The sequence below is a fragment of the Centruroides vittatus genome, unplaced genomic scaffold (genome assembly GCF_030686945.1).
Source record: "Centruroides vittatus isolate TY-2023 unplaced genomic scaffold, ASM3068694v2 scaffold_1152, whole genome shotgun sequence".
Lineage (NCBI taxonomy): Eukaryota > Metazoa > Arthropoda > Arachnida > Scorpiones > Buthidae > Centruroides > Centruroides vittatus.
The window spans coordinates 3,008,939-3,253,652 of record NW_027122670.1 but is presented as its reverse complement, the minus strand read 5'-3'; the positions used below and the strand labels follow the sequence as shown (position 1 = coordinate 3,253,652).

At 28.6% G+C, this 244,714-nt stretch overlaps 1 protein-coding gene across 3 annotated transcripts; it reads left to right on the top strand.

Annotated features, from left to right (window-relative positions):
* Positions 1-10,064: 10,064 nt before the first annotated feature.
* On the top strand, positions 10,065-195,461 carry LOC136986550 (dipeptidyl peptidase 4-like). 3 transcript variants are annotated; one of them, XM_067284110.1, is made up of 21 exons: positions 10,065-10,267; positions 46,509-46,623; positions 72,508-72,606; positions 120,506-120,600; positions 120,736-120,810; positions 120,921-120,973; positions 121,118-121,199; positions 122,304-122,424; positions 145,399-145,568; positions 157,580-157,683; positions 158,415-158,538; positions 170,260-170,412; positions 170,491-170,570; positions 170,650-170,876; positions 175,774-175,872; positions 178,923-178,998; positions 186,673-186,867; positions 187,167-187,324; positions 190,222-190,359; positions 190,537-190,610; positions 193,053-195,461. In XM_067284110.1, exons 1-21 carry the CDS (start codon positions 10,103-10,105, stop codon positions 193,197-193,199), a joined length of 2,550 nt encoding a protein of 849 aa, XP_067140211.1. In that variant the 5' UTR covers positions 10,065-10,102; the 3' UTR covers positions 193,200-195,461. The 3 variants fall into 3 exon arrangements, with proteins under 3 accessions (XP_067140211.1, XP_067140210.1, XP_067140212.1); XM_067284109.1 differs by having other exon boundaries at positions 10,066-10,267; positions 157,580-157,698; XM_067284111.1 differs by lacking the exon at positions 10,065-10,267 and adding an exon at positions 38,136-38,403 and having other exon boundaries at positions 157,580-157,698.
* The last annotated feature ends 49,253 nt before the right edge of the window (positions 195,462-244,714 follow it).

Below are 244,714 nucleotides of genomic sequence, written 5' to 3'. Positions count from 1 at the left end.
TCTACGTTACAGTAAGCTGTCTTTCAACAATAGCTCAGAAGATAAGGAATTCATTAACATTTTAATTACTTGCTCGTAAAACTTCTTCGACATATTAATATTCAAAGTTTCTTAGATTAATACCGATGGCCATAATCGTTATATAAATAACCACTCTAATGAATCGCCATGCAACAAAAGCCAAGTGGCAAAACGTTGCCAGTTTTGTCTCCTCTCTTAGCCACACTCTATACTTGTCAAAATAGTTGTAATTAAACATAATTAACGAAGCATTTAATTAAATTGAAATAAATTACTACAAATATTAAGTGAAAAATCCGGTAGAAAAACAACTATTCTGCCTTTGAAAATTGATTAATTATCCGGCAAAATCGTTAATTAAATTAAAAATTTCTACTACTACAACACGTCATCGATTAATTATTATACCTTTCCTTTTATTATTATTATTATTTGTACGCGCTATTTGAGCTATTTAAAATTTATATAAATATAAATTGAATTTTGTTTTGTAATTAATTTTGATCAATTTCGAATTTTGTCCAAAATAAATAAAAAACAGCGATGCAACAGTTAAGAAACGAGTTGATATTTCCAACACCAGATGGCGATAATGTCCGAAATGGCTAGTTTTCATAATTTATCGCGCGGAGGTTTGGTTTAATAGAGCAGAAACTTGTTACGTATATTAAAATATGCGAGACGAAGTATAAACAAAAGGTAAAAAAAATTATTTCGGAAACTCTTTTATATACGTTCTTCTATTATAAACTAATGAAGTATAAGAAGGAAGGGGGAAAAGTGCCCAAGTAGATTTACAGTCGAAGTGGTGGCCATTTAAGTTAGAGGAAAGTCAATTGTGTCAAAAATTATGAGTGGAGCGTGATTGGTCAATAGAGAAGCAAATGTGGAAGAGGCGAAGAGCGTTGAAGAGATTAATTGAGAAGAAAATTTAGCTTGTTAGTCTATCTACTGAAGCGTTTCTACTATTCCCGATGGAATGGAACTAGGAAGGGTTTCATGAAGCATAATGGTCCCTTACGGTTGACATTCCTGGAGATTGACTATTTCGGTGTTATACCATGGATACTGAATCGACCATGTCAAATTTACATCGCATGCCTCGCGATAGCAATATAAGATGACATATAGGCTTATAGATTCGAATCTATCAAACACGCATACCAAGATAAGAGATTCTTAAGATAAGATCTATAACAATATCCCGTATAAGCGGTTATTCACTTATAAGTTTTATTATATCTCTGGGCGACGTATAGAAAACGGAAATTCAATAGACAATAGTCGTATAGAAGATGGATATTTTAAATAATCCGTCTGTCATCGCCAATTGTACTAACAGTTCTTTCTTTTTATATACACGAGATGATTTTTATCTCACATGATATATCGTTGATTTTTTGTGGCTTAGTGTCTGGCCATTTGCCACTGCTACTTCCAGGCGACAAAACACGGAATGATAGACCTTATAACCTTACTCTTGTATAGTTCAAAACCTTTTCGGATGCTTAACAGAACAAATTTTTATTACGGAAATAAAACAGGAGATTACTTTAGAAATCTCCTAAGATTTTCTCCGATATCAATAGTTTGTACTTCCGATATTAATCTGTATTAAAGTCCAGGGTAATTACTGACTTGTGTAGTAATTCGTAAGGAGGAAAAGAGAGGAGAAGAAGGAGAAAAATCTAAAACTTCCAATAATGTCGCTGGACTTCATTGTCATCTGCTTCAATTGTTAGGTTTCCGAAAAATCGTTAGATACTCATTTAAAGAATGTTGTTTTTCGGAAGATGGCTAGCTTTGTTATTGGAAAAATCCAATGATTTCTGTTTTCGTTTTTTGATTAGAAAGTCTTTGAGATTTAATTAACGGATCGCACAATCGTTCAATGACTGAATTAATTGTGGATTCTGTAGACAGATTCTAACAAGACACACTTTTTTCCTTTTTATATTTTTTACTTTCTCTCTCCATCGATCGCTACTTTCGCCGCGATACGACAATTATTACGACAATTGACTAGAATTATATATCGGTTTTTCAATATTTATTTAGTTAATTTTTATCCTTATTTTTTCTTCTTATATATAATTCCGTCTCTCGTTTTTATGCTTAGCCAATGGTTCAGAATGGAGTATACGTCATTTTATATATATATATATATATCTTTCCCGATAGCGTAAAAGGAAAGTTTGACTTCCTCTAGAGGATAGAAGTTTTGGCGAACAAATCGACCCGACTGCTTAATTCACTCGGAACACGACTAAAATCATGTTTCTCAGTTCGGTGGCAATAAGAATAAACTTTCGACACGATAACCTTAGAAAATGACACGATACACTTGTCAACAACCGCCACGACACGACTTAGACAGGTCGATCTCGACGTCTCTCCCTTAGCGACATTAATCAACACCACCTGTCTATAAATAGCAGAAAGTTAAGAATAGCAAGACAAAGAGAAAATATAAAAAAATAAAATAAAAATTCTAAGAAATCCAACCTTACGAATAGCATATCGAAGAACAATTTTTCAAACGGTCATTTCACTCCATGCGAAATATATTTGCCCAATTTCCGTCTGTGTCAGGGCACGAGTGGAAAAGATGAAGTGTCTTAACGTCACTTCCTCTGATTGGCATTCACTTCCGGTGAGTTGCCACGTCTTTGCCGTACATTGTTCTCAAGGGTGATAGGAAAAAAAGAAGGAAGAAAAAAAAAAACACTTGGGTTTACGTTCCATCGAAGATATCGAGAATCGATCATTGAGAAAATGGAAATTAAAGATGGGAAGACATTTTTTTTTTTTTAACTTGTGGGTTTTCTGGCGCCTGATATAAATCGAATGTCTAAAAGCAATAAAAAAAAGGATAATAATTTATATCTGTTAGTATTCAAAATAAGGAATTTGTTAGGTTATTTTCTCTTCGTATTTATCATTTCTTTATACAACTTCAATAATATTTATCGGCATTTTTTTACAAGTGTTTAATGTCGCGTGGTAAAAATATCGCAGAAAAATAAATATTATTAAAATTATATAAAATAAAAAAAAGAAAATAACGTTTACAAACTTTTTTAAATGTCCTCAAGGCAATTTAAAGCAGAAAAAAATAAAATAAATAAATTTTAGAGTGTTTTAAAGACAATAAAAAGAAGAAAGAGCGCTCTATATACATACGTATATAGAGCGAACAATCTTCATTTTTTTAAGTCGTACTGTATCGAAATTTAATAGAAAGATAAATTATTTTTCGGCAAAAGTAAATTTGAATCTATTTTGGGTCATATTTGAAACTTTCATCAATCTTCGTCATAGAAGTGATATAGCATGATAGCCTAATAGTGGCAAGATAATCTTACTGCATATAATAGCTTCTATATCCGTAATACAGTATATGGTATCCTTCACACAGCAGACCTACCTAATGAAATATTGAATAAATAAATAAGTGGATTACCCCCATCTCCCAAAGGAACAATTTTGTCGTCAACTTATTTCTTAAATGGCAGCCATCTTGCTTCCAAAATCAATATCTCTCTATGTAATGTATGTCTGCAATGAGACTCTTCTCTATAATTATTTTTTTTCTTCCGTAATATATATAAAAAAATAATGTAAAATTTCATTAAGATAAAAAAATACATTCGGATGATTATACTTAATATTAATTCAATAATTATTGTATCGATTTTTTAATTTAAAAATGAAATGATTTAAATTCCATCTCCCTTTTCTTTTTTTTAATATTCTAAACATTTCGAATGAGAAAAATCTATTAAAATCAGACACATTTTATTTCGTCTGGTTCGAATTTTTAATTTATAATTATTTAAAATTCATATTTTTTATATAAATATATGAATAATTAATAACCTTTTAAAGGATTTTTAACGTTAAAATATTCATTTTTATAATTTTAATATTTTATGTCCCTTTTAAAGATTAAATTTCTCTTTTTATGAATTTAATATTATCTTTACTTGAAATTTAAAGAAAGAAAGAAAAAAAAAATGGAGTCATTAACTTATAGTGTTTACTGATGCAGCATATTTTTCTAGAGGCAAAATAGTGTCTGGATGATGGAAAAAGAAAAAGAAAAAGATAATAATATATCAAGAAGACGGCGCTCAAAATAAATTATAGATAGGCATAATTGTTATGAGATAGACCACAGTGTTTGGCATGTACGGTGTTAATTCTATATAATATAATTTTGTTATTAAAATCAAGTTGATTGAATGAAAATAATAAAGAGAAAATCGTGAATTATATAGCACCTCGTTTGATGTTAATACTCCCTGAAGGCGACGAGGTTGAAATTGTTGGATCTTTCACCTTTTCCAAGCTTGTTGTTAAATTTGTTAGTCTGAAGAACGGTTAGAACTAAAGTGCTGTAGGATCTCATTAAGTTCCTAACGTTTCTCATTAAGCTAATTACGAGACATTTCTTGAGCCAACCCCGTGCGATGGGATTTCTACTACCGAACTAACTTATGTTATCCTTTATGAAAATGGTGAAAAGAAGTTTAATTTCTTACTCTTCTTATAAATGAATTCTTTAAACAAATTACATATTTTTTAAATATTTATATATAAAAATGTTATCTTCTTTCATTTAATTAACCTTACTCTTCTGTCTCTCTCCAACTGTTTTTAAACTGATGACATTTTTGTCACGAGCAGTGGGAATATTCGCTCGAAAGATAAAGTTTTTTTTTTATTTTTGTTTATATTCTAACTTCAACAGCGTTTAAAATGAACAATAGTTTATGAACTTGTTTATTTTATAGATAATTTCTCTGGGGATATTGCATTATAAAGTTATTTTCTCGCTTTCTATCGCGAATTATCTCTCATCCTTTCAGTAGAGTATGATACTAAATAACTTATTTTAAGATTTTAAACTCAATATTATCAGTTTTTCTATATAAAAAAGCGATATAATGTGCTATAAGATTTCTGTTCTCAACGTAACAATCACTCGTGATTGACTTGTGTATAACATGTGTTACTGTTTATCGTGACAAGGCTACAACAATGGCCATATCTGACCTGTCACTGATGAAAAGGAGGATTAAGATGATAAAATTTGGCATGCAATTAATTAGGTGAAGGACGACCTATCAAATTATTTGATGTCTATTTATCTGCTAACAAACAACAGCATTCTGTACGAGGTGAGTTGTCTTTGTTACTTCCTTCCGCCAAAGGAAACAAATTATGATTATTCAAATGAATTGTCGAGACATCAATAACTCGTAGGGATTCAATTTTATGGTTTCCCACAGCAAACTTGTTAATTAATTAATTTTAATGCACCAGTTTTGTATTCTTTACAAATCTGATATGTGCCCTGAATCAAATAGAAATTCTGCATTAATGCCGAAGTTTGTTAAGTTCTAGATGCTTCTAGATCGATAAAATTCCCATTCTAAGGATGTATTTTATCAAATATAATGGTAAAATTGTTCAGGTTTTAAGTAACAAGTACTCATAGAATTTATTTGACTTACAAAAGTTCGAGAATCCTTCTGAATTTTTCAAGATCGAATATTCAAATATTATAGAAAAATCGAAAAGATAATGTTGAAAATATATAAAAATACAAAAAGAGATTTTTTTGGAGTAATTTTATATCAAAATTTTTATAGGATTAAATTTTTTATCTTGTAAAAAATATAAATTTAATTGATTTAAATTAATTATTCAAAATTTTCTGATTAAGGATTAAAATTAAAAATAAAATTCAATAAAAAATTCAAAATTGCAGTTCAGAAAGATACAAAATGGTGGGTCTAAAGGTCCAAAAAAAGATGTAAAATTTATATTTTTAATTTTAACAAAAATTTTAGATTCTCAACAAATTTATAAATATTAATTTAAGCATAAAAATAAACAAAAGAACGAGGTAGTTGATGTAAAATCATATTTTACCATCAACTAAATCCTTATCCTCACCTTCAAATTATTATTATTTTATTTTTTATTTTATATATTTATTTATTTAATTGAATTTTTTTTTGAATTCTAAATTATGTTAGACATCACACGAACCATTAACGAGTTATTTCCTGCGAAACTTAAATTAATATAAAAATAGCTCATTATGTTTGGCATTGGATATCAATTTTCGAAATTTGAATATCAAAAGTGCAAATTTAATTAAATAGTCATTAATTTTGGCTAAAAGATAGCTTATATTTAATTATTAAACGATAAATGTTGGGTATTTCTCGAGAAACATTATCCATTTGCAACTGAATTCTCTTGATTAGATGTTCTCTTTTTTTTTCTTCTCCTTTTCCTTCTTCTTCTTCTTCTTCCTCCTCCTCGAATCCTACATTTCGACTTTCCATTTGAAACTGCTAATTATCTAGCAGTTTAAGCTAAAGTAATATTCTTGATTACTGTGCTGAAATTTTCTTTACTTGGCAAATTCTCTATTCATCAAGCTTTCTACAGATATCGATTTACTTGCTTTGGGAATATTTAGTAAAGACATCGGAGACAGAAAGAATTACTAGAGCAAAGCTGAGATTCCGAAAGATTGTCATCGTTTACAGGATTTAAAATCATCAGGTTTCACGTTAGTAACGAGTTTATTAAAACTTTTATAGTACTATAAAACGGATGCTATTATATTAATAATGTATATTGTTAATCATCTAACGGGTTAGTTTCGATTTTTCGGCCTGCTTCTTGCTCTATGGTTATATCTACGATTCATAGCTAATTTATTAAGTCGTGCGACTACAATAACTGAGAAATAACGAGTGCTGCAGTCTTATAATGCTAATTGCTAATTGGGAAAATGAGATGTTCGCTATTTGGCGAACGTTTCTGTTTAATTTAGGAGAAACTCAGTGTTCATAAATACGATCAATAACGTCAAATAGCCGAGTTTAGTCCAAACTTACTCGTGTTTATTATTAATATACACAGATATTAAGTTATGTCATTAACGTGTTTTCTCAAAGATACCATCCGCATCTTTAAATGTTGTTTCCCCCCCCACTTCTTTGTTTTATGTGCAAAAAAATAAGCGGCTACTTTATCTGAATGAAGAAGACGTGCGTTTAGCCTATTATTAAATTTTACTTACAATCCACTTATCCGTTTTTAAGTTAAGGAGCCAAAACCCAAGCGTGTAGAGTAGAACTGACGAGTCGGAAATGCGTTAACGGCAGGAGAGAAGTAAAGAAAAGTAAAAGAAAAAGAAAAAACGTATATTAACCTACTTTCTGTAGTATATTCCTTATATATATGTGTGTGTGTTTCCCCCCTTTCTTTATCCTGTTGTTGTTGTTGTCATCAGTTGTTTAGCGAATGTTTTCTCGATGGTAAACGGTTTTCATAAAGAATCCCATTTGATTCGTCAGATATAAGAAAAATCATTTCTTCGTCGCTGCTTCTCTTACTTGATGAATTCGAATGAAAAGATTTCTGTCATTGCTACTACTTTATCTTGCTGCAAAATTTTGCTTGAAAAAACACGTAGAAGTTAGATAACGAATTTATCTTCCAACCAGAAAAAAAAGGGGGACTCATCCTAGTTTAAATTTCCAAAAATAAAGAATAAAAAAGAAGGAAAAACTTCACCTTACTTCGCTCCGATAATCAATTAAAATTTATAAATGATTTTAAGAAATTTTCGTAATTTTAATTATGCTAATTAATTAGCATTTTTTCCCCTTTTAAATAATATCGTATTTAAGCGGCTGTCTGTTCGTTTATGCAAAGCATCCAGTTTCATTTTTCATAAGCTAATTTCTTCTTATTATTATTATTATTGTTATTTTATTATCATGTTGAAAGATTATGGATAATGTCAGAAAATAATTAAAGTTTTATGTAGTAACAATGTCTTTTTTTTTTTTTTTCGTTATAATATTGTTAATAAAACTATTAAAAGATCTCGTAAGTTTTAATAATATAAAAATTAATGGGTTTTATATCATAATTTATTTAATCATTTTTTTCTTCCCTTAATTAAAGCTTTAATAACTCTTGATTGAAACTTTGTTTAATTATAATTATGTGAGATTTTTTTCGAGATATTTTTGATTTATTCTCCATTACAGAATCTATTTATTTTTCGTAAAATATGTAAACACAATTATGATCTAAATGTGCTAAACGTTAATTAGATTCTACATAATGTCATCATTTTCATAGGAGAGACTCTTTAATATTCCAGTAAAAATCATCAGAATAGTATTTTTTTTTAAATGTATTTAATTAAAATTGATGCTTAATTAATTAATTAAATTTAAATTATCATCGTTAGCAGCATAGTTTCTAAAGGCTAATCATCACTACAATGATTATCATCCTCGTAAACTGAAATTATATAGGATGAGGATGAAGATTAAAAATATAACTTGATTAAATCAGAATCCATGCTTAATTAATTAATAATTAAATTTACATCATTATCATCCTCATCATCATTAAAGAATGGTTTTTTCATCTTCATAAACTGAATTTTAAGGATAATGACGTAGATTAAGTTTAATTTTAATTCAAAATCATCTTTAATATAATTCTTAATTGTAATATAAGTATAAATAAATTGTAATTAAACTTAATCATAATTAAATTCTGTTTACTTCAATCTTAAGATTTATGCAGATTTATAGATTAAAAACCTAACAAAATCTCTATTTTATATATTTTAAAATTTGGCCAGCAACGTAATTTATTTTTTTAAAAAAAGTAATAAATGTAATTAAGATTTTATAATAAATAAATTTAATCTTAATTAAATTCTCTACAATATCATTATCCTCATCAAGTTCATTTCTGCAGAATTAGATATAAGAAAATGATTAATAAATTAAAAAAATATTAATATAATTAACATTTTCAAAAGTATAGTAGGGCTTAAATCAAATTACGATCTACTAATTATATTTATCTTAATTAAATTGTTTAGAATTTCATTGTCTCTTTTTAATTCGACTCTTTCGGATCATAATAGGAAGTTCGTGTAAATCGAATCATTATTATTTAAATGCAATAATTATAATTAAATCTTTGATTATAATTAAAGTTTACAAACATTTCTTTACATTTTTATATACAAAAAATAGAAAGAAAAAAACTTTCATTCATTGAAAACTCGCTAAAAATTAAAGGTTTTAATAAATAATTCTTTAATATTTAAAGAGTTTTTACCCCATTTTACGGGGGTTTTAATGGATTTTTCTCATAGTTTACCTTAAAAATAAATATTAAAAAAAATACCTTTCACGTTAATTGTAATTTATTTATTTATTTTATTTTAATGAATTTTTTAATGAGGATTTTAACGTTTTATTTACGAATTTATCTATTTTAGAAGTAAAATAAGATAAAAACAAACTGAAATTTTACCTTAAAAACACAGGCAAGTATTCATTTATTATTATTATTATTATTAAATAAAGCTGTTAAAATACTCAAAAAATCATCATAATATTACTTATCACTCCTTAAAAAAATCAGAAAAATTAAATGCTTTAAGTTAATTATAATTTTCTTATTGTAGATTGAGATGATTATCATTAAACGAGGATCAATAAAAGGGATGTTTTATCATCCACATTTAAAAATAATTCAATACTGGAACGATAATCATCTTCAAGTATCTCGAAAGAATATTTTCTCTAGTAATAAACCTTGCTAGATGATAAATTAAGTTTATGAATAATTATTAAATGCATCTTATAATAAGTGTAGAAGCGCTCATATGTTATAAAGGCGTTTAGCAAAAATGAGTAACGACCGAAATTTTCACGTGAAGAACACCGAACAGATATAAATGAAAAGAGTACAAAATTACGTATAAAAATAATTGAATTTATTTGTTTTGGTCACGCTCGACGTTAAGAAAAATAATAATAATAATAATAATCAAATAAAACAAAATTTATATTTGTCGTATATTTTTTGCGCTTGACCTAGTGGGGAACCGGAAAAGAAATGTTTATCTCGACGTCATCTGATGTGATACAAATACCGGAAACGGGGGACAAAAAAAAAACCAAAACAACGACCATGTGACGTGTAGCGACGAGTAGTAGTGAGGTCGTCGATGACGTCAGGCGCAGCTCAACTTGTTTTAGTAACTTACCACGAAAAGTCAGTTAGTTTCGTAGTCATGCATGGAAGGAAATATGTCCTGTGTTTCTCTATGGGAGCCAATAAATACGAAAAAGTATCGGTTAACGAAGAAGAAAATTCACTCCAATACGAAAAAGTAAGTAGGAATTTTAATGTATTTTTCTTTTTTTAAAGAGTGAAGTTTATTACCAACCCCCAGTCACGTGTTCGGCCTTGAACCGGTTTAAATGGCGGCCTTGTTTAGTAGTGAATTCTACAACTTTTTCAGCTGTTTTTATTAAATTTAATAGGGGAAAAGCACCTTAAGAGTGTATATATACTATATATATATTTTTTAATGGATTAAGTATAGAAAGCACGTTGCATATAAGTGTAAGATTTAGATCGAATTTGAAAGTGAATCTCGATTAATAATAAAGTTTTGATAGTTTTTAATATGAATAGTGTAAAGTAGCGATGTCCTTTCAGGTGCCATATGTCGGCTCATTTATTCCAATTTTGTGGTAAAACGAATAGAAGGGGTATAACTTTTATAATGAATTGGCATCGTCTATTAAGATGTCAAAATTAATGTCTGTTGCCATTAATCTTGACTAACTTAGTGTGATTAAGTGATTATAATGATTAAACTAAGGTACAGATTCATAATTAATGTTTATGTTAGATTTTATTTCGGGTAGAGGATGAATGACAGAAATTGCAAAATCGGACTTGATTTATTTAATTGAAAAATCTTTCCAAAAAAAAAATCTTCTTAATGCTTGTTAAATAGAAAAGTTTGTCTAAGTAATCTATCAAAACTCGAACAATAAAAAAAAATATATAATATATATATGCTCTTTGCTATATCGTGGTATCAATTTTTTTTAAATTTCGGAGTCGAGGGTGGTTTTCCAACCGGTCGATCGCGACACCCGAGTTACGCTTATTTTCCTATACGGTACAGGAAGGTTGAAAGACGCACGCGTAACTCAAAAAATATAATATAAAAAAAAGAAATTGGGGTAAAATAATGTGTATTTTTAGATAATAATAGCGATATTACAGCATATAATACTAGTTGTATACATAGAAAAATTGGTTTCGGTAACTATTCTTTAATATACTTACAAAAAGAAGGAAGCGTAACAACGTTAGGATCCATTAAGAGTGGAAGAGTTGAAAAGGTCACGTGATAGCCTTTTGTAAATACAGCTTTTTCCTTTTTACACAGGAAATACCTTTCGAAGAAACTCGATTGTTTATATTGAGAATATTTCATACTTTTTATCATATCTTTCTTAAAAAATTATATACAAAAATACTTAATATTTTATAAAGATATATTTAAAGTTTAATCAGTCTTCGTCCCTTTGAAACTACTTTTTTTTTAATATATAAATTTTAAATTATATTTGTAAACATTCAGATTTATTGACACAAGCCTATAGAAATACAAAATCGATATAAAGGTATACATACATTTTAGACATTTAAATAAGGAATAAAAAAATATGTAAATATAAGAAAGTAATTGAATTTTTATAAATCTCCATCCATCAATTGACTTCTATATAATTGTAAATCATTACAATGCCCGTGACATTTTATTTATAGTGAAATACGAGTTCACTAAATATTTCAGAAACTAAGATAAATGGTACTTCAAGACCAATATAACATCAAAATTAATTGAACAATTTCTACAATCTCGAGAGTTTAAGTTAATAATAGTAAAAAAAGAGGAGAAAAAAATCCAACTTCTTCTATTAATTTATACTTATGTATCATCATAAAAGTCACATTTTTAATCATCTTTTGGTGTGATGATGCAGTTTGTGGAAAGCAAATTATGCATGGTCAATTGTGTTTAATTAATTTTAATACTTTAAGCACGAAAATATGCTTAATGGTTATATAAATCTTTCGATAAGTTTATGCCGAAATTTTAAGGTGTTTTAATAAATTTCGTCGGATTAAAACCATCATTTTTATCATCGAATTTCGCGTGGTTTACTTCGTCTTTTTCTTAATTAATTATATATTTTTTCAAATTTTTACGGGTAGTATAATATTTTTTCTATTTTCCTGTAAAATTTCACAAAGTTTAAACGTATTTTATCAATTTATTTCTCACGTAAGAATGAAAAACGAGCTATTTAGACACCGTTCGTGAAATTTTCAAGCAGGGTTTTTTCTCCTTTCGAAACTATACAGTATATATATAGTAAGATAGGAAAGTTGCTTCATGTATTACGATATCTACTTATGTCTTTTATGCGTTATATATAACAAAATTTCATGAAGTTTCCGAGTTAATGGGTGTTTTGAGACTTAGATTTCCGGATTTCGAAATGAATCGTGACGAAGTAAACAAGGCTAAAATAGCATTAAAACAGGTATCTCGTAGGAGAAAGAAATATAAATATATTTTTTTGTTTTTTTTAAGAAAAGAAAACAGCATTTTCGCGATTTTCTAAATTCGTTGTTTGATAATGATGCGAAATAACCATTATAGCATTCTATCGAAGAAAATGGTATTTGCAATAAAACGGTTTAACTCGATGAACTTAAAATTCTCATCAGTAGAAACAAATTGAGAAGCATTTATTTCTAGAAGGATAATGGTTCCCATTCTCTTCGATGTGTGTAATTTTCTCTTCACTTCAATATATTGAGTCACATAATTAAATTCCATCTGTCATTTTTAAAAATTTAAATAATAGACCAAAGATCGCTTGTATACTTGGATAGGAATGTCTGCTATTAAAACTGACCATTTTTTCTTCTTTTTTAAAAATTTATATAACAGCAATCCCGAATAATATACTTTTACGACTTTTATTCGAGTAAAATCACTTTTTTAAACGTTAAATTAATTAATAAGTAGGAATAAACGAGCGTAAAACACATCAAGAACTCGAATGCCTTTATTCTTTTAATGTAGAAATGTAGAAAAATCAAATTATTTAAGTGTTAATTTCGTTTTTATTTATGATTTTTTAATGTTATAATTAATTAAATTCTGTTGTATAAAAAGTAATTCGGAATCTTCCTTTTACAATTACCGACTGTTGATTAAACTTAGGTGTTTATCATTGTAACGCGATTCTCTGTTAACTAGCTAAGTTTAATCACCCAGAACTTAAATTAGCAATTAGCTGATAATTTATCTAAAATAAATAATCGGTAAAGGGACAGATGGGTAAATATATGACTATCCGAGAAGTGATCAAAGTAGCCATTGCTTAGATATATTTTGCCTTAGGGAGATGTTACAGAATGATCTTAGGAAGTCAGTGTAACCCAAAGTATATATCAACACGACTAGATCGTTTGTAATGTGAAGGAAATATCTTTACAGCTATGGAATCTGGCAAGCTTTCCCTCTCTTTGGGTCCTGAGAAGTAAAGTTTCTACAACAAGAAAAAAGAAAAAAATCCTCAGCCGCATCCATCATTTGTATTGACATCGACGTTAAAGAAGGCGAAGAAATAACTGTCTATTTGAGAGTATTTTAAAAGTTTCCTAGAGCTTCTTAACACATTTTTCTACTAAAAAAAATAATAATACGTTTTTTACTCATAATTTTAAATTTTAATTCGATAAAAATTTGTCGAGTATTTTAACAATTTTCTTGAAAAATTACCCTCCATTTTTTCCTCCTTTTTTCCCCTTTTATTTATGTGAAAGTTAAATAAGTTATATAGTAAATTCCCCTTGTATTTATGACATCATGCCAAATTGATTTGCAATTTGTAACTGTAGAAAAATGGATATTTTAAAGAAAAAAAAAACATGTATGATATATTCTTGTAATGATTTCTAGAATTAAAATATAAATTGCCTAGAAAATATTTATTCTTGTCATTTTCTTTTCTAGAATTTTAATGAACAAACAAGTTGTAAATTTCGAACATTTTCTAGATTATTTTTTTCTTTTCTATCATCGAAACTGTTCAATTTCTTTAATACATAATAATAGATAATTAAATTTTTTTAGTGTTTTTCTTGTTTGTAGAAATAGAATTAAGTGCAGGAAAGAGGGGAGGAATACATCCATATTTCACTTTAAATTATATATATATATGTATATATATATATATTTATTTATTTTTTTATAAGTTTATCAAAGAGAATTTAATAAGTTTTTTTTAAGTAAAGAAAAATAATAAGAGTGATTGTAATCTCGAGTATTCTTTAAATCTACGACATTTCTATTTAATTAAACGACTAGACATCAGAATGGACCAAAGCATTCGATTCATTTAATTTAAGTGAAATTAGTTGTATAAGACGCGGTATGTATGTTATCGTTCTGTTTACGATTTTACAGCTGCACACAGTATTGTTTGACAGCAACAAGACGAACGACAGAGAAAAACTTCCTTTTTAATTGGATCAATTTAGTCAATTTTGAGATTTTAATCACATTTTCAGACGTCGACTGTTTGTTCACAAGAATAATTTTACTACCAATAAACCAAGAACATGAGACGACAAACCAAGACAGCATTAAACTCATAAGAATTTTTTTTTTTAAACTCCGTACAATTCTATACTCTACTTTTTTTTAATCTAGAAAACCGTCACCTATCCCATCCCTTGTAAGTATATGTAGTATTTAGTGTAAAATAAATAACTATTACAGAGTTTCAGAAATTTATGTTCTCCATAAATTCCAAGAACAGTGACGTGTTTATCCGGAAACCTTCCTCCATTACTTTTTTCCCTTTACAGAAAAGGAGCGAGAAACTTTTCTTAGATTGAATGATTTTATTCTTAGGAAAAAGTAGACCTTAGCTGTCCGTATTTGAATGAAGTTTCTCCCATTGTGTGCATTTTCTAATCCAAGTGCAGGTCCTGATGTTTTATTCAATTCTATCATACCACAGTAGCGGATAGAATTATCATTTGTCACAGGTTTTAGCCACCTAAAACATTTTTTTTAGAAAAAAAATACATATAAATATATATTTCCTATATAGATATATTACATTTCTAACAAATAACGTTTTTTAGTCGTGTCCATTTTATTTTTTTTACATGTAAAGAAGTAAGAGTTTATATGTTTTATTAAGGGCAAAGCATCCATTTTTTTCAATTGATGTATGAAATTAAATTTTTCTTTCGAGAATAAAATAGACCTTGTAGAAGAAAATCTCATCTATACTTGTACGATGTTTGTCTTTGAGTATTCACTCTTGGGTCACATGTTGCTAGGGACGACGACCGATCGAATCCCTAAGATCTAACCAATATCAAGACCGCCGTCTTTAAGGCGCCCAGGTGCAACGGTTCGCTTGTCAGACTATTTTATCTCATGTAAAACCCCACCTGATTACGACAATACCATTCTGTTATTAATTTTCGTGATGTCATTGCCATATCTTTTTAACTTGTCATATTTTATGTATCGTGTTCTCTCTAATTTTCTTTCGATTTTTTTTCTTCGTAATTCTAATACAAATTCACTTTTCTAACGAAAATGATCTTCTTCGCTGTTTCTTTTAATATTAAAATAAAAAGAAGAAGAAATGTGCACAAATCGTTGAGAACTTCAAAGGTGTTAATCAGGAATTTGACGTAAAAAAAGAAGAAAAAATTGCAATTTTATCGGAATTCTAGTGAAAGTTATCTTCTCAAATTAACCATGAAGAGTTAGATTATATATAAGACTATTGCATAGAGAGGATGATGTTTTCCTTTGCTGTCTGTGTTAATGCAAAGAGTAAAAGAGATAATAAGTATGTTGAAAAAGTTGGGAATTAAAAGAACCGATCGGAAGTGAGGTGACGGTGACAAGATGGTATTTGATTCAATATCTATCAGAAGCCGCGAAAGCGTCCGCCTGGAAGTTAATGGGTTTCTGGACGAAAGTAGATCGATACTATCCATGCACGTGTGTGTCAACCTCTGATTGATCCAGTCACCAGATAATCCTTACTCCTACAGGAACAACACATCCATACTAAGTCTTGTCACAGTTTGATGTCCATTCTCATATTTCCTAAGTCGAAAATGAAGTAATTTGAGTTTAGTTTGTTTTGACTCGTTTGCTGTTTGCAATATCGATTTATTTGTCTTTCAATTAAATTGATTTTAAAATAGGAAATTTAAGTCTCTAGAGGTTTTATTCCTTCAGGCGTTTCCTAAAATTATAATGTTTTATTTTCTTTATTGATTGTACTCCGTTCTTAAAGGATAATTTGTAATTCCACTTTCTGTTGTCTTCCTTATAGAAAAAACAACTGTGGGATTTTAGATGTAAGTTAATAATTATTTTAAAGATAAGTATAAAATGTCGTGTGCATCCAGAAATCTCTTTCGATTTATATATTTTTTTCCCTCTTCTTGTTTTTGAAAATAATAAAATGCATTTAACTCCGTCGTTCACGAATGCTGCACTGTGATAGATACACGCTGTACATCGTCGCAGATTAGAAGGATAATAATTATGATAACTTTCAAAACTTGCCCATTTAGATGATTAAAAGGGGAAATAGGACACGAAGTAAAAGCTTTTACTAGCAGCAAAAATAAAAATAAGAAAAAATTAAGAATGTAGACGATAGAAAATGGCTCAGAAAGAGTTTAAAGATTACAGAACAACCGAAAGTATACTTTGGATTTGCTTCTGCAGCTGCTTTAAATGAGGTATCATTCGTACTGTCGTTCGGCTTTTCTTTGAGAAAAAGCCATTGAAAGGTTGAGAAGAAAGAAGCAGATTTTCACAAGGTTAAAATATATGGGTGCAATCAGAAGTAGTCTACTAGTCTCCTTCCTTTATAAAATGGAGTATCATTCTTCGCATCCGGATAAATCCGTGATAAAATGGATAAGAAAAAAAAAGAATTCAGTAACGTTATTTTACAGGTCTGGAAAGCAAATTAAATACGAAAACTCAATGTATTTTTATTTTTTTTTTTACGTTGAGTATGCTTTAACCGATTTTAAACAAAGCTAATTTTTGGCGGTTAATTTAGAAAATTTTCTAAACTACATAACTATTAAACTAATGGTAGAATTCATCAGTATTGCAATTAATTTTGTTGATTTTAAATATATAATAGGTATATGTGCATTCCATGCAGGTACAATTGAAACATTTACTGCTTTGTAAAGTGTCCACAGTGAATGATGTTTCCTTTTAACTAAACAGCGAATACCGTTCTCTAAAGAATTGTTACAATGCCCTAACCAACAAATTGTGTAATCTATTGTAGGATTCTCCTATTCAGTTACTTAAGGTTCAAACGCAGCTTGTGTTAAATTTAGATAAAAGTCTAATTGACTTTCTCCTTCAATACAAGAATTACAGGTACAACACAACGTGTTAAGAGTAATTTGCTTAACCTATCTTGTAACTTGTAAAATTCTTATTAAAATACATTAAATACGAGAACAGGAATGGCCTGGAAACTGAAAATAATGAGATGAAGTTTGAAGTTTTTGAAAAAGACAAGAAGGGGAAAAGTTTTTAAATATATAAACTAAAGTAACCGAAACGATTTTTATATTTTTAGAAGGACAATCGATAAATCTTTAAATATTAAATTTCAGAAAATAAATAATCCATCCTCCAACCTGAAAAATATTGCACAGATAGAATGGGATTTTACAATAGACGAAAATGTTTTTTTCTTTCTTTTATATACCAAGGAGGAAAAAGAAAACAAGTATTTAAGAAAATGAAACTGTAGAATATTTACTAACACTAAAATAAGAGAAAATAAAAATTGGAAAGGTTGTAACATTCATAAATTTTCCTCTGAGTACAATTTAGGTAATTTTATAGGATTAAAAAAAAATCTAAACATCTTCCATTATTTTCTTGGATAGACGCAGGGGAAATCCATAAGCGAGCGAATGTCAGCACCAAAGAGATCAATACATCTTAAAGTAACAGGAGATGATTTTTGGAAGAGCTGTTGCAACGAATATCATCATGGTAATGGGCTCTGTGCTTCATATGTCAAGGGTGTTTGATGTCAATGATGTATGGTGGGTCACTCCGGCACTTTTTTCCCGATATTCACCCTTTATTATTAGTATTGTTGTTATTATTATTAAATTAAAATTCTAGTTACTTTATCGAGCTTTAAGATACAAAAAAGAAAAAGACACTCTCGAGTTTTTCGAACTTTGCCTCATAATTCGAACATTAGGAGTCATCTTTTAGAACTTAAAATAGCGGAGAAAGATTTTTAGAAGAATTTTTAAAAATAAATTTTATTCATGAATAACGCATCAAATTTTCATCTAATTATCTTGTAAGTTTTTGTAATTTTTAACGAGTTTATATCCAGTTTAAAGAATTTAATGAGTCTCGGTTTTGATGTTTATAGACTACGCCAAGAATATGTAAAAATGTTTTTTCTTTAATAGAATTTTTCACGCTACAGCTTTTAAATATTCAAAATTTTATTCAACAAGGTAAATCCTGCCATTCAAATTCATCCGGATTGTCAGGAAATAATCTTATTTTCTTCCAGATTGTATCTGTACTTCATCTTCGTTGAAAACTTATATATATATTGAAGATTTAAAAGAGATCAACTCCTCCTTTGACTGAATTATTATTGATCTAAGCCTTCTACTCGGTTCACCTTTAACTTTAATTAAAACTAAGAAAGTTTGACGTGGAAAATTTCGTATTAATATTTTCGGACGGATGTTAAACGAGTAACACGATATTCTACTTCCGATTAATAAAGTTGTGAAAGGGTTAAGTGAAGCGCCTGATCGGGTTTGAATCTTGTGAATTTATTTTTGATCTCTTCCATCATCTATCGAGCTATGCTAGCGGAAAACTTGAAAAATCACTGTGAAATTGGCTAGCCAGGTTTGTTTTCTGGAACAACGTCTATTTTCACGTTTTCTGACCATCTTACGATCGATATTTCGTTTTATTTACTGTCTATCTCAGCAAAACTGGTCCGAATTTCATCACCTGTAAGGTTCAACGACGTGAAGTTCGATTTGATGTTGAATAAAGAAAAAAAAATGTATATGTGTATTAAAAAATGTGCAGACTTCTACTAACAGAACTAAAAATGCAAATGCAACATTTAGTTGTTTTCATGGATTTCTTTTTCTTCTTTTGTATTCTTTTCTGTTGCGGGATGTATTTTTCTTTTTATTCTTTTTCCTTTACACATTTTCTCTTCTTTTTCGCCCCCTCCTAGTCATTGGATCGATCTAAGATCTAAACTTGCTTTTACTTACTTCGTCCAAACTAGGTTACAAGAAAGACATCTGTCATTCTCTTCGGACTTACTGGCCCCATCGAATTGTTGTCCTCTCGCTACGTTTTTAAATCTCGAAAGCTATCTAATCAGTCGATAACTATTTATAGTTTCTACAAATTACATATTCAATACGGATTGATCCACACTTTCGATCAGTAGAAAAATCGGTGTCGTTGCCTTTCTATACTTTTCACACCGTTAGGAGGGGAATAAAAAAAAAAAAAAAAAACAAATTATCGATCGAATCGAAGCACGGATCGTTTTCGAAACACTTCACATATTTACTCGATCTGAGAAATTTGCATAAATTCGAAATGTGTCAGCTTCTGCTTCTCGTTGATAATCGGGACAGTTGCCGAGTTTCGAGACGTGCTGAGATTTTAAATCCATTTTAATAGTGTTTTTCGCTTTATATCTTTATTAGCCATTCCAAACTGATTGAAAACGACTAAAATTTACATGTAAGTGGTTTGGATTATGTTGGATTAGCGAAATTGAAATATTATTACTTCACAGTTTTCTGTTGCTTTTCATTAACAAGCCATGGCCTGAAATATGGCGTTAACAAACTACGGTGTGAATTTTGATCATTAATGGTATCAGTCCTGATGGACGAGAGATGATATCTATCTAGAGCAGGGATGACAAACCTTTTTGAGTACGCATACAGTAATAAGTATAATGGAGATGATACACCTAAGAAGGAAAGGCCCCAGCCTTGGTGTGCATTAACGAGACGGTAGTATCTTCCTACGCTTACGTTTTGCTTATTATGGGCGAACCTGATTCGTAATGGAGGCTGTCACAATGAAGACCTAACTATACTTGCGTGTTTTTATTACGAACGGCCCGATTTGTAATGAGGTTAACCAGTGTGGATGAGAGATGAGGGCCTTGGTACAACGTGGGCTGCTTCACCGCGTATTTAACTATGCGAACGACAATACTAAGTATATAAATCAACCATGTTTATTAAGCAGGAAACGAATAAAAAATATTGGAAGAGAAAGAAAGATCGAAGTCATTAAAATATTCACAACAGAGAAAGGATTAATTCTTTTGATCTTAGTAAGTCTATTATTTCAAAAAAAGTATAGTGTACTCTCCTGTATTCTCCGGAGAGATTTAATAACGAAATATACAATAATTGTTGAAATATTTTCTTACTTGATATTCTCTTGTGGTTGAAGATTAAGTTGAATTCATTAAAACTAACAATTACTGTATTGTTTTAGTAAAATTTGCTATTTATTTGTTACATAAATAATTTAGATTTTTAATGGAGTACAGTTGCTTGTAAGATGATTGTTATCGCACTAAATCTGCAATGTTTGAATAAACAAAACATACGTATTTACAGTTAACATTACATTTAATGTCCGAAATTACTTTCAACTTTACTCTGTTTAAATGCTAATTAATGTTAATTTTCGGATCCATGAATAGATTTTTGCATTTTTAAAATATAATAAAATGCCTCTATTTTTTAAAATTTTTAGTTTTGTAATATATTTATTATTAGTTTTTTAAATAAAAAATGACTAATTTTAAAACTTTTATGATAGGCGTTTTCAGTGCAATGTGCCATTTTGGGAACTCAAGCGTAATCAATGTGTCAATTTCTCTTTCTCGTCGTCGATTGGGATGTTCCACATTTTTCGAGACGTATAATGGCCTTTAAATCTTAAATTGGAACGTTTTTATAGTCGATATTAACGATCTTTATAGTTGTATAGTTTATTAATAATGCATGCTTATTTGCAGGGAGAGAGGGGGGAAAAAAGGGAGGAAGAATTTAATTCGTATGCAAAGAAATTTTACATCATTTAAATTTTAAGAAAGATTGCAAAACTGCTGACTGAGAAACCTTAACAAAAGAAGAGAAGAATGAAGAATAAAAATTGGACTGAAGAGAATATTACAATTAGAATATTCATAAGTATACAGGGAACGAAATATTCATATTTAATTCTTCCGGATGAAAGTTTTAAAATGATATAAAAGTTTTTTGGAATTTTTATTTTATTATTTACTCGTCGAATTCGATTGATTGACGGGTAGCGAATGATGCTCGATGCGTGTGAGTTTGTGTACGTGGAAAAGCTGGTTTAGTGCTGAAAGTGAGAAGTGCCTTAGTGACATTTTCAATGAAAATACTTTGTAGTCGAGACAGGTGTTGACGTGCAACTTACTATTTCGGTTTTCGCACATTTTCATAGTTGCCATGGTAATATTTTACAGAGTGCTCGACTATTTTCACATAATTTCACTTCTAAATGCGTGACATTGTTAATCTATAACCTTTAGAATCAAAGTATAATTCGTTTATAACACATTCACCTCAGACTCGAATGGATTCGTCTCTTCTTACAGCATCAAAAAAGTAGGTTATTGTAGTGTAATACTGGTGAGTTATTCATAGTTGTGTTTATCCAAGGTTTATCCGCATAAATGTTATTCATGAATAATAATTCGTATCTAATATACGTTATCTAATCTAAAATTGTACGTTTATATGGAAGTGGATTTGATGAATAACCTACTCTACAAGGCTGCATTATGAGGAAGCGTTAACAGGCAATTACTCATTAATGTACTAGTAGCATACTAGTAAACAGAACGGAATTAAAATGGAATAAATCAGCTAGATTAGTGGATATAGTTGGCAAGATTTGTATTATATTTATTTTATTCGAGTGTTAGTGTCGATTTATCATAAACATCCACTTTAGACTCTAGTATTATATAAATATTATGGTTGCGTTTGGCATGTATATCATATACAAACGTAAGGAAATTACATGCTATAGACAGATTATTGTCACGAAAATATATTGAACGTATATCTTATATATAAATAATACATGCAAGAAAATTGTATCTTGTGGTCTAATACTAATACAAAGGAATTTACTATATAAATTTCTATATTATAACTCTTCAATTTCACATTTGGATAAAGTAAACGGCGTTAAACTAATTTAATTTCAGATTTTTAATGTGCAAAGCTTTAATTTTATGCACAAACTGATGCTCTCTTACGATGACACCTGCATGCGGTACTCTCTGCGTATATATTAATATATATATTGTTATTATTATATCGTAATTACGATAATTAGTTGCAGTACAACATTATAATCATAACGTATTACAATACCGTTACATTTATAGCATAATTAAGTAGAAAAGCATACATAAATATAAAAGTTACGTAGGTTATATTATATATTAATACTAAAAACCAATTTAGTTTCATATACTTAGAAACTTTGCTATAATTGAGCATACAAGTTTACATTTATTGCAATTTCCAATACATATAACAGGTAAAATATTTCCCTTTTTGTAACATTTATGCAAACTGGACGGAGAATTTTTATGTATATTGTGTTTAAAAAAAATGGAGAAAAATTTCTGTGTATATTAGAAACGGTTGGAAGAATATGGAAACTATTGAGAAATTTGCATGGTGTAGATAGAGAAGAAAATGACATTGTATAGAAAAGAATATAGTCAATAGTAACAATTTGACTTTGTCGATTACTCTTCACCTTACTCCGTTTCTAGTTGTATAATTCCAGTTAGAAACTGAGAAAGTGAAATAATCTGCTGTCCGAGTAAATTTCCAAGTTAGTAAGATATATGATATTAGATTGTAGACGTTGGGGATAGATCTATGTTACGGAATACGCATGCCTGCTTTTATCACAATTCTTGTCAGATTTACGACACAGGATGCATTGGCCGTAATAACCTAGTAAATATATTTTCGATATGGATTGGAATATTCCAGATCGAATTGCAACACTTCTAAATGAAACTATGAAATATATTCTAAACTTTGCCTATTGTTTTTGATCTTTATTAATAGTGATAAAGTATTTGCAATCCTTCTAGAATTGTATCATTGAATGGCAATATTCTTCATGCTGGATATCTGTCTTCGGAATGACCTGTCCACTATGCAGACTTTCTATCATAGGCTACAGTATGACATTGCTCCTCTCTCTCTCTCTCTTTTTTTTATTCCTTGGTCAAAATCGTTTCTTTTGAAAAGTATCCTCATTTTGTGCGATATTCTTTTCTAGGTTTTATTTCCGAGTAAAGTACTTCGCGAAATGACGTGGGTTTTTGTGCTCTTTTGTCAGTTGTAGGTCTTATGTCATTCTCACTTTACTCTACTCTCGATATAATTTTTAAATAAATCGATTTAATTTATATACTTTTTACATAAAAAAATAAATTAAATCTCCTTTCTATCGTCTTATTTTTATTGCCTTTTACGACAGCATTAGCTCATTAACTTATAAAAATATAGGGCCACATTTTATATTCTAAAAACACATCGTATTGCCGGTATTATAAGTACAGTTATAAACTTATTCTTCTTATTATTTATGAGATTCTGCCTTTGTAATTTAAAAAAAAATATATACCTCAGTTGTGATTTATGATATTTATTAGACCCATATCCGGCGAAGTAAATAACACAATATGTCTAGATATGAATGAAACCGCTGTATATTCTACAATATATAATATAAAATATTAAATTCTCGATTTACGACCGTTTAATCTTCTTTATAAAACGTGTTGAATGAGAGTATCTTCGAACCAAACAATATGCAGAAGCTTTATTAATGCTAAAAATTCTTTTGAAAATTTGGTCCGACGATCGTTTTTTAACAATACTTTTCTTACCGATAAACAAGTCTCAGGAAATATTTTTTATACTCGATATTTGCCGTTTCTTATATACTACTGAATGCATTTGATCGAATGCAGTTGCCGACTTATTTTCTGTTATAAACAAACAATATATTGTATACGTCTGCACCTAGAATACGATTTCGCTCCACTGGCTACTAATGGTGAAATTCTAGTCATGTTTCCTACGAGCTGCTACAATTCCAAGTTAACTTAGTTTATCAATCGATTTATTTTGGGTAAATTACAGCTTTGTATAGATTTTCATCGTTTCTAAGCATCTTCAGACATTGCAATATTCAGTTTTGGATGTAGATCTGTTCGAAATTCCAATATTGAGAAAATGGAGGAATTCTTTTCTTCTTTTTCTTTTTAAATAAGACTCTAACTTTCTCCTTCTGCCGGTGAGTTATAAATTTTACTTTTATCTGCGGTTGTTGTTGATAATATTCCATATATGTAATCAATTTTTGAAATAATTTTCATGCATATTAATTATTTTTAAGTATATTTTGGTAAATTTTTATACAAAGTTTTATGTACTTTTTTATTTTCTTTTAGCTAAAGAAGTTGTTTTAGTAATAATAAGACGACGTTGTTTTTGACTTGGGTTCATTTTTATACACATTTTAAAATAAAAATTTTATATTTTACCACGCATTTTTATGATATACCTTGGTATATATCTCATTTAAAAATTTTTACACTTCCAAGATCATTCGAAAAGACTTTCTTTTTCGAACATGGAAAGAGAAGAGAGAAAGCAAAAGAGAGAAAGAGGGGAAGGAAAAAAAAAGAGAGAGAGAGAGAGAAAATTTTCAGCCAAACTTCTCATCTGGATCTACGTATCTATTTTGCAATTTTGAAAAAAAGGGGATAGAATCATAATTTCTTTCATCCAAGTTCTCGTCTTGCAGATTCGTTCGGCTTTGATACAGGAGAAGGCAAATCCGATCGTCGACCGCAACATTCCATCTTCAATAAAATACCTTAGTCACTAGTTTCTATGCTATCGGGTTAACAAAAATACGCCTTTGCCTCGTTCAGGAAGCGACGAAGAGTCGCATTTCCTCCAAACCCAGTCACTGCTGATTGTTTATTAGATAAGACCTCTCTGGTCAGATGACAACATAAATGTAGGCAAAGCATTTTGCACGCGAAAATAACGACCATCAAAAAAATAGAAATAGATTATTCCTTAGACTCTTCGGCAATACTCTTTCATTACTTATTGAGTTTAAAGCATGGAAGAAAGAATTGGATTTCTTTAATATTTTTATGATAAATAAGGAGAGTGGAAAAGAGAAAATAGATCCTTTATCCTAGTTAACGACAAAAGATGATCTTCTGCAATCCCAATCTTGGCCTAAATACTCATAAATGAGTTTGAAGTTGTAATTAGGGATAATGGGCCAGTAGTTAAAGGCCCGATAACAAAGGAAGATTTGAGCCTTGTTTCTGACTTTCATTTAGCCGGGGATTTACTAGGAAGTTGTACTTAATAAAGTAAAGCTTTCTATACTAAATTGTGAAAAGAATCAAGGAAATGTGATCGAGTGAGTTACGAGAAAGAAAATTGTTTTGTGGCCTATGATTTTTTGAAAATTTTAAATGCAATTGTTCAGATGAAAGAAACTTAATTGCCTTTGTAAACAGCCATTCTTATTCTTCTTCAACTCTTTGAGTATATAGAGTATGAGCCATTAATCTTGAAGTTTTAATGCTATCTTGGCAAATGGCCAATGTATGTACGAGAATTATAGTACGGAAACCGAATCCCGTTCGACTTTATTTAAATTTTAATAAAAACATTTAGAAATAGGAAATTCTAACGGATGATTGTAAGAGTAAGTTTAACCACTAATTGAGTAAATATGTATTTTGGAAACCATCAGAAAGCATCAGTTGGCCATAAAGAAAACAGAAAATGGAAGAGAACTTGTTTATCTAACATCTATAAAACTCTATCTAATTAAGACTCTCTAATAATGATTCTAATAAGATCAGATTTACATTTGCATTTATAGAAAATAATGTGCCCTAGGTATATTCTAATTAGTCGCGTATAGCGAAGCTAATAAGAAAAAAGTTTGTTAGAGTTCAGTATTAAATTTATACACGTTCGTTAATTGGATGTAAGTACAGATATTTATCGCAGTTCTTTGTACTTTGCTGGAATGCTGCAGGTAAGAATGAGACACCAACTGTATAATTAGTAGTAAGCATATCTCTACACCTCAAGGGAAATGGGATGTTTAATTCATTGCTCTGCTTTAATTTAAGTTGGACAAGTTACGAAGAAACTTCTCTATCTAGAGACTAAATGTGTCAACTATCTAACCATCTCGAAAAATGGATTTTTGTCTCGATATCGAGAGGTTAAACGTTTTTGATTAGCATAATTCCTAGCAGATTAAGTGAGCGATATGATGAAGAAAGTAAAAACGCTGTTATGTTTTCAAAATATCTTGAAACAATAAAAGGCAGGAGTCTTGTTTTATGAAGAAAACCATAAAATTTGTTGAATAAAACAAGTGATATTATGAGAGAAACCGGTTCGACTATAGGAAAAGATAGGGAAGAACGCATTTTTCTTTCATTAATTCGCCCTCGGAGGGTGATTACAGATATTATACGAATGAGGAAACTCTCCTAAAACATCTCTTATCAATAAGTAAAGCAGAAAAGGAGGGAATACTATTGTGACGTATAGAAAGAGCGTTGCTAGTGTCATATTCTAGTACTCATGTAAGGCGCCACATTGCGAAATCTGCACGACAAAGGAAACCGTTACGATGTTATTTACTACTTTTGTAGAGTCAGATCCATTCCCATGACAATTCTTCTAAATGGAATTTGTCTTTCGTCCCAATTGTTTCTCAACTGCAAGCTCTGCCTGTCGTGTAAACGATCCTTAGTCGACTCCAGAGACTGTTATTCTACCACTGCTTACAGTTGCGAAATCATTCCATCTATTTTGCGATTTAAAAACGTCCAAAGTTCAGATTCAAGGTGTAGAAAGAAGTGTCGATAGCCAGGCCAGGAAATAATAGCTGCCTAACACCGTGACCAGAACTTCAATTTTGCTTATGAAAAGGACTAGTTCTTTTCAAATGCTGACTTGATGTACGACGATGCAGCTAAGATGTGTATTTGTAAACACGTCACGTTCGTCGAGTGTAATGTGTGTAAGTGTCACGAACCTGTACGTGAATTCGTAAAACGGAAAAGCGCTATCTCGTACAGATAGAAGACTTTTAAAAACAATCGAAAAAGATTTCTCTCCATCTTTTGTCCGTTATACAAGACACCCGTTGTTTTTTTCGGTTCGGATCGTATATCATTTCTGATACGAAGCCGAATGTCTTGTACCGACCACAGCTTTTACAGTTCTCACAGTTAAAGCTTTCATTATTGATTCGAGTGTATACACTCGCCTGATTTCACTAGCGGTTAGAGCGCCGAAGATACGCCAACTGAATATAAGGAAACCAGTGTAAACCTATCGGGATTTACCGGTTTAAATTCCAATTTTGAGGACGATATAGGATTTGGTACGATAGCCATCTTGTTTGAGATGTTATCTAGCTGACCTACCTTCCGCTTAATACTCCGCTTGGGTCATAAAACAGCTTTACCAGGTAGATGGTAAATTACTGCAGATCTCCTTACTAAATCCGTAAATCTGGCAAATGAAGAATAGGTCATTGCTTGGTAATTAAAATTATCGATACTTTTGTCCACACGTCGATATCGTTACGGCTGCGACGACGAGAGTTTCATTTTTGTGGATGTCTGTTGCGCCTTTCACACAGATGTGCAAACAATAACACCTTCTGGCGTTCGATTTTTTATAGTCGTATCTTCGATATCTGTGCAAAACACGTGAGGGAATTTTTATCTATCGAACTCGAAACTATCAATAATACATATATATTTATAAACAGCTGCAATACGGAAGATAGTGGTGATTTATTTTTCTTCTACTTAGCGAAATTCCAACAAAACACAAGGATAATTCGAAATAAGCTTCGAGTCTTACCAGATTATCATAAAAAAGCGCAGCAGGAAAATTGAAAACACAAGAAATCTTTTCTTTCTTCTCCTAATTATCGGTTTGTTTCAGATGACGTAAGAGGAGATTTAGAGAAAGATTGTTTAGGAGTCTGAAACCAATCCGACTTCTCTCGTCTGTCATCTCGAATGGAACGGAAAGAGAAGAATCAGATTTCGAAACATTCTTGGAAATTGAAGTCTCCGCTTTCTTTGCCCAAATAAAATAATACCTGTTGTAGCATTATACAAGCAAGAAAACCTGGTGATATATGCGAAAATGTACGTCTCATTACTCTCTGATAGTTAACTGAAGAAATAAATTCGTGTAATGACATCAGCCAGAAACACACCGTGCGTGAATAACAGCAAAGCAAGGATATATTAGCAGTGACAAATTGTTTTATTCATTCACTATTTTCTTTCTAAACTCGCTCTCACCGCGATATTAACGCCTGGAAATGTTTAAAACTTGCACATCACAGATAATAATACGATTTGTTTACGTCTTTCCCATCTGTTGGGTAGTTTATATATATGTTTTTTTTTCCTTCTCTCTAATCCATAAGTCACGTTACTCTCGTGATGTATGGTTGCAATTTAAAAATAGTTATCCTTTAATACTTAAAAAAACATATTTGGAAGCGTCTTCTAAACAAAATTACGCGAGAATCCATTAAAGATGGCTTTATCGTAAACATACCTGAGAGATGGCGGTTGGCGCATGTGACAGAACCATCTGTTAGTGACTGTGACAATGTCTCGACTGTGGGGGTCCACATTAACACGTTGGTACAGAATCGGGACGGTACACTGTGGTCGAACAAGTTCTGGGCGGGCCGGATCTTAGTAAAGACCTATCGACCGAGGTCAGTTGAAGTGTAGTTCTTCAATAGAACTGCAACTGTCGGATGGAATGTTCCAGCGAGTTAAGTAATCGACTCTGCGTGGCAAATGATATGTGTCAAGCTAAGTTAGTTCTTATACGCGTTGTATTCATCATTCGTTTAGACGTACGGATCCTGGTAATTTATAACTAGGATTTGAGTCCGGATTGATTGGACCGATCCGCTACTTTGAACAAAGTAGTCACGTATAATTAATTACGTAGAAGTAACGGTACTCAGCTATAAATAACGCTAACGATGTCTCTATCCCCATAGGATATAAGAGAAGTAGTTGAAATCGCGTTAGGGGTGCCACAGACATGCCATCAACGGTGTACGTGATAGATTCACGTTTGGGTGCATTATCCGTACGTGAGTAATATTGATGGAGCGTAGTGTTGGTGCATGTTGTATCGCAACACATGTGCAAACATATTTCGGGTCCACGCTCTTCCATTTTGTGTCTCTCCAACGGAATCGTAATAATGGCTGCCAATAAGTAGTTGCTATAAGATAATCAAGATCATTTTTCTTCTCCTTCTCCCGCTTTCTCACTTAATGTAGGTCTGTAATGAGTTCGGGCTTTGGCTGTGATAAGTATAATGACTTCTTCAAATGGTTAATTTGATAGAAAGTGTTTTCTTTCAGGTATATTACCAATAGATAAAAATCTAAGTCGTTAAGTTTCGCATGCAGGTAACTTCATTCTTGACTAGATTCTTATTCAAATTTCCTTTTTTTTTGTCTTGGTTCCTTACCAATTTCGTTTTATATCTAAGTAGCATAATGTATTATTATTTAATAAGCTGTTTACTAGGAAATAAGTAGTTAAAATGGATTACTTTTCATAAATAGTGGTTAAGACATTATAATTAGCATTAGTTACGTCTAATGAGTAAAATAATTAATGAGATTAACATATTTCGAATCTGGAATATGATAATCTTATATAATCAAATGACTTACCTGGCTTACATTGCAGCAATTCAGCGTTAAACTTCGAAACTGATTGTAATTTATATATCATTTCAGTTACCAAAATCCATAACCCATTTCATTATTCGAAAAATAATTTTTTTATTTAGCAAAAAAAGAATGAAAAACTTAGATTTCAATTTACCGAATGTGTACATAAAACATTCAATAAATTAATCTATCAAAGTAAACAGATGCAAATAACTCAAAAAAAGGAGATTCAATAGACACACAACATCAATATTATTTTGTAGAAGATTAAAAAAGATCCCATGCATTTAAGACTAAGAAAGGAAAAAAAAAAACATTTGCATTATTTATCTAATTTTCTATTTCGAAATTATTAGTAAGAAAATAATTAAAGATAAGTGGAAAAAACATCAATTATTAATTAAAGGAAGCCTTTTCTCTTATTAAAAAGTCTTATATTAATTTTTAAAGTTTATCACCGCATTGAAACATATGTAAACCTGTTATAAAAATAGAAAATTTATATTAAACAACCATATAATGGACATTTCTTGTAGAGCATCTGATGTTAGACGTAATCATGTAATTATCGAAAATGTCGGAGGATGGAGAGAAAAAAGAGAGGAGAGAGAGAGAGAGAGAAAAAAATTATCGCCTTTGGTGGTCATAATGCGTGGAAAGAAATATATTAGTTAAGATGAAAAATATTCTATAAATGAATATTTCTTAAGGGGATTTGAAACGGATCATCTTCATCGATCTGCTTTTAATAATTTTTGAATATAAGAAGAGAAAAGTAGTCCTATATTATTGTGACTCTTCGTAACTGTCATTTTCGTCGCATCATTATAAGAATTACCTTCTTCTCTTAATATTAAAAGGCGATCGTCTCCGGAAGTATTTAATGGATCCGTCGAAAATTATATTTTAATGATGTTCTGGCAATACTGAGACAAGAAATTATCATTGATTGCGTCTTCTGTGATAAATGACAATGGAGAGTGCCAGTTCATTGATCTTATCATGTCGAATTTCTGTAAGAGATCATCCTACAGGGAATTTACTTTTGAGGTTTGTTTTCTGTTTTCTGTCTCGGGGTAATGTCATTTTAATTATTTTTAGTGTACCAGCAAGAAAAATCCTAACCAGTAAGTAATACTCCGATAGATATAAGTAATCCCAAGACAAATAAACTCTTAGTGGAGTCATTGTATTTATCAACCCTTCATAAATTAGTTTCTAAAAAATTGATCGTAATTATTTTCTAAAACGACGTTATCTACGAAACTGTTATTTATAACTGCTCTCTTTTTTTTTCCTCCCTTCATTACAAACGTAGAAAGTAATATTTTACCAGTTTCATTCATTCGTCTATGACATACTTTGAAATTTATCTCAATGCCAAGTCATTAAAACTTTACAAATCCTCAGAAAACGATATACACCATACACTCGATAAACCGGCCATTCTTTACCCAGATTAGCGATTATGCCAGATTACTGATCGCGTAAAGGTGAAGTTATTACAATGAGTTTAATTCTGCGTTCAATTTAACCTTGCAAGTCTACCGTATACAATTAAAAAAATCATAATGGTAGACGTGCCGGATTATCAAGTATATATATTTGTAAAGTAGACTGTGTCGAAGTACAAACAGAAAGCGATCACAACAAATTTTAAACTGATGGAAGGTAAGAAAGAAAGCGAGCCACAGATCGATGTTGTAAAATATTCTAACACAAAGCGAAATAAATTTATCTAATTTTAGATAAGAGTACGATAAAGACGTCGAAATTTTTATGGAATTCAGAAAGAAAGATCAAAGTAGCAGTTGTTATTCATCTTTTAAGACAAGAGCTAAAACTGTGTTCGTATTATGACTGTTTTATTGCTTGAAGGACCACTTCTCAACATCTTTCTTTGAATTGGTTTTACTCTATCAAAATGCGAATTATATATATATCACTCTGTTCTTCCCCCCCTTTGTATTCTAATTTTAAAACACGGTTTAGTTTATATTTATTACATTTAAAAATTTTATTCGAGAAGAGATTTCTTTTATTATTATTATTTTTAAAATCTGCGCTACAAATTCATTTTCATTTTAAGTAATATTCTTGATTGATTACGAAAGATGTTTGGAGTGACTTTTTTCTTTTAAGAAAATTTCAATTATAAAGTTGTACCTTTTTTCCTTTTGTTTCTCTCATTATATTAACATTACTTATTTTCATCCTTAATTTTTTTTTCTTTTTCTTTTTCTTTATATTTCTTTTTCGAAGCTAATCTAACTTAAAATGTAATTTAAAAATCTGACGTCCGATTTGTTTTATTATGGAAAGAACATTAAACATCAGCAATCATTATTATTTAGTAAGGTAATCTCTGGTAGAAATTTACTATCTAACATGGATAATCTTGTTTTTAAAGCATATTGTGTGTAATAAATTATGAAGGTAAAACTGTTTTTGTTAAAAGATTTTAATTTCCTTTCTTTCTTCTTTCAATTTGATTCCTTTATGATCATGAAAACTTAAATTTTCAATCTTTTGTGCCATCGAGATCATCTATAATTAAGCGCACACCTTTTACTTTTTGCATTACTTTTTGCAGTGCAAAATAAATTTGCAATGTCCATAATTACTTTGAGTACTTCTTCTATTTTTAATTTTTCACATCAGACTTTAATACTTGAATCATTCGCTTTTCGTAACATTATATCCTTCTATTTTATCTCCTCTCTTCCATCTATATACGCCCAAACGAGCTACTAAACTATCCCAATGGTGCAATTCTACTAAATCCTTGTTTAAAAAAATATTTCAAAAATACTTTCTCTAGCTTTCTAATAGTTGAAATCTAACATGGAATAAATATTATTATGTATTCATCCATTTCATTTATGGGTAATTCCACAAACTTCAATGACTGCACGCTTGTCCTAACAGCAAATCCTTATTGTAATCCCGAGTAAAGCAAATATCTAGTCGAGATGGGATTAAAAATCGCGATTTTCAAAGGATCGCCTTAATGGTGCCTTAAATCACCAATTTCTCAGCACCCCAACAGTACTTTTATAGCTATCTGGCTGTAAGCCGCCTATTATCTATTGGAATCTGTTTCGGTGGCCCAATACTACCGTTTGAGATAATCCAGTATTATCTTCCTTATTTTAGTATTTTCCTGGTGTGTACCTTAAGTCACGTACTATGAGATTATGGTCGCACTTGTTTTAATGATCCTGCCTATGCTAATATTTGACACTATAAAATCGGACAACTTAATCAGAAATCACAGAGAGATCATTTTCACTTTAAATTTATGTATTGAATGATTAATTTAAAAATTCTAAAAGAATTTAAAGATAAAAAGCATGAGATATTTATAAACAATACAATTATTGTTCAAGTACAGCTCTCTTTCTTCACTTTCTATTCTATACAGCATCTCTGAATAAATTCGAATTTTGATTTTATTTAACATATTTTTCTATGTTACTTGCTTTACATATATTTAAATGGCAGATTTTATTGTTTTCTTCATTAATTTCACTAACATTTTCTTACCTGTTACTTTTAAACAATTGTAATTTGTTATCCGTTACAGAGATTATAACAATTTTCTACGACTAAGTTATTTGTTATCATCAACATCACTTTCATTATTTTCACTTCATTGCAGGATAATATTTTCTCTGAAATTCCTTTTATATGTTTTGCCCGTTTGTGTCTGTTTTTTCTCGTGTATCACAAAGAAAAGTTCTTAATCTCAACCCATTCACTTTCTGATACTTTCTGCTCTTTTTCTATCTCTTGGTTTTTAGTTTTAAACTATGGTTTCCTAGGATTTTCTCGCCACGTGACCTCCGTCCATTTCTTCTTTTCACGCTAGCAATAACATCGAATGTATCTTCTTAACATACAGGGTGATTCAGACAACTTCTATCGAATCACCCTTATATCTCCAAGAGTGTTGAAGATAAAATCAAACGGTAGAAAGTGTATTACTAGAATGCATCCGAAGAATTCAAAGAATAAAAAAAAATATATATATATAAAAAAGGTTACATTCCTCTAAAGGGAGAAGGAAAGAAGTTTAAAGGAAAACATGTTTCATTCAAAATCGTCCTGCTTATGCAATTATTGATAATATTGTTTTTGAAAGTCTTCAAATAATTTATATCTTTACTCCTCATGTTTTAGAATTAAAGAGTGATTATAATACCTTTCTTCCAAGCTAGATCTTTGTTCTTTCTGTTATGTAAATTCCAGATTATTTAAATTATCTTGTTAATCTCTTCCTTCCTTAGAAACTTTCTAATTATCTCAGGCAATCCGTATCATCCTAGATAATATTTAATTCTGACAAGGTATAAAAAACACTTATCCGGATAATCCCGAACTTCTTAATTTTGATAGTTATAAGTGATTTTTGGTATCATTAAAGTTTAAAAAATGTAAAGATTACATCGATAAAAAGATTTTTATACGTTCGGAGTATGAGAAAGAATCTGTTTTATAAGTTTTCATTTAATTAAAAAAGGATCAAATTTCGTCCAATCCGATTCTCTATCTGCTCTTCTCCATCTCAATTAAAATATCTCATTTCTCTAATGACTCCTACCTGATGTAAAAGTTAACATTGTTTGCTATTTTTAGAGTCGATAATCCGTCTTGTAACGACTGATTTGAATCTAATCGTGAGTCAATTTAACTCAGTTTAAATAACTCATTCAATAAATTTCCAAAAATCAATCTTTTGCCTAATTAGTATCTATTTTTAATATAATTATAAATTAATTAGTTATATAATACTTTAATTAATTTTCATAAAATTTATCTCTTGCCATAAGAGAAATAATACAACTCATCCAGGTGTTCTCAACAGTGAGTGATACCATTCTTATCTTTCAATATGTTTTCTAGTGACACTATATTTGTTTTCTGAACATGGTTTTATTTGCTTCTTTTATGGATTTCATCATTTTTTTCTTGGCATAAAAATTTAATTCGGGTCGACCGAATGTTTCGCAGAATCGAACGGAACTTCCCAACTTAATCGACCTTTATTGTTGAATACATAAATGCTACTTTTCCAGCCATGGAAGTCAATCTTTAGCTTAATTTATACGTTTAATTTGCGAAAGAACTCGATTAACTACTATCTTATGCAGGAGAGTCCCCGTAATGCCAGGGATCTCGTAAAATTTCACAAAAATTGATTTCTTGCAAGATGGAGGTCTATCGAGCCTCTACGTATACTTCGCCTCCATTCTAAACATTCTCACGCATTTACAACGCTTCCATCCAACCTGTTCCTTCCTATTTAACATTGTTTATGCTGTCAGAATCGGTATCGACGACTTTATAACAGATGACGACATCTGGACTTAAAGAGGAACCCTTTGCTTACAATGGTAACCCGGGTGGTCCACTCGACCACCAACCGAGCGATTAACATAACAAGATATAGTACAAATTAGATACTTTAGTTTTTAAAATTAAAAATAAGAATTCTGTGCTATTTTTAAAAGAACCTTCCGTATAGTCACCGGATGTCATCAGAAGTGGGCAGGAGCAAAGAAATTAGACACGCTACAATTGAATCTCATTTGCAATGCTTATTCGTTTATTCGGGATATTTCCGATCGATTTTAAAGAAAAGCTTTAAAGAGAAAAACTTTCTCGACACATATGAATAAAATGTTTGACAGTGGTTGTTGACAGACAGCGTCTTGTTCGCGGTTTTCGTAATGGAAGCTAGTCGTTTCCCTGTAAACTGGCTTCCCTGCGGGATTCTCCTTTCCGATTGGTCGGAAAATGTGGATCCGCCAGAGACTTCTGGTAATTTTAGGAGTGCTGAAGTGATACTGATCCGAGTTATAGCTGCTTTTTCGTCTCCTCCACTTTTTTTTTTGTTTTTTATTACTATACTGAATGACTCGAGTTCCGTATTAGGTCTGTATATTAGGAGAGAACTTCTTGCCAGGGTGTTGATATGCCATTTTACTCCAAAACTTTTACACGTTACAAATTCTCTTCCGTCTTTAATATTCTCCTAAAAGTTTTAAATTTAAAATTTCTTATTCAAAACAAAATAAATCTTTTCAATTTTCCTTTTAATTTCAATTTTATTCGTCTGAAAAATTCGAAATTTTTGGCTTTTTCATAATATATTCGCGTAATTTCTGTTAAATTTATTAAAATAATTACAATTTGTATTGTTCATTTATTAAATTAGTCGAATATAAGTGTTTACACTCGCTTATGTCCCTTTAGATGCGAAGAAAATTAATAAAATAGAATTAAATAAATTGTTTACCTGATAAAAATCGAATAAAAATCTTTTAAAAAAATATATTTCGGTAAGGATTGTTGTTGAAAAACTGAAAGATTCTAGCAAGTTTCTCCACGTATAGGTTATGTAAATCCCTAAATACTTTCCCATTCGAGAAACGGCACAATTGTAATCAAATTAAAGGAAGAGGAAGAGACAGAGATATTTTTGCTAGTGTGTTACATTCGGCTCGCCATCGATCCCGGGAATAATTGCAAAATGGCATATAAGGCCATTATATCCGGGTGGGATGAAGTGGAAAACCTTAGTAAACTGTTCGATTGATTGGGAATGGGCGCGATTTAAAGCTATGGCTCTTTTCATCCGTCCAAAACCCAACAGAATTATTATGGGCAAACAAAGATTGGCCACCCCCTCCACCCCCGCTTGGCTCTCACCAACAAATTGAGCGTCTTACTAAAGCCGAGAGCTGGCGACGCCTTTCTGGCGCCCCCTTATTGACGTGCTACGATCTGAGGCAGAGATTTAGAGATCTGACTGACAGCCGGCATTTCTACCAGGGCGATAGCCAACCATTCTAATTGAATAGACCCAGTCAATGGTGTTTCTCATCAGGTGACGTCTACCATTTTTTCTTTTATCGCGCAAATTGCCAGTTGGCTTAAACCCTTCTCCTATTTACTTACTTTATCACCCAGGATCCGCTGATGTTTAGCGTAATCACTTTCTCTCCTTTAAAGAGATGAATATGCAAACAGCTTTTGTAACAAATTCCGTGCACAAATGTCCCCCCGAGGCACCCTGTTTGAAAAATTGATTGTTTGCGCCGATGTTTAATGCGCTGAGAGTTTTATCTCGTTATCTATTCGATATGTTAGGTGAATCGTTCAACAGTTTCTCTTTCTCCATTTCTATATTCTTCCTACGGTAATCTCTATCCTATTTTTATTCCGAGACGTTCCACGTCTTCATTAATGTTAAATTATCGAAGAAGCAATAACCTCGATTACATCCGTATAATCTTGCCGATTGATATAGGCAATATAGAGGAAACACCTCATAAACTATTCACAGATTGCCATAGAAAGAAAGAGCGTTTAGATGAGGAAACACACAAAAAAATGCACAGTTAATAGTCACATTCCAATGACCATTTCCTAGAATGTCTTTGGCATTTCCATCCAGTAGTCGTACCATATTGTCAGAGGTTATGATGCCTTCTCTCTTTATCTCTACTCTCGCTTGTTTTCGGACAATAAACGATTTTCCGACATCTTATTGACTGCACTGGATGCACCAAGCATAGATAAAGCTGGCAAATATAAGATGGAGAAACCATTAAGCTTGCGACCTTCGTGATGTATAAGTATTTACGTCACGAACACGTAACCGAGTAGTTGGTCCGGAAAATATTGATAACATCAATCAAAAGCCTCCCCCGTTCAAAATTATACACAATAATAGAATAAAGGTAAACAACGGATCGGAAACTGAGCGCGGATATGCGATTGGAGAGGAAGAGGAAGAAGAGGAAGAACAATGTTTTATAAGCATTATCGAATTAACTTTTGGCGTCTGGTAAACATCTAATCAACAATAAACAGATTAACGATAGAAGTTATCCTACGTGTTGCATGGGATGTAAATTTTTCGGTGTAATAAAGGAATTTTTAAAAAAGAGGCCCCTTACCTAGGAAGGAAGTTAGGTTTAATAATTTAAGCCTTTAATACGCTAACTTTGAAAACATCTGCGAAATTTCTTCAATCGATGTGTGAATAGTATAAACCAGTGTTTACACATAAAAGGAGGGATCGATCGGAAGTAGTTCGCCGTCTTTCCACCAGCTGGCAGCACTATATGTCCCTCTATCCTTCTTCTATAATGACGTCGATGCGAACAGTAGAGAATATTCGGGAGGAGGAGGGCATCAATCGCCAGGCTTACGCACGCAACATCAGCAGCATCGCTGTATGTCGGTGTCACATTCAGTGACTAGTTCTTTGGGTCTGTGACTTTTTTTTCGTACTGTGCAGTCTGGAGTCGGATAAAGGGACGGAATGTGAGAGGTGCGGGCCGGAGGATCAGATCATGACTGCTGGTAAGAAACAGTCAAAACTTCCACCGCCCCAACCGTCTCCAGCGAAAGAGGTAAGTCAACCAGTTGCGTATCAGGTATCGATAAGATAAGCAAAGTTGTAGCCGCTCGCCTTCATCTGTTGAGGAACTGCGTTTGTGGATTTAGCTACAGGTGTGTTCGATGTTTTCTCTTCTCCCCGGCTACAGGTGGGGCTTATTGATTCGGAAATTGTTACCCTTAATCAAGCATTCATTCATTCAAACCCAGTTCGACATCTGCTCACTCTTAGGACTAGACATTTTTTTTATCACGCTCCTGCTATCTGTTTATACAAAAAGACGCCAAAACTCTCTTTAAAAATAGATAAACTTCCGCCGTTTTACATCTTCTACTGTTTTAACGTCTCTCTTACAATAATATTTAGGATTACTCGGAGGTGTTGGCTCTACGCGCCCCGGAAAATAGCTTTGGGTCTGAAAAAAGAGAAAATGACCAAAGTTTTGACTAGGTTTTACGTAACGATCTGCGGATTTTATTGATTTGATTAAGAATTTCGTGCAGAATTCGGATTGGATAAGTACGTAAGTGAGGAAAGATGTTAAGCAAGATGTGCGCTCGATACTCGGATGCATCGGATGATTTATTAAAATAAATAATGCGCAGCTGTAGTGGTAATTGTAGTTTATTCTCCGCATCAGACATCATTAGAAGTTACGACTGCGGAAACTTCAACTTGGTTAAAATGAAGGTTTAGTTGATCAACTGATACAGATCAATACAATTGCTTGTTTAATGTTCGATTGCATTCAGAGGATGTTTTCGCACCGTTCGCTTCGCCTTAATTAACCATATACTGTTTGGAATGCACGACGATGACAAACGTGTGCAGATGGAGTTACAGGTGAGATGATAATTAGAAGTTCGGACTTTACAGCCTATGCCGTATTGATCACAACATAGGGTCCTGGGGGATAAGGCTAACCTCTTGCGTGACTGAACTTCGGCAAACCAATTTATTATCTCTTTTTTTTCTATCGGTCTCTCTATGGTTTATTAGGTGTTTCATGTTCGGTTGAGACTCTCTCTCCTTCCTTTCTAACTGCTCTAAGTGTTCCGGTTGCGTCGTCGGACCGTTTTCGTGGATGGCAAAGTGCACTTTTATGGCCTACCTATGTATCGAAGCAACGTTTTGAAGAAGTGGAAGTAATTCGGCCGTGTGTGTGTGTCGATGCCTGGTGCAGAATAGAATATTTCTGTATTGTTAGAGATGTCCCATTAAGAAGTAGCGTCGAATGGCTCTTGCACGCGTTGTAACCATTACTGGACGTCTTTGTTCAGGTACATTAAACAGAGGAAATGAAGAGGAACTTTACCTAACTTTCCTGCAGAGCAGACATTCAATTTATACCGATATTACTTTCCATTAGGTGGCAATTACCCACCGACAATTTGGCCTTTCACTGTTTTCTGCGTAGTCAACTTTTTGGAAGGAACCTCGACTAATCTATCTATATATATATATATCGCAAGGGAACTTTCTCTTTATTCTCGTCATTTAATTAGTTTTATCGACTTGGAAAACAAATTCTGACAGAACCACTGGGAACGACAATTCGCTTCCATCTTTTGAGGATTCTCCTACCACGTCAAACCAAATAAGTCTCTTTTTTTGCTATTTGTCTTATATGTTATTCTGTTTACTCTTATTGGAATACTATTTTTTCTCTTTAACCTAGATTACTTAATGAATTAATGTTTAATTGTACGTTTCCGGCGTAGTAAAAGTTTAGAAGTTTTAATGACTGTGTTGATTCTCTAATCTTTTTTTATATGTGAACAAAAATAAATGAATTGTTTCTGTTTGTCATTCATAAAATGTTCTCCGAGTGATATTTTTGCCTATGCTACTTTGTTTACATTTGTAGAAAGTGATCCTTTGTGCGTATTTTCTTGCAGGAATGTTCAATCTGAAAATAACAATAATCCTATTTTTTGTCCATACACTTTCATATTATTCTTTCTTTGCAACTTTTATGATGTAATTTTTGGAGTAACGTTTCAATACGTTCTTCTTTCTCGCATACATCGCGTTCGCTTTTATATATTAAGCAAAATGTATTTTTTTTTTTTCCACACTCGCAATGAAATTTAAAAGAAATATTTTTCACTCCTGTTTCAATAGAAGATGTTGTATCGCTATTGTGGAAGTCGTAAGCTTTTCACTAGCTGCTACGTATTTTTTCTCTCGTATAATCACATATTTGGAACTCGCTTCTAGAACTTGTATTATTCGGCTTCGATCTGTGCATTATACTTCTTTCCTACTTGGATAACTGTATGAATGGATGGAAGAAACGAAAATAAGAACCGGAGAAGCATAAAAATTAGAGTGTAATACGAGAACTGCCTGTAATTACTTGCCTTAAGAATGGTTGCGAGCAAAGAACGCTTCGTCTCTTTCGGTCGTTAAAAATATTCTAGAAACATCAAGGTTGTTTATGGCTGAAGAGACTGCGAAGCGAATCGCCTCTAGAAGAACATTAGAAGAAGGATCGTATTTCGACAACGGAATGATTTGAAAAAGGCCTGCAACTGCACGTGGAAAGACAGGGCGAACGTTACCCATCTGTCAAATGTCACAGTTTCCTTGAGTTTGTTCACCTGAGAAGAAATGCAGTTGGAGATCAGATAGCACAAACCTGATTTGCTTTACAGTATCAGATCGGGCAAAAAAATTGTGTTACAGAAACCACACCACTGTGCAACTTCCAATTCCATATGGAGATATAAGTCTTAAGAGGGAAAGAAGTGACTTTTTTCAATCGGAAGCTTGTAGAAATGGATGCTATGATCGATGCTCGGTTCAATCCATGACACATTCTGCAGACTTTCTATTGTGGGTAACACGATTCCGTGCATGGATTTTCTCCTTGCTTTCTCCCCCTCTCTACCTTTTCTGAATACAAATGATAAATTATATCATAGAATGGGAAATCGGATTTGATCGCATCCCGCGCTAGGAGCAAGTTTCAGAAATTAAATAGTTGCCTCTAGATTCTTGTGCGTCGGAACGTAATGGATTTTTTCGCTATTGGATGTTTTATTTGTGATTTAATCGCAGTCTTTACAACTATCGTCGCTTAAAATGCCAAGTTTCGACTTGAACGGAAGTAATTACATCAGAGCCACTTTTTTTTAACACACCAAAGAAAATTGGATTCGCATAGGGGAGCCTGCAGTTGTAATTACGCGGTTTGCTTCTCAATTACAATTGCTTTATCATCCATTATCTTTCTTAATACTAGATAAGAGAAATCATTAAACGCTGTTCCATCACTTATCTGCAATGGGAGAGATTCTCTGCAATCTTTCATTTCCTTGACGATTGGCTGCAGGACAATACATTTACCTCGGGACATTGACAATCCTTGACGTGTGGAATTCAGTTCGTCAGGTGTCTCCTTGCAATCGCGATTTGCACCAAACGTTTTCATCCTTCACGCTTTTGCAAAGCCCTTTCAACTCACTGAATAGTGCTGCAAGTTTAGCTATTGTCGGTTTGTTTCCAATCTCTGTAATCTGTCTGTTGTGCTAAAGTCCGTCTTTACACATTCCCATTGTCAACTTTCGTATGTATCTTCAGACTGCTTTAACGCCTCTTTACAACTCGCACTGTGTGACAGTTGTATAAAAGAGAAGAATCTCTCCCCCGTACAACAGGTTTACCGAAATTTAAAGAAAAAGTAGAGAGAAGATGTTATATTTAACCCAATCTCACCGTTGTTTTTTAGAAGTTTAATGCTGGTTTGGTGTTTTTTTTTCCTTCTTTCGAGAAACGATAGCGAAGGTATTGAATTGGAAAAGGTCTTTTCAGCGTGCTACCAAACTTCAATCTTTCTTCTTTTCAACTGTATTTGGAACTAGTGCAGAGAAAATGAAGCATCAATCGAAAGAAAGAATCCTCTGGAAAGGGGCGGATGAGTGTGACAAGGACGGAATCGGATGTAATACACTAGTGAAGACGGAATAGAGTGACGTTGGAAAGAAAGACATGCTTAAGAAGAAACATGGCTGAAGGAAACAGTTGGAAGGAATGCCGGACAGATAACAGGTTAGCGAGAATCTGGAGGTTGGATAGGGTCTTACGGCTGGATAGATATTAGGTCTCTAGCACGATAGATAATGGGAGCTGGGGGTTGCTAGTAGAGATGGGTCAGTGATAAGTTTTACTATTGTTTACGCTTGGTGGGTGATATAGTTGGGCAACTTCGATCTAACTGGACCTTCTATTGTCGCTGGAATAAAGTGGATTTTCTTTGGCATTATCGATTACAGCTTTTGATAGGAATTTATTCTCGATTTCTATACCCTCTAACATTGAACTTGTGGCTTTCTTCAATCGCAATCTGTTCCTTTATCCTTATGGTTATCCGGCTTGGAGGATCGAAAGTTGTAATGAATAAGAATTCTCCATGTATAAAAATATTTCTAGAAACCACGACTTAACTCTCTATTCGCTGAAATAAATCGTATACTATCTCTGACGGAAGCAGAATTCATCAGAGAAAATTCCCTTTGGGTAAAATGGTTTCCTTTTTTTTAACTCGACCGCAAATGGTTGCATCAACCAAACTAATGCAGAAGAATCTTTCCAAACAAAAGTTGTTGTCTCAGCTAGAAAGGAGGAATATATTTGCATACATCATTGAGGCTTGCATATCTACTTACAAGCTTTTGTTTCTATTTTTAGATTACAGGTAATATTGGCCTATTTCGGTGGAGTAATTTAGTAGTAATAACGTTAGATTTAATTTTGTTAATGATAGTGGCAATTGAATCGTCTAGTAAGATTTCTATAAGGTTTTTAAAGGAGAAAACTCAATTTAAATTAGGATATATATATTGTTTAATGCTTATAGGAAGAAGCAGAGAGTATTTCTCTTGATAAAGATTAACTCGAAAGGACAGTGATATAAATTAATGAAAAATGTTAAGGTAAGAGCGAAAGAAAGAATACAGATTGATGACCGTCGAAAATGGAGGAGGGACAGACAGACAGACAATGTGATGGGAATGATGGAGTGACAAGGACACAAATTGGTGATTTATGACGAAAATAAAGGAAGAACGGATGAAGGGCGAGGAATGTCAAGATCGAGTAGGACAATGCAAAATGCTGGACAGAAAGCGTGGATGCATTCGATAAATAAGAAGCGAGACACGCTCTTTCTGTATTTTTGATGGCAAAACGTTTCCGTATGAATCAATATTTACCGTTATCGTTTAGGTAGAATAAAAACTTTCAGTTGATGGTCAACAAATATTCATAGCAGTCGATTTTACGACATTTCAGTCAAAGTTAGGCATCGTATCATAATTCAAGCTGGCAATTTTTATTGAGACAGTTAAAAGATTTCGTGTTATTTGTATGAAGTATTGCATAGCTCTCTCTTCTCATAGATTTACTATCGTGATGTATGATGTACGATCATACTTCTTTAGTCGTATGATAGGGATATGTTTTACAATCTTGCATGCAAGAAATATCTTTTGACGTTGCTACAAGATTTACATCTTGGTTTTCTTTATGTTAAGGAAAATAAAATGCGACCCTTTTCCGAATTTATTATTATTATTTTTATTACGAAATATTTATTTAATAACGATTTTTGTAAAAAAAAGAATATGAAAGATCTCTAACTGCAGTTAGGTTGATGTTTTCCTTTTTTATTATTATTATTTTTTTTTTGGTTCGGTCGCGTGATCATTCTCTTGACACCTTTAATCACGCGATCGTTAGGATCAATCGTGATCGTTTTTTTACAGACCCATAACTAACGGTTATGGGTGTGTAAAAATCAACAAACTATCGCGACAGAAATGGCTGTGCACTCAAGTGTTCACGTGGCAGTAATGACTCTTGCAGAGTCACATGGCCTTCGTGAACTGGATGCTGTCTAGTCACCTGGTTACAGCAGTCGATACGATCTCCACAAACATCATAAGAGAACGTGGGCATCACGCGATCAACAGTACTTATTTAAACGTAGCAATTCTCTTAGTAATGAAAACAAACATCTCCTAAAACTATAATGGACAGGTTAAGAAAAAAGAAAGAAATTTAAATTCTCTTCTTAAACTGAAATGAGCAGCTTTTAACTGGAATAATAAAACGGTGGCAAAAGATATTTGGAATTTTTATGAGTTGACGTTCGTCATTTAAGTCATGTTTTAAAGTGCATCAGAGATTACACAGATATGTTGCCACTGGGATTGTGCTCCACCTAATGAAACTTTATATTCTGCTTATATATATAAAGATCCTTAAAGGTAGAATTATCGGAAAAATAATAATAATTTTTAACTTTTCTTCAGTGCTTTTCTATAAAACTTATCCGCTTCGATAAGACAACAGGACAATCACGTGACTAATCGGCGCTATTGATGTCGCAAAAGTAATTTAGAAGTCGTGTCTGTAAGCCCTTAAAAGACACGAAACTTCCACATTACGGTCATCTGATGGAGAAAAGTTAATAATTTTTTTTTTCTTCCAGTAGAATTGCGATTTCCCGAGAGGGAAATTCCGATTTTTATAATAATTCACGATCAGAATAGTAAATTTGAATATTTTGAAGAATTTTTTTCCTGTCGTCACACGAGCAAATAATTTTGAAAAGGTCGAGGAAGAAGAGGCGCTCGCACCTGGATCGATAATAACTTTGGCCTTGTATCAGTCACAACTTTCAACGCGGGGTATTGGAGCGAACTAGAAAGTCGGTTCTGTTTGATATTCAGGGAAGGGATGCTAGGTCACAGTTACACGTATTTTCTCATACAAACGACTCCACAGTTCGTGTCAGAATGGCGTAATAACGCTTCCGTTCGGTGTTGAATACAGATACGCGCATTTTGACGATTCTTTGTGTCGAGAGATTTATAGTACTTTCCCAAGGGGAAATCTGGACTTTACATTGAGCATTTATCTTTCTACAGATGGATAGACGAACTGCTTGTTGATTCTTCTCTTCTTTGTGCGCCTTATAGGCGCTAGCACCTGTCAAGAGAACTGTTACTGCCATAATTATGATGTACGGTGGACGCGAGTCTCGACACAACTCGACAGCCGACATTGATGTGCAACCATTCATCTCCGCGGCAGCTGCTTCGTCTTAAAACCCCTTCCCTATTCTGATACCTCGCTGTTTTGAGCTCCATAAAAGCCATTTTTAAATCATACGCTCGAAAAGTTTCCGGTGAAAAATACTACTTTCTAGGGGCTAAATATTTCTTCACTCAACATTTACCTGATTTCTCATAGAAGAAAATGTCTCATTAGCAACTTCTATCGTCAACTACTTCTTAACGGCCAATAGTGTGTATTTATGGGTGATCTGGTAGGTAGTGGCACACTGGCAATTCGTTGTTGTGTTTAGGATTTCAAGAGCCCTCTGGGAGTCTTTACATCTAATGCTTGCACTTGTATTCAGCTTAATTGCACGATAGCAACTTTGTTTAAGAAGGGGAATCGGCTCTTTTCTAACTCTCGGCACATGCAGCTCTGCTTTATAGTCCGTTATCTGACGCTTTTTACAGAAGGATATAAACTTCACTCTAAACCTTGGATTTTCTACAAACTTGTTATCTCCAAACGGCCTACTTACATTGCTGACTGAGATATCTAACAGATAACATTCCTTCTAAAGCAACTTTCATTAGAAAAACCTTCTCCCTTCTGCCAAATCTTGCCATTTTTTGATGACGTTGCTTAACAATTTTTTTTTTTAAAAGAGTCCAGTCCGTGCGATAAACTTATCATCTATATATTTTTTTCCGTTAATGCGTCCTACCAGAAGCGAATTTTAAACAAAATTTACTGAGGTGCGGGGAGATTTTTGCTCTACCACCACGATACCATCGACTTAATACACTTCCAAGTTTATTTTATGGTTTGGTGTGTGACTTATCTGAACTTTTGGCATACTTTTATACATCCGAAGTGATTAAGAAAAGACATTTTCGATCGGTAACGGGTAGAGCAATACCATAATCCAGAAGCGCGTTAAATTTTAAGCAGGAGAATAATAGTAGGTAGGAGGATGAGTTGTCTCGAATGTTGTTCGCTACAAATAACATTCCCTAATAGTTAAGCTATAAAAGTGTCGTTTGTGTGTTGCAGGAAGTGGCTGTAGCTGCAGTCGACCGACCTAACTGGCGTGGAATTGGGATTTCGTTGTTGGTGATTGTGGCTGTCTGTTCTCTGATTGCATTGGCAATTTTGCTTCTCACACCAAGTAAGTACTGTCTCTCTCCTATAATAGCTATATACGGGGCCATGCCTCCTATTAAATCGTGCTGACGCTGTCGCGACCGATTTTCCACCTTTTGTGACTATAGCAACATCATCGTTACTGTCCCACCATCATTCGACTTACTCTATTTTTATATAATAGCGAAAAAACGATACGAGAAACGGCGTTAAGATAATTAAAATTATGAGTAAACGCAGTTAAAAATATCTAAAATTAGTTAATACTTTATATATAAAAAAACCATTAAAGAAAAGTAGGAAAAACTAATTGTCGAATTCCACTTTGTAATTAATTTCAGATTTTTTTTAATTAATTTTTTTTCATCAAACTTGCACCTAATATATGAAATTAATGGGTATTTTAATAAGAAATTTCTGAGATTAAATAGCGAAAAGAAAAAAAACTTAATATTCTACGTTGTTTACGTACATTTTATCCGATTTTTTCCATTAATTTCGACTTAAATTTCACCAAACTGCCGTAATTTATTACTGTAGAAGCATTGTAAAAATTACATAATTAAAAAAAAAAGAATTGTTTAAAATAATTTAATGTCGAGTAAGATTAATAATCAATTAATAATTAAAGTAATTTTAAATAGTTTAACAAATTAATCACGGCCGAAATTGACCGGATCAATCACTCACTCGAGATAAATATATCGATTTTGCCATCCGATTGTTACCATAACGAGCCAAACCATGGCTATAACGGTTTGCAGAATAGGTAATGTGGTCGAGTATTATCCTGAGCATTGCTTAGCAGAAATGATTAAAAAACGGAATGGGGGAAAAGGAGCAAAGTTAATCCTTTTATTGAGGAGTATGGAAATGGGATAAGGAGGCAGCCTGCAGGACACAAATGATTGCAAGAAAACAACATTTGCAGGGACGGCTTGACGAATGGGCAAACTTACACCGGGTGCCTGGTGATAAATTAGGCAACGTTTACGGACAGGTCCTGACTTATAATCTCTTCTGCCTTAGAAAAACTGTACATGTCAGATGGATGTAATTTTCTTTAGCTGTGGAAGAGTGTGTTTTTTTTCTTCTGGCTCACTCCATCTCCGTTTTATCAAATTTATCCTTGCTCCAACACCAATGTGTTACGTTTCCCTCCCCTTCCGATATACTTTTTTTCCTCCACTTTTTTGTTTAAGTCTATACGTGCATTGCGATGACATGATGTCGGTGTGATTACGTTCTTTCTTTACACATTTTCGCATGCTTTTTTTGTCTTCTTTTACATTTATTCTGCTTCGGCTGTCAGTTTAGAATAGAAAAGATCGCGAATAAAATTCTGCAAGCAGAAAAAGTATATTCTTTCTTTACTTAAACTTTCGCTGAGCTTTTAAAAACTTTCTTTTTTAATTCCCTATTCGCTAGCCATAATATTACTTACACATTATCTACTCTGGATATTATTTACAGGTGGATTCTCGCCTTGTTAAGTAAGAAACTATAAATCATCAATGGCCGTAAATTTGTCTGTGCTAAATCTATTAGGAAATCTAGTGACTAGTATGAAGCTTTTTTTGATCCTCCACTCCATAATATTCTATGCGATATACATTATGTATCTTTAATATATATAATAGGTGGTCTCGTTTTCTGTTAGGAGTGTATAAATCGCGGCAGTTAGTTTGTTTGTCTGTCTGTTGTAACGTCTATTAGGAGGTCCTATGTCCGGTGATAAGTCAGATTGGTGTTATCTGCAGTAGAAACAAACACGAACGGCACATGTGGGATTACACTTTATGGATCCGTCGCAATTTGTTTTATTACCGCGACATTCGTACACGTGTAAACCAATTGATTCACTGGTTCTATCATGTTAGATTGCGAACGACCAGCGAGATAAGTGGCAGTAGACAAAGATCTATCTGTAAGTTTTAATAGAAAATTGTCAACGATGTCGAACACAATCTAAGAACAATCCAGCAGTCGAGAAATGATGTATGAAAGGAAAACGGAATATCCTTGGAATGGTTAAGGGAATAGACAAAGGCAGACCACGTGACCTGTAAACAGTTGCACTATGGGATGTCGCGGTTGATAGATGGCAGAAACAATCGTTTCGGCAAGAAAGCGTTCGATTGTAGACGTGCTACATTCAAAAGAAACAGCGAAAGAAGGATGCGCCGGCCACAAATAGAAGACGTTTTCACATTTCTGGGGAGAGCCAATGCATTCCCTTACGTAATAGAATTTTAGTCTAGAAATAAATTTTCTTATAAATAAGTTTGAAAATGTTTTATATCGACTGAGCAATTCTAATCTGAACGTTAGCCAACATCTGTTTCTTTGATACATTTTATCACCTTCATCCATTGATGTTTACTTTTCGCTGTTTCCACACCCGAGTCGCTAGTTGGATAGCTCTTTTTTTATATATTTCTACACTACTCCAAGTTTGTTATGTTTGATCTCTGCAAACAAAGACGAGACAAGTAATTAGTAGAGTTGAGACGCTTATTAACTCTCTTATAAAAACAATAGAGGAACATCAAGTTATGCCGAAAGGCAAAACTTGTTGACAGATTTTCGACAGCAAATGAGTTAGCTCGTTTAAATTAAGTAATTTCTGCTTCTTATCTGTGGCCCGAGTAATGAAAGAATTAGTGTGTGTTCTTTTCTGATATAAGGCAGGTGTCAGTCTGGCGTAATAGCCGATCCTATTTGGAAGCGTGTAGGCTGAAGATTACACTCATGAATTACGTTTTCACTCCGTTTAAATTACCGGAACACATTACTCAGCTAGAAAGTGCTTAATGGATCCATTTTTCCCCGCATAGGACAGTGTCCACTACGTCGTTAGCTAACTAAGTGACAAATGCAATGGCCGGGAATGATAGATCGGACTAGCTTAGTAATTTAGTACGGCACGACCACAAATGTTTGCGGGCTGTAATAATTGGTATTTCAGGTGGACTAGTTTAACCCGATGAGGTCGGTCTTGAGTTGCTGCTAATGTAACGTTATCCTTTTCGATACGCGATGCTCGCTGATGAATTTGTAAATAGAGAAGTAGCAGGCAGTCGGGCAGGCAGGCAGATGTATGTTTGTCTAATGTATCACGTTACGTACACCTCCGCTGGTTCTTTTCTTTCTACTGCTTTCTACCTCTCACGCTTAAATGGAGTGTACTACACAGTTGGGAAACATTATTAAAGCCGACGAAGACGAAGAGATTTGCACTAGTTGAGTGGAAAATATCAGATTTATGATTCAGAAAGTGATTTCATATTCAGGATTTGGCTCCGATATACAAGCTGGATGCTAGTTGATGACACTATTGAAGTTGTTACGTCAATCTATCGGGTAATAAATGATCGTCGAGCTTGGCTGATGGAGTTATTTTTAGCCTCTGGTGTCGTCAATGTTGCTAGGATACCAACGAGTGATTGGACGAAAACGACGGTATCATTGCTTTTTATTCTCTTTAATGCTCAACTGATTCAACAACAGACGTTAAGAATTCCACACCTCAGAACTCGATCCCATAAGAAATTTAAAAGCCATACTAAAGGGAGGTTAAAGGTTTTTAGATGACACTTTCCGGCGTAACGACCTCATCCGTCAAGATCCGTTTCTAAAGCCTGCTTCTTGCAATCTAATACTAACGAGTCGCACCATCTTCGAGTAGAACGTTAATTACCAAGCTTCCTATTGATTGGGTAGATGAGACGATGACGTATCGTAGACACGCAAATGTTAGTTGCAGCCTGAAGGCGATGGATTTCCAATACAGTTGAAGCAGCCTTGTTTGTTTGTCAAGCAAAAGAGCTGTTCAAACTCCCGACACTTGTCACTATTGCTCCGGAAACATTATGTCCAGATGTCACGCTTACTTCCTGTCTTGACACGTGAAATGTTATGTTACCTACTAAATTTTATTGTTTGATTTATCAAATTGAAAATTTTTCTTCTTATCTCAATGAGTTGCACTCCAGTAATAATCCGAAACACCTGCTTACAGCCACTCCACACTATTATTCTATAATGGAGTACATTTAAATATATATAATTTATCTTCTCCGACGTCTTGCGCTTATTATTTATTATTACAAATGATACATTTTAGTATCTAACGTTGAAAATGATAAATAAAGTTTCACCAACTATAAATGACATCCGCCTTGGTAATAACAAAACATGTTATTTGCAACGAAGAATTACGGCTTTCCTATTATCGATGCGGATGCCATTTTCGCTTCTACAAATTCCTCAACTTCTCAACTGCTACCGATACGATAATTGCATCAAATTTTAAAAGTTAAAAACCAGCCAAATTGACGAATAACCATAATCAGAGTGTAAAGTATATTGCAAAGCATTTATTTGGGGGATATTCAGCACCACATCTCAACAGTCGATTAACGGTAGGACAAAGACTATAACATTATGCTTTACAGTGTTAAATGCACCACAACACTAACCTATAATTTACTAACCTACTACATCCCCATTAGATGTTGTATAGCGGCACGACATTTCAATCCTGCATAAATTAAATTCCACACATCTACAGTCACGTTGTATCTGCCATAGTTTCTAGCAAGTTGCATTTAACAATCAATACTAACAGTAAGCGAAGGCGGAATTTATAGCCCCGGATCGTTCACCGTATATAGTCCGCATTACGCTCTTAGCATTAAAACAAATGACATTAACTTAGTTTAATTCTGTCACTTCAATGACAGATAATATAGGATTTAACGAAATCTGTCCGCTCATATTTGGTCGACCTTAAACTGGGTAACGTAACTTTGTAAATGCACCTTTCAAATTTATATCTGATACTTTATCACGTGTCCGTCGGTTTCATTTTTCTGTTGTGTCCCGCCTGGAAAATTAATACAAAGCAACAAGTTTATAAAATTTTGTGGGTAAACTATGGAGGAATCGCGTGGTTCGATATTTAACATCGTTCTCTTCCTTTCTATGGCTTCAGCCTGGAAAATAGAAACAAATATTGGCCAACATAAAGAAGCATTACGACAAAGAATTCCATCAATGGAAGCAGAGACTCCGTCATTACCAAACACAAAACCCGTTGGAGCACAAAAAGTGATGCGATGCCGAGCAGAACGACTGTGCTTTTTTGTTACGGTTTTTACCAGGAGCCACTTTCCACATCTATGCCATAAATGCGGAGGTAAAGTCACTTAAAATGTAACGGGTCACGTGATAGCATAAACCACAACTCGGTGACGAATATCTCCTTTTAACTTGTACTCAAGCGAGCAATAAGGGCGTTTCTCTGCTTTTCCCCCCTTCCACTGTAATTTCAACCGTAAAAATGCAGTTAAAGTTAGTGGAAGCAGTATGCGGGATTACAACGAATTTACCCAGGGGCAACCGCTAATGGTAGAGCTTAAGGAAACTATTTATGTGACGCTGTCTCTTGATGATGTTGGAAAATAAAGCATTATCACAAACTAGTTGCTAAATATTAATAAGAGGGGATGGAAACTTTATAAATATTAATTGTCCCTTTTTTTCCCTTGTATTAGCTAGTCAACTTTCATAAATAATATTTTGTTGGCCTTTCCTCTTTTCTTTTTTTGCTGTTTGTATTCGGTTTCAGCCGAGAATAAATTTAAAAATAAAATCTCCTGTACAACTTTGGATTACACTCTTATTTTTGTTTTTTGAATTGTATTAATTTTGCATATTTTCTATATTTTATTTTATTTTTGCCATAGTCGTTGAATTAATTTATCCTATTTTATCTCAAAATTCCCTCGCTCTACTTAAAGTTATTCTATGGAAAAGTCATTACAACAGTCCTTTAAACGGTTTAAGTTTCCCCTTTTTTATGTAGGGAAACACTTTTTATTTTACTGTATTGTATTTTTATGTTCTATTTTTATTGTTTTTATCTTTATTGTTGTTGTAAAACTTTTTCGCCGTTGTATTGTTTCTTTATTGTCTTTTATGTGGTGTCACCTGTATAGTTCTTTTAGATTAGTTCGGTGTAATTTTCGGAAAACTTGAACTTTTTAAAGTGGAAACTTAATGTAAAAAAATCGAAAATACACTTCCTTAATCCGATCAAAATATTGAAAATTTCTAAATTTAGCATTTTTCCATCGATGTCGACAGGAACGACGTTACGTATCAAACCATCCTTGCCACTAGAAAAATATCAAAAATATCAAATAAGACACCGGAAAATCTTTATAACAATTTTAGACAATTTTAAACAGATTAACACTGTCTAAACTTAATATTTTGTCCAGTTTTTTCCCCTTACGTTTCCATGCAAAACAACAGGAAAAAATTAAGAAGGAAAAAATTAATATAAAAGAATAGAAGCAGGTGGATGTGTCCGGAAGATGTTAGCAACGTTGAAGTGTAATAAGACCAGGCATTTCTGTCGACAACAAGCAGAGTCAAACAAAAGACCTGTCAGACTCTATGTGTTTCTCTGACTGAGTTTTCACGACATTTCCAATACGTCCAACACAGTCAATCTAAAGAAAAGATAAAACTGGTATATCATCTATAATATTTTCACATCTGTTAGAGACGTCTTAGAATAACATATATCCTATATACGGAATCCATCAACGTCCTTCAAAGAAAAGAAATAAGGGGGAAGAGAGAAAGAAAAGAGTATTTTATTTACTCCCCCGAAGGTCTTTGTATAATCGTAATTCAGATTGTAGACGTATTAATAATTAAAGATGACAGCGAATGATAGCTATTACCGGTTTCAACTTTTTCTTAACGTTTTTCAGAAAGTCTCTTCATCAATTCTCGTTATGTCCTGTCGAAAAAAATGACAGGTGAGAGAGTTGCTGTATTGCTTGTCTGCCATTTCTCTGACAGATTGTTATTTCTCTTAATTTACTGTAAAAAGTAACAGATTTTAAAATAATAGTTAACGATGTTTTATACCTGTCTAAAATAAAGAAAGTGTCCAATTGACATTTCTGTCTGTAGAGTAATGTATAGCATTTACGTTTATAACTTGCTGGGTGTTTCCTCGTTTAAAAACTATTTTTAAACGCTGAAAATTGTTTCGAGTGGCACAGATTCGTTGTATCTCTGCTAACGATCAAAAAATCATATTAAAAACATTATTATTATTAAGCAGGGGTCGTCAAGAGGGGTGAGCTAGAGGTTTTTAGTAGTTTCTACCCCTACAAATTAACGTTATTTTTACTAATAGAAAACTCTTTTTGATTTGTCCAAAAAAATACAAAAGAGACTCGTTCTACCCTCGGGTCTTTACAAGTTCTCGACAATCTTATTCTTAAGTAATTTAAGTGATTTTTTCAAATATTTTTGTAAGCTCAAATCATTCAATCAATCAACTTTTATCAATTAAATTTTATTAAGATATTGAATACTTAATACTAAATCCTATAGAATTATAACTTAAAGTACTTTTACACTAATTATTTAAATGGAGACATTTACAAATTAATACATTGCTACTAAGTTAATTTACGTTTTCGGTAAACAGTTAGTCGTAGCAAACAGCAACCTTTACGTAAACAGTTGATACTCCCATGAACCCCGAACGAATTATTAAGAGAAAGTATATAATAAACTCTATTAACACCTTTATAATTGGGATTTCTATCCTTTAGCATCTATCTACCATCTTATAACAATGTATGGAATGATTAAGTATACCATTTTCTTGCCATTCTGATATTTATTTACGTGTATATCCTATCAATATTCTGCGGCATGATCTCATATCCGAAATGCTATTTTAATGTTAATGCAGTAGTACTCTAGAGTCTTATTCGGATAGAAATATTCTACTCAAACACGAATTTCTTCTTCGTTTTGTTTGTGTTTAAATTATCTTAATGGAAATTTCTCTACGACCAAATTTTATTCTAACTTCCATACTTTCCAGCATCAATATAATAGATTGAAATGTATCAAAGTAAAAATGTTATTTATTCTAATATCGTTTATTCTGAATTTTTTATTTATTTTTCTTTCTTATAAAAATGCTTCTTCTCCTTCACGATTCGTACAAGGATCCACTTTTCACCAATCTTATTACATTATAAGGCAAGTCGTCCATGCTTAAAAATTCAGTTTTTCTCGCTATAAACAGTGTAATATATTATAAATATTGTAAAAATATAAGCTTGTATACGATTTATCAGCGTATAACTATGTTATAATAGCGTTAAAGTTTAATACATAATCGCTTTCCTCAATAAAAAAAAGGTGGGTATCGTGGAGAGATAACAAAATTTAAAAAAGATCACGAACAGATTCGATAGATAAATTAAACAAGTTAGATTTTACAGTAAGATAAAAGTTAATTTAAGGTGCTGATTATACTAATTTTCAGAAAATAGCACAATTATCCTTCTAAATTAGCAGATACCCGCTAGAAATTAGAAGGGACCACCCAAACACGTAACGTGTACGATTTAAATAAATGTGAGGTTTAGGAATGGCCAAAAATAGCATTTACGTCCGCTATTTCGGGCATTTTTATGGGGGTCGAATGCGAAAAATTATTTATTAACCAGCGAAAAAGAAAACGAGTACGAGATTCATTAAACAGGTGATTTTTCAAGCAAAAATCGAACGTTAGTTAAGTCGAAAAACTTCACTAAATATTAATTGATTAGTTCAATAAATGTTAAATTTTAATCGTTTTTTTACCGCAAATTATGAAAAATGATTGTTTCTGTTAAACGTCATTAATATTTTTTTAAAAGTGTTAATAACATCCTCGTAGAAGAGGAGCAATCGGAATAAGTGTGCGTGCGTGTGTGTGTTCAGTGCGGATAGTGGATAAAGAAGGAGAAAGAGCAGCAAGAAATTCCTAGTTTTGTAAATTTTCGATGCATTAAATTTAATTTTCATAACCCAATTATGTAGAATAAGGCCTTTTGTTCTAGAATAGTAAGTGCGCGGTGCCGTCTGACTAAAGAGACACGATCTTTGCTGGCGGCAGTCTGAAATTAGATAATGGGCACCTCTGCTTTCTTTTGTTTGCTCCCGCACACAGTTTCGTGTTGTTGTTCTCTTATTTTTTCTCTCTTACTGTATTTACAGAATTTTTTTCACCAGAAAAATAAGAGCCTCAAGTAGTTTCTCACACGTTTTTATATATTATATATCGTAGATAAGTTCATTGACTTTGAAAAAAAAGGGAGGAGAATACAAAATGGTTGGTTTGATGAACAGGTGATGTCGAGCGTAATAGTCATCCAATACCAAATGAAAACTCCTTTTTTTAACCTTCGTAACTGTCAAACGATGTCGCCCGAGGTGAGACAGTCCGTTACCATGGAAACCTCCGTTTCGTAACGGAAAAATGTCTTACCTTGACAACACTGCAGCAATAAGTTGACAAATTGACTGCAACCTTTCGAACACTATGACCAATCCATAAATCGAACGCAATAGTCAAGGTGTTTCCAATGGTACAGTTCGTTTGAAATTTGGTTTTTTAACGATTTTCTTCTAAAATCGCCGTGTCAAAAGGTCGGTGGCAGAGTTCAAAAACATTTCTTGCCTCCGAGTCAACCATGTTTTCTACTCGCTTCCGGTAAATGCTTCGTATACCGTGATTGACAGACCTAACTTCTCTTGGGAGGCATCTTGATTACTTTCGTGTTCGAAATTATATGTTATAGTAGGGAAGAACTTGAGTTAGATGCCTACTTGAGATGGAGACAAACAAAAAGCGTAGGACAAAAACAAAAGCCTATATTGAATATCGGCAATTACAATTTTTATTTGTTTAAGAAGAAGAAATTCGATCACCATAGGAAATTTTTGCGGTCTCCTCACTCGGTATTGCCTAACAGCGCGAAATCGGGAAAGGAGTCGTGTTTTTGAATACACACGGGATCGAAATCAATAGTGAAGAGTCCTGGCAGACATACGGATCGCCTTCATGCATCACATCTTGTCACAACCCCTGGGAATCGGGCTATCCCGTCCAACAAGGAGGTAGAGCTTACGTCTTTCCACAGAGGCCATCCGAATCAATACCCGAATACTATATGATCTTAGGAGCTTTCATCTCATTCTGCCCACTTTGACATAACTTAATACATAGAAGAATGAGAAAGTTGTCGTCACCTAGTCGATAAAAATGGAATAAGAACGCCTGCAAGAATACAGGTGTGGGGATGCAACAATATTGATACACTTAAATAAATCGAGATCATTTTTATTCTTTTTCCTTTATCTTATGCCAAGAAGAACTATAGAAACGGACCTTATCGAGTAAGATACAGTTACATTTTCTCTTTTATGTGTCGACCGAGTTTTATGTTTGATATTTTAGATGCGGAAAAACTTTTTTCCTTCCATACTCGGACATTTTCTCTATTGGTACGATACATTTTCCTAAGGAAAAAAAAACCAAAGATAACAGATATCTGGCAGTAAACTTCTCTCTCTAATCAGTTCGTGTGATGATATTGATGAAAAGTTTGGCGATTCTGTTCAAACCTTAAATAGTTGAAGCGTAATTTAGGTAAGTGTTTAATTATACGTAATGAACCAACAAACGTAATTATGAAACATAATGAACTAACCGGCAAGTTGTTGGATGACATTTCAGACAATTGAATCAACCTCCCGTTACTTATCCAACAACCAATCATCACTCATTTTTCAAGCAAATTAACAATTATGACCTTACCTGATACGGAAACCCCACTTATAACTGGATAAAATTAATATCCCACAAACTACTATTAAGAAATCTGTAACACAAACGTCATTTTAGTACACTCCTCAATATACAAGTTACACATCTCTAACTTATTAACATTACGAGTTTCATATCATTAATTGGTATATAATTTAACGCTACCCAATTATGTAATAACATTATAGAGATATTCGCTACGTAGTTACGGAATTATGTAGTTAATTCGTGCTTAAAATTCCGTTGGATTTGTAAGAAAATCGAAAGAAAGGATTATTTAAAATAAAAAAAAAAAGTAAGCGAGCAGACAAACAGACCACGAACGGTGTCGATAAACTCCATTATAATGCTATAGTAAAAATAGTATTGCCACTAAATAAAAGGAAAACAACAGGTTGTGGAAGCAAAGATGCTTACAGGATGCCACTGGCAAGTAAAATAGCGAAAATGTTTTTCTTCTTTCTCCTTTTGTGTGTGCGTTTTACCGATTTTTGTTTGAAAATTCTATTCTTATTTCCTTGTCTACATAAATATGTATTGTTTTCCTATGATATATATAAAAATGTGAAACGAAGCTTTTGAAAAATTTAATCATATTATTATTAATGTATGGAAGTTTTACGCGGAATTGTTTTCGCTTCTAATATATACATATATATAAGTCTTTCTACGTGTGTTTGTGTCGAGAGGAGGGAATATATTTTCGATTAAATTCTAAAACGAGAGAGGGAGAACGTTTCCATTTTCGTGTTTTATATAAGAATTCTATCGGAAATCTTATGGTTCTGACGTGCTGATGGGATTAATTCACAAGCAAAGAGATGCATTAATCATACATAAAAACATTTATAGGTCTAATAACGTTGATAATAAGTTCGTTTGCTACATGTGATAATTACATTTCCTTGTAGAGAAACAGTTCTTAGGAAGCTACAGATGTTTTTTTCTCTACCAATTAGAGGGATTTTCGAGCGAGTTTAACGATTGTAGAAATGTAATAACGAAAGCCTTGATGAAAGAAAGTAAGGAAACAAGAAACAAATATATCGCCAGTTTTTATATATATATTTCATTGAAAATAACGCTGTAAAAATAATAAAATTCATATTGTTTAAATAATAAATTAATTATAAATATTAACCTATATAAATGTACTGTACATTTATTCAAAAAAATAAAATAAAATAAACGTTAAAAATACTGCCGTTGAAAGTATATATTTTAAGCATTATCATTTTTTATAATTTAAGTACATCGTTAAAAGTTATTCAGTAAAGTTTCTGTAAATAATTACGAACGTTTAAGGTTGAAAAGATCGGATAGAAATGAAGGATGATGCCTATTTAATTAAATTGCATCTGGATATTTATGTTTATTATATTTTTATTGAATATTCAGGAATAAATAATCAAGGAAAACCGTTTGGATTCAGATTTAGTACACACAAGTGAAGTTATTGATTGATTTTTGCTTAAAATAGATTGTGTAATCAATAAAGCCTATTTGGCCGATTGATTTTTCTTCTAAACATTATTCCAACTTAGTATACATTTGTTTCAATTCTCATGCAAATAATAACGTTAGCCAAGTCGGATTGCATCAATTTTTATTGTTTTTTTTCCTCTGCATTATTTGCGAGTTCCAGATTTTTTTACGTCAAGAAACTTCACTAAAATTAGAAAAAAATTATCGTCAACCTTTCCGGATATTTTACTCTGTTTTCTGTTAACTCTTTCTGTACGTAGCCTTATAAATTTTTTTTAAAAAATAGAGAAAGAAACGAAGAAAAGAAGGGGAAAAAAACATTAAATCAATAATTGTGAAGAGATTTTAGTCGAGTCTAAAAATATTCTGAATTTTGATTTAGAATTTAATCGGTTCTACATAAAATCCTTCAAACATTTTCTTTAAAAAAATGACAGAAGTTTACATGTAACTACATTTCTTATATAGACTATTAAATACAGTATTTAATCTTATTAAGAAGTTTTTTTTTGTTTTTACTTTTTAACAGTGATAAATATATGTATTTAAAATTCTTAAAGATTTAGCATATAGATTTTTATACAGAAATAAAAGAATATTTAAATTTAAGAACTTGTTAAACTTTATAACGAGGTGATTATAAATTAATTTAATTAACAAATTATATTTTTATACGCTTCCATCGAGAGGTACAGAGGTACTACAGCTAGTCCCTTTATACCTTTTTTTTGAATTAATTAAACACGTAGAATGCTTCTTTATTAATAAAACAAACAATCTTAAGGCAATCTTAAGGATTTTCTTTAGTAAAAATAACGTTAATTTATAGATTAGGAACCACCAAAGACCCCTGAATATGGGGAAAAATCCCTCCTTCTCGACGGCCTTATTCTTATGAAGTTATTAAATTTTTTTTTATAAGGTCTAAATCGAAGTAGGAAACGGGATAAAGTGTGATTAAATTTTATGTAAAGTTTTATAAATAATTTTTTTATATACACAAGATTTGTTTCCTTGTAAATTGTTTGCATCATCTGATTGAAGATGCGAGCGTATCTTGTTTTTGATTTGATAAAAGTTTTTACATTTTTAAGCCGTTAGTTGCTAAGATAATGGATTGGATATTGCTGAAGATGTAAGTTATCTACACGAATAACTTACTATTATTAAAGTTTTTATATAAAAAGAAATAAGATATGATATCTGAAAGGTCTTCTTGAAATTCCAATATTAAAATTTCTCTGTAATGATGCTTACAATTTAAAATAATAAAGTTTAATCATGAAAATGCTTTAAAAGATTCATTTTTATTAACGTTTTGTACAATAATCTGCTCTGAAATTTTTGTTAAAGATAAAAATTGAGTATAAAATAGCATGCAAGAGGTTAGTTTTTGCTAGGAAAAATTTAGAAAAAAAATTAATAAAAAATTTCTTTTTTAATATTGATTTCTATTTACGCTCGTTTAGTAAACAACGTTTTCAATGTTTTTAAGTATTTTTCTTCTTAAATTTTAAAAATTTGAATACAATTCATTACTTAAAGTATAAAAGATGTCGATAATTTAACAAGAAAATCGATCGAAGAAAGCATAAACAGAAAAAAAAATGACAAAATTGATTTATGTTTATACGTTTATATTAATAACTAAAGGTCAGCAAACGGTAAATAATTGAAAATAAGAAAGAAATAATAGAAACTGCAGGAACATTAATCAACAGAAACGTGTTCGCTTATAATAGCAATCAGGGGGTTAGCTACGTCATTATGACGTAGATTAGGCAAGAAAATGCAATTTTATTTTAATAAAACCATGGAAAAAAGTAAGTTTTTAACTTAAAAATGCCCAATTTTATCTCCGAACTTTAAAAATTGTTTATAAAAATGGACCAGAAAGGAAGAAAATTCTGTATTTAAAAAAGAAAGGAGTAGAGGGAAGAAGATAATCCTTATAACTTCATTTATAGCAAAATATTTTCCAATATAACAAAAAAGAATAATAGTTTTAGAAAAAATTTCAAATAATCTTACTTTTTAAGTTCCCTTTAGAGTAAAGGGAAACGAATTTTTATCATAGAAATTGCTATGGGTATGTGTGAACCTTGTTGAATTTTATACAAAAACAGAAAAAAATCATGAATAAATTGTATGTTAAGTGATATTAAAAGATAAAAATAAATAATTTTAACATATATATATATATATATTTTTAATGTATAGATTTGGAATCTTTACATTCCACGTATTGAATTTAAAGGGAAAAAACTAGTTTTCATGCATATTTTACCAGAGGGGAAGTAAAGGAAGAACGTATATTTTCAGCAACAAGACGTTCGATGTTTATAAGATTCCTGAGATATATTTAGTGGCAATAAGTGTCAGAATAGTAATTCCACTTAAGATTGGCACTAGGAAAATAGATTCACCTTTTTATCTTAAGTGGAAAGTTGATGCCCTTCTTTTATCTTGCTGAAACGTCTTCAAGTATTAATGAATGTTTCTGTAGTTTTGTTTTGTTTGCTCGTTTGTTTTCGACTTTTAGAAAATTACAATAGTTGTGTTAATGAATTTTTCAGATGAATTTAAATAGGTCAAGTGCTATGCTGAAATTAAATTTAGTTTAAAGTGAACCGAACCGTAATATCACATCGGTAATTAGTGTGATGATACTTAGTGGGAGGTTAAAGTACTAAAGAGATGTTTTGACATTTAATTCGATAGAAACGAGCTAATTTAAGAATGTATCGAAGATCTATAATTCTCTTGTTTACGAATGTAATAGAAAGACGGGGAAGAAAGTAATAATTATTAAATATTTCCTATTATGTTAAATTTCAATAGCGATAATTAGAATTAAGATAATTCTTTCATTGTTTAGATCTGAATTTAAATAGCTTCTCTTTATTGGTGAATTTAAATTCGAATAAACTAATCAACGATTACGTAACCGAAATTTAAATACGTTACAAAAAATAGACGATTTTTATTGGTTATTTTAAATTTAGATAAAACGGTAAAATTATTTAGCTTTATTTTTTTCTTTTTATTTTACACAAATATAGAATTTATTTATCAGACTTTTAATATTTAAAATCACATTTAGATTAAACTTTGTACTAAGAATTTTATTTTAAAGTTTTGCCGAAACATTGTTAAAATACGAAGTAAAAAAAAAAAAGTCGTTAATCTCTAAATCAATGAGGCCGAACATTAAGAAGCAATACTTTCCAACTAGATAATAATTAACTGGTTCACCTCATCCGAGATGGTCAAGAATAATTCGTAGACTCTATTGTCTTCTGTCACGCTTTCGGTTCCTGTATTAACGACAATAATTTTCGACCTACTTCGTTCATTAACGTGATAATCGATAAAGCAATGTAATGTTACCAAGGTAACAGATTGTCAAATGAAAACCAACGCTCCATTTGTTTAGAAGTTTCCCATTCAGGCAAGGTATATGGCAAAGATTGTTGATTTTTGCCTTAATCGATATTTTCATACGCTCACCCTTGATTACATACGACAAAATCACTCGCTTATCATTTTTATGCATGAGAAAACCGAAATTTTTGACCAAATGATGAATGTAGTTAACAAAATTTTCACGAAAAAGTAGAAGTGGGGAGGGAAAAAAAAGATTTTACGAAACTTCACAAACATCTGATATCGACTGTCATAAATGATTTTGATACCATTTTGAGTTATATATATAGCGAATCACTACGTTTCCCTTGATTTATTCTGAAAAAAAAACGTTATTTATAATTTACCATTCCGTCACCGATAATAATGAATTGCAAAACTATTCAAATTTTTGCTATTATATCTTTTCATGCTTACATGATATATTTACATAAAACATATTTAATTTCTTTTATATTTTATATTTTAATTTGGAAATAACACGCAATTGAAAATATTACTCTAAAAATCTATAATAATTATAATATTATTATTTTTTCCCCCTATTCTACAAGTTGTACTTTATAAATTTAAGTAAGAAACAGCTAAAATAATCCGAGTACATTTTTATAGAAAATGTGAAAATCCAAACTGCAATACTTTAAAAGAAAAGGAGATCTTGGAATTTGCATTTTTACGACTGTCAATGCATGCATATCACGTACGTTTCCTCTCCTTTTTTTCCTTCCTTTCTTCGTGAAAAAAATAACTTCAGTCCTATAGAAAACAAAGGATATAGTAACTGGAGAAAAACTTCGACTAAACAAGAATTGTATAGTCAAACCCCAAGACAAGACTGGTTGCCAGCTACATCCAAAAAAAAAAAAATATATAAAAAATATTCCACTTTTTATATTCTCTGTTTTGACTCCTATTCTGTCAAAAGCAGAATCCACTTTTATTCTTTCTCTAAAAAGTTGAGTTTTTGAATAAAATGTAATGTTGATATTTTTAATCTTTATTTATTTTTATAATTTAAAAGAAAAAAGTAGAAAGTGTTGCTTAGATTTAAAAAATGAAATATTAAAATGTACATTTAAATTTCATCCTTTTCTTTAATTTTTAATGTATTATTTTGGCTTCGTAAACTTTCTTCGTGTTATTTTAATAAATTTATATATATATATATATTTTAGACGTGTAGATTGAATCAATATACATGGCGGATCGAACGAAGAAGTTAAAACTAATGATGTGAATCAAGTAGGATTGACGTTAATCTTCGCTAATTTTCTGGATCTGTAATCTCGATGAGCCCTGATAAAACTGTAGTTCTAGAAGCTCCCACTCGGCTAAGTCTAGCGCTGAAATCGCGGGCACGCAATGGCAATTACTAAGACGCAAAGTTTTGATAAATTTTTAGATTCAGTCATTTCTCAAACGTCAACCACTTCACGTAGACCAACAAATCACAGAGAAGTAAGGACAGGTTATTATCTTGGAAAGTCGCAATGTCGCAGACTTGGCTAAATCACTCCAGTCATGTCCACTATTTACAGGTTTAATATTAGTTTCATACTAAACTTCATGTTACTTAACTGCCTCATTCATCTCTTTTCCAGATTATTATGCAAAGTCAGTTTTCTACTCGTATAACTTCTTCTTCATTTTCTTAATTTAAGTAAAAAAAAAATAAAAATAAAAAGTAAAACACAAAAGAAAGAATAATAATGGATCATTCGTGTCATATTCTAACACTTTGTTAATTATCGCCATTATAAACAATTATACTTATATTAACATCTGGGGTATTGCACCCAACAATTAGTAAATTCCTTGAATGAAGACTTCAGTAGAAACTAACCAATGATTTGCGGACGAGGTATTAAGACAAATTAGCTAATGTTGAGTGGGAACCAATTTTAAGCGGATTAACGATCTATCTGAGGCAGCTGAGAAAACAACTCAAGCTGCATATTCAATCCGGATTTTGTTGCCTATTCAATGCTTTAGTCTGCCTTCACTTGACACTTATCTAAATTACTCGACTTCTAAATGATGAAAAAACTTTCAATTTATATTACTATTATTATTATTATTATACTAATATTAAAAATTAGATTGATTATTATTAAATACTTTTTTCTACGTTAAAAAAAAATTACTTTTATGGAGTTAATAGGTGAATGCACGCTCGCATTATTAACTCGTTATACACGAGGGATCACGCAATAAAAGGGTGTTTCCTCACCGATAGGTCGTAACCCCTAAAGGGATCGCGACCCACTTGTTGGGAAATGATTTATTATAAGAATATAAATTACGATGGTGATGGATTTTATATTGAAAATCCAATATTTAGTTACTAAATGAGATAGGATTCTAAGTGAAAATTTTTATTATTAGACTATAATATTGATTACAAGTTATAATATGTTAGATTTACTTTAAATTGCTTCTTCCAAAGTTTAAATTAGTCTATTATACGACTGAATATATCCACCTACACACACCTACACACGTTATTAATAAGCCGATCATCCAATAACACGCTTAAAAGTGCTTCATAGTTATGCAAGATTATCAAAATGATGGATTTTATATTAAAAATCCAATAGGAAATACAAGTTTCTCGATTTCTAAATTTTGATTACTTACTATTAATATTTTCTTACAAATTTTAAATTGCTTTCGACTGATTTAAATTACATCTTATAACACACCACGTTAATAACAAAGCAGTCATCTGGGGCATACGCTCTACATGTCGTCTAGCGCTAGAATAATGCCAAATTATGAAAATGATTGATTTCATATTTTAAACTTGTAAAGTTAACCAATTTTGCTTTACTAATTTCACATTTTCAAAACTATTTAACGCTCTGACACGTTTATATTGCTTAGATAGATCCCTTGCGACAATAACCTTTCACTATTTAGATATCATCATTTCATAACTTTACTAACAGCGCATAACGTTCTGGTTTTCAATTATATTCCGATAACACTCAAGTTACTATTGTTTAAACTAAAATTCGTGTAATTTTAGACAGTTATTCAGAAATTAACTAATTACGGACAGTGAAGGATAATAAGACGATACAGTAGAAATCGATAATATAGGCTAAAGGCTATGCGTTTAAGTGCTTATCTTTGTTTTAATTTCTATGGAATTAATCTTTTATATCGTAATCAATCGTTTTTTTATTTACTTTATCTAAAAAAAACATGCTCTTGGCTATAATTTCATGGTTTTAATATACTCGGGTATTTACTTTTTAAGCGTCCAATCTACCTGTTGTAAATCTATTTTATTTGCGAGTTTTTTTTAATCTAAAGATGTTTCTAATAAAGCATTTTTAAAGATTAATATTACTTTCAGGTTTGTAAAAGTTAATAAAGCGCTAATAACAATTTTAAGTGCTGTTTAAAAATATATAAAATTATAATAAAGAATGTAGCCATGGTGTTTTATGCGTTGCGGGTCGTCTCTTTGTTAAAAGGATCGAAACTACCAAAGTGATTTGCATAAAGTTTTGCATATCCGCCAGGAATACTATCAACTACCGAATTTAAAAAAAAAGAATAAAAAAATTATCCCCATGGATCAAATTTAAATAAATTTATCAGCGAAACAACTGAAGCAATCCGAGCGCAAGCACGATTTACGTTTCTATGTTTCTATATCGAGTAATTTTGTTTCAAATGTAGAAATTTTTTGCATAAAATTGAATTAAAGACATTCCCTATTCTAAACACGCCAAATAATTCATCTCTGTTCTAGAAACTTTATTATGTACAATATTTAAAAATTCGAGATTTTCGAGACAACAAAATTCTCTTTTATTTATTTATTTTTAAAGAAGAATGTTACTGACAAGAGCAGTTACAATTACAGCAAATCGTATTTATTATACAAGAGTAGACCTATAATGTCAGGTTAAACTGCACTTTATTTTCTAATTATCTAATAAAAATAAACGTGACGGTAAAAGTTTGTTATAAAAGTAATGGAAAAGAGATTGAAACGATAATTAAGCCAACTAAATTTAGACCAATATTGACACGTTTCAATACAATTAAATAAAAAAAAATTAAGGAGATAGAAAAAAAGATAACAAAGAAGGAAAAAAAACCCATTTAACTGATTTTCTTCGCTTGTATTCTTATATAAATCTATTTTTGTTAGAGCTCGTTAAGCTGCAGCTACTGGGTTTTCAATTATTTCTTCTCTTAACCTTTCTGTTCAACTAATTAAGTAGGGTTTAAAGTCCCGTGCAACATACTTTCTGCGTTAATTTTTTTCTCTTCTTGTTTATTCCTCTTGTAGGAATTTTGTGTTAATCCATCCCGTGTGAATGTCTCCTGTAGAAAATAATAACTTGGGCGCTAGCAATTACGCGTTCTTCATTGTTTTTCTTTACTTGTTATGCATTACGAAGGAAGCATTATCTTGTTTTTCACATAAAAATTAAGTTTTGTCCAAAACATTATTTGATTTCCTTTAAATTATTATTATTATTTTTTTCTGACATCTCTTTTAATCAAATTGAATTCATATTCTCCTGATAGAAACTACGTATTATTACATTCTTAGTTATTAATTAATCACGAAACCAATTGACTTCATTTTCTATCTCTATCTCTCTCTCTCTCTCTCTCTCTCTTCCAAAATTAAATGCGGCGAATTAACGATGTTAAAAATAGTTATAATGTAATCGATTCACTAAAATTATATCAAGTAAAGAACGTAAAATTATCTGAATTATCTTATCTCGAAAAGTATTCTAGGAAATTATCTTTAATGTAACGAATTCATCACGATTAAATGCGACCTTTTATATACAGATATATTTTTTTAATGTGGCGCGATCGAATAGAGAGAAATCTCAAATTTTTATTGTCCTGAGTGACGTATGAGGTCGAAAATTAGCGATTGATTCAATAAAAACCATAAAAAAAAGTCATCCCTCCTAGGAGAAGCTCTTAAGAAAAAGCGTGGTGTAGTAGTGATCCTATTGAAAAAACTGATGACGCAATGTTTTGCTTTCTACGCTTTCTAGAAACAAAATATCGCATGTAAAAATATACAGAGGAAGAGTTTTTATCACGTAAAGCTACCGGGTATAATATACAGAGACCAAAATAAATTCACTTCTGGCAGTATTTCAATATAAATAGTGAGGAAGCATCGGAAGTGTTGTCTGGAGGCTGCTTCTTCGATGGAGACCGCAACCATACGAAAATATGGAGGAAACGGAAAACATTTTGAGAAAGAAAGAAGAAAAAGAAAAAAAAAAGAAGAGATAACTCGAGTTTGTTTCTTTTGTTGCCGGAACATCCGTCTTGACCAAAGCCTCACCGATTGACGGCAGATGATGACTGGGTCGAGAATGTTTTTCTGTTTTTTTTCCAGATAGACCCTCGGTCGTTAAAAGGGGATTCTATCAAATCTTGACTTTGTATCGGATACAAAAAGAAAATCCATAAACGACATTATATTAGCATTTTTTAAGAATCAATTCTGTATTTATATTTATCCATCTAACAGTTGTTTTTATAGTTCAATCCGCCTAGTTAGGCTGTAAACTCAATATTGATACAAGAACATTCTCTTATTACAGGGAACAGTAATGATCAACAAGAGCTACGAAGTGGATTATTCGAAATTTTATACCATAAAATACTAAATTAGTAATGAATAGGAGCAGACGCCCTAGAGATTTACCAGATTTATACAGTAAATAAGGCAGTTTATGAGGCTTAAGCAATATTAATTACTGTAAAAGTTTCCTTTTCTGTTTTTATTTACGTAAGTTGTTATTAAATATGAGTCGAACAAATTGTTATTTAGTCTTTATAAATGATAATAAAACACACACAATTTTAAATTCAGCTTAAGTAATCGTTAACTTCTTCAGGAATAACATGATGAAGAGCATTTGTATCTTTAAGTATAATTAGAAAACCGAAAGTCTTTAGTAAGTTGATAATAAAAAAAAATTCTAAATTAATCACACAAAAATAATTTTAATTTTCTGACATATTCAAATAGCTAAACGAAAAAAAATAAATAAAGTTTAAAATGAAAAAATCTTTACTTTAAATGCAAATAAACACAAGAATATTTTTTAATCTCAGAATTTCTAACTCTTTCTTGTAAATTCTCTAGTGATTGCATAAACTGTATTCGGAGATTAAAAAATATATTTTTTTTCCTTCTCTGTTTTTATTTTCACTTCCTCTTTACAGTGTTATAAAATTTTCTCAATTGCATCAAGTAGTTAAAAGAAGTTAAACTCGTTACACTGTCGTAAATTAAACCGTTTTAAATTTGTCGTATTTATTCGACTAGTTAATCAATATAATTACGAGTTGTGACTGAAAAACAAAAGTTTTTTTTTTATCTTTTTTCCCCCTCTACTATTGACTGAATAAACAACTCGAAGTGCTTTCTACGCCTTCGTTTCTATCTGGCTGCACTTGTTAACACGAATTGCTGTAAACGCCAGAAAATTCAAGCTCGGGGCGAGAATACATCTCGGTATTCAGTATCTGACCAGAGTTTACCGTGCACAACCCATGTTTATATAACTATTTAAAGTGATTTACGTCAGAAAGCGTCACATTTTACAATCACCTATGGTCCGAGTTGACATTTATACTCGCCAGACTGACATAGGAGCAGCCATCTTCTCAGCGTGTTCAATCATCGACATCGATCTCGACCGTTATCCACAAGAATGGTTTTGTGGTTGCTAATGTATTTTTACTATACTTCTCATGTACTAGAGAATTGCACGTAGCTAGACATTACTTATCTCGCATAAGAGGATACGTTCCTCTATCGTCCGAGATTACATCTAAAAGATTATTTTACTCTTCTAACGAAAATAAAAAGTCTTCAGGAAACTTGTTCTTACTGTTTTCATTTATATTTGGTAATAAAATATTATCATATGCTATATAAACTAGAATTAATGCGGTCGTTACCGATAGCCAGATTGTTTAATAGCTATAGTTTAATTTTTAATAGGAATCACGTTTTCTTACATTTACAATGTAGATAAGTTTGTAAATTTAAAAAAAAAATTTAATTGATAATAAAATGGTTATTATCATTACAGATCAATAACTTTCTAATTTGCAAAAGTTTTTTTTTCGCTTTATAAAAAAAAAATTAAAGTAATTTTAGATTTTAAAATGCCGTTGCTAATTACAATAACGGTAATTTCTGTTCAACGTTTTTTTTTAAAAAAAATTCTTCTTTAAATTTTCACCAAATTTAATTTATTCCACAAATAATTTTACCGTAATGATAATTTCTTTGGTATTTTAAAATCGTTTTAATTGATATCTGCGTAGGCTTTACAGATGAAAAATTAAAAATGGAGGACAAATCGTTCTAAAAAGGAGGACATTTCGGATGTGTTTGAATAGGCTTGAAGTAAAAATAATAATAATAATTTATATCAATCGATATTTTATTACAAAAAATTAATTATTGTAGTTTTTAGTTATTTAATTTTCACGACAATTCTTGAACGTTTTAGAAAATGGAGGACAAAAAGGAGGACGGTGCTTCCTCTTTCATAGTTTCTTTTTTTTTTTTAAATCGAGTTTAATTAATATTTTCTAAAATTAAACGAATGAAATTTTATTCATTAAAAAATTGTTATCATAGAAAGGAATAAAATAATACGAAAAGAAGAAAATAATCAATAGATGTAAATAAAATGAATAGAAGTTAGTTATGAATGAAGTTTTATAATTTTGAAACGAATTAAATGATGATATTCAAGATATTCTATCTTTGATGAATAGATACGTCATTCGATAAAAATTCGATAAAAATTCAAAGAAAAATCTGTAAAAAGTCAAAAAAAGATTGGAATGTAACAAATGTATTTTTTTTCTTTTTTTTATACAGATATACAGTTCAGTTTTCAGTTGATAAATGAGAAAGAAAAAGAAAATCAAACTCTTTCGTATTTTATAAAATTGTTATTTAAATTGATGAATGGAATAAATGCGCTGTTTTTCCCCCCGAATGTATCGTGTTTCAACTATGGTCCTTTCCGATGTACATAAGAGCAGTACAATCACGCAGCAGAAATTTCAGCTTACCGAGAGCTGCATTCTCCAACAACAACATTGCCAACGTTGCCTTTAGCGGCAGGAAATAGGAACGATTGATCGATCAATAGATCAATATCCTCGAAGAGAAAGCGAGAGTTTGGATTCCTCTCAGACCTATGTTTAGCCAGATGCATTTCGGCAATTATCATTGGCAATTTTAGCAATTAGGCCAATTCAAAAGGCCAAATAAGTCGAGTTAATGTAGCAAAAAAATATAAACGTGTAGGGCGAAAAAACTAAGTAAAAATAGTTTGTCCTCTAGGACCACTCATAAATACGTTGTGCATAAAAGAATGCGAGTGTTCAGACATTTTCCGTGCGGTCATGACACTACAGGGAGCATCACTGACGCCTACATCAATCGTTATCTGAGTTCTAGACTATTGGATGGGCGAGTCAATGACTTCGCAAGACATGTAAGAGGAACAAATCAGTACACACCATTCTTAACTTATTATATAAAGAACTTCCTCCACGTCAAAAATTGGACGACAGGAAATCCGTAACGCGTCCTCACGCGTTAAAAAGTAGAAGGGAAGATTACTATGAGCGAACTGTAGTTACTGATGTGTGAAATATAGATTCTTCTACCTAAAGTAATAAAGTTGTGTCATATTGGTGACAAGAAATCGATAGTATTAATGTACGATTACTTTCAGCCGTTCTCTACATTATCTAGTCGCAATTCTAGTTTAATTACACGATGGAGAATGTAATACCCTTGATTGCACATCGACGCACTTTACAGGATCTTGTTACACTGGAATAGCTGCATCTGGCTTCTTCTTACATGCCTTCTGCCATCTTTAGTCGTTACTCTTCCTTTGTCGTATCACCACACTTTCTGCCCGTTTCACTCGGCATTTCTAAATGATGATTGGTATGTTACCACGCATGGCCATATTTCTGAGCCGGACGACTACCATTTCGTTTCGTTGCGATGCTCCACATCACCAATTTTCCATTTTCTGGCTACATATTACCACTTTTCAATCGTTACTTCCGTGCAACTCGTTGCTAAAGTTAATGTAAATCATTAAGATTCAAAAAGAAATTTTTTTAATGTTGATTTGCAAATATATTTTTTAGTTAAATTCTTTTTTATGTAAAAAAGTGAAGCTTAGAACATTTAGAGAATGTTCTAAAATCGACATCTGCCATGTTTTCAAACCATTAGCTTTCTATGAATGAAATTATTTGGAAAATTTGCATATAATTTAATCAATGCAGTTTGGTGAAATGAAACAGTAGAAAAATTTAAATTATTAAATATATTTCTTTAGTTTTTTTTTATTATCGAATTCTTTCGGTCAATTAAATGTTAAATAAATCAAAGTTTTATATTATGTCTTATTTTCATTGTAGATTTTTCTGCTTTTTTTTTAAAAAAATTCGACGTTCATATAATCAAATAAGCAGACAAAAATGAAAATTTTAATATTAATAAATTAAATTGTCTTCATATTATGTTTCTAGACGGAACTGAAAACGTTTTAAAATATTTTTCTGATTAATATACGCTACAATTGATTTATTGTAAAAATTTTTTTAATATAAAAATGCATTTAGAAAGGCTTATATTAGACAAAAGAGCGAACAATTATTCGTCTTTATAATTTGTAATTATAGAAAAAATTACGTTTTATTATTATTTTTAGATAGTTGTATATTACAAAAATTCATATAAACTTTGAAAGGAACTAACAAAAGTTAAAATGAAGAATAACTTCATAGAAAAAAAACCGTTTTCTGTCTTATATTTAATTATCATCTACTAAACAAACATCTGCCAAACAATTTCTTATATAATTATCACATTTTAAAACGATCCTACTTTGTATTTTCTTCCTTCTACACGTCTTGCAACATATTAAATTAATCAGGAGAGGTTTTGGTAAAAATAGCTTCGATGCAGTTTCTCGCTCAGATTGTGATTTACATCAAGTGGAAATTTAATGAAATCTGCCGACTAAAAGAAACATTGCTTCTTCCATCAATTAAACATGACTAGAGTTTACAGAGTAGAAGCAATGTTGACACAAGTACTACAGCCCTATGTGTAATTACGGTTTTTGATGGGCTGGGGATCCATCCACACCTTTAACATTCATCCAAAACTGTCACAGAAAGAAAATTAAACTTATTATATATTTAACTATTATTATTGTTTTTTTACAGGAAATACAGGACTCGGAACAACAGGAGAAAGGTTATCACTAGCCGATATAATTAAAGACGATTTCGTTCCCAGATCTTTCAATGGCACTTGGGTACCAGGTAAGATTATTTATATCCGTTGTAAAAAAATTTAGTAACGATTTACGAAGAGAAAAATAATTAAAATGAACAAAAAAGAGGTTAAATAAAACGGTATAAAAATTGTTGTATGGCAATATATTTAAAAGCAGAGGTTTTAGAAAGATTCATAAATCATTTTGCATGGTCGAACATGTATTAGAGTCGTGTCGAGCATTAAGCTATCAGCAGAGAGATTGAGTTATGTTTCCTAGATATTTATCCGATTGTTTGAGAAAAAGAGAGTTAAATGGCACCAATCCCATAAAACGACTGCAGATTTATAGGAAATCGTAGCGTTTCTATCACTATAATCGCTGTATTGGATAACATTAGAAGACTGCAGTGCCCTTTAGTGTTTTGAAGTTTGAATTACACCAATTTAGTTAACCACTTTTAGTTATAACCGGTTGAAGGGTTTTGTGTTTCTATCCTTCCGATGTTTAATGCATCCCAAAGCATTTATCGAGTGACCCTTGATGTGACAATTACTTTAATCCATCTAGATTTGGTGCAGTTATCTCGTGTGTCCAGATCTGAAGTTTAATGAATTAATTTTCTACCGTTTCACGCTGCTGTAAAATATTTTATACTCTAGCAATTAAGTAGTTTGCGATTAAGTTGCAAATCGTTTGCTGCATTCGATACCTTAATTGCATTAAACTGCTGAGAAAATTGCTATTATCTGCATAAATTAGTCAAAGTTTGATTAAAAGATGAGCGTATAACGTTTTTATTCAATTAAATTAGTCGAGTTTCAAATTTGGGGATTAGCCAAGGATTTCCTCTTATTGCGATTCCATTTTATGACTTCCATCAAAAATTTTTTTTTCTTGATTAGAAATATGATTAAATTTACTGAAGCCTTTAAAATCGTGATCATGGTTAAGAAGCCATAAATGGTTACAGATTTATAATTTGATTTTTTCTAGTAGAAAACTTGGAAGTCGCAAAGTCACAACTTCTGGAAAATCAAAACTAATGGATGAACCATCATTTTTTTTATCCATCGTGAATCAAATAATAACTTGATCTTGGCATTTTAACGTAGAAGACACTTAAAGTTTCTTTACAAAAAATCAATTTTAAGTAAAATACGACTTTAAAAAAGACGAGACTAATTATAAAATTTAAACGAAAAAAAATCCGGTTAGCCATTTATAAGGACGGTAAGATAATATACCACAGAAAAAAACTGCAAATTAAATCTTATTTAGTGCTAACTATCAACATTAAATAAAATTTAGCGCATGGTTTGGCTTGGAAGCACTTGGAAACACTCGCTTCTAATGTTGCAAAGAATCCAATTGAGAAGATAAAAAAAAATATCCGGCAACAAAGCTTAGAGGCCGTTAAAATTTGTTGATTTTTACCTGTACAGCTATCAGAAATGCAAATATAAAGAAGGGTATGAATACTTTGAAGGATAAAAGGAATTTTTTAAATCGCAAATTGAAGTAGAGTTTCTTGGTATTATATTTCTATGCTTTTCTTTAAACAACACGTTAAACCATTAAAACGTTATTTGTAAGGAATATATTCCTCTGCACGAATATAAATATCATTTTATTTTATTGTGTACAGTACGTAAAAGAAAAATAAAGTAAGAAATCGAGAATTCAAGCATATCGAGTTACTCTATAATTCTAGATACATTCTTTAAATCGAATTGACGAAATGGTAAAATCAGAGAGGATACAAAAGTCATTGGTTGTTTTTTTCTTGTCGTGTTTCGAGCAATAAGATAAAATTACCTAACCTTATTTAATTAAACGGATACTGCCGAGAATGTCATTTCGTTACAGTTGGAAAACACGATGAGAGACAAAGAATAGCTTCCTCTTCAGTACTACCTTCGGGAGTAGTGATTACAGTGCAGGTTGCGAGTTCCAAGCAAGATTCACTTTATCAATGCACTCTTTCTTGTCAGTGAAAGCCTAAGAGAACCCCCTATGTGGATTGGCGAGATTGAATCTGGCTGCTTTCCAAAGTTGTAATGTCAAGTCGATTACCAATTGACCCATTCTCTTATCACCATGAGAATTCTAAACCTGGGTGCTATGATTTACCTGACTTCAAACGTTGGATCGAAACAAAGCCACTTCTTACGGGATCCAATCTGTCATGTCTGTCCGTCCTCCGTGATTGGTGTGTAGTCTCATGTCAAATTTTTAGGACGCTTCTACTGGAGAAGTTTAATGCCTTTGTGTTCAGATCCCGGATCGAAAGAGTCCAAATCAATTTTAAAACTTTCTTTTTTCCTACTATGTTTAGAGTTTATGTTATAAAATATTCTGATAAAATAAGAGATAAGAACGGAGATAAAACTAAGTATTTATATATATATATATATACATATAACAATTTCACTTCTTTTTAATTTTATGGGTGTATTTTTTACAGTTAAAAAATATTAATTTATGTATTTTAATATCTAAGAAAGAATTTATTTCATTTGAGAAAAGAAATAAAATTATATTTCTGCGGTTTATAAAACTAAAATACTCTGAAATGTTCGATAAAATTCGGTTAAATTCTCATGGAAACCGGAAAGAAATTAATATTTAAATTCGATAACGTTTCCAATATACTTTCAAAACATGCAAAATTCACAGATTAGTTATAGATATACGAAGGATATTCATGAAAAAATATTTCGAAATTCCATTTTATAGATTCCGATCTGGATTATTTATTCATGGAATTAAAAAAAATCCGTCGACCCTACAAAAAATTGAAGCATTCATATCAAAACTTAAATTATTTAACTACCTTAATAGAATTTTTTATTAGCTTTATTGAAGTGTTACGGTTCTTTGTCTTTTCTCTTCTATAAAAAAAGAGGAAGAGGGGAAAAATAGAAACTAAATTGAAAACGTTATGAAAATGAAAATTACCTATAACTTAATTTCCTTTATCTAAAGTGAAAATAACATTGTTCGAAGATGTTGCTGATGAGATTATAAATTACATTTAAGCAACTATTTCAAGACGTTCTGACATATAAAATCTCATATCTTAAATAAAAGAAAATACATTTAAAAAGAATTTAATAATACAATATTGGAAATTAAATCAAGGATGAAGCAAATATTGAATTTATATTTTCACACGAGACGAAGTAAAGTCGATCATACACCTTTTAAACATGATGTGAAAGATCCCATATTTCTAAAATTCTGATCTCGTTTCCACATAAAACTGGTATATTTTAGAGATCCTTTCGTGCTTTACACGAATCTACATATTGTCGAGTACACACAAAAAAGTTTTTCGACCCGATAAACGTAGCTCGGGATTGATATAAACAAACTATAAACCATTTGGCTTATGGAATTCTTCCCGAAGCTACTTCAAACTTTAAATTGGTATAGATAGTAATAGGAAATCACTATAATGATGTAATATGTTTTCATAAACTTATCACTTGAATTTCACTTTATATATTTCTGTTTACTCTATATTACCCTCTGGTTATTTTTCTCCAAAGTGTATGGCAAACAAGGCATTGTTGAGGATCGTGTTTATATTCTCTGCGTTATATGAATATATAATCGTTAAAAATAAGTGTTTATCTAAAGTTTTATTTTTAGAAAAATTGATAATTTTCCAAAATATTGATTTAACCTCGTTGTCCTGCTAAGATGGTCGCCGTCATCTTTTCATACTCGGTTATTAGAGTACGGTTGCTTTGGGAATTTTACATGATTTTTATTTATAACTCCTATAAGACTGTTTTGATGAATACTGATGATTTTTTAATCATAATCTTCTCTCCAACATGCTCTTGCGAGTGTTAAATATATTACACTGTGTTACACTGAAAGATAGCGCTTTAAAAGTATATATCAAAATGCTATCTCTTATATACACTCGTAGTACTTCTACAGTAATAAATTATGCAAATTAAACAAAGTGGTAGAAACTTTCAGACATATTTATCCGTTTATCAATTAAATATTACAAAAATATATATATATAAAATCGAAAGAATGTACCGAAAAGTTTTATTTGGTTCAAAGTTTAATTATAATTCTTCGAAGCGTCATTTAGTATTTAATTGTTTATATAATAGTCCCCAGTTAACATTAATAATTGTAATAGTCGATAATTAATGTCTATAGGGACAATTGACTCCTACAATGATTCAGTCGGAAACATTTTCAATATTAAATAACTGTAAATATTTTATTTATGATGTTTATAATCGTACGATTCTTTAATTAAATTTGAGATAAATTTAATTAAGAATACATCTCGATTAAATAATTAATAAGAAAAACAAAGCAGACTTCTTGGGAATATTGTTGATCCGTATATCGTAATGAATCGAATCTGTGCTGGAAGTTGTGTTTTTATTCTTTCGTTCTGTGTTTTTTTTAATGGTAGACGATGATTTTTTTTAAACTGTATGTTAAATAAGTCAAATTTTTTGTATGTAGGTCACGTTTTTGTAATGTTGAGAGAGAGTTTAAGGTCAAGAACCATTCAAATATCCAAGTGAAATACGAGGGAAAGGTTATCTGAGTATTGTAAACACGTGTTTGAACGATATCGAAGCTTAAAGATGCCGAAAAGCCAGATAAAAATCAAAAAATCGCATCTGGTATTTTCTCAATGGCTAGGTAAGCCCTACATCTGGAGATACCTAGCCATTGAGAGAAAGAAAGAAAGAAAAAAAAAACTAAATAAGAGAATTTCTGCGGCAAAATTCAGAAAAAGAATCATATTCACTTCTGGGAATTTTGCCAGAAAGGTAAAAATTTTTGCCAAGAAGTCTTTTATCAAAGATAAAAATACGATTTCTACAAAAGAAAATGTTTACCCAGCAATTATCCTCGGGTTTCTACTTTTGACAACTTCAGTTTTGTATACGTTAGAAATAGTAAATTATAAACTTGTAAATTAAATTAAACGCCTCAGGTTCTTAAAGCAAAACAAAGATTGAGTATATTAAGAAAATGAAAAGGTTCATCTAAATTGAAGTATATATTGTTTGATGTAATTCCATTATCAAAAAAAATCGTTTCAAATTTCCTGGAAAGAATCAGACTAGCTAACGTTTCTCTGGAATTTCTGAAATGAAATTGTGTGTTTGTACTATGAATACTTAAACAGATCTGATCTTCGTGTCTGGATTCGTCAACATGCTTCTAGGAATTTTCGAAACAATCTGGCATGAGGTCTAGATTGCATCGTCAAGTAAATGTTTAATTCGCTTGATGGGATTAGAGTACGAAGAGCAAACATCTATATCTCCATCGGACATGAGTTTAAATATTTGTTTTCGGATTCTAAAAAGAAAAAAGTTCGCTTAAAACTGTAATTAAGGAAGCCAAAGAATATTCAAATTAGCAAATATTAAATCAGAGGTTAAATCTTACAGATGTTGTTAACTATTCGTTGTTTACTGATTGAATCGATAGAACAGGTGTACGGAAATTCAAGATATACATAAAGTTAACAGGATATTCTATGAGAAAATATAGCATTTTACTGGACTTCATCTATTGATCGCCAACAACATGGCAAATGCGGGTCGCTCTTAATAATGGTTCATTTCTGGCGGAAGAGGTGTAAAATTTGAAGATATATTGGAATAGTTACGGCAACAGATCGATATTTAGATACAAATAAATATAAAATGGACAAAAATATGCTAATTAAGAAAAAATGTAACAATATCATCATTTTAACTAAATTAAAATTGTCCTAACGAGACGTTTCTTCCTCGAAAATACTTCACCGCCTGCACGGTAGTTACGTTGTTTCTTTCCTCCTCTGCATGAAATTTTGCATTTTCTGGTTGATAAATCTTTTTTACGATCTCAAATTGCTGCAAGTAATAACTAAAAATCAGAACTTCACCACAATACTTTCGATCTTTCTGCATAGTATTTAGACATCTGTCGCTTTTACTTTTAGGTAGTTGATAGTGGAAGCTGTTCACGACATATTTGACTTGTTTATTACTCCTGTTCACTTTTAATAAAAGTTCTATTGCTTCTAACTGTTTTGCATTAATGTAAATATCTCCTTAAATATGCAAATTGCCGTAATCTTTTTGCCTCGGGTAAAATTTATGCAACTTCATCATCTTCGGAGCATCCTTCCGCAACTTTACCATCCCCAATCTATAGATGTTACACGCATCAACTGATCTTAATTTCATATTCTGATTATACCCAACATATTCGGTCGTTCTAAACAATTTTATGTTCTAAAATATAACCAATAAACGTCTAATGATGAAATTATATTACGTTAAGATGAGTAAGATGATGGATAAAATTTTACTCCTGTCATTGCTCCCACTAATAATAATAGGGAAAAATTGAATCATTTCTAAATATAAATTCATAGGAGAAAATGAAAAAAAAAGGATTAAAACGTTAATAAGTTTTGGCAATAGTTTCGTTATATTTGCTTCTTCAAATGATGTTGAACAGAAATAATATTTCTGACAGTAAATAATATCTTTAAAGGGTGTTGTTTTTTCCATCAAACCAACATGTTGTTTTTAAAATAGACGTTAAAATGTTTGTTGTTAGTAAAAGCGTTTGACATCAATTGAAACCTGTTTGTTTTTTTGTTAAATTTTATCAATAGGATCTGGCAGGAGGATAACATTATTTCCTTTTTACTATAAAAAGCTATTTGTTTTTTCTGCCGTTAGAAAGATAAATAGGTGATTCTTTGAGAATTTTCTATGAAAAATTCCCCACATTTTTCCTTAAACTCTCCCTCCTAACTATATACTATTTCATTTTTATTATCGACAAATTTGATTATGAAGGTTGTGTTTCGAAGTTTTGTCAAAATCGCCAAAATTTTTACATACCATACAGTAAATCAAAGTGAATAGCCATATAAATATTTTATACACTTCTTCTAGTGTAAATGTTTTTATTATTGCCAATGTTTGTTTTATACGTATCTTCGTTACAGTTTATAGAATTTAAAGAAAAAAAAAAGCTATTTACATTGACAATTTACAGATTAAATTCAATTTTTCCGAAACTTTTTCTTTTGATCTTTCTCTTTGTATCGCTTAAGTCTATTGTAAAGCTAAATATAACAAAGAAAGAAATATAGAAAGTACGTGCTTTTACAGTACAGAAAATTTTTACAGATCTTAAGATTTACAACACAGAAAACGTACGAAACGTGAAAAAACTATAAAATAGACAATAAGCATATAAAATGCAGATATACGGCCTAAATGTGCCACAGTAAAATGCAGGTGTGGTAATTCCACGTGGAAAAAAATCGCTTTATTCAACTACTATAGAAAACTTAGAATTAGATTATCCCAAAATAGAAAACTCGTAATCTCAGACAAAATTTATGCTTAATATATTCATTTTTTTATATCTTACCTTAAATGTGTAGCATCAACGACATTTGCTTCTTCTTTTTTTATATACATTTTTTTATTTTTCTAGAGTAGAATGTTGATCTGAAGGAAACTTTAGAAAGTATGTTATAAAACATAAATTCAATACATCAGTAAATTTTTAGTATTTTTCCTACAACTGAATGTAATTTTGGCTGAGTAGTTTTATAATATTTTCTATCCACGCTCAATTAGAATAGGATGGTTTGAATCGGAAATCGAAATCCCAAGCACATCTTCGCTTCCATCTTCTTAATGTAAAAAACATGTCAAAATAAGAATGTCTCCAATTTCAAGCAGGCAAGACTGAGATCTAAATGTCAATCAAACTGTATATATATATATATATATATATATAAAGTAACCGAATAATATCCGTAGCATCTGGATATTAATATAAAAACCGACCTCCTTTCATCTACTCGATTGTTAATAAACGTAGAAACAAAATATAAAAAAGAAATCCAAGAAAAATGGCATAGATAGTCATTTGTCGAAATGAACTTCATTCATTTATTATACGTAAAAAAAAAGTAATTATTCGAAGAATCGTTTTGTAAAAGCGGAAAAATAATCCACAAATGTTGTCTCGTAACAATAAGTGTAGAGTCTTCTCTACTATATACGTCAACGTTGATAAATTACGCTCTCTTAAACCAACCACTAAGATATATATAAAAAGTATTAGCGGAATCGTTACATTAAATCGGAACTGTTGAACGTAATAGAAACTAGTGGCAAAAGCCTCCCAGGTCTTGATATCAAAGGCTGTAAATGGTCCGCACAAACTTCCATCCTTGGGCTAACTTAATGACAAGGATTTACAGGGAACCACTACGACGACAAATGGATGATGCATCAAGAAATTTGCAGTTAGACATGTCCCGTTCTCATTTAACGCTAATTTAATAAATGCCAGGTTCGCATTTACTAGATTACCTTTGGTATTTTATTAATTTAGAAGCAGCATGTTAACTGTGATAAGTTTGTTATGCAAACCGCGTATATGCGGCTTAATTCATTGAAAACAGAAAATCTAATCTGTACCAATGCTAATTTTTTTCTTTGTTTTTTTCGGGAGTGATGTGTACGCTGTTAGTATTTTTTTTATAATTTTTTTATGGCTTTCAATCGATTCAAATGTGAATTCTCTCATCGTCAGAAGAAGGAGAAGATACATCATGACTCCTCTAGAAATTGTATTTTTTTTTTTAATGTTACGCCAGTAGAATATATTGCTATTGGAATTTTCGAGGAGTTTTTGATATTAGAAACTTATATAAACTTATCATTTTAATTAAGTTTCTGTTGGTAATATTGTAAACAAGTGATAGAGATTATTTACTACACACGTTTTCACCATTACTTCGTAACTAAGCCGTTTGAAGTAAAAATAATATATGAAAGATTAAGTCGAAAATGCACTAATTAATTAATTCAAATTTAAAATCCCAATTGTAATTAAGAAAAATATTAATAGAATTGAGTATGATAATTAATCAACGTCTAATTATTTAATAAAATAGAATTCAATCGAGATTTCGGTGTTAATTTTAAATTTAATTTAAAAAAAAATTTAAATTTATCGATTCGTTCTTAAACTAAAAGAAGTTTTGGGAATTTTTTTCTTTTTGTTTTTTCCTTGGATAAAATTCTCGAGTGTATTGGGCGCAATGGGCAAGTACTTCCAAATCCATCGTAACAGATCGACAATTGAAGATACTGACTGAATAAAGAAAAGAACCCAAAGGGCACAATAGATATAGAATATCCTTTTGGTAAAAGTCACCAAATTTTCTATTGGAGATTCGCTAGTTGCGTCACAGCATATCAAATGACCTTCCTCCAGTTATTGAATTTAACCAAAAGAAAATAAAGGGAAATATGGAACAGTATTTTGTGATTGAACAGAGAATTTCTTTTTCATTTTTAGTTAAAAAAAAGGCAATAATATGATAACATATTATAATATAATATATATATAATACGTTAAATTAAAATTGTCTAGTTACGAAGATGATTATCAAAATGTTTATTGCAGAGGCTTTATTTCTTCAATCGAGTTTTTTTTCTATTGATTAAATTTGTGGTTTAATATTAATTTAAAATAGTTTTCAAGCGAGTAAATTTACATTAAACATTTTTGTCATTCTTTTAAATGTTCGTGCTTTGTTATATATTTGCTAAGAACATTAAAAAAGAGAAATTTATGGACAGCCCGCCTGTTAATCCTGAATGCCAGATAAATGAGTTTCTACTGTATTTTTCTGTCATATAAATCACAAAAATATTTAAATGAAAAATTTTATATTTAGATGAATGTTTATTTAAATAACGAGCAAGGTGCGGAGTCATTCATTATATACAAAATAAAAGATAAAAAACAAAATATATATATAGACAATGATATTCAAATTCAGAAAATTCACATAAAATTTTAGATAAAATGTAACAAAAAAGGTTTTATTTTGTAAATGTGAAGTTTAAATTTTAATTTATTTTTTATATTCTATTTTAAATTGTAGATTCTCTTGAAATTATATAGGAAGCTGTCAAGATAACTTATTTGTAATATTAAATAATTGTTCTTGTTTGAATAGAATACAATGTTATGTCATTCTTAGAGTGTAATTAAGAATCAGAATCAATAACAATCGGAGTGAAGATAAATATTCGGTTTAGTTAGGAGAAACAATACCGAGTAGTTCATGATTTTAACATTTCTTGGAAAGTCTTTTGACAGCCAACTCTGTCCATTATATTCAACTCGGAAGACATAACGAGCTAGAATCAGCTATCGCCACTATTGAACACCTAATGGGATAAAGCTAAAGAAAATACGTAAAAGTCAAAGAGCAGTCTCTTTTCTTTACAAGTATTTTCTCGTTAATGGTGTTTTTGATTTGCTCCTCCTGTTCCTCCTCCTTAATTCATGCCGCTTCGATTAGTTTCATGAGAAGGAAAAAAACCAAAGAAACTAGTCCTAGTTTTATTTATTTACTAGAAATTAATCACATAATCACTACATAAAAGATCGGAACTTTTCATCTAATCTATAAAAAATAATCTATATATATATATATAATAGTAAAATACATATTTATTCATTTTTCTTTTATCTTTTACTTCTCAGATGCATTATTCAAATAATGTATTGTAGAGAATTGTCAATTTTTTTGAATTTTTTTCGCATTTTCTTTCGGTTAAGCTGTTATGTATTCGTTGTAGATAAGATGCGCTTTGCCGGAAATATGTGCCGTGTATATAATATACAGCATATAAGCATGCACACTACATCGCATTTCTAACAAATAATGGGCATGGCGAATGGAGCGGTAATAGATCCCCTAAGAAAGATACAGTTTGAATTCTTTTTTGCCAAACTTGGCACCGTGTTAGAACTTGGTGGACATTTCAGCAAATGATAGATTATCAGATGTTTTATTTATACAAAGTGTTTTATTTCCTTTACTTTTATTTCTCCCATCTGTACGATATATCTATCCATAGCTCATACCTTTCTTTTAAAACGTATAAAACACGCAAAACTTAATCTATTCTTCCACGCTAACTGCTCGATTATAAATCCATTTATTCCATATTTTTATTTAATAAAATAGTCGTGATTGCCTTTTACAATTCTCGAAATAATTTAACACTCAAACGACATTTTCATGTAAATGAACGTTTTAAATATTGAAGGGTTTGAATAAATTTTAAGTAAAATAATTGAGTGCTCTTCATCAATTTTATGGAAATAGTCAGAGTTTATTAACATAGTAAGGTAATTATATTTATTATTATTGTTGTTATTACTCGTAGCATTCTACTCGAAAATATTTTGATAATTGACCGAGTCAAAAATATAATGGAAAGGTAAAAATGAAAATGCAAACAATAATCTACAATGGAGATTTTTGTCTTCATGAATAAAACAAGCAATTTATGTTCTGAAAAAACGATAAATCCTAAAAATCATAGAAATACATTACTTAAGTGGAATTAAGAAAGACAACCGGATGAAGTTATAAACAATTATTGATAAAATTATTCAAAGGGAGTAAAGTATAACAAGAAAACATGCAAGAAAAAAAGAAAGAAAAGAAAACGATTTAATTAAGAACAGAGACTTTTTATTGCCGTAACAATTTATAGTTTTATCTGTATTTTTGTTTCAAGTTATAATTAATTGAAGTAATGTTATAATCCCCAATTAATAGCTAACTTTTTTGTTTTTTTAAGTATTAATTTCCGATATGGATAATTACCGTTATCATAAACAAAGTTTGTTTTTTTTTCTTTCTTTCTTTACTTCCTACCTCCTGTTCTCTTCTCCTATTACTCTCGAAATTTCTTCGTTATATGCAAATTAATTTTGAAAATTACACTATGTAGTATCAGTAAGGCAAGATGTTGCGGTATGCACTCTCACTAAAAATACCCAGCAGTAAAGTAAAAGACGAAAGTTTTAAAATGTACAATTATTACATAAGTCATATGCCCTCTTCTAAAGCCATTAGTATAGTGAATCATTCTCAATTTTTCTATTTAACATTTAAGAAATTTTTTATTCTAAAATTACGAAAGAAAAATTTCTGCTATAATTGCCTCAGAGGAAAAATGTTTAACCCCCCTGAAGAAACACGATACATTGAGAATTAAACAGAACCAAGCATAATTCTTCCAGTTCTTGCTTCTAATGTGACAAATTATTTCCTTTTCATATTTATTTAATAAATGTAATTTTTGTATTGATCGATAAGAGTCGTTAATAATAAAATTTTGAAACTGAATACAAAAAGAAGAGCTTAGGAAATCCTGAAGAGTAATACAGAAACTTTGAAGAGGTTAAGAAAAATTATTCTTTTTATATATATACATATATATATATATGTATAAATATATATTTTTTCGCTTACTAAGAGGTGAAGTGTTATTTAATATTAACTGAAAAATGAATAACTTAACTACAGAAAACGAAAACTTTGCTTGATACATCAGGAACTTTGCTGACTGAGCGCAAACAATCAATCCAATATAGCTGACATCATCCCTTCGTTCCGACTAAAAGAACACAATTTCAATTGTTTTAAGGAGCTTAAACGTATTTAAACATGAAATATGGAAAAATATTATTATATTATTCAAAGTAGAGAAAAAAAATATTGCCATTTTTAATCAAATTTTTTCAAATCTTATCAGACATCTGATTTTATTATTATTTTTTTTTTTTTGCCAAAATTTTTATTCCACACATTCATTTCCATAATACAGACATTTGGTTTTTAAGTCTTACAGATGAAAAATAGTCTCCATTCAGAAAATTATAGCTACTCCTTTATACTTTGGTTAGATAATTTATCCCCTGATATCGTGGAATGAAATATTGAAGTATGGCCAAGAAATAATTTGTAAGAAGTAAAATTATTTTACGTAGTAATGGTAATTGAATGTTGTATTCTTTTTGCGTTTTTTGTAATTTTTAACTCGTGGTTTTATGAGAGTTAACATGTTAAATGGTTGAATAGATTTATGGGTCATTCTTGATTTGCCCCCCCCCTTTCTACTCTTAATATAGGCAGAAAGATGTTTCGACTACAACTTTTCTAAAAATAGCACTTTTACGGGATTTAATCGATAGTTTACCTCACAAATCATCTAACTATAATTATAAAATTCTTTTTTAAAATTTCTAAACTTAGCGAAAAAGTTTGGAAATCGAATGCCGTTTTATATCACGGATGAAAATTTTAATTATTATCGGTAAAATAATATATATATATATATATATATTTCCCCGTTTAACAAATTTTCACTAAATTTAACATCACATTAAAAAGAAAAAATCAAGAAATTATAATGAGTATCGCGTGTCGAAGTTTTATTTTTAATTTTTGCGTAATGAGTTCATTAACTGGAGTTTCGAATATTCATAAAGTCAATTTTAATATAATTTATATGATATTTTTTTAAATATATGTCATATAAAATAGATAAAAACTGCATTTAATTATTTAGTGGACATTTGGAAAATGATAAGATTCTCATTTTCTCATAAATAGAAATTAATTTCTTAAAACTCATTTATAATTTATCATTGAATAAATTAGCTTTATAATACTGTATATCTATATCTATTATTCACATTTTAATGTTAATAATGTATAAGAAATAGCTTTATAGAATTCAATTACGTGTGCCCATAATATGACAGTTTTAACATAATATTATTATTTTGATTATTTAGATTTTAAAATTCTTAAACAGAACTAATAACTTATTCTATGGCGAACTAATAACTTTGTTGTGAGAATTGATAATTGATACGAATAAAAGCAATTTAGACTCTGTTTACTACTTCAGATTTCTATAATTAAATTGACCCTATTCTGTTTTGTGTATGTTCTATAGACCATACATATATATAGGTAATTTTCCTGCTAAAACGTGAAATCTGCAACTATCCTATCGCTTCTGGGTCCTTGCATCCTACGTATTAATTTTCAATTTAATTTATGGAAGTATTCGATGATCGTAATTACAGCAGTCTACTCATATTCAACGCTGTCTAGAGAGATATTTAGCAGTCCAAATGCAATAAATATAGTTACATTTAAGGACTGGCCGAAGACAATTCCGTAAAAAAAGTAGTGCTACAACTCATCACTATGGCACTTTGGCGATGAAGGTAAGAAACGTATTATTTGTACGCTCGTGCTATATTGTACAGGGGATACTGTTCAATGTGGTCCCCATTTTCTTGGGACTATTCGTGGTCTCAACACGAATGTATTGAAAATGTCACGTGTCACAAACTCGTTCAGTGAATGGTCTCAGTGAACGAGTTGGAACTACATGATATTCTCAACACGTTCGTGTCGCTACTCATATAACTCGAGACTAAGCATCCTGAAGGTCTAAACTTCAGGATTTAAACCTGAAGGCGATGAACAGTGTGTTTAACGGTAGATCGTAATTGATTATCTGCGGTGCTTCTCACCTGCAGTGCGATACGGTCTTTCAAAGCTGTCGACTTTGCAACGTATCCTCGATTAACCATACACTTTTTAAGTGTAACCACAACCAAAAATCACACGGTTTGAGATCATTCGACTTGCAACGCCAGAAGTGCCATAGTGGAGAGTTTTAGCACTAATTTAATTTTTAAATGCCTTTCGCATGTTCTGAAATGCCACAATACGATATTTTGTTGCATTTGGAATGCTGAATATCTCTCTAGACAGCGTTGAATAGGGGGTACTTGAATTACGATCATCCAATGTATTATCGTTTAATTTAAAATTTATTTATTATAATAAAACTAACAAAATTAAAAGCAATGAAAAGTCAATTTTAAAGTTTATTTCCTCATCTTTTATTTACATGGAATATATTTTGAAATAGTTCTTAATTCATCAGCAAAATTGAACGTTTAGATTTTCGTTATTTTGAAATTCTAAAAACTTTAATGTAAATTGCTTTTATATATAAATGAATTTTTAAAAAGTCTCCACAGAAAGCAAATAAATTTACTCATGAAAAGTAATCAGATCAATACACTAAAAATGAGAAAAAAATCTGATTCAAAATCCAATTATTTTATTTAAAAAACAGTTTAAAAATATTCTTTTATTTATAATATATATATATAAATTTAATATAAAAATAAAAATTTTGTAGAATGAAATTCATCTTATTAACATTGAGATAAAAAGATTTATAAGTTTAAAAAAATAAATAAATAAATTTCATTCAAATTTTAAAATTATGAATAGAATTTTAGAGAATTAAAAAAATGTATATTTTTTTTGAATATAAAAGAATTTTTTTAAAACATTTAATAATTTAGTTTATAGAGTTTTGTATAATGTAACATGTTGCTCGAAAACGTATATGCCAGTATATATATATATATTGTACAGACAGACAGAAATTCGTGTGAATGAAGCTTTTATACAATCAAAGAAAGTAATTTGAAGTAGTTTCTGTACAACTGAACATTCTTTCCATTAAAATGTGGATAAGAAATAGCTTTTCTAGGTGAAAATTACAGGTTGAGTCACGTCATTTGAATGTAAATTATTATTCGTAGCCATTTATCTAAGTGATGCAAAAATTCATTACTCAGTTTTACAATCCAGATCAACAACAAAACGTTGTAGTTATTAAAATATTTAAAATTCAAATAAGTCGGTTTAAAATAATCTAAGCTCTCCTATCACTACATATTGCTATTAATTAATCATTCGACTATAGGATATTTTTTTAAGATGTTTTCGGTTACTCACACTGTCAATACTGATCTCTAACCTTAAGGTAGTTGCCGTTAATCTCGTTAGTTCCTCTTCTATTTACTGTTGTTATCATTTTTACAAAAGCGAGTTATAAATAATAAGTTAGAATGATAAAAGAGAAATTATATTTTTGACACAAGCTGACCTAATCGATAAGATTTACATTATTCGGTTTAGTAACACATCCCTTTGTGAAAGAATTTAACGCTCCGATAGAATCGGTTTTAATCAGAGTTTCCAATTAAAGAGAAAATAAAATTAACTATCACTGTTATTTTCGGAAAGTGTAGGGCTGTTTTATAAAGTGTCGAATGATTTACTGAGCTAAAGAATTATATCGAGAGAAAAAATTAAAGGTTTTGGTTTACCGTCATCAATAATTTACTTTACAATTTCACTACGCTCTCAGTTATCTACAAGTAATAATACTATATTCTTGGACAAATAATAAATGATTTCTGCTCGTAATGGAAACAACGCCAGTCGATATATAATTCCAACAGAGATGGAAAGAATATTCGTTCGTCCTTTTTTTTTCTTTTCGGTAGAATGGGGTTGGTTAAATTGTACCTCTTTCTGTAATTGAACCAGTTTCCCCCTCTCCCTCCTCATATTCACTTCGTTTGTAAGCACCTCCCTGCCACTAATGTTAACTTGATTTTTGCGACAGATTCTTAATACACTAAAGACGTGAAAAACTCCTCGGATGATTATTGAACCCAACCCTCTCTTCAATACAATTTACATAAATGGTTTCCTCTGCCTCTAATCTCTTTGCCTCTTCTGTTTGAAACTACTGTTTTTTTTTCTTTTCGACATTTTTTTCTTGTGTTGAACATCCCACTCGATCTGATCTGACAAATTGTCCGTCTAACAAATTGCAACTTGGCCATATTTTTCCCGAAAGCGTGCTACAGTCACAGTTTGTTGCTAAACATACTCCTCAATACTGATTCCAAGTAATTCCATCCTCTGTTATTATTGAACTAGATTTATCATTGCTGCTTTTCCACTTGATATCATATCCCTTTGCTGATTGTTAAATAAATGTTTCCAGTTGACCAGAACTTAATGGAATTTTCTTTTTAACCATTGTGAATTTTTTATAGAATCGTTTCGGATTTATTGTATTAAGTTTTTATTAGAGTATTAATCAGTGAATGTGTCGAGATAATTATGTTTCCCCAACTGATACAAGCTGTTCTTTGATTAAGTAATCTTCGTAGAAATTTTCTGATACTGTAATCTTATCTGATAGTTTTTTCTTTGCAGTTTGTTTCGTTGCTTAACCTATCTTGATTGAACCTGTCCGCTATGTAAAGTAATGAAGTGAAAAGCGAAGATCACAATAATTATTCTCTGTCTAGCTTTCAAAACTTACTGATAATATATCTTTTGTGGTAAGTTTAGAATATCATAAATGCACTGTTTTAAATTTTAATGTTATTCTATAAATCAATTTTTGTGTTTTCGTTATATATTGTTCGTACGTGGCAGAGCATTATGTTGAAACATTATTCAGGACGAGTCTCACCAAGAATTTAGTTTGACAAAAATAAATTATGGATCTATTTACTTTTATCTGTTTATGTCATTAATTCCAGTTGCATTGATCGTTCAGCTACTCTTAATTTGCATAACATTCTGATGAAAGTGATGCTGGTCGCGATGCTTCTTGAGGTATAAAAAAAAGATTTCCTTCGTTAATTTGTCTCTTTTTTTCTTTTTAATTTAGAAGAATACTGTAATTATCGTCTCTTGGTTTATCAAAACTATATACTTTAACATCTGATAATAAGTTATTTTAAACTCGATTTAAAACGTGCTCTCGTTAGGATGTTGATTATAGTAGAAAGCCTTTAGATTTCTTTTATGATTTTAAAAAATAAAACGGGCCATATAATATTTCAAGCCGATTTATACCCTCAGTTGCATCTGAGATATGGATATCCCATTCGGTAACAAAAGGACAGTTCTCTTTTATAAGGGAAACATATGACAGACTCTATACTTTATTGACTCACCGAGAATAGAAGTAAAGCGATGATAACGTGCATACGGCCAGGACCAAACCGATAAAACGTTTATTGAACAAGTATTCACCCAGTTATTTCCCCCGGTCACGTGACAATTAGATTCCACCTACAAACTTTAAATCCAACAAAAAACTTCGATAAGAATAAGTTATATAAGAAGTTCAAAGGCCATATCAATGTAGGATTAGGCGCGATTTTGAATTCTAGTTTAGATACCTAAATATCCCTAGGTTTGTATTTTAAGTGATACGAAGCATCAGGTTCATTTGCAAGTAAAATTTTGCATATAAACTTTTAGAATAAACAAAATAGTTTTTACAGTTGGTAGACTTCATCTAATTTACTGTTGAATAGAAACTCTTTTGTTGGCTAAAGACAACACTTATTGACTTATATAATAGCGAGAGGATTAATTTATGTGGAGAGCACGTTAAAAATAAGCTTAATTTACACTTTCATGAGATTGTAAACACTGCTTGTAAATCTTTCATCACTAAAGAAACGCCTTTACCTGCCCATCTGGTTTCATTATTGCTACTTTTCTCTTATATCTCGCTGAACAGACATTCCTCTCTTTGTTTAAACTCCGAAATTTTGCCTTAGAAGTTTGACCAAAAGAAATCGCTCGAGTGAGCCCACGCTAACAACCAGTGTTGAACAATTGAATGCAATTTGAATGAACATCCAATAATCTTGAGGCTATGCAATCCAAGAACACCAGAAGATGCACGTTTCGAGTAAACTTTGACTTTTTTCCTCTATCTTTCTCTTTGTCAATTTTACCTGGAATAGCATGAGGAGAAAAATGTCATCTGGAGTATCTCCAAGATAATACGATTGCATTCAATCTTTCGATTCAGTTCAAGCGTAATTTCAAAGTATATAAAAGTACAGGTGGTAGAATATATTGCCTATTTTTACTATGTTATAATGCTACAAACTTATAAGATAATATTGTTTTTATTATACTCCGCTTCCATTTTTGAAATGAAAATCGTGTCGAAAATGGCCGCTTCAATTGCCATGAGATTAAATCTGCTGAATGGAAATAATTTCTTCCTTTATGTTATAAATCATGATTTTCTTTCTTCTTCTTTTCTTAAACATTTATTAGTTAATGGATTTTACAATTATTTTATTCCACTTTAAAAAAAATTACAGTATTTCTTACCATTATAACTATAATTTTAATTAGAGAAATTCTATCGCTAGAATATTTTTAATATTTTATAATTTCGACATTTATAATTGAAAAATCTTAATTTTTTTTAAATATTTGCTGTCCTATTTTCTAATTTGTTTCATTACAATTTTTCATTTAACATTTTCTTATAATCTTGATCTATTTTTTAAAAATAAATTGAATTTTCCCCTTGCTTGATTCTTAATCTCTCTTTTTTTACGAGTACTTAAAATATTATTAAACTTTTTCTTATCCTGTTATTTTCACGGATTTTTTTCCTTTTAGTAATTTTCTTTAGCTTAAATTATTGTAGAAGTTTTATAAAAATCTACACGAAGAGTCAATTTTATTCGAGGGAAATAAAACTAAAGGAAAATTGCAACGATAACTTATGAATGGTTTTCACTCGATCATAAACTGTAAGGGAGCTTATGCATATAATTTTCAAAGTTTATATTGCCTAAACATATTACGAAGATAGGATGGATATTGAGTTTATCCTGGATGTTGCAGCGAACTGTCTTTGAAGAGTGTAGCGTGGCTCATAGCTAGTAATCTAGTGGCTTGATACCTAGACAACTATTCGGAAAAGCGCAGCTGATAACGCTTACTCCAAAGTGGTTTGGAAGGACGGTCTCTTCACTTCCTACATCTGGCGTGATCAACCATCTTATTGAAAACCGATGAGATCTATTCCTCTTCTGTTCTGCAAACTGGCAAATGTGATTTCCTACTAGCGTGATTGAGTTGTGATCTTCCATTTTCAATTGTGTTTCTCTCAACGAAAAGAAAACTGAAACCAAATAGTTTATGAAAAATTGAACAGTACAAACTACACATTTATTAAATTATTATTATTACTTTTAAACTTTTATATTTAAAGTAGTAAAAATAAAAAAAATAAAATACAGTATAATAATTACGATAGCATTATACTCTATAAATACAATTAGTTGGAGTTTTCATCTATCTGTTTATTTTTGAGATTAAAAATAAAATAAAAAGCGCCGACCCTAATGCAGTTAAGATTTTGTTTTGCATTAAAATCAATTCTTAAAAGGCGAAAACAGTTTTAAATAGAAAAATTCTTCTCTTCCCTGATAAATTTTCAAGGAAAAACGCTTACATAATTCAATTAAGTATAGCTATAATCATCTGTTAAACTTTTTAATATGAAACTTTTAGGAATTTTAAAATGTTAAATAAAATTTTATAAATTAAAAAAGAAAAAGAAACGTTTAAAAAAATTAAAACTTAACAATTTTAATATTAATTTTTCCATTAAAATCAATCTCTTTAATCGGTTGAAAACGCTCTTTTTTTTGTTAGTTTTCATCTGTTTTTGACACTTGCTCATCATAATTACTTTGTAAAATTAATTTTAATTAGATTAATTAAAAGTTAATATATTTAATTAAAAAATAAATAGTTTCGGATACAAACCCCTTATACTATTTATTTTATAGGAAAAAAAAATGAAAAATTTAAGACATTTCTGATGAGTTTAAACCATCAAAAGCTATTAATATGAACCTTTATTAGTCGCATTCATGCTGGTGTTCATTGACTATATAGGTAATTAAATACAATTAATATTAAATATCCGAAATCAGATTTCCAATAATAATCGAATTAATAAGAGATCAGAGAGCTGTGCAGTCCATGATCCAACAAACCTTTGATTTACTACACAGATGCGTTCTTTCTTGCTGCTTGCCATCCGATTGAGTGCAGCAGGAAAAGAATTATTTCATAAAACCGACAGCCTAAATAAACAAAGTTATGTTATTGACAGACCAGCAAATCTTGCTACCAGATTTAAGATTTCTGTTTTTATAACTGAACTTTTCAGGCTGTCACTTAAAATGATATGCAAATTTTGACAGCACCACTATCCACAGCCACTTGGGAATAAAATTTTCGCCACTTTATGGTACTACATCACCTTGCTATCTAAAACTTTAGACTAGAAAAACTCAAATTCTTTCCACAGTCTCCATTATAGATTGATGGATGATGCTGACATAAAATTTTTTCCTTGTATTTAAGTAATCTAGTGACATTTAATAATAGATTCTCTAGGTACTATATAAGATATTTTTATATATAAAGTTTTAAATAATTTGAATACGATCGGTTGAAATAGCATTCTCTTATGGATATTTTTGGATGCATTCTGTGATCAATCAGTCATCCAAGTTTCATATCAAGACATTCATTCCTTTACAAATCTATCCAGATAGCACCATTACTAGACAAAATGGCACATGAAGTAATTTGTTCAGATAATTACGACACTTTCCGTTGACAATTGACTATTTTTCTCTTCGCATTTTCCTGCCATCTTATAACACAAACCACATTTCTATATATTCAAATATATATAAAGTTTTAAACTATTAAAAGTACGAGAAAGTAAACCAATTAAAAAAGTGATTATCGAATAAATTTATTTTATTTTATTTTATCTTTTTGTACAGAATGCACATTTCTGATGATTAGAAAGCGTTCAAATTAATTAAGCAGAATTCTTTGATCTGTTTTAAGTATGACTTTTACTATTCTTTTTATTATTTTTTCTATTTTCTCGGTAAATTTTTCGAAAAGAAAAAGTATTGCCATAATTAAAATTTTCGTGTGTGAAAGTCGAAAAGCGATATTTCTCTCATCAAATCTTTCGAACGAAGTAAAAAGTTGTAGTTCAAATTGTTATTTTTAATGTCACATCAGAGGACAGACTGGTTATGAGACATCTTCCATTTTGAAGATAAACCTGCTGAGGTTTCACTTTCTACCAAGAAAAACGTGTCTTGAATCCAACCATGGCAATTTTCCTCTCCAAAAGTACTCTCACAAATTGTACCTATATCTTGAGGGAATGCAAATTGTTCTTTGATGCTTTATCTTCCATAAGATTCAACTTTAGTTTTATTCTACCCAGAAAAAAAAAGAAAATATGACGAATGTCTTCAGAATTACATTACTTTTATCGTTATAAACATTATTTGTTTATTATTAAATTGTTAACGTTGAAAAGAATATTAATATTTTCAAAAAATTCCATACCTTTTCGAAAATCTAAAAGAATATTTTTTTAAATATATTTGATTTTATAATTAAAACGTTTTTATCGGAGCCAGTTGCATTATCAGGAATTAACTCTGTTAGAGACTAACAAATAAATTACAACAGTCATACGTATATTTTATTGAAAAAAGTTGTTATCGGTATTATATTTAAATTAAAATTGATAAAAAAAAGGAAATTTAATTTTTTAATTAAAATTATTCTTTTGGAAGAGATTAGACTCCTCAGCTCTTCCTGATTTAATCCAGTATTATTGACGACGAGGCCATTTCAATAACGATAAAATGGTTAAATATTCTAGAATGCACCGTGAATTTAAATTCCACCAATCACAAAGATTACTTTGTGATTGGTGGAATTTAAATCCATTTCAAGGACATTCCAGAAATTTTGTTTAGAAATTAAAACTTTAGTCAGTTTAGAAAGTGACTAATTCTTGATACCGTTTTAATTAAAGCGCTACGGATCATATTTTCAAAACAATGTTACGTTAACTAATAGATTTATTTTCTAATATCGTTACAATATTAATTGTTAAGGTTTTCATAATTTATCAATGTCTGGGCTTTAACAAAAATAAATTTTAATCACGATCTTCATTGACATTCTTTGAAGAATCTGACAACTATCAATATGTTATCTTTATGATATTTTGACAAGATAATTTATCGAAATATAATTAACCTGATGTGAGTACTTGGGAATTATTGAATGATGTCATTAATTAATGTTTACCTATCATTTAAGATGAAAATTCTTTTTTTAAAAGTATTTACAATACCCAAATAAAAATTTTTTTAATGATTTTTATAACATTACATAAATTAAAAATTTCATTTTTTATCTTTCTATTAACTTCACAATTATTATTTTTCTCTCACTTTTAAGTCTTAATATTTTTCTTATCAGGCATCAACTAATATAATTGCTTGAAACAATCAAATTCCTTCGCTGTTTCGCTTTAATTATAAATAATAAAATTGATTTTTTTTAGTATGAAAATCAGTCATTAGTTTATTAAAAATTTAATGTTCAAGCAAATTTTAGAAGTTAGTGATTTTTAATTATTTTATTTTTATTATTCGAGGCAATTACGTGACTTTAAATTAATATAGGCGGTTCTTGTTAATATTACGCTTTAATAAAAAGTATTTATGGTTTTTTAATTAGTTTTTTCATCTTACTAAAACTTAATTTACTTCAGATATCAGGCTAATATCACATTAAAAAATTTATTTATAAATTACAGGAATTATTACATTAAAAAATTAGAAAAATATCAACATTAAAGTGTTTGTGTATATATATATATATATATATATATATATATATATATATATTCATTTAATAAAACATTTTTTAAACTTTTAAAAATAAAATTACCGAAATTAATGTTAAAATATCTAACGTAAGTTATATATATTAGAAAAGTTTTCAATGGAAAGAGATCGAAATATCATTTTGAAGGGATGTCGTGTAGGAAAAGTTGAATGTATCAGGTAACTTATACTATACAATTATAAAAGTTTCAAAATTGATCCTAAAAAATCAATAAGTTATTTTCTCTTTACAGTAAAAATTCACAACAAAATAAACTAACTAAATTATAAAAAATTTTATTATAATTCTTCCATATTATATACAGGAGATGCATGCTTTATCTGTTAATAACTTCTGTGTTCATTCTCTTAATTTTTAATTTAATAATTTCACAATTTAGAATATAAAATTATAACATTTTTCTATTGAAAAATAATATATTTTAGCTTATTTTCGGTCTTGAAATCTGTGAAACATATACAGATGTTCAATGTAGGCTATATGTACTTTGGCTTGGCTGTTGATATCTTATATGTTATTTTCTTAATTTTAATTGAATAATTTTATAATTTAGAACAGATATGAAGATATTAATAACCAAAATATACATTTTTGGGAGTAACCGTGTGTATATTTCTCAGATTTTATGATAGAAAATAAGGTAAAACTTATTATTTCTCAGTAAGAAACTGTAAACATTTAACAAAGCAATATTAAATACATTTAATTTTAATTTGAATACGTAGAAAATAGAAAGTATTGACATTACTCCTAATAAATTTTACAAATTTAGAAATTCCAATAACTTACTTAGTTATGAGATAAATCTTCAGAAAGCTGTTTGCATAATAATTCAGCTATATTTAATAGATGAGTAATAGAATATAATAAATTACATTAAAGTTAAGCTTTGCGGAAAAAAAACTTGAATTACCACTTGCTAACCTCATTATGCAAATTAAACAACTCGATAATTTCATAACATGAACTTACAGTATGTGAATTTGTGCCAAAATGGTTGAATTTGTTGAAGATAATGCAGTAAATTCTTATTGTAATGAAGTTAATCAGAAGCTTTTTTCTTAAATATATATATATTTAAGTAATATCACAGAAGTGGACATCACAATTTGAATAGTGTTTAATAGGATAAGAAAATTTAAGTCTCTAAAGAGATATGTCTTAACTGCTTTCTTACTCGATGAAAAATATTTCAAATTAATCGTGTGAAATTCTAAATTATATTATCAACAGCCACTTATATTAAAAACTAACTTTTATAATTAGTTATAAAAATTTTTTATCTCTCATCCTTTTATCATTTTATCGTTTTTATGTATTATTTTTTATCTCAGAAATATGCACTTAAAAATTGAATAAAGAGTTTCAAGTAGTTTTCTAATTAAATATAATTTTTATTTTTTTTGTTTTTTGTAAAATTAACAACTGTAATATAAATAAATAAACTTTTTTCCTGTGTCAGATTATCTAATTATGTTTTTTTTAAAAAAAGAAATCGATTGTAAAATATATTAAATTTCTCCGTTAATAAAATCATTTTAATTTTTAGAAATGCAATTACAATAAAATGCTGAGAACTTTCGGTGTTTAAGATAATAAAACTAAATTATCATCAAAACCTTGAGATAAATTTAAATGAGAAAGTTATCTTTGTATTAATATGTAGCCGAATTTCATTAGTATCAGCCAATTGTTTTGGAATATTACAGTTAATTTGATATAGCTGCTTCCATTATTGCTATTCATGCTCCGAAAATCAAACACATTTATGGAGAATAATAACTTTGCCTAGTATTAATGTAATAAAGTTTCTGTTATTTATTATTTATTCACAAAGTTAATAAAATATTTACGTATTTTAAATAATTTTTTAATGAATTATTTATAAGTTATTGTACATTTATACTTTATTTTTATAGTAAGATAAAAATGGGTAGAGAAAGAAATTTATGCATTTTAATTCGTCTAATGATGATTTATTCAGTATAGAATATTTAACATGTTGCGCTGAACCGTGAAAATTAACATTAATGTTTAATTTTCTCTCGTACAATTTAAACCATAACACTATCATTGAACAGTATCTCCATTTTGTCCCAAATTAAAATTTGAACATTAATAAATAATATATGATATATTATATTCTAACTTTATTAATATTAACGATGTTTAAAGTTAAATTAGAGTTCTTACCCTACATTTTTATTATATAATTTTTTATTTCAATTTATGTTATAAATTATTATTAATATTTAAAACATTATAGGTTTTCTAGAGACGTGTTGGTCGTTATAACGAAAATTTGTTGTATGTCTTACGGTTATAATGAGATTCGAAGGATTTTATTTAGTTTATTTCTGTAAAAACGTACAAAAAATATAATAGTTTTATACTTTTAAATAGCTTACAATTGAATTTTTCGTACACCTTTAACGATTTTTTTTAATTATTTAAATAAATTATTATGGAAATTATCAAAGATAATTATAGTTATAATGAGAGTGAATTTGTTATTATCCACGTAGAAATTACGAAAGAGAAAATAGTTTAAAATTGAATTTTTCATATTTCTTTAATGATTTATTTTAATAATTTAAATAAATTATTCTACAAATTATTAAAAATAATTATAGTTTACGCTGAAAGTGAATGGATATTATTATTATTATTATGTATTGAAATTTTCACAGTGTTATACGCAAAATAAAATACTTTTATACTTTAAAATATTTTAAAATTGAATTTTTCGTACATCTTTAATGATTTCTGTGAATAATTTAAATAAATTATTACAGAAATTATCAAACGTAATTATAGATATAACGAGAGTCAATAGATTTTTATCTATTATATTTCCATAAATATACGAAAGAGAAAATAGTTTTATACTTTTAAATATTTTAAAATTGAAATTTTTCATACATTTTTTAATGATTTTTTTTTCTAAATAATTTAAATAAATTATTATGGAAATTATCAAACAGTTGATTTATTTTTGAAATATTATTTGATGTGGCTAAGTTATAGACTAATAGCTTTTAATATAATAGAAATTTTTAATAAATGCTGAGCTCTATTCAATCGAGTGAGAAAGTTAAAATTGAAAAGAATCGACTTTATTTTTCTCAATTCAGAGAGTAGTAACGTCATAAATGCCGAATATTTTTCTCCTTTTATCTTCAATTCTAAACTTTCAAATGAGTTTTAATCCTTTCTAATTCTCGAATTTTATCTTTTCTAACCAATTCTAAACTTTTCTTTTCTCTCAATTATCCTTTTTAATTATGCTAAATACAACATTATTATAAAAAAAAAATAGAAACCAAAAATGGTTTCTCTAGTTAAATTGTATTGGATTAATTCAGCATAATTAAATTTCTTTCTTCTAACATTTCGATTGCTGTAAGTTTATATATTCTACAATATTAATTTATGAATTAAAAAACAAACAAAAATAGTTTAAAAATTTAAATTTAGAGAGTTGTTAATTCTTAAAAACATAAATTGTTGATTTATTTGTTAAGAAAAATATTAATTTAATAAGTAAAATAAATATTAAAGCGGGTATAATTTTATTTATCATTTAAATGTAAAAGTAAAAATGGAAATGCTTAATTAAAATCCATTAAGAATTGCTCAATCAAAGTAATGTACTTATTGACCCTTCTGTTCCATTTGTTACAATTAATAAGATTTGAAAAATGTTGATTACTCTTAAATGTAGAAATTTGAGAAGAATGAATAGGATATTCCAAAGGCTGTAGAATTACGAAAGTCACAAAAAAAAACTTGAATTATTTCTCAATGTTAAATTAAAAATCGATTAATAATATATTTAACACATTTGCAAGGAATATTTAAATAATATCTTACTCTGTTTTTTTTAATTTTTCCCCCTTCTCAAATTTAATATATTAATGAAATGTATTATTGAATAAACTGCTAATGTTTTCGTTAATCTTAATAAATTTTATTTAATCTTTTGAGTTATTTTTAAAGGGAATTATCGTTTTCATTTACAGTCGAAAACTTTCTTAAGAATTTAAATTCCGAGGATTATTTTAATTTGTTTTAACTACATTTACTTTAATAAATATTATCCATTTAATGCTTTTTATCTGTCAAAGTAATAAACAAGGATTGAATTAGAATTACAAAACAATTCAATTCCTATAAATTTATATGAAAATTTAATCACGATTTCTGTTTTACGTTATTAAATAAGGTAAACCCTCGATTTAACGGACTAATTGGGGATGGGGTGACCACTATTGTTCGTTAAATCGAATATATTAATAGCAAACTTAACGTACAGGATGTACGAAACTGTTATTATAATATATAAGTATGAATAAATAATAATAATAATAATAATATACGTTATATTCGATTGCTCATTGATCCAACAGTTTGGCATTTTCTACTCGCAAATTAAAAGAAGAGTTTTAAACTTTTCCTTCAGAACAGAAATTTTTTGTCCATATAATCCGAAATCCATTAAATAAAGCTCTATTAAATAGAGGGTCAACTGTAATTTAAATTAAAATATTTAAAATATCATCACTGTAAATAATAAATCACTGCAATCGTCATTAAGCTTTAGAAAGGGGAAAAAAGTCTCAGTTAATGACTATTCTTTAACTTAATTTACGAAAATTTGTTCAGTTTATTGAATAAATTTATTAAATATTTCAAAAATGTAAAAAAAACGGTGATATATAAACTCTTAATCTTAATACTTGATAGAGAGAATATCAAAGTATAGTGTGTAGTAAAAGAATTTCCATTTAAAGTAACATAATCCAATAGGAAGAATAAATAAACTCCCTGTTTAAGAATGTACAGAATTTTGAATCTTTCTGAAAGCTTCTACATAAACACCATTCATAATTATAACATTACAGAAATTTTCAACTCATTGGTATAAACGTTTTACATTCCTGAAGTCTTCTTCTCATTTATTTGTAATGAAGCTAGGTTAGTGAAACTGTTTAGATGTTGTTACACTGTGCGTGAGAATATGAATAAAAGAACTGGCTATCCTTATTATTGCAACAGGTATTTACTCCTACAGCATAGAATCATTATTGTTGTAGTGGAAATGAATAAAAGAAACAACACAAACTGATTAGACAACAGCGGGATGTGATTGAAAGAAGAAATCTATACACTTTCTTCTCCTGTTTTATTCTTTTCCGATGTTTTGTAACAGAAACTATGACATTTTTAGATCTATTATGACTCACCTGTCATGGAGGAAGACGTAGTATAGGCAATACACATAGCAAATTATCAGAAAATTCTTTTAGTTTTGATATTGACAGATCATGGGATCAATACAACTATAAGGCTGCACAAAAAATAATATTGAATTAATTTTCTCTATATATTTTTATTTGATATTAATCCTATTAAATTCTATTTTTTTTTTCTTTGGGATAACTTAGCTTATTCAATACAAAATTATAATTAAATATATATTGTATATAAAAATCTATTAGTTTCTTTTTTAGTAAACTGTCAAGTTTTTTTTTTTGTTGAATTTCTTAAACTTTTCTGAAATATTTATTAAAAATTTAATCAAATTTTCTTATTGAAAAATATTTCATTATTATTATTTTTGTTCATTTTTGATTGAATAAAATAAAAATAATTTACTTAATTTTAAGTCAGTTTATTTCTTTAATAAATTATTTTATAGAAATAAGATTTATTTTTTTTATTATTTAATGCAAAAAAAATTGAAGATTTGTCTTGGTTGTCTTATTTTTTTTATACAAAATAATCAGTTTTATCTTTTATGTGAAGAAGCAAAGATAATTTTATTGCGAAGAATTATTCCGAATAGAAAAAAATAACTATTTTACCAAGCATTTTAATTTTTTCTACTGAAAATATTTATTTGAAAATAAGTTTCATAAACTTCTTTGCATAAAATATATTTTATGTAATTAAATTATCTCTATATTAGATTAGTACAGAAATAAAAATTTTTAATATGTTTTCTTTTAATTCAAAATGGTAATTTAATTTTTAAAATTTCTAGATTAATAAATATATTTAAAAAATTTAAATGAATGTTTGTTTCAATTAAACTTCTAATTCAAATATATTGTTTGCTTAATAATTCTAATAATTCCTCTAATAGGTTAGCAATTGAGATGATCTTACAATAGAATTTAGAATGAATGTACAAGTTGCTAGGAGAACTCTATAGCATTTGTAGACAACAACATGTAAAATCCAGATAATGTAATCACTGTTCTTGATGAATTCATAGAAATTAAACTGCCAAAACTTATCTATTAATACTCAAGGTCTTCCATAAACCTCATTAATTGATAAATAAAGTTATATGGATCATTTTCAAAGTATTTGCACAAATATTTAATGTAGATCACAGCTGTTACAGATTTTAAATGTAGTCTTCCATTATCTCTTATTGTATGAAGTTTAGAAAATCATTTTTATTTTAATATTTTATAAACAATATTTCAATAGAGTTTTAATTATAATTCTTCTTTAAATACTTAACAATGATAATTATACTTTTCCTTCATTAACTGTAAAAGCACCAAGTGTTTTTTAACTGTTAATAATTAATGCTTATTATAATTTAATTAAAAAAATTAAAAATTTAATGTTTATATTTATCAAAAGTAAAAGTTCTTATTAAAAATTTAACCATTTTTTGAATTATATGATTAAACTTTTATACATTAATAATATTTAATTGGATTTTTCAACATTGTTTACTTGTTATGATAAAATTGTTATATTAAAAAATTAAGGAAAGGGATTTATATATTTTTACAGTTTTTTAATTATCCTTTTTATAGAAAACTACCGCTCGTAACTAGGTATACTTGATTTAAAACGTTGGTGGACTTTTGGTTTTTTAGTGGTTTTAATACTTTTGTATACTTTTCATTATATTCATTGTATACTTTTGTACCTTACAGTATGTTCCTTATGTTCATTATACTTCTGTTTCATTATAAATTGCACATTATATTACATTTTTTTATTATTACAGTTTTTGAGTTATAAATTTTGTTTATTTCCTTTAAAAAATTTTAATATTTTATACAATTTTTAGTTTTTCCTATTAAAAATGACTTACTATTCATTTTTAATCAGGGGTTTGCTGGTGGGTGGTAATTTCTTGCTCATTAGAGGATTATCAGATGTAAATTAAAGAACAAAGAATAAAGAAAGACATTTATTAATTATGTGAAATAAAAAATGTATATGATACACATTTACTTTCTCAAAATGTATGAAATGAAAAATATATTAATTTAGTATTTTATATTTTATAAATATTTTTAAATTTCTACAAATATAATTCTTATTTTTATCATAAAATTACTATAAATAATAAATAAATAAAGGATGACTTTTTACTTTTATTTTCATTATTGTTAATTTGGTGTTTTCCATCATTTATTAAGTATTAAATGTTGTTAAACACTATATTTGATACATCTGACTTAATTATCAAATTAAATCTAATTAAATAATAAAATTATTTAAAAAGTTATAATCATTAGTTAAATTGACATAATAATTATATATTCAATTTTAAAATATTTATCAAATAACAAAATTGAATATTTAAAATGCTTAATTATATATCAATGGAAATTGTTTTTTCTTTCAAAATTCAAATTAATTAATTAATTTTATAATTTACCACATAATTAATTAGTCAATTAATGTTATTTATATGTTAAATCTCAATAAATTTTAAATATATTTAATTAAAAATTTAATTACTTTATACAAAGATACTTCAGATTTTTTGGTTTTTTTATTAAGTTAATTTAATTGAATTTTTAAAAATTTAATAATAAAGAAAATATAAGAAAAATTTAATTATATATGTTTATAGTATATATATTTTAATACTTTTATTGAATAAAGAGATGTTATTTAAATCTTTACAAAAGTAACTGTTTGCAAATTTCCAATAGAATTTACATATCAATGTTTTAAAAATTTTATTATTTTCCTTTATTTATTATTAACATATTTCAAAGTGTAAATAAAACGTTGTGAAAAGTGTTAAATGTATATAACTTTGAATATTAAATGGGTGAGGGAAAATTTGTGTTAAAATTTAATTTTTCATAAATATTTATTTGTTGTGAAAAGTATAAAAATAAGTATTTTTAAATTCCATTTTGTTGACAGATTTCATTAAATTATTTTTATTTAAAATCAAAAATAAATTAATTAATAAAGTTTGTATGATATGTATATATTCATTCATTGTAAATAAATCTCTGAAAAGATTTAATATTTTAAATGATACAATGTAAAAGCATATAATGATTTAAAAGCATTTATTTGAACTAATTCATAACGCTTCAATGCTTTGAGTTATTTTTCTGTTTACAATTCTAAATCAATTGCTTAAATAAAAATTTAAATAACATTTACAAAAAAAACCTTAACGTTTTAATTAACTTTATTAATGATCTTGTAAGATTTTATTTACAAAGAATTCTTTTAAACCATTACATGTCAATATGACAATTAATCAAAAGTTTAATTATTTTTCACATAGGCATTTTAACATTCATTAACACAGGATCATAGCCAAAAGCGAATATTTAAAAGTTACTTAAACTAATATAAATACATACATATTAATATTTATGAATAAAGGAATAATGTCACGTAAATGGCATTAAGTACACTTAAGCAGACAACGTTATCTTTATGTATTGAAAATAATTACTATTAAAAGCTTCTATTTTTTAAAAAAAATTAAATTTATATGCAAAAGTATCTAAAATTCTTTAATAATATTAGATTTAAAAATTTAATTTTTTAAATTGATGTGATAAAGATCACATAAAATTACCAAAATATTAATTATTTATATTTTTAAATAACAATTACTGTATTGATTAATGTAATAGTAATTATTTTACACATTTATTTTTACTTTCCCGGCTGTTATATATAACAGAGAGAAAGTATGGCGATCAGGCAAAGAATGACCCCCAAGATTTTTACATTTTTAGACAGGAACAACTTGGAAGTTTTTCTGTATGTTTGTATATATGTGTGTGTCCACTTTAAAGCTTCGTAACTCCTGTGCCTTTTGTCGAAAATTTCCGAAATTTTTCAGGGAGGTTTGTATATTAGCGGAATTGATGCAATTAAATTTTGGTGGATAAAGATCAAGGAGATGGAGAGATAGAAAGAGGTCGTGTGTCCTATCTCTAGTGAGGTCGGACTTAATGAAGATTTTATTCGTTATTATCATTTACAATTTTTTTTTTTAAACTCAAATCTATCCTCGAAATTAAGCTTTTTGCCATTTTGTAATAATTAATAATATAAAAAAGATTTTTAAATAAAACCTGATAAGAGATGGCATCACGCACAATTTTAACTTTTGCCGGGAAAGTTACGCAACTCGTTGCTGGATTTTTTAAAAATTATATGATAAAAATAACATAGATATATCTAAGAAGATGATCACTTATAACTTAATTAATTAATTATTTATTTTCCTATATTAACTTATGAATAATTTTGACGTTTTTACTTCAAAGATTTGAAGTAAAAAATCACTATTATTATTAGAGTTTTTATATTATTATTATTATTATCGTTATTTGAATTTTTATATTTTACGTATGATTAAATAGCATAAAATATACCTGAACAAACTCTTAATTATTTATAATTTTATTAATCAATTTAATTACTACAGGGCTTTCCAAAAATTACACAATACAGATATGCGGATGGGTGGGTATGCAAATAATAATCGTTACGACGCGTTACAAGAGGGTGGAACGTTTACAAAAATGTTACGTAAAGCTAGGGTCGAAACCCTTACGTAATGGAACGATTCACTTTTGTTCCTGAAGTGCAAATATACTGTTTATGTTACTGCTTTGATGTTAATAAAATGATGTAACATTAAATACTCCATGATGGGGGTGCCATTGCATTATGGGCCGTTATAGAGGGGTAGAATGGTACTTGAAAAGTAAAATAATAGCGTTACGTAACTTATTGACGATCACATATTAATTTTATTTATGATTTTTTTATTTCATATGGGTATAAAAATTAAATATAAAATCGTTTAATTGTATAAAATTAATTATTTTTTATTTTTAAAATTAAATATATAATTAACTATAATTTCTTTATTGATAGGCATTTTTATGCTATTTTTATCTTAAGCTGATATTTAATTAGTTGTAATTTAATTAATTAATTAATTAATTATATTAATAATTTTATTAATTTATTTTTTAATTATATTAATATTATATATGATTAATTTTGATTTTTTAGTTTAAATTTTTATATAAAAGATATAAAATCCTTTAATAATATTACCGTAACATTAAAGTTTGTTAAATTAATATAACTAAATTAAATTTTATTTTATTTATAAATTAATCACGACGTTAAGTAGACTTAAACGGGTAATTATAATTTTATTATGATTAAAAGTATGCAATATATACAAAAACATTATAATTAATTTTTTTACTTATAAAAGTTATAATAAGTTAAATAGACAATTATGAAATTAGTAAAATGTATAGAATTCAATTATAATTTAATAGTTATTTTAATTCCCATTAATACAGATAATTCTCAAACTGATTAATTACAAATGTCTGCAATAATATAAAGGCTGTAACTTAGATAATATAACAGAAATAAGGAAAATTATATTATGATAAAGGGAGGAAATTATTATACAGTATTAACTATAAATATCGCTCATCGTTTCAAATTATGAATTCCAATCTCTCACAGACAGATTTATAAATAGTTAGGATTCCAAGGTAAATTTGGGACTCGAAATTGTTAAATTAAATGAATATTTAACCATCTTATTATTGACAATCTTAAATTATATTAAGTATTATTACAAAGTAATAAAATTATACAATCACATTTATAACCCTTGATGTAAATTTAAAGTTCATTTATATTCTGTAATTAAATATTAAATACGTTGTTGATATTAAAATACGAAAGAGTAAGTGATTATTTAGGAAACTGTCAATAAATACAACCATTAATTTTTATATAAGCGCTGCCATTCAATTTTTTTCTTCTATTTATTGATTTATTCAGAAATTATTATAAATGTGCCTCTATTTTTTTGTTGAATTTTAGAATAGAAATTGTTTTGATTTTAAAGAAAAAGATAAGTCAGAAACGTTACAAAATATATTCTGTAATTAAATGTTCTGTAGTAAAATCATTGGCATCTTGTTTCTGCATCAAATCTTTAAGTGATCCTTTCCATCAATGATGATCTTTTTTCCTAAGATGTAGAATATTTCTGCAAGTAGTGAAGTAAATAATCTTCTACAGAAAATAATTTACTTTAGCACTTTAAAAATCGTGTCAAATTTAAAATTCCATTTCTCATATATCAGAATTATTAAGAGAAAATATGTAGTTCTCGTATAATTTTTAATGTTAGCATCAGAATATTATGAAAAATCTAAATGGAATACCTTTACCAACGATGATATTCACCAAATTCCAATGTGAAACCGCGATTTATTTGGTTAGACATCTGACAAAGAAATATTGACATTCTGATTTTAGCTGATAAAATATAAAAATATTTCTCAGGTTTTTCTATTTATCAACGTTAACTATAGAAAGGTTGGATAAAGAAGTTGATCTTGCTGAATTCTAGATGATTTATTATTTGATAAAGGAATAAAGTTATAAGAAATAATTTTTATATATATATAATTCTATAAATTATATTCTTTTAAAAATATTTATAAATATAAATATATATATATATATATATATATATATGTGTGTGTGTGTAAATAATATAAATGTTTATATAAATAATATATATGTGCATAAATCTGTAATATTATTGTAAATACTCCATTCATTATCGTAATAAATAGATTAATTAATAATATATATTCTACTATAATGGTGATTAATAAATGTAATTTACTTGTATATTATTAAAGTATATTCATAATTTATATAAACAAATATTTTGTGTTAAATAAAATTAATGTGTGAATTCTAGATAAAACTAAATACTATAATGTTTGTTTATAATTAAATTTATGTTAAAATTATAAATTCTTATTAATAATGTTCATAAGTCAACTATTATTTTAAGAAACTTTCTGTAAAATATACCATACTTCGAGCGTTAACCTGAGCAACAATTTATTAAAATCCAAAGAAAATACAGTATATTATACTTTAGAATCATTTATAAACATAAAGAAGAAATTATTCAAAACAAAAATATTTTCATAAAGCCAAATGCAGTTCAGAATCTACCATACTTGACAGTTTTAGAGACAAAAGAAAGAAAAATGCCTTTCAAAGCTATGATATTCAAAGATAAAAGAGTATGATCTTGTTGAAGATTTAGGATTTTAAAAATCGGTATAGCACTATTTTCAGATTATGTTATATCGTAATGCCATATTTTTATTCAGAATCTTTAATATAAAATATATGAATGAAGGGAGAAAAAAAAAATAATAATAATTTGAAGTATGAGACGTTTTCGAATTTCCAGATAAAATTTTTATTTCATAGAAAAATAATTTCTTTTTCTGTTATTTTTAAAGTTTCATTTCAGCAGAAATTCGTAAATTTTTAGAAACTATTTCCTACTTCAATCAATATAATAATAAATTTTAAGAGCCATGAATTTCCCCCCCTCCTTTTTTTTCTCCTTTTGCCTGATGTTTTCTAGTGATCGACAGATCTTTTACTTTTCACTGTTTATCAAGTTGTGGATTATTGCGTGAAATTCTTAACGATCTCGCTTCATCTTTGAACTTAGACAACAAAACAGTGTTTATGTGCCTTGTTTATGGAACTTTTGTTAAAATTATTAAGGAAATTGGCTCGTAACTTTATACGTTTTTATATATATAAGCTTAATACTAAAACTTTCGATTTTTTTCTTTATACTTTGCGTTTTTTTTTTTTTTTAATTTTTCAGACGATCATATCAGATACTTGCGTGATTTCATATAATAAAAGCTACAGTCGAATGATTCTTTTGTCGTTTTTCTTCTTCAAAAGAAAGCGATTGGCTGCATCTTTTATTATATATAACTTTAAAAAATTAATTTTATCAGTTTTTTTAATAAAAAAGAATCATATTTAATAAATACGATTTATTTAGATATATTTCCGATATGACTCGCATCTTAAGCAAATTTCTCATTTATTTTTTAATTAGAGAACCTGTTTTATTATATTAGAACGTTTTTGCGCTGTAAAAAATATTATTCGGAGCTCGAAAACCGTTGGTTAAGCTATAATAGATGTTTAATGATGATAATATAATGTCAAACCCATTGTTTTAACACCATTTTTTCATTTTTTCTTGCGAGTTATTCCTTGTTTTATAACTGAAATTTTATAATATTTTTGTGGTTTAAATTAAATAATAGTTGCAAAAGACTATTTACTTTTGAAATTTTTAACATAAATTTAACAATTACATCGCATAAACCAGTAAATTTAAGTACTTAAAAAGTCTAAAATGTACATTAACAAGAAAAAAAAAAAAACATAAAGATTTTTAAAAATTCTTTCTCTTTTATAAGCTTTATATTATTCAATATAAAAATAAATAAGGTTTTAATGTAAATTTCCTGAAAATTTACAGGGGAAAAAACAAAGATTAAAAAATTATTATTATTTTTTTTATAAACTTATTTTGAAAATTTATATATAAAAATAAATAAGAGTTTTCATGTAAATCTTAATTTTTTTAATTTATTTATTATGAAACTTGTAGTGGATACAATATAAAAACTGCAGTTTTAATAAATTAATATAAAATGAAATAATATAAAAATTTAATAAATTAAATTGAAAAAATGTGTTTATCTCTACTAAAATTTAGTTTATAGCTTTATAAATATTTACATTTTTAAAACTAAAAACACTTTTTTATTAAATGGAATATATATTACCAAGTTTTAAAATAAATTGAACAATTTTTATACTTTATAAAAACTAATTTACTTTTATTTATTCTTCTTGAAAAACTACGATATTCAATTAGAAATTATATATATATATTTTTTTAATACAATGAGTGGTATGTATATTTTTTTTCTTTTTTTGAGTAAAATAAATCGTCTCACACTTTCTTATCTACTGATAAATATTCAATTTTTAAATGGAAAGGTTGAAAATTATATATTTAATATGTTTGACTATTTTTCAAGATAAAGAAAGATTTTCAAGAAGCAAATAACTAGAAAATTGAACTTAGGTTTGCCTTTGGTAAATCATTTCCATTAACTTAATATATAAATATTTGTTCAAATATACATATATATATATATTGTTTTTGTGTTTATTTCTATTTTAATTTAGTAAAAATGATTAAAATTAAAATTGATTTTATCTTTAATAATATCTGTTTAGTTATTATTACAATACTGTATACTGTGCAATCCTTTTATTGTAATCAACTTGTGATTCTCCTAAGCTAATATTATTAACTGACTGATAACATTAAGCGGAATAAGTAAATATAATTAGTGGAAATTCTAGTTTTATTAGCTCTGACATTAAAAAAAAGATAGGATAAATGATTATATAGAACATACCTAAAGATGTATTTATTTATTTATTAGTAATGTATCTAGTATATAATTTTAAAATTTTAGCAATTTAAACTAATGAATTGTGAATAAATAACCATTAGAAACATTGGTTAAAACAACGATAACAAATAGCGATTGCGCGTTATCCGTCACTGATAACATGAGAAGATTGGTTAAAAATACCTATTTTCCAGAAAATTTTGATAACTGTAGCCGAATCCTGATTATATTCAGCAAATTACTATAACATACGTTTTGCTTAAGCTAATTTTGAAGGCGTTAGATGACTGATAACAATTCTACTAACAGCTTTAAAAGAATTTCGGCAACGAGTTGCTTAACTTTCCCGGCAACATTTAAAACTGCGAGTGTGGCGCCATCTGTTATGATATTTTATTTAAAAATTTTTTATATTTTTAATTATTATAAAATGTCAAAAAGCTTAATTTTGAGGATAAGGACGGGTTTTATAACAAAATCGTAATCGCTAATAACGAGTAAAATCGTCATTAAATCCCACCCTACTCGAGATACGACAACGATTCCCTTTATCTTCCCATCCCCTCGACCTTTAACCACCAAAATTTAATAGCATCACTACCCCTAATACACAAACCTGCCTGCCAAATTTCAGAAATTTTCGACAAAAAGCACGGGAGTTATTAAGCTTCAAAGAAGGTGAACAAAATCGTGCCCCTTCACACACACACACACACAACACACACATTAACATCTATACATATAGAAAAACCCCCGAAGGTTTTTTGCATTTTTCGTTTCAAAGTGTCCTGATCCAAAAATGTAAATATCTTGGGGGGAGGTCTTTTTTGACCGATCGCCATACTTTCCTTCTGTTATAGCATATATAACAGAGCCGGGAAAGTAATAACCTAATGCTTTAATAACTTTAATAATTTACAGTATATAAATTATCACGTTCTTATTTTTGTTCTCCTTAGTTAAATGTCAAAAATATATAGAAAAGTGTATTTTATCTGTTTTTTTCTATTCGTTTTCTAAATAATCTACCATTGTGTGATTCATAATAAATGAATGAGTATTCTATATTATAAGAAAATATAAAATTTTAAATTTAATTTTGATAAAAGTATCATGTTGTAAAGAAATTTTCCACCCTTACAACACGGATTGAGAATTGAATATGCAGTGTCGTAACTAGAGGAGTGACAAAACATGAAATTTTAAAATATGGCAATATGAAGTCGAGAGATCTCTAAAATGTATCTTTTTTTCCTTTTTTTCTATACCAAAATAGCGAGTTCAAAACATCATCGTAGTTTCTGAATCCATTGTTTTGTCTTATAAAAGTTGTATATATTGTTTATAACATATTGAATAGAGAGACCTTTTATAATATAAAATAATGCTGAAATTCGATATCTTAAGCATTGTAATTTTGTTAAATACGTTTATTCACGTTAAAATCAAACATAAAATAAATCGTAAATATATAAAATTTTATTGATTTAATTTTGTTAACTGTAATATTAATTATGTATCATTTACGTGAATGGTTTATAAAATTTAGACGAAAAAACACAGCGAATCAAAAGCAATCTTATAAAAGTTTTTAAATTTTAAATTATATATAATAAATGTAGCTGATTCAAAATGGAGTGGGTTAAATAACTTTAAAAAAAAAAAAAATCATAAAGTCCGATTTATGCAAATTGAAAGTAGAAAAAAATTATGCAATTTTACTTAATTTTATATTGAAAATTATGAATTTATAATATTATAAATATTTAATATTGTATTATAAAGTATTAATATCGTAGCAACGGAGAACAGTAATGTGTGTGTGCAGATGTTTGGAATTGCAAGTTCTAAGTTGGAGTTAATACGTATCATCGTAAAGTGTCTATCGAAATTTCAACATATATTTTGTCCTATGTTATATATTATAATGAACTCAGCATGTTGAATCGGTTTTAATTTATCCAGACATGAAAATTCTGTATGAAAATGTTCTATTAATATTCGAAATTATGTAAAATTTGGAAAAGATGATTGAGGAATTTACTACTGTCCGGATGAACTTTTACAACAGAATAATAAGTTTACTTTCCTTCCTTCAGCAATAATTTTGATATAAGATTATTATAAATTCACATACTTAGAATAAACATGAATTAATGTATTACTTAAATGAAACCAATAAATAAATTCTCTTTCAGGGAATAAGACAGTAAATGCCTTTACACTATATAATTTTCAGCGGACTATAGTTTTATGTTAGTTATAATAAATGTATTGCATCATCTGTAATATATTTCTTCCATACATTAAAAATAGATTGCTCAAGGTTACAGTGTGAAAGGAAGTCTTCCTTCCACCAGAATGACCCTGATTTTTAAACGTGCCCTCATTTGAGATAGACTGCTTCCTTTTATCCTTCAGGAGACCCTCGATATAACGCTAAGTAGTGGCCGAGTGGTAAAACCACCATACACTTGTAGTTGCTCGCGGGTTCGTGCTGACCAACGGATTGATCGCATATTTTCTTCACGTGTCTAACACCTAAATAGTGCTAGTTTTCTATAGAAAGTTCTTCTGGGTGGCATCCCTCCTTAGCAAATCGCTCGCGTATGCCATCAAATCTATATTAAATATGTGGCTAATTAAAAGAAATTTTGATTATTATTGAATGTTGTAAGAAATTTTTGCAATTGAATCGACTTTTATTCTGTTTTCTTTACGAAAGAAAAGATAATAATTCCTAGATGAATCAAATATCTATGAACATCGAAACATTCGATTCATCATTAGGAAATGATTTCTCCGTGCATTGACATCAAGAAAAACTTAATGAACATTGTCAACCATCTTATTATAAGAAGATATTTAAGAAAAAGAATAAATATTAACTACAGTATTTCTTGAGTTGTTTTATTATTTTCAGATTTCAATCAGATGCAGTTTAAAAATTCTATATTATCCGTGTTCGCGAATTTGTCTAAATTATACTTTAAATCCTAGAATTGATCATTAGTTATAATGAATTGTAAAGCAGAAGTAAATATGAGTTGGTAAATTACGTTTCAATTGACCTGTAAAATACGAATTCATGAATTTACTATTGAAACCATAGGACAAATAGTTCGTGAAATCTATTCCTTCAATTGGAGCAATGCGTTAACTAAACGAACGGAACGATATTCGATGTACAGTACTTCTAATTGATGTGGAATTTGTCAAGATATTTTCCTATCGTTATTTGAATTCTTAATTCATGAATCTCAGTTCTGTTTCTTGTTATTGTCTTAGTATATTTTTTCTCATATATTTACCATGAATTAAGAATGGAATATAAGAGTAACCAAATTTATCGGCCAAACCTGGACAGGTTTTTAAGGTTGAATGAAAAATGGCTAAATTTAGATTGTTTTTAGAAATATATTCATATATAAATTGGTTATGTTGCATTAGAAAACCTATAAAATGGTTCTATTTAAAATTTTATTTTATTTTTTGAGGGTTGAAAACGGGAAATTCGGAACGTCATTTATTTTTATTTAAATTCTCATATTCTTGAATAATTATCTCAAGCTACCAACTAATTGGTGGAAATTTGCAAGACTTATCAAAGCGTTAGAAAATCGCGATCACATCAATAAAAAAGAAATTTTATTCGTGGGAGACATTTCGGTATTTACTAGATTCTCTTCAGCCACTATAATATAAATGCTGATACCTACAATATAAACAGTATGCAGGAAGTATATGCCAATGTAACCTTTAGTAATTAAGTTAAAATATTGTAGGCATTTGTGTAATAGTTGGCTGAAGAAAGTCTAGCCAAGACCGAAATTTATCCCACGAATAAAACTAGTCTTTTATTGATGTGATCTCGATCTTCTAACGCTGCAATACAGTTTGATAAGCCTCGTATATCGCCTCCAATTGGTAGTTTGAGATAATTATTTAATTTATTACAGGCAAGAAGCTTACACCTATACCTTATATTCTTATTTGTTCAGAATATTACAAGTTGAAAAATATTTTATAATTCTTAATTACTTAAATTTAGTTTTGGAATTGTATTTTTTTAAAATAATTATTCAAATAATCTTTCGGATCTTCACCCATATTTTTGAAAATATATTTTCTTTAGTATGTATTTGATATTTTGAATTAGATTCTCCATTCTTGTCCAAATATATATTGACAAATGTGTCCAACAGGATTCAAAAACATTTATATAAATTTTTAAGTGCTATACATTATATGGCTCTAGAGAAACAAGGATTGGGTCTGCATACATATATATATGAATATGCAATATGGACGCATTTCTCCTCTAATTGTTATTGACGTTACAATCCGAGAATGTTGCTCGTATTTCAATAAATCATAAAATTTGTTTTTCTATTTCAATTTTTTATTCAGCGCGTTTAAAATTCTCACTAAATCTCAGTGAATATTTTAAAAGAATGAAATTTTAACTCACAATAATAATAAAAAATGCAAAATTCTTGAGTTACTATTCTTATTTGTGAAATTTAATGAACTCGTTTTGCACATAAGTTACAGAAATGTAAATTATGTTGAAATATACTTTGAGTTTTTAAAACTTTTAATTAATTTTTAATTCTTTCTACCCCGTGGGTACTAAGATAACCTTTTAATCAAACTCTACAATGGAGGAAACCACGTGGTGAGGGACAGAGCCTAACATATCCGAGACAGACCATCATGGAAAATTATTCTTTCCTGGGGTTTTTTGACTGCCCGATTCGATCCCGTATACCTAGAGCGGTGGGCTGATGCCTTAATCACCTCTGCCGTTCGGCCATCCGAATATAGACTTTGACTATAATATTTTGACAAACATTGTTTAAACGCAGTGAAATCAATTTTTATTCTATTGAATGTTTTTGAGGTAAAATGGAATATTGTGGATCAAATTATTCAGTTTGTTTGTTTTAGTGTGGTCTCTATTCGATGTTACTGAAAAAGTAGCAAACATTTTATACGGGTTATTTTTAAAGACATGTAAAAAGTATGTTAAAATGAATAAATTTATGTATTTAGGATAAATATGGATCGATTGGCTATAGTTTAATATTTAAACTATAGCCAATCGATCATTTCCAACACATTAATATGTCAGGAAAATTTTGATGGCGCAATGTAAATAGTCGTGTTTTAAAAAAATAAAAATATAGTTGTCTTCAAAAGATTTCAATATATTTTCTGGAATAATATATCACGAAAAAAATATATATGTGTAGGTTAAGAATTTCGGGCATTCCACAAATGGGAAATAATTATCTTTTTTAAATATAAAAATTACGTATCGTTACATAAAACAAATAAATAAAACTGAAGAAATATAAAAGTACGCTTAGACTTTTAGTTAAATTCATATTTAAATGGACAAAAAAATCTTACAAACGTGTATTTTTTGGAGTAGTCCGTCTCAGATATGTCAGAGCCCATCTCTCAACACCCGATCACAGACCTGCCGAACCCACAATAAGCCCTCTTAGGGCCCACAGGTCGTAAAGAATAGTACTTTTTGCAGGCTGATGTTTAGAGGATGTTTTTTTCCTATACTAATTATGGGTTCGGCCAGGCCCACAGTGGAAAGGATGAGGTCTGACTTATCCAAGAGAGACTGCCCACGAAAAACTAACCGGGATTGCTTGCCTGGATTCGATTCCGGGTCCCTCAGAGCAACAGGCTGAAGTCTTACCGCTCTATCTACCGGTCGGCTAATAATTTGACTATAAATAAAATAGAAATAGAATTTCATAAAGTTTTGTGAAGTTTTATCTTCTATGAATTATTTAGAATTCCGTTTGTTTATACAATGAATAATTTTAAAATAAATATTAATGAATATAAAACAATTGACGGTATACAGAAATATAAAACTTTCATAGAAATTATTATTATTATTATTATAAAAAAAATCATTTTCATAAATAAAATACAATATTATAAAATGTATAATTCCAACGTAACAGAAAAAATTTATAATGTTTTCCTTGAAAAATTTCATTGCATTGTATCAAAAATTCATAATATTTTTTAAACTTGTTTAATTCTTAATATATTTTAAAATATGAATTTGATTTTAAAATATCCGTTTCTACTGGAGATGTATCGGGAAATTTTTGATTAAAATAGAACAAAAAATATTTTTCATGTCTATAAAATCTTATAACTAAGTTATTATAAATACTGAAATGTAATGATTAATTTAATTTAAAAATTCAGAAAGTATCTTCTCTAACTAGAAATTGCTTCGAGGAGAAATTTTATTTTTTAATAACTTCTTGTAGTTTAAATTTTGTATATATACATAAAAAATAATAATAATAATAATAATTTTAACTAAAAATTCTTTTATTAAAGTAAGCATTAGAAAAAGAATTTCAGATGATTAAATGCATTCTATTATAAAAATTGTAATATATTAATTAATGTACGATATAAATTTTCTTATGGTACTAGTGAATATGAATTGGCATGTAGTTGCCAACTGGCAAAATTTACTTTATCCATAACTTTGAAGGATGAAAGTACAACCTTTCGCTGCCAAATTCATCAGAGTGAATTGTTTTGTTTCATTGAATTATTATTATTTTTTTCTTTTTATAATTTAAATATTATTTTCATTTCATTCACTTAACTTTTGATTTATGATACGTTCGTAGCTAAAGTATCTATAAGGGTGCAAGGTCTCTGTAAAAGAAAAGAATAATAAAAATAAAAACTTTATATCAGAAGTTTATTTTTAAAGTTTGATGAAATTTTGCAAAAAATATCAACAAGAAATTATTAGCATATTTTAAAGTTGGTTTACATTCAGAAAGATTAGAATATTTTAGAATTGGGATAAAGCTTCCGATAGCTAAATCGCGTGTCTTTATTGGAATGTTAACTAGCTTTAAAAAAAAAAAAAAACTTTATAAGTAGATTCAATCGGTTATTTTGTATATTTACCTATAATTTAATTTCCAATTGAAGTTTTATTTATTATATATTTTTTTTTCAATAACTTAACATGAAACAGTCATCAATATATTTAAAGAAATTTTGATAAAAAGAAAAAAGGAATTTATGATAGCACTATGATTTTTTGATGAAAAATTTTCTACGTGTATGCCAAAGATCAAGTTTCTATTTTTATATTTTTCAATTTTGTCTATTAGTTTTATCGATCTTCAGTTTTTCTAAGTCAATCATATCAGAAAGAGATGTGGCTGGTAGCTTATGGCTACCTACATCTATATAAGTACGAAATAGTATGAAGGATATTTTCAATATAATATTGAGTATGCGTTGGCATATATTTTATATATTATAAAATCAGTTTTTTGAGGTTTTCCTTTTAACTTCGAAAGATAACTTTGATGATAAATAATGTAGCAGTGTTTTTTTTTTTTAAGCGAATTAAAATTATTTAAAATCTTCAAAGCTTCAAAAACAAAACAAAACAAAAAGAAACAAACAAGGATATATTGTTCTGTGGAATTTTTATTTAAGAATTTTATACAAAAATTATAGCCGCTACAAATTTTTATATTTTCCTCCGAAAATTGACCCTATAATTTTTTGGTGGTAACATTCGCCCGTTTAATTTTTTATGTGTCATTTTCGCATGGTTAATAACAAAGTGTAGTAGATGCATTATCAGATGATTTTCACGTAATTAACTTTTCATTCCAGATTGAAGGCGAAAGACAATCATATATAAAAAAAAAAAAAAAAAAAGAAAAACGCGGTCGTAACACCCTATTTTTCTCGTTTATAAAAATACAGAAGATACAGTATACGTCAATAAATTATAATTTTATCTGTATAATATTAATAACAATTTTAATTAACGATAGGATTATTTATTTAGTTATATTTGGTAGATCTATTTTGATTACGCAGATTCGGTAGAAAATTATATTGATACTTATAGGATTACACATACACATGTATTTATTTATTTTTCATTTTTTTTTAATTATAATTTTATTATATATTATAACATGCATATTTCTTTCGATAATTTTCTAGGAGTAAAAATAAACAATAAAAATTTAAATATGAGCTATCCCATCTTAAAATTCTGTATTCCAAATTAGAAATATTTAGAGGGCGCTTTTGTTCACGTTAATGTTTACCACGTGGTGCGTGATGTTTATCTTCAATGCTTACTCTTGCTCTTTTTCAGTAGTCTGAATGTTTAGAATTGATTTTTTTAAAGTAAAAAATAAATTATTTTTATTAAAATTTTAATGATATAATTGTTTTTGAATCTTGTGTAAACATTAAGTGTAGATAATATTTATTTTGCTAGACTTTTGTGTAATAATACTTTAATGAAATGTTACATTGCATTTTTACTTTCAGAGTGAAATATTAAACTCTATTTTAAAATATAGCAAATACTGCATTTTTTATTCAGCAATTTTGACGTGAAATTATGCAAAGGAAGACATTTTTCTTTTTATGTATTTTATGGAAGATGTTGATAAAACAAGTATTCCATGTATATAATGTTGTTTATATCTCTGGTATCTTGGTTTGGCTTCAGGGTACATTTGTCACTGTCAAAAGTAAAAGAAACCTATAACTGTTGTAAAGATTCATAACAGAAACTTCTTGCTTCCTGCATTACATAGGATGTATGTATACTGTATAAGCAATCAAAGCAGTCACTAATAGTTTTTATAAGAAGTATGATTTATGGATTAGTAAGACCACTACAATGATAATAATAAAAGCATTTGTAATTTTTATATAATGCTTTTATAATCTTATGGATAGTTTCTATGAAGTTACTTTAATTTCACTTAATGTATATTGTGTTTAACTGTAGTAATATTTTATGACATTATTCTGATACTAAAACACTATTCAAATTTCAATTATATAATTTTAAAACAAAATTTGTTTAAAAAATTTAAAAATTATGATTTATGTATTTTTAGCATTTGTTTATATTAATTTCTGTGCATTTAAAATACATATATAAATTGTTCTGTATGAATAAAATTATAAATCTGTTTAAAAGTGATTATTAATATTCTTTTTTAAAAACATGATAAAAATTTATAAAAATCTTATGGAAATTTAAGTAAGAAAACAAATTCTGTTCATCATTGGTGGAGTTCTTGAAACCCTCTGCCCATTATAGAATATAATTAGAGTTGTTGACAACCTGTCAAGACAACAAAATGTTATGACACAGAAACAGATGATGATAATGATGGCGAAAAATGAATATTTTCTTATTTTACTTGTTTCAGAAAGTAATTAAGGGTAAATTTCATCATTAAGTTCTTGTTCTGATTTTAAGTTGTTGATATTTACATGAGCTTTTTATATTTATTTTAAAGGTAGTTTTTGAAAAATTTTAATAGTTTTGTCTTCTTAAAAAATGAAGTTGAAATTTTGTTTAAATAGAATTAGCATTATTTTATCTACTGAAATTGCTATTACTGTACTTCCTCTTTGCAAGAATTTTAATCCGGTAATATATTATTAGGTTCCAGTGAAATTATGAATACATTTGTTTAATTTAAATTTTTGTAAAGATGATGAAAAGTGAAAAGCTTAAAGCTATAATTTTTATGAAGAAACTTTTTGAAATAAAAAAATGTTCTTAAGCTATATAACTTAATGTTTTCAAATAAAATTTTTAACTACACATAATAAATACACTGTCAGAATTTATAATAGATTTTTATAAGTCAGTTGTCATCTCTATATCATTTTTTTTTTATCTATAGTTATGTTTTTATGAAGTAAGAATGTAAATGATTCAGATATTCAAAATAAATAAATATTATTCAATATTCTATTCTAAATTTATATAGAATCTTAAAACTTTTAAAATATTTATTTATTCATAATCTAAAATACTGAAATTATATGTATTATTTTAGGTGACAAACTTATCTTCCGCAATGGTGATGGACATCTTGTTGTTTATTCACCAAAAACAAGAAAATATAGAATTTTGGTACATAATTCAACATTTGTAAGTATATAAAATGTAGTCATTATTGTATTCTCTCTCTTTTCTTTTTTTTTAATAATGAAATATCAAACTAGAATTTATACATTCAAAACTATACCTTACCATATAATTTTTATTTTTATTTTACTATTTTAGGAGGATAACAAGATAGAAAAGTATAGTGTATCTGCTGATATGCAGTATGTATTGTTAATACATGATATTATTAAAGTAAGTATATATAATACCTGTTATTTATAAATTTATGTATAATGTATATATAAAATATAATATATTGAATACACAGTTTTTATTTCTTATTTTATTTTTAAATTTTTCAGATTTTTAGACATTCCTTCATTGCAAAATATAAGATATATAATGTGACAAATAGGTATTGAAATTATATTTCTTTTATAATTTAAACTATCTTTAAAATTTTAGTTAATTGTAGTTAAATTTTATGTTTTATTTATAAGTTGATTATGATTAATAACTTAAATTAAAATTAAAAAAAGAATTATCTGTAAATTTTCAGGCAAATAATTCCACTTATTCATGCTGACAATCCTGAAACTTTTCTCCGTTATGCTGGCTGGGGTCCAAAGGGAAATCAACTGGTAAGTAGTTCACCTTAACATTGTTGGATATTCTTTCTTTTGGCTGATTTGACAGGTAATGTGTACTAGTCAAAGATGAGGTATCATTTGTATCAACATTAATAATTCAGAATAAAGCTGCTGGACTGATTACTTTGTCTGACGTTTTACTGCCGAACCAAAGTAGAGTTTTAGGAATGGGCAGTTAATTAAATTTAGAGTCACAGGAGAGGCTTGTCATCATAGTGATATGTAGGCAATAACTGATGACCTTCTGCAACTGGCATGTCACTTGAGAACTGGAGTAGAAGGAGAGTTGTTCCAGCTGGCTGAATGTAATCTGCACATGTAACTAAACTTCTCTTCACAATAAATTAGAAACTCTTGTGATTGTGTAGTCCTCCATAGCAATTTTCAAATAGTAAGATGGTAAAGTATTAGCAGTCACAAAACTTCCTTCTTTCTGATATATTTCATTTCCTGGTTCATTTATCTATATATAAATTTGGATTTAGAACGGGCTTTTCATAATTAGAATTTTAAAATGAAATAACTGCTTCATTGAATTTTTAAAAATCAAATAACATAAATATATTTATAAAAATGTATGAAATGCCATAACTAATTACATATCATAAATTTTACATTTTTTTTTGTTTTCTTTCTTCCAAAGTGATGCTGGTTAAAAGAAATAATAATAAATATATTAGACATCTGTCCACAACAATTATTTTACATAGTTGTTATGAATTTTAATACATATATTTTTTTCATTTGTGTAGCATTTCTGTAAAATATTAATAACTAAATTTTTATACTCATCTAATTGTATTTGTAAATAAGCAAACTTTAACTTTTATTTTATTCTAGAAAAGGAAATGTAAACATTTGTTTAATATATTATGTCTAGAATATTTTAACAAATCTTTGTTTCATTACATTTAAATTCACACAATCAAGTAACAAAGTTCTGGTTTTATTGCCACACTTTAAAGATTTCTTACACATTAAAGTTGTTTCTATAAAACAAATTTGTCTTACTATCTAGTAATATAATTAAAATTGAAATTTTGTATGTCTAAGTTTATATGAGGATTGCATAGTCTAAACTCTTTTCCATTTTAGGTTTATGTATATGCTAACAACATTTACTACCTCACGAGTGTCTTTGACACTGCTCAGGCTATCATTGGTACTGGTCTTGAGGGAGACATATTCCATGGAGTTCCTGATTGGCTGTATGAAGGTAGGTAAAATATATAATTAAATTTGATTTTATTGAATCATAAACCATTTATTTTATCTTTACGTTAAATATCAAGATTGAAATCTGTTGCAGGTTAGAAACTTTTAAAAAGATTTATTAACAGTTTGGTTATTAAAATATTATTAATTTGTTTTGATAAATTTAAACAAGCTTAAATATTTGAATTTTATTGTAATTCTTTTTTAGTTTTAGTTGTAGATATAAATTAAATCATGCAAAACATTTAAATATATTTTTTTAATTTAAAAAAATTTTATTATAACAAAACTTACTTTATATTTAAAATAATAAATAAAAGTTTAGTGTAATTTAAAAGTTTTAATTATAATATAGTTAAAATGTTAAAAAAAAAAGAGAATGAATTTAATTATCTGAAATAATTTTAAACTTTTTTAATTAAAAATCTGTCAGATCTTTTATAATTGGTAATTATTAAAGTAACGGGTAAAAACCGAATTATTTAAAAACTCTTTAAAAATGCATCAATGTAAATCCTCTGAGAAATTAATTAATTTTTTTAAGTACGAATATAAAATGTTAAAAATACTGTAAATATTTGAATTGATACCACTTAGTTGTGACATTAGAAAACTCTTACATCTCACTTATTATATTTTAATAGGCAATATGAGAAATCACTTAAATGTATTTTTTTAAATAAATATATTACATGATAAAATAATTAGAAAACATATTTATATTGAATTTATTAACTAAATATATTTTTTATTCTTTTTTTTCTTATTTTTATCTTTCGTTTATAATTGTCAAGATGTTTATAAAAGTTTACAGGCTTTTTAAATATTAACATTGTTTTATGTTTCAATTAATTATGTATTAAATATTCAATTTTTCTTAGTTCATTAAATTTAAATAATCCATACATCATCTTTAGATCAAGTTTTTATCTTGTTAACAAACAACTTAGCCTTTTTGAAAAATTTTCTTTTAATAAATATTGAAAGTAAAGCTTAATTATATTATAACTAAGTTCATCAAATGTGCTTAATTTTATTAACGTATAGCAAAGTTATTCAGCTTATTGAAAAAACTTTTAAAAACTTGAAATCGTTTTTCTTTTTATAAAAATATTTCCATAAATGTATGTAAAATTATATAGTTTCATCATTCTGAATTTATAAGAAAGTTAAGAAAACTTACACTTTATATTACTTTAAATAAAGAATTCGTTTACTTTATTTATAATAAATTTTAGGATTTAATAATATATTCATTACTAACTTTTATATTGATTTGTTTTTTTTTTTTGGTCAAGTACATTTCTTTCAATTATTTTAAAATGTTTTTAAAATGAAACAGTAATCAGTTAAATTTGAAATGAATTCAACTTTATATAGATTAGTAAATAAAAAATTTAAAATGCTTTATTTATTAAATTTAGATTTATAGAACTTTTATCACAAATTATTTAAAAATGTTATTGTCAATAGTAAGATTTAATTTTTTTTTTTTAGCTGTAAATTACAAATCTGTTTAAAAAGTATTTTAATATTTTATTTAATTTGTTATTTATTATAGAGAAAATGCTTTTTCAACACTAATAGTTTATTTAACAAATTCAATGTTTTTATTTACAATAATAAATTAAAAACATTTAATTTTGTTAATTAAAATGGTAATTTGTTTAATGTAAGTTGTTTTAATTTTTATGATTTTCAGTAAAGTCCATTTTATTTTAAAAGTAATTATACAGTGATTTGAAAAATTCATTTACTAGAATTTAGTTTCTGTGCACATGTATACGTATACTGGACATACACATGTATGAATGATCTGTCTATTTTATGTTAATTAAATATATGACTTACAAAAAACTTAAAAACTTTTAGTTAAAAATAAAAAAAAGTTTATTATTGTAAATTTTACAAAATTTGTTATTTGAAAATATATTTCAAAATTATTTATTAGATTAATCATAAATTACATTAGTGACTTAAGTGAAGTGCATTTTCATAAAATAAACAATTTATGTCAAATTGAATTAAGTTAAGGAAGTTGTAAAATTTTATATTTTTGCTAGCTCTTGTCTTTTCATACATTATATAAAGACAGTAAGTTGAGGCATTTTGTATAATAAATTACCAAAATATTATAAATAAAGCTGATAACTTCTAAAATTTGAATTAAAGTACTACAAAATAGACATATTTATGATTAGATAATATAAAGTTTTATTAGAATAATAATAATAATAATAATTTAAATTATAAATACATATTTAAAGTGAATGCATAAATTATATTAACTTTAAAATGTAGTATTCTTTTTGTTTTAAGCTTTGCAGAGTGAAATAAGTATTATTATAATAAACATAAACTTTTTTATTTATGTATACAAATTCAATATACCAAATATCTTATTTTTGTATTCATTTATGTATTCAATTTTTATATTTATTTATGTGCTCATTTATTTATTCAAATTTAATATACCTTACATCTCACTTTTATATCTTATTTTCAAGGGGCTGCATTAATTGCCTGATAAGCATACTTTATCCATAACGTAGCAGATACTTATACGTTCAAAATATACATTAAAATTAGAAACAAAGCTTCGGATAAAATGGTTTAATTTTGTTCAGTTGATCTTTTATGTTAAAGTAAATAAGATTATTTTTTATACAACTAAAATATATAAATATCTTTAAGTATTATATAAAATGTTTTTGATTTTTTTTAATCTTGAAAGAGATGGATGTTTTTTTTTGTTTTTTTTTTTGTCTTTGATAAATATGTTTTTCATGAAGCTCAATTACAAACAAAATAGATTCCTGAAACAATGAACAATTCAATATTTAGGATATTTTTTTGGAATAAGGTAAACTATAGTTATTATTAATGATTTAGAAAATGTCACAAATCTCTGATGTCACTTTGACATAGTTATTTTTGAATTATATATTGATTTTGTTGGAGAGTTATATTATTTTCAGGAAGGTATCTATTATAATCAAATATTTCAATATGATTTATTGAAAATGTATTATAATTTTGTAAAATTATTAACTATCGTAATAATACTATTAATTTTAGCAAATAACTTAAAAGATGTCCTAAATTATTTCCTTTTAAATTCTTTTGAATAAAATTCAATTTTTAAGATGTTTCTTCTTATTTTTATTTTTATTTTGAATTAGTTTTTAAATGTATTATATTATATAGATGTATATATATAAAAATTTTTATGCTCTTTGTCGAGTAAATATTTTTTAAGTAAATTATTTAAATGGGATTAAAAAAAAGATTTATTAAAGTTATTAACAAAATAAATTAATAATTTTTAAAAATAAAGTAGTTATTAAAACATATTATTAGTATTTCAGTTTTTAAATATTTAAAAATAGTTTTAATGATATTAAAGTTAAATGAATTATTTTAATTAACATTATTGACATTTCTAAAATTAATAATGATAATATTTAATTATATATTCCAAAAATAAATCTGTTAAATTATAAATTATTTTTATTTAAAACTTAGTATGTTTAGTGCTGCCATCTAAATGTGAACTTTTATATTTTAATAATAATGTCTTTAAACTTATGCAAATCCATATTTTTCTTGTAGTAATTTTATATTATTAATCTCTGAAAGTTTAATTCTATTTATTTGTTTATTAAACATTGATATATAAAATGAAGAAGCATGCAATTTTACTATTCGAACTTTATAATAGAAAAAAAAAGTTTTCAAACTGCTATTGAAAGTTTTAATATTTCATAATCAATGAAAATTTTAGTACATTAGAACTAAAAGTAAACAATAAGTTTTTCTATGGCCACATGAAAGTTTAATATATAAACACTTTAAGAAAGTAGCTCAGAATTTCTTATTGATTATTTAAAATGGGGGATGTATTGATTCAGGAATGACTTTCCAAATGTTTTTTACTGTTTTAATAACATCTGATACATTATTTACACATTTTTGTAATAACATAAATTATTGCATGTTTGATTTTGTTAACTCACACATGTTTACATTAATATACAGTACTCAATTTGTAATTTATTTAAAATGTCAGATAAATTTTGGGATGTTTTTAGGCTTTTTTTAAATATACATCTTACTTTCTTAATTATTTCATTAAAAATATATAAAAAAAAGAAATGTGTTTAGATATTATATTCTGCATTGTGAATTCTTCTCTAATCATGCTTAACTTATGTAATTTTTGTTATTTTTTTTAATATATAGGAAAATGTTAAATTAAATTTACCGTACTTTCTGGCATATAAGACGACCCCCGACTTTTGAGAAGATTTTCCTGGGTTAAAAAGTCGTCTTATACGCCAGAAAATATGGTAATAAAAATATTTTACTTAATATAAGTAATATTAAATGCTAATACAGTAGAGCATCGATTATCCCCCCGATCAACCGTCACATCGATTAACCGACCGCGTTTTAGTCGGTAAATTCAAATGTTTGCTAGTGATGTGGCACTACAATATTTGGCTATGTCTTGGGTACTTTAATATTATTTTTGTTAAATTTTTGCATGTTTTAGCTGGAAACACTGGCTCAACCATGAAAGGGAGGCCAGTATTTAAACCAGGCTTATATTCTATTTTTTCTCTATTTCTGTATTTATTTTGTGCAAAATAAAGAAATGATTTAACGATGATTATTATTTTAAAAAAAATTTGTTAGGCTTAACATTGATGAAAATTCAATGCGAAGTAGGTTAATAGCGATATACTAATATGCTTATTACATGGGATATACTAATATACTAATAATGTATTTTTTCATACTTTTCGGTTACCCGTTTTTTCAGTTATCCGACCAACCTCAGTCTCCAATTGAGTCGGATAATCGATGCTCTACTGTATTTTATAATTGTTTAATTTTTTCTGGAATTAAAGTTTTTATTAGCAAATTATTTAGAAATCAAAACTTAAAATATTAATTTTGTAAAAATACAGTTAAGAATTTCTTTAAATAAAAAGTGAAAATTTTTCTTTTATATATTATCATTAAAAATTGTATAGTGTAATTTTAGAAATATTCATTATGACTCCAAACTATAAAATTCTGCTTAGAATTTAATACGAATTTGATTTATGTTCAAATATCTATGAATGTTTTTTGTATGAAAACTGTTTGATAACAGTATTTTGATTTACAATTTTATTACAAATATTTTACTTCAGTTTTGATTTGCTAATATTTTTATTCTTCGTCCTTATATGATTATCAATCTGCTCTTATTTTTTGCTAAAAGTAAATTGATGATTTTAGATGATTGAAGTTTTCTATTTTCATATATTTTTAAAAAATATTGTCGAGAAACATATTATTTAATGCTTTTAAAAGCAATTTAATGCATTAAAAAACATTAAACAATAACTTTTTATTATCCAGTTGTGATTTTAAAAATTTATCATCTCTGGAGGTTTAGATTCGTCAGTTTTACTTCCTTTTGAATATTTTATATGCAAACATACTTTTAATTCACTTAAGAGTGAACGGATTTCATCTCATTTTTATATTAGGAAATATATGGGTATAAAAGAAATTGTTATATTTTTTCGTGAAGAATGTAAAATTAATCTTACATTTTTTATAAACTTTCTTGTTATTGAATAAATAATTTTATTATGATTTTAAGTGGATTATGATTACTGGTGATGATAGCAATATTATGCTATCATTTAAAATTTATTTATTAAAATATTGAGGTTTAAAAATCTTATTTTCTTTGTGTTTTTATTATTAGAATAATTTCATATATTATATATATTTTTTTTATTATTTAGGCAAGATATAAATAGAAAATTCATTACTGTAACTTGTTTTGTATTGAATACATTATTATATTGTTGTTTAATTATGAGTTGTAATTATTTAATACAAATAATTTTATTTAGTTCATATATAAATTAATTAATAAACTAAATTAAGTTTAAATGAAAAATTGATTAGATATAAAGTTTATTTTTACTGAAATAAAATGCTTTCATACTGGGAATGTTTTATTAAAAAATAGATATAACAATAGCTGATTTCACTTTATCTTAGGATAAATTTAAGTGAAAGCAATATCTTATTAAATATTTCATCAACATAGAAAAGAAAATTAAAAGAAATAAAAGATAAAAACTGTTAAATTAATATAAAAAATAAAAGTAATTTGCAGCAATGTAAGAAGTTATAGATAGTTTACCATATTAGATTTTCTTTTTGTGTTTGTTTGTATGTATTTATATTGTATTTCATAATTATAAATATAAATCTTTAAATGAAGTCTTAACATAATATTTTCTAAATGTGATTATATAATTTTGAATGTGATGTAATCTTAATTTATCAAATAAATTATGAAATAGTTTTTTATATTATAAAAAGTACAATGTATTTTCAGCCAAGTACTTATTATGTTTTTATATTTTATAATATAAGAATTTATTAAACAAATTAAATTTGAAGTGTAGATGGAAATTTAATATGAATATACATATTAAAAAACTTATTTGATTAGTATTTTCAAATTTTTATATTGATTCACTATACCTGAAAGTAAATATTTGAGTGTTTAAAGAACATTAATATCTTTAAATTATGTAAAGTAAAATTTTAGATAATGATACTGTTATAGACATATTACACATAAGACTAATATTTGCAGTTTTATATTTAAAATGATAGTTATCGACTTATTTAATGAAATTATAAGTGAATTTTATCAATTAATTGCAACTTGATGTTCTTTGAATGAAAATTTTATGATGATATTTTTATTAAATTTTTTTTTTACTTAATACATACAATAAATTCTTTTCATTTTATGAATTCTGTGAGAAAACACTATTTAAAACATTACTTAAGTATATTGTATATGTTTTAGATAACATTTTGATATTTTAATTATTTTTATGCAAAATTTAAGTGAATGGTCTTCAGTAACAGCCATAAACTAAATTTTGTTGCAATCCAGCAAACGTTGTAGCGATCCAAGATCAAATATTTAATGTGTCTTTTAATTCAATATAGGACGAATCAATCAATATATATTTTATATATATATATTATGTATATATTATATATATAATAATATTTGTCATAATATATTATATATATTATGAAAATATATTTAAAATTTCTTACAGTGAAAAGATCAATATCAATATGTTTATTTTGTTCTAAATGTTAAATAAAAACAAAATAAAATTAACCTGAGTAAAAATTTAATATTATGATTTAGATTAAAAATTGAAATGTAATCTATTCTGTTTATTTATAAATGATTTAAAAATAAAATCTAGAATGAGAATTAAAACAATATTCATTAAGACAACATTTAAGTCATCTGTTATAATATATAGATTTTGAATTAGATCATAGTGATCCAAAAAGACTGCGTTTCGAAAACATTTTTGCTTGAATAAAGCAATGTTAGTTTTCAGTTGTTTTAAGAGAGTAGTTATGTATTTAAAATAAGTGATAACTTATTTATATATGCAAAAAACCATAACAAAAATAATGTCAAATATGTCAAAGTATAAATACTAAAAATTATGATTATTTATGTATGAATGTAAATTGTTAAAATTTTCAATAACAAAGTTATGAATAAGTTAAATATACAAAGTCTAAGATAATTTATAGAAATTTCTGTTGATAAAATAGTAAATATAAATATAAAAATGTCTGTCATTCATATTACTGAATGATTGTGTTTTCATTTTTTTTCATTTATTTGTATATTTATAAACTGTCTTTGTCTTTAACACTGAATTCAGTTTATTTTTTACTTATATCAGTGTGGGCCACACTATCATTAATATATAAGGGGCAGTCAAATGAAAACAAGACAGACTATATAACAAGTGTGGTACAGAAGTTGGTAATGCAGGTAGGTGTGTGTATAGAAGTGCCCTCTATTGGGAATCAGGAAGGAACAGCATGAATGTTCACTGCTGTGCCATTTGTCTGTTAGACGTGCTCAAAGTGAGGTCGGCAAGTCGTGTGTGCATCTGACATCACTATGGAAACCCACTGCTCGTTGACTTTCTGGAACACGGCGCCACAATTAACGTGCAGCGGTAGGTGGAAACTTTGCAAAAATTGAAGCGTGCCGTCAAATCAAATGTCCAGGAATGTTGACAGACATCATCGTTCTGTTGCAGGATAATGCCCGCCCACATGTTGCCGAGGTTGTTCTGACTATGCTGCAGAAGTTTTGCTGGGAAGCCCTTACACATCCTCCATACAGCCTAATTTCTCCCTGTGCGATTTCCATATTTTTGGAGCCCTGAAGAAAGACATTCATGGCCGTCGATTTGCTTCGGATGAAAAGGTGTATGCCTGGGTACAATCATGGTTCTGTAGGCAACTGCAAACATTTTTCTATGAAGGCATTGACTGTCTTGTCTCACAGTGGGATAAATGTATTAACAGTAATGGCAATTGCTATTGAAATAATAAACAGTTTACTTACTTTTTTTCCATCTGTCTTGTTTTCATTTGACTGCCTCTTATATATTGTTATGTATTAAAATACAGATTTATTAAAATATACCTTAGAACTTTTTTAATTATGTATTTATTTTAATTTTATCATTTGCCTTTGTTCCTATTAATTCAATTTAATTAAAGCTGAGTTTTATTAATATTTTAGAAATATTTTTAGCTAGCTTGTTAGTGCATTATAAAACATTAACAAATTCGATAAGCTAAGGATAATTATAAGTTATGACTTAAAATTAGTTTAACTTATATAATTATTAAAAAATTAATAGAAAATAATTCTGCTTACCTCAAGGGACAAATTTATTTAATAATTTATTAATTATAGTATTGTAGTAAATTGTTATATTGTATAATACAGCTTTGTTAAATCCTTTAAGTTTAACAGGATTAAGTTTATTTTCAGTCATTTTTAATAGCCATCTTCAGGCTACAATAGAATAACAAAATTCTTAACTGAATGGAACAAAAACTGTAGAATATGAGTTCAAATTTATTTCAAACCATGTTTAAATCTTTAGAATATTATACAAAAATTGCATTTTGGAAAAAATCGTGACATTGTCAAAAGTGTGTTATTGACCTTAACCACAAAGTTGGTAAAAAATTAATGTAACCAACATAACAGATATAATATGATCTTAAAGTTAAAGAATAATAAATTGTGATTCCTTCTATTATTGTATTTCATAATATAACCTCCAAAGTAATGAGATAGTTCCTGCATCCTTAAAATTTCTGGTTTTGTGTTTTAGTCTTGGCTATTTTCTTGTGAAGGCTTTTAAGCTTTGATTGGAAGTTGTAAGTTTATATTCATTTATAGAGTTTTTACATTCTATGGGAAATTTATTTTTACCATGCTTATTAATTAAATTTTCTATTTTCTTTTGGCAGTAATCGTGCATATATGCGAGACTCATGATTTATAGTAGTACTTCAAGCCTGTCTATTACACTGGAACAGTGCATATGTGCTCTCTTAATTAAAGACAATTTGAAATGGTATGGGTCATGTGAAATGTTGGAAATGATAAGTGGGATGCAGTTTGTTATCTAAATATTTTGTGCTAATACAATCTTTTCAAGAAAGGAGAATGTAATATCTAAGAAATGTGGCAAGAAGTTGCTTTCTTGTTCTACATCAAGTTTCAGTCTGTACTTGTTATTATTTATTTCCTTTAATAACTTTTGTAGATCCAGTTTCTTTTCTATATAATTAACATGTCATACCTGTATCCAGTGGTGATATTCGAAATATTTAACAAAGGGTTCGCTAGCAAAAAATTTTTCCCTAACAATCACCGACAAACAAAATGGAAGTTTTGACTAGAAATAAATACAATACCTTTTCTTTCTTTCTTTTTTTAGGCAGAGAAATTTTTTACCCCGAATGGCACTGCTGATAATAGACAGATGTCATCATCTCTCGAAATACAATATCCTTTTTACTTCGCTGTCCATAGCCCGATACGTGTTCCACAGCCATCTTGTATTATCTTGCGCGCGAGATTATGAAATCTCTCTTATGACTGGATCTAGTTCTAGAACTATTGGCACAACATGTGGTCCGTCTGTTGTCACAACATTTCAAGAACTCTCTTGAATCAATCGCGATTAAACCTCGTTTCGGTCGAGAGAGATTGCACCAAGGCATAGTCCCCGACCTTGCTCACAATCTAGATTGAAATGCTCGGTGCGAACGGGATATAAGGCTCTAGTGTAGTAGTATTACAGAGTATAATACGTATATTTTAATATATTTTTTTAAAAAAACAAAACCACTAAGAAATGTTCCGTGTGTTTAACAAGGTTCGGGAAACTGAAAATTTTAACAACGGGTTCGGCCGAACCTGTGCGAACCTGCTGAATATCACCACTGCCTGTATCTAGTATACATTTTTGTGCTTGGTATAAGTTGGAGGTATTGAATTTTTCATAGTTCTTATGATCGTTCTCATAATGCTTAAGAATGAGCTGTCCACAGCACACTACCTTGCTGTAGGTAGATATTGCCATTAAATTTGAAGAATGAAATGTTATGTGTGCTACTTTCAATATTTGAAAATGGTGCAAATTTGGGTTTTGGATGTAATTGAATAGAAAAAAAAATCCCTTAAGTGGCAGAAACATGGTCATATTCACATGAGGGGTACAATGAGTCAAAGTACTCTTTGTTTATGGTGATGTTGAGTAACTTTTTAACAGTGCTTATGGAGACATATACAATATAACTGTGAAGCGTCAGGTTGTCCTTGATAAATCTCTACAGTGTGTTTTTGCCAGCAGCACAGCACCATATTGCATTTGCTAAAATTTACAAAGTGGACTTCCAAGTTTGATCTGTCCTTGACAAATACAAATCTCCCACCATCTGGATCATATGTGGTATGATGTTTGAGCAAGAAAGGACTATTGGCACAACATGTGGTCCGTCTGAAAAGTTTGCAAACTTTCTAAATTACACACTAATTGATAATTGAATCTGAATGCAGCTTGCACAACTCTGTAGCGACAAGTTTTATATACTATCTACTGAAAGCAATTTGTTCCATCTTTATTTCTGTTGTGTTACATTCATCTATGTAAACACATGTTGATTGCATTTTGCCATTTTCTTTAAGTGCAAGTGGATGAAGAGCTTCTGGGACGGGCTAGGTCTGATGAAAGTTTCATGAAAAAAACATCGTCACTGGGATGAGTCATGGGATGAGACATGGAAACAAAATGTCATTCATCAGAGTGGGTGAAAAAATTTTCACCGTGACCCAAAAAAGGCATGATAAGTTTGGTCAAATGTGAAGGTCTTGCTCATTGTTTTGTTTGATTCTGAAGGTATCATTTCCTACTGTATGAATACTATCTGGAGGTGATGAAATGTCTTCGTGAAACAGGGAGGAAGAAAAAACCAACTGATCAGAGAGAACAGCATCATGACAATGCACCCACCTGCATGTCTCTGCTGATAACAGGATGTTTGGCCAAGAAGTTGACACCTCTTGTTTTCCAATCTTCACATTCACCAGACTAAGCCCCAACATACATGTTTTTGTTTTCTAAATTAAAATCTGCTCTCAAAAGTTGCCATTTCAAATCTATTATTGCTATTAAGGAAAATTTACTAGCGGAGTGCGCATCATCCCAAAAGAAGCATTTCAGGAAGAGTTCTTTTCATGGCATAAATGCTGGATTTGGTGCATAGAGTCGGGTGACTACTTTGAAGGCAACAAAACTGACTAGCTTCTAGGTAAATGCAAATGACTTCTATTTGCAAAATTTGCAAACTCTCCAGACAAACCCTGTATGTACTCTATTCATTCTCTCAGATGCTTTGTTTAGTGGGGGTGTTCTGAGTATTTATTAAGTTTTTTGGTGTGTTTATTTTGTGAGTATTCAGAATGATTATTGTATATGTGATTTTGTTTTGTTTGTCAATGAATGTTGTTATGAATGTTTTTGCTATATATCACTGATTACTAAATTTTTATAACATTTAACTAAAATTATCTCGAGTGTTTTATAAATTGCAATATGCATGCAAAATTTTTTTGCAAGTGTATAACATTAGAAGATAATAATTAGTAAATAAATATATATTCACTATTCATTTTATATTTCTTTCATTGTGGTTGATATCTCCTTGAAAAATCAAACAAATATCATGTTAGAATGATATATCTTAACTGCTGACTCATTAAGTATTATTTTGTTTCTTTTATTTATTAGATATAATAATAGTTTTCCTGTTTAATATTTTTTAATATTAACTATAATCTATAAATTGGCAACATTTAAAGGTTCAAGTGATTTTTGTTATGTTAAGCTATTAAACACCCTTTCCTATTTTTAAGAATATTTGCAGTTAACGTCAGTATTTTTAAAATAATTTATAAAAATATATATATTGTATATAAGTTTTGATGAGATTCAAGAAATATATAAAAATGGAATGTTTTATTTTTGTAATTTTTGTCAATTTTGTATTACTGTGATAGTTAAATGAGTGAGTGAACTTTAATTACAGTAACACAAAAAAACCTTTCACACTTTGTTTCTAGCAATTAAATCACTAAGTACAAACGTTTTCGGCCGTTTTGAATGGCCTTCTTCGGGTACAGTAAGGTCGGTTGGAACGTCGGTTAGCAGATATTTATGTGATGTCAGTGTTTATGAAGGTTTCTTCTTACAACTGATGTCACGTAAATATCTGCTAACCAACGTTTCAACCGACCTTATTGTACCCGAAAAAGGCCATTCAAAACGGCCAAAAACGTTCATACTTAGTGATTTAATTGCTAGAAACAAAGTGTGAAAGGTTTTTTTGTGTTACTGTTTTTAAGTAGTTCTAGTTTTGTGTGCAGAGAACTTTAATTAGAAGTGAGAACTGAAATTATGATTTGTAAATGGATGAAGTTTAAATATTTATATTATTAATGACAAAATAAGAAACATAGTTGACATACGAATTAAATAGGCTAATAAATATGTAGAAAATATTGACTTTTTAAAAAAATACTTTGTTAACAAATCTAAATCATTTTTGACAAAACCATTGATCATACAATATATGAAATGAATAACTTATAGAATAAAAAAAAAAACAAAACTGTCAACTTACATCTGTATAATTTTTAATATTTTTTATTGTATTTGGAATGTCTTAAAAGATTAATGATTATTTTACAACATTTGTCTTCATCAGGTAAGTTTTTGTCAAATATGGATTAATCTTAGTGAAAAATAACAATAATTTATTTTCTTATAGCTACCTATATATATAAAGTTTATTTTTGACTCATTTATTTTTATTAAATATTGTAATTAAAAGGATAATCAATACATAATTAATCCAAAAGTTGTATGTGTATAAATGTTTGTTTTAAATAAAATTTTTTGATTATATTAATATCATAAAAGAACAATTGAATATCCTAGAAATATAAAATGCAAATTTTGTTATGCAATATTAAAAAAAAATAAATAATTATATAGTAATGGCCATGGAAATTGTTTCACCTGTAAAATTCTATAAAAATGTTTGTATTTTTTAAAAATTTTATTTGCTGAAAACCTGCAAGAAATCGTAAAGATTATATCTTTTATCACATCAAACAAGAGAACTCTTCTTATTGGCTGACAAAATTAATGCAGCAATGTTTCCAGTGGTTGCATCATTTTATTGATATAAAAATCCATAAAGGTGGTTGCTTTTATAAACAAAATGGAAAGTTTTCAATGTGCAATGTGTATAAGCACGTTTAATCCATGCCCTGAAAGATGCCAACTTGATTTGCTTGGGATTGACAGATTGGCGTGGGATAATAATGGACTGAAAGCAGGGTTTACAGTATATGTCGGTCCACATCTCTCGTTGCTTGCATGTGATGGAAATGTCCGGGAAGTTAACATTGGTATTGCTCTTTTGGTCAAGCTGTAGTGTTAAACCATAAGGGTTATCGTTGATCTTGTTTAAAAAATGTTGCAGGTTAGGTTTATTTTGCCAAAGTATGAAAATGTCATCAACATACCTAGCATACAAAATTTGTTGTTTGCTAAAAAAATACAATTTGTTGTTGAAATTCGGGTAGGACGGCATTTTTGAGTTGACGCAATACTAATTTGGAGAACTAAAAAAAGTTATGATTAGTGCATGTGACTGAACTCCAAGTAGAAGTAAATGGTTTGATCATTGACCTTCCACAGTTTTTCATGAGAGACATAAGGACAAAAGGATATACAAAACTGCCTGCAAAGTTGTAAGGTGTAGAGTGGTTTTTATTTCTTGAATATTTTACATAATTTTGGCTGATATGATAGTCGTTTCTTTTAGGATGATCCAAACATTGTTTTCCATTGTAAAAGCAGCCAGGGCAATGGTGAGGCAGCCAGGAAAGTCCTTGGCATTCCTGAAGAGACCACTCACAGTGGAGTTCATTCTATAGGCAATCCTGATGTGGTTGGCAGCTCCTAGGTCTTTATGAATCTTTCTTAGTTCATGATTGTATCTGATAGTTATGTATTGTTTTGTGCCACCTTTTTAAAGTTCAGATGTATTTCATATTTATTAATTAAGTGCTTGATCATGATTGTTGGATAGCCATGCCCCCTGGCAATACATTTTATATAATCTAGCTCATTTATTCTTGGAAGAATTGTGAAGGTCCTTTTGACCAAGGCTGTGAAGGCTACAGTTTTGAAAATGTACAGGTCTCAAGATTCAAAAAGGATGAACAATGGGTGGTAAATATGTTTTCTATAGACCTTTGCAGAGATGTGTCCTTCCTGCAGAGTTAAGGATGTTGAGGAAGTAGTCCAACAGTTTGGCTTTCCTGTTTAACTTGGCTATGCATGATGGAGGCCTTACAGGTTATTATTGATGTTCCATAAAATCTTTCTAAAGTTGGGATTTTGGCACAAATTATAAGCACATTATCAATTTATCATGTGTATAAAACAATTTGGTTTTCATAAGATAGGTCACAAAATACAAATTTATACATGCTACCTGATACTGGGCTGCCCATGGGCACACCTCTATCTTGCAAGTAAGACTCTCCTTCAAATATGAAGAAAGATGAGTGACATATGAGGTGTGCTAGCTTGAGAATATTAGAATGATTTTATCTAATGTAATGTCTTATGATGATAAAACCAACAAATGTTGGTTTTAACGCTGTAAGCCATAATGTTTCAAAAATTGTAAATACTTTCGATAGTTTACAACTATTCTCTTTAGGTTGATTTCATTAGACTAAAATCAAACAACATTTTTTAAATATGAAAAATCTTGTTCAATTCCACTCTAATGGAATCACCCTAAAGAGGATAATTGTAAACTATTGAAAGTATTTGCAATTTTTGAATGAAACATTGGTTTTAATGCTGTAAGAGAGAATGTGTTACATTGTAACATTACACTAGATCATTATTTGGCATGAGGCACAATTAACTTACTTATCTCAAGAATGACTTTTTTGAGGATCTTGGACATACTTGAACAGAAAGTCCTGAAGATTACAAAAGCATGGTTTGATCTTGATTGATGGTTGTAGAGACTTTAAATCACACACTGTAATGTATTCATCATTAACTAAAGAGATGTTACCAAATCGTTTCATCAAGGTTTTGGGATCTGTTACAGTTTGGTGATAGGTATCAGTATTGCTGGTTATGAATTTTTGAAAGTTCTTAATCTTTATTGTGTGTGAAGGAGACTTGTTCATTACATATCTAAGAAGTGTTCCTAACACTTCTCCCACACCGGGTTGTATAAATAGAAAAAAATTAAATACCTTCTAAAACCGATAACCGGTGCGAACTATTTTTTTTAAATGGCGAACGTTTTCATTGCCCCTCCTGGGCTCTTCCTCAGGCCAATTCTGGATTTGATAATCGAACAGCATAAAAAATGGAACGTGTTCCGTAATTTAAACGATCGAGTACGTTGGGCAAGTGTTCCTAGTTTAAGGACCTTTACAAAAGCAAAACTTTGAGTGCAGATGGGGCAGGAATGCTGGCCATGTACATCCTTGTCCCCTAAGTTGTGAGCTAGTTTCATATTGGTTAAACATATGACTATTATGTAAAGAGGAATGCACATTTCCATGTATTCATTTCATTGATGTATTGTAAGATGCTTTCCTGATATGACTTACTTTCTTTTTATTAAGACTATATCCTTGGATTTGTATACTTTAATAGCAACTACATTATTGGATGCTAACCATTTTTTAGCTGAGAGGATAGAATTCCATACAGACACATGGGCTAGTTGAAAGGAATAACGTTGTGGAATGGATGATGTTCACAAGGTGTTTTATAGATGGAAAGCCACTTTAACTTTGGGGAGTAAAACATTTAAGGAACATGCATTTTCTGTAAGAAAGTGATTACTTACTATTGCCAGGCTACCTATTCAATAGAGAATAATGTTCAGATCATCTTAAAAGAAGCTGTCATCTTACATCTAACATGGGAGTTTGCCCACCTCAAACATCTGGCTGCCTTGTATATTTTCAGTTTTTCAAGAAGATCAATGGCCATTAATTACAAGGATATAGAGACCATCTGCCCTGCTTGAAAGTCTTTTACAAAGTGTCTTAATTGAGATTCTGCCATCTCTTTCCAGTATAATCAATATTTTATTTGAACTAATACATCATCTGTTACACACGGTGTTGCATTCAATTACATCAATGTTCTTTTTTTATTTAAAAATTATGTTCTAATTATTCTCTCTGATCAAATTTAATATGTAAAACCTGATGATGACCATTTAAGGTTGTTAAAAATGTTTGTCTGTTAAAGTATATTTTTTGCTGCTGGATTTTGGGTGTTAATATTTGTTTGAATTTTATCCAGTTGTGAGTCATTTATTTATATCAACAAATGATGCTAAGTCTACAATTTTAAATATGCTTAATTCAATTTATAAAAATAGCTTAGAATGAATATTGTTTTTAGAGAGTTTGTAGAAATACATGATTATGTTGTAAATGACCAATGTATTTGTTTTGTGTTTTGTTAATAAAAAATTTAATTACGTCTTTTCAAACAATTTTTTGATTCACTCTTATATTATGTAAATGCTTATTGATTAATTTTTTAAAATCAAGATAATTCTTTCTTGATCACTCTGTATTATCTGTAAAGAATTATATGATATTAAAATGTATTTGTTTTAATTTTTTAATATTGGATTAATTATGTATGGTTACATGTCTAAATGAGTAGTTCTGGAAGAAATGATCAGACAGTGGTCCAGGTAGTGTAACTATCAATGCATCTGCACAATATGCAAGAATTGCATGTTTAAGTCCTGCTTCAAACCAGAAATTTCTAAATTAAATTAATTTATTGTAATTATTAAAATTAATATGAGATGATGGCTTAACCATCTACCTCTAATCAAATTAATTATTAATGTAGCCCAAAAGTAGGCCAATAATTTTGGCAAGATTGTTTGGTTTAATTGTATTGATAGTTCTGAAACATGCTGTTAGTAGAGATTATTAGATAAAACTAATAAATAAAAGCAAAAAATGTATTGAAAAATAATAAACTTTATGCTAATTAATATTAAAAACATTTTTAAACAACTTCCCCCCTTAAAAATATCTTATTTCCCATAGAAACTTGCTCTGAATTTGAGAATTACTAGTCTATATAATTTATTGATTTTAATATAATAATTTTAACTTTTTAATTATTAAGAATGTACTATATTTTTCAAAATTAGTATCAACTTATAAAATTATTGATTTATAGGTTATTATTGAAGAATATAAGCAGTAGCTTTATGTGGTGCTTTTAAATTAATGAATTAGTAAGATGGATAAAATTAATTGAACTAGAACTTTATTAGAATGATTGTTTTGAATATTTAAAATGATAATCTTTAATTTTTTCTCTGTCCACACCCCCAGAGTTTTATAAATGCATTCTCATATTTCCAATAAAAATATGTTTATTTATTTATTTAATTGAGGAGCTAAGATTGTCTTATGTTCTCATGTGCATTTGCCTAACTTAAATGTATATTAGCTTAAATGATTACGAAATAAAACTTATATATAACTTATCTATATTCATTATATTCTGGATTAATGATTTATGACAGAAAAAGGCATATAATTTTGTATTTAAGTTTAATATAAATATGTTTATTAAGATCTTATTTAAGAAAATTAATCTTTCAAGCAAAAGCAAGAAAAAAATAAAGAACTAAAAAGTTCAATTAAAGAAAATAAAACTTTTATTTTCTTTAATTGAACTTTTGTTTATTTTGTTCATTAATTGAAGTAAAAAATAAGAAATTATCCCTCAGAAAAGATGTCTTGCTCCTTAGGGGCATGCACCCATATTAAGAACTTGTGATTCAGAGCCATGTTTTTTTAACTCCATTGAACCAACTATGAGGCAAAATAGTTATGAATATGTGGTAAATTGGCATTATTAGTTTTTACATTTTTTTATATTCATGTATTTAATAGTATAATAAAATAGAAAATAAAAAACAAAATTTGTTTTCCATTTCTATTCATAATAAAGATTTGTAATATGTTTTTATTAATTTGTTGTCAATATGATTTTCTAAGAGAAATGAATGCAAAAATATAAATAAGAATTGTAATTTTAAATTTTAAGTTTTGTTCATTTATATTTTAATAAATATTTAAAAAAAAGTACAATTAATAATAACTAGTGTGATTTTCAAACTAAGGAAAAAATATCAGACAGTTTAAGTATGGTGAAGTTTCCTTCCTAAACTCTGTCCTGAGTTAGTTTTCTGGATTAAGCATGACTTGATGTTGTTCTGATGTAGGTTTGGTGAAAGCACACCTCCACACTCAAGATAGTCAGTAATATACAGTTTATTTACAAAATATACTATACAAGTTGGAAAACACAGTAAACACAAAGTGTGGTGCCTCATATTCTAGTTTGGTTTTTGGGAATGATTAGGTTCTGGAGATGCCTTGGTCAGCTTGTGGAGTTGCTCTACTGCACGGTTAGTCTGGTCTCCAAACTTACCTGTTTCTGAGATAGTTTGCAAGGAGTACGCTTTCTCTCTCTCTCTTCCTGAGCTCAGCAGGTTTTCCAAGTGCCTGAAATGAGACTGGAACACCTTCCATGTTCCAGTCTCAAGCCCTTTCTCTCCTTCCCTCCTGCTTGCCCTCCAATTTAAGGAGTTTTTGGATGGGAACTTCTGACCAATTACAGACCTTCCTTGTGACCAGATTTCACCCAGGTCTTCTTGAATCGGATGAGGGTGAGCTTACATTCACCTCCATCATTCTCCGATGTGGGTGGTCACCACTTGTTTACTCCCTGGAGTTTGCCACCTGGCAAGTTGTTTACACAAGGACCACCCTTGGATCCAATTAGCAAAGTTGGCACTTCCTTTTGTTCCCGTACTGTTTACCGGCCAATACTTTACAGGTACTATTGTGAAAAAAGTTAACCAGAGATCTAAAAATATAAAATTTAGTAACACTTCAAAAAATTTTTTAGCAAAATTATTCAATTAATCAAATACTTAACTTGTTTAGTCAAATCTATTTTAATAAATAACGTGGTTTAAACATCAATTCAATTGGTTATTATTATTATACTGTACAATGATTAAAAATATTTCATTTTTCCATAAAATTATACCCATGTTTGTCTTTTTCTTTCTCCTTTCTTTAAATGCAACAGCACAATATCTTTAAGTTTAGTTTACATTGATTATTTTGTTCTGTTTTGTTTATTAATTGAAGTACAACATTAGTGAAGCCTATTTGACTTACAGAATTGAATTCATTCTCAAAATTTTTATAAAACTCTGCCATTTTCCATTAATTGCAGTGAAGAATCCTAAAATGTAATAAAAAATTGGGGTCCATGATTTTGTTTTTGAGATACGATAGGGTCAAGGTAACAATGTACATGTTTCCTGGCATGAGTGATTGTGCTTAATGGAATTTAGGGGTGGAGAAAGAAAGTATTGCATGCGCCTAATGAAAATGGGTGCCAAACAAACAAAACACAAAAACAAACCAGTCAAGCTGAACAAATGTAAGGATTACCTGTCTGTGCCGAGCAAGTGTAAGGATTGCCTTCAACTGTTTTGTTTTGATCACACATACATACTCTTTCTTTCTCTTTCACTCTCATATACATATCCATACATACGTACATACCTTTATATACATGTTCAAACATATGTTAGTGCTTAGGTTAGATGGAGCGAAAGATAATTTATATGTACTAATGTTAATTAAAAAATTTTTAATTACAAAAATGGAACACTGTATCTCACTTCTATTACAATACAATTAAGTTGAAAAGTGTTCATAGTAATCATTTAATTGTTGATCTTCAGTCTTGATAAATAAATTTTTATGAAATCTAATAACAAAATAGTATAAACAATAAGAACATGAATTGACATTCATTGATATTACATGATTATTATCTAAATGATTTGAAGAAATTTTTTGTAGCAGAAAATTACATCTGCAATTAAATATTTAATACTTGGCTATTTTACAAAATTTTAATAAATTTTACTTCAAGAAATTTATAGTCGTAATTTTAATATCATTAAGATGCTGTAATATGCTTCATAAAGTAGATATCATATTAATGGAAATAAACCTGATATCTGTTTTTTGTGTGTTATAAATTAGACTATAATAACAAAATATTAATTTGTGATATTTCAATGCAATAGTGAAGTCACTCTACATATAATAATATATATGTAGAGTTTATATATATATACATGATTATGCTTATCTCTTATAGAGGCTAGCAGTAATGACTGTGAAATTTTATTAGACTAATTTTAAATTATATGGAGATTAATAAATACTCTGTAAATGAGGTAGCAAATAAAAATATCTAGAATTGAATATTTTATAATAATTTTAAGAAATTAGAATAAAAATTGAAGTTGTTATAAGATGTATGATTCTATCTGATTTTAATTAAATAAATTTGTTATTATTTATACATCTTAAAAAATTAACTCTGTAAAATACAGCAATTAATCATTTGGTTTTAGTTTAGTTTGATTAATGATGTATTTATTAAATTAAGTTTAAAAAGTAGTAAAGATGTATCTGGCTATTATTCTTTATTTTCAAAATAACATTTGTTAATTTAACAATTATTTTAAAAATAAAATTTGAAGAAAAATATTTAACTAAATTGTTTAAAAATATTCCTATATAAGATATTTGAATATTATTAATTAAAATAGCATGAATAAATTTATATTCAAGATCCTTTCTCATATATCTGAAAAAAATTATTTATTTTAATATTTATGAAAAGTAATTAAACTAAGAAAATGATTAATTATATTAATTTTTTTAATATAATTCTAATATATTCTACTTTTGTTAATGGATTTAAAAATAAACTGAGTATTATGAGGCAAGTAAGCAGTGATCTGAAATGGATATACTGATAATGTTTATTTGAAGTTGAACAGTTATTTTATAGAAGTAATAAAATTTAATCTATATAAAAGTATTTAAAATATTTTTTAGATGTATCATGTTTTTAATATAAGAGAAATTATGAAAGAGATGTGGGGGTTGGAGCTGTCAAAGATATTACTCAAGTTTAGGGTAGGGTCCTGTCACCAAGTGTGTTTTGTTGGCCACACCTTCGATTTAGACAAAAAACAAATAGTTAAGGTGTGAGGGTAAGAGTCACTCCGAAGTACAGGAATGAGCTTCTCAGGAGGATGAATGCAGAGTCAAGTACAAATAACAAGAGTTTATTATCAAAAAACAAAGTTTTGAACAAAATTATAAAATACGATTTAGGAAATTGGCCTATTTCTATCTATAAAACGAGGGGGTACCTAATGGGGGTATCCAAACTGTGTGATTCACAACATACCAGGAAAAGGGTTGTCTTCTCTTCTTTCTTCACTTTCTCTTCCCATTCTCTTCTTCCTTTTTGTCTTCTTTCTTTTTTACTTGGTCTTTCACTAGGTCCTTCACTAGGTCGGTTGTCTCTTGTTCGGCCAGTCATTCAGTCAGTCTCTTAATTCTCTCTCACTCTCTCAATTTTGTCACTTCTTTCTATTTTATTCTTTGTTTTTGACCAATCATGCTTTAGTTGAAGTAATTTGTAAAATGTATGATTGGTCATCTAGTGGTCCTCCTCCTCTCTTGTCCATGAAGAATGATGTGCGTCCATGTGACATGGATAGCATACCGTCGGTCATATACCACCATTGAAGGAAAAGATCAGGGGGATGCCCGTCAAATGACGGGCATCCCCCTGATCTTTTCCTTCACATGTGAGGTTTATAACAGTTAATTGATAAATTTTTTATTTTAATTTGTTTCTCTAAATTATTTTAAGTCGATATTACTAAAAATTTGGAAAGGAGGGGGCCCTAAAATTGGAAAAATAAGCGAAATCCCTTTACACCGTTACTTGATAGATAAACAATCTCGGTGTCACGTTTACATACCCATCTTCTCTTCATGTGGGTCCAAAGGGCGTTCTGTCTTCTGATATGTAACAGTTGTTTTTTTATACAACCAGACAGAACAAAAAAGGATATAAAATAAACATAGAGTTTAAAATACAAAAAAAGTCTAACTGATTAATTAAAGCAAATACATTATTAGAAAAAGGATTAAAATAAAGTGATTAAATCTAAAATTATACAGATAATGTAAATAACAATTCACAAATACACATATATATATGTATATATATATGACATTCAATAACAACAATTTTGGGGGGGGCAATGATGGGCTTCACAGAGATATTTTGTTGTTTTTGTTTGATTACTCTAATAATAATAAATAATATTGTTACTAGTACAAGTTTTTTTTTATATTATCAGTAAATAATATTAAAAAAACCTAATATGTTTTTAATATTAATTTAATTAATATATTATCACAATGTTCTTAAATTTTGTATAAAATTTTTTTATGTAGAGGAAATCTTAGGCAGTAATTCTGCAATATGGTGGTCACCAGATGGATCTTCTATTTGCTTTGCCTCATTTAATGATAGCAAAGTTGGAACATTATACTATAATTGGTATGGTGATTATGGAGACCCTAGCAATATATATCCACAGCTTCAACGTCTGCATTATCCAAAGGTAATATTTTCTATTTTTTTTCTTTTACAAATATAATTGTTTATTGTTGTTATAATATGGGAACATATTATGTGTGTGTTATTTGTTAATACCAATTTTACAACTTTTTTGGTATATGTACTGAAAATGTAATTAGAAGCTATATTTAATAAAAGTTTTTTATAAAAGTTTATCATAAATTATTATTTTAAGAACATATGACTTTGAAATTTAATATTATCAATTTTAATTGTAATTATTATGTGAAAATTAATTATTTTTATAAATTTTATATTGGCACACAACGCAATATTAGCTAAAAGCAAAACCAAGAACTTTTAATCGTACATAGAATAATGTCACAAAATTTCACTTTTGCAGAAAAAAATTACAAAACTTACAAAATTGCCATTGAAATAGTGTGTTGTTAAAATACACTTTGATTTAACCGATTTCATTGGAAAGTAAAAGATAGTGTAAAACTTTTATACTTAAAGCACTTTTTATTGGTTTATTTTTGTGAAATCAAACGGCTTTATTTTTGTATTTTATAGATATATTTTATTGTATTATAATATTATCAAAGGTATTTATTTATAGTGCTATAAATATATAATTTTAAAAAAGTACAAGTTTTAGTGAAATTTAATTTTTTTTACTTATTATGTACTATTTAAATTTGTATTTTTTGTAGTTACTAATTAAAATTTTACTATTATACATGAGACTTTTTCTTTGCTATTCTATAAGAATAGCAAAAAAAGATAAATATTGATAAAAGTTTACTTTCATGAAATACTATTTTCAGTAAAATACTCTGTGTAATTTATATTTTTTATTTTTCCTTTTTAAGCCAAGAAATTAATGAAATCTTTTGTGTATCTTCAGAGCTACTTATTTCTTGATTACAAGTTTTATCTTATATACTGAAATTTTATTTTTATCTGCTTTAAAGTTGTTATTTTTGATATTTATATATTATAATTTTTGTTTCTTCAGTCAACACAAAATATCCTAACTATTTTTCCTTAAAAAGTTGTTATTTTTACATTTTTATGACATATTAATGTTGGTAACTTTTTACTTTTCTGGCTCTATTATATATAACCAGAGGGAAAGTATAGCGATCGGTGAAAAAATAACTCCCCAGAATGTTTGCATTTTTGGATTCGGTACATGGAAATGCTGAGAAATGCAAAAAAAATTAGGGGTTTTATCTGTATGTATGGATATTTGTTTGTGTGTGTTGGCACAATTTTGTTCACCCACTTTGAAGCTTAATAACACTTGTGTTTTTTTTTGTCGAAAATGCCTGAAATTTTGCAGGGCATTTTGTGTATTTAAGTGAGGATCCAAGTAGATCTACTCTTTAAAATCCGACTTCGAGTGAGTTAAAAACAAATAAACGGAAACGAAAAGATGTTATACTTTTTTCATAACTTTATTGGTACTATTCCCCAAATGCATTTCGCCAAGCCTCATCAGTGGGTAAGTAGTTTCGACACTCTACTTACCACTGATGAGGCTTGGCGAAATGCATTTGGGAATAGTACCAATAAAGTTATGAAAAAGTATAACATCTTTTCGTTTCCGTTTATTTGTTTTTAACTCACTCGAAGTCGGATTTTAAAGAGTAGTTTTTCTACTGGGAAAGTTAAGCAACTCATTGCTGCATTTTTTTACATAAATTATTAATATTACTAAAAATTTATTAGAAAATTTTAAACATTCTGTAGCCATGAGATATAAGAAAACAAAATAGAAAATATATTACATATTTAGTAAATTGTATATGTAATATCAGTTTCATTAAGTTAAGATTTATTTATATTCTGGTTTTTTTTATTGATTAATATTAATAAAACTGATTAATACCCTCGATACAAAATTAGTACAATTAATGAATACACACTGTCGCAGCATTAATTTAGTTTAATCCAAATGTACACAAGTACTTATATTACCAATATTTTATAAATGCAGTCTTCAGATGAAATAGAATGTATTTAAAATAAGAGCAAAATTTATTAATTTTGTACACTTATTAATATATTAATTGTATTTATTAATTAAGTAACATAACAAAGTGTATTTATTAATTGATTAATATTATTGATAATGGTGAAAATTTTTAATTAATTTACTATTGGAGTTTAATTATGGAGACTAATTTTCAGTAAGCAAAATCTTTATTATAATTTTTAACTTTTATGCATTTTGAATTCTTCAAAAAAAAATTTAATGAAAATGATTTATAACCATGTTAATTTTTACTTTCACTTAATTATCATTGTTGCATGTATTTCTAATACAAAAGTTTCTATCTGTCATATCCATTTTTTGTTTAAATTATTAATTTGGTGAAATAGTTTATAGAATATCATTTACATATTTTATCTGTTTTTATCAAATTTCATATTTTCATTTTAACTCTTAACTTCTTTGATTGAGAAATGTATTAAAGACTGACAACATATCCTTTACTCAGTAATTTATTATTTGTTAACTTGAAATATTGTAAAAATATTCAATATTTCATATTCAATATAAATTTCTTAAATGTATGTATTCCCATTTTAATTATTTTTATTTAAGTAATTGAGGTAGAGCATTGGTGGTGATTATTCTATTTACAAATCATTCAGTTGCTGATTTACTCCATTATTCTTCAGTCTTCATAATCTGTTTTATGTATGTATGTATATATATATATATATATATAGAACATATATTGGGTGTATATATATATACAACATAAAAAACATATTTGGTGTATATATATATACACACACCTAAACCAACACCAACTGAAATTTGCCTTGTCAATACTTCTCAGTGATGGTAGTTATATTCTGTTTTTCTATATATTGCAATATTGAATGTTTATTCATTCTATAGGAAGAAATAAAGCAGGAATAAACAAAACTAATGGAATCTTCTATTATCTTTGTTTATTTTGGTTCTTTTTTTAAATTGCTTATATTTGTCATTTCTAGTCTATCATCAACATAAACTTACTTTTCCTGTTATCATTATCTTATGTCAAAAAAAGGATCAAAGTCAAATTTTGAAGAAAGGAAATCTTTATAGTATTATTTACATACATCTTTTTTTTTACTTTACACTGCTTTTAAAAATTGATATCTTCTATTATTGTTACTTTATAAACTTTAATAATAGTATGCAAGAGCAATATAATAGCAACTCTATATTCTGTTTTTTATTGTCAGTTTTCTGGCAGGGAATTTATTGAGGTCATCTGAAGGTGCTGATTAAGGATAAAACTAAGTCATTAGCATTTAAAAGACTATTAAAATTAACATATTTAATTTTCAGACTGGTGATAATCTTGCTAATTTTTACTGTTTCATTAATATAAATTAAAGAGGAGACATAAGAGATAAGAAATACTATACAACTGTTTCACTTTTGAATGCTTGTTCATTTTCACTAAGTATTGTTTTAAAACTTTTCCTTGTATGTCAAAAATAAAACTTTAAAAGGTTTTTAAAGTTTATTTTTAACTAAAAACTTTTTAGTAGAATTAATTAATATTTTTACATTATACTTTTATATAATTCACAAAGCTTTGGATTATATCATTAATGCAAAAAAACAACATTAATTATATTTATAATTCAAGCTGATTCTACATTAATATATATATATATATACATACATACATACATACATACATATCACATAATGCAATAACAAATTAGATTGTTTATGAAGCTCGAAAATAAAAAAAAAAGGTAAATTAACTGGTGTTGTTATTCATTTTTTTGTACTGAATGAAACAATGAATAATTATAAAGATACTATAATACTACTAAATAATACTATACACATAGATTAATCCTTTGCCATTATGATTTTGAATTGGATATGGAAAGATAGCACACATCAGTACCTTATGTAGTAATATTTATCATTCTCTTGATAATAGGATAACTTAATCAATTATAGCTTGAATGTGTTCCTAAGTTGAAATTTATTATAATTTTTCTAAAGAGATCATACATGTAATGTCAATATATTGCCTAATAATTTTGTTCTTGAATAATAATAAGGGAGGAAGGAAAGTTTAGAATTTTTTTTTTGATAATAACAATAATCAAAAAGGATATATTACTAGATAATCTGTTTCTAAAAGCATATAAGATGAAAAGAAAAATGGACATAGATTGATGCTAGAGTTAGCATCCTATTTGCTTCCTAATAACAAAAAAAAAAATGTTTCTGTTCTAGTAAATACGTTGATTTCTTCAACTTAACAGTTTAATTTTGTATTGTAAAAATAATTGTTTGAACTGATGAAAAATTATTAAAAATTTTTTCATTTGATTTGATGAATTATTTTATATACTTTATAGATATAAGAGTTTTTATTATTAAAATATTAATATACAGTATATATTAACAGAAATCAGAAATGTTTGAGCAATATCAGGTTGATTCAGTGTATATCAACTTTTTAAATTTAATTATAAAATCAAAAACAACATAAATTTTATATGTCAGTTTATAAATGAGTGCTTATATTTATTTTGTTATCCACATTCCACGGTAAGGTTTTTTTTAGAGATTTCTTATTAGAATTGTAATTTTTTTATTCATCAAAGATAGAAGATAAGTTAAAGGAGTTAAATTTTGTTAGGAAGGTAAGGTGATAAAGCATAAATCCAGAAGTATAATTCTAAGTTTTAGAGTTAAGCTAATTAAAGGTATTATTAGAAAGATTAGATGTGGTTTGATCAAGGAATGTACAAGATAATATGAAGTTCATGCAAAGAATTTTATGCTGGTTACAGGTTTGCATATCCAAAAATATTAAAGAAATATAATGCCAAAGAATGAAAAATATTATTATCTGATGTGACACAACAGTTTATTCTTTAGAGATCTGTGTATATGTAGATCTGAGAATGATATTTTAGCATTGTCCTCACATTCAATAGTGAATGAAATAGAAGAGTAGACTGAGGACATTTCTATAAATATTAATAGTTGTTCCTCCAAGCCCCCCAAGAAATTAAGACATCATCTACATATCTTAAGTAAAGGAGAGGGTATTGCATAGCAAGTGGGGAGTTAAAAAATTTTTTTTTATGAGTTCTTTTAGTTTTTAGTATCAGTTGCGGTATGTAAGGTAGGTTATACACCTGCAAAATTCAAATGCATAAAAAGTTTTCTCTTTCCTCTAAGTTTATTAATTAATTAAAAATGAGAAAGAAACAAATCATACTTCAATTTCAAGAACAAATAGTACTTACTCAGGGTCAGATTGGGACTGTATAGTGAATAAGAAAATTTGGTGAAGCTGCATTCTTTAATAGCAGCCTTCACACAAAACAGTGTGAATGGATGTGTTATTGCACAAAGCTGCACATCTTCTGAAAGTTTATCCCTCCCTTTCTCTTTTATAGCATCCAGAATTTTATCATCAGATTGGAATAATATTTGGCATTCACTGTAGTATTTCTCTTCTTGAAATTGATCAATAAAATGCCATCATGATCCCAGAAAATTATTGCCATAAGCTTTGTTGACTGTAACATTTTCATGTTCCTTGGAGGAGATTCTCATGCAAGGCACTACTCCATAAATTGTCTTTTGAACAGAAGATCATAGTATAGAACAATGGTTTTATTCCCTGGTGATAATGGACTGCAGAACTTTTTCTTCTTTTCATAGATCTCCAAAAATATAAGCAGTTGACCCTCTGTTGCATCTGAATTGTGGAAAGAATTTTAGTCATCTTGTTCATTAACAAATATTTATGAAGAATTTGAAGAATCGTTGTTTTCAGAAAGTTCAATCTCACAGAAATTTATCTTCAGACATCACTCAGAAAGCACTTTGTCCTTGACAAGTGTGATGTTTTCCTCAGTGATTACTGTGGCTGGGTATCCACTGCATGAGTCGTGATTGAGAGAATCTCTTCCAAGTTTAAAAAGTTTTTTCCCATTGTTTTACCATCATATACAAAGGAGAATAATTACCATATATATTAAAAAAGGCATTTGTGAATTTCTAATGGCTTGTGATCATGATGGTCAAGAACTTTATTACCACACAATACTCAAAATTCAACTTAGGGCATACAAGTTATGTTAAGTCATGTTATCCGATGCACAGAAACAAGTGTGTAAGAATGCAACTTAGGGCACTAGTATCTTGAATGTTAAGTTTCACATTGCCACTGAACACATTTTTCTGAGTGTGTCAAGTAGGTCAGGTTGACTACTTTTGGACCTTACTGTGTATACGTTAAAAATTTAATTGTCTAATTGGAAAATGTATTAATTTTATTGATTTGATAACTTTTATTTGCATTCTATTAAATTAGACAATTTGTGAAAATTCAATATAATTATATCTATTTATATTTTAATGTAAAATTATATTTTTCATTCCGTATGAAATTTTATAGGTATATCTCATATATTTATGAAATTTAAAAATAATTTTGTTACATTTGTAAAATTAAAAACAATTTAATAAATGCAAAGTTTTTGTTTAATTTAAATTTTAATATTGTAATACTGTAAAGTGAGACAATTTATTTTTTGTGTTGCTATGGTTATTTTTTAATTTAGAATGTTTAAATTATATATAAGGATATGACCAGAAGATATATTAAAATTTTAATTTTTTGACTCTATATATTAAAAAAATTTTAAAACTTAAATTAAAAAATTTAATGCAGTCGGCTTGCTGTATGGTATCACAATGTGGATTAGTATCTGTAAACCTTGTAGACTGGTAGAGTTATCTCACAGCAGACTGGTCAGCAAACTATTTTTACACGAAGCAGCCATTAGATTGAAGTACAATAATTCTCCTTGGTATGACCATACAAATAACTATAATTGTAAAATAAACTGTGATAAAATAAAAATTATACATTTTGAAAAAGATATCTATAAAAGGAAATTTAAAGAACATTTAATAATTAGGAAACAAAAAAATAACTTAATTAATAATTCAGATGGTATGCAAATTGATCACAGATGGTATGATTTGATAAATGATGCTAAAATTGTTAATTCTAGTGATTAAGTCCCAACTCTGTATATTTGTAACATATTTCACTTATAAATGTGTATCCTGTATGGTTATAACTTTTAATAATATTGTATGTGTACTCCCACATTGTCAACTCATGTGACCACTCCCGCAAGTCAACTGACATCTGGCGACCATCCTTACTGTTATATAATGTTTACAATTTGTGTCCACTTAGATAATGGTTTATGATGAGGAAGGTTGGTCCTTCCACACACTACTTGTAGCATTACTTCATAATTTACATTGAGGTGCATTGTAAGTGTTTTATGTTTTTATATTATTGTTTAAGGTATACCATTGTCATGTTTTTAATTCCATTTTATTTGAACTAGCACTGATGAGGGGTTGCAAATACACTGTGCCAACCCGAAATGCATTTGTAGTCCATTCGAAAAAATGAAAATAGTTTGCTGACCAGTCTGCTGTGAGATAAGTCTACCAGTCTACAAGGTTTACAGAGACTAATCTACATTGTTTTAAAATTTTATTTTCTTTGTATTTAATCTTATATCTTTTCATATTAAAAAAAAAAAAATAGTAATCAATAACACCATATTTAATTATTATAATGGGTTAAATAAAATACTTACAAAGTCGTCTTTTGTTTTTAAGGGATTAGCATTATTATTCTATCCCTGCAGAAAAATATGCTATTTTTATGAAACCAACCACTCTGGAATATTTTATTCAAATAACATATGCATTTCAAGCATAAACCTTTTTTTAATCCTCGTCTCTCTTCAGTGTATAACTTTTAAAAAATATATACATTTCATATGCATATAAAAGGCACAAAAATATTGCCAAACAAACTACTGGTACATAGATTTAGTTCTTATAAAGTAGGAATACGACTTTAAAAAAAACATTTGTTTTTCTCTGAACAACTATATTTGTCTTTAAAATTGTTCCATATTACACCACCCATTAATACATGCTAAAAAATTACAAAAACAGTTTTTTAAAAACTAATTAGAATACAACTAAAGTAATCACATAGTTCTTACTCGTGATTTAGAATTTCATATTCATCATGTTCAAACATCATTAGAAAATGTAACAAAATGGTATAATCTGTTAAAATACACTAAAAGATGTACTGTACAACCTGTTGCTTAGAATGAAAAAAAATTATCAAGTAGAACCAATAGAATAATCACACAGCTTTTTGTGGTTTTAAAGTTTTTCAATTCATAACATTCAAACATCCTCAGGAATGTCATCAATGTGATGCAATGCAGGGCTGTGGAGTCAGAGTCGGGAGGAATTTCTGGCCAGAGGAGTCGGAGTCGGGAAAAGTGTGTCGACTCTGGCATTTTAAATTTAATTTAGTTTTTTCATTTAAATGAAAGAAAATTTATTTTATATTTATTAATGTTTTAAAATGCTTTTGTATTTTGTTATAATTCATTTATTTTAAATACAAAATGCAGAAATTTAATTTATTAAATGTGTATCAATAGTTTTCTTTGTAGTATTTGTGTTTAGTAGTTAAATTATTTTGGCCCAATTGAATTTGAATATTTTTGATTCATTCCTTTATTATCCCTGCTCTAAATAAGTACTCTATTTTTTTGAATGAGCCAGACTAATTGATCGGATTATATATTTTTCTTTTCTGAACAAGGAGCTACTGAAGTAGCTAGATCATGCACTTTTTAGTTGGATTAACTTTTCTGGAAAGGTGAAATTGAAGTGCAAAAGCTGTAGAATAAAGATATGTATATGTAAAATTTTATTACTCCCCCCTTTTCCTCTTATTAAATATTTGTTAAAAATTAATTTTTTTTATACAACTAAATATTAATGTAAGTTAAATATTAAAATACTAACTATAAAAGTATTTGGGTAAATGCCCAGGGCTCCTTTCAGAGTTCAGAGTAGGGTAACCCCTATGAGTGCCTCTGCCCCCCCCAAAAGTGACTAGGTATTTAATTTTGCTGGAGTCAGAGTTGGCCTACTAAAACTATCAGGAGTCGAAGTCGAGTGTTTTTTTATCGACTCCACAGCCCTGATGCAATGTGGTTGGTTTTTCTTAAGAACAATGTCTTTTTTCTGCAGAGATATAGTACTTATAAAGAATTTTTCCATTTCCATGGGTTAGTAATCCATGGAAATGGAGAATCAATAAGAACCGAAAAGGAAGAATAAAAAAAAAAAATGGAAAGGGGGAATCAATAACCCTTTCCAAGGGTTACTAACCCAAGAATCAATAATTTAAAACAAATCATTTTAAACTCTTAATATTAATTTGTTTTATCTACTTTTCTAACTGGACATTTATCTTTAAACATATAATAAAAGGAAATTTAACTATTTCAGTTAAAAAAAAATTTAGTTATTTAAAGAGACCAAAGTTTAAGTAAAGGAGAAAATGTCTTCAGATCTTTATTTGGACCAACTTTAAAAAAATTTACCAATTTCATAAATTCTAAATTTTGTGTTCTTTGGGAACACTGTATGTATTCTACATTCATTTCAAACAATATCATGAAATTAAAAATGGCCTAGTACGAAAACATTTCTCCTTTACAAGAACTTCCTATTATTATTATTATTATTAGTATTTTTTTGAAATGTAGAGAAATATAATTTATTCATAAGTGTTGGCTTAGAAATATTAAGAAATGTTCAAAGTAATTAAAGTTTTTGACAATGAGTCAACTTAGTTTACAAGTGAAATCTTTAAACCATAAATGAAATAAATGATGTTTCAAGAGCTTTTGGATGCATTTGCTTCCAATAAAAACAAAAATGAAGTTTATTTTTTTATGTCCAGCCCCTCCAAGTACCAAAAAACTGGCCTAAAAATTCATGACACATACACAAATTTGAGAGATACACCTCACACTATCTAACCAGCTGTTGATGAAGTGGTAATAAGAGGCTATCTGTTAGGCTGAATTTGAAAAAAATTGTGGACCTATAAATTCCACTGTCACCAGCCTGTCTGTCTGTCTGTCTTTCCACAATCTTGAGAACAGAGTTAGATAGAGGAAATTCAAGACCAGATATGGAAAGCTTAGGAGTAGGAGGCCTCAATTAACTATATATGAACTTCCAATGCAAACCAGAAGTCACATTATTTCAATTCAAAAGTTTTCCCCTGTAAGGAGTTAAATAGATGATGGCATGACTCTGTTACTAACAGGAAAAGTATAGTGTACAGGAGCTTGCTAACAGGAAAGTATTATGTACAGGACACTACTAATTTGAGGTGGAGAGCATATATTTTAAATTAAATAAATTTAAAGGCATAATTAAAAATTGGAGCTTGGCATTTTGACAATGTCACAATAAATAATTGATCATTTTCTTTCTACTTCTGTAACTATGGTTTGCATATAATTTATGCATAAATCTATATATACTTTTTTAATGTTCACTGACATAGTTTTTTTTTTTTTTGTGTGTATTCAGCAATGCCTTCAGACTAATAGAAAAGGAAGGACAAGCTATGAAAAAGGGGCATTGTACATTATGCAATGGATTTGAGGCTAACTTTGCCTTGTAAAACAAGGAATGCAGTTTTGTTCAACATGTGACGAATAAGTAACTACATAAAAATAGTTATGTGGGGCAATAGACAAATATTGTTTATTAGTATCTTTTATATTTGCAGAATAGACTTTCCAGAGATCATGAATTTTCTGTTGTTTGTTGTTGATAAAATTTAGGGTCCCCTTGGGAATAAGGAAAAGAGAAAAGAGCAACTCAGATGAAAAGGGGGCAGATGCTCCAAGTGCCCCAATGTATGGGTACCCCTGTGTGCATTGGCATGTTTTGGCAACTTTTGTTAGAAGTTTTGAGATAGAAATGTTAGTCACCAAAACTATGGAATTTTCATTAATATTTGGTTTATTTTTATGTAGTTGTTAAATTGAAAGCTTACTTTGCCCTGATAATTATATACAGTTTATATGAATTTTATTTAGCTAAGTTGCAAAACATGATGAGAATATTATTCAACTTTTCCATTACACATACCAATTACTGTTTTTAATGAAAAAAATATGTGCAATAAATTCATAAATAAAAATGAGGAACTTACCTTTTTTTTTATCGATAGATTATAATTTTAAAATCAGATTATTTTTTAAGGATAATTAGAGTATTATTTTATAAAATGCAATTTTATTATATTGAAAATATATTAGAAAACTTACACTGTTTTGTTTTTTAAATTAATGATTTTGCTTTTATCTTAAAATAATACCTTGAAATAAGGAAAAAATTATTTTGAAATCATTAAATGTCAAAGGGTGATTTTAGTGCAATAAGATGTAGTAATATCCAGTTTGCTACTTTTATTGTTTTGCTATAGATATAGGCAACAATTTATAGTTATAAAATTGCTGCAATTTTTTTGATATTACATTTTGTTTTTCTTATAAAATTTTTTGCTTTTAACATCCTGCAGTAATAATTATTTGATATTAAAGTAAAATGGAAAAAATGTAAGCTCATTTTATTTTAAAACTGAACTGTTTTATATGAAATATAAGAATAAAAAAATTCCCAGAATTTATATTCCAAGTAAAGTATTTTAATTTGAATTTTTATAAGAACACTTTATTTTTATAGAGTTTGAATAAATATTAAAATGAATTATTGAAATTTAGATTATTTCTTTATTAAATATTTCAAATTTACTTTGATGTGAAATATTATAATAAAATATTTTTTATTTTCATAAATCTATATTATTTTAATTATAATTATATAACAATTATTTCATATTGATACATAATTTTATTCAGTGCAAAATGAGTTATGACATGTATTAAAATTCTTACACTTTGAATGATTGTGATTAACATTTAATTATTAAATTTCTGAATAATTCAGATATTTAATATACTTATTATTTATAATAATAATAATGCTAGCTTGTTGATATATAACTTATAAGTTACAAATTTTCAAATAAAGAGTTTGAAATATTTCTCTGTTTTCAGGCTGGCAGAGAAAATCCTACAGTATCATTATGGGTTGCAGATCTCAGGAATACTAATAAAATTATACCAAGAGATGTGAAGCCACCACGTGAAGTCCAAGACCAGTTAGTGCATGTGTGGTTTGTGGTCAGAAGCCTTGTGCTTAATTTTGTCAGTCCTTTAAACTTCTTCTTAATAATTTCTTCTTAACAACAATAAAATTTACATTATTCTTGAAAGAATAGAAATCATCCTTTTTTTCTGGTTTAAAAAATATATATGTATAGTAATACTAAACCAAAAATATTTGTTCAAAATTGTTGTAATATATAAGTTTTAGTCTGTTTAATATTCATTCATGGTAGTATAAACTATTGTATTCATTGTTGACATACAGAAAAATTCTGCTTTGGAAAAAAATATACAATTGTAATATTAACAATCAGATATACAGAGTATCTCAGGAGAAATATATATACATACAAAAATATTCAAATATTCAAACAAATCAATTTTCTGTAAACAAACCATATTTCTATTTTATTTTTTATTTTTTAAATTCTTATAAAAAATCTGTTTATATGTAGAACTGGAAGCAGAAAATTTTTTAGTGTAAATAATTTGAAAGGAAATTTTAAAATATTAAAAAAGACAGAGTTTAGAAGAATTTGAATTATTGCATGCTTTAAAGTGACAATATTAAAACATTTTCGAAAATTAAATTTTCTTTGTTTCTTATTTTTTGCTTGCATTATTAAATTTGTAAATAAATACATTTTAAAATATTGATTATTGTAAATTAATTTTTTGTTGCTATTTTAGAATCATGATACATGACATTTATTTTTCTGTTTAGGGACCATTATTTTACTACTGTTACATGGATTGATAGTCAGTCATTAGCAGTTGTATGGATGACAAGATCACAGAATTATTCTTTATTCACATTATGTACTGGAACTCTTTGGTATTGTAGTGTTGTAAGTATCATAAATTAAAAATAATGTTTTATATTTCTAAACATTCTTACAAACTTATTAAGTGAATATAATGTACACATAACAAAATGAGTTAATTTCATTTATTCATAAATTCTGAAAACTTTAATTATAGGTAGCTATTTAAACATTTCCATAAATTTAACTAGAATTAATGAAAGATGAGTAAAAGGTAGATTGAATAAATGCAAATTGATATGGTAATATATCACCATCTTTCTTACAGTACAGGTCCTTATTATACTAAGATTTGTATAATAATAATAATAATAATAATAATAAATGGATATTATTATGAATTGCTGGACATTATCATTCTACAAATCTTAGTTTGTTCCATTGAATAATTTAACTTTATTTGATATTTTAATGTTAAATATGCTCTCATTGATGATGTCTGCTGTTTTTATTTGATTTATTTATATAACTTCATTTCACACTTCTTGAATTTAAAGCTACTTTTATATATTATATTCATATTGTGCAAGAAATAGTAATGATATAAGTATAAGAATTTACTTTGTTTTTCATTTATACCTTAATAATATATATATATATGTTATCATTTATATCTCATTAAATAAATTTCATAATTTTCTCTCACAAATTCCATGCATCTTACTCTGCTGATGTATTATTTCTTATCGTTTATTATCAATTGACTTCCAAAATGACTTTAATGAATAATTTCTATAATTCATTTAACACTAAGCACTATTATATTTTGCTTAACAAGTTACAAGATTTTATTAGCATATATGAAATTATCTTTTTATCAATTTTTATTTTAAAAACATTCATTTCTTGTTATTATTATAATATATATGAAATCTATTTGTATAAGTTCTCTTTGTTTTATTATGATTTAATATTCAAGTAATTATATTTTTTTAAACTGCTTTCTCATGATTCATTGTCACAGCATTCTGAAATAATGCATGCCTATTAGTTTATATGAATCGGCAAAATGTAAATAATGTAGGTATAATCTATGATGGGTATGATATATTAGCAATAAGTAGTAATAAATATAGAAGAAAAATAACTGCAAAGTTTGTTTTACTGAAATTTATGACAGACATATACAATATGATGCTTGAAAAATATGAAATATTTTTGAAATATGCTAGTTTAGATAAAATATTTGTGAATTGATAACAAATACATTAATGTATATATCGTATTCATTATATTTCATGACATTATCTTTGGCTTTAATAACAACCCAAATTCTCTCCAGCATAGCCTTTAGTCATGATGATGTGATTTTATTCAGTATTATAATGCCATATACAAACATAGCTCCCATTCTGTTGAAGTCTGTGCTTTTTGAACTTCAAGAGCTGTGAGATATTACATATTTTCAATTGAATTGAGATTTGATGAATTTCCAATCTAATTCAGTACTTGATTCCCAGTTCTGGGAACATTCTTTGTGTCTGGAAGATAAAAATATCAGTAATCATATATTTTAAAGGTATTGAATACTATCAAAACCGTAAATGTACAGTACATAGCAGTAGCTGGCATCAAAAGAGCAGTTTACTATTTGTCTTTCATTTATATCAGCAGATGACATAAATGTACTGTACATGTTGTATATTTATGTCATCTGCTGTCATCAATTGCATCATGATTCATGTTGGACATAAATGTAGAGCATGTGCATTTATGTTCAACATTTCATAACTGCTACTTAGGTTATTATACCCATTAACATTAGATTTAGCAAAAAACATGCATTTGCAGTAGGAATGCAATATATGACAATGTATTACAAATAAATTCTAAAAACAAACTTTTCATAATTATCCATGACATCTCCCTAATTTATATGAGTAACCTGCTTATGATAATTTAAAGTTACTATCTTTTGAATTGTAATAGAATTTTCTTACTTTTATAATTTCTTATTATCCCTATCAACAGGAAATGATTAAACTTGGTACTGGAATACATGTTAATTAATTTAACAGAATGTTGAAAATAGTTTTATTCATCAAGAGATACGAGTTCTAATAGCTAATGATATAAATTTTTATTTAATCTTATATTAAAATATTAATAAAACTAGTTTTTAATGATTTGAAGGAATTCTAGTAGATAGCTATGTAAACTATATACAAATGGAAAGATCCTTTCAGTTGATTTAAGTTTCGGTTCCTTTCAGTTGTCATTCTGAATCATACATGTATAATGATTCAAATTGATTCTTAATGTATTGAATTGAAGTTCTTTGAAAATCAATAAGTTTAAAAATAATGTTCTATATTCTTCACATTGTTCTGTTAGGTTCCTTGTACATAAATCACATTTTTATAATAATCTGTTGATTCCAAATCCTATCCATTCCTCATGTATGTATTTTGCTTCTCTGATTCTTTTGAATATACTGTAGTAGCACTAAAATTTTTTCAAGTACAGAATGTATTTCTCTTTTCCAATTTTCAGAGAGAATTTTTTCCTTAGGAAAAACTATTATAATAACTTTTCTCTAATCTTGGAGAGGTATGCACTCATTTTTCATTTTTAATTTTTCTTAATAATGCCTGAAAAAATGCAATTTCTTTTTTCATTACTGAATTGTATTATTTTATTATTAATTTTTGTATTTTTTAAAATAACAGCTTCCAATTTGAATACATTTGAGAATTTCTATAGAGAATTTTTAAATATTAAAAAGTTAACTTCTGGAATGTTTAAATTTAGTTTCATACTTTTAGCAACAATAAATGTAGAAATAGTTATTACCAGAAATGTTTGAAAACATATCTGGCAATAAAAAAGTATGGATTTCTGTATTTGAGTCTGTTTCTTTTTTATGATTGATCAATTGATGTCGGTTTTGACAATAAATCAAGCACAGTATATCCTCAGCAGATTGCGAGTTAAAGACATTTTCAATTGTTAGAAAAAATAGAAAATGATTCAGCTATTTTGAAAAATATGTTTGAATTCTTTTTATAGATATTTCATTTAATGAGTAAAAATTTCATATTATGAAATAAAAAAAGAACAAAAATCTTTTATCTATCACATTATTTTTATTCACATTGGTGAAATTCTCTAAAATGAGTTTTGTCAATACTTTTATATACAGTAGAGAGTCGTTAATCGGAACACTGGTAATCGGAATCGCCGGTAATTGGCACTATTTTCAGTCGGACTGTGTCGTGCTGAATCTAACGTTTTTGATACTAAATTTACTTCTAAAGTATAATTTTCATGTTTTTATATTCTTCAATATATTTATTTTGTTTGTACAAAATAAAGAAATAATTTTTAACGATACTATAGCCTCGATTATTATTATAAAAATTTTCGTTAGGCTTAAAATCGACGAAAATTCAACACGAAGCGACACGCAACGGAGAAAAATTTGAACATTGTGTAAGGAACCAAGTCCGAGCGTTATTTTTATTTTACTTTTATTTTGCTTATTATTCTATTTTTGTTTGGGGCTTATGTTTTGTTAGGACGAAGGTTTCCTCACCATTCACCTTCAGTAATTAAAAAGAGAAGAAATAAAACCCAACTCACCGACGAAAGAAAAGCGCCATAAGACTCACGCACATTTTCGCTCCCCGAGCGGCAAAGAATAGGTCCGCACCGAGAAGAGGGGGGGGAGAACCTACAAGCACGAAATACAACTCGCTAAACCTTAAGTAATAAAAACGTCCCGGAAAGAATTGTAAAAACAAATAATGTAAAAGGTTAGTGAGTAAACTGTCGGAAAAAGGGCTGCCAGACGATGAAAAACGTTATTGTTAGCATTTAAGTATGTAAATGAGGGGAGTGACCGCATTCAGAATTGTGACGTCACCTCACACTATAAATCCCGAGTCTCAAGTGAAGACGGAGAGGTGAATTCTGATAGCAACGAGCTTGGTGAGCTTCGCAGCAGTAATAGAGAGGTGTCCGATAGGATCTCGAATAGTTCCAAGGTGATTTGAAGTGATTCGAATTTGGATCGACAGTCTGAGAAAGTCTTGAGAGTTTGAGGAAATAGGTTCCGAGTATATTGAGGTGACGATTAGGATCTCTAGTTTATAAGAATTATTGTTATAAGTTAAGCTTTTGGTTTTGTCGGATTCCCAAGGGGAATAGTTAAGTTAGATATAGATTTGAATTGAGAATTGTCGGGTTAACTTTGTTGAATTTCTTAGAATAAATTATTGTTTGATTTTTACTAAATATTGTACATAGTTATTGCTAAACGACTAATTAAATCTTTGGTTTTTTTCTATTGACAAACATTGTCTTTATTTAATTCGGTGCACGCTTAAAGTCCAGGCCTGGCACGCTAACGCGAATCCGAGTAAAGTACCCGGTAGGTTAACGGTTGTTTCCGACACGGTAGAGTCGATAATCGTTGTAAACTAAAATAGTACTTTACAATCGGACAGGTTAATGTATTTTTTTGTACATAATGGGTAATCGGAACAAACGACTAATCGGAACAACCCCAGTCCCCAATTGATTCCGATTTTCGACTCTCTACTGTACTCCAATGATATGAAAGAACTTTTCATAGCATCAATATAATATAAAGTATTAACTGTGTTCTTGAATGGAACTATATTAATAATCTTTCCCACATTTTCATAATTTATTTTTTTTTATATCAAATTATCCATGCCATTAAGATAAAATGGAAGGATGAAGTTGATAAATATATTTCAATATAGTTTTGCCATCCAGGATTTTACTGTTTACATTCATGTTTACTATAAATATATTTCTATTTTAAGTATTTTAAACATGTAGGGTTTATTTGGTTGTTATATGCATTTTTTAGTTTTAATTTAACATATTTCAGTTGTATTACTAGCTGAAGTACCTGCAATTATTTTTATTTAATATATCATTTGGGAAAATGATATATTAAGCAAATGTAATATACTCAATAAAAAATGAATATACGGGGAAAAAATATGTACTGTATTTACAATAGATTTGATCAAAACAATTTTACGTTGAAATATACTTTAAATGTAAAATTGTTTGCAATTATTTGTTTTTAATTGCAAAGAGTAAAAGAAGTAAGATAACAATTATGTAAATATTTGACAGCAATTTAAAGATAGAGAAAAAAAGATTGATATTCAAATAGCTCTGTTATGAAATGTTTACATGTGTTTAAAATGAGCTTAATGTATTTGTAAGTAATACTTTTATACAAAGTATCAAGAACTATTCAGAATACTTATTCTGAATAGTTTTTGATACACTAACTTTTTTTCAATATTTTTTCAATCTGTTTGAAAATATCTATATGATTTGCATGATAGATGAGTTTGATATAGTAGTAGAAATTATATAGAAAAAATGGATATAAACATTTTTTGTCAAAGTATATATGATTTATTTGCTCTCAAGTGGAAGATTACACAAATATAGTTTAAAATGATTGCATAGTATGATTATTTAATCTTATTTTACAAATCTGTACAAAAATACAAAGATGATTGAAAATATTTGTTTGTAATAAATATTGCAAGACTTTTTGTTTAAAGATGTTATATATGTCCACTTTGTAATTATGTGTTATTAGAAATCTTTAGCGTCATTTATCATTGAAGTTATTAGGACATGCAGTACTTATTAATAAGAAACGAGTAAGAATAAATGAACAGTAATTGTATGGATTTTAATAAATTTGGAATATACTATAATTTTAATTCAGCAATCTATATTTAATACAAACAAGTTTATACAGTGGTGCCTCTTATTTTGAAAATAATTAATTTGGTTAGGGCATTCAAAGTCTGAATCAATTTTTCCCAATAGAAGTAATGGAAAGTGAATTAATGTTTTTTCAGACTCAACAATATCCATTTCAATAAACTTAAAAAGGAAATACACATAACTTAAAGTAAAAATAGCACAATTAAATGCTCTAAACAATAAATAAAAAACATAAATGCTGTATAATAAAATGAAGATTTCATTTATTGCCCATTATTTTAGTGAGGAGTGATGATATCCCATTACTTAAGGTCACTATGTTGCTACTTTGGTTTTCTCACAAATAATCCTGTTGGAGATGATATCACCACCCAATTGCTTCTCATTTATCCACACTAAAAGAATTTTTCCATCTGCTGGAGATTTTCTTACCTTTAGCTACATTTGCTACTTTTATTGCTTCCTTGTTCTTAAGAATGGTGCACACCATAAACATGGCCACTAGATTTGCCATATGTACTACTATCATGCTTTGCAATAAGTTTCTTTTTCATCTCAATCACTGATACAAAACCCTTCCTGTTAGGCTTTGTTGCTTTCCACACTCTTGGATGCCACAATTAACACATTGACTGCCAATTTTAAATTATCTGTAGTTGGCAATTAAACAACTGGTGTAATCTAATAGATAACTCATAAAATGTTGTCTGCTATGTTTTGCTAGATATGAATAGTCCCATAGTAAGTAGTTATTATAATTGATTAGTGGGCATCAGAAATGAGAATGACACATCAATTGGGCATTATAGAACAAACTATAAAGACGGTTAAAATGCAATAAGTTTTTTTCATTTTGATTGCCAGATACAAATATATTCATAGTAAATATACTACCAAAGTGGCTAATTTGTGCCTGGAATATGAATAACAAATCAACTTGGTACCATAAAAGAAAAAAATCTTATTGAAAAAATTTGAAAAATATTAAAAAATAAAAAAATAATATTTGTTTATATTACCAGAATTAATAGGGAGGAATTATATATATATAACCAAACAACAAAAATAAAATGAAAAAAAGCACTAAAAACATGCGAGTGTAGTGCAAGAGATGACATTTACACTGAGTGTAATTTTTCATTGTGCATTCAGTTTGAACATAGAGGCATTGTTTGAACTCCAGGTCAAATTTCTCTCAAATTTAGTATTTGAAGTATGAGATACTACTGTATTTTAAACTTATTTGCATTAAATGATTAGAACCCAAATATTTAAAATTTTGAAATTAAAAATAAAAGAAAGTCATAAATTTATTTAAAATAAATAATTTATTAAAGTATATTTATTCATTTTAAAGATTTTAGTAGAAACAATGCACAAATAAATATGAATTTCTGACTGTAAATGTGAATTTTTTTATTATTTATATATTTAATATGTAATGATGATGGAAATATAGTCTTGGAACTTTTCTGGTAATTTAATTTATATATATATATAAGGGAATGAAGATATTTATTTTTCCTTAAGATTTTTATTCTTTAGAAGCAAATTGAATTAATTATGATATCCAATATGATATATATAAAAAATGGGATGCTGCATTTTAATGTTGTGGCTTGGATAATATATTTCTCAGTATAAACATTCATTTTTTCTGGTCTGTTTAAGCTCATTCTTAATGAAGTTATATACTGTGGTTATTATTTTATATATATTTGGTATTAAAAAATTCAACTTTGTTAAAATCAATTTATCAGATGGATCAGTTTTGTGACAGAATTAATAAAGAATTGTTTTCCTGTAATAGCTAGGAAAAAATGCAGAAAATATATTAGATAAAAATGAAAGGTGTATTCAAGAGAATTTCTACAATTTCAAGAAGTATGACAAATGATAAAATGAATTATTGATGTTATATATTACTTTGTTGTGTAACTTTTTATGATTTCAAATAATGATTTATTTAACTATAAATCATTGGAAATTTCTCTCTCTTTTTCTAGAGAAAAAAGGAGAAACTGAAAGATTTACACAGTAGATCAAGAAGGATACAAATAATGTTAAATAAAGAACAAAGAGATTAAAGTATTTGAACTCTATTCAAGCATTGTAAAAGTCACCAATATAAAAAATATCTTATTTTTTATATCAGAAGACTATAACGCTATCTGAAAAACTTCTTGTAGGGTCAAAATAAATTTAATTAATTAAAAATATAATTAAAAAAATTACAGCCCAGCATTGTTGAAAAATTAGAAAACATTAATATCTATTCTATGTAAAAATTAATTTAGATTAATTGAGAGCATATATTTTAATCTAATTTAAAATATATGCTCTTGCCTCTGTACATCATACTTTTCCTGATAACAAGAGTCATACTGATCATCTAAGTTTATTCTGGAGAAAATTTTTGAATTGAAATCATGTGACTTCTGGTCCAGACTGGAAGTTCATATATAGTTACTCAGGACCTCTAGCTCATAAGCCTCCCATATCTAGTCTCAACTTTGATCTATCTAACTGTTTTTGAGATTGCAGTCCTATAAGTGAAAAAACTTTGTATACAAAGCTGTTTTATATGCAATTATAGTACACCACCCTACCAGTTACATGTTGAACATATAATTGTAGTTAAAAACATGTACTTTACTTAAAATAGATTTGATCAAAAACAATTTTTATACAGAATGTATTTAAAGTAAATTTCAAAGGTAAGCATGCCTTATATTTATACTTATACTACTTATATTTCCAACAGGCATAACCTCTAGTTAGATAATATAATACTTAGCTCCATCTGTTGAGTCGATTTAAGTTGAAAATAAAATATTAAGTTTTTATAAAGAACAATAAGTTTTTCAATTTTCATCATATTTTTCGAACAAATAGCTTTTCTGCCTTTTTTGTTGCATTTATTACTGTTATTATTAAATAATTTAATGTTCAGTTCTTTTAAAATATAAATACAAATAAATGAAAACATCATTATTATTGTGGTGTAATACATTTTTTTATGGAGTGATAATTTGCATATTCACCAGAATGGTGACAAGTGTATAAACAAAACCGAAAGAAAATTCTATTGCACACATCATCGTAAATCTTTGCCAGATAGTAGAAAACAATCAATAGAATGAAAATAAACCATTACTGAATCAGAATCAAGTGCAGATTTTTCAAATGGTGCAATTATAAAAAAAGGCTAAAAAAACATTAATTTTTTTTCATTTGTTTACATTAAATTTAAATTATCTATAATGAAGCATATATTAAGTAAGGATTTGTTGATATAGAACAACTTAAACATGAAAATATTATTATTAATTTACATTAAAGATCATTACCATAAAGTTATTTGTTTTCAAATGCATGTGATTTTTAAAAAAGTCACAAAGATAGTCCATAGAAACATGACATGAAAAAAATGTCAGTCCCAGAAATGTTAAAAGAAAAATTTTTAGGTTGTGATAACATAATTATGTAAAAGTATATTTAATTTTTATAACTTAAAAATGTTCTATGCATATGACTATACTTTATACAGTCAAACCTGTTTTTATGTGGTCTTTTTTTGTGCGATTTTTTTTGTGCGGTGTAGTTGGCGACTAGTCTCGTGTGATTTGTCATGTCTCACGTTGACTTATTATAGCTAAATAAACTTATTATAGTAATATTATTGCATGAATATGCGAAAAATGAAATAATTTATTTTTTAAGTCAACAAAACACCACCTGGACAAAAATATGTAAAACAGACGATAGACGAGACGATGCAGTCAAGTGCTGACATCTGTTGTCAATAAATTCTTTTTCGTACGGTTTTGAGTTATTTTCTATGTGAGACTTTTTTTATGCGGTCTCTATTCACAGCATTAAAAAAAAATATTTTTTTAATTGTGTTGCGAAAACTATTTTTTATAGCCACTCGTGAAGTTTTGTGCGATTTTTTTTTTTTTTTTTTTTTGTGTGGTCCCTATCCACCGCATAAAAACAGGTTTGACTGTATATGCATCTATTTAGTTAACATGAATTAATGTGATATTGCATTTATTAGTTATATTTAGTAAATTTAATTAACCATAAAGTAAAATTTTTCACAAATGTCAAATTTCAATAGTTAGTTGTATTTTAAAACAAAGTTATTGTTTGACGGGAATTTTGTTAGTTAATGTTAAAATTATGTAAATATCTCATACCTGACATTATTAGTTAATGCTAAACACTGCCATAATGCATTAGGCTATTTTTTGGCTCATTAATTAAATTTTTAAGTTTATTAGTTAATGCCAAGTGATACTGTAATGTATCATGCTTAAAAATTTAATTAATAATGTAGCTGAAAAATATTCCAATGCATTAGAGTATCATTTAGTATTAATGTTAAAATTAGCTGAGAACAGTCCATTTTAAATTTGAAAAAAATGTTTTCAAAGAAATATAATTGTATGTAATATTAATATATTCATAGATTAATCAGTTATAGGTTCTAATATACAGTCAAACCTGTTAATACATTTCTCATAAAAAAACACCTCTCTGTAAGCTGAAATGAATTTAGCTTACAGCTTATAGTTATATGTTTTTCATTTATATGATTTTGCACTTACACATCGTAGTTTTTGGCATCCAATAGCACTTTTTCCTCACTTATGCAATGGAAAAATTTGAGGTAATTATTAAAAAAGTGAAAAAGTAAATTAGGTATTCACTTGAGATTAGTCCACATTGACAGTGAATTGCTGCAAATGCAAATGGTAAAAGTAGAGCAAATAATACATAATGTATGATGCTATATAAATTGCTCCATCATCAATTCAACATGTTGGACATTTTTGCTTCCCATGATTTATAACATGAATCAGTTTTGCTAACCAAATCAAATTTGCTTTTCAGTTTTTCATTCATTTTCATTCTTTACTGTCAGTGTGAAGTAACCTTTAGAATGACTTCATTTTTGATGTAACCAATGTTTTCATAGGAGACAAGTGATATTTACATATTGTACTGGTATGTGATAAGTCTATAAAAAACAAACAAACAAACAAAAATAAACTTGACCAAGATTTTAAAAATATATGACTTAATTTCAGATTATTTACTTTTTTCTCTTATATGTTATTCAAATACATTGTATACTGTATTTACTCGCATATAGGATGAGGTTTTTATTCATTTATCACAGTTTCAAATTCCTAGATTGTCCTATATGCGCGAGTGAAAGATTCTTTGCGTTTTTGCAAATAATTTTTGTGAACCATGTATTCGCATTGTTTTTTTTTTTTGGATGCTTACCCTTTTGTATTTAAAATCATAAGTATTTTATCTGGGTTGTTTGAATCGTACTGGTATATTGTCAGGAGTAAAGATGAATAGTAATAGGAAAAGCAAAGCTTTTGAATTGAATTCCAGATTGAAATTCCAATTTCAAAATCACATGGGAGCACAATATAAGTTTTAATCCATTTCCACATGAAAACAAATGATTATTCGGAAATCAGAATTTGGAGAAACTCATAAGTGTAATTGACGAAGAGTGGATTCAACTGTTAAGAATTGGCAAAAAAAAAGGTTCCCGATTGTCCAGCTTTACGTGAACAAATCATGTTGTCGATTTTACAAGATTTTTCCTTAAAGTTTAAAATTCTAGTAATTTTTGCAGGACAATGAGTGCATTTATGTTTATTTGATATTTTACTTGTGATTAAATGAAATAAAATTAGAATTGTATTAATAAATCAAATTTTCTTTATTTCGATCTTTAAAGTCACACCTCGTCCTATATGCAAGGTCATCTTATATTTGAGTAAATACGGTATGTAGTAAATTGAAACTTTTTGTTAAGAATTACATGTACAAATTCAATTATACTTTTGTGACAACTGTATTCACCGTGAAAGTAATTCAAAAGTAATTTCATTTGTATATTTTTTCAGTTTCTTTGAAGAATGTATAATGGGGTTAACAGTATTGATACATATATAAAAAACTAATTTATATTGTATTTATCAGGTTTCAGAACAGAAAGCAATAGGTGGCAGAGGCTGGGTTGACTTATACGATGCTCCTATCCTGACAAGAACAGGTGGAAAATGGTACCTGAAACTTCCTATTGCTGAAGGAAATTTTGGTTATTTTCGACACGTTGCAGTGGTGCATAATGTAGTAAGTTTTTCAAACCAACAATAACAGCTTTAAATACAAAATATGTAAAATTTATTCATTTGTATTTGTTTAATTTAGACCAAGCGTGTTGATTTTCTTACTCAAGGCAAATATGATATTACAAAATTATTAGCTTATCACGATATCAGTAGAAGTGTGTAAGTAGTTAAATTAATATTGTTAACATTAATGTCATTGATTTAGTATTTAAGAAACTTTTCTGTTGTTTATATATAGTTATTATATATCAACCAAAGAAGGTAGACCAGGAGAGAGGCATTTATATTCTGTTTTAGATCAAAGATTTCAGCCATCTAGAATCACAAAATGTTGGACTTGTGGTAATGATAAATGTCTTTACAATAATGCAATAATTAGCCCTTCCACTGATTATTATGTATTGGAATGTTTGGGCCCTGGTATACCAAGGATAGAAATTCGAACTGTACAAAATAATGTATTGGGTAAGTAATTTATATTTTAAATAGTTCTTGAAGTGATTGATAATTAAACTTGAGAAACATTATTTTATACGTATATCGATATTGATTAAAAATATTTCTTAACATAAAAATAAAAAAAAAACATACAAAAGATAGCATTTGAGATTTTTAAAAAATTTTTGTCTTAAAATTTCTCTTAAGATATCATGCAATTAAAAAATAGACATAGTATATTAGAAAATAAAAAATGATACCGAAGAATTATTTTTTTTCTTATCCTTTCTTAACATCTTTCTAACATATTATTTCAATGTTTTGATAAGTGTTTTTGAAAACAGAGAAAATTTTAGAAAAGAGCATTTTATAGTTGTAAAATATGTGGGAGTAATAAAACATATGTAAAACTCTTAATAAAAATCCAGAGCAGAAGTTGTGTACAATTACATTTTAAAACAGCATAATAGTGAGGTTGAGGCCGAAGTTTTAAATGCGAAAACTTGTATGTCGAATGTTCGGCGCCGCTTTTCTGTAAGCCTAAAAGTTTGACGATGGCATTTGGAATGTCAAGCATGATTCTACTGACTTTCCAAACACCATTGTCAAACTTCTAGACTTACAGGAAAGCGGTGCCGAACGTCCGACGTACACGTTTTCGTGTTTAAAACTTCAGCCTCAACCTCGCTAATAATTACTTTGATACAAAGAATGATTTTTCATCATTGTTTTCAGAACAAAAATATAAACAGCTTCCTCAACAATTGTATTAACTAATAAAATTACAAATTTAAAGTTTTTTTTTTAAATTTATTAGATGGATTATTGTGTATCTACTTGAAAAATTGTATTGCAGTCTATAAATATTTTTCTTTTCATTTTCCTTTTGTAAAATTAAATAAATGAGTCTCTAGTGCATGCAATTACATTTTCATTTAATAATAAAATGAAATAGAATTTAATATCAATTAGGAATTTATATGTCATTGAGTAAATATTTATTTTTTACTGATAAAAAGTTGGGATGGTAGGTAAACTGTGAATTTTAAGCAAATATATAATATTTTATGATTGTGTCATATTTTTTCCACATTGTAATTTTACTTCAGAAGATATTTGAAATACATATACAGTCAAACCTGTTTTTATGCGCTCTTTTTATGTGCGATTTTTATTTGTGCGATTTTTTTAATGCGAATTTTTAATTTGTGCGGTATAGTTGGCGACTAGTCTCGTGCGATTCGTCGTGTCTCACGTTGATTTATTATAGCTAAATAAACTTATTATAGCATAAATGCACTTATTATAGTAATATTATTGCATGAATATGCGAAAAATGAAATAATTTACTTTTTAAGTCAACAAAACACCACCTGGACAAAAATATGTAAAACAGACGATAGACCAGACGATGCAGTCGAGTGCTGACATCTGTTGTCAATAAATTCTATTTCGTACGGTTTTGAGTTATTTTCTATGTGAGACTTTTTTTATGCGGTCCCTGTTGACCGCATAAAAAAATTATTTTTTTAATTGTGTTGCGAAAACTATTATTTACAGCCATTCGTGAAGTTTCGTGAGATTTTTTTTAATGCGTTTTTTTTAATGCGGTCCCTATCCCCCGCATAAAAACAGGTTTGACTGTATTTGCCTTAATAGAAATAAATTATTCAAATTGATATTTTTATCTTCTGCTTACAACAATGTTTCTTGAATATTTTGTAATTATGTTTTAACTTATTAAATATTTTCTCATGTTGGTTTAGGATGTTCAAATGATCCTGTTGTTGATAACTAAGAGATTTCAATTTTTACGAAATATTTTGATTTTTTTACCATTTAATATTCATAAAGAAATGATTTTCTTTCTCATACCTTATTTTGTACTTTCTATGATGTGATTAATTAAATAGATAAAAGAAATTGAAACAGACTAGAATTAATATTTTCAATTTTTAAATTAATAAGGATTCCCATTCAAACAAATAGATAAAGTTTTAATTAAATTTAAAAATAGTAAATGTTAATGGAAGTAGATAAAAGATAAGCATTTTAACATTGTGTTTAATCTTCAATGATGTACAGAGTAAAATATTTGGTAATAGAGTAATTAAAACACTTTGTAGATGCTGTTTTATTTATACAAAGATATATGATTTGTTAGTCAGTTCTTAATTTATTAACTATCATCAAGTTATACTAACTTATTCTTAAATAACTCTTAAAAATTAATTTTTGTTATTCTTCAAGTCAGTAATTCAATGCTGAATTTTGCAAAGTGGGGTTTACAGTTTCTTGTTTTGTCTGGCTCTGTTATGAGCAACCTGCAATCCACAAGATCTAATATATGATCCCCAGGGCTTTGATAATGTAATTTTATTTTTCTGTTTTCTGCAACGTTAATTAAGCTGATATTTGCAATGAAGAACATTCAAACTAAACTCGATCAGTGAAAAGATGAGAATAAACTACATATTATTAGTTTTATATTATTTTGGTATCTAGTATATTGGCAGTTATGGTGTGTGTTGGTACTCAGTAGAGTTCATCTATTTTTGCACTAGACGAGCTTCTGGCTTTTAATGATATTTTACATACTCAAGATTTATTTTCCAACTTATGTGCATGTAAGTAAATTTTTCTTTTAAACTTAGTCCATTCTAGACAGGGTTTATTGGATTGAAAAATAATTAATATAATTTTAATTGATTTTTCATATCCAATCAAGTATTTTTTCTTCAATAACAGTGAAGGAATTAATGAAATTTCCATAATATGTCTTCACTTTTATCTACTTCCATTAAACATTTATGTGATGCACACACTGTTTCAATTTTTTTACCATGTACAGGAGGGTCTAATGATGTGTTCACTTGTTTATAATCGATCAGCGCCGCCGTAACTTATCCGTTACAATTCCCAGACACGCACCTGTTATCAAAGAGTTGACCGTTACGATTTGACCGTTACGAGATTGACGGTTGCGATTTGCGCTGATCGATTATAAACAAGTGAACACATCATTAGACCCTCCTGTACAGTACATGTACAAAATACGTATTTAGAACTGCTTCTTCTCCATGTGAGTTGTAATATTTTTTTCAACTTACGTTTTTTTAGAATGTTCTAGACCATTGTGTTCTGTTTTAGACAGGTTTTCTGTATTTTCTATCAGAAAACTGTCCGAAATGCATTTTGGGTTTTTTGTGTTTATTAAACGTTTTCACTTTGATTCCTGAGCGTTTGTGCTTATCATTGGTGTGATAACCCCTCACTATTATCTGCCTCACGGTTGTTGATAATTTAATTAATATAATGGATTGTGATGTTTATAAAAAGGTTTAGGCTATTTTAAGAAATGGTAAATTTTTTAAAATTATAATAGAAACATGATAATCATGTTTCAATCTTCATAGAAGTTTCTTAAAAGTACTTAATTTTTGTAAAAATTTTTAAAAAGTCATGTATCTATAACCAAATAAAACTATAGGAGACTAAATTCAATCTTGTCATATTAAGTCTAAAAATTTATTTCAATTTAAATGTTAGAAGCCTTATTATACAGCCTTGGGCTTTCAGCTAGAATTGATGATACTAACAAAGAATTAGTATTTATTAGGGAAAGGCATTATAATTAACATTGGGAAATATGTAAAGTGTGTAGAAGAACATTTTTAAATAAAGAAAGAACTGGTTCAGATTCATTTCATACAAATATGCCAATATTCACAGATTATTTGGTATGAAATTAATTCCTATCGAGTTTGTTATTATTAGATCTCTTATAATGATAATGGTCTTGTTTATTATAATATAGGAAGCATATTTAAGTTGTTAAGATTCAGAATTAGAGTATCAGAAAGACAAAGAAAAATAAAATTAACACTACTACAGTTGAAGAGAGATTAAATTATCCCATCAAGTAGAACAATTAAGTGAATGCTACTGGATTAAAATAGGATTTCATTTAGAATTGTTGATCATTGTTAATAAAGATCCAATGAGAAAACTTAAAATAATTCTACAATGACTCTTAAATTTTTAATATTAATTATAATAATTTAATTATTGTAACAGCCTTATTTGTAATTTATGAGAATAAGTTGTTTGCTAATTTAATTTAATTTACTTTACTATCAAAGGCGCTGTCAGGACTTTAACTTCAAAAGACAATAAAGTTATTTTGTGTTGCTTTGATCTGAGAATGGAACTAATACACAGTTTATGTTCCAAAAACATTAAAAGAAAATATAAATTTCAATAAAAGTTTAAACATTTTAACTTCTTTCATATTGTTAAATATCCTTAAAATGAAAATCAGCTTTTTCTATGATATATAGATTAAAAATTAGATAAAAAATTACATTCTTGTCATATAAATTTTAATTTAGACAATGTTAATATATTGATTTTTCCATACAGATTATATAAATTCAAATTAAAATATTTGATTTTAAGAGCAAAGGTATATGAAACAAAAACTTAAAAATTTAAATTGTTTCAAGTATTACAAAGACAATAAATGTCATTTCTGCTGTAAAATGAAAGCAGATTTCAATGATGTCAAAGTAACAGCTTATCGCCAGAAATAATCCTTAAAAATAAATATAACTGATCAAATTCAAATGCAGATGAATGCTATGGAAAGATTAAAAATAGTTATACATTATTTTGTAGAGTGCTTCCGAAGATAAATAAGTTTGTTTCTTTGTATGCTACTGTAGCTTCAAATAATCATTTTGTTGAATTTTGCATTGGAGTATTTTAAAAATTTATATATGATTGCCTAGCACCCAACTTTACTATAACTTTCACATTGTCCTCTTATAATATTTATAGTAATTTCAGTGCTAACAAGCAAAGACAAAAGTTAAAGAATGAATTTTCATGAAAATAAAATGTAATTTATGTTTGTTGTTTTCAGTGGATGTTTTAGATGTAAATGCTGATTTAGAAGAAAGAATGAGCCAGAGAGCTTTTCCTAGCATCAGAACATTCAAAGTAACTACCAAGGGAGGATATAGTAAGTTGAATTCTTTTTCAGTGATTAAATAATTGGAGCAATAAAAGAAACCTTTGAGTTTAATGTTGTCTATTGTGATAAAACTTGAATCACATTTATTGTTTGTCCATTACAAAATTAAAATGTTTGTGTTAAATTGAAACATTTCATTTCATTTTTCAACTATTGCAAGTCCTCACTTAACATTGTTTCATTACAGATGTACTTTTATTTTCCATCTCATAAAATCAATTTTAATGTTTATGAGAAAAAAATATATGTTGGAAATTGCAAAAACAATCCAATAATAATAAAAAAATTTGGTGGTTGTTATTATTAAAGTATAACTAGTATAATTTGCATTCTACTTTTTGCCTTTCTCAAATAATGTTAACCTATATCCACATTATTTCAACATTAAATGATGTCTTGTGTGTTGTTAAAGAAACATGTCATGTTTTCACTTACCATTTTAAATTTATATTTTACCCTCTATAGTTGGAATCATTATTTGTTTGTTTTTTTAACTGCAAGGTATTAGGTGATTATTACAGCTTTCAAACTCTTTGCAAACATTTATTTCCTACTCATTCCCAGTGATGAGGATTTAGCTTATCAACCCCCAGTATGACCATTGTCATTCACTGATTTCCAAAATATATTTAAGAAAATTACTTTACTTGTATTTATTGAAATAAATGTGTTATATTTAGAGAAGTTTTGGGTCTTTATTTAGAAGTTTCAGTGACCAATAATATGCCACAGAAATTTAAGCTAATTGATATGATAAAATTGGTTTTGTTATACATCATTTTGCTGAATATCACACTTTTCGAGAACATAAATACATACAAGTCTAGCTTAAAGTCATTAACTGTAGAAAAATAAAATTTATTTATTGTTTGTTTAATTATTACTTAATTGAAGTTCCTGAATTTATATACAATGGAACTTGGTTAAGTTGAATGAGTTAAAAGTTTTGAGTTATGGAGGGTTGGCAAAAAATCAAGATTTTGTGCATTGTTTTATTAGTGATCCATAATAAACTATTCATATGATGTTTTTGTGGGTCTTATTACTTAGAATTATTGTCTTTGTAAGCCTCTTGGTGTTGTCGAGAAACTTGAAAACACTTAACCTTTACTAAACAGTGAGGAGTGAACAGATCGACCATTCAGTTGTTTTAAATTGTGATAAATTTATTATCATTAACAATTGTAAGAGTGGTGTGTTTTATTTTTAAAATTTTGCTGCAAAGGTTAAACATTTCAATAGAATTGGACTATAATCAATTTTTTAAAATTAATTTGTCAAAAATCCATTTATTTATTATATCAGCAATCAAATAAAAGAAAGAAAGTTAAGAAAAAAAAAGCAGGTTCAAATGGCAGTTACAGTATCTAGGTTACACACACAGTCTGGAAACCACCATTCTGCCTGACACAATGTTTAATTTTAGTCATCTATGGTTCCCTCACTTTCTTTAAAGTTTCTGATAATTATTTTATTTATCAAATAAACTGAACATTCATCTAATTAAAATTTCAGAGAGTTTAACTTAAATGGGGTTTGATGAATTCAAATTAACCAGTTTGATTTAACAAGTAATATGATATTTTCTAACCCTAATTTAATATCATAACTTTGATCTTTTTATACTATAGTGGAACTTGCTTAACTAGAACCAGAGTAACTTGAAATTGCATTTATTCAAACTCACTAGTCAATTTCATTGGGACAATTACAAAAATATAACTGAATTTATTCTAAAGCTGCATTATAATACTAATGTACATTTATAAAATATAGGTTATCAATTGGTATAATTTGTAGTTTAACAATATTAGTTATGAAAAATATATATTGATAATTTTAACCAGTTTTTTAAACCTAATTTTCAAAATAAAAGGAGTTAAGAGTATGTTTCTGACATTTTGATTATCAATAGTAATTACAGCACTAGAATAAATTATCCAACTTATATGTTTGGCAGGAAAGACTACTGAACCCCTATTTATATAAATACATAACTACTAGCAAGCAAAAAACTTAGCTGGATATTTTGAGAAAAATTATTCCTGAAAATTGTAAAAACCAGCATTATTTGATTTTATATCCTTAATTATAAAACAGTGTCTATATTCTTCATAACTTGCAATGATTTTATTTTTAATAAACAAAATAACAAAATGAACAGATTAATTAGTTCATATTTAGTCTAAGACCAAAAATTCTTGCCTCACTAATTCCTATTTGGTGAAATTGTTTTGAATATCATATTCTTTTATTGACATCCTTCTTCAGTCGCATCTGTTGTGTTCTTGTATTTCGTTATGTAATATCTTTTTTTCTAGAAGAGAAAGATCTTAGTAGTGAAAGATAAAAGTGATTGTGGGCAGAGAAGAAATTGATTTATATAATGAAATACAAGAACACTATATGTCATTAAGTAGAAATTAATGAGGCAAGATTTTTTGGTTCTTAGAGTAACTAAACAAAACAAGATACACAGATCAATTAAAGATTGTAAGATTTTAATAAACAAAAAAGTGTCTTTATTTCTCCTGAATCTCTCTGTATTAAAAGCATTATGATGTAATATATTTACTTTGTTTATTTATAGAGATGATTAATTGAAAATTTAAAAAAATGAATTTAGATTAATGGTTTGCCTCCCTAGTTGGACATGCTATCCCTTCTAGGAGGCAGAAGAAAATTATTATTATTGGTTATTTTTCAGTATAATTCCTGTACATATTCAATATTCTATCCATTAGTTCTCAAACAGTATAGCATTAACATTTTCACTGACATTATTACATGTTAGAATAAAATACAAGAAGTTTTTTCAAAGAAAAGGAACACTCCTTTAAAAAGCTTGCAAACCACTAATTTAAATATATAAAACTTAAATTGTTTTTGTAGGATTTCTACTGTGTAAATGAACATACGTTGTTCTATTATTGTTAATGATATATCGTGTTTCCTAGCATTGAATCTTTAATCCAAATGTTTTAATTATAAGTTTGTTTTTAGATATTATGTAATAACACTTAATTTTTATATTATAGCAGCACAAGTTCGACTTTTCCTGCCTCCTGGTTTAGAAGATGACGAAGCATTGTTATATCCACTTGTTGTTCATGTGTAAGTATAGACTGTCTGAAATACTGTATAGTTATTGTGACTTAATGACTGATAAATACAATATAAACAATTATTTCTTTCAGTAATGAATCTTTAAATGCCTGCTTGCTTTTTAAACTATTTTGCCAGATACTGATATCAATCTGTAATTGTGTTATTCCTCATAACGTTCATAAAAAAAATTTAGTCTTTAACACAATTACTTTTATTGGAATTGTATCTGTCAGCTGGATAAGAAAATCACAGCTTTTATGTTGATAGCATCTACTGCATGTTTAAGGTTAATTTGCTAAACATCCACAGCTATTGCCACAGAGTTAATCTCCAATAGGAACATTTGTACCTGTTTGACAAGACACTAAGATTACAATCACTGCAGAGCCCTCCAAATGCTGTGTTGGCTCTCACAAAGTTGATTAAATTTTCAAAATATCCCCAAATAAATGTTATCAAACCAGAGTCCAAGAAGTTTTAGCCTAATAAAACTTTTATTGACATTAATTTAATACATAGATCTTAATAAAAATAGTTCTGTGATATATATTTTATAGGTTAACTAATCAAGACTGAGATTAGAACAGCCCTTTTCAATATAAGAACTACAAGGAGCTAAAATTAGTATCATTAGCCAGGAAATTTTTGTTATCACCCTGTATATACACTACAATGTTAGATTTTATTTTCAATTAGTGAATTACTGGGTGCTTAAGTTTATATATAATCTCTCTGGTTTCTTTTTTACTATTGAGTAGCACTACAGTCATTGGTGCTGCTCAGGTCTCTCCAGTATTTAAATCTCAAGGTCTTTTTCAGAGTTACTCACCTGGTCACCTTTTAGTAAGGTTTAAAAACTTTCCATTTTGTCACCTGGAAGTTCACAAACCTGATAAAGGGGTTGTTCCTTGCAATGATCATCCTATGTAATTCCAGCATTAAACATGGCTTGTTCATCTCTAGAAGTGTTGGCTAGAAAGGAATTGACTGCAGTTGAGGCCATGGAGTGTCCTAGTGGCATCTGATTATTTCTTCATTCATAGCAAATAGATATTCCTATGGGAAAACATATATCTGGAGCCATGTGGTTATATAAAATCAGTCTCCATGGCCTCCACTGGGACATCATCATCTAAAGGAAAATAAAGAATTGGAAATCATACGATTATTGTGACAATTATGAAATACCAAGTATTCAACAGGCTACATAACTGCTTCCTGGCTAGAGAATGGAGCAGTTGGCATTCCTTTAAATACTCTTCTAAATTCTGTAAGAAGTTGGAAACATTAAACTCCAGTCAGTTGCTTCACAGATATATTTGAGGCAGTGCTGGTTGACTTGTTCATGGTATGGGAGTTTTCGCACCAATTTCACACTGCCTGCAGGTTCCCACGTCAACTTGAGTAATTATTCTTAACTTGTAAATGAATGAATAAAAATCTACATAACTACTATAGTTCCAAACTTATACTTTACTATTTCTAATGATCATTTCTTATATTGAAATAAACATGTCTACACATCATTTATTAATTTTTTTTTCTACCATAACTCTGCAATGGTGGCATGGCACCTATAAGAAGCCAACTTTTTATAATGCTCTGAAAAGGTGTGTTTCTCATTATTTCAAGTTAAACAAATAGCTCATGGCTGGGAGGACTAATGTTAGCTAAAATAATGGAAAAAGTCCTCGGAATCTTAATGCTGTAGTGGTTACTGCTTGTTAATAAAGATAATTAGGAAAAAAATAAGGCACAAACTGTAACTCTCAAATTCTCATCGATCAATTTTATTTTGAATCACCACTTTTCTATTTTGTTAAATGTTCTAATTTTTATTCATGAACACATTAATTTTGTAAATGATTATTCTTGCATGATGAGATATATAAAGTTAAATTTAATAAATGGCTGGAATGCAAATACCACAAGGATGAAAGACACCTTTGAGATTATACATTTAATTAAATAAATATATTTATGTTACTTTTCATAAAATTTATACTTAAACATCTATAATAGAGGGTGTTAACAAGTAAAGTGAACTAATCCCATAAATTTGAAATGACTAAAGAGGATCAGACTAATTATAGTGAAACAAGGTGCAAAAGAACTAATACTCACTCCAATTTTTGGACATATATAATAATTTTATATTTGAGTTTTGCACCAGCACAGTTTTGGAAAAATTTTCTTAAAGTTAAGCTAAAATACCTATAAAGGAAATGGGTTGATTCCAATGTCTTAGCTGAAAACAGTAAATTTGTCATGTGACAATGAACATTTTAAAATTCAAGGGATGCAGGCAGTGGAAAAAGGTTAAGAATAATTGATCTAATCTTTGAGAACAGAAAATGTATAATCTAATTCAAATATAAATCAAGTACTCATTTAATACCATCAATAGGTATTTATAAAATAATGTGTAACAAAATCAGTTTTACCATAGGCTAATTAATATAAATAAGATTTAAGTTTCTACAGTATACTTCTGATTAGAAAAGCATTACCAATCCTTTAAATAAAAACTCAAATCACTTCTAATGTTAAACATTTAAATAAATGTGAACTTTCTTAAAGCTCACATTTAATATTAGAACTGACCGAGTCTTTGCCAATTTCTAAATAATGTTTGTATAACCAGAAATATTTATTCGTAATTACCCAACTTTTGTTGAGTCTGAGTAATAAAATACAATTTTTGCTTTGCAAACATTTATTAAGAGCACCTCTTTCCATCACACAATTCAAATATTAGCAATTCCCAATTAGCATTGTCAAAAATTTAAAATGGTGGATGCAAACAGGGAAGTTTGTTTGCAATTTACATTAAATTATGTCTTACTTATGTATTTTTTCAAATAACTAAACCTATACCTAAGTATAACAAATGCAAATTATATTAGTCAGAATAATAACAACGAAATTCTTTTCTTGAAATCTAATTGGGATTGCATTTGCAACTCCAGCATTTATTTTCCACCTCATAAAATCAATTTTATTGTTAATAAAGAAAATCCAACAACAATAATTGTAAATGATTACAAATGTACTTGTCAGTTTTCTCAACAATGTTATAAAGAAACAACATTAAGCAAGAACTTACTGTTTCTGTTTTGGGAAATTGTGTAATTTCATAGTTGATACAATATATTTTTTTCATAAGTTAAATGGCATTAATACTTTGGACTGTAAAACATTAAAGTATAGCATTTATTTGTTACACTAACAAGTGATCTATAAAAGTTGTCCAGATGAAAATATGTTGTAATGGCTCAAATTTTTGAATATATCTTGAAAATCATGAAATAAAACTAATATACCAGTGAAATCTGAAATGAAAGCTGCAGAATTATTTTAAAAGCAGTTTTAATTTAAGGATTTAAATATAAGTAGTGTGCTAATTGGCTCCCTTAAGGCAGGTATGGTACAAGTGAAAGCACATACTCGTAATCACCACACTCTGAACATTGGGTGATATGTATTATTGTGCAGTTTGTAAACCAGTGTTCCCAATCAGACTGTTTCCAATCTTTGATTACAGCTAAATGGGAACCCTGTAATGTATTACATTGTTCCTCATACAGTTTTAATGCTATAGTATAATAATTGCCAGAAGCCAGATACTGCAGTGGATTGTGAAATGAATAACTGGATCATTGAACTTTTAGACAATCACACTGGAAAAAATGGACTCAACAAGGAAATATCAGTTTATTTCCAGCATAATTGTCTAAAAGTTCAACACTTTCTGCAACCTTTTACTGGTTGTTACATCCCCGGTGTTCCTTGATGTATGTAGATTTTTACCTAAAAGTTCAATATATTATGTACAAGACTATGAACAAAATATATCTTTCATAACAGATATTATAACAGTTAAAATTTATGATATATATAATGTATAAAGCTTTACAAAAAATAATAAAATACATACAATAACAGGTGCAATGTATAAGTAAATAAATAGGGATAAATAGTGTATAAATAGAAGTACAAAATGTTTAACTTTAATTATTCAATGTGTATATTCTGTATTATTTCATTAGACATTTAAAGTTAAATTAAAGTTACATTTTACCTCTTTCAATGTACTCAAAACAGAAGTGGAAAATATCAATTCTGTGCCAACAGATGTGATGTTTGCACCTTACATATGTGCTATTCCTATGGTATTGAAACATGAGACATTGTATTTTTTCTAAGCAGAAAACAGTTGGTGTTACAAAGTATGCTGGATGATCATTGGTATATTATTTAACCAGGCTTACTGAATAGTGAAGAATCTCGATTGTAATCCAGTGAGATCTTTACAATGATCCATCTCGAGTTAGTTCTTACGACCTGAGAATGCTCTTACGTTGGTTCGTAGAAAGGTACACCTCCACACTCAGTCCAGTGAATATTTACAGTTTATTTATAAAACAAATATTTACAGGATATACAAGTTTGACAACATTACACACACGATGCAACAAGGGTGTGGTGTCTCACGTAACAACTTGTCTGTTGGGGACTATTAGACTCTGGGGAAACTCCGGTCGGTTTGCAGAGTTAGCTCAACCGAGTGGCCGTCCGGTCTCTACACTAACCCTTCTCAGAGGAATTCCTAAGAGGAGAACACTCTCTCTACACCTCACGGGCTTCCTAAGTGTCAGAGACTACCATGTATCCGGTCTCTCGCCCTTTTCCCCGTTCCTCTCGCCACCCTTACAATTTAAAGAGTTCCACGGCGACAACTTGCGAACGATCAGGTCCTTCTTTACCCCTGGGAGCTTCCAAAGACGTCCGCACTCCTCCCGACGACGCAGCTTACAGTCGCGTCCGTTCCTTGTTTACATTTTTCAAGCCGACCGACAAACACATTGACATGCACCGATGAGTCCCATAAACGGAGACGCTACCCCTTTGTTCTTCCCGGCCGTTTATAGACCCAACGCCAGGTGGGACCAATTACCCTGGTCGCATGGCTTTTAGACCTGCTACGCTAAAAGCGGACCTTTACACTGAATCATATTTCTAAATCTGGTAACAAGAATTGGTATTGTGTGAAGGACTGCAATCTAAGGATGTTATCTCATTGAAATATATCATATAAACTTCTTGAATTTGCTACAATTTTTTCAATGATTGATGACTAATTCTTCTACTGCTAGAAGAATTGCCAGTTCAGCAGCTGAATCTAGCCTGTTATTCCTGGGATATATGTACCAACTCAATGGTTTTGTTGACTCTAGCTCCTTGTTATAGTTATATCCATATCAGGAATTAACTAACAGAAGCAAAGTATCTCCATGTGTTGAAAATAGATGTCCCAATAACATTGCCCCAAATTCACTTTGGTCATTTTACTGGAGGATGAGGCATTGATTGAGGCTATGGAGTTGAACATACTGTTGCACATAGAGTACAACTGTGCTGCCCATCTCTTGCAAGCAGATACAGTAATATCTCGAGTTATGTAAGTAATGTGGACTAGACCTTTATATAACTTGAAGTTCACATAAGTTGAATTTGAAAATTGCTTAAATGTAACTATATAATTAATAACTCAATACTGTATTTATTATTAATACTGTATTTCAATTGAATTTTAATGGTACAGTACTGTAAATAAACAATGAACACTATGTAAATGTAGCAGTGGTAAACAGGTTATGTATTAAACAAATCACTTGAGGCAAACTACACTAATGATGTGAACAATTTATTTAGAAAAACAAGCAATGAAGATCTGCTTGGTTTCCCTCTTGACCTTCACTGAGTATCGTAGAAGAATCTTGTTTACAAGAAAGAGTGACAGGTATGCTTGTGTACGTGCACTCTTTCTCATAAACAGAAATTAGACTGAAAAGTAAAGGATTAGCAGAGCAATAAAGTAATAAATTGGTACAGTGTGAAAGAAAGGAAAAGAGAGAGAGAGAGAATGAATGAATGAATGTTTAAAATAGAATAATTAATTCTTTGTAAAATTACATGTTACTCTATTCAAACTTTTTTCTAATTTTTGAGATTTACGTTACAAAACTCGGAATTTTACTGTACATAGTTTTGGGAAAAGCATACCATCTATACTTAATACTGGCATTATAGTGTATGAATACATCAAATTATGAAGTGATTGGGCACATGCCTCAACCTGTGAGGTTGAGGTATTGAGTCTATGGGTGCTAACACATGCTTGGCATATAGTTCCTTCTCAAACCCTAACTGATCAAGCATTGTAAATTGTAGATGTCAGGAAAGACCATATTTTGGCATTCATATACTGTAAAAAGGTTCAATGTGAGTTGCAACAGTTGCTTCATCTTGTATATAATATCTGGAGACAAATTTTATTTTTCTTATATTGATGGAATTTATTTTTTTAAAGTTCACCAGTCAGGCAGGTGATGCTTTAAAGCTGTGGTTGCTTAACTCAATGGTAAGTGCCCCATTTCCAAAGATCACTATCAAGAACATTTGTACAGTTTCTAGAAGCTCTGGAACAGAAAACAAAAAGTCTTTCCTCTAATATTTTCTTTAGTTCCAGTTCTGAGGGTCTGTATTTATACCACTCTTTAACACACTGAAATCCGTAACACCCATCTATTAAACCAGTTTTCCACAGTCTATATTTAAATAATACCCATGGCCAGTCACTTTCTCAAGTTTTATTCCTGTTCAATTCATCATATATTGTAAGATCAGGTCCTCCAAATTCCATACCAAATTCACCACAATTAACTGTAAAATACCCATATGTCTCATCTGTCCCTTCAAGTTCCTCGTCTAAGGTGTCAAAACCAACTGATACTTCTACAAATTTTTTCTAGCATGATTGATTGGATCATTGAACTGTTAGACATTCATTTCCCAATCCACTGCAGTATGTGGTTTCTGTCAATTATTCTGCATTCCTCATACTATTTTAATGCTAAACAAAATACATTAACCCAGGGGTCAGCAAACTTTTTTGATCATCGACCTCCACCAAAAAGTGTGTTACAAGCAAAAAAAAAATTTCTTACTATTTTAATACATTTCTTTTAATTTTACATTTTTTACATTTATTATATTTATGTGAAATACTAAAATTAAACAAACAGTGGCTTAAAAACAGCTATAAAGGTGCTAATAACATCAGCGTACTGAGAATTAGACACAAGCTTATGAATGATGCAGATGATTGACATATACTATGTAAGTAAGAATCGGAGCACGGACTCGGCAATTTCTGTTTGTCCTGTGCGACTTGTTCAGTAGCCATTTTACACTTTGACGGGTGCACAGTAGCTGTACTAGTAGCTGTCACAGTGTTTGCTAGACTTAATCATAAATTATATATTCTTATACAATTCTATTAGTATATATTGATTATTTTTTATTGATGAATAATAATATACAACTACTACTACAGTTTACTAAAAATTATTTATTCATATAAAAAATATTTTCAGTTCTCCTAGAACCAGTCTATTCTGTAAGCTGTTCTAAAAAGATTGACATTTTAAATTTGCTAACTAATGATGGCTCTAGTAGAGCAAAAGATTTTTTTTAACCTGAAGAAGCTGTTGTGTATTATTATTATTTTATTAATATGGTTCCAAGTTTCATTAATAGTTAATAAAGTCATTCATTGATAAATATTCATTGATAAATATTGATAAGAATTTAATGTAAAATTTTGAATTTTATTAGATATGGTGGTCCAGGCAGCCAACTAGTATCGGAAAAATTTTATGTACATTGGGGAACTTATCTAGCAAGTAGAAAGAATTATATATATGCATGGATAGATGGAAGAGGAAGCGGGTTTCAGGGTGACAAGATGGAGCATGAATTATTTAGACGTTTTGGCACAGTAGAAGTTGAAGATCAAATAGAAATAACAAGGTTCATGTTATATATTATAACTACTATTAATATATTAATAGAACATTTTAGTTATATAGAAAACCAAGCTCAAATGAATTATTTTAATAATCAAAGGATAAAGCTAGATTTATTACTGGGCTTTAAGTTGCCATCTTGTATTAAATTTAATGAACCAAGTTGATTGCCTGCCTTTTAGTCAAAATTACAACCCAATAATGAATCTAACTTTATCCTTAATAAGCACAAAATAAATGTTCTTAATTAAATTTGTAAAGAAAAGTAATGTATGAAATAATTTATTTTTTGAAATGTTTTAGGTTTTTAAGAGATAATTTGCAATTTATAAATCCATCTCTCATTGCTATTTGGGGTTGGTCTTATGGTGGTTATGTAGCAGCTACTGCATTAGCTGACGAAAATACAGTTTTTAAATGTGCAATATCTGTAGCTCCAGTTACAAGTTGGCAGTATTATGGTAAGAAATGAAAGATATTTACATATTATTATTTAATTCTTTGAAAATTTTAATGTCTATATTTATTTTTGTTTTGATTGGAATGTTTAGATTTTTCTGTTTTTAGACATTTTATTTTCAAAAGTTAATTTACAAATATAAAAAATATTGTAAAGTTTTTGTAATATGATAAATATCTAAAAAGTTAAACGTGCAGAATCATTCTGAAACTTTTTCCTTTTAAACAATATGTTTGAATGATTATACATCACTGATTCCCAACATAATGAAGTTGCTTGTCAATGGAGCATTCTTTAAAAATTCCACTAAAATACAAATTTAATTTAAAGAAAAAATTAATCTTTAATAATGAAATTAATGTAAAATGTGTTTGTCTGTTTTGAACTGATTTTTAATGCTTAGTTTAAGCTTCAATGCTAATTGGAAGTTGTTACTACAGAATCTTGTAGTAACATAACTTCCAATGCTTTTATATTATAACTATTCTTTAAAAGAACAAGTTATAATTTCTTAAATAAGTATAAAATACACATTATAATTTAAATTATGTTTTTTTATATTATATTAAAGATGTGAGGGTCATGACACTAATAGATGTATTGCAGATTGTTAGCTAAAAAAATTAGGAAATGGTAAAACAAAAATTTGACTTTACTTACTTCCTAGTATTTTTTTGTAGGTCATTGCAGATGCCAACAGTGTTTTATTATATAACATAGTATAAAAATTATAGAAAACAAAGTCTAACTTTTTTATTACAATTATCAGAATAAAATGATTCTTTTAAAAATTATTTGAGTACTTAAAGCAACAAAAAGCAAACCAAATGAACATTATTGATTTCTACTGCCCTGTTCCAGTAGTGCATTAAAATCAACAATAATACACATTAAAAAATGAAGTAATCATCAAATAAATAATTTACACAATTTCAAAAAAACTAAATGTATTTTTTCTGATATTAATTCAAATTGATCATTATGATATTCCTTTTATTGTCCAATTTTACTATAAACTTATAAGTAATAAATTTTTCCTCTCTTTTGTAGTAATTAAAATAAAATAATTATATAAATTTCTAACAAAAAAATGAATGGTGAAATCTGATTATTTCTCAAGAAATTTTTGTTTTAGTATTTTGTTAAAATTTAATTTGATCTATAATGTCTTTTAAAGTTATCAGAAAATGGCTGATTGCTTATCATTAAAAAACACTCTGAATCTAATCATCTTAATTACTAAAACATAAAATTCCACACCTGTACTAGCAAAAAAATCTAACATTTTTTCCCTATTCGTAGACCATTGTTAGGAATCACAACATTCAAATTCAGAAAACATTCCAACATGCAAATTAAAAATTAAATTCAAAATAGTTTTACATATGATATGACATTATCTGTCATGAGTTGTCAATTAACATAATTCCTGTCACAACCCTACCAATCATAAATTGATGAGTGTAAAACAGGGGTTTACATCATACTGGCAGAAAACAAAACGGCTTATGTAAGGTACACCAGTACCTGGCACAATGATAGTTCCAGGCATCAGAGTGATATTTGTACAACCAAAGTAACACAGTGTTAACTTGTTATAATAGTGTCATGGATAGGAGGATGTGCTAGAGTAATCAGAAGTATCGGGTCGCTCGTGCTTGCAGCAAGAATTGAAAAAAATTGAGATTTATAGGCAGAAGATTAAGGACTCGTGCTTAAATGCAAAATATGCAGAGATTCTTTCCATAGCATTGAACTTTGGATACTCTTCCTGGAATTATATATTATAGTCTCAATAAATTGATTGGGCCTCACACATATACTGTATGGTTATAAATTTTTTTATTGATAGGATTGTGTCTGGAGTTATAATATCATATTATACATAAAACTAATGTGTGTCAAGAGTTACATCAACTATTTCGAATTTTATTTTGTATGTTGGAATGTTTTAATTCCCAACAATGTCCTAGGAATAGGCTGAAAATGTCAGATTTTTTTGTGGTACTGTTGTGGAGTTTTATATCTCTGAATCTCACAAACTAATAATTAGGCATTTTTGGAAATTTCTGTAATTTAATAAAGTGATAATTATTTGTGTGGATATTCATAAGCAGAGTTAGCTTAATGGTAACTTGCTTCAAGGCAAAACCAATTTTTACCACCATAATAATTGCTAATTGAGAGCACTTATACTTTACTGCTCTTGTATGAACTATTACTAATGACATTAATGTAAATTTACTGTGTTTGGCTTATTATTTTTTTTATTTATTTTCTTTCACTTTTGAACATTTTTGACCTTTGCCGTCTCGGCCATTGAGCCAATTTTTAGTTTTTCATTTTATAGAATTTTAGAAAATTAATAAAATAGAAACTTTGCATATTTGAATAAAAAGTTTCATTTATTCAATGGATTACTTGATACTGTATTTGTTAACCTGGAAATATTTATCTTAATTATAGTAATTGAATAAGTGCGAAAAATTTTATGAATTTTTAAAATAATTCAGTTTTTCTTAACTGAAAATCAGAAAAGTTAATCAATTTAACATAGATTCTTTTGCAGTTTTATCAATCATATCTTTTATTAAGACTTTTTATATCATTACAATGAAGATTCTCTTTTTCCAATATTATATCAGATTGAATGACTGATAAACTAAAGTTAATAAATGTATTTTAAAAATCCAGAATGGAATATATTGTATATTATGAAATTGAAGACCCAACTGTTGGAATGCAACTGTTTAAAGTCTTCAGTTTTGTAATTTACAATCTCTTATCATTATTAATTATGACTTATTTTATATACGAAAACAAAAAGTAATTTTTGAGGGAAAAAACTGTATGATATTATCTTAATTTTTTGTCATATCTTTAATATGTTTTGTCTAGACTCAGCCTATACTGAACGATACATGGGAACTCCTCAGCCTTTAGATAACTACCTTGGTTATGAAAGATCAGATCTTATAAAAAAAGCATCTAAGTTAAAAGGAAAAAAATTTCTTCTTATTCATGGAACTGCAGATGGTAAATATGTTCAAAATTATTTTGTAAACATTTAATATATTGACTAATATCAATAATCATTTTCATGTTAGAAATTAACTAAAAATGTATCATATTTGTAGTTGAATTGTTTCTAAACTAATTTTTTATTTTTTAATAGATATAATTTATACATATATATATTTTAAAATCTTCCAGATAATGTACATTTTCAGCATACTGCAATGTTTATTAAAGCATTGACAGAAGCTGGAGTGGTTTTTCAAACTCAAGTGAGTATATTTTATGTTTCAAAACATTATTGAACTGTAAAATGTTAAATTAATTAGTCTAAAATTATTTTACGTTACAGTAGACCCCCCTATAACACAGTAGATAAGTTCCATTTTATATGAATCATACCGTGTTATAGGGGGGTCTACTGTATTTTCAGATGAAGCTATAGTAAAACTGAGTAATTGTTTTAGCACAAAAATGGAACTTTAAAATAATAATGCATTTATTTCTTATTAAAAATTTGAATAATAAATTTTAATGCATTTTTTTAGCATTGCTATAGTAGCATGTTCATTAAACAAATTTAACAGGTTTCTGCTTTCTCTTTATCCATAAGTACATATTGCATACTATTTGGTAATCCTGTTTATTTAAAGGCCTTCTTGTTTTGAAGGAAGCACTCATTATTTCAGAAAACAGCCTTTCTGTTGAAGTAAAAATGTGTGAGACTAACTGTTAAATCTATAAATTAACAGTCAAATATAAGGGTAATATATCAACATAATCAATCAATCAATCAATCATATTGTATTGTTTATATGTATAAAACAACAAAACTGGATTTCATTAAGCTTAGTAGAAAACCAGATTACTAAACTATCTTTTGGCTAGACATTATCTAAATATTATGTAAACAAAAAATATGTTATTGATTAATTTTCAGTTAAATTACTTAACTTTAAAAAACTGATTAAATAATTTGTTAACTTCAAAGAATATTTTCACATATTAGATAGAAATTTGATATTCAATCAATTGTGAAGAAAAAATTTGCATAGAAATGAATGATTTCTGATATAGCCTATAATAATGATTACTGCAATACTAACAAATTTTTTAAAAATAATAAATATTGGTAATTAGTTATTTCAATAAATTAAAATTGCAAAAAAAATTCTATATTAAATGAAAAACATGCAATGAAAGATTTTCATAGTTAAGTGTTTCATATAATTTTTTTATTACATGTACTATAATAAAAAAGTTAATATTAACATTAATTTTAGTTCATTTTATTGTAATTTTAATATATTGTCAAATTTTCCTTTTTTTTCTGCATAATGATTCAGCCTTACTTTAACTAAACATCTTCAAAAACTCTTTCTAATGATACATTTTTAAAATTGTCTTAAGTAAATATTAAAAGATTAATTGTATGTGAAGTTATTGGCAAATTTTCAACTTCTACCTTATATACATTTATGAAATATTAACATACAAGGGAAATTCAATTTTTGTTATAAATTTGGATTATGTAATACATACAGTTATATCACTATAATGAAAATTCCTATTTCTTTCTATAGGTACTCCTCTCCACACACTGACATTTTTCCCATTATTTTGGAAACAATGCTACACCTGCAGAATAAACATCTTTTGGCTGGTGTCAGAACATGGCTCTATGTATAATGGAGATGATCAACAGAATTAGTTGGGAAATTTTGAATCTGTCACCATGTGTGGCCATTTAAAGAAGCTTTGGGAGACAGGAGATTCACCAGAATGCTGAACTCTGGTGCTGCATTCTGGCACAGCATGACAAATACTCTGACTTCAGAGTATTTGTCATGCTGTGGTTCCAAGACTAGTCAAACGATTTTCATTCTGTTACTAAAACAATGGGAGAAGTGTCAGCATGTAAAGGGGAAGAACCTATAGAAATATAAATTGGAATTATGTAACAGTTTCATTGCCATTATTGAAATTCTGGACAGAAGTTGAATTATCCTTTGCTTGAAAATAATTATTTATTTATGAGCAAAAAGTCAGTCTGTTATTTTAATTAGGAGCTATACACAGTATAGCTCCTAATTATAATATATGCATATTAATAATGTAAAAAAATTAAGAAATCTGAGATCGCTTTAAATTTTATAACATGAGCACTTTATGGAAGTCTGAGAGAATCAATAATTTTGTTTTAATAAAAAAACAACTGAAACAATATACTATTTTTCTGCAATTTATAAAAAATTATACAAAAAGTTCAGTCACATTTCATACATTATAAATTATATTAATATTTTCATTTAGTTTGATGGAGAATTAATTAGAATCTGCCATTTAGTATTCAGTTTTTGAACGTAAAATCAAATAACAGCAATTTCTTACAAATTTTTTTATGCATACAATGAATTTATCCAAAGAAAATGTTTAATGGTAATAATTCAAAAATTCAATTTGTAAATGCAACTCGAAAGATAAAAATAAAGTAGCTGAAAGAAAGTATAATTTTAACATTATCATCATTTCTGTGATTTATATAATGCTTTGTTGTGTAAAGATGTTTGCTTTCTTTTATAATAAAAGCAAGAAAACAAACCGCATCATTAAGTATCTTTTTATGCAATAAAGCAATATATAAATCATAAAAATGATATACTACTATTCTAGAAATGTTTGTGGTATATTATATTGATCTTTTCTAATTTTAGATCTATCCAGATGAAAACCACTTCCTAACAAATGTAAAGAATCATTTATATCAAACAATGGAAGACTTTTTAAATGAATGTTTCTTTATTGAAATGAAAGAAGAAATAGAAGCCACAAGAGTAAAAAAAGATGTTAAAGGAAGATAGAATATTAAGATACATAGTCAAATAGAAAGATTATATAGTTGTAAGTAGAAAGAAGATTACTATCAGAGTAACAAACAAAAAAAAACAGCCTACTGAAAGTCACATGGCCTGCCTGTACAGTCCATGCTAAGTGACAGACAAGATAGTATGTCTGTATAGCCAATGTGCCTCTTCAGCTCTTGCAGTGTGATATTGATGTGGAAAGACATTGCTAACGTGTAAAATATTGCTTCATCCCACCTAAGGTTGTGAATGTGGCTTTGGCCTGTCCATTGTACAGTATATTTGACTATCCCTCCACTGGGTCTATTAAATTGATGATTGGTTAATCGTTCAACCCGGTATATAGGTTAAATCGAGACACGATCGTAGACCTGAACTTCTTAATTTAACGAAAAATTTATATCATTCCAACAACAGTACACCCCCACCGTTACGTGTGTACACGAAAACTTTAGAAATATACAGTGTACCTGTTTTTTGTATCCATACACCCTAATGGGAAAAATTTTAGTGGAGTATGTGAATGTTTACTTGTGATAAAAACACTCATGGTGATAAATGCATTTTGTATTGCATAATTTTTGTTGTATTTCATTGCAAAATCATGGAGTGAATGTTAAATTGTGGATTTATATCTTTACTTCAGGTCCATTTTCATATTGTTTAAAGCGTGTTTTAGATACATTCAAGTTTTACTTCATTTTTTAAATGAAATTTCGTATATCATTCTTTGTACTTTAATTATGAGATGGGAATGACTGTCTGACTATTCCTTAAAACTAATACAGAATTTTGATAAGAGTTTGGATTATTGTAAGTTCGGTACTGCTCTTAAACTGTCATGTTTCGTATCCATGTGCCTCAAGCAAAGCCTTACTTTTTTCAAAACAAAAAAAGGGTTTTTCTCTACAATTTTATCAAAATAGTTACAAAATAATACTAAAAATTTATTGTATATGCAAAAGAATAAGTAACTGTACATTATTTCAAAAGTTTTAGATGAATTTCAGTCAATGATCTCATTATGTGTACATAAAAATATTATTTATTATTATTATTATTAAATGTTAAAATAACTGTCAAAAAATTTGTTTCTTAACAATAAGATATATTTTTATCCAGTTCAACTAATTAAATCAAAAGAAAACAATAAAATGTTTTTAATATTAATACAAAAGATTTAAAATCTGCAATGTGTCAGCAAAAAGTACGAAGTTAAGGCAGATTTCAAATGACATAAATTGAATGTAATAGTCTGTAAATGTTTAGTTATGTTTATATGTATAATATTTATTATACGAAATTTTAGAAGGGAATTTTTTTTTAATTATATTTAATATATTTATTTAACTTTTCTCCGACATAAACAAATTTTAAAAATTTTATAGTCTACAAATTGCAAATTGCTCAAAAACAACATATGATATATGGTATATCTGTACCAGTTATGTATCATTGGATTATTGTTAAATGTACAATGAAAGAAGTATGTATGGAATTTGTTTGTAATTATTTTGTACACTATTGCTTTTCATGTATTTCATAATTATTGTGTATGTTCGATACATGATAAACAATACGAGATAACAGCTTTGCTTTGATATACTTGGATAAATTGTTGTAAAAATGGCAAAATTATTTGCTGAATTAGTGTTTTTATGCTTTATATATTTCTTCTTGGCAATGATCATAACCGTATATCGATTATGCATTTTTAAACCAGTCACACTTTTTATATAGATATACATCAATTTCTCGTAACTCATGATCTTTACTCTGATTTCTTTTTTTATGTTTTTATTTTCATCAAAATAAACCATTCGACTTTTTCAAACGTTCCATTTAATGTAAATAGATAAATACGAAACTTAAATGCTGTCATGGTTTTCACAAACTTTATTTGTCGACCACCGAAATAAACTCGCTATGTAAAATTTTTAATAAAAAGAAATAATAATAAACCTATTGAATGTATTGTCATCATGAAAACACATCTTATGTACTGTGGGATTTAGTACATACAGTAATTTCTTATGTGTTTTGCATGCTTTTGCTAGGATGTGAGAGTTGTACTTTTATATGTACTATTGTTAATCATCGAAATTTGTGTACTAGTGTCCATGGATTTGTGTAGATCATAATATGGACATACCTGTATTGACTGGTCTTAGTATATGTGGACCAGATGTAATTATAGATTCTTGTAAGAAAAGTCAGTACAGTAATTTATTGTAATAAAGCAAAATGCATTGTACATAACTAGTTTGTCATGTTTTTTTTTATTAATATACATGAAATTATGTAAAGGCATCTAATAATCTGTACAATTCTTGATTAAAAAGAAATACTTTTTGTATTCAAAAGTATGGATTGTGCAGTTTGCAAATAATTTCATTAAGTTCTTTTAAGAATTCCTCTTTATACTAACAACGAAAATATTTAAATTTAATTTTATTTACATATACTGTATTACTTTGAATTCAAGCTACATTTCCTAATTTAAAATTGACATGGCCCTTAAACTTGAAATGCTTAATTTAATATGAAAATTATTATTATATTTTCTAATACATAATTAACATTTTTACATTTTAATAAATTATTATAAACCAAATTTAGTTCTATCCTTTTACTTCCCAGGCTGTTATAACATGGGAAAGTATTGTAATCATCCCAAATTTTAAATTTCTTTTTATTTTCCTGGCTGTTATAATATTGTGTTGTAATCGTGCCACATTTGACCCTCCCGGTTTTTGGAAACGTGATGTTTTCGACACCTCTGAATTCGAAATAAGTAAAAAAAAAAACGAATACCCGGAATGTGTGAATATGCGTGTTGGCATCTATTTCGTTTAATATTGCAGGATGGGTTAAAGATGAACAAACGAAATTTGGCATGGTAACTTGTAAATAAAGGACATTGATGCTGTTAAATTTTGGTGGTTAAAGGTCGAAAGGGTGGGGAGATAGATGGAGTCACGTATACCTCAAATAGGATCGGACTTAATGAAAATTTTAATCGTTATTAACATTTATTTTCAAAAATTCATCTCTACCCTCAAAATTGAGTCTTTTGCCTTTCTGTTTTATATTATTATAAGTTTCTTGTAATAAAATCTCATAACAGATGGCGCCACATATAGTTTTATTTATTATAATTAATAATATAAAATTTATATTTTTAATAAAATCGAACAACAGCCGGGAAAGTTACGCAACTCGTATGCTGATTTTTTATATCCTCCTTCCTATATTTAGTTTCATTTGATTTTTTTTTTCCTAACAATGATCTGTCTTTAAACTTAAAAAGTACTGTATTTTTATTATTTAAAAATAACTTCAACATAAATCGCTTATTAAAAATTGAATAATAGCAGCTAATTTTTGTTGTTTGAATGTGGAAATGATGCAAATAAAGATATTCATTTAAAAACAAGAATATTTTAAATTCAAACTTTCATTAAAAGAATTAAACTAAAAGTTTTTCATTTTCTTAAGATTTTGTTTACTATTTAAAATTAAGTTTTATCAAATTAATTACTTAAATATTGATTTATTCATCACCAATGCTTAATGAAGTAAATAAATAAATGTATTTTATATTAAGTACACAATGTTTAACCTAATAATAATACTTTTGTCTTTCATTGTGACTGAAATGAATGATGTCTCCATGGGATATTTCATTGACATAACGTCTTTCAAACTTGATGAATGAGCAGTTTCAAGACAATAAGGGATTGACTATGTCAATAATATAAAAATAAATAACTAGTAGTTATATTCTCAAGTTTGTTAAATAAAAAATATATCTACAGAAAAACAGAGACTAGTGTTTATAGTTTCAAATAATATATTTAGTTTTTATAACCAAAGTATAAGTAAATAGGTTTCAACTATCTTTCATTAATAAAGTTAATGGAATTTAAACACAGTAACTGTGATCATTTTGGCAAATGATTCTAATCAATTAAAATCTTATACAAATACTTAATTTAGTGTAAAATTTAATTTTTGAATCTTTGATTACCTCCTAAAGTCTTATCCATCACTTTAAAGACAATTATTTAATACATCCCTGTCTGATTTCCAAAGATAACTGAGTTACAGGGGAAAATCTTTATTTGAAATCATTGGCATCTAGCAAACACTGAGAAACAATAAAACTAATAGCTTGCTGTGACATTTACAAAAACATTACTATCGCTTGAAACGTCCGATCAACTTCATCATGTACTGTACTTTCATCTGTTATCCGTAGATGTGAGAAGCTTGTAAAGCTAGTGAAGGCAGTCACTTCGAGCATCTTCTGTATATTGAATTTTATTTAAGTATTAGTTATCTAAACGTATTTCTAAACTAATAGTATGTATTAGTTAATGTTGAAGTACTAAACTGATTTGAAATAAAGATTATTTTCCTCTATAACTCGTTATCTTTGAGAAGGAGTGTATTGTTTACTGCAAATTGAATAATTGATCAGCCGGTAAAGTCGTATTCACCACTTTTGAATCACCCTGCATATAAATCATTATTACATTAGATTTGTTATAATGAATTCTTAGAAAATTTGTGATTCTCTATCAAAAAATTTTCAATTTAGAATTTCTTTTTGTAAGTTTTATACGTTATTAGATAAGTTTTACAAATTGAATAGCAGAATCTAAAAAAGAAAAACATTAGTTTAATCTTTTTCCCATTCGTTCGTATTTGTTGAAATCAAATTTGAATTTTTTTAGTAAAATTACATTCTTTTTACATCTACACATTTATTTTCTCTTTTTGAAAAAATAATTTGGATTAATCTGATTTTTTTCTTAGCTTCTTTCATGCTACCTAATTATTTTTGATGACTTTTTTAAAATTAATTTTTACGTGCGTTAATATAAAAGTTGAGAAAGATATAATCTCTAGATATCTGATCACTAATTCCTCTATTTCTCACTGTAAAGCGTATGTACATATTTCCTCACGTAATTTTAAATATTAAAACTTTCGAAAGAGTTGTAAATTTATAACATGTTTAAAAATCAGCTAAATATAATAGCCACAATGTTGCTATTTTTAACTTATAAACTCGCTTAGTCAAACTATTCTTTCCTCAATTCTGTTTCATCTGTTTACTACAAAAAGAAATTACATTGTAATAGCTCAAAATTCAACATATCCTTAGTATTTACATGTACTGCACTATTTAATATCGATTTCAGGCGTTATCTTTTAGATTATTAAGAAAAACCAGCAATTGTTTATCGTGACATCGTCGCAATACCGGGCTGCAATTTTTAAACATCTTTTAATTTAAAACCAGACCGGAAGCTCTGGGTTTAAGTTAAAACAGTTAATCGGGGTCTCTGGCCCCTAAGCTTTCCACATCTGGTCTCGATTCTCAATTATCTACCTCCATTCTCAATATTAAGGAAGGACAGACAACAGACATGCGGTGGCCAGTGGGAATTTATAGGTCTGAAATTTTTGAAAAATGGTGAATGAAAATGGAACTTTTAAAATTATAATTTCATTATTAACGATTGACTTTATATGTACTAAATGAACAATCGAAATTATTTCTAAAGCAATATTTTCAAAAAATAGGGGGGGGAGAATTGATCTCACAAAATAAAACAGGTATTAAGAATCGTTATTTTGTAATATCGTATAACAAGCAATTTTTCCCGATTTGGGCACAAAAATCAATAAAAAAAAGTAAGATAAACGATGCCTGTAAGAACCAATTTTCATTTATTTTTATGTACTTTCGTTCGTCTTTAACGGTTTAAGCTTAGATCAATGGGTGCCGCGAAATCACTGATTAATCTATTTAAGGCGTATTAATCCTACTGTACTAGTAAATTTAACTCGAGGTGGTGAATAGGGACGTAAGTGGGCTATCAAAAAAATATTAAAAGTAAATAAATTGCTTATACAAGGCTTATAACAATACACAGGCTTGATTAATTCATTCAATTAAGTGAATTGTTGGATTAGATATACACAACTAATCATAATTACGGCTATTCACATTTATACGATGGCAATCTTTAGAAAATTTGGTATTCAGTTCAATAAAAATAATGAATCGTTGATAAAGTTATATTTTCGCTATAAAAACATGAATGACAAAGAAAACTATTCAAAGTTTTACTAATTTTTTATACTTTAAATTCAACAGTCCACATTATCGTAGAAAAGCGATTTAACATTCAACATTATACAGTGTATTTATAAGCAAGATCGTCGAAAGGGAGGGAAAAACCTGGTCTCTAAGGATCCGTACCGGAATGTGTAAAGAAAAATACTTAATTAATACCCAGCTAGATGCTTCTTAATTTCCACAACACCACCTCATCTCACTGAGATGATAATATTAACTTTAACTAACGTTCTACGGGCCATCCTCAGGGGTTTTTTCTTTTGTTTTTCTTTTTAATATTAACAAAAGTGAGAAAAAGGTGTTGCAGAAATTATGAAAAATTTTAAATTAACTTTCTAGATTTCATCATTACGTAATTTCAAGTACAAAACGGAAATACGTGTTTTTCCTTTATCATTTATCAAAAGAGAATAAATACACAGCGTTATAAATATAGTATGAATATTTATTTACATTATAAGCATTTATTGGGCTACAATTTGAAAAAGATTGTAGACCTATAAATTCCCATTGGCGTCAGTCTGTCTGTCAGTCTGCACGTCTGACTGTCCTTCCTTAATCTCGAGAACGGTTATATCAATAGACTTATAGCGTCTCCCGTTTCATTAACTAACATAGACAAAATTAAATCCAATCCTGGATACAATTTTCAGTTTAGGAGAATGATCCAATATATATATATATATAATAATATTTAAATTTTTGATCGTTAAATATTATATAAAAGGGAGTGCTTCTCCATGAAAAATAATTTTATATATTTAAAAATTAAAAGCTTTTATTAGATTAGGCTCGCCCACACTATATACTAATGCTATATAACTACTACTAGTGTGGGCGCTATATAGTATATACGCTTAAATTCTTTATTTGGTTATGTTTATCGGGTTGTGGGGTGGAGGGATAGCGGGGGTCAATCCAGCACTAAAATCGTCATCAGACTTAGATATGTCCTTAAAGTTTTAGCCTTCTTAATTAGAAGTAGATGAAGTTTGAGTAACAAGATTTGAAGAAATTAGTCACGTCACGTTAAATAATCTAACAAAATTTTACTTTAAGAACAACTAAACGTCGAAAAACCTTTTAATATGCAGCCTGTTTTTTTATTAACTTTTCAAACGCTTTCGGTCATTTGAATGACTTCCTTCAGGAACAAAAATCGCAAGCCCGTAAATACATAATTACAATATATACGGGAACTGACATGTACGAACATACAAATAAGTTTATTTGTATGTTTGTACGGTACATGTCAGATTTCATAGGTCAAAATGGGAGTTGAAATCGTTAACAAAGATTTCAAAATTACCAAAGAAATATACAGAATGGAAAAGAACAATATGAGCAAAGAATAAATCCCAAATTTTCACGATTAGAAACAGCGCATTCTCGATCTAATGAGCAGAATAATATCTTCATCCTGGATTCAATTACAACATTGTTATCAATATAACCACATCTTTTCCAAGGTGCTCTTCTCAATGACTCATATTTTGCTGAGAAATACTAGAAAATTATCTGAATCATCCACGTATAACACTTTACAATCATCAACAAAAAGACAAAGTCTCTGGCATGCGATACCAATCTATAACAGATTTTACCCTGAAAGACAAAGAAAATTCGGCAGGAATATTACTTTGAAGGCTATCGTTTAAAATTATAAACTTATTGTTCTATAGCTTACAAAAGCTAAAAAGATGCCCGCCTTGAGAGTTAATTAAATTATTTTATCCTTAGATGATCGACAATCTTTAATTCTAGACAAAAAGGAGAGTACTTCAGAATCCATTTTTTCATTAAATTATCAACATATTGTCAGCCATAGATCATCGTCTCTCATTTGCTTATTTTCACATAAAACCTGCCACAACTTCCTTCCATGTTTCCCATTATTTGGGGCAGGAATTAGAAACAGTAGCATCCATCGCGATCGATCTTGCCTTTACGACACTATTTTCGATCTGTAAATTACCAATCCATTCAGATTACATTGAGAAACATTATTCTGCTGTTCTAACATTTGTAATTTCTCCACCATTGCATCCAATTTCTGTCCCAATGAAGCAAAAACAAAGAAAAGATAGGCTTTTATCTTATTACTCGAGTATAATTTGAATTAAAATTATCCACTCGAGATGTAGTCACCAATTTTTGGTATCTTTATGTAAGTGTCATTGGGAGAATGTTACGTCTCCCTGGATTTGAGAGAAGTGTAGTTTCGATGATCAAATACTACAAACTAACTATAATTAATTCAATAAACAAAACAAAACAAAATTCTTAAAAATAGCTATAAAAACCTCCGGAACTATCTACTGCAAGTAGCCTCACCTAATTATATTTAATTCACAATACTCATCTATGATTTACAATTATATAATCATATTCTATACAACGGTACAGCACGTTATCAACTACTAGATGATATAATACGTCCACGCAGCACTCTAAGAAGGGATGCCAAATGAGATGACATTTTGGGAAATGGTCCCAGTTAGAACGTGAAGAAACCCGGAGAACTCCACGCTTATCACCAATGAATCCCGTGTAAGGGGTAGGGCTCATTGGAAAGGTTCAGCTTCACCCAGAAGGGGTGAAGCAATGCCTTTTCAATGAACACACCCCTAAACCCGCCCCTGGCGATTACAATTAAGACCATCCGAACTAAAATGGAACAACTATTTTATAAGACACCAACGCTTTAAAAAATTAAACTCTTTTAGAACATTTGCACATTTATACACGAGATAAAATAGCATCCCGTTCACACATTAAGCTAGATCAATTCATTATTTTCTCGCTAGTTAACGACCTCGTAAAGTAAATAGTAAGTAAAACCGTTTTCGTCGTTAATTAACAAAATATAATCGATTTTTATCAGAAAATTACGTAAATAAAGCCAATTCCGTTGATAACAGCCCCCTATCCATATAGCGGTAAATACGAGTATAAACCAAAAAATAACATGTTTATTTTATATCACATCTAAATTTATAAAAATTACAATTAAAAATTTTATTTCAAAATTGTTTTTTAAATTTTCAAAGTAAAAAAAGTTTGTCTGTCCGCTAATGGATTCTGAACAGAGTCAAATATCATCAATACATTATTATTTATCTTCAATATTTTTACTGGCAAATCGTTACTCCCAGGATATACAGCCGTATTTAAGTATTTTAAGTGTTATAAAACCAGAAATTATATTTATTTGAGTGCTGTTAATATATTTTGTGTTATTAAAATCATTGATTATATTGATTGATTACAGAAAAAGTTTAAAATACATGGACCTTATTATTAAAACAGTTTTTTCATTGATATTAAAACATGTATGTGTATAAAGATGTTACTTAAAAGCTGTTTATTAATATTTTGTATGAATACAAGGTAATACAATGAGCTAATTTCAAATACAAAAGTTAGGTTGGATTTACGAGGTAAGACAATGCAACACGTGGGCGATCTGACACAGGACTTTCTATGGGAAACTTGCTCCTATTAGGTGTCGAACACGTGAAGAAAACCCCGAAAACTGCACGTGCCAGCCTTTGGTCAGGTGCAAACCCGCGATCTGCGAACGAATGCTATTTGCTAATTAAAATATTACAAGTTTAAATTGTAAGCTACGTAAATGGAGTATTTGTAATCTTTAAAATTGTGTAAAATAACTAAAATTCATTATGAAAAAAAAATAATATAATGATAAAAAATGAACAAATAACAGAATTATAAAACTAAATAATAAGAATAAATAGAAACTTATTTAATTTCAATTTAATAAAGAATTAATTTAATATCATTGATTAAACATGCTCAAAATTGATAAAGGTTAGGAGTGTTTATTAAACGAATTCGTCAATTTTTTTTCTTTTTCCTAGTAGAGAAAGACTAAATATTTATTAATTTAACCAATTTACTGATTTACTTTTCTGCTAAAATGAGAAACCCCCCCCAAAATTCAGAAATTCTTATTAGAAGGAAAAGTATCGGTTACATCCATCCAAGATCTATACCAGAAAAATTCATATTTAATTATATTAGTGATAAGAGAAACTTTTTATTTCTACAGAATTATAATGAGTTTGTCTATTTCTTTAACAAAATTGTTTAATTTGCAACTTTGTTTATCAAATTTGTTACAGATAATTATCAAGCGAATGTAATATAAATAAGTCTGGTAATTAAACTGCTTTAATGAAGATAAAATTGTGTAGTTTTGTACACAATAGAGCTATGAGAAATATTAGTCCGATGTTTCTTTTTATATCAACTGACATCGAAATGTGAAAGTAAGTGCAATATATAGTATTTGTTACTGCAAAAACCCCCCAGGCATAGGAAACGTTGATAGAAAATGTTTTTGATGTCAGTATTAGGAAACGGTTCTAATAAATGACTGTTATTTTTTAAGCAACAATAACCTATATTTTTCTTTATCAAAACTAAAACTAGAATTTAAGTTAATAGCTATTTTCAAATTTATTCTGTATAAAAACACTTAAAAGAGATACTCGAAATGCATATAATTATATTACTTAAAATCGTGCATCACTCCTTATAGCCGTAATGTAAATTTTCTGTGTATCAATCTCGTTTAACATAAATTTTAGATTATTGTAATCGATTTAGCACTTTAATTTTAAATATTTTATAAGTAATAAATTAAATCTATTATAAAATATTTAAATTAAACTGAAAATCGATTCGAAGTACATAAATCTACAGTATTGTGATATTAAAATTGCCCGAATGGCTATAGAATTTGTATTGTTATTATAACAGATATTAAAACATTGTAAGTACTGTATATCAATTCGTTATTTTAATTTATTTAAAAAGGGAAATAATTTAGGTAATATTATAATAGGATTATTTGGCATTTTCCATTCAATCTCTGTTTAAATTTAATTCTTACTACGTCAGCAATAGGCAGCGCCACAATAAATGGATGAATCATTGTTTCCCGTGTTAATTTATGTAATATCATAAACAAACATTGTTTATTTTACAATCAAGTGTTAATTATTCAAATTTACATCATAATAATAATTAATAATACAATAAAATAGTGTAATAGTGAGCAATGCTTTCAGATATTGAAAACTTTCTTTGACTTGATGTAATTAAGATTTTTTTTTGCCAAGATTCATAAACATCTTTATTCGATTGAAATCGAGAGTATAATCCATCTTTACTGATAACAAAAGCTTATTGATGAGTTAAAACTCTATAAATATTTATCATTTAGAAAGAAGACACAGGTTGCACTTGCCTTCTACTTGCCAATTAATTCTAAATACGTGCACATAAATTTAAATGGAGCTGTCTGAACCTGTATACTATAAGATTATTTTTACTGTACGAGAATAATAATTTATATAAAGAGACGAAATAGTAAATTATAAACACTTAATTTCTTCTTCTTTTTTTAAATTTTAATGCAAATTTTATAGCTTTATTAGAAATTAATTTTTATGTATTGTTTACATAAATAATTATAAACAAGTTAGTTAATCTTTAAATAAATTTTAATTTTATCTAGAAAATGAGCCTAAAATGACTGTTAATTAATTTTAAATAAATTTGCATTTATAACGTTAGTTACTAAAATTAATTAATCGTTTAATTAAATTAATTAAGTCAACTACACAGAGAAACTACTAATTTTACATTACAGAACTAAATAATAAATGCCTAGTTAGGGGTCGTGAAGTAATAAAATTAGCTTTGCACATACTTTTTTCTATTTTTGTTTTTTTATTATTAAAATAAAAATCGAATGCAATTTATTTCTAACAAAGTTTTCCAAGTTATAAGCCCCAGTATGCTTTTTTAGTGTGGCACTTAGCGATGTAAATAAAGTAAGTTGTATTTGCTGATTCTTTATTTTCTAACAAAATATGCAAAAATCCAGAAATAGTTATGAAATTTATAAAATTAATAAAATACAAGTGTTTCATTGTTAGCTTCACCCTATTTATTAAACAAACAATTGATAATTACTACAATTATTAACTAATAAAAGTGTTTGGCCTTTGACCTCTTTAATAAAAAGTAGACAATTGCTGAATCTTGACTTTTAAAAATAAACTTTTGATATAATACAGGTCCCTGACCTTTGACCTCTGATGAAATAATACGACTTTTTATACAATAGAGGGCCCAGGACTTCTATTAAAGGAAAAAAAAAAAACAATAGCGGTCCCAGACTCTCTAATAATCACCTGTTCATACAATAGAGGTTCCAGGCTCGTTATTTAAAGGGTAAGAAATATACAATAGAGAGCCTGGGACCTCTATTGTATAAGGGGAAAACGAAAAAGTCCCAGAAATTGTATTAAATTCTTTTGGAGTTCCTGAATGAGGAAATCTACACCAGCGAGGCTTTGTATGGCGTTCTCCTTCAGCTCGGTTCTCATGTTTCTCGAGCCTTCGATGCACTCCTTGATTATGTTCAGTTTTTCGTGGATACTCTCTTCGAGATCCTGAATAACACCCCTCGACTGTCTTTACACTAGCCATTCTTATTAATATATTTATCATTTATTATCAGTCTATCTATACCAGGCACCAGAATACGAAAAATGTTACTTACAACACCAAAAAACGTCTAGCCTTTCTTTTATCTCGTGCCAATCCGACCGACAGAACATATTTTGCTATAACAATTATAAATAATAACTTGAAGGAATGCAAAGTATAATGTAGTCCTTGTCAACAAGAAGGATCGTTTGAGTGCAACAAGTGGAAAAAAAAAACAGATCACACTTACTACTATATGAAAATCAAAAGAGAGTTGCTGTTATCTATATTTAAGAAGTGAAACTGTTACATATGCTTGTCGTTTTTAAACTGTCCAAAATTCATTTTAAATAAGATTGAATTAATGGCATTAGAGATTCGAGCTAGTATTAGGGACATAAAACCAAGAAGCACAAAAGATCTAGGTCCATATTCTGCAATGGATGTTCATTACCAATGGAAGGAAATCTAGGCCTTTGACTAGGATCACGAACAAGAGATAAGACGTAAGGTTTAAACAGAAGTTTTGAAAAGATTGGTTACAATTATTTTGACTCTCGAATCTATGTCTTCAGCATTTCGATGTCATTGGGAGAGAATTTCACCATTTCACTGTATTTAAATACAATAATTCAACAGTTAAAAGAAAGGTCTTCAGGAGAAAAACATGTAGCAGATATCTTTGAAGGATACAAAAGGAGAAGGTAACATCAATGACAGAAGAAAATCTAGAAAATTGTGTAAAAGTTCTCGTTGTTACACATGCTAGTGATGTTGCTGAAGATCTTATTTTAGGAGGTTCCGCACTGAGTTCAACAGCGAATTAAGTAACATGTCCTAAAACTCTTACTTCAAAAAAACATGGTATCAGCCATGCTAGAACTAGCTATTGTATGTGTGCTGTATCCTTTCGCTAACGGTAGCTGATGCAGAAAGATCATTCTGAAAACTCAAGAAGCATGAATAGGCTACATTACAAAAAGTTAGTGGTATTATCTCCATCTCTGTGGGGCCGTGGCCCTAATGAAGGAAAGTTAGGGACCCCGAGAAAAATCTCCTAATATCTGTGATCTAAAAGTTACGTCACTGGATATCGCGCTTTTTCAACTTACGGATCGACTGATTACAACAAATTATACGATCATCAGTAGCACACTCCAAAGAAAAATAAACACAAACATTTTCCAATATTCTTTTTTATTATTATTTATATTACGTCGTGTCTTCTATTTCTATACTAGTAATGAATTAGCGGTCATATAAGATAGGAATTTTATTGAATTCGAATTAAAAAGTTTATCCGTTTAACTCGACTCCTCCAAGATTAAATCCCGAGTGCGCCACTGACATTATGATTATTACTGTAATTTGTATAGGTAAAACGTTTTGCATAAAAAGATAGTTTACATTTATAGTATTACAGCAACAAAACTAGTTTTAAAATTAATGTGAAGACAGTAAGAAATATGGTTACGAGTTGAAAACCAGATAGCAATCTTTCGACTCGAACTTCATTGATTGTGTTAGTTGACAAAATGAAAAAGTATACGTCAAGATTGTTTATGTATTACGCCATTTATCAGTAACAGCAGCTTATCAATCGATAAATATTTTATATAGTTTGTCGGAAATCGATTATCACTTTCTCTGCTTATCTAATCCACAAGAATAGAGTAGTTAAAGCATATAAAATATAATTGATTTATACCTTAAGAGTGATATCCGGTGCTTAAAGTATCTAGTATGATGCTTATCAAATAGTAAATAATCTGCAAAGTTGTTAACATCTTATTTAAATAACGAATATGAAGATTTTTAAATTAATCTCATTAAATTGGGTATTAATGTCTAATAGTAGCTAATTTGTTTTGCCTGATTCGGTATCCGCATTGATCGTTACGGAGTTCTCTTTAATTCTATTTTAAAGAGTTTATTGTCGTTAAAGTTGATCCTTCGTCAAAGAGACTAATTTAAATGAAGGATCGACCTTGAAAAGAGATTTGCAATTTGATTTTAAAATTTGTATAAATTAAGGATTAAAACTTTCTTTACTTTTAAGATCTTTAAATTAGTCGTTACGATCAGACAACGACTTTCTGCTAATGAACTTCAATAGAAATAAGTAAGATAATCTTAGAATAATAAATATGAAAAATAGGAAAATTCAAGGAAATAAAGGACATGGGACGTAGACTAGAGCAGGAAATAGGAGCCTAATTAAATATATCAAAATTTATCTATCAATTTAAACTAAATAAATATTTTCTTATTTGTTGGGATGCTGTATTATTATTATCATCTTCAATCACTTTAATCGTGTAATCAGGTTGATTATTTCTTATAGCATACACTATCCAGGTTTAACGAAGTGTAATTTTTGTCGTGTAACTTTTAAAATTTACATATACATTTCGGGCTAATGTATTATCTTAGCCCCTCTCAGTGCTATTTAAAACAATATTACAATAAATTATAGTATACTATATAATATAAAAACATAACATTTACAGATGAAAGTAATTATAAACCGGGACCACTAGTACACAACTTAAGGAAAGAAGTATAAGCATAAGTACACTTCGAATGTTATTCTGGCAAGTTATCAAATATGGTCCTTTAAAAAATATATACTACTTTAAAAAATTTTATATAGATACACTAATCGTATAAAATACCCGAAGTGTAATGAGTAATTGCTAATTTACCTTCTAAATAATCCACCATACACTATTGCCATCACGCTGAGGTATGAGCAACACATGACACCTAGTGTTAACGAGGTTTCTGCCCAGTTTTAACACAATTATAATTACAACTAGAATTATAATACAAACAAAATATTCCATATTATTTTAATAATCATCACATCTTACTTTATCCTTATTTATTTTCTATCAAGATCCCCTGAAATTCATACCTGTTATGACTCACACTGATGATCGCTCTCTATTAGTTCGTACCATCTGCTATCAATATTAATACCATCAGAATAGCTGGCCACGTGGAGTTTTCCGGGTTTTCTCCAGTCTGTAGGGGCCAATTACCCTTAAAAGATCTCCCGGAAGGTATTATTCCCGCGTAACGACCATCATAAACTCATACTACTACTATTACACGACAATTACGTTACAATTTACCACGGGGCGATATAAAGAATTAAATTTGGATAAGAATCGTTTATATATGTTTTTGAAGCTGATCGTTTTAAAATTCTATATTTTATAGCTTCGAACAGACTTGACGTTTCAGTTAATGTAAAAGTAGAGAAGTTGCGGCCGACGTTTTCAACGCAAAAACGTGTACGTCGGACGTTCAGCGCCGCCTTCCTGTAAGCCTAGAAGTTTGAGAATGGAACGTCAGCGGAATTATGCTCGACGTTCCAAACGCCATTGTCAAACTTCTAGGCTTACAGGAAGGTGGCGCTGAACGTCCGACGTACACGTTCTTGTGTTGAAAACGTCGGCCGCAACCTCTAGTTATGAAGATGAAGACCTTAAATCGTGCACTACAAAGTGGTATTTTATATTAGAATAATACGAAACGACTATTACTTTGGACTGCTGTGAATAAGACAAGATAACACATGGTCAATGTGCCAAAGGGAATAACTCCCGGAAGGACTTTCTATGAGGAAAGTGGTCCCTATTTAAGAGTTACACACATAAAAAAAACCACGTGACCAGCTCGATAATAAGGCACGAACCCATGACCAACTGGAGAGTTCAGTGGCTTTATCCATCCGATCAGTGTTGAGCTCGTTAAATGGTTTTTTTTTTAATAATAAAAATTCGCTAACTTATTTTGTAACTTCATCACAAAACAATTTTGAATATTTTTCTGATTATTAACCTTTAAAAATGCAGATTTAAAATTATCTTTGGTAATCATTACATATGTATTCGCTTATTCCGTGGCTCTACATTTGGGTAATTATAATTTGAAATTAATCGATTATCAATTTACAGAATTGAATTATTTCTACGAAAATGTTTGGTTGGTTTGTTATCATTTGAAAGCTTCCCAAATTATCATATTTAAAGCCTAATATACGGTAATTTACCACAGCGTATGTATCACTACAAATTATCAAGATGGGAAACAGCAATGTCTTATGATTGAAAAATCAATCAGATAGGTAATTCATTGATTTAACAATTTTTAAAAAATTCGTTGTTTATTGTAAATATTTTAAATTCATTTGATTAATTAAAGATTTCAAAATAAAATTTGTAATATTTAAGTTAGTCTTTATATAATACAATTTATTCTTTGTTGTGGATTTGGTTTATTTACTTCTGATATATGACAACTTTTCTTTTTTACTATTTAAACAAAATATATTAATATAAATTCGTAATAATAAAGTATCCAAATAGAAAAGCGGTATTTAAATAATTGTATGAATAACTATCTTTATCAAAACTCGTTAATTTTATTTTGTAATTAACGCTGAAATGACAAATGGTGCTCCGGAGACTTGACAAAATGGCAAAAATAAAATCGGAAAACTATATATTAACTTTAATAAATAGGAACAGAATCTTGGTTAATTAGTGAAATATGCTTATAAATTAATATATTTAGCATAGATAATTTTGTAAAGTGTTTCCTCATTTAAAAGATAATTCTATTGACAAAGATGTACAGTACATTCGAGAGACGAGTCTGAAATCATTTTCTTTTGTTTCTTCAACTTTTTATCATTACTCAAAAGATTACTTTTACATCCGGAAGACTCTCTATTGATTATTTATTATGATATTTGCATGTTTAAAATTAAAAGACATTTTTAAATCTTATAATATTGAGCGAAAACAGTTTCTTGTATGGTCAGTAACGAGCAACGGTGTCATAGTTCTAGTGCCATCGATCACACAAATATATATATATATATATATATACACGTATCATGCATTTCCACCGCCTTCTGCTCCTGTGAATAAGTGAAAACATTTCTCCAAACACTTTCTCAATTATCATTTTTGCTGCATAATTTGACTGTATAATTACTCATTCTTAATTGTAAACTATGGGCGTTAGAAACTGTAAAGTGGAGATAAAATAATATAACACATTTGTTATTATGACGATAAGTCATCATCGGGATCTAAGGATGATGATAAACTTTCGGGTTTGTAAATTAATGAATATGGCGTAAGAATGTATCATATATTATATTTTATGTTTGGGATATTCTATAGTAAATCTTATTCACTATAGAATATTCAAATGGGATTTCTCTCTGTAATGCCTACCAGCGAATTTTTTTTTTTTTTTTTTGTATATTTTTATAATATAAAATAAACGATTAGTTATGGTAGAGCTAGATACATAAACCTGTTGTAATCAAGAGAAATTAAAAGGTTTTCGATAAATTTCACTAATATGTAGAATATCCTAAGTCTAAAACTATAGGAAGCTCATCTTTGCTTTACTCATAAAAGAATAAACAAAGATTAACATAACTCCTATGGTTTCAAATTTATGAAACATCCTGTATATATTGTATATATACAGGTTGTTTCATACTGTATATATACTATAACCAAAAGTCTCCTCTAACAACTTTAACAAGTCTCCTTTGTGACTAGATTTATAAATAATTAATAAAAATGCAAACTTAAAATTCAATTTAAATAATTATATCCTACTAACATGCTTATTTTAATGGATTTAACTTAGTAATTCTTCAATTAAATTATTCAAATAAAATGACTTTTAAACAGTAAAGAAATTATATTTTATAAGATTTTGAGTTAATTTATCAGAAATTTCCCTTGAATAAAATGTATACCTTTTTATATTGAAATTTAATCTATAAATTAAATGTTCAATATAAACATCTTAGTATTTACAAACTATTTCTGTAATATTTTTATATAAAACTATTAAAACGTTAATTATCGAATTAGAAAATTTTGATGTTTAAATTAGGTATTAAATTTTTATGCTTACTTTGAAATTATCTTCACTTTCTTCCATTTAATGACGATATCTGCATGGATAAACGTTATGTGGAAAAATCAGACTATCAAAGTTTCCACGTGAAAGAAGAGATAAATTATAGGTATTTATATCAAAGAAAGAAATAACGACTTATGTTATTGTATAGTGGAAGTAGACCATAAATTTGAAGGAAAAGGCTAAATTTCGATTATGATTTGTCAGCTAGAAAAGAAAAAAAACGTTAATGAAAGTTAGCGAAGTAAAAATTGTTTCAAATAGTTTATTTAGCAGGAATTTAATTATTTAACTGTATATAAAATTTGTGTGTAAATAGCCACACTTATTGAAATAAACTCACACACTATTGAAAGTAGGTGGGACCTAAAAGAAGTGCAATTTTAAAGCCCATAGGTTTTATATACATTTATGTGTGTGTGAGAGATATACAGGTGTTTTTTCATCATTTATAAAAAGGAACTTTAATTTATATCTTTTCATTTTTACTTAAAATATTAAATGGGAAATCTTTCTGCTTCTGGCTCATTTTATCTGGTCGTAGAATTGTTTATAGAATGGAAACAAACACGAAAAAGAGTACAATTTCAGATTTGAAGAAAATAATTTTATTTAATAATTTAACTTTGTTGTTGTTGTTGTTGTTCTCTCTTATGTTAAAAAAAGTTTTTTCTTCTAATAATAATGTGCGAAAAATATGATATCAATTTGAAAATTGGATTTAATATTTAAAAAGTTCCTCTCTCGTTTTAATATTGATAGATGTTGTGAAGAAAACAAGAAAATAAACTAATAGAACAATTGAAGAAAACAATTTCTTGTTAAAAATTTAAAACTAAAAGATTAGATTTTGTAATTCTGATTTGTTAAACTAACAAATACATCAATACTAAATTGTTTATAATTAATTTAAAACCGAAGATAAATAATATATGAATTAAATTAAATTTGTTCATAAATGCATTTTATCGCATAATATTTCTAATTATGGCTGGATTATTGGGATAACGCAATGCAACACATCGACGATTTGCCAAAGAGGAGTACCTCCCGGAGGACACTATATGGGATACTGGTCCCTATTTAGGTGTTTGACAATAAGAAAACCCGGAAAAACCAGGCAGATAGCCCATTGGTGAGGTGCAAACACGATCAAGTTTTATGTTCAGAATCTATATTCAGACTGGTTTTATTCATTCGACTAATTATTGAACAAAGAATCAATATCAGAGATGATTAGCTTTTCATACAGTTAGGTTATTAGTTAATTGAGAAGTAGAGGACATCAATATTATTCTGTATTTTGTTTTGTTGTAAGCATGTTTTGTTATACTCCAACAAGAGGACTTTTCTTAATCTGATTTTGATTATTACTCTATAAATATAGAAAATACGTTTATTATTCACACAAACTTGTTTCTTACAACTAAAAGATTAAATTAATTATATTAAAGTTATTGCTTAGAAGCTTCTCGACAAATGCCGTCAGTAGTTTTATTATAGTTTGATTTTGATGTTAAATGCATTATATATAAACACTTCAAAGTATCTCAAGCCTATTAAGTTTTTGAAGAAATTCTTCGCAAGAAGCATGTTACGAATGACTTCACGATCCAACCCTCTTTTTAAAATATGTTATTTTGGAAACTTTTATCATAATATTTTATAAAAATAAATAAAATAATGTAAAATGTCAAAAATAGAAAACAGAAAAGTAATTCAGAAATTCTTAAGCATACTGGATTTTTCCTGTTGTTTCGCTAATATTTTTATGGTTTAGAGTTAGACGAATTTAATATCTGTTTTTGCATTTTTGTCTGGATCTTTTTAGATTTTCACTTTCTAACGCCTCTAGTTTGTGATTTTCTAGAATAGCTGATAGAATCTGTGAATTTTTTAAAATTCTGTTCACTCAATCTTCGCCAAGTACTGTACTTATATTTTCCCTCCAAGGCGAACGTAACGTACTGTACCTTGAATTTTATACAATGCAGATGTTAAAATGCAGGTTTCTCAGGAAAGTCACCGTCATGTTACAGTCACGACTGAACTAGGAATAGAAACCAGGTCGCCCGCGTTTCCAGATTTGTCGCCCATCGAGTATTTATGAGACCAGATAAAATGCCACCTTCGGCCAGCTTCAGGTACGAAGAATCTGGAACGCAATATGTGAGGACGAATCCGTAGATCCTGAATCCACCAGCCTCGTATGTGCTCTAACGTATACACTATTCTCAACATCTCGTCGGAGAAAGGTTAAAAAGACCAGATATTGGGAAATTCGGTGAAACGGCCAGTTTGTAACCGATGATGCAACCTTTCTGAAAGTGTCAGCCGTCTTTGACTGCAAAGAATAATCATGCCTGCCGTTCGGAAAACTCCAAACAAAAAGATAGACTAAAAATTCCAAACACGGTGAGCCTTTTTTATGATCTTAAAGCACTATGATTTTAAAGCATTAGCTGGCATGTAATCGGACCACAATCATATACAACATACCTGTCTCAGAAATAGCTATATGCCGAGTTTTGCTGTAATCGTATACTTCTATCTGGGCTTATATACAGTATATAATAAAATTTAAAAAATGGTACTGATATTCTAAGTGGGGTGTTTTTAAATAATTCTGCTGTATTCGGCATTTTGTGTTTGAAAAATTGATCAGGAACGAACGAATAATATTTCGTATTGCGAGGCCCTGGGCTAGAATGAAAATTATTTTTTCAACCGTATATCCAAACAAAAACGAATTTTGAGCTTCGCGATTAATTCAAATTAAGGCAATTAAATTATAAACGAAAAAAGAAAATTATTTTAATATTAAAACCACGCGATAAAAAAAGACATTAATTGGTAAATAAAATTCTTTATAAGACAAGACGAACAAAAAAGAAAATGTTAATTACGATACAAGGTTCGTTCAACACCGAACGAGAGACGGTGTCGAATTGTATTAACTTAATAAACAATCGTCTTTCTCGCAACGGATCTGGCCCAATTTCACCTGGTAACAAAGACCAATCGGGGACAGAGAAAGGGAATTAATAACCAATAATGTGACGATTTGCGAAACCACAAGATATTTAAGCCCAGGCCACAAGGACACTCGGTTCTTTGCCGTGGCGTCCCGCGAGGCTATGGGTGTTTCCCGCAAGGTTCCATCTTTGTGCTTTGCCGATGTATCCTCCGAAAGTTATAGACCTTCAATTGGGAGAACTTCGGAAATTCCGATCTGCAATCGCTTGACATCGTTTCCTGTTCCAGAACTGGTCTTAGATTGCAACATCCGGTCAGCGATAGGAAACCACCTTTCTTCCTCGACTGGGCGCCGAAATATACAAGGACGTCAACCTTTTGTGACAATAGTACTTTTATTGTACAGTAAGTTAATTGTGTAATAAACGGGATGCGTTGTTTGTAAACGAGGCATCGATCTCTGACTCAACCGCTCAGCAGTCCATACGATAACAATATATCTCATATAATCGTTATGTTTTTAAATTTCTTTTCCCCGACAACATCACAATATTAAGAAGCGACAAAGAGTGGGAAACATAGCACATTGAATATTAGTGACGAGTAAGTAATCCACACTACTGGACATAATTAAGTAACAAGTATAATATATCAAGAGCTTGCAAAGAAACACAAATTAGTAGACATTCACGAACCATACTACAAACACATTCCATAGACAGTATTGGAAAACAACACGCACAAAATGTACTACGACAGAGCCATAATCACAGATAAAACAATTTACAACAACAGATCAGACATCACACTCATTGACGAACACAATAAAATCACATACATTATAGACATATCCATTCCAAACACTCACAATATACAAAACGCTTGCACTGAAAAAAGTAGTAAGTACACAGAACTCGCCTAGGAAATAAGGCATCTGTGGAGGATGGATAGGGTGCTTATTGTACCTGTTGTTCTCTCCTCTACAGGTGTCATACCACACACCCTACACAAAAGACTGGGCACATTACAATTGAATAAAAATAATTATGTTACTATATTATGTTATGTTGAATTACTATAAATAATAATTATAGTGGCCTTCTGTAATGTGATGTAATATCACATTACAGAAGGCCACTATATTGAATACATGTCATATTGTGAAAAATTCTTGAGTACAGACACATATACTGATACTTCTTTAATTTCTGTTTTGGTTACTATGCCTTGACTTTGGTCGGCATAGTACACAGCCACCGGTGTTAACTGAGTATATCCACTTAACCCAACATAATAATAATAATAATAATAATAATCAGCGCAGAGCCCAAACGGTTAAGAGTTGAAAGTTGAAATTTGGTACACAGTTAGGGTACTAGATTTAAGTACCAAAGTGTTAAGTAACAATGGAGAACGAGAGAAAGCGACGTGCAAGATTTACAGGCGCTTGAAAAAAAAAAAAAAAAAAGAAAAAAGAAAAAGAGTAATATGTTGGAACATATTCGATTTCCAAATTTAAACACATTAGTTCGGTTTTTCTCGATCTTTCTTCTTTATGATATTCGATGAAAATCGAAGGATATAATCAGAACACGTCGAGAAAATCGAACAATATTAGACCATTCGATTTTCAAATTCGACCTTTCTTTAGAAAAACTTAGTTGGTTGATGAAATTACTCTTTTTTTGTGACTATAATGTAATAATCTTAATCTTCGCTATCGTTACTTTTGCCCGAGCAACGCCGGGCCTACTGCTAGTAAGTATATATTTAAATAATATATAATACATACATTCTGCAGTTTACGGTCAAAGTAATGCCTGCATTAGTCAATACAATCACTTCTCGACATACGAGGGGGTTCGGTTCCGCAACTTCGGACGTGTCGTAATGGTCGTAAGTCGAAAAGTGACTGTACTTAACAACAAAACAGTTAGCGATTTTATACAAGCACACGCAAAGGGTAACTAACTGCAGAACAAAACTAAAGATGACGCAAACAATCGCAAGATATATATGTATATAATATATATTTGACGAAAACTATAAAAAATTGATACATTTTAAAATTTTTTTATGAAATTTTTTCGTCGTAACTCGGGAAGTGACTGTAAATTATTTTGACTTAATGTATTGATTCTGCACGTCGTATGTCGTATTATCGATATTAATATCGATTTTTAAAAAATACTATCGCACATTACTGGTTAACTTTTGAACCTGGCGGTGCAGTAATGTAGGTAACACTACGACCGACCACACAACAGTTATTTTTTGAAGTTTTGTGTGGGAGAAATCTGGTTCATTATCACAGGAAGAAAACCATCACCGCGTTTCAGTACGTATCCAACCCAAAGACGAACGTGTTTTCCCGAAGCAGTTTTCTTTGCCTGCGTACAGGTGGCGCTCAACTCAGTTACACTAGCTCTATATTCTTGGAAGTAGTTGGTAGTAGTTGTTCTTGAGCATAGTCCGATAGGCTGTAGTTGTAGGCAATCCCTTAATTTATTGATAGTTTTTTTATTTGGCTGATTTCCTACGGGAAATCAACCAAACAAAGAAAGCGCCTGTCCAGTGTCTTGAAATATAGCGCCGTCATCGATACCGCGTGGGGCAGAGCTCCCACGCCCGAGTTTTTCTACCCACATTTGGATTTTTTTTTATTGTAATCTGGGATGATATATAATGAGATATTTTTGTGAAAAAACCTGAGTTTTTTCGATAATTTTTAATTTTAAGTTAAAAGTTATTTTATTTCTTGTAAATAGAATAAAATTTAGTACATTTAAAACCCATTAACGCTCGTTTTTTTCAAATTTCACCCAGAGAAACATAGTTTTTTTTAATAATATACATTTCAGTGAAAGTAAAACCAAATCGAATATTAGAAAAATTTAGAATGTAAAAATTGCCGCGAAAAATCACCCCAAACCGCATTTTTTATAGTAAAACTAATAAAAAATAAAAAATGATTTAAAATAAATACTTTTAGTTATAAAATATAGTTTCAGGGATACTTTATTTGTATTTTTCTTTCATCTTACATAAACTGCAACAAGACACCTGCAATCTACAGTGTTTAAAATTGTTTGACCTTGAGAACAGCCGTTGGTCAACGTTCAATGCTTATTTATTATTTTACCAAAGGATTATTCATCCTATATGATGATCTCAGCATGAGTATCATCAACTAGTAACAGTTTTTATTACATTTCATGTTGTACGAGAGTTTTATTTAATTCCCGAACCGTGTTAGAATGAACCCGTGTTATAAAAGCATCGTGTTATACGTGGGATGTTCCCAATTCTCGAACCGTGTTAGAGCGAATCCGTGCTATAGAAGTACCGTGTTATAGAAGTACCGTGTTATACGGGGTTACCTGTTTATAAATATATAGTGTTACATGTAACATACAAAATTCATACAGAATAAATTCATATATTGCAAGAATGCTATTATTCCTCAATAATAATTAAATGAATAAAATGTTTAAACAAAAGTAATGAACACGAAGTACTGAACTTTAAAATTATCACATTGAAAAATCACTGATAAGATCATCATCATCAGAATCTTCCTCGCTACAATGATATTGTATGGTTGAAGCAGATGATTTTTTCCAAGTGTAACATTTTATCGTTGCTGCTTTTCAGCAGCTCCTTTGCTAATAACAGTGCTTCACAGGAATCGGTAAAAACTCGATTTTGTAGTTTAATTTTTATTAAATTTATTTGCAAAAAAATACGTTCAACTGCTGTATTCGAATGAGGAAGCAATAAAAACATCTATTTACTACCAAAGTAAAATAAAAAATATAGAAATATAGAATAAAAATGAATGTTTTGAAAGGTTCTAAATTGAAAGGAAAGGTATTAGGATTTCATGAATGGTACTAGGAAAATGGTATTGGGTATCTTGGTACTGGAACAAGTAAAAAGGTACTAGATTAGTACAAAAGTACTAGGTGGAGCAACACTGGTGCCGCCTTTGTAGTCCCGATTCTGTTACCCGGCGTCGCCGCTAGAGGCGCCTCGATCTAGTTTCGCCGTTCCTTCCATTAGCTGTATACTGTCTTTCCGCTACTAGACGGCGCCACCAACCCGTTAATGCCAAGGCTGCGTCGCTTCGAACCTCAAGCCTCACCAGCTCAATACCAATCAACCTATGTAATTTCAGGAGGAAATTTGAAATATTTATGGAAGAAGCGATATATTTTTTAACAATTCATGAAAGAAAGATATTTCCGGTGGGGTATTGTAGAAAGCTTGAAGATTTGAGAAGTGCCTTTATATATAAATGGTTTCTGGTTTTAAAACACAAGTGTTACTCATTGAAGTGGGAAATACAAGTGCTGAAAGATGACTAGCCAAAGCAGAAATTTCTGTTCCACTCCATACCACGTGCTGGTCACGGGTATATCTCAAAGTCAGGGAGATGCGGTGAGGGGCAGCACATGTGAGAGCGCGGTCCCGGGCAGCATCGTCTTACGGCGATGCGGGCCCGGCAAAAACGTCTGAGGACGTTGCGGGTCCACGCCAGCACGCCTCAGTGCAGAGTTCGATCATTGCACTCGGAACCAACTGCAATGATCGAACTCTACCCAAACTGGGGCTTATGGAGTGCCTTAATTTTGGTACATGGGGTCTGTACATATGACGCGCTAGCCCCATCCTTACAAATCCAAAATTAGAAAAACTTCGAGGTCGGTATTTTCCGAATACTTTGCATTTGTTAATGCCCAGTAGTGTGGATTACTTACTTGTCACTAATATTCAAAGTGCTATGTTTCCCACTCTTTGTCGCTTCTTAATATTGTGATGTTGTCGGGGAAAAGAAATTTAAAAACATAACGATTATATGAGATATATTGTTATCGTATGGACTGCTGAGCGGTTGAGTCAGAGATCGATGCCTCGTTTACAAACAACGCATCCCGTTTATTACACAATTAACTTACTGTACAATAAAAGTACTATTGTCACAAAAGGTTGACGTCCTTGTATATTTCGGCGCCCAGTCGAGGAAGAAAGGTGGTTTCCTATCGCTGACCGGATGTTGCAATCTAAGACCAGTTCTGGAACAGGAAACGATGTCAAGCGATTGCAGATCGGAATTTCCGAAGTTCTCCCAATTGAAGGTCTATAACTTTCGGAGGATACATCGGCAAAGCACAAAGATGGAACCTTGCGGGAAACACCCATAGCCTCGCGGGACGCCACGGCAAAGAACCGAGTGTCCTTGTGGCCTGGGCTTAAATATCTTGTGGTTTCGCAAATCGTCACATTATTGGTTATTAATTCCCTTTCTCTGTCCCCGATTGGTCTTTGTTACCAGGTGAAATTGGGCCAGATCCGTTGCGAGAAAGACGATTGTTTATTAAGTTAATACAATTCGACACCGTCTCTCGTTCGGTGTTGAACGAACCTTGTATCGTAATTAACATTTTCTTTTTTGTTCGTCTTGTCTTATAAAGAATTTTATTTACCAATTAATGTCTTTTTTTATCGCGTGGTTTTAATATTAAAATAATTTTCTTTTTTCGTTTATAATTTAATTGCCTTAATTTGAATTAATCGCGAAGCTCAAAATTCGTTTTTGTTTGGATATACGGTTGAAAAAATAATTTTCATCCTAGCCCAGGGCCTCGCAATACGAAATATTATTCGTTCGTTCCTGATCAATTTTTCAAACACAAAATGCCGAATACAGCAGAATTATTTAAAAACACCCCACTTAGAATATCAGTACCATTTTTTAAATTTTATTATATACTGTATATAAGCCCAGATAGAAGTATACGATTACAGCAAAACTCGGCATATAGCTATTTCTGAGACAGGTATGTTGTATATGATTGTGGTCCGATTACATGCCAGCTAATGCTTTAAAATCATAGTGCTTTAAGATCATAAAAAAGGCTCACCGTGTTTGGAATTTTTAGTCTATCTTTTTGTTTGGAGTTTTCCGAACGGCAGGCATGATTATTCTTTGCAGTCAAAGACGGCTGACACTTTCAGAAAGGTTGCATCATCGGTTACAAACTGGCCGTTTCACCGAATTTCCCAATATCTGGTCTTTTTAACCTTTCTCCGACGAGATGTTGAGAATAGTGTATACGTTAGAGCACATACGAGGCTGGTGGATTCAGGATCTACGGATTCGTCCTCACATATTGCGTTCCAGATTCTTCGTACCTGAAGCTGGCCGAAGGTGGCATTTTATCTGGTCTCATAAATACTCGATGGGCGACAAATCTGGAAACGCGGGCGACCTGGTTTCTATTCCTAGTTCAGTCGTGACTGTAACATGACGGTGACTTTCCTGAGAAACCTGCATTTTAACATCTGCATTGTATAAAATTCAAGGTACAGTACGTTACGTCCGCCTTGGAGGGAAAATATAAGTACAGTACTTGGCGAAGATTGAGTGAACAGAATTTTAAAAAATTCACAGATTCTATCAGCTATTCTAGAAAATCACAAACTAGAGGCGTTAGAAAGTGAAAATCTAAAAAGATCCAGACAAAAATGCAAAAACAGATATTAAATTCGTCTAACTCTAAACCATAAAAATATTAGCGAAACAACAGGAAAAATCCAGTATGCTTAAGAATTTCTGAATTACTTTTCTGTTTTCTATTTTTGACATTTTACATTATTTTATTTATTTTTATAAAATATTATGATAAAAGTTTCCAAAATAACATATTTTAAAAAGAGGGTTGGATCGTGAAGTCATTCGTAACATGCTTCTTGCGAAGAATTTCTTCAAAAACTTAATAGGCTTGAGATACTTTGAAGTGTTTATATATAATGCATTTAACATCAAAATCAAACTATAATAAAACTACTGACGGCATTTGTCGAGAAGCTTCTAAGCAATAACTTTAATATAATTAATTTAATCTTTTAGTTGTAAGAAACAAGTTTGTGTGAATAATAAACGTATTTTCTATATTTATAGAGTAATAATCAAAATCAGATTAAGAAAAGTCCTCTTGTTGGAGTATAACAAAACATGCTTACAACAAAACAAAATACAGAATAATATTGATGTCCTCTACTTCTCAATTAACTAATAACCTAACTGTATGAAAAGCTAATCATCTCTGATATTGATTCTTTGTTCAATAATTAGTCGAATGGATAAAACCAGTCTGAATATAGATTCTGAACATAAAACTTGATCGTGTTTGCACCTCACCAATGGGCTATCTGCCTGGTTTTTCCGGGTTTTCTTATTGTCAAACACCTAAATAGGGACCAGTATCCCATATAGTGTCCTCCGGGAGGTACTCCTCTTTGGCAAATCGTCGATGTGTTGCATTGCGTTATCCCAATAATCCAGCCATAATTAGAAATATTATGCGATAAAATGCATTTATGAACAAATTTAATTTAATTCATATATTATTTATCTTCGGTTTTAAATTAATTATAAACAATTTAGTATTGATGTATTTGTTAGTTTAACAAATCAGAATTACAAAATCTAATCTTTTAGTTTTAAATTTTTAACAAGAAATTGTTTTCTTCAATTGTTCTATTAGTTTATTTCCTTGTTTTCTTCACAATATCTATCAATAATAAAACGAGAGAGGAACTTTTTAAATATTAAATCCAATTTTCAAATTGATATCATATTTTTCGCACATTATTATTAGAAGAAAAAACTTTTTTTAACATAAGAGAGAACAACAACAACAACAACAAAGTTAAATTATTAAATAAAATTATTTTCTTCAAATCTGAAATTGTACTCTTTTTCGTGTTTGTTTCCATTCTATAAACAATTCTACGACCAGATAAAATGAGCCAGAAGCAGAAAGATTTCCCATTTAATATTTTAAGTAAAAATGAAAAGATATAAATTAAAGTTCCTTTTTATAAATGATGAAAAAACACCTGTATATCTCTCACACACACATAAATGTATATAAAACCTATGGGCTTTAAAATTGCACTTCTTTTAGGTCCCACCTACTTTCAATAGTGTGTGAGTTTATTTCAATAAGTGTGGCTATTTACACACAAATTTTATATACAGTTAAATAATTAAATTCCTGCTAAATAAACTATTTGAAACAATTTTTACTTCGCTAACTTTCATTAACGTTTTTTTTCTTTTCTAGCTGACAAATCATAATCGAAATTTAGCCTTTTCCTTCAAATTTATGGTCTACTTCCACTATACAATAACATAAGTCGTTATTTCTTTCTTTGATATAAATACCTATAATTTATCTCTTCTTTCACGTGGAAACTTTGATAGTCTGATTTTTCCACATAACGTTTATCCATGCAGATATCGTCATTACATGGAAGAAAGTGAAGACAATTACAAAGTAAGCATAAAAGTTTAATACCTAATTTAAACATCAAAATTTTCTAATTCGATAATTAACGTTTTAATAGTTTTATATAAAAATATTACAGAAATAGTTTGTAAATACTAAGATGTTTATATTGAACATTTAATTTATAGATTAAATTTCAATATAAAAATATATACAAAAATTGTTTAGATGGGATTGAACAACCTCCTGAAGGCCACTGGCAAAGTCGTCGTTATTGCCGTTGGCAGTCAGAATGTGGTGTGATCTAAGCTTGCTGGTGCACATTCTTGTGATGTAGCTCCAGGGATTGGTAGAGGCATGACTACAGAAGTCCCTCCAAGAATGCATTTTGGTGTTAAGAATATTTGCCTTGTATACCCTCTGATGTTGATAGTTATTTGTCTTGCGCGTAGGTTTGATAGCCTGTCACATCACCAGGGCACCGGCCTCCTTTTTGGCAGAACTTTGGGTATGAATTTTTTATAGGCTTCGTTAATAACGTGAATACAGTTGTTAACTTGATTCCTGGCTTCGGTAGGGTCGTTGATGTTATGAAGATTAATTCCCTGGGTGAGGTAGCTCTGGAGGCCATTCCAGTCAGAAAAGAGCCAGTGAACCACGGCTACAGTAGGGTTCCTGTACTAAGATTAGGTCATATTTATGGATTTCAGAAAAAAGGAGGGAGAAGGCAACAGTGTCTCTTCCCAGATTGACTTGCAGAATACGAATCTTGGGTTACTTGGACCCATAGTCGGTTCTGGCGATGATGGCTTTCACTTTTTGGTATATTGTATAGTACAGTGCATGAGGTATCCCTGGCATTGTGTCTGTGGTTGGCTACCTGACTGTTTGTTAAACGTTAAAAAAATGAAAAAATCTAATATAAATTGACTTCATGACGTTTTGCATAGCAGCGCATATTCCTCTCTACATGAAATAGTCCTTTGAAAAATTACTTGTATCTTTTCTAAATCTTATAGCTAAATTAGTGTCCAAATTGGACTAGCATAGTTGATCGAAGCTTTAGTCAAGGAATTAAGCACTTTCATACGAATTGTGATACTGTATTTGATATTTTCAATGAAGCATATAAATTAATTAAATTGTTAATTATCTCATTTATCGCGTTTTATAAGTGTACTTTGAATTTGTTTTTCCCATTGAATATGGCTACCATGTATGTAATTTCATCTATTACAGACATTAGCTTGTTTCCTATAAATTATATAAATTATTTTATTAAGAAAAATTACCACTTTAGTTTTTTTAGGTTAAATTTTAGAACATTGACTCTATGTATTGTTTGAGTTTTATTAATCTTAAGCTGAAGTGTTTGTCTTTACGCCAACAGTCGTCAACAAGGTCATCGGCATAAAAAATCGTATGTATCTTTTTATACATAACCTGATTATTTTTGTCATGCAAACTTGACATCTGTGTTTTTGCTGTGTTTAGGATAATGAGAACAAACTAAATAATCAAACTATAGCATTGATGGCAGAAATACAGGCTGCTTGGTGGCAAATTGTTGTGTTTTGCTACAACCGATATGCAAATATAGTGTTTTGATGCTGACGTTGCTTCCATTCATCGTGCCTACTACTGAAAATCAAGTATAAATCGCGTGTTCGTTCGGAAAGATTGCCGTTACAACTATTTGATGCAACCAGCAATTTCCCCAGCATTCTGTTCCCAGGGCGCTTCGAAAGTTTCGTTTTAAAACGGAACTTTTAGACCCAGAATGCTGTTACAGAAATGTCGTTTTATCATGGTAATGTTTGAATTTATTGTTATATTTTTGAAGATTATTAACTGCTTGTTTATTTCGCCTTTAAATTTAACAAAATTATTTTTCTCTATATTGTTTTTCTTGTTTACTTTTAGTCTCTGAACTGGCTTATATGACTAATAAAGAAGAGAAACGATCTGATATATCGTCATTAGTAATTTTGAATTGGTCTAACAGTTTTTCTGAAAGTGTAATCAAATCGATTGTTGATTTACTTCCGTTTGTTAAACAAGTAAGTAGTCTGTTTCTATCCGCCTATTTAGAGCACATAATTGTTGTTTACGCAATTCAATAATTGAAGACCCAGCTTTTTATCACTATTATCCTTTGAAAGAGTTATAAACTAAATTATTTAACCCATAATATTTAGTGTCTAAGTGATTGGAAAATCTAAAATTAAACTTTTCAAGGAGCGTAATGTAGGTTGTTAAGTGCCTCCCTTCTTGAATTGTTAAGATGTCACTAGTAAAACATTACTTTGACTGTGTTAAAATTGTAATTAGTTTATTCGTCAATTTAAAAAATCTTTATATAATTACTTTACAAGTTCTTTTTTAATTAATATACGAATTCCTTCCTAGTCTACAACAGTCAATAACCGTGTCTCTGTAATTTCTATTATATGTGAACGCGAATATAACTGTTTAAATTCTGTCCTATAGAATTTATTTTTAAAACCTTGACTGTTTCAATTTAAGATTTTAAGGCTTCTCTCGTTATGAATTAACTGATTCGTTCCTCGAACATCTATTGAGGTTTGTATTAAATACAGAAATTCTGTACTATTGGATTTAGTAAAAATATCTACATTAATGAAAATATTTTCTATAAAACTATAAGCCAGTCTCTTACCTTCATATATTAGATAATCGTCTGTAAAATTTATTTGAAGACCATTACCTTTTGCTTTCGAATAACGTGAGATTAGATGAGAATTTCAAGAAAGAGAAAAGCTTTGTTAAATCTCTTGAAATTTGCATATCTGTTTTTCAAACCTTTTGTCTCTATAAACGTTGGGAAAAGTTTATTATGTGTTTTAAAGAGTTAATACTTAGTTATTTAGGGATTACTACTCGATATTTTTGACACTTTTTATATCTTCTAATTCAAATTTAAATGACTCTGTGAAAATTCCATTACAACTTGAGTAGTTATTTGGACAGCTTTTTAGCTGTATAATTTTAAATGAATTATCACCGAGCTACATTTATAACGATTTAATTCCTTATCAACTTAGAGTTCAATATTTTTTTTTCACTTTTTCCTTAATTGAAATTGCATTTTAAATTTTTGAATAGCATTATACATTGCATCTATATCTAACAGCATTTATTCTTTTTACACTTTCATTACTATTTTCTATTAAGTTCGTAATTTTGTTTAATACTTCGACATTGGTTTCAACCCCTGCCCATAAGAAGAAATGTGTGGTGACTCAACGTAGTGACACAAAAGAACGAAATACTTATTTAATTATTTATGCATAAAATTTATGTATATGTATGTATAATAATATTCTCCTTAGGGTGTGAGATAAAATCATATTCAATAGTTCTATTGTTGTAATATCTGTTTTACTTTTCTCTATGACGGAAGGAATTCCAACAAAGCATACGCCCATGTTGATTTTGTAGTATTGGAATTTCCATAAACTGCCTCTAAAGTTATCTGAGAAGAATTCAATAGATTTTTTCTAATATTTTATTGTCTGGATTGATATTTCTGCAATTTTCCCGTATTAACACTTAGAGGAAAAATCTAAAGAGAGCTTATAAATCCCAGAGAATATGCCTGAGACTTAGAATAAACTGGTTACAAAAGTAAAAGTTTTTATAAAAAATCATAATGAGAAATATTGAAATTTTTAAAATTTAATCAAATATTTCATTAGAATTCTTAAATTTATCCATATCAATTGTAGTTTTAAACGCTTTACAGTATTTTTTGCTTGGTTCTTGTCTTCCTAATGGCACTAATAGGCTTCTATTTCCATGCTCATAATGTGGGCGATCAGGTGGTGAGGAACAGGACCCGGTTTATCCGGGAAAGAATCCCAATGAAAAAATTCGTGAGAAATTATCGTTTCAATTCAATCCCAGGTTCCACAGAACGATAGGCTTATGTCTTAAACGACTCTGCCATTGGACTATCCGTCGTATATGGGACTTTCGAGAGGGGGAGCTGGGATTTTTCCCAGGCCAAGAAAAAACTTAAGGGCCGTGATTATTGCAAACCTTATATAATTATTTAAAAGTTATTTTTACTAACAGAAAATAAAATCTTTAAGAGTGTTTTATATTAATAAAGACCAATTTTTACATTTCTAATATCTTATCTTACCAAACCAAAATCACATGTTCTTAATCTTTATAGAACATATAGAAAAATCCATAAAACTATTTTTTGATTAAAAGAAATATAAATTTTATAACGCTACATTAATATTATTTTATTTTATTTCTAAACTTGTTCCACTAATTCAGAAAAGATTTTATAATTCTCTCCCCAATAATCATAAATTCAAGTAGGCCTAAATTATCATAAAATTACAGTAAACACTTTCTTTGGTGTATTATAAAAAACTTGTGTAATAATTTTCGATGAAATTTTTCGAAATAATCCAAATATAAATTCAATTAAAATAAACCAGCTACGAGTTACTGAACTTTCCCGGCAACATTTAAACTTTTAGCGGCGCCATCTGTTATCATATTTTATTTTAGAAATTTTTATACTTTTAACTATTATAAAATGGCATAAAGCTTAATTTTGAGGATAGGGATGGGTTTTATAAAAAATTGTAAATGCTAATAACGAGTAAAATCGTCATTAATTCCAACCCTACTCGAAATACACACGACCCCCATTATCTCCCCAACCCCTCGACTTTTAACAGCCAAAATTTAATAGCATCAATCCCCCTAATACATAAATCTCTCTACAAAATTTCAGAAATTTTCGACAAAAAGCACAGGAGTTATTAAGCTTGAAAGAGGGTGAACAAAATCGTGCCCCCACACACACTAACATCCATACACAAAGATAAAACCCCAATTTTTTTTTACATTTCTCGATGTTTCGAGGTGCCCTGAATTCAAAAATGTAAAAATCTTGGGGGAGGGAGGTCATTTTTTGATCGATTGACATACTTTCCCTCTGTTTTATATAACAGCCAGGTAAGTAGAAATTATGTTTTATATCTAATTAAAACTTGCATTATTATCGATTATTATTCAGTTTATAAATTTTATGTATTATTTAAAATATATCATCACTACGTTATAAAAATTGTCTCTTTTTTTGTAAACATTTATCGTAAAACATTAGACTTATTTCCCAAAATAACTTATGTAATTCAGGAATTTTTATTTAATATGTTCTTTAATTTTAAAAGTAAAAAGCTATTAATTTTTTAAAAAATTTATTACTATATTTTTAATTGTTATTATTTTTGAAGATTTTAAATATTAAAAAATAAATATATTTTTTATTTTATTATCTTAAATTTAATTTAGAAGTTTATTATAATTTAAAATTTTAATTAACTTAATAAAAATTTTAATATTTAAAAAATTTCATTAAATTTTATTTTTAATTTTTTTTTTCAATTTATGATAAACACTTCTAATATTTTTAAATTACATAAACAAATTTTCAAAAACAGTCGAATCTAATTAATTCGAACTTGATTAAAATCCCTTGATATTTGTACTTAAATAGTATTAAATAAACCAGCAACGAGTTGCTCAACTTTCCCGGCAACATTTAAACTTTTAGCGGCGCCATCTGTTATCATATTTTATTTAAAAATTTTTTATACTTTTAACTATTATAAAATGGCATAAAGTTTAATTTTGAGAGTATGTTTTGAGAGTAAAATTGTAAATGCTAATAACGAGCAAAATCGTAATTAAGTTTTATCTTACTCGAGATACACACGACCCCCATTATCTTCCTACCCCTTTGACTTTTAACCACCAAAATTTAATAACAATAATCCCCTTATGGAAAATTCTCCAATCTCATTCGGACCTGAAGTGAATTAGATTTAATGAAATGAATAAGAAAACTCAACAGATGATCTGCCGAGGAGTGCCTCTTGAGTACAATATCTATGGAAAACTGGTCGTTTAGGTATTAAACATGTGAAGAAAACCCAGAAAATATAGTGAATCCTCAACCAGTGTTCACTAATTTTGTCTACTATGCCACTGGCGGGCTCTACTTTAGATTCGGGTAAACCGATTTTTTACTATGTAAACTTTAAAAATCTTAATATTTTAAGTACTAACATATATATTGTATGTTAAAATCAATTAATAAATGATAAATTTAATGTTCTATTGAAATTTGACTGATCATATGAGAAAATACGCGATAATTCAATAATTAAGGTTAAACATAATATCAAGTTTTTAATTTTAATTCATAATATAAAAATCTATTTAATTATTTAATCCAAATTTTAGTTTTTTACTTAAATTAATTTATGATGTATTCAACAAAGTCAATGAATCGTTTACTTCATAAACTTTAGCCCCTGAATATAGGTAGAGACGTGAAATGTATGAACTTGTATCCAGTATAAATGGATTAATTCTATCAATACTCCTTATATTTTAGCCCTATCAAAATTTTTATTATACTAGTACTTAATTCATTTGAGCTACTATACTGTACTTATTACTGTACTGACTACTGTAGATGTAGAAATCAATATTCGATCTCAGTTTCAAATTTTCTATACTATGAAATGACAGAAAATATCGACTCGAAGACGTAAAAAGCAACCCACACACAATATTAATAAATATGATTGAGGAAGTGGAAACGAATAGAATCCATAAGTTAGTTTATTCCCAATGGTGCGGATTAACATTTTTTTCTATTTATCTTTCACTAGTCGTTTCCACGTATCAAATATGAATGAGTTGCGAACATTGCTACTTTTAAAATGGATGAATGACCATTGCAGAGACAGCACGAAGTTCTTGACCTGAAACACTAAGAAACGTCGTTTTTGGTGCTTTACAAGGAGGAAAAGAAGTAAAAATTTCGCTGTATATAAATAATGAAAGATGCAGAAAAGTTTTGACTTAAATAGAATTTAATATTTAAAATTCTAATTGATTTCAGTATCTGATAAGCAACCCAAATAATAGCCGTCTCGATTATAAACCAGAAATATTGTAAGCATTGTAATATATATTCTATAGGAAATAGATCCTTCCTACAATAACTTTTCAGATTACAAAATGCAATCGTATTATAGACTTTCGCATTTTATTTTCCTTTTCCAACATTGATGTAATATAAATTCTTTATTGTGTAACCGAAGGAAATAACTTTATTTGAAATATATATAAACATCGTATTATATATAAATAACAATTCATGAAACTTAATTTCTTCCTGTGTGTTCGCTTCTTAAATTTTGATGGTTAAAGATCGAGAGAATGGGGAGATAGAGATGGGTCATGTGTCACATCTTGAGTGGGGTCCGGTTTAATGAAGATTTCATTCGTTATATTCATTTACAATTATTTATAAAACTCATTTCTACCCCGAAAATTAAGCTTTTTCCATTTCATAATAATTAATAGTATAAAAGTTATTTTTAAAATAAAATCTCATAACAGATAAGATATATTAGCATAGAGCAACAGACAATTTTAATTTTAAGTGTTTTTCGCCGGGAAATTTACGCAACTCGTTGCTGGATTTTTTAAATAAACCGAAGGAAACTTCCAAATACTGAATCATCCTCACCTGTTATATTTTATTTTTAAATAAATTGCATTGTTTGAAATAGCGTGTGTATATTTACATACAGGATTTTAAAAAAGCATTTAGTATTTACATGGTAGATAGTATACACAATAATGAGTAAAATTTCCATAGTAAGATCAACAGTTTCTGAGATACCAACGTATAAAACTGTTAATATAGTAGCCCCTCATTATATCGCGGATTCGGATATATCGCGCTTTTTCATTGTCTCCCAACGAGCACGATATAACGAGGGGCTACTGTATTATGACTGATTTATTCGCTTCTACGTATTGCATGCGACGTGAAAAGAGGATAATCTCACAAATCTTTACCTCGATATTTACAAAAGTTGTTACATTTGTCCTTCTATTTCTAGCATCTCACAGAATCGAAAATTTCAGGTCTTTATTGAATTATTTACCTTAGAAACGATATAGTTTTCGCCCTATTTCTACTAAGACTTTTTTTATTACTCAGTATAGTGTGTACTTTCTATTTTTCGTATTAGAAAAACTTTTTTTATTTAAAGAACTTTCAAAATCAAAGAAAATTTAGGAAAAAAAAACACATAAAACAGACTAACCAAAGCCAAAAAAATCTTCCGTCATTCTGAAATTAAGAAAAAATTATTTATATGAAGGATCAATCGATTCAATTATTGACAACGAAAATAAAAATAAGAAGAAACATAATATGTACAATTGCTTGCAGTATTATAAATAGTATAATCAAGTATATTAAGAATTAATTAAGTACAAGAAATTTTTTTAGTTTACTTAAAAACTTAATTTTAATTAAAAACGTATACTAATTAAGTTCAAGTGTAAGATTAAATAATAAAAGAAATACATTTTAGTTTTTCAACTTTAAAACAAAACTAACAAACAATTACTTATTTATTTTAATTAATAATAAACTATAAAAGAATAAAATTACTAAATATTATAAAAAATGTTTTAAATCTGAAGTAACGTTTATTTATTACAAAAATAAATGTCGTTCCATTATGTACAGTATACATTTTCTTTCATCTGTAATGAAATTTTGTTAGCACTTGAAAATTTCCTTTGTAGTGAAAGAATGATTTTGTGTCAAAAGTTCTTTTAAGGTAATTGAATAGAAAATCAATTGAATGCATAAATAGTCTTATATTATACTTTAAGTTTTTTTTATTTTTTTGTAGTAACTCTTTAGTCTATCGACGAAGCAATTTCTAAGGTTGAAATGCATTCACACGTGGCTAAAATGAAATATGAATTTTTAAAATAGATTATTTTTGTATTGTGATACGTGTTTTAAGTAAGTAATTTACATTGATTCATGTTGAAAAATAATCAAAAATTAATTCTTCCATTATTTGTCACTTAATGACGACGAGTAACAAATAAATTAACTAATTATTATAACTTCTTTATCATATAAGCCTTAAAACTAGCGTTATGTATTAAGTTAAATTGCTCCTAACGGCGTAAAAAAAGTTTAATGTGTTTTATAATAATTATATCGTCCGTGAAATAGAAGATAAGTATGAGACATGTTGAAAGACAAGCTAATATGTTCAAAATGAGAGAGTGCATACACCTCCTGAACCAAAATTTTAAATAAATGCACATAAAAAATATAACAAAATAAATGCAGTATATTGTTTCCTTTTGGAATATATATATATATTAGTTTATTCTATAAAATGTTTCTAATATCCATTTTAGATTGCTATTGTTTGCGGTCCAAAAATTAAATAAACGGTGGGGCAGGGTGGGGCAAGCCCCACCGTGGCTACGCCCCTAGGCCCTATCGATATAAAAATATTTAAACCGTAATTTTTTAATAGTCTTTCTATATGCGTGATAAAACTTTATTTAGTGGTCCTTATTTAATAATTTTGCATATATCAATATAAATTTTTATAAACATAAAAGCAGAGCGAATCCCCTAACAGAGATACACGTTCTGAATAGTCTAGTTATATCGCTGATGTAATAGCTGTTTACCTGATAATGAATTATTTAAATCAATATGAATCGACGTATTCATCTCCATTTATACACCAGAAGATTAATATTATTCATATTTACGCTAATTCAATAACAATAAATTCTGTTGGCATTTTAAGCTATACTTCTCATTTTCAATCTCTCCTTTCTTAGAGAAATTTCCAATTAATATTCTTCGTGTTTTGATTAATTAATATTTATTATATATTAATTATTCTATTCTTAAATAACAAAAATTGACCATTGAACCGATTATTACGGGGAAAGAAGCTCACGAATTAAGTTTTTAAATGTTTAAACTGATATAAAATTAACACAAAAAGACGAAGTAACTAGGAAATTGATAAGAAATTAGTAATATTAGTGCTATAGAATGCAAATTTTCCAGTTTTTCATTTATGCAGAATGTCTTTTTTACGTGAAAAGGTCTATTTCATCACAACTATCATTGTATTTTACTTTTTAATACAGTGGAAGTCTTAAAAACGTAGAGGCCAGGTCTCCTGACATGAGAAATGCCATAAAATGCATATGAAATAAACAGAACAATATTATATTCCTGGAATGCGACGAAGAATTCTAGACAATTTCTTAAACTAAAAAAGAAAATAATTTTGTTTAAACGACTTCACTTAATTAGAAATAAAAATTATTTATAATTAAATTAAATACAAACGGTGGAATAAAAGTTACTATTTCTCTGTTTATTTAATAAAAATTTATACTTAAGTCTCGTAATTTTAAAGAAATCTTTTTAATTTTCATTTAAAAATCAATAAAAACTAATTAAATCGTGTCGCACGAAAAAATTTTTACTTTAAAATTCTGTTTCTATTCATTTGAAAAGCATTAATTGATTTTTAAATGTTATTAATTATTAAATTCCATTATTATTTTAAATAATAAAATCGTATAAAATTAATTATTTGGAATGAAGTGGCATTTTATTTTAAATTTTTATGCGGAAAATCTTCATAAACACTTCAAATTTTTATGTAAGATAATGATTTAATACTTTAAATTACAGCAATTATTTTTAAATTCTTAAAATAAAATTGACTTTTATCAATAGAAAAGTATTTAATAATCTAAAAGCACCGATAATTAGAATACACACAAATAAAGTTCTTTACTCTCCTTACGGCATAGAAATACAAAATCATGGAGGTCTTTCTTTTAAAAGATTCTTTCCAGCCTAAACATATAAATCTTTTATATTTGCTCGGTTATAAAATAGTAATAAAATTTTTAAAATAACAGAAATATTATTCAAGAGAACGAAACAAAATCATATTTCTGCAGCTTTGGTTAAGCATTAAGCTCAAGCTAGAAAAGGCTAGCCTGAGCTTAATGCTTAAAAAAAGCTGTAAAGAGGTAAAGCTAAATATAATATTTATTCTTTACTGGAATATCATAGTATTTTTCTTTCATTTTTTTCCGTTCTTTCAGATGTTTTTATATTTTATAAAATATTGATAGCTAAAGGGCGTGATTTCTCAACTTTGCTTACCGGGTTTAAAAGGAATTTTGAAAATAATTTATTACGTTGTTTTTTTTATTTGTATTGACGAGAGAATATAAATTTTCCATTGATTAAAAATTAAATTCGTTAAAGAATTTCTCTTCGTATATTCTAAATTCGTATTTTACAACTTGTGTACAACGTTTTTATTATTTCTATACAGCTAAATAAATAAATTTAGAAGACTTATGGCGTAAATACGCCTACGTGGAAAGGTACACTAGCAAGATTGTATGACGTATTCCGCGTCATAAAAAACGTAAATCCACTTTAATGCTTAATGACACGGGACCTGTAAGTAGTAAATAAATAAACCCATTACGTAAAATGCGGTACATTTAATAAACTTTAAGAATTCGTAATTTGTTATATTCCTAATGATATAGTAACTATTGGGCTGCAATTTGAAAAAACTGTAGACCTATAACTTCCCTCTGTACGTCTGTCTGTCCGTTCGTCTTTTATTAATCTTGAGAATGAAGTTAGATAAATGAAAGACGAGATTAGACATTGAAACCGTACGGGCAGAAGGCTCCGATTAACTATACAAGGACTTCCGACATAAACCAGACGTTACGTTATTTCAATTCAGAAAGTCTTCCCTGAAAGCAGTTAATAGATGACCGGAACGACTTCATTGCTAACGGAAAAGTATGATGTACAGGGGAAAGACACAACAGTACTAATTGAAGAAAAATTGCGGCCCGGAATTGGTCCCAAAATTACGTTACGCGTATCTTCGATTCTTAATTGTACTAACGTAGTAGGGGATACAACGTTGCATTATTTTATTAATTACGTGTATAACGTACAAAGTAGTAATACAGTACAAACAGTACGATTTTCTATGCAACACTTCAGAAACAAAACTAAATTACTCTTACCCAGCGCTACGTAAACACCTCACCCTTTTGTAACTCAATCCACCCACTCATCTGTTTATGTACAACCCCCATATAAATAAACATTAATTTACAAATTATAAGAGAAATATATAAAACTCAACTGTTTTTACGTGGAAAAGACTAAATTTTTGGTAGATCCAAACTAATTTTAAATTAAAAAAAATAATTTAAAGTTTCGACTTTCAACATAATTTTTCTAGCGATTAAATACAATTTTCATTAAGTAAAAATCTCGTTAAAATCTATAATATATCAGCCATAACGACATTTTTCGACATCACTCATTTATTGATCCGAAGATAATATTAAATGATATAAAGAGTTAGAGAAAAGGATAATGGAAGTATAAAAAGATAAAGATACTTTAATATCTGGAAGAGAAAACTTAGTTGAGATTCTTTCTGAACTTTAAGGATTTCGGAAAATTGCTTGTAATTTCATCTTCAATTGATTAATTGCTTTAACATGTTCGATTTATCACTTCGACACTCACTTATAAAGACAAATGGAGACGAGTGTTATAGCTAGAAATAAATTGTTTTTCACAGTTATTTCCCCTTGTAAAAATTACAAGAAATTGGGTAATTCTTCTTGATTCAGACCATAAAAAATCGGCTGTATATAATTTACATAATTGAATTTCCTGTAAACTTAATTTACTGAAGATAGTAATTGGTTGAAAAAAAATTACAAACTTCTCGCTCCTACAGTTTATCGAGAACATTAAAATTTACAGGGTGAATTAATTTTCTTTTCTACACAATTATTTTTTTTAAGCCAGATAAAAGAAATGTACAAAAAACTAATTAAATTGTAATGAATCTTGTCATGTTTTATGTAGGTAAACATTAAAATTTTAATAAAATAAATTGATTAAAAATGTATAATAAAGATCAGATTAGCAGGGAGAAAAAAATGATTTTTTTTTAACAAAAATTTCAAATTTAAATTAATTTATATATATATATATATATTTTAATCGCGAATAAGTCGATTAAATTGATGCTTCTTGTTTAAAATATAGTGCAATCTTGTCACGAACCGTACTGAGTTCTATTTAAATTATTCTATTTATTGTGTAAAAGGTCGTAAATCTTAACTGCATACAAAATGTGACTAAAATTCGATAGATTTGAATTTGTGTTACATGTCTAGAAACTATTATTATTATTTCAACACACAACATATCATAGAATTTCATTTTCTTTTCACTATTCACAATATAGGTCTTTAATATGAAAATATTCAAAAAATCATTCTATCAAAGTACATAATTTATATTAATTTCGGTTTTTTATTATATTTAATTCGATTTATTGTGTGTTTTTTTTAAATTTGTTTAAGTTCAAATAAGTGTTATTTCGTTAAAAACGTAATACATTTCATAAAAGTAAATGTACCTATTTTGGCACTCACAAATATTTATTAAAACTCAAGATTTATAACTTGAATACAATAAAATATTATGTTTACTTTATAAATTACATATTTAACTAAGATAATTGCATCCTGAACTACATATTTAATTATACAGTGTATGTATGTTATTTTCAGGGTCGTTGAAATCTTGTACGGGACCGGGCAGAGTGAGCTCCTTTTGCCATATTTTTTAACAAATGAAATACATAGAATGTTCCCTTATTAATACAAAAAATGAGGGACGTGTCGTCCAACAAATTACAGCCCAATAAAAGCCTGTGTTTCCATCTTAGTGTTCTGTGTGATTCGTTCTCTCAAGCTATTTTGTGCTTATTCATAATAATAAATTTATAGGTGCTAGGAATCACTACGATTCCAGAGAAAATCTTGGAGTTCCCGAAAGAGGAAGCTGGGGAAAAATCCCAGAAAAACTTAGAGAAAACTCAGAAGACCCCTCTCGACTTCCCTGATTATTTTGATTTGTTGTTGTAATAATGCCATATTTTATAACTTTGTCCTTCTCTAATTAACGAATACATCGTAAGAGGACGTTATTAAGACTATTTACTAAAAGAAACAGGCATAAAGATGTATTGAAATGATATGAAATGATATCATTTAAATGTTTTTGTGCCCTCTCAAGAGGAGGATTTCTTAAATACAATAAATTGATTTTTGAACTATTTTTCTTTAATTAATTTTAAAATTGTTAACCTTTATTTTCTTAAAAATTATAGGCCCTACTTAAAAAGGAAAAAATAAAGACATTTTTAATTTAGTTATTGATTTCAATCGAATTAACTCGTCTATCTTAGGAGTTGATTTATCTATAGTCCATTTAATTCGATTAATAACTTTTTATTATTCTTAAATACTTTAGATATTAATGAGATATTTCTCATTATAAAACATCGTAATAATACAATTAGAAATATAATTAATCTTTAAATTGATAATGTATTTAACTTCCTGAGTAGGAGTAACTCCATTAGCATCTTAATTATAATTTAAAAAGCATAAAAATGCTTTTTCATAAACTGCTTTTCAATTTTGAAAATGAATGAAGAAGATAATTATTTATTAAAATTTAAAATTAAACTTTATTAAATGAGTTCTCCGTCTAAGTTTTATTAACAGTTAATTTAATAATTATTTTCTTATTAATTTTTAAATAATAATCCATAGAAATTTTAAAAAATGTTAATGACCTAATTAGTAATTATCTAATCTTATTTTAGTAAAAAATTAAATTGAACATCGATAACTTTTCAACTGATAAATAAATTTTAAAAAATGGAATAAATATGAAACTTAAAAACTAAATGAAAAATACTAAAATGAATTATTTTCAAATCTTTCAAAAATCACTAGTGTCTTATTTTTATTATTAAAAAAAATTCTCGATTAAGGAGGGTGCTGCACCTACAAAAATTAATACAGATGTGTTATCTGTTCACATATTTGTCAATATTATTCGTTGTGTGAATTTCATTCAGTTGTCAATTTCATTAATTAATTAGTCAATTACCTCAAATGCGTTTACAGAGGACAAAAAGAATCCTTTCCCAAAGCTTCAAATCTTTATTCGTCAAGTTTAAAACAAATTTCCCAGCAACACACGACAAATTCCTCTCCCCATCTATAATTGCCACACAGGCAAACCAATTTACTTACTCGAACTCCTATTTAACTACTACATCTTTTACTATATAAGCGAAAATCACGTGTACTCACAGTCTTAGTATACGCGTAAGTGCAATAAAATGAAACATAATCAGATTTTATCTTCGAAAATTTCGTCAAATAAACTGATATCTCAAGTTATTGCTCGTGAAACACGCCTACAAAACTCAAAAAACTTCTGAAAAAAGGCATTTCATTTAGAAAAATACATCTATTTTTAGATCAACAACTATCAAATTGAAAGGCAAGGCTTTGAATCGGGAGTCCTGGTCGTGGCTCCTGCTCTAGCTCCACCAAATATTTAATTTTTAAGTTAAATTCCTCGAGAAAACCATTTTCATTTGTTGATTTATTCATGATCTGTTTCTATCGCTTCACATACGTGTTATATAAACAGTAGGAATAGATCTGTTGATCATTTATAACAATATGTAATTTGACAAGTACTGTACGTATCAAACCATAATCAAAAGGAAAGGAAATCATAGAAAGCAGAATAAGATATGAACAAGTAATTTGTTGTTTCTACAGGAAAACTTTTAACCACCCAGGAAAATTGAAGGATAACTTTCAGATGCGTTATACAGCATTTGTTTTATTTTAAAGTGACAAAACTAATTACTGTATTTCGATATTAAGAGGTGCTGCAGCACTAAGCACATAAAATGTTATATATGAATGAAACCTCTCTGTAACGGACATTTGCGAATCTAAAAACTGTCCACTATAGAAAGGTATATTCCCAAGAGAGGTTTTGTGAAAATTGTCGTTAAATTGGCTTGATTGCCTAGCTGTTTAGACGAAACCTTAATTTATCAACGTTTCAACTTTATTGCTCAATTAAACTGGATAACAATCGATAGAGTTAAACACATTCGATAATTGACATCAGAAAATATTAATTGACACTTATTTTGTTTCTTATCTTTTACTCTATGATTAACATTGCATTGATTTTTTAATCTATAATTAATATAGTAAACTTTTAAACTTAAATTATGAGTAAAAGTTTTTCATTTCTTATTTATTATTATTATTAATTTTATAGCATTAAATTAAAGTACAGTATAATTTAAGCAAAAGAAAAAAAAAAATTATAAAATTTGATCACAGATGGCGTTTGAGAAATTCAAGATTTTAAATATTATTACCGATGAAAAAATTCATTAAAATCTCTAATTAAGTATAATTATGCTTTATGTATATTTTAATATCTATAATAATAATACCGTAATTACTTATTAAGTTATTTAATTATAAACTTTATTTTTACCCGCAATTTATAAAATTACGAAGCAATTATAATAATTTACTTTAATTAAAATGATTAATATATTTTTTAAATGTTTTATAAGTACAATAAACTAAATGTTAGCAGTGTAAGAATAAACAAATACAGTAGAGACTCGTAAATCGGAACCCCGGTAATTGGAATCGCCGGTAATCGGCACGATTTTCAGTCGGACTGTGTCGTGCCGAATCGAACGTTTTTGATACTAGATTTACTTCTAAAGTATAATTTTCATGTTTTTTTTATATTTTTCAATATATTTATTTTGTTTGTACAAAATGCAGGAATAATTTTTAACGATACGATAGCCTCGATTATTATTATAAAAATTTTCGTTAGGCTTAAAATCGACGAAAATTCAACACGAAGCGACACGCAACGGAGAAAAATTTGAACATCGGACAGGTTAATGTATTTTTTCGTACATAATGGGTAATCGGAACAAATCCCTAATCTGAACAACCCCAGTCCCCAATTGATTCCGATTTTCGGTTTACTACTGTACATAAATAAATGTTGTAATATTTAAAAAAACAAACGAAGGGCGATTTGTATGAATGAAACAAATTACCAAGTGGACTGAAAATATCTAATTCGAATAATTGAATAGACTTTATAAAAGATATGCAAATTAAAGAAAAAGGTGCAAACAGGATAGTAGGAACAACTTACTCATTACTTTGTCCTTCTCCGTTATGAGCCCGGCCAAACCCATGACGGGTATGTTTAAAAGGCTCTCTTAATGTCCACAAAGATGGAAAAAGTAAGAAACATTTACTAATTGCAGTGAAAAAACCGGAAGGATTAAAAGTTATATGTTGTTTTGATATAAATAACAGTTTCCTAAGATCATTATTTTTTGTTTTAGAACTTCATGTTTCTTTAAATATCTTTATACCAGATAAGCTCAATTAGATATAACTAAGTTTTATAATTAATTTTTAAACATAAAAATGTTTAAGTGAGTGTAAAGAAATAATTAAATAACTTTTCTGATATAGTGGAGTGTTTTTATGCATGAAATAGCTTTGAAATTATACTTTAATTTATACAATTGAAAATATTAATCATATTACTGTATATAATTTTACGTTAAGATTTTATGACGATTAAATAAAAAATAAAGTTAAATATTTCGCACCTGAAATTGTAAACAAGGGGGATTTTATATATAACATTTTCTGTTTAAAGTATTAATGTGTTATTTTAAATTACATTTTTCTATCGACTACTTTATAACAGTTCTATACGAATTTAGAGAATTTATATGTGAATTTTAAAGAGAAAAATATCTTAATAAAATTGTTTACATTTATACAGTATAATTATATTTTATTCTTAACATTTCAACTTAATCAAAAATGTAGTTTCGCTTACTGTACAATATGTATAAATAGGCTATAAATAATAAATTATGTTACATAAACACTGAAACTGTGTTCAATATAATAACTTCTGTTAAAAGATTTATTAAATATTAAAATACAGTCGAACTTCCAATAATGACCATTTTTCAGGAACTTTTTGAAGAAAAATGCGTGTAACATAACCTCCGAAAAAAGGTCATTTCTTATGTTTTCGTCAGTTGTCGTTGTTTAGAGGTTTAGCTGTTTATGCAATGAATTATTAACTTAAACGACAGGCTGTGATTGTTAATCTAAATATTTATTGTGAGAAATGTTATCAAAAGAGTGATTTGATTATTTTACGTTTATTGCATAGGAGGTTGAAAATAAACAGGATATTAGAATTTTGAAAGAGAGTATTTTCTCTTTATATTAAAAGAAAAATAAACAATTTTCTAAGAATATTCGACTATAAAACGCACGTAAAAATTTCTTGTTCGGTTATAGGTCTAATGGTTGAATGTAGAATCTTTTTCGTAAGCTACCACTTAAAAGAATCTTATTTGAATGTAAATAAACAATACAGAACTAAATCTTTATGGAACACAAACAAGTTTTATTAAAAAATGCCGTATTTACAAATTGAAAATGTAAAAATATTAGAATTCGTTTTGAAAGATAAATTTAATATAAATACTGTAACACGCACTTCCAAAAGTGTTTAAAATTTATTTTAATAAAACATATAATTAAAACTATTTTTCTCTTTCAATTTGTTCGCGCCTGATCAATCTAGTCATGTGGAGTTTTCCGGGTTTTCTTCGCCTTAATAGGAACCAGTTTCCTATAGAAAGTCCTTCCGTGACACTCTCCCCTTGACAGATCGCCCAAGTGATCGTTGCCTTATCCCATCAAACCAAACAATATATAAATAAATACGAGAACTTTTTCTTATTGTGTTTACAGAAAGAATAGTGTTTATATATAATGTTATTATAAAACATCGTGTTATCAATACAGTAATACAATTCAGCTGACCAAACAAAATACCTGGTATTTATAAAATGCACACATTTTTTAATTGAAATTTCTACAACGAAGAATTAAATGAGCAATAGATACACTACTATACAAAAATTACAACATTAATTAACAAAACACGAAATTTCGTTTCTTTAGCTTAATTTAATTGTATTCAATTTTAATTATAGCAGAAACGATATACAGTAAAACCTGCGTAAACCGGAATCGCACGGTACCGAATATTTTTCCCGTTTAGGCAGGTTCCCTCCCACTGTCTGTCCTTCTTTAATCTCGCGAACACAGAAAGATAAATGAAATCTGAGATCAGATATGAGGAGCTTAGGTCTGGGAGGCCCTGATTTAACTATATACGAACTTCCAATACAAACTAGAAGTCACGTTATTTCAATTCAAAAAAGTTTTTCCTGAAAGGAGTTAGATAGATGACTGGCACGACTCTACTGCTAACAGGAAAAGTATAATGCACAGGGGCTAAACACTACAGTACTAATTTGAGGTGGAGAGCATATATTTTAAATGAAATAAATTAAAAATATGATTAAAAAAATTGCAGCTCGGCATTGTGACGATGTCACAATGAATAATTGCCTGTTGTTTTTAAACCTTTTGCATAATTCCACGTAGCTCTAGCATAGACTAATTGTATAATATTATGCAATTTTTGACTTAACAAACCTGAATTGAGTAGCTGAATCTTCACCAGTTTCAGATGATAAATCAGCTTTTGTTGCCTTTTTATCTTGACGAGCCGCGCAATTTTATGCAAAATGTTGTTGACTGAGCTGGACGTCTCCCTCCTTTGTTTTGCATACTAGAATCATCAAATTCATTCTGCTTTAGGGAAATATGGACAAGAGATATGGATTTTGTTTAAATCCACTTAAAATTAGTAACAAGTACAAAATTATTAGCAATAACACTCGAAAATTAAACTTGTTAAGACATAATTTTAATGAATTGGAAGCTCCACTAAAGTTCACTCACAATAGCGAACGTCAGAAGCAACCCCTCCGAATAAACTATATACGAGGCGCCCAATTGTCCCTTCTGAGATTTGCGTATTTTATTCTATTTTCTTAAATTCTTTTAATAATAATTTTATAAAACAAAATCATTTTACAAGCCGGGATTCGGGATTGAATCCGGCTAGCAATCCCAGGAAACTTTCGTGGGCGAGCATCATCCCTCACCACCCAGTTGCCTCCATTATGGGTCTGGTCAAATCCACGTTGGAAAAGAAGGCATTTTTAGTGTCCATTGGGCGAAAAGAGTTAAAAAATATACTTCATAAAATTAAATTTATTTTAATAGTAATTACACTGAAATGACTACAGTCTGCGAACGACAAGGTGGCTCCTCTAGTTCTTACAGACTAGTTATCCGGAAGACTTTACTTTTTCAGAGTAGTTAGAGTATTCGCCTGCTTTTTACGCTATTTATTATTCACTCTTATGAAGATAAATGGTGTAGTTTCGTTTGATGAGATACGGCAACACAAAGCCAATCTGCCAAGCCTCCTGGGACTTTCTAGGAAAATTAGTCCATGTTTAAGCGTTAGACACGTGTAATTTTCTGAGTTTTCTTCACATTATTCGTGAGTTCACTTCTGACCAACTAATTTCTAGTGTTCAGTGGCTATCTACTTGATGAGATGTAGATAAATGAACATGGTGCAAGAAGAAGTCTGTTTAACGAACCTAATTTAAAAAAATAAATAAATAAATTGATTAATTAGTCTAAATCCTACCACGCTTTGCCTCCCTTGAGACAAAATTCGCTCTTGATATAAATCATTCATTATATAAAAGCTATATTTAATTCTTGTGCATTTTTCCCTAATAAAATGAAAATTACAGAATTTGATTACACAATCGAGAATTCAATTGATTTAATTTTTAGTAGCGATTGATAAAAATAATAAGTGTAAGATAAGAGAAAATTGTATTCTTATCGATCTTTAAAAAGTCGCGCATTCATGAAACGAACAGGGGAAAAAATTGTTTGTATTAGATTGCATTTAAATTCAATTGGGCATGACTAGGAACCGAGACACGGTATTTCCTATTGTATAACTTGTTTACTATCTAAAATTAATTCTAGTAAAATGGTCGTTTATTATTCTAAAGAATAATAATAATGTATTTAATTTTTCAATATTAAAGTTTAATTAAATTTTATTTAACAAATAATTTCAACAATCAGCTCGAATAATTTACTTTTATTGTTCTTTTGCACTAATAAATTACTTATCTTTTAGATAATTTCATTTTCTTAAATTTTTATATTATATTATTAAAAATAATTAATAAAAAAGCACTTTTATCAGAAATAAATATACTTTCACCAATATTATTATATATTCTAAGTGAAAAAATATAATCTAGTAATTAATTAAATTTGATTATTTTATTTATTAAATTAAAATTTATTTATTTAAAGATTTCTTTACAACATAAAAATTAAAACAAATTTAACGACTTAATTGATTTAATTGTATAATTCGTTAAAATAAATATAATTTAATACTACTGAACCTCCAATAACGGACACCTGAAAATAAGAATGCGTACAAAAATAACCTCTAAACAACGGCCACTCCCAATAACGACCATTTTTATATACTTCTGTCGGTGGTCGTTTTCAGAGGTTTAACTAAAGTACAAAACTTCTTTCTAAATTAGAAAGGCCCGACTTTGGCCAAATGGTCAAAACCACCGAAAAAAGGCATTTCATCACGTGTTAACACCTAAATAGGGACGAGTTCCCATAGAAAGCCCTCCTGGGAGGCACCCTCT

Bases quoted from the DNA above. Each gene is read 5' to 3' on its own strand.
- LOC136986550 (XM_067284109.1), top strand. From the start codon at position 10,103: ATGACGTCAGGCGCAGCTCAACTTGTTTTAGTAACTTACCACGAAAAG. The intron at 145,569-157,579 runs GTAATATTTTCT...CTCTGTTTTCAG, and splicing joins AACGTCTGCATTATCCAAAG to GCTGGCAGAGAAAATCCTAC. The intron at 170,877-175,773 runs GTAAGTAATTTA...TGTTGTTTTCAG, and splicing joins TGTACAAAATAATGTATTGG to TGGATGTTTTAGATGTAAAT.